At 49.7% G+C, this 282,829-nt stretch overlaps 10 protein-coding genes across 16 annotated transcripts in view; 5 read left to right on the top strand and 5 right to left on the bottom strand.

Annotated features, from left to right (window-relative positions):
* Positions 1-42,243: 42,243 nt before the first annotated feature.
* LOC114686687 (manganese-transporting ATPase 13A1-like) lies at positions 42,244-57,635 on the top strand. The gene is given in 28 exon segments (XM_028861340.2): positions 42,244-42,283; positions 42,286-42,444; positions 42,447-42,631; positions 44,850-44,939; positions 45,026-45,216; positions 46,342-46,414; positions 46,591-46,746; positions 46,843-46,912; positions 46,990-47,096; positions 47,459-47,588; positions 47,681-47,736; positions 48,105-48,231; positions 48,302-48,439; positions 48,528-48,648; positions 48,959-49,116; positions 49,388-49,563; positions 49,637-49,747; positions 50,587-50,712; positions 51,673-51,781; positions 53,178-53,377; positions 53,458-53,554; positions 55,024-55,184; positions 55,255-55,369; positions 55,454-55,650; positions 56,602-56,744; positions 56,878-56,989; positions 57,073-57,216; positions 57,300-57,635. Coding segments are annotated over 28 exon segments (3,600 nt in total). The 5' UTR covers positions 42,244-42,246; the 3' UTR covers positions 57,411-57,635.
* A 734-nt stretch (positions 57,636-58,369) lies between these two features.
* Positions 58,370-70,621, top strand: LOC114686693 (GEM-interacting protein-like). The gene is given in 22 exon segments (XM_028861345.2): positions 58,370-58,521; positions 59,384-59,468; positions 60,249-60,336; positions 60,420-60,477; positions 60,776-60,901; positions 60,990-61,054; positions 61,146-61,253; positions 62,807-62,887; positions 62,966-63,136; positions 63,228-63,365; positions 63,630-63,826; positions 64,641-64,741; positions 64,813-64,902; positions 65,201-65,278; positions 65,359-65,513; positions 65,946-66,134; positions 66,225-66,362; positions 66,456-66,652; positions 66,932-67,316; positions 69,343-69,412; positions 69,524-69,565; positions 69,568-70,621. Coding segments are annotated over 22 exon segments (2,916 nt in total). The 5' UTR covers positions 58,370-58,502; the 3' UTR covers positions 69,903-70,621.
* Positions 70,622-72,713: 2,092 nt separating this feature from the next.
* On the top strand, positions 72,714-75,667 carry LOC114686692 (lysophosphatidic acid receptor 2-like). The gene is given in 4 exon segments (XM_028861344.2): positions 72,714-72,816; positions 72,819-73,253; positions 73,256-73,447; positions 75,081-75,667. Coding segments are annotated over 4 exon segments (1,041 nt in total). The 5' UTR covers positions 72,714-72,716; the 3' UTR covers positions 75,395-75,667.
* Positions 75,668-80,406: 4,739 nt separating this feature from the next.
* On the top strand, positions 80,407-126,390 carry Pbx4 (PBX homeobox 4). 3 transcript variants are annotated; one of them, XM_037211881.1, is made up of 8 exons: positions 80,407-80,626; positions 108,651-108,721; positions 117,735-117,973; positions 118,246-118,436; positions 119,972-120,107; positions 124,085-124,238; positions 124,512-124,618; positions 126,088-126,390. In XM_037211881.1, exons 1-8 carry the CDS (start codon positions 80,478-80,480, stop codon positions 126,178-126,180), a joined length of 1,140 nt encoding a protein of 379 aa, XP_037067776.1. In that variant the 5' UTR covers positions 80,407-80,477; the 3' UTR covers positions 126,181-126,390. The 3 variants fall into 3 exon arrangements, with proteins under 3 accessions (XP_037067776.1, XP_037067777.1, XP_028717179.1); XM_037211882.1 differs by having other exon boundaries at positions 124,085-124,240; positions 124,529-124,618; XM_028861346.2 differs by lacking the exons at positions 80,407-80,626; positions 108,651-108,721 and having other exon boundaries at positions 117,790-117,872.
* Positions 126,391-134,532: 8,142 nt separating this feature from the next.
* Positions 134,533-141,500, bottom strand: Cilp2 (cartilage intermediate layer protein 2). The gene is given in 24 exon segments (XM_037211880.1): positions 134,533-136,012; positions 136,014-136,164; positions 136,167-136,265; positions 136,268-136,437; positions 136,439-136,559; positions 136,562-136,697; positions 136,699-136,739; positions 136,742-136,810; positions 136,813-136,983; positions 136,986-137,066; positions 137,069-137,095; positions 137,098-137,229; positions 137,232-137,258; positions 137,261-137,383; positions 137,473-137,630; positions 138,079-138,187; positions 138,380-138,511; positions 138,514-138,579; positions 138,582-138,617; positions 138,620-138,655; positions 139,574-139,729; positions 140,173-140,445; positions 140,625-140,723; positions 141,394-141,500. Coding segments are annotated over 24 exon segments (3,456 nt in total). The 5' UTR covers positions 141,458-141,500; the 3' UTR covers positions 134,533-135,033.
* A 389-nt stretch (positions 141,501-141,889) lies between these two features.
* Positions 141,890-148,290, bottom strand: Yjefn3 (YjeF N-terminal domain containing 3). Its single transcript, XM_028861338.2, is given in 8 exon segments — positions 141,890-142,149; positions 143,168-143,310; positions 143,386-143,499; positions 143,590-143,630; positions 143,633-143,721; positions 144,825-144,856; positions 144,858-144,936; positions 148,130-148,290. Coding segments are annotated over 8 exon segments (780 nt in total). The 5' UTR covers positions 148,198-148,290; the 3' UTR covers positions 141,890-141,935.
* Positions 148,291-148,390: 100 nt separating this feature from the next.
* Ndufa13 (NADH:ubiquinone oxidoreductase subunit A13) lies at positions 148,391-156,954 on the bottom strand. The gene is made up of 5 exons (XM_028861334.2): positions 156,771-156,954; positions 149,687-149,765; positions 148,782-148,853; positions 148,625-148,694; positions 148,391-148,555 (listed from the first exon to the last, which is right to left on the bottom strand). The coding sequence occupies exons 1-5, from the start codon at positions 156,862-156,864 to the stop codon at positions 148,436-148,438; spliced, it is 435 nt and encodes a 144-aa protein (XP_028717167.1). The 5' UTR covers positions 156,865-156,954; the 3' UTR covers positions 148,391-148,435.
* Positions 156,955-157,047: 93 nt separating this feature from the next.
* Tssk6 (testis specific serine kinase 6) lies at positions 157,048-159,354 on the top strand. The gene is made up of 2 exons (XM_028861333.2): positions 157,048-158,729; positions 159,250-159,354. The coding sequence occupies exon 1, from the start codon at positions 157,551-157,553 to the stop codon at positions 158,370-158,372; it is 822 nt and encodes a 273-aa protein (XP_028717166.1). The 5' UTR covers positions 157,048-157,550; the 3' UTR covers positions 158,373-158,729; positions 159,250-159,354.
* A 5,190-nt stretch (positions 159,355-164,544) lies between these two features.
* On the bottom strand, positions 164,545-228,894 carry Gatad2a (GATA zinc finger domain containing 2A). 2 transcript variants are annotated; one of them, XM_028861335.2, is made up of 13 exons: positions 228,845-228,894; positions 208,623-208,724; positions 192,958-193,215; positions 174,118-174,250; positions 173,879-174,010; positions 173,596-173,685; positions 172,840-172,971; positions 172,575-172,742; positions 170,797-171,080; positions 168,914-169,214; positions 168,173-168,247; positions 167,740-167,932; positions 164,545-164,694 (listed from the first exon to the last, which is right to left on the bottom strand). In XM_028861335.2, exons 1-13 carry the CDS (start codon positions 228,877-228,879, stop codon positions 164,564-164,566), a joined length of 2,034 nt encoding a protein of 677 aa, XP_028717168.2. In that variant the 5' UTR covers positions 228,880-228,894; the 3' UTR covers positions 164,545-164,563. The 2 variants fall into 2 exon arrangements, with proteins under 2 accessions (XP_028717168.2, XP_028717169.2); XM_028861336.2 differs by having other exon boundaries at positions 172,575-172,739.
* Positions 228,895-279,229: 50,335 nt separating this feature from the next.
* Positions 279,230-282,829, bottom strand: part of LOC114686690 (MAU2 chromatid cohesion factor homolog) — a 16,043-nt gene continuing 12,443 nt past the window's right edge. For all 4 annotated transcript variants that reach the window (XM_028861342.2, XM_037211879.1, XM_037211877.1 and 1 more), the window contains 3 exons: positions 282,385-282,475; positions 281,866-281,993; positions 279,230-281,743 (listed from right to left, as the gene is read on the bottom strand). In XM_028861342.2, coding sequence (XP_028717175.2) covers positions 281,669-281,743; positions 281,866-281,993; positions 282,385-282,475 — 294 coding nt within the window. In that variant the 3' untranslated portion in view covers positions 279,230-281,668. The remainder of the gene's footprint in view (positions 281,744-281,865; positions 281,994-282,384; positions 282,476-282,829) is intronic.

The following is a 282,829-nucleotide window of genomic DNA, read 5'->3' as shown; positions in this document are numbered from 1 at the left end:
ACCCAGACTATTATACCCAACAAAACTTTCAATCACCATAGGCGGGGTAAACAAAATATTCCAGGATAAAACCAGATTTAATCAATACCTGTCCACAAACCCAGCCCTATAGAAAGCACTAGAAGGGAAAATCCAACCCAAGCTAAACACATCCATGAAAACTCAGGCAATAGATAATCCCACACCAACATACACCAAAGAAAAACAACACAACACAACCACAAAAAGTAACAGGAATTAACAATCACTAGTCATTAATATCCATCAATATCAATGGTCTCAACTCACCTATAAAAAGACACAGACGGGAGGTGGTGGCACACGCCTTTAATCCCAGCACTCGGGAGGCAGAGGCAGGAGGATCTCTGTGAGTTCAAGGCCAGCCTGGGCTACCAAGTGAGTTTCAGGAAAAAGCCCAAAGCTACACAGAGAAACCCTGTCTCAAAAAACCAAAAAAAAAAAAAAAAAAAAAAAAAAGACACAGACTAACAGAACGGATAAGAAAACAGGAGCCATCCATCTGCTACATACAAGAAACACACCTTAACTTCAAAGACAGACACTACCTCCGAGTAAAGGGCTGGGAAAAGGCTTTCCAACCAAATGGACCTAAGAAACAAGCTGGTGTATCTCTCCTAATATCTAATAAAAATAGACTTTGAACTAAAATCAATCAAAAGAGATCAGGATGGACATTACATATTTATCACCAAGGTGAAGTCTCGATTTTAAACATTTATGCCACAAATACAAAAGCACCCACATTCATAAAAGAAACACTACTAAAGCTCAAAACGCACATCAAACCTCACACATTAGTAGTGGGAGATTTTAACACACCACTCTCACCAAAAGACAGATCGACCAGACTGAAACTTAACAAAGAAATAAAGGACCTAGCAGATGGTATGACACAAATGGACTTAATAGATATCTACAGAACATTCCATCCTAACACAAAAGAATATACCTTCTTCTCAGCACCCCATGGAACCTTCTCAAAAATTGACCACATGCGTGGCCACAAAACAAATCTCAACAGATACAAAAAAATGGAATAACCTCCTGTATCTTATCAGACCACCGTGCCTTAAAGTTAGACCTAAACAACAACAAAAATTATAGAAAACCTACAAACTCATGGAAACTGAATAATGCCCACCTGAAACATCAATGGGTCAAGGAAGAAATAAAGAAAGAAATCAAAGACTTCCTAGAATTCAATGAAAATGAAAGTACAACATACCCAAACTTATGGGACACTATGAAAGCAGTGCTAAGAGGAAAATTCATAGCTCTAAATGCACACATAAAGAAGATGGAGCAATCCCATACCAATGAATTAACAGCACAACTGAAAGCTCTAGAACAAAAAGAAACAAACTCACCCAGGAGAAATAGACGCCAGGAAATAATCAAATTGAGGGCTGAAAACAATGAAATAGAAAACAAGAGAACAATACAAAAAATTTATGAAACAAAGAGTTGGTTCTTTGAAAAAATCAACAAGATAGACAAACCCCTAGACAAATTAACCAAAAGGCAAAGAGAGAGCACCCAAATTAACAAAATCAGAAATGAAAAGGGAGACATAACAACAGACAACGAGGAAATCCAGAGAATCATCAGATCATACTTCAAAAACATGTACTCCACAAAAATGGAAAACCTGGAAGAAATGGACAATTTTCTGGACAAATACTACAAACCAAAATTAAACCAAGACCAGATAAACTATTTAAATAGACCAATAACCCCTAAAGAAATAGAAACAGTCATCAAAAGTCTCCCAACCACAAAAAGCCCAGGACCAGACGGTTTCAGTGCAGAATTCTACCAGATTTTCAAAGAAGAACTAATACCAATACTCTTCAAATTGTTCCACACAATACAAACAGAAGGAACACTACCAAACTCTTTTTATGAGGCTACAATTACACTGATACCCAAACCACACAAAGATGCAACAAAGAAAGAGAACTACAGACCAATCTCCCTCATGAACATTGATGCAAAAATACTCAACAAAATATTGGCAAACCGAATCCAAGAATACATCAAAACAATTATCCACCACGACCAAGTAGGATTCATCCCAGATATGCAAGGATGATTCAACATACGAAAATCTGTCAATGTAATACACCATATAAACAAACTGAAAGAAAAAAACCATATGATCATCTCATTAGATGCTGAAAAAGCCTTTGACAAAATCCAACACCCCTTCATGATAAAGGTCTTAGAAAGATCAGGAATACAAGGAACATTCCTAAACATAATAAAGGCAATTTATAGCAAGCCAACAGCAAACATCAAATTAAACAGAGAGAAACTCAAAGCAATACCACTAATTCAGGAACAAGACAAGGCTGTCCACTCTCTCCATGTTTATTCAATATAGTACTAGAAGTTCTAGCTAGAGCAATAAGACAACAAAAGGAGATCAAGGGGATACAAATTGGAAAGGAAGAAGTCAAACTTTCACTATTTGCAGATGATATGATAATATATATAAGTGACCCCAAAAACTCCACCAGGGAACTCCTACAGCTGATAAACTCCTTCAGTAAAGTGGCAGGATACAAGATCAACTCAAAAAAAATCAGTAGCCCTCCTATACACAAATGATAAAAGGGCTGAGAAAGAAGTCAGAGAAACATCACCCTTTACAATAGCCACAAATAATATAAAATACCTTGGGGTAACTCTAACTAAGCAAGTGAAGGACTTGTGTGATAAAAACTTTAAATCTCTGAAGAAAGAAATTGAAGAAGATATCAGAAAATGAAAAGATCTCCCATGCTCATAGATAGGTAGGATTAACATAGTAAAAAATGGCAATCTTACCAAAAGCAATCTACAGATTCAATGCAATCCCCATTAAAATCCGAACACAATTCTTCACAGACCTGGAAAGAACAATACTCAACTTCATATGGAAAAACAAAAAAAAACCCAGGATAGCTAAAAGAATCCTGTACAATAAAGCAACCTCTGGAGGCATCACAATCCCTGACCTCAAGCTCTACCATAGAGCTATAGTAATAAAAACAGCTTGGTACTGGTATAAAAACCGACATGTGGACCAATGGAATCGAATTGAAGACCCTGACATTAATCCATGCACATATGAACACCTGGTTTTTGACAAAGGAGCCAAAACTATACAATGGAACAAAGAAAGTATCTTCAACAAATGGTGCTGGCATAACTGGATGTCAATATGTAAAAGATTACAAATAGATCCATTTCTGTCACCATGCACAAAACTCAAGTCCAAGTGGATCAAAGACCTGAACATAAATCCAGTTACACTAAACTTAATAGAAAAGAAAGTAGGAAGTACTCTTGAATGCATTGACACCAGAGACCATTTCCTAAATATAACACCAACAGCACAGACCCTGAGCACAACAATTAATAAATGGGACCTCTCGAAATTGAGAAGCTTTTGCAGGGCGAAGGGCACGGTCAATTAGACAAAAAGACAGCCAACAGAATGGGAAAAGATCTTCACCAACCCCACATCTGACAAAGGGTTGATCTCTAAAATATATAAAGAACTCAAGAAACTAGACATCAAAATACTAAACGGTCCAATTAAAAAATGGGCTAAAGAGCTAAACAGATTATTCACAAAACAAGAATCACAAATGTCTGAAAGACATTTAAAGAAATGCTCAACATCCTTAATCATCAGAGAAATGAAAATCAAAACGACTCTGAGATATCACCTTACACCTGTCAGAATGGCTACGATCAAAAACACCAATGACAGTCAATGTTGGAGAGGATGTGGAGCAAAGGGAACACTCTTCTACTGTTGGTGGGAATGCAAACTTGTACAACCACTGTGGAAATCAGTATGGCAGTTTCTCAGAAAATTAGGAATCAAACTACCTCAAGACCCAGCCATACTACTCTTGGGCATATACCCAAGGAATGCTCAATCATACCACAAAGACACATGTTCATCTATGTTCATAGCAGCATTATTTATAATAGCCAGAACCTGGAAACAACCTAGATGCCCATCAACTGAAGAATGGATGAAGAAAATGTGGTACATATACACAATGGAGTACTACTCAGCAGTGAAAAACAATGAAAGCATGAAATTTGCAGGCAAATGGATGGAACTAGAAAAAAATCATCCTGAGTGAGGTAACCCAAACTCAGAAAGATAGTCATGGTATGTACTCACTCATAAGTGGATTCTAGATATAAAATAAAGAACAATCAGACTACAACCCACAAAGCCATGGAGGCTATATATATAGCATGGAGCTCCCTAGGACGACTGTGCCTTATAATAAATTTCGGTTTTACTCAATTACTGAGCAAGCTTCAATGAAATATCTCACTATTGAGATAAGAATACATACTCTAACAAGCTGATAATAGAAAGATAAATAAATTTTAAACAATAAAAAAAATTTAAAAAAAGGAAAAAGGATTTTCCCAGTAAAAGGGGGAAAATTTTTGAAACTAGGCCTAAAGATTTTTAGGGCCCTGTAGAGGAAGGATGAAGGAAAGAGAAGGGCTCTTTCCGATATAGAGTTTTCAGGATAGCTGAAACTCTGAGCTCTTTCTGCCTGCCAGCACAGGCAGAATCTGAATTACAAAGAGTCGTAGAAGTTTCGTTGTCTGTTTGCGTAATTTCAGTTTAAATGTTCATTTTCCCTTCAGAGTGGGAATAATTCCATATTTAGGATCCCTTCGTGGGAAATGTTTTTCTGTTTTTCCCTTAATGGTGGGAATAACTCATTATTAGGTAGTCCCTTCATGGGAGTAAGAGAAAGTTTAAACATTGAGTGCATGTGTGGGGGCTACTCAGGCGTGTGCAAGATAGCCCGGAGCAGCAGGCGGGCAGCGGTGAGGCGGGCAGAAGTGAGGGTAACAGACAGGCGGGCAAGCAAGCAGAGGCCAGGTGAGGGACAGGCACTAAAAGTTTAAACGGACCCAACTTCTGGTGAAAAAATGGTTTAGGTCAGGACATGAAATGCTAAGTCAATACTGTTTGAATTTCCAGGGATATTAATCATTCATTGTATAAAGGATGTTCTGTTCTTTTGATGTCTTAATAAATGTTTAGATGAATGTTTGCTTCTCATGGTAAATAAACTAAGGAACATAATTCATAACTTTGAACTATACATTAGGTATGCTCTTGTCTGTTGATCATTGCTGAAAATTTGGCTCTGCTTTTTAAGTTGCTTTCTAGAAATTCTTGGTTTAATTCTATAGAAATATAACACCTGAAATGGATTGGGTTGTTAGCTTATTAAATAATGTTGTCGATAAGATAAACCCATAAAAAATAATCTCTTATTGATAAAGAGGTTACAAAATTATTTTTCCAGTAAATAAAATACAGGTAAATTGTTTGGTCCACATTGTTAATAATTGGCTATTTACATTAATGTGTTGTTTGAAATCTATAAAAAAGGATCCTCTTTTTAAGATTTTATAAAAATACTCCAGAGTATTATGTAAAGTTACCTCTTTAAATCCTATAGAGATTGTATTTAATGATTTTATAATTGGTATATGTAAAAAAGACCATGGAAACAGAAGCTGGTGATAGAATTGCTCAATTATTATTGCTTTCATATTTTAAATGCAAAATGGTGCCTATATGTAGAATTGGAGGCTTTGGAAGCACAGGAAAAAAGGTGTTTTGACAAAGTTATCAATGATAAACAGCCTAAATTAAAAATAAAATTATATGGGATTGAGATTGAAAGATTACTGGATTCTGGTGCTGGATATATCTATAATTTCATAAGAATCCTGAGATCCCAACTGGCCTCTACAAGAAGTCAGGAAAATGGAGGCTATTACAAAATCTTAGAGCTGTAAATAAAACCATGATTCTCATGGGAGTAACACAGCCTGGTTTGCCTGCCCCTGTGGCAATTCCTAAACATTAGCATTTAATTGTGATTGACTTATGGATGATATTTTATTGGCTGCTAAAGATAAAATACTTGTTTTTGATGCCTTTTCTAAATTACAAGAGGTTCTTAGCCTGGCTAATCTACATATAGCCCCAGAAAAGGTACAGGTACCCTTTCCTTATCATTATTTAGGTCATGAATATTTTGTTTTTTTCATTCACCTACTGGAGTGTTTTGGTAAACAGGTCCTATTCTATGGGTACATTCCCCAGCTTCTCCAGCAAAAACCATTACTCCTTATCCTCAGGCTGTTGCTCAGATTATATTTAAGGGAATCAAGATCAGTCTTCAAACTTTTGGTAAGGAGCCAGATATTGTGGTGACCCCATACACCCAGTCTTAAATAGCATGGTTGCAAGCTAATGATAATGATTGGACCATATTGACATGTTCCATGCAGGGTCAGTTTGATACTCACTACCCCTCCAATGATGTGTGTAAATTTTTTAAATTACATCCTGTTATATTTCCCAAAATAGTACAGATGACTCATATTCCTCAGGCCCATGTGGTATTTACTGATGGCACTTCACGTGGTTTTGCTGTGGTAGTTTCTGGTAACATAGTGAAGAGAATGAAAGTCCAGGGCACTTCTGCCCAGAAGGCGGAAGTACAGGCACTGTTGCTTGCTTTACAGATGTTTTCTGATGAGCTTCTAAACATTTATATTGATAGCCAATATGTGGCACATGCAGTTGTGCCTTTGGAGACAGCAGCCTACATACCATCCATTTCTCCCATTCATGAATATTTATTGTAAGTGCAAGAACTCATATGGTCCCACTCACATAACCTTTATGTGGGCCATATTAGAGCTCATACTCAATTGCCTGGTCCTCTAAGCGAAGCTAATGCCATTACTGGTATGGCTGTCACATTAGTTTGTTCTGCCTTTGAAAAGGCTACTCAGTTGTATCAACGTTATCATCTTAATGCTTGATCTCTTCGTCATCATACGGGCTTAACCTGGGAACAAGCCATCCAGATAGTTAAATCATGTACTATTTGTGCTGAATTTTTACCTGTTCCTCATTTGGGAGTTAATCCCTGAGGACTTTTACCTAATCATATGTGGCAAATGGATGTCATACACGTGCCTTCATTTGGAAAATTACAATATGTCCATGTGTCTATTGATACATATTCCTCTCTAATTTTTGCTTCTGCCCATTCAGGGGAAAAGGTTAAAGATGTAAAGAATCATTGTCTTCATGCTTTTGCTTACATGGGAGTGCCAAAATGCATAAAAACTGATAATGGTCCCGCCTTCAGCAGTACGGGATTTTCAAAATTCTGCCAATATTTTTCTATCATTAATAAGACAGTTATTCCTTATAGTTCTCAAGGACAGGCTATAGTAGAACTTTACCATTGTACCTTAAAAACCATGTATTGCTAAAGTAAAAAGGGGGAGCTAGGGGCTCATCTCTCCTCTCCACATTCTATTCTTTCCCTTGTTTTATATATTTTAATTTTTTTATCAGTGGATTCTGCTGGAGTATCTGCTGCAGATAAGCACTGGAAGGCTCCTGTTGCAAATCATCCTCTGGTGTGGTGGAAGGATCTTTCTACTGGCACTTGAGGGGACCAGATTTGGTGTTGGTGTGGGCCCTGGGGGTCTGTTTGTGTCTTTCCTCAGGACAATGAGGTTCCTCTTTGGATTCCTGAGCGCTGTGTGTGCCCTGTGGCTGCTGCTGAATCCCAACATGGCAGAGACCTATTGGGCCTTCGTGAAGAACTCTCCTCTTCTGATGTCAATGGGGCTTGAGAGCTCAATACAGCTAGACTTGACAAACATTAATGTAAGCCTAGAACTGTAGCCATGTGGTTGGATTCTACAGAAGGTAATGTATGGTAACTGCTCTTTCAAGCATGTTTGAGAACGTGTCACCCAGACACCTTGGAGATTAAGCATAACCCTGAAGGTCACTGACCTCCATTTGTTAACAGTAGCATGCCAGCTAAGCCTTTTCACATTTTGCAACCCTCTTCAAGCTGGTGTAGTACCTACTTTTCAGGAGTGGCTCTGTGCAACATTTATTGGCCTCCTGAAATTCATCTAGCCTCCTTTGAAGATAACTTTAAAATTTGTGAGCCTTAATGTAGCCATTATTGAGACCATTAGTTCTGCTCCTTGTGTGCTGTCTGTTTTTTCTTTATGGTTCTTAGTTGTTCTTTTGCAGAGCTGCCAGCTTAAGTCGTGCTGGGACCAAGAAATATGGGCCTTGGTGGTTCGTGTTCCTGGAGTTGTGTCCATGCCAGTGGATGCTCACACTCTCCAGAAGAGAACTTGACATCATTGCTGCCTTGTTGCTGTTATAGCGGTGGTGGCCACTGCTGCTAATGTTTCTGGGATTGCCATTTCATAATTGGTTACTACAGCTAGCACAGTGGATACCCTGGCAGCAAAAGTAGCTACCACAGTTAATTACTCTTTCATTCTATCGGGCATGACAAATTTAATTCAGTAGTTATATACATTTTGATTGGCTTTGAAATTTTTAAAACTCAAGTTCCATTTGCTTTTGGGATACCATCTTATGAGGACTCCAATTTGCATAAGGCTCGAAGGAAGGGAATGGCTCAGTTGCCTTTAGCCTCCTGTCTGTGGGTGGGTTAGGACTTCTGTTGGTCTTTTCTGTGTTGCACAGATTGCAAGCCCGGCACCACTTTGAGATCTTTGACAGCAGTTAATTCTACAGCTCACGAGGTTGAGCCTGTATGATAATGAGTATTCAGAGACGGGTAATACTTGGGGGGCGCTCACCAACCTTAGACAGAGCACTTGTGTGGCCTGGGCAGGCATCTCCATGACGGGTAAGGTGACCTGCTGATGTCCCACACAACCTAAATCAGAAGCTCATTTTTTAGTAAGAAGGGGGACCTGTAGGGCCCTGGCCTCCTCCCATATTGAGTAAGCTGTTGCCTGCTTGCTGACCTTGACCAGATGTCCTCCTTATGCTAATTCCTTGCCAGTATCCATCCTCTTGAATGCTTAAGGGAAGTTCCTTGTTTGTGTATCCTGCATATTGGGCGTTAGCAGCTTAGATGCAAGATTGTAAACATCAGTAGCGAACTTCTGCCCTCTGGGGTTCTCCCATTTGGGTTGTAAGCCTGTATTTAAGGTTTCCTCCCTCTTTCAATAAATAGCATTTAGCATTCTGTTGAGACGAATGACCCGCTGTCTTTTGTCTCTGTTTTTCGATCCACAGCCCCTCACTCAGACATGGTGAAGGGGTGGTGGTAGCACAGGTGTTATCACTACACATTACCTGGGCCAGAATCGCCCACTGTAAGAGGTTGGGTGAACTGAAGAGATAGTACTTCCTGCTCCTCTAGAGGACTTGAGTTTAGTTCACCTCTACTGTCTCACAACTTCCTCTAAATCCAGCCCAGGTGGATACAACTCCCTCTTCTGAACTCCTCTCTCACCATACATACTAATACACTCATCCATGTAAAATGAAAACAAACATTTTAAAATTATCAATATAGAATATCTTTTCTCCTCTCATGACAGTTACAACTCTCCCTCTTTAAGATCACAAATATTTCTGAAATATATATATATTTTTGTTGTTGTTGTTGTTGTTTTCAAGACAGGGTTTCTCTGTGTAGCTTTGTGCCTTTCCTGAAACTCACTCTGTAGCCCAGGCTGGCCTCGAGCTCACAGAGATCTGCCTGGTTCTGCCTCCCAAGTGCTGGGATTAAAGACATGCTCCACCACCGCCCTGAAATATTTTTTAAACGTATTTGTTTTTATTATAAGTGCATTGGTGTTTTGTCTGCCTGTATGTCTGTGTGAAGGTGTCGGATCCCCCAGAACTGGAGTTATAGACAGTTGTGAGCTGCCCTGTGGGTGCTGGGAATCAAACCTGGGTCCTCTGGAAGATCAACCACTGCTCTTAACCACTGAGCCATATCTCCAGCCCTTCTGAAATATTAAATAAGGTTTAATATAATAAACAGAATAAAACTGAAAGGCAACAGTATTGCCTTAGGACTCCAAAGGCCACATTCTCAGCACAAAGGAGATTCATTTGCCCCAGAGAGACAAAGGGCAGAGAACAAGAGACAAAGACAGGAGACAGAGGACAAGGGAGAAGGGGAAAGAAAAAGGGAGAGGGCTGTTAGGATCAATCCACGTGAGTCTATTTAATGGGTAATATGGATTTATTAAGGTGTAAATTGAGGAAATACACTCACAAATACAGAACGGAGTAAACAGCTGAAGTCATCTTCTCTTCTGTCTGGGAGTGATTGCACCTGGCCGTCCAATCACTTCAAGAAGAAGAGCTCTTTCCTTTTAAGAGGTCACATATGAAGGAAAGAAGCACTGCTTCTTTCAGGCTGCATAGCCCAAGGTCATGGGTGGAGCAAATACCACTATGCTTCCCCTTTTTGTCTAAATAAGAAGGTTCTAAACCTAACACAAACTATATACAATAAGAACAATTATCAAGTATTGTTCAGGAGAAATAAAGGGTGATAACATAAACAAAAATGGAAATACAACCAACAAGAACAACATCAAACAAGAAACATGCTAAATGTCCATAAATGTCCAGACCATAGGTAGATGGCAAATTACAGAGATTACCCCAATAGCTGTCCTATCCTGAAGAATCTAGCTCTAGTACCCAATACGTTCTTAGCTAAGATACAGGAAAGATTGTAACTATAACTATCTAGTCTTCAACACCATAAAAGACTTGAGAAGGAAAACAATGTTGCCGGAGCAAACAGGAAGTGCAAGTAAGCAACTTCTAAAAAATTGCAAGATTGACAGAGACAGCAGGCAGCCTGGAGTGGCACCTAATGTTTCTCAGCACTGTTGGGGGATCAATTTTTGGCAACAGGCCTAGATTATCTGACAGACCATTTTCAGAAGCAGGAATTTTGAACGACCATCTTTCCCTGTCTTGGCAGGGTTCAGCAGTCACTTTTCCTTATGTCCTGCTCATCCGGAAAGGACAGTGAGCATATTGCCAGCAGCCAAGGCAAGGGCAGTTCTTTGCCCAGCAGGCCATTTTTTGCCAAGAAGAATACAAACTTCCAAATGGAGTGTCTTCAAAGCCCAACATTCTCTCAGGAGTAGATCAGTGTTGCCAGGAGCAATTGTGTCTTTTGTCAACAGAGTTCTAAGTTATCAAAACATTTAAATGCCATAATCTCTAGGTCTATGAAGTGTTTGAAGATTACCTATCCATCTGACACACATTTCCATCTGACACACATTTCTATATATCCAGAAAACCTGACTACATGACTATGATTATTATAAGCATGAGTGACTATAAACCTGTAGTTCTTAACAACCTAAATAACTTAAGGACTAAGGCTTCACATTATAAAAGTAAATAATCTGTAAACAGATGTACAGTATAAGAATAATGACCTCAAAATTTTGATTATATACAAAATATCTTAATCAGAGGTAGAAATATATAGTACACTATGACAACAATATCCTCAGTATACAAAATATCCTAAACAGACGTAGAATATACATACAGTGTGACAAATATAATTTTACATTTGTATCAATATACAAAACATTTCAAACAGGAACATATGTACAATATGACAAATATAGTTTTGTATTTGTATCAATATACAAATTATCTTAAACAGAAATAGAAAAATAATTTTATATTTATATCAATATACAAGAATCCATACCAATGCAAATTATCTAAAGCTGATAGTTACTGATTTAGTTTACAAGTAGATGCAATAATCTACCTTATTATCCTATCCTATCCCCCTTTTTCTTTTCCAAAGGGGAATCCTGAGTCTAAACTTTACTGTTCCACCCACAACCTGCTGCAAGCTGTAGGAAAATGTAATGGAATTCAGCTACTATCACAAAAGCTACTACTTGGAAAAGTCAAGGACTCCTCCAAAGGTCAAGCCATGGCTTAAGAAGTCTTGGTGATTTTAGCATATATATTAGCTGGTTCCTAAAATGATTTTCTTATGTGCTTCCAAGAACTCCTAACAGTGTATTTATCTAAAATGCCTATCAAGCATCCAAGGCCAAACGAAACAACACCTGTCTCCTAGGTCAGGTGCTTTATTTCTTGAGTAATTTAGGGTGAGACCCTCCTTTCTTATACAACCTTACCTACAGACCCCTAACTTCCTACCTAACCACTTCTAGGAATGCAGACTGAGCATATAGATCCCCTTTTTGATATACTAACCGGTCATTAGCACTCAGTTGACCTCCTCTTTTACCACTCCCATTTTGGGTTGTAAAAGAAAGTCTGGTGGTCACTGCCTGAGGAAAATTCTTACCTGCCTTTGTGACCCCTAAGAATTCAAGCCTAGTGACCTTGCTCGGCCAGAGGATCGCTATTGCTTGGGTTTATAATTGGATTCCTGAGAGACTTGGGGAGAACAGAGAGAATAAAGAGGCAGAGAGGAGGAGAGAGGGAAAAAGAGAACAGAAGAACTAGATGAGTAAGAACTAGAGAGGAACAGACTAGATGGGGAAGAACTAGATTGAAGGGCTAAAACAGAGTACTAGAGGAACAAGATGGAAGATGAGGAAGAGCCAGATGGGGAAGAACAAGATGAGAAAAAAGGAGATGGGAGAGGAGCTAAGATGGGAAGGAAATAGATGGATGAGAACCTAGACGGGGCAGAACTAAGATGAGAGAATTAAGATAGAACAGAGGGGACAACAGATAAAGGTAGAGAGAAATCAGCCAAGAAAGGAGTTAGGCATGAGAGCAGAATAGAAGCTGTGTAGAGAGAGAACTGACACAGAATAATAAAGTGTGTGGACTAAGGAGATTCGTGTACATAGATTCATTTCTTTTCATCAAAGATTAAATTATCAGCTGGTTGTAGATTCTTCCTGGACCCTGGGAGGGAACTATCAAGTGGCTATACCCCCCAAGTCCCTGATACCAACCTTATTACAACTTATAACCAACCCCTAACAGATGACAATTGTCTATAACTCTGAGAAAACAAAACCTTTGGGTTTGGGGATTTAGTTCAGTGGTAGAGCACTTGTCTAGCAAGCGAAAGGCCCTGGGTTCAGTCCTCAGCCCCAGAAAGAAAAGGAAAAAGAAAACAAAACCTTTTGGGAGATAGGACATCATTTTCTTAAAATTGCTTCATGCTGTCTAGGGAGCAACAGTATCTCTGTGGGATCCTGTAAGAAAGCTAAACAATGGTTAAGTCTCAAAAGGACTAGCTGTAACATTTGTAGCCAGTCTCAGAGTAATAGGTAAGGTTTATCTGAAGTTCTCGCTAGAAGTGTAGTATGATGGACTATCTCATCTTGGAACTGTCTTGAAGAGTTTGCAGTCCACAGCCAACCATTGAGTGGTGTTTATCAGCTCAATGATATCATTATGGACCAGGTAGAGAAGTTGTTGAGTGTTGTAGAATATTATTTTAAGGTGTGTTACTTTTGTTTATGTTGCATTTGTTTAACACTGTGAAGCTATGTTACTGTGCCTGTGTAAAACACCTGATGGTCTAATAAAGAACTGGCTAATAGCAAGGCAGGAGAAAGAATAGGCAGGGCTGGCAGACAGAGAGTATATATAGAAGGAGAAAACTAGGAGGAGAAAAAAAAAGAACTAGGATCCAGAGAAGGAGGTGGACTCCAGGGGCCAGCCACTCAGCTACACAGCAAGCCACAGAGTAGGGTGAGATTTACAAAAGTAAGAGAATGGGAAAAGCCCAGAGGCAAAAGGTAGACTGGATAATTTAAAGTTAAGGAAAGCTGGCTAGAAACTAAGCCAAGCTAAGGCCGGGCATTGATAATTAAGAATAAACCTACGCCGGGCAGTGGTGGCGCACGCCTTTAATCCCAGCACTTGGGAGGCAGAGGCAGGTGGATCTCTGTGAGTTCGAGGCCAACCTGGGCTACCAAGTGAGTTCCAGGAAAAGGCGCAAAGCTACACAGAGAAACCCTGTCTCGAAAAACCAAAAAAAAAAAAAAAAAGAATAAGCCTCTGTGTGTGATTTATTTGGGAGCTGGGTGGTGGGCCCCCAAAAAAAGAGCCAAAAATCCCAACACCAGTTGAGGGGCCCCATCTTCCTTCTGGAGACTTCAGAGATTGCTATTAGAAAGATTTATTTTTTCACTGTGGAAAGTTTAAATTTTAAGATGACATGATATGTAAAGAAAGGTTCTTAAGGAATCAAGAATAATCATGGAGAGAAATAGAATCTTGACAACAATAGTTCCCTAGATTATTGGCTTTCTTCTGTCCCAAACCAGTTGGCTCTTCTGCTATGAGACAGAATCTCTTATTTTTTCTTTTAGCAACATGCTTGGAGAAGGAGAGAGCCACATTCCAACTCTGAAGCCAGTTTCATTTATAATTGAGTTGAGACTATAACTTTTCTGGAGGTAAAGAGATTTTGATGTTAGGCAGTGAGATATTACCCTGTTGAGTATATTGTTACCAATAGGTCCAATTTTCTTTGCTTATAAACTTTTTCTATATAGCCTTCCCTTCTGCTGTAGACATCTAGATGTCCAAAGTCTTCTGACTTCTTGAAGATGGGTATTCCTACTATCCTGTAAAGACAAAATCAGAGCCCTGCCCCAACCCTGTTTGGTGAGTTTTCCTTACAACTTATAGAATTGTCACATTGGTTGTGGGAGGCCAGCTCCCACCTTTTAAAGGGTTTCTATTAGGAGGATAGAGGGATAAGGAAATATAGATAGAAAGATAGCAAAGAAGAGAAAGACAGAAACACAGGATAGCTTCAGGAGGGCCTGGGTCAGTACCCACCAACCTCGAGGTTTTATTCAAAAGGGCTTTTTATAATAATGCCAAGGAGCAGGGCAAACATTAAACAGTGCTACATTAAAGCACACTGTACAGCCAAGTGTAGATACTTCCAAACACTGGTAAACATGCCCATGAACAAATCATCTCCTTATGCAGCCCTACTGGGTAAAGCAAGCTCAGGTTCTCTGATCCTGAGTAATTTCTCATTAGGAAACCTCTATGAGTCTCTACAGCTCCCCCTTCTTAATACATTAAAGGGCCCCTCAGACCCCTCAGATAGACCATGACTTCCTTACTTAGATCGTCCTTCTTCACTAATCAGCCTTACCTGTCATGGAGATACACTTTCAAGTCTTAGGTTGGCAGCTAGCAAGGACTTACCCATCTCTGACTACCAGTGTCTGGCAGGGGAAAGTACAGAGCTTAACTCTATACAGCTCTAAATCAGGTCCCTACCAAAAGCTTGTAAGTAGCTGGAACAACCACAGCAATACTTCTGCTCCCTAGGGCTGCCACATCTTCCAGTAAAGGAGTAGAGAATGACCAAGATGGAATGTTCTTTTGGATGGATCTAAAATATCTCTAGCAGCCTCAGCTGCACCAAGCCCTTTTTTTAAATCAATAAACTCTTGATACAACAGCATCAAGAAATCAGTAAACTTTTGATGCAACCACATCAAACCTAAAGACTCCCTTAGCTTCACCAAACCATGGTTCAATATCAACAAGTTAACATAATTCTAGCATGAATATTACAATACACAATTACAATTCTTACAAACTTACATCCAAAATCAAACTCTCAATTGAACTATTTACACTTTTTAAACTTTAGCAAACTTACAAAAGCAATCTTTTAATAGAACTGTTTGCATTTCTTGCTAACAAAACATAAAGTACATTAAGACAAGTTAACATTAATCCACTTAAGGGACAAAAAATATTTTTTTAATTAAAGAGACTGAGGAATATTAACTCCCCATTTTCTTTATAATTTTTTAAGCTGCATCTTGAGCCTGAGTAGAAAAAAAAAAACCTAAATGTCTCCATTTCTACACAAAACCAGTTCCACCCATACCTATATAACAGTTCCATAAACAGTTCCATTTCAACACAAAGTTTGTGAGTCACCACAGTTAATAAAACATATATGCATACACAAAGCAATTCATAAGTCATCACAGTTGATAGAGTATATAGGTGAAATCAAAATTGTCCCATTGCAATTGATTCACTCCTGTACATCCCATTTCTTTCTTTTTTTTTTATTTTGGTTTTTCAAGACAGGGTTTCTCTGTGTAGTTTTGTGCCTGCCTTGGATCTTGCTCTGTAGACCAGGCTGGCCTTGAACTCACAAAGATCCATCTGGCTCTACCTCTTGTGTGCTGGGATTAAAGGCATGCACCACCGCAGCCTGGCCCATCCCATTTCTTAAGTCTGAAAAGTTCAAAAAGTCCTGATACCAGTCTTAATGTTCCACTGAAAGCTTTCTGATATTAGTCTTACAGTTCCACTGAAAGCTTTCTGATACCAATCTTAAAGTTACCAATATGAAGAAACCCACAACCAAAAACTTTTTGCAGTTCTCTTGAATGTAGCAGTTCAGCTCAGTTCAAACAAGTGTCTGAAACTTTCACTCTCAGCTATGAGGCACTTTATGACAGTCTTCCCCTAGGAACTCTGCCTCAGAGCGAGCTGGGGCAGAGTCTTTTCAAAAGAGACCTGCTTACAGCCAGCAAACAGAAAGTGCACAGCTTTTGGCTCCTGTCTCCTCCCATTGCTTTTACAATCCCACTCTGTCTGAGCCTCTGGTAACTGGCCTGCCTGGACCTAGGTTCTCAATCACCTCATGCCACTGGAGCTCGAAGTGCCTCCCAGCCACTACAAGCTACAGCTTCTCATTCAGTAACCCTAGCTCCAGGAGGAAACCCATCCACAGCTGCTCCCCTGGCTCCATTACCTGCTCTTCTGGTGGTCTTCGCATGCAGCAGCCAGAGTCTGGGAAGCCTCTGTGGGCTGCCCTGCTTACAGAGCCAATTGCCATCCTCAGGGCAACTCCACCTTACTCTGCTGCTGGGAGCTCAGGCTGGCCTGAGTTCCAGCATATCTTACCCTAGCTTTCTGTCACCCAGAAGTTTCCCCTGAGTCTGCAGCACTACTGCCACTGTTGAGCCTGGAACATGGCTCTGCATCACCTCAGCATTTCCCTTGCTGCCATTGCAGCTGCTGCTAGGGACTTAGACTCTGCTCTTTTCATTGCAGGGAGGATTTCAAAACCTCCACTGCTCTCTCCATGCCAGGGCTTAACCCACCTGGGTGTCCCATCAGCCAGCAGCTTCCCTCGGGTCCTGCACCACCTCTGCCATGGTTCCACCCTTGGGGATGCTGCCTGACCTCCGGAGGGACTCCGGTGTCCCTGGAATGTACTCCAGGGTGCCTGCTCCCTGGCCCTCTGGATGTGCACTCTGCAGGCATCTTTCTCTGGAGGCTTTGTCTCACCCATCAGCCAAGGCTTCCTGTGCTCCCTCTCCAGCTGCCTGCTGACAGACCTGCTCTGGTCGCTGGGATCCAAACTCTCTCCTGTACTGCTGCTCCTTACCTCTACTTTTTTCACCGCAGAAAGTATGCAGAAACCTGCTGCTCTGGATGCTTTCTCAGCATCTGCCAGTTCTGTGATGATACCCTGTTGGTCTCAGCCACTGATACCTGGCTGGGGCAGTTGCTCTGACCACCAAGACTGCAGTAGCTGGGCAGCCCCAGATATTGCTTTTTGCATTCCAGATCACACCTGTGCTGGGGGAGGGGGAGCTACTCTAATCCTAAGTGACTTTCTTATTATACTTTCACCATATCCCTAGACCTAAATCCCATATTTTTACCTAATTTAGTAGATAGAAATTGAGAGAGAGAAAAAAGAGAAACCTAGATAGAGAGAGAAAAATTTGCTGCAACCTAACTTTTCCTACTTGCTTTGGCTTAACTTTTAGCCTCTCTGCTTATCTACATACAGTTTTACTCCAGAGGAATAGAATACCACCGCCTAATCTTTAATTAATAACTGAACATGTCCAGCTGCTTCCACAGTACCCCCTACTCTCTCTTACTTATTTCCTCTGTACTCAAGTCCCAAGTTCTGGTACCATTTGTGGGGGTCCCACAGTCAGAGCACCATCTCTGGGAGGCCAGCTCCCACCTTTTCAAGGGTTCCTATGAGTAAGAGAGAGGAATAAGAAAGTATTAGATAGAAAGATAGCAAAGAGGAGAAAGATATAAATACAGGATAGCTTCAGGAGGACCTGGGTCAATACACAGTGGCTTTTTCCATTTTTTCAAAAGGGCTTTTTATAGCATGCCAAGGGGCAGGGGGAAATACCTCCCCCTTGCTAAATCAAAGCACACATACAGCCAAGTGTAGACCCTTCCAAACATGTAGTAAACACATCCGTGACCAAATAATCTCCTTATACAGCCCTGATGGGTAAAGCAAGGTCCGATTCTCTGATCCTGAGTAATTACTCACAGTAGTGAGTAATTTCTCACTACTGTGGGTCTCTACAATCAGTGGATGAGCTATAACTTCTCCTCATCCAGGGGTTTCTCCTGTTCAAATTTTTATTAGTTTTGTTGGTATCCATAGCTTTTCTTCTCCTGAGGAAACAAAAACAAAACCCTTTCCTCAATGTAGCACATGTCCTGGTTTCCATTTAGACAGGTTGATTTAACTCAGGAGGTTTTTTTCTATTATCAAATGTCTCTTTGCAGCTGTTGTTCCTTTCTCATCAGCATTAAGAAAATTCAAGATCAATAAAGCATCATGTAATCTATTTCTAGGGGTCATTATTACCCCTTTCTGTTTATTTAGCATATCTTATGGAATTCATTTAGATCTTTCTATAACCGCCTACCCTGCAGGATTATGTGGTATACCTGTAATGTGCTTTATATTGTAATAAGCAAAAAACTATTTCATTTTACTAGAGACATATGCTGAAGCATTGTCAGTCTTAATTTGCACAGGTATTCCCATGATGGCAATAACTTCTAATAGGTGTGTAATTGCAGAATCAGCCTTTCAGAACTCAAAGTAGTTGCCCATTGAAATCCTGTGTAGATATTAATGGTGTACATATTTTAATTTTCCAAATTCAGCAAAATGAAACACATCCATCTCTCAAATTTCATTTTTTTATATCTTTAGAATTACTTCTTGCAGGTAATGGAGTTTGGTTATAGAAGGAACAAGTAGAACATAGTTTTATGATTTCCTTGGCTTGTTGCCAAGTGATGAAAAAGTCCGTTTTCAAACTTTTGCTATTTACATGGTGTTTTTCATGAAATTCTGAGGCCTGTAGCACATTTTCTACTAATAACTGATCAATCTCACCATTACCTTGTGCTAGAGGATCTGGCAGACCCATATGGAATCTGATATGTGTTATATATATATATATATATATATATATATATATATATATATATGATGTTCTTACATATATATATATATATGATGTTCTCTATTTCTGATGATTTCCTGTAATTGTATAAATATTGAAGTTAATTTTGTTTTGTCAGGAATAAATTGAGCAGTTTCAATATGTAAAACAAGTCTCTCTCAATATAGTCAGTAACTATATTGAGAGGTTCTGTGAAGTTCATTAGTACCATAAGAATGACATACAATTCTGACTTTTGTACACAATTGTAAGGGCTTTGAACCACTTTACTTAAATCTCCTGATTTATATCCTACCTTTCCTAATTTATTTGCATCAGTATAGAATGTGGGGACTCACAGAGATTGGTTTTTGCCGTACAATGTGAGGAAGGATCCAATCGGTTCTTTTTATATATTCTATCCTCTCTCTCTCTCTCTCTCTCTCTCTCTGGTTTTTCAAGACAGGGTGTAGATGTAACTAATCGTCTTATTAAAATAAGAAACACAGAGCCAATGTAAAAGAGAAAGCCGAGAGGTCAGAGCTCAGAGATAAAATCTTACCTCCTGCAGTGCTCCTAACTTCCCCGCGAGAGAGCTACTTCCTGTTTGTCTGTGTTTAAATAGTCTTTCTGTTCTGCCTTCTCATTGGTTCTAAACCCAACCACATGACTGCCTCATCACTGCCTGTAAGTACCGCCCTCCAGGTCTTAAAGGCATATGTCTCCAATACTGGCTGTATCCCTGAACACACAGAAATCTACCTAGCTCTTCTAACCATCACGCTCTTGCTATGGCTCTAATAGCTCTGACCCCAGGGCAACTTTATTTATTAACATAAAATTAAAATTACATTTCAGTACAAATAAAATATCACCATAACAGGGTTTCTCTGTGTAGCTTTGCACCTTTCCTGGAACTTTCTCTGTAGCCCAGGCTGGCCTCGAACTCACAGAGACCCGCCTGCCTCTGCCTCCCAAGTGCTGGGATTAAAGGCGTGTGCCACCACCTATTCTCTTGCTTTTTGGGTATCAGTTGTTAATCTCTCCCAAAAAATTTACTGCAGGCTCTTTGCCAATATTCACTATCATTCCATAAAGAGGAAATTTCCTCATTAGTTAAAGGTACTACAGTTTCTGCTGGATCCACACCTGTCGATGAATGAAGTCTTCATTTTCCTTTTTAAGCAAATCAGAGATCTTTTCCACATATGTATTTAATTTCTTACTCAGTTTATGTGGTAGAAATATCCATTCCAGGGGCTAGAGAGATGGCTCCGAGGTTTAGAGTACTTGCTGCTCTTCCAGAGGCCCTAAGTTTAATTCCCAGCCACCACATGGTGGCTTACAACCATCTGTAATGAGATCTGGTGCCCTCTTCTGACATGCAGGCATATATGCAGGCAGAACACTATATACATAATAAATAAGTAAATCTTTTTTAAAAAAGAAATACCTATTCCAATATAATATCTTCCCTCTGTATCAAAATCTCTATAGGGGAATGTCTGGAGGGTAATATAACCAGAATGCAGTTAAGTCCTGGATTCACAGGATCCACATGTGCCTCTTGTATTTTCTTTTCTGCTAGAGCCAATTCCTTCTCAACTTCAGCTGATAATTCTCTTGGACTATTTAAGTCCTTGTGTAGCTAGAGTTTTTTTGCCTTGTCCACAGTCAGGACAAATCTTTGTCACCCACCAGTCCCACAGCTGCTCAGACCCAACCGAGTAAACATAGAGACTTACATTGTATACAAACTGTATGGCTGTGGCAGGCTTCTTGCTAACTGTTCTTATATCTTAAATTAACCCATTTCTATAAATCTATACCTTGTCACGTGGCTGGTGGCTTACTGGCATCTTTAAATGCTGCTTCTCCTGGCCGTGGCTGCAGTGTCTCTCCCCCTTCTTCCTGTTTCCCCAATTCTCCTCTCTCCTTGTCCCACCTATACTTCCTGTCTGGTCACTGGCCATCAGTGTTTTATTTATATAGAATGATATCCACAGCACTTTTTCTTTTCTTCTTTTTTTTAAAAAGAAAGGTTTTAACTTTAACATGGTAAAATTACATATAACAAAACAATTATCGAGCAAGAATTACAGTTACAATATTAAAGAAGATGTCCTATCTATCTTATATTTGTGAGTTTAAGGTTTTATATCTAACTTATCTTTTACCATAACTGAGGAAATTACAACTATCTAGTTTTTAACCGCATCAAAGACCTGAGAAGGAACATAATGGTAGCTGAGAAATGGTAGATGGATGTAAGCAACTTTCGGGAATCTTGTAAAAGTAGACCAAGACAGCTGGCAGCCTGGACAGTCACCTAATGTTTTCAGTATTGTTGATGCATTTAAATTGGCTACAGGCCTAGAGTATCTGACAGACCATTTTCAGAAGCCCTGTCTTGGCAGAGTACAGTGGTCGCTTTCCTTGTGTCCCGCTTGTCCAGAAAGGACAGCATTGTATTTGTACTGTCAGCCATCAAGGCAAGGGCAGTTCTTTGCCCAGTAGGCCATTTTGTGACAAAAAGACAAACTTCCAAATGGAAATGTCTTAGAAGCCCAACATTCTCTCGGGAACAAATTGGTGCAGCCAGGAGCAATTGTGTCTCACGTCAACAGAATTCTAAGTTATTTAAATGCCATATTCTCTAGGTCTATGAAGTGTTTGAAGATTACCTATCTATCTGAAATATATCTATGTATACCTAGAAGACTTAACTAACATGGCTACAGATATGATTATCATAGATGACTAATTATTAATCTATTTTTAATTATCCATTACAATTTTAAATGAGTTACATAAACATAATACCTCAAACAAGAATATAAATATATATATATATATATATATATACAGTATAACAAAATTAACTTTAAGTTTGTATCAATAAACTAAAATTTATACCAATGTAAAACATTTTAAACATAAACTAAAATCTATACCAATGTAAAACATTTTAAACAAGTTGTTCTTTAAAAGTAGGTTCATTAATCTATCCTTTTATCTTATCATCTCCATATCCTCCTATATATCTATATCATATCTCTTTTTCTTTTTTAGAAAGAAATCACATTTATAATCAACCTGTTTTAAATAAAAATACTGGTTTTTCTCTGTCCCACACCAGAGGGCTCTTCTGATTTGGGACACAAGAATCTCTTAACTGTTTTTTTTTTTAAAGCAATATGTCTGGGTTTAGAGGGGGAGTGAGCCAATTCCACCTCTAAAGCCAGCTTGGTATATTTGGGAATTTGGGCGTAGCATCTCTTACTACTTCCTGCTGGAGGGGGGCGCTGTATCTTATGGGGATGCAAAGAAAATTTTAGGCCTATGGGGTAGTCCGTGAGGCTGTATTGTGTGAACCAGTTGCCTTGAAACCGCTCTGGATGTTGGATCATCTGGGCCATGGTATCATCGGAGACCTTTCAGGGGGTCTTGGCTGGTGAAACCTGATGTATCTTAATCTGGAACAAATCCACAGCCTCTGGCTTTCTGTGGAAACAAAAGCAGAACCTCTTTTCCAAAGTAACATATCTTATATCTGGCCATCATGCCAAGAAGAAGAACATGACCCCTCTCTCTTTCCGTTGAAGAGGTCACATATGAAGGCAAGAAGCACCGCCCCTTTCAGGCATGTATAGCCCAAGCTCATGTGCTGTGGATATTGTTCTGTATAAATAAAACACTGATTGGCCAGTGGCCAGGCAGGAAGTAGGCAGGACAAAGAGAGGAGAATTCTGGGAAGTGGAAGGCTGAGTGAAGGAGTCACTGCCAGCTGCTGCCATGACAAGCAGCATGTAAAGATGCCAGTAAGCCACGAACCACGTGGCAAGGTATAGATTTATAGAAATGGGTTAATTTAAGATATAAGAACAGTTAGCAAGAAGCTTGCCACAGCCATACAGTCTTTAAATAATATAAGCATCTATGTGTTTATTTTATAAGTGGGCTGTCGGACTGCCAGGGCTTGGTGGGACCCAGAGAAAAAACTCCAGCTAAACTCATGGATGGAGCAAATACCACTACAAAGGGTATTTGTCCCATAGGGAGAAAGGACTGACTCTGGTTAGAAAGGAGACAGACTTGGCACATAGGAAGATGGCCGTTTATAAAGGGAAAAGGGAAAACCCTGTTTTAGGATGAGGTATTTAATTTTAATTGGATGGGTTAATTTGGGCAGCCAAAGGGGGCTTTTGGTTGCTGGATTTCAATACTTTTTTTTTTAAAGATTTATTTATTTATTATGTATACAGAAGAGGGTTCCAGATCCCATTACAGATGGTTGTGAGCCACCATGTGGTTGCTGGGAATGGAACTCAGGACCTCTGGAAGAGCAGTAGGTGCTCTTAACCTCTGAGCCATCTCTCCAGCCCCGGATTTCAATACTTTGATTAGCTGGACCTTGGTAGTGAGCCTCAGGAGGAAGAAGCTAAATAAGGGAATGGACCTTGGTGGCTAGCATTAGGAATGTAATCTAACTGTTTTTAGAAAGGCAGAGGGAATGAGGAGAAAGGCAAGTCTTGCCAGAGCCATGTTTGCCATGTTCATCATGCTTGGGCTAGCCAAAGTACCTTCAACAACTAGGAGCCAAAGTTAGAGTCCATTGTTAATGCCAGCTAACCATTCGTGAGAACCATCTCTTCATAACCTCTTCATGTTGTATTTTTCAGACAAGTTTCTCACTCTGTACCCATGGCTGGCCTCAAATTTACAGAGAACCACTGGTCTCTGCCTCTTGTGTCTCCATAACCTCTTGGCTTTAGTTAGTTTTGGAATTTTTGAATTAATTTGGGCTGAAAAAAGTGACTCCATGCCAAGTGGTGGTGGTGCATGCCTTTAATCCCAGCACTTGAGGGGCAGAGGCAGGCAGATCTCTATGAGTTCAAGGCCAGTCTGGCCTACAGAGCAAGTTCCAGGCTCCAAAGCAACACAGTGAAACTCTGCCTTGAAAAGAAACAAAAAAGAAAGAAAGAAAAGAAAAGAAAAAATTACTCCATTCTCTTTGTTGTCTTCGAAGCCAGGTTGGCCTCTAATTTATGATCATTCTGCTTCAGTCAATGAGTGTTGGGATTACAGGTGTACACTACCATACCCTGAGTGATTTCTCTTTGTTTGGTTGGATGGTTTCTTGTTTGTTGTAATGAGTCTTCCTGTCCCACAAGCCAGCTCCCAAATCACAACACAGAGACATTTTTTTTTCTTAAAATTCTTTTCTTTTTTTCCTTTTTCTTTTTCTTTTTTTTCTTTCTTTCGAGACAGGGTTTCTCTGTGTAGCTTTGCGCCTTTCCTGGAACTCGCTTGGTAGCCCAGGCTGGCCTCGAACTCACAGAGATCTGCCTGGCTCTGCCTCCCGAGTGCTGGGATTAAAGGCGTGCGCCACCACCGCCCGGCTCATTATTTTTTTATTTATCTTTTTTTTTAAGATTTATTTATTTATTATGTATACAGTGTTCTGCTTGCATGTGTCCCTTCAGGCCAGAAGAGGGCACCAGATCACATTACAGATGGTTGTGAGCCACCATGTGGTTGCTGGGAATTGAACTCAGGACCTCTGGAAGAACAGCCAGTGCTCTTAACCGCTGAGCCATCTCTCCAGCCCCACAACACAGAGACATTATTAAATATGAAAGCTTGGCTGGTAGCTTAGGATTGTTTCTAACTAGCTCCTATAATTTAAATTAACCCATTTTTGTTCATTTACATGCTGCCATGTGGCTCATGATTTGTTACCTCATCACCTACATGACCTGCTTCCTCCATTCTGGCTGGTAACTCCACCCTTCTTCCCAGCATTCTCTGTGCCTGGAAACACTGCCTAGCTATTGACCATTAGGCTCTTTACTAAGCCAACTTCAGTGATACATCTTCACAATATACATAAAGATTATTCTACAACATTTTCCCCTTTTTGTCTAAATAAAAAGGAAAGGTTTTAACTCTAACACAGTAAAGTTGTATACAATAATAATTATCAGGTAAGAATTACATTCACAATGTCCAGTCCATTTGTATTTGGCAAAATTGGAGAAAGTACTGTATTATCTATGCTATCTTAGTCCAAAGTTTTATACCTAAAACATTTTTGGTCATAACTTGTATTACCAATCCAAAAATATCTTTTTAGTCCTTAAAATATCTTTTTAGATAAACAACTTAAGCTTTTATGTTTCTCAATATTATAAACTTTACATCTCTTATGTAAGTTTTTTTTTAATTTTGTAACAAGACAAACTATAAAACTATAACTCTCTAATATTCAATCTCCATCAAAGACCCCAGAAGGACATCATACTACTTGAGTAAACAGTAAGTGCAGAGCAAACAACTTCCAAAACTATAGAAATGACAGAAATAGCTGGCTGCCTGAACAGTCACCCAAGGTTCCTCTGCAATGTTGGGGCAAACATCTTTGGCCTACAAACCTAGAATAGCTGTCAGACTTTTCTGTGAAGCAGGAATTTTGAAGGAGTGTCATACCTTTTCTTGGCAAAGTTTGGTAGATGCTTTCTTTTGTGTCCTGCATGTCCAGTTTGGACAGCATACTATCAGCAGTCGAGGCAAGGACAGTTTCTTGCCCAGATATCTAGCTTTTCCCACAAAGAAAGCAAACTCTGGCTGGGTAGTAGTGGTGCATGCTTTTAATCCCAGTACTCAGGAGGCAGAGGCAGGCAGTTCTTTGCGAGTTCACGGCCAGCCTGGTCTACAAAGTGAGGTTTAAGGCAGCCAGTGCTACACAGAAAAACTCTGTCTCAAAAAAAAGAAAAAAAAAGAAAAGAAAACTATATGGAGGTTCTTTGATGCCCATCATCCTTTTATAAAGTAGACTGGTGCTGTCAGGAACACTCTTGTGAAAAGCCCTATGTTATAGAAACATTAAAATGCCATATTCTGTAGGACTCTGAAATGTTTAAAGACTATCTATTTAAAATATGTCTCTGACTGACCTTGAAAATATACCTACCATGCCTGTAAGTTTAATAGTTACAGATGACTAACTATTAACCTGTATTTCTTTATTATCCTAAATAGCTTTAAAAGACTAGAACTTCATTACATTTATAAATGAGCTGCATAGGAACAATATCTTAAACAAGAAAGAGAAACATATAATACAGTATAACAAAAATAACCTTAAATTTGTATCAATATAAAAAATCCATACCAATATAAAATATTTAAGACTAGTAGTTGCTTTTTTAGTTTAAAAGTAGATTCAATAATCTACCCTTTTATCCTATCATTTCTATAGCCCCCCATTTTTCTTTTCAGAATGAGATCCATGAATATAATCTCCTTTGTTTAGGATTTTTTGTTTGTTTGTTTTTTGAGACAGGGTTTCTCTGTGTAGCTTTGCGCCTTTCCTGGAACTTGCTCTGTAGACCAGGCTAGCCTCGAACTCACAGAGATTCACCTGCCTCTGCCTCCCAAGTGCTGGGATTAAAGGTGTTTGCCACCACCGCCCGGCTAGGATTTTTTTTAACCATGACCAATATTAATTTATAACTAATCTCCTAAACAATGACAAACATCTATAACCTACCAAATGACCAAACAACCACCCACCCCATTACTTAGGAATGTGGATGTTGTATTCCCTAGACTGCTTCCTGTTGTCTGGGAGCAATAGCATATTTTAGGGGACACTGAGAAAATTAGGAATGGTCAAGTCCTGACTAGAATAGTCTGTAAGGCTGGACCATCTCAGCCAGCAGCCTTGAAGCTGTTCTGCAGGCAGAACTCTGAGGAAACTGCAACAGAGACACTCTGGGAGGCTGGGTCACCTGGACCACCCATTTGCATTGGTGACTGATCTTGCGCTGAAAACACACAAACTTTCAAAAGTAAGATACATATCTGCATTAACACAAGTATGGAATATGCAGTGTGTACAAGTCAGTTAAAGATGATTTTTTGTTTTATGTTTGAGCAGGTAAAATATATGTCACCTATCTTGTAGGGGTTTTTGTTTGTTTGTTTGTTTTATTTTGAGGTTTATTTCTTTATGTCTGTAACCAGGATTTTCAGGGGGTCTCCCCCAATCAAATCTGATCTCTATCAACCTTGAATGAATTCACAGCCTTTCATTTTCTATAGAAACAAAAGCATAACCTCGCCGGGCGGTAGTGGCACACACCTTTAATCCCAGCACTCGGGAGGCAGAGCCAGGCGGATCTCTGTGAGTTCGAGGCCAGCCTGGGCTACCAAGTGAGTCCCAGGAAAGGCACAAAACTACACAGAGAAACCCTGTCTCAAAAAATTTAAAAAAAAAGCATAACCTCTTCCCTAATGTAACATATTTTTCACTTCAATTTTGAAGTTAAGACATTTTTTAAATATATAGGTTTGTTTGATTTAGTAGTTTTTACAATCCAATGTCTCTCAGCAACTATTCTTTGTCCATCAGCAATCAAAAAATTTGAAGTCAATACAATGCCATACAGGATCCAGACTTCCTATGTATTCCCATCACTGTGTGGCTTATTCTTTTTTATTATTTATAAATGATTTACTTTTTTATGACTCTCTATGCCCATTTTCTTCTCTTTCTTAAGCCTACACATATTTCTTAAACACATTGTAGCCTGTTTAGAGGTTTGTTTTCTGTCTGACCCTGCTTTACTGTGTATCTGTAACCTTTTCTGTCTACATGAGCGAAATCTTAAACTGCTGTGCAGCTTAGCTCATGGTGTGCTGGCAGCTCAAGCCCACAGGCAGCAGCTAGGAGAGGAGACTGTACCTCAGCCTGCACGAGAGCCTGCGGGCCTAGGAAGCCATGGCTCGGCTTTGTGTGTTTGGAACCTTTTTTTTTTTTTTTTTTTTAAAGATTTATTTATTTATTATGTACACAGTGCTCTGCATGTGTGTATACCTGCAGGCCAGAAGAGGGCACCAGATCTCATTGTAGATGGTTGTGAGCCACCATGTGATGGCTGGGAATTGAACTCAGGACCTCTGGAAGAGCAGCCAGTGCTCTTAACCTCTGAGCCGTCTCTCCAGCCCCCTGGAACCTTTTTTTAAGGTTTCTCAGGTCTTACGTAGAAATATGCGCCCCTGTAGTGGACGCCATTTATATGTGGATTTTTCTGTCAGGATTGTCAGCCCCTCAATATTTACGTGGAGATTTATTATTAATTATGAAAACTCAGTTGATAGCTTAGGCTTGTTTCTAACTAGCTCTTACAACTTAAATTAACCCATTTCTATTCATTTACATGATGACACATGACTCCTGCCTTATTATCTTATCTTCTACATGACCTGCTTCCTCTGCTCTGGCTGGAGACCCCACCTTTCTTCTTCACAGCATATCTGTGCCTGGAAATCCTGCCTAACTATATGCTGTTCAGCTCTTTATTAAACCAACCAGAGTGACACATCTTCAGAATGTATAAAAATACAAGTTATGACCAAAAAATGGTTTAGGTATAAAATTTTGGACTAAGATAGCATAGTTAATACAGTATTTTCTCCAAATTTGCCAAATACAAATAGACTGGACATTGTGAATGTAATTCTTACCTGATAATTGTGCTTATTGTATACAACTTTACTGAGTTAAAACCTTTCCTTTTTATTTAGACAAAAAGGGGGAAATGTTGTGGAATATTCCTCTACACTGTGTAAAGATATGTCACTGTGATTGGTGTAATAAAAAGCTAAATGGTCGATAAGTAGGCAGGATTTTTGGGGCAGAGAGAATGCTGGAAGGAAGAAGGTGGAATCATTAGGAGATGCAGAGGAAGCAGGTCATGTAGGAGATGAGGTAATAAGCTATGAGCCATGTGACAGCACATGGATGAATAAAAATGGGTTAATTTAAGTTATAAGAGCTAGTTAGAAACAAGCCTAAGCTATCAGCTGAGCTTTCATGATTAATAATAAGCCTCTGTGTGGTTATTTGGGAGCTGGCAGGCTGGACAGAAAAAAAACCTCGATACAGTTTGTTTGATTTGTTTGGTTTGTTTGCTTTGTTTTTGAGGCAGGGTTTTATCATGTAACTCTGGCTGCCCTAGAACTTACTGTATAGAACATGCTAGCCTTGAACTCAGGGATCTGTCTGCCTCTGTCTCCTGAGTGTTGAGATTAAAGCTGGGCACTACCACACCAGGCCATCCCTGTGTGATTTTAATTCAGGATACATTCTCTGTCATCTCTGGACAGTTTTCTCTGAAGATCTTGTTAATTAGTCACCTGTTGATTTGGTTGGTCTCCAGTGTCCTTAATTACCAGAATGTGATGTATCCCAACTGCTCTGATCTGATCCCGCAGTGTTTGGAAGGGACAAATGTTAAGGAGTCAGTGCTAATGAAGTCCTTTAATGTCAAATTTACGGAACAGAAGGAATGGCTCCTAGGCCAACCCAACCTGCAGTCCATAATCAACTTTAATTCTATTTGTCCTATGGGTGATGTCCTATAGTCAAGTAGATATGAACAGTGGAGGAACAGGGATGGGGGTATATTCTTTCTTTTCTGTCGCAGTGATAGACTATCCTAACAAAAAAGCAAATTAAGGAAGGAATTATTTATTTTTGTATGTGGTTCCAGAGGGGCTACAGTCCATTGTGATACAGAAGACATGGCAGCAGGACTGTGAGACCAATTTGCCTTGTTTAGGGTTTCTATTACTGTGATTAAAATATTGAAGCCTTTGAAAGCAGCTTCTGGGAGGAAAGGGTTCATTTGGCTTACATATCCCAGCTCACAGTACTGAGGGAAGCAAAGCAGGAATCAGGAGGAAGGAACCATGCCACTCACTCACTAGCTTGCTCTCCCTGGCTTGCTCATTTCTGCTTTGTTATACACCCAAGGACAACCTTCCCAGGGGTGGCACTGCCCACAGTGGCCTGGAAACTCTCACTTCTACCATTAATCAAGAAAATGCCCCCAAAGGCTTGCCAACAGGCCAGGTATATAGAGTCATTTTCACAATGACATTTTCCTCTTCCTGTGCCAGGTGTACACAATGCCTTTAACTCCAGCAGAGACAGATAGGCAGATCTGTAAGTTAGAGGCCAGCCTGTCCTACAGGCAAGCTCCAGGGCAGTCCAGGATACAGGAGAAACCCTGTCTGAAAGGAGAAAAATAAAGAGGAGGAGGAGGAAGAGGAGGAGGAGGAGGAGGAGGAGGAGATTTCCCTCTTTCCCAGGTATGTCTAGATTTCTGTCAAGTTGACAAAAACAATGAGCAAAACTGACTCTTGTCTACTGGACACACCAAGGCAACACTATTAAACAATACCTTTCCATGCTTGCTAATCCCCAAGATCCCACATTAATATCAATTTCACAATATAAAACATCCCTTTTTTGTTGTTTTGTTTTGTTTTTCAAGACAGGACTTCTTTATGTAGCCCTGGATGTCCTGGAACTCACTCTGTAGACCAGGCTAGCCTCAAACTCAGATGTTGTAGAATATTATTTTAGGATGTATACATTTGTTCATACTGTGGAACATTTGTTTAATGATGTAAAGATGTATTGCATTCTTTTATGTTGCATTTGTTTAACTCTGTGAAGCTGTGTGACTGTGCCTGTCTAAAACAACTGATGGTCTAATTAAGAACTGAATGTCCAATAGCGAGGCAGGAGAAAGGATAGGCAGGGCTGGCAGGCAGAGAGAATAAATAGAAGGGGAAATCTGGGAAGAAGAAGAAAGAGGAGGAGAGGAAGATTTCAGGGGCCAGTCACTCAACCAGCCACAGAGTAAGTGAAAGTAAGATATACAGAAATAGAAAAAGGTAAAAACCCAGAGGCAAAAGGTAGATGGGATAATTTAAAGTTAAGAAAAGCTGGCAAGCAACAAGCCAAGCTTTTATAATATAAAGGCCAGGCATTTATAATTAAGAATAAGCCTCCCTGTGTGATTTATTTGGGAGCTGCATGGTGCCCCTTCAAAATAGCCAAGAGAGCCAAAAGAGTAAAAACAAACAACACTCGGGGATCTGCTCACCTCTGCCTCCTGAGTTCTGGGATTAAAGGCATGTGCCACCATCAACCAAGCATTCCAATTTTTAAAGTCCCATGGTCTTTAAAAATTCAAACAAGTTAAAAACCAAGACTCTTGGGACTAGAGAGATAGCCCAGTGCTTAAGAGCAATAACTGTTAGACACAGGTTAGAGTCTCTGAATCCTCAGGGCAGCTCACAATCATCTGTCACTACAGTTCCAAGAGCTCCAATAACCTCTTCTAGCTTTGCAGACACAGGGCACATACATGATGTATAAGACATACATGATGTATAAGACATGCATGATGTATAAGACATGCATGATGTATAAGACATGCATGATGTATAAGACATGCATGCAGGCAAAACCATAATGAACATAAAATAAAATAAAATTTAAATTTAAAAATTCAGTTGTGGGGGTTAGTGAGATGGCTCAGCAGTTGGGAGCACTGGCTGCTCTTCCAGAGAACCCGGGTTCAATTCCCAGCACCCACACGGCAGCTCACAACTGTCCATAACTCCTGTTCCAGAAGATCTGACACCCTCACACCAAAGTACATAAAATTAAAAGAAAACTTTAAAAATATTCAATTTTTAAAATTCAGTCTCTTTAAAATATAATGTCTCTTTAAAAGATAGTCTCTCTAAAATATCCGAAGCCTCATAACTGTAGATTTCTGTAAAATAAAATGTTAAATACTTTCTTACTCCAAGAGGCACAGTCACAATCTGAATAAAGTCAAACCAAAATTTAACAGTGCAAAGAGTTCCAGTGCTTACTGTCTGGGACTCAGTGTCCGGGCTCCGAGGGCCTCAGCCAGCAGCCTCGCTTCTCTAGTTTTGTCACCCAGCACATGCTGTTTGCCTCCTAGACTCATGCCAGCTCCACTCTACACCTGACGCTGTCATTGGTGGGCGTCCGGTGGTAACTCCAACATGCTGGGATTGTTACTAAGGTTGCATCCAGTCTCTGCCGAGGGGCTCTATCCCCGACACAGAGTGTGAAGCCTCAGTGCTCTTCATGACCTGCTCATACCTCTGACACCAGTACCACTTACACATGACTGAGTTCCGCTGCTAGCCTGAGTCTTTGTCCCTCCAGACCACAGCTTCTGTGGGCTGACCTTCAAGAATACTCCCAGAGTGTTTCCTATTAATAAGATGGGTTTTTCAGCCCGGTGGTAATACCTTTAATCCCAGCAGTCAGGAGGCAGAGGCAGGTGGATCTCTGAGTTCAAGGCCAACCTGGTCTACAAAGTGAGTTCCAGGACAGTCAGGACTAAACAGAGAAACCTTGTCTTGAAAGACCAAAAATAAATAAATAAGGGTTTTGTTTTTTTTTTTCAGAGTTGAAGACTAAACCCCTGTTCTCTTCTTTATCACCACTAATTTCTCAGCTCCATCTAACTAGCATTAATTATCTCAGTAAAGCACAAGTTTCACTTTAGTAGTTCTGGTCTCTTGATAACGACAGCTGATTCTTCAGCCTCAACTGACCAGAAGTACAGATTGTTACTTCAAAACATCACATGAACAGACCTGATCGAGTTTTATGTCCCTCCGAAACTTCACAGGCTAGACCCCCACTATCTGCATTACTCTCAGCTTTATCTCCCAAGTTGCCAGAATAGTTCATTGAGCTCTGAGCACTCACTGGCTTTCAAACTCAAAGTCCCGAACTCCTTCCATAATCCTCCCCCAAACAACATGGTCAAGTCTGTCATAGCAATACCCATTTTTTGGTACCAATCTCTACTGTGTCTCTATAGCTATGATAATGCACCATGACCAAAAACAACTTGGGAGGAAAGGATTCATTTGCCTTACATATCCGAGGTCACAGTCCATTGAGGGAAGTCAGGGCAAGAAACTACAGCCAGGCCCAGAATATAATGTTTTATAACTCACAGACTCATGAGATCAAGAAAAATGTATAAAAGAGTCTTTTAAAACTGAGTGCTGGGGGGTTGGGGATTTAGCTCAGTGGTAGAGTGCTTTCCTAGCAAGCGCAAAGCCCTGGGTTTGGTCCTCAGCTCTGGGAAAAATAAAAAACTGAGTGCTGGATAGATGGCTCAGTGGTTAAGAGCACTTTCCACTCTTGCAGAAGAACCTGAGTTCAGTTCCCAGTACCCACATCAGGCTGCTCACACACCCATAACTACACTCCCTCTTATGGCCTTTTCAGGCCCCTGCATACATGTGGGATATACTCACACGGAAATGCACACGTACACATAAATAAAAATAAAAACTCTACAAAATCTAAACAGAAGCCAAGTACACTGGCACACACCTGTAATCTCAGCACTCAGGAGGCAAATGCAAGTGGATCTGTGAGTTCAAGGCCAGCATGGTCTACAGAGCAAGTTGCAGTCTATCCAGAGTTATTAATGTGACCCTGTCTCAAAATAAATAAACAAAATTTAAAAATAGGGCAGACGGTTCAGTGGATTAAGTGGTTGCCATACAAGCACAAGAACCTGGGTTTAGCCCCCGAGCATTCATGTTTTTAAGAAGTGAGGATTTGGCATATTGGAATCCTATTGCGGAGGAGATGGAATTGGGAGGATCCCCTAGGCTCACTGACTAGGCAGTCTAACCAAATCAGTGTGTCCTGTATTCAGTGAGAGACCCTGTCTCAACAACAACAAAGGTGTAAGCAATTAAGGAAGAATCAAAGTATGCCCAGGGCCTGCAACAGACAACGTTATAATTAACAGCATATTGACAGGTAAACTTAGAATGTTATATTATGATACAGTATAATTTAAACTTACCCCTCCTTTAACAGCATAATAACTTTGTTATGTTGCTCTATCACATAGAAAGGAAAGAAATTTGTATGGTAGAATAAAATTTGCCCCAAGGCAAAATGAATTTATAGAATTCATTTATTTTTGTTTTTTGTATATGAATGTGTTGACTTCATGTATGTATGGGCACCATGTGCATGCCCAGTGCCTAAGGAGGATAGAAGAGGGTGTCATAGTCCCTGCAACTGGAGTTACACATATTCAAAAGCCACCACATGGGTGCTGGGGATACACCTGGGTTCTCTGCGTGAGCAACAAATGCTCTAAAGCCACCATTCCAGCCCCCACCTATATTATTCTAAAATGGAAATTCTAAAATATAACAGGAAAGGTGAAGCCAGAAGTGGAGGCACACCCGTTTAATCCCAGCACTGAGGAAACAGAGCCAGGAGGATCTCTGTGAGTTCAAGGTCAGCCTGGTCTACATAGTGAGTTCTAACCCTGTTAGAGCTACATAGTGAGAACCTGTCTTGGTGGTGGTGGGGATCGCCGGGTATGGTGGTGCAGGCCTTTAATCCCAGCATTCAGTAGACAGAGGCAGGCAGAGCACTATAAATTTAAGGTTAGCTGGGTTTACACAGTGAGCTCTAGTTTTGGAGACATGATTCAGTGGTTAAGAGCACTGCTTGCTCTTCCAGAGGATCACTAAGCATCTGTAATTCCAGCTCCAGGTGTCTTGATAACCTCTTCTGTTGTGGAATATTATTTTAGCTGGGCAAAGGTGTTACATTTGTTATGTTGTAGAATATTACTTTAACTGTGTAAAGGTGAGTTACATTAAGCAAATGTAAGCAACATCATTTGTTTAATGATGTAAGAATGCATTACATTTATTTGTGCTGCATTTGTTTAATTATGAAAGGATGCCTTGCATTTGTTTCACCTTACCTGCCTAAGACAATTGGTCTAATAAAGAGCTGAACGGCCAATAGCTAGGCAGAACGAGGGATAGGCAGGGCTGGCAGGCAGAGAGAATAAGTAGGAGGAGAAATCTAGAGAAAGAGAAGAGAAATGAAGAGAACAAGGGAGAAAGAGAGGGAAACACCTGGGGTCAGCCAGCCAGGCAGACTCAGAAATGTAGGACATACAGAAAGAAAAGATAAAAAAACGATCCTAATTAGTCTTATCAATAAAAACCCTGGGTCACATATTAGGGTGAAAGCTGAGAAATCAGAGAAGCAGAGCAGGAGTTACTTCTTACCTCTAGGAATCCTCTGGCCAAATGAGTAGGGTCTTGTCTCTACCGGCCTTATAATCCTGTCTCCACCTCCCTGGTGCTGGGATTAGAGGCGTGTGCTACCACCACCTGGCTCTGTTTCTCTTTTAGACTGGTTCAATCTCATGTAGCCCAGGGTGGCCTTGAACTCCTGATTTTACTGCTTCCTCCTCCCAAGTGCTGGGATTAAGACTGTGTGCCACCACTGCCTGGCCTCTAAAGTTAACTAGTGGCTAGCTCTGCCCTCTGATCTCCAGACAAGCTTTATTTATCAGAACACAAACAAAATATCATACAACACCCCAAGGCAAAAGGTAGATAAAGAGAAACAGATATAATTTAAGTTAAAAGAGCTAGTCAGAAATGAGCCTAAGCAAGACCAAGCGTTCATAACTAATAATAAGTCTCCATGTCATAATTTGGGAGCTGGTTGGTGGCCAAAAAGAAAAAGCCTGGTGCACTCTTCTGACCTCCATGGGCAACAGGTATGCACATGGTGGTAAAACATAAAAGGAAAAAAAGGGAATGGAAAAATAAGGAGAAAGTCTAAACGGTTTGGCCAGAGAGATAACTCAAGATATAAGGGCTTGGTGCACTCAGACGACAGCTTGAATTTGATCCCTGAAAACTAAATCTGATCCCTGTGACTCACATCTGTAATCCCAGCATCCACACAGAGTGAAGGGAGACAGCAATAGGAGAATCACCTGGAAGCTCCTGGACCAGTTAGCCTGGAATGAATAGAGTAGCAAAAATAAGGGAGGTCCTGCCTCAACAAGGTAGGAGGAGAAAACTAGTTCTCTAAGATTGGCTCAACAGCCTCCACTGCCCTCTGAGGGCAGCCATGTGCACATGGCACACCACACACACACACGCGCACACACACACACACACAAGATTTATTTGTTGTATTTAATGTTTATGAGTGCTTTGCTCTCAAGTCTGTCTGTGCATCACACGCGTCCCTGGTACCTGTGGAAAGCATTGGATCCCCTGGAAGTGGAGTTACAGATGGTTGTGAGCTACTGTGTGGGTCGTGGGACAAGAACCCAGGTCCTTTATAACAGTAGCAAGTGCTCTTAACTGCTAAGCCATCTCTCCAGCTCATAAAACAAAATTTTAGGTTAAAAAAAGAGAAAGGTCCGCTACTTCTGGGACCTGCTCCTGCTATACAAGAGCTGTCTTCTTTGTTTCTCTTAAGCTTCCCACCCATTAATCTTATAATAAATTCCCTTTCTAAACTCAAAAAAGGGGAAAACCTTGCTGCAGAGTGACAAGAGAAATAATTAAAACCCTGCATTTAAGGGGTGAATACATTAATAACGTATGCACCATTCCACCTCATTCCTCTGAGGCTGGGTCTCTCACTGAATCTGGAGCCAGGCTGCCGTCCACAAACATCTGTGATTCCGCCATCTCTGCCTCTCAGCACTGGGGTCACAGGTGTTTTTCAGCTGCACCTGACTTTTCATTTTTATATGTTTATTCCATTCAAATTTGTTTTGTGGGGGAAGGGATAACATGCATATGCGGCAGTGAGAGGACAGTTTGTAGAAATCAGTTCCTTCATCATGTGGGTCCCAAGGATCTAACTCCGGCCTGTAGGCTCTGCAGCAAACACCTGCTCTGCCGAGCCCTCTCTCTGGACCACGCTAGTTTTTATTTGTGCACTGGAATCTAAACTCGGGTTTTCATGCAGGTGAAGCAGGTGTCACTGTGCTTCCACCCTAGATTCTTGTTCCACCTCCTCAAGGAAAAAGCAGTTGCTTGGTAGCTCCACCTGTTCTTCGGGAGAACAGATACCTTCTGTGTCCAGAACTGCAATTACAGAGTTCATGTGTAAATGTGTTTGGTTCTTTGTGCATTTCCTCTCCTGTCTTTTTTGAGTAAGTTCATTTTTCATGGTCATTCGTTATCTTGGCCAGTTACGCAGAAATGGAAACTATGTACCTCTCAGAGGCTTCTGAAACTATGGAGTCAAAGTGTGTAAAAGAGCCTCTTTAGGCTGGAGAGATGACTCAGCCTTTAAGAGCCTGTTCAGCTCTTGCAGAGGACCTGAGCTAGGTTCCCAGCATGAATGGTGGCCAGCTCACAACTGCCTGTAACTTCAGCTCCAGGGGATCTGAACCCCTCTTCTGTACCTCCACAGGTACCTGCACTCTTGTGCAAATATCCACACACAGATGCACATGCAACACATTTTAAAATGGACCTTAATAAAATCTTAAGTAGTACCCAGGTGTGGTGATGCACACCTTTAATCTCAGCATTGGGAAGCAGAAGCAGGCGAATCTCTTCTCAGTTCAAAACCAGCCTGGTCTGCATACTGAGTTCTAGGCCAACTGTGACTACATAGTAAAAAAAAAAAAAAGAAAGAAAGAAAATCCAAGAAGCAAAAAAGTTGGCTTAGAACTTCCAAGAGACAAGCACTTTAAAATTCATCAAGATGTGGATAGGTCACCTTAAGCTGTTCCATCATGTTTTCAATGTATGGGTTATTGATGTGGATTCAACTTTTTATTTTTATTTTATTTATTTATTGGGTGTTTTTTGTTTTTGTTTTTGTTTTGTTTTGTTTTTGAGACAAGGTTTCTCTGTGTAGCCCTGGCTGTCCTGGAACTCACAGAGACCCACCTGCCTCTGCCTCTTGAAGGCTGGGATTAAAGGCATGTACCACCACCACCCAGCTTCAGTGCTTTATTTTTAATTTTCAAAATACTTATTCACTTTTATGTTAAGTGCACAACATCCTTGCAGGTGCTCATGTAAGTCTGAAAGGTTGTCAGATTTAATTGAGTTATAATGAATACAGGAGGCTGTGAGCTGCCCACCCCATCCTAGAAACTGAACCCAGGTCATCAGTTTATGCTCTTAACCACTGAGACATCTCTCTAGCCTCTATTTGGCTGTTTGAATGAGAATGCCCCCACAGGCTCAAATGTTTGAATATTTAATCCTCAGTTGGTGGAACTGTTTAGAATGGATTAGGAGAGGTGACCTTGTTCGAAGATGTGTGTTACTAGTGGGTCATGCTTTGAGGTTTCAAAAGACTTATCTCTCTGCCTCCTACTTGTGGATCAAGATATGAGCTCTGCTGCTCCTGACGCCATGCCTCTACTCCATCACCATGGACCCTCACTCTCTAAAACCATAGACTCAATTAAGTTATGTTGTAAGTTGCCTCTGTCAGCAAGACAAAAGTAACTAATACAGCCTATTTTAATATTTTATTTTTCTATGTATATGTGTTTGTGTGTATGCATGTTCCTGTATATGTTCAAAACATGCGTTCACAAATGCATGTGTCCACATGTGTATGGAGATCATAGGACAACCTCAGCTTTCAGAGTTGTAATACATTGTTTTGGAGGCATCCCCATACTCATGAAATAGATTTTGTTCATCAATGAGACAGGACACTCATGCCAAGTAAAGGAATATGGTCACCCTGGGATTCCCCAACAGATAGTTCATTCTCAGGTAGCTCAGACATGATTGCTTGTCCTATCATATCCTGCAGGGAGCATGTAACTACCACTCCAGCAGTGAGACATATGATTCTCCACCGTAAGGGAAAGGTAGACATACTGGGATTCCCCCTGCAGGTGTCCCCTCACACAGTTCAGCCTCATGTTCATGTCTCAGCACCCATTGCAATGACAATGCACATATTCCTCCCCATCTTCGGTTCTGTCAGCCCCTGTTTGCAGTGTGACACTATTCCTACAGAGAAGGGAAGAATGACAGATGAATGTAAACACTAGAGTTCAACTTGGTGAATCAATGACTTTACTGGAGTTGCTCACAGGAGTACAGCTTAGTGGTTGCTTAAAGGGGCCAGAATGACTCAAAGGTCGGTGCATCATTGAAAGCCCACCCCAGAATGGGTGAGGACTCCACGCTGCAAACCTGGAGTTTTCTGAATGACTTCCAAGCAACTTGTCTGCTTATACAGCCTTGGGGAGGAATGATCCTTGTACACTTGCTAAGTTTCAGGGACTTCCTCAGACTTTAAGTCGTTATTTCCTGACTCACAACGGGCCTCTCTTTAGAGTCAGGCAGTAAGAGGGCTCAGCAGACAAGGGCATTTGCTGCCAAGCCCCAGCACTGGGGGTGGGGTGGGGGGGGTCGATCCCCTGGAGCAGGGCAGAGGAAAGAGGAGAGAAGAGAAGGGTAGCATTTATTTTTTTATTTTTTATTTTTTATTTATTTATTTTTTTTTTTATTTTGGTTTTTCGAGACAGGGTTTCTCTGTGTAGCTTTGCGCCTTTCCTGGAACTCACTTGGTAGCCCAGGCTGGCCTCGAACTCACAGAGATCCTCCTGGCTCTGCCTCCCGAGTGCTGGGATTAAAGGCGTGCGCCACCACCGCCCGTCGAGAAGGGTAGCATTTAGAACTTCCTTAGTCTAGCTGATTCAATTGTGTTGTTTCAACTAAGGGAAAATTGCTATGCAACATCAGGCGACACAGCCAGGGTTTTCCATTTTGTTTGCGTGTTTTACTTCACTGGGGATCAAACCCAGGGTTTCAAGGATGCTAGGCAACCACTCTAGCACTTAGATAGCCAGGATTTTATTACTCTTTTTTTTGTTGTTGTTGTTTGTTTTTTCGAGACAGGGTTTCTCTGTGTAGCTTTGCGCCTTTCCTGGAACTCTCTCTGTATACCAGGCTGGCCTTGAACTCACAGAGATCCGCCTGCCTCTGCCTCCGAGTGCTGGGATTAAAGGTGTGCACCACCACTGCCCAGCCTTTATTACTCTTTTAAGTTTAGAGAAAGTCTCATTAAGTTCCCAAGATGACTTTGAGTCTGTCATCTTTCCACTTCAGCTTCAATTGTACATGGGATGACAGACCTGGCACACAAAGCAAAGTAACCCTGGAAAAGAATAAGGATAATCCGTGTTGTAAAGCGGGCAGAAACAAACATGTCTTTTTTTAATTTTAAGACAGGGTCTCACAATGTAATCCTGGCTGGTTTGAACCGGCTATACAGACCAAGATGTTTTCTGACTAACAGATATCCTACTTCTGACTCCTGAATGATGGAACTAAAGGCCTGTGCCACCATGGTCTGCTCAAATATTTTAATTTTAATAGTTTATTAAATATTGTGATCTGATTACAAAGTCTTATGGTGTTTATTTCTCATTTTTGGAGGGGATTATTTGTTTAGCTGATTGGTTGTTTTGTTGTTGTTGTTGTTGTTGTTGTTGTTTTGTTTTGTTTTGAGACAAGGTTTCTCTGTGTAGCTCTGGCTGTCCTAGAATTTTGCTCTGTAGACTAGTCTGGATTTGAACTCATAGAGATCCGCCTCTTTGCCTCCCAGGGGCTGGGATTAAGTTCGTGTGCCATCCAACCCCAGTTATCTCTCCTTTTATAAAGTTTCATATTTGTATTCCATAAGAATACCCTACAAGGGACTAGAGCAATGGTCTAGTGGTTAAGAGCACTTTGCAGATGACCCAGGTTTGGCTCCTATAGTGCACATATCGTGACTAACACCTTTATGTAGTTTCAATTCCAAAAACTCTGACTCCCCCTTCTGGCCTCTGTAGGCACTGCACGATCTGATGGACAGATACACATAAAAAGAATATGCAAATATATAATCTACAAAATTTAATTATGCAATAAAGAACTGAAAAAAGCTCATAGGACTCTCTATGTAGTGGCCCACACCTGTAATAGGGAAGTCGAGGCAAGAGGACCAGGATTTCAAGGCCAGTTTCTACTACATAGAGACTTTGAGGCAAGCTTGGGCTCCATGAGACCTTGTCTCAAAAACAAAACACAAACCCTGACTGGAAGTGTTCAAATAAAATGTTGTAGCACAGTGACATGGCTCAGGGTTTACAAGGTACTTGCCACCAATCCTGATGACCCATCTAGTGGAAGGAGAGAGCCAATTCCAGTGAGCTATTCTTTGATGTTCACATGTGTGACACACACATAAATAGAATGAAATATATTTTTAAAGATATTTCCTCACACATACTAATTATTACACAATTAGCAATATTCGAAAATCCTATTATGGGTGCTAGAGAAAAGGCTCAGTGATTAAGAATGCTTATTGCTCTTTCAGAAGACCAGAGTTGGATTCCAAACACCCAAGTGGGGCAACTCACAACTAACTCTAATGCCAACTCCAGGTTTCAGATGCCCTCTGAGGGCCCCTGTGGAAGCTGTACACAGGTCACACACACAAACACACACACACACACACACACACACACACACACACACACACACACGCGCGCGCACACATACACAAATACATAATTATAATTTTTTCTAAATCTTCAAAAATCCTATTATGGTTGTGTTCAAGTAATAGCATTTGTACAGAATAGTTGAGGAACAGTAAAATACATTTCATACAAATAACAAATTTTCCATTTCTTTTTTGTTTGTTTGTTTTTGTTTTTTGAGACAGGGTTTCTCTATATAGCTTTGGAGCCTGTCCTGGAGCTCACTTGGTAGCCCAGGCTGGCCTCGAACTCACAGAGATCCGCCTGGCTCTGCCTCCCGAGTGCTGGGATTAAAGGCGTGCGCCACCACCGCCCAGCCCTTGTCTTATGTTAACGTGGCTATTTTGTGTAATTATTACAGTGTGGCCTGCATGGAGAAGCCGCTCTAACCGCTACCTTTTGAAAGCCCCGCCCTTCCGCCAGGCCCCGCCCCAAAGGGCGGCACCTCCCAAAGCCCTTGTGTTTGGATTGGCTTTTCTCCTTCTAGTGCAGAGGCTCCGCCCACGTGACTGACAGGTGCCCGAGCAGACGTGTCCGGCTCTTCCGGTCCAGGAGTCTTGGTGGTCGAGCCCGCCCCGCCTGTCTTTTCCGGTCTTAGTCCGGCGTGGCACCCCTTAGCAAGCTGGTTTGGACCTTGGATTCCTTCTTTGTTATGGCAACGCCCTTACTCTCCTTCCAGCCAGTCTGTCATGGCAGCGCCCTTCCTGACCCTTGTAGCTCTTTCCGTAGGCGCCTCCTAGTCCTAAAGCCATTCATGGTGGCTCACAGGCCTCACCGGAAGTAACTTACAGGAAGTGAGGCGGTGCTTCTGCCGGAAGCTATCGCAGCGCTGGGAAAGATGGCGGCGGTGGGCAACGCGGTTCCTTGCGAGGCCCGGCCTGCGGGCCCCGGGGCAACGGGCCTGCTCAACCTGGGCCGCGACCGCGGCCGGCGCTGGCCGCTGGACCAGCGCTCATAGCGAATGGCGACGAACTGGTGGCCGCCGTGTGGCCATACCGGCGGCTGGCCCTTCTGCGGCGCCTTACCGTGCTGCCGTTCGCGGGCTGCTCTACCCAGCTTGGCTGGGCGCCGCCGCCAGCGGTTGCTGGGGCTGGGGCAGCAGCTGGACCCAAATCCCCGAGGCCGCTCTGCTAGCGCTCGCCACCATCTGCCTCGCGCACGCACTCACTGTCCTGTCTGGGCATTGGTCTGTGCACGCGCACTGCGCGCTCACCTGCACCCCGGTAAGTGCGCGCGCACGATCCCAACCCAGACCCAGGCACGATGTGGCCTAGCAGGGGTCCCCAGTCCGGTCTGCAGCCTTTCAATTGCGAGGCCCGAGTCTCCAGAGGCGCCTTCTCCCCTCTGCTTAGGCCTGATTCTGACCCCCATACGACTGTGCTGTGGTCATTTTGATTCGCGAGAAACACGTAACAGACTTAGCGCGGAACCCATATGTTACTGTTTGTGTGAATTGTTATCTTAGCTCCCATATGACGTGCTGTTCTTGGAACGGTCCTACCTTCCTTCTCCATCGTCTCCTACCTTGGTTTTTTCTGTTTTTTTATAAGACAGGGTTTCATTATGAAGCCCTGGCTCGTCTGGTACTCATAGATATCTGCCTACCTCTGTCTCTAGCGTGCTGGGATTAATTTTTTTTTTAATTTTTTTTTTCCTCCCCGAAGTGTGAGGCTAGACCGGTGGGATGATTCCCCTAATCTATGTTCAGCCTCTGTCCCTTGCTAGACCCAAAGGAGCATGTAGTTCATCCTGGTGCTTAAGATGAGCAGGAGCTAGTTGTAAGTGAAGTAACTAACAGCTTAGAGTCTCATGGTGTCTGTCTATAAAATAAGGGTGGTTAATAAGAAGAGGGTTTGTCAGGGTATGCAGCAAGACTGCAGGGGTCCAAGTTCAGAATTTTAAATATAGTGCCACTACAGGAAGCAGAGACCCCAAGGTGCTCTAGGTTGGCAGGTAGCACCCAGTGACCTCACTACAGATCACACTAAATTTGAAGCCTGTGGCACTGATAACAGCTCAAGCCAGCATCCTTTCTAATCCCAGTGCTGGCTTGGTCCGCAGGAAAGGGAGGAAGTGTCAAGGACTGCAGGAAAAACCAGAATACCCTTACTTACCTTCTCTGGCTCTGTGTGCATTGACTCCTCAGTCCCAAGAGAGTGCACCCTGTTGCCTCCTTCATTAATATGTGTCCTGCAGAGGGGCCTGAATTTCTGAGCTTGGCACCAAGGGTTGGGGGTGAGTTGTAGGGGGTGAGTGTGGGATACTCAATCCTAGCAGTCTAGCTGCCTTTTGGACTGTGGCTAAACCATTGTAGCTGACAACTTCCTCTCCCAGGATGGAGAAGTGAGTGGGAGGAGCTAAGCAGCCTTGGGGTGAGGAGAGAGATCAGGGTTTGCTTCTCTCTGGGTTTCAGTTTCAGCCTGCTGTAAAGTGAAAGCTGAAGCGCCTCCCTCAAGGATCACTGAGGGAGGCTAAGACAAACACCCTACATAGTACTGTGTGCTTGCCTTCTGTGTTATTTAAGCTCATCATTGTGTGTTTGTTCCTGTTTTCTCTATGGTTCCAGGGCCATGCAGTCCCTTGGGAGTGGCATTCCTTCAGGGTTACCACTGTGTGTCCCTCCTCCACCTCTAGTCATTGCAAGGTGTAGCAAAACAGCTCATGGGGGAGTGTTTCTTGTGTCAGGAAAGTAGCATGGAGAGAACTCGCTGGAAGAAGGTGGACTCATTCGTTATTTCAGAAGACATAACACTAAGAGAGTCCCAGGGAACTTTACATGGAGCCACCTGAGGAGGACTCCACAGTAGGTGACAAAGGCCTGGACAATCAGGAGAGCTGGCGTCTCCTTGTGTGTGCTTCCTGCAAAGACAATGGTGTAGAGGAAGGAGGCAGGACCAGTCTCTTGACATCACCATGCAGTGTAGTCATCCACATAATTGAGTTTCCTCTAGGGAACCTCACAGTTAAGTTACCAAGAAAAAAATCCCATAGTGTTATAAGTAGGCTTATGGTTTGTGTCCCATTCATAGCTGTCTTTGGTTGCATGTGCCCACAGGCTGTAGGTAGGACATGATTGGATATCAAGACTCTTAGCTCAGACACAGGCAAGCCTGAGTGTCCAGTGTACTAGGGAGCAGTTAGCAAGCCAGAGAGAGCCAGTGTGGCAGCAAGTGGGCTGTGGCAAGACTTGAGTCATATGAATGGAGAGCAAATTAAATGTTCTATATGGATTTGAGTTCGTGTTCAGAATCCTGGATGACGAGTAAGCTTGTGACCTCAGCTTTCTACTACAGGACCAGTGATCAAGTAGAGTATGATCAAGCCAGCACTAGAGCCTAAGGACATATTCATAACGTTATGTGGCACCCACACTCATCTGTCCATGTGAGGGCATCACTTTGGGTTGAGAAGGGGTCAATGACAATCTTTGGCTTTTGACAGGAGTATGACCCAAGCAGAGCGACCTTTGTGAAGGTGGTGCCAACCCCCAACAATGGCTCCACTGAGCTGGTAGCCCTGCACCGTGACAAGGTGGGTAGGGATGTCCTGCAGGGTGACTGGAATAGGCATTTGTGAAGTATTCCTGAGCACTGATGTCCTCCCCACGCCCAACCCAGGGTGAAGATGGGCTGGAAGTGCTATCATTTGAATTCCAGAAGATCAAATATTCCTATGATGCCCTGGAGAAAAAGCAGTTCCTCCCGGTGGCCTTCCCAGTGGGGAATGCCTTCTCCTATTATCAGAACAACAGAGGCTTCCAGGAAGACTCGGAGATCCGAGCTGCGGAGAAGAAGTTTGGGAGCAACAAGTGAGTCCTTGTCTTCCCCAGGGGCCCCTGTGCACCGCTGCCCTGCTCTGCTCCTGGTCAGGGAACCCTGGCAATAGGGCAGAGGCTCTGCTTTTAAGCCAAAAATGCTAGGTAACAGTGGCCTGGTTTGAGAAAGCTGATCTGCTCTAGTTTCCTCTGAACTTGTCCGCCAACAGCGCCCTTAGAGGGCCAGGAGCCTCTGCTTTGTGGTGTAAGACCTTGGTTGGGAGGGTTGCCCTGTCCTGAGGGACCATTCTCCATTTGTTTTGTGACTCTTGTATTTCTTCTCTTGATTTGTGTGGTAGTGGGTGGGTATGCATGCGCGTGCAAATATATGTGGAGGGTAGAGGTCAGCTTCAGGTGCCATCCCAGCAACCATCCACCTTTTTTTTTTTTAAAGACAGAGTCTCTCTGAATTGGAGCTCACTAAATAGGCTTACTAAGTAGCAACACCAGCAATCCTCCTGTCTCTACCCTCCCAGTGTTCCCAAGTTCATGCCACTACACTTGGTTTTTTCACGTGGAGTCTGGGACTTGAACTTAGGTCCTTGTGCTTATAAGGCAAGCACTTTATCAAATGAGCCATCTCCTTGGTCTGCCCTCCCTAACAAACATGGAATTAGATTTTTTTTTCTTGACAGGATTTCTCTGTATAGCTCCTGGCTGTCCTGAAACTCACTCTGTAGGGATTAAAGTGGTATGCACCACTGCACAGCATGAAATTAGATTCCATCTTGAAATTTCTGTTCAGCTATTTGTGTTCGTATGCATCTCCACATACTGGAAATGGTGATGACGCACCCTCAGTGGGGTTGGAGTACGACTCAGTGGTACTGCTGCCTGTGTCACTAATTTGATATTCTTATCTTGCCCTGGGGTGGATGGCATTGGGAAGAGCCTGTCACAGGGTTCAGCAGAGCAAGGGGCTCAGTGGGTGAGGACAGCACATTGCCAGCCAACCTGCGCTGGACTGCCGAGCAAGCCAGGAGGAGCATGAGTGCAGCCTCCCATCTTGGGTAGCCTGTGTCTTTGGAAACCCACAGAGGTTCCAAGTTGGAGGTGGCAGGGCCAGGGTCTCCTCTTCTTCAGCCTCATCCAGGAATTTGACGGTATGATCTCTTACAGGGCCGAGATGGTGGTGCCTGACTTCTCCGAACTTTTCAAGGAGAGAGCCACAGCCCCTTTCTTCGTGTTTCAGGTAACAACAACTCTGGCCCTTGCACCAGCTTCTTCTTTGGGGCTGTTGCAGCCGGAGTAAGCCTAGCTGCCATTGCAAACCCCAGAGCCTCTCCCTGCCCTCAAGGATCATTGGTGTTTGCTGGGGTTTCTGGGTACAGGCGGGTGGGCAAGGCCTGACAGACTGCTGACTCACAGGTGTTCTGCGTCGGGCTCTGGTGCCTGGATGAGTATTGGTACTACAGTGTCTTCACTCTGTCCATGCTGGTGGCTTTCGAGGCTTCCCTAGTGCAGCAGCAGATGAGGAACATGTCAGAGATCCGCAAGATGGGCAACAAGCCCCACATGATACAGGTGTGGCTGATGGGACAGGTGGATGGTAACCCTGCCCAGCCCCGGGTGAGCACCATGCATATTCTGTGTGACATACTTCCCTACTCATACTTCCAGGTCTACCGCAACCGAAAATGGAGGCCCGTCGCCAGTGATGAGATTGTTCCTGGGGACATCGTGTCCATCGGTGAGGCAGGATTTCTCTCCCCCAGACAGAAACCCTTACCTTAGTCTGTGGCTGATCCTCCTGCCTGCGTGTTGCAGGCCGATCCCCCCAGGAGAACCTGGTGCCATGCGATGTGCTTCTGCTTCGGGGCCGCTGCATCGTGGACGAGGCGATGCTCACAGGGGAATCGGTGCCACAGATGAAGGTGATGGGTGGAATCCACAGTGCGCTAGCCAGTTCATGAAGACAGACATAGAGCAGGCGAGGCCAGTGGGCTGGAGTCATCTCCATAGGTGTGAGTGGGCCAGCACATCCAGTCAGGATGGGAGTCTCTGTACCATTGAGGAGGTCTAATGCAGATCACCGGGCATTAGCTCCACAAGTCCTGTGGTGAGAACGCAACAGCCAAGGAGCCCAGGTGGATAGGATTTGCTGATCTAGGCAGGGCACTCACGGGAGTCAGATAACTCCCTGGGGGCCAGCCCTCCAGAGATGCAGCCTACTAATGCCTCAGCCCTGGAAAGCTGAAGCGAGGCAATCATCCAGTTCTGACGTTTTCTTTCTCAGGAGCCCATTGAAGACCTGAACCCAGACCATGTCCTAGACCTGCAAGCCGATGCCCGGCTACATGTCATCTTTGGGGGCACCAAAGTGGTACAGCACATCCCCCCACAGAAGGCGACCTCTGGCCTGAAGTGTAGGTGCCTTGAGGGTGTCCTGGGTGCTCTGCATCTGTACCATGTACATGAGACAGGTGTTAATGACACACGCCTCTACTTGTCTCCTCAGCGGTTGACAATGGATGTGTGGCCTACGTCCTGAGGACTGGATTCAACACTTCCCAGGTATGGGAGGGCCCAAAGTGTGTGATGGATCCTTCTAGAACATTCACCCTAAGGCTAGTGCAGGCCTTACCATCATAGTGCTGCCTGCTTTCCCTGGCCTGAGATAACTGGGTGTGCCCACGGCAGTCTGGTGTACCATCCTAGGAAGGGGGTGTTAAGTGAGGTGCTCTGGGAAATGCTTCAGGGTTCTGCCTGGAGGGTGATGAAAGCCTGGCTTCTCCTTTGCACTTGCTGCCCCTCCCGTGGCCCTGTGGTGGGTGTTGCTGTTTCCTAGAAAGAGAAGCCAGCCTCAGTGCTCTCGGGGACGGGAGGCTACTGTCCCCCATAAACCTCCTAGGAAAGACTGTTCCCCCACCCCATCCCTGCAGGGCAAGCTGCTGCGTACAATTCTCTTTGGGGTGAAGCGGGTGACTGCGAACAACCTGGAGACCTTCATCTTCATCCTCTTCCTCCTGGTGTTTGCCGTTGCTGCTGCTGCGTATGTGTGGATTGAAGGTAAGCACCCTGACAGCTCCTGCTCCACAGCCCCGCCCCTGCCCCAGGCTTCCAGGCCCTGTTTCCACAGGGACCAAGGACCCCAGCCGGAACCGCTACAAGCTCTTCCTCGAGTGTACCCTCATCCTCACCTCGGTTGTACCCCCTGAACTGCCCATTGAGCTGTCCCTGGCTGTCAACACCTCCCTCATAGCCCTGGCCAAGCTCTGTGAGTACCGAGTGATTGGTGGGGCAGGGCACAGCAAGCGGGAGTCTGGAGGGATCCCCTGACTCCAGTCCCCATACCCCACCCCCAGACATGTACTGCACAGAGCCTTTCCGGATCCCCTTTGCTGGCAAGGTCGAAGTATGCTGCTTTGACAAGACGGGTACCTTGACCAGTGACAGCCTGGTGGTGCGTGGTGTGGCAGGGCTGAGGTGAGCATAAAGGACTCCCCACCACCACCATCCTTCCCACCCCCAGCAAACAGAACAAAGCTTGACCTGAGCCCCTACACTGAAGCCCTGCTTATGAGGTTCCATTATGAGGGTCTTAGGTGGATATCAGGATGAGTGGTATCGGGTAGGGAGATAGATTCTGAGCAGCTGGCACAGATCTGGGGCCTCGTCTGTTGTGATCTCAGGAGTCATCCTTGAGGCCAGTAGTCTCAGAAGGTGGTCCCTGGTAGAGGTGCAGCTCACCCGCCCTCCTCTATCCATCTTGTACTAACTGTACCCTTCTTTGCAGAGATGGGAAGGAGGTGACCCCAGTGTCCAGCATTCCCATAGAGACACACCGCGCCCTGGCTTCCTGCCACTCACTCATGCAGCTGGAGGACGGCACCCTAGTGGGTGACCCCCTAGAGAAGGCCATGCTGACAGCTGTGGACTGGACACTGACCAAAGGTGAGGGACTGGAATTCAAGGCCTGGCATGGGTGGCCTCTCTGTCCTGGGCGGGCTCGCCCATGATGGCGACATTCTTCCAGCCTAGTGCCAGGCTGGCCTCACATCGGTATCTTTTTGGGTCTGTCTAGTCTTCCATGACTGATCCACTTGCCTGCTGTGACCAGCAGGATTCTGGGGATGCTGGGGTGGGAAAACTGGGGCAGAGTGTGGGGGGCTTGGCTACCTCTCCGGAGCGAAGCCCCTCAGGACTCGTACTTATTTGTTTCCAGATGAGAAAGTATTCCCCCGAAGTATTAAAACTCAGGGGCTGAAAATTCACCAGCGCTTTCATTTTGCCAGTGCCCTAAAGCGAATGTCCGTGCTCGCCTCCTACGAGAAGCTCGGCTCCACTGACCTCTGCTACATCGCGGCTGTGAAGGGGGCCCCTGAAACCCTGCACTCCATGGTGAGCCAGCCCCAACCCTGGGTTAAGGGGCAGTCAGGGATCAGGCAGTGACGTCCCCCTGTGTTCCATGCAGTTTTCCCAGTGCCCAGCTGACTACCACCACATCCACACTGAGATCTCTCGGGAAGGAGCCCGAGTCCTGGCTCTGGGGTACAAGGAGCTAGGGCATCTCACGCATCAGCAGGTGAGGGTCTGCCATGCTCGTCAACCCTTCTACCCTGCCACATGAGTGGGAATGAGCACAGTTTCATGTTACCTTCTCTGCTCTGGGATGTCCTGGGCACTTCCTCAGGGAAGGCCAGAAGGCGTTTCAGATTCCACCATTCTTGTCCCTGTCAGCTGGTGATCAGAAGGCCATAGTGGATCCGTGCCCCTCCGTCTGCTTCCCTTCCTCTGTCCCTGCCCTTCTTCGCAGCCTCTGACAGTGCAGCTGCCCTTGGACCTACTTCTTGGTCCCGGTCCAGTCTGCTTACCTGTGACAGCCAAACATCCCTCTAGACCTTACTGTCAGCCGACAGCCCTGAGATGGAGACCCACTCCAGCCAGGACGCAAAGCCTCTGCCCTCCTGCATTGTGCCTGTCCCCTGGTCCTGTCCACCCTGACCCCCACCTTCACTCTTATTCTACCGTGTCTTCTGTGATCTTCATCACCTGCCTTCCCTGGTACTTTGTGGGTACCCTGAGGGTGGTGGCCCTGTGCAGTCCCACTTTTGAATTGAGCCACAGAGGGCTCTGTGATGTGTCCATGTCTACAGTCACAAGGTATAGGCACAGCTGGGTCTAGACCTCCCCACATCATTAGCTGGACCCCACTTGGCACCTGCCCTTCCTCTCCCCTCTTAACGCTGACATTTCTCTTCTTAGGGGACTGGGCCTCTTCTGCCAGCACCATCACACACATGCACAGTGGCTCTACCTCCTGAGGCACTTGTAACCTGCTTTCCTGACTGGGTTCCTCTCAGGGAGGTTTGAAGAGGCTGGTGGGGAGGACAGACGGTGAAGGTATCCTGCATCTGTCCACAGGCCCGGGAGGTCAAGCGGGAGGCACTGGAGTGCAGCCTCAAGTTCGTGGGCTTCATTGTGGTCTCCTGTCCACTCAAGGCGGACTCAAAGGCTGTGATCCGAGAGATCCAGAACGCATCCCACAGGGTAGGAGCAAAGTGCGAAGTGGGAGCAGAGAGCCGTGACAGCTCCAGTTCTCAGTAGTGATGGGTTTTAAGCTGGGTGTAGATATGGCTGGCACTTCAGGACTGGGTAGAGGATCCTCTGTTACACGGTCCCTCTTAGAACATACATCACCTCCTCAGACTTTCTGTGACTATGAGAAGGAAGCAGAAGTTGGAGGTAAGGGATCTGGAGACCATGTCTGTCCTGGTGAACAGTCTCAGAGAGGCACATAAGACAACTGGTCCCCATTGAGCCCGTAGATCATAGCCTACTTATCTGCCTTTCCCATCACTAAAATGTTCTCAGTACAAGCAGGTACCAGGCCCTGAACACTTGATAGCCAAGAGCTAATTCTTAATTGGTGTTTTTAAGTAAAATCAATAAGCTGAATGTAGTGACATGCCCATTACCCTAGAGAGGCAGAAGTCAGCGTGTCAATTTGAGTTTAGGGTCAGTATGGTCTACATAGTGAGTCCAAGGCCAGCCAGGCCTTCATGGTGAGACCTTGGCCCAAAAAGCAAGAAGTAGGATCCCAAGAGTTGGCTCAGCAGTTAAGAGAACTTGGTACTTAGTCATGAGGACCAAAGTTTGGATCCTGACACCCACAAAATACCTATAACTCCAGCTGTGAGAAATCAGACATCTCTTTTGGCCTTCATATCCAAAGGCACATGCACCCATTCCTAAAAACACATAATAAAAAGTGAATTGCTTTAAGAAGCAATGCGTTGAGGCTGAAGTGTGCACAGTGTGTGAGCAGCCCCGGTGCCAGCCTCGCTGATGAGCCTTGCTGTTTGGACAGCACAGCCTGGGGTAGTACCTGTGCTGTCCCATAGAGGTTGTGGCCTTTTCCCTCATACTTTCTTAGGAGGAGCTGTGAGGCCAAGGTAAGAATTCTGCCCAACAAATCTTCCCTGCTAAGCCTTGTCCCCTGTCCCATAGGTGGTCATGATCACAGGGGACAACCCACTCACTGCCTGCCATGTGGCTCAGGAGCTACACTTCATTGAAAAGGCTCACACGCTCATCTTGCATCCTCCCTCTGAGAAAGGTGAGACTGGGTAGCTGGGGCCCTAGTCCAGGACCAGTGCCTTACCACTATTTACTGCTGATCACAATTGATGCCAGCCCCACTATGAGGAGGCCCTGGAACATAGGCAGTGTGGGTGTGTGGTGTAGAGCACCAATGGACTCCTGAGTCTGCCTTGCGTGTTTACAACAGGCCTCATGCACACTGCCAGACAGGTACTCATTCATCATCCTTGCCCACCTTGGGCTGGGCAGGTCACTCCTGTGCCACTGCCTATGGGTTGCTAGGTGCCCAACACTGAGGATGGTAGATCCTGGGTAAAAGGCACAGCATGTTCTTAGCACATCTGTCTGCCCTGCACTGTGGGCAGCTCTGTGCACAATGTAAGGAGGAGATAAACTGCTAAGCTGACTATTGGCATCTTACGTGAAAGCAAGGAGGCTGGGACTCAAAAGTCTACTTAGCTAAGTGTGAGGGTGCACTCCTGTCAGCCCAGCTCTTGAGGCAGGAAGATTGCTGTTAGTTCCAGGCCAGCCTGGCTACACAGTGGCTTTCAGGCCAGTTTTTGCATACATATCTTCTGAGACCAGGCTTCAGAATCTTTCCTACGTAAGCAAGTAAACCCACTCTTTTATTTTTTTGTTTTTCGAGACAGGGTTTCTCTGTGTAGCTTTGGTGCCTTTCCTGGAACTCACTTTGTAGCCCAGGCTGGCTTCAGACTCACAGAGATCCGCCTGCCTCTGCCTCCCGAGTGCTGGGACTAAAGGCGTGCGCCGCCGCCGCCGCCGCCGCCGCCGCCACCGCCGCCGCCACCACCACCACCACCCTGCTGTGAACCCCCTTATTGCTCGGGTCACTTACTGTCACTTACTGCAGGACCCATATGAGGAGCAGTGGGTGCCCAAAGCCGGATGGCAGAATGGGAGGTGGGAAGTGTACCCAGGGAGGAAGCCTTCCAGAAATTCCCACTTCTCTGCTTCTCAGAGAACTCAGTCATCACTCTTAACTGTTGGCCCCACGTCTCCCTCCATTCCAGCCCTGTGTGCTATGTTCTTCTTGGACCTGAGGGTTGTGGACAGGTGACCCTAAAAAGTGGGTCCCATGGGGCTTAGCATGGGCGGGATCCCGGCTCCGAGAGGGCTGGAGTTGAGGCTGGCGATAGAGAGATCTGTTAGATGAGGGTCCGTGTTGTGTAACTTCTGGAGGGAGATGGTGGCTTGACTGCCGAGACCAGCTGCCTGGGTTTGCATCCAGCCCTCCTGCAGCTGCTGGAACAGGACTCAGTTCCCGAGTCCTCGGTTTTCTTGCCTGTACCTGTGTGTGTTCCCTGTGAGATGCCCAGGGCAGGGTCAGGTTCTGGGGGAAGCTGTGCTCTTGGCCCTGGAGTCCCAACCCTGACGGTAGATGTGACCCACAGGCCAGCCGTGTGAGTGGCGCTCCATCGATAGCAGCATCGTGCTGCCTCTGACCCTGGGCTCCCCCAAGGCCCTGGCCCTGGAGCACGCACTGTGCCTCACGGGTGATGGCTTGGCTCACCTGCAGGCTGTGGACCCCCAGCAGCTGCTACGCCTCATCCCACATGTGCAAGTGTTTGCCCGTGTGGCCCCCAAGCAGAAGGTATGTGCAGGACCCTAGGGTTGGGCACTGGGGGCTTTGGGAGTGGCTACAGCCCTATTTATCTCATGTCTACCGTGCAGGAATTTGTCATCACTAGCCTGAAAGAGCTGGGCTATGTGACCCTCATGTGTGGAGATGGCACCAATGACGTGGGCGCACTGAAGCATGCTGATGTGGGTGAGCTCCAGTAGCTGGGGCTGGGTCTCCATCACTAGTGTAGGGACAGCTCACCCAGCCCTGCTGCTCATAGTCAGGGGTGTTTGAGTCTTAGGAGAGGAGCTGGGAGTATGGCTCTGTGGACAGTGCCTGCCTAGAATCCTCCAATGAGAGGCCGGGGGTGTGGCGCAGTGTAGAGGTCTTCCTTATATGTACACAGCCCTGGATTTCATCCCAAACACTGAAAAAAGAAGTAATTTTAACTAATAACCTCCCTGGGCAGTGGTGCTCATCCAGGCAGAGCTCAAGAGAATCAGGGGTCCAAGTTCATTCTTGCCCATACCTAGCAAGGCTACATGGAACCTTGTCTTTTAAAAAGAAATCTTGAGGGGGGCTACAAGGCCAGGGAAGGGTACAGGCATGAGGAACCGAGGACAGGAGGAAAGAGGAAGTTGGGGGCATTGTATGAATCCCACAACCAGGTATGGTTACCACAGGTCACTGTCCAGGCAGTGTTGACAACCCTGGACTGCAAAGGCTGAGCTTTGGTCTTCGTTCTTTTCCATTTGACCTGCATTGTCTGCAGTTCTTACCCTCACAGACTTTTCTCTCGAGTCATTAGTTTTAGAGGCCAGCAGTTTTCAGTTGCTCACTTTAGGTTCTGATGGGATTTTGTGCTCATTTGAGCCTGATCTTGCTGTGTTGCCTGGCCTGGAACTCAGGCCCCTGCTGCTGCCTCCTGAGGGCAGGATCACAGCTGTGCCTGTGTCAGCACGGTTCTGACACCGGGAGTCGGGTGCTCTCCATTCGACGTCTTGGGACTTCTACTTCCTATTTCAAATAGCAACTGTTCACATTCCCTCTTTACAAAATGAAAGTGATGCTTTTTAAAAAAAAAGTTGGTTCTGGCTGGGCAGTGGTGGCGCACGCCTTTAATCCCAGCTCCCAGGAGGCAGAGGCAGGTGGATCTCTGAGTTCAAGGACAGCCTGGTCTACAAATAGAGTCCCCGGACAGCCAGGACTACACAGAGAAACCCTGTCAGGAAAAAAAAGAAAACTGGTTCTGGGATTGCCCTTGGGGACTTGAGCGTGGGTAGGCAGGTATTCTACCCCTGCGCTACGTCCCCAGTCTTGCTTCATTTTTCATCCAGTGTTTTAAATACAGTTATTAGTATGTGTGATGTGTGTTCATGCTGGTGGAGGTGCATGCCTGCTACCACATAGCTGTAAAAGTCAGAGGACAGCTTTGTGGAATTGGTTCTCTTCACATTCACACGAATGCCAGGAATGTGTGGGAAGTGCTTTTATCTGCCAAGCCATTCTCCAGCGAAACAAGGTGGCCAGTCTCTGAGGGCCCCATAGGCAGTCAGGTGAAATGGGGATCTTGGAATTGGTGGGTGGTGAGCTCAGCCTGACGTCTAGCTCTGCAGCTGGACACTGGTACCTGCCTCTGGGCCGCTTTCCATCAGTCCTCCCCAATACTTTCTCAGGTGTAGCACTCCTGGCCAATGCCCCTGAGAGGGTTGTAGAACGGCGGCGGCGGCCAAGGGACAGCCCGGTCCTGAGCAACAGTGGCCCCAGAGTCTCCTCCAGGTCAACCAAACAGAGGTCGGCACTCCTGTCCTCTGAGGAGCCGCTAGCCTCCCACAGGGTGAGTGTTCAGATTGGAAATGCCCATAACCCTTGCTATCCAGGGCTGACCCCTGCTGCCCACCCCACAGGACCGCCTGAGCCAGGTGCTTCGAGACCTGGAGGACGAGAGCACCCCCATTGTGAAGCTGGGGGATGCCAGCATTGCAGCACCCTTCACCTCCAAGCTGTCCTCCATCCAATGCAGTGAGTCCCAAGCACCCAGCCCTGCCCCTTCCTGGAGCCCTGCCCACCCAGCACCATGCCCACTCACGCCCTGCTTTCCCACAGTCTGCCACGTGATCAAGCAGGGCCGTTGCACGTTGGTGACGACACTACAGATGTTCAAGATCCTGGCCCTCAATGCCCTCATCCTGGCATATAGCCAAAGTGTCCTCTACCTGGAGGGTGTCAAGTTCAGTGACTTCCAGGCCACCCTGCAGGGGCTGCTGCTGGCCGGCTGCTTCCTCTTCATCTCACGCTCCAAGGTGGGCCCTGCACCGCCTAGGGCTGGCCATAGGACATTTCAAGAGCTCTTGTGGATTGGAATTCTCATCCTCAAGTTACAGACAGAGACCTAGAGCCCCGAGGCAGGAGTGTCCCCGAGACGGCACAGGGCATGCAGACAGGGTCAAGCCTGGATAGCTGCCAGTGATATTGCTTAGGGTATACCCCTGTCTGTGAGCTTGGGGTTCAGGCAGGTCACAGTCCCCAGGGCAAAGGAAATGATGAATAAGAGCAAGCAGAGGACATAGTGCTGTGAGGGGAAAGTGTGTCACAGACTTCAGGGCCTGGCCTAAGGGATAGCCAGGGAGGCCTCCTGAGGAAAAAGGGTGCTGCCACAACCAGGAGTCTGTACTGATCACTGGTGTGGCGAAATAGAGGTCCCCGTAGTCATGGGATGTGTGCCAACTTCCCATCAGGGTGAGGAAAGGCTGCACAGGACACCTTGAAACAAAAGATCTGTCTTGGCTTAGGCTTCCAGAAGTTTCAGGCCATACATATTTAGAGCTCTGCACCTCACAGCAGCTAAAAGAGGAAGGCCTGGGATTGTCCCCAAGGCTGTACTCCCTTCATGCTGGCCCCACCATTTCAGCTTCCCCCAGTCCAGGCATAGGTCAGAGCCCTAGGGATTAGTCACTTTCCAAATCCCCTACTGTAACTGTTCCCTGGGTCTTCTGAGCACATTTCAGATCCCACCTTAATAGGATGGGAAGCTAGCAGTCTGGACCAGGCCCTAGGCTCTGACTGTCATCTTGGGAGTAGGGAGAGGAAATCTGGTTCCTGATGGAGACCTCCATTGCTACCATGGAGTATAGACTTTTGGGCATAGGCAGTCCCAAGATCAGGATGAAACAAGATGCCTGCGGAGACAGGAGTATCATCTCTCTACCTGTTGAGTGAGTAAGCTGGCTCTGACGGTCGGTCCTGCCCCACAGCCTCTCAAGACTCTCTCCCGAGAGCGGCCCCTGCCCAACATCTTCAACCTGTACACCATCCTCACGGTGATGCTGCAGTTCTCTGTCCACTTTCTGAGCCTCGTCTACCTGTACCGTGAGGCCCAGGCACGCAGCCCTGAGAAGTAAGTGGGGTTGGTTCCAGGAGGAGAGGAGGGAGGAACAGCCAGGCAGGCCCTGGCTCTCTGTCCGGGCAGTGGGAAGCCACAGAGGGTGCCTGAGCAGGAGAGGGGTACTGACACCCACATATCCCTGTAGGCAGGAACAATTTGTAGACCTATACAAGGAGTTTGAGCCGACCCTGGTCAACAGCACTGTGTACATCATGGCCATGGCCATGCAGATGGCTACCTTCGCCATCAACTACAAGGTGAGGCCCCACATACCTACCCATTCCCACCTGGCCTAACCCCTGCTCAGCCCTCCCCAGGCAGCTGTCTCTTTTCACAACAGGGCCCACCCTTCATGGAGAGTCTGCCTGAGAACAAGCCCCTGGTGTGGAGTCTGGTAGTGTCACTGCTGGCCATCATTGGCTTGCTCCTTGGTTCCTCACCGGACTTCAACAGCCAGTTTGGCCTCGTGGACATCCCTGTGGAGGTGAGTGGCCCTGAGCAATGGCCCCTGGCTCAGCCCAGTCTGGCCCAGCCACTGGCCCAGCTCACCTGCCTCCTCCTTGACAGTTCAAGCTGGTCATTGGCCAGGTCCTGGCCCTGGACTTCTGCCTGGCACTCCTGGCTGACCGTGTCCTACAGTTCTTTTTGGGGACTCCGAAGCTGAAAGTGCCTTCCTGAGATGATGGTGCTGGTATCCACCACCTACCCTGGCTGCTGCTGGGCAGGAGCACTGCCCCCCCATGGCTTCAGGAGGGAACACTGCTCCCATCTCCACAGTGAGGCAGCCCCGCCTTGCCCTGGGAAGACTGAGCTCGGACCCTTGTGGGCAACCACTGGCCAGGCTATGAAAGCAGTCCTGGCTAGCGCCTTTGGTAAATAAATTGGCGTCTGCAATTTTATGAAGCCTGCCTCCGCTTGTCTGTGCCACACAGGGCCCCTGGGAATTGGAGGGGCCAGGTGGTCACCAAAGGCCTGGCATCACCACAAGCCCAGGGAGGAGAGTGAGAATGACACCCTCTGGGCATTCAGCCTGGAGCTGGAGGCCTCGGTTTTCCAGTGTCGTGCCCATCGCCCGCTGTGCGGCTGTCCCCGCAGGCAGCCACCACTGGGTAGTCCCCTTACTTTGAAAGTGGGGGACTCCTGAGCCTGGGACAGTTCTTGGAGGTCCCAGTGCAAGGTGTTTGTGTTCCTGCCTGCCCCTGAGAACATTGACTGCGCTGGAAGGAACCGCCTCAAGAGCCTGGACCAACCAAATCTTTAATCCCAGCTCTCAGCTGGCAGAGGCAGGGGGATCTCCTGAGTTTGAGGCTAACCTGGTTTACACATGGAATTCAGGCCAGCCAGGCCAAATAGTGAGACACATCTTTCCGCCCCCTCGAAAAAAGGGAACCTGACCCATGAAAGCCACAGGGTGCTTGGGAGTTCGGTCTAGTCACTGGGCGGGGCAGGGTTCTGGGGCGGGAAACCCAGGCTTGCTGGAAGGGAATACTGCCAGGCTTTGGGGTGATGCACAAATCTACCTAAGGGACTCCTGGTCCGCTGAGGCTCAGCCGTATACGGGGAGCCTGGGATGAGCACTGGAAGCTGGTCAGAAGTCCGGCGGCGGCTTCCGGGAGGGGCGTGTCATCTTGGGGCGTGGCAGAGGTGGGGCGGGGCGATAGCACTGGGCCAGCGGAGGCAGGAAATCGGGGCTGGTCCCGGGCGGCGCGCAGCCCCGTCCCTATCGGCTCTGCTGCGCGTTCACCACCCCACCCCCTGCCCCGGGCCGCCATGGACGCTACGGAGACAGGTAGGGGGGTGGGGACCGGGGGCCTCCCTCCACCGCTCCTCAGCTCCTAACCCAGGGAGCCCCACTTACCCATGAGCTACCTGACAGCCGGGAAAGAAGTACTGGAACGGGAAGGGCGTGGGGAGGTCTGCGCACCTTGGGGACCCCCACCCCCCGAAACACACAGGAGACTCCAGCCCCCAGCCCTCCGATTGCCCTGCAGATCCGGCACCCCGGATGCCTGGGGGAAGGGGCCCAGGAAGGGGAAGTGGCCGCTTCTGCTTCTGATTACACGGTGGATGGGGGCAGGGTGTCGCGGCCAGGATCCTTGCAGGGCGCCCCAGGGGCATCAGGCTAGGGGGGCGGCGGCAGAATTGTGACTAGGTCTGGGTTATGTTTTCAGCTGTCTTTGTGTGTGTCGAGTGTCATTCAGTCCTGTCCCTCGTGGTTTCAGCCATACTCCAGTGTGTTTATGCCGCAGGCTAAGTGTCTGTGCGTCCCACGTGCGTTTCCATCTGTCTACCCTGGGGTCCATGTGGCTCCATTGTCAAGCCAGTCCTCTATTTCGGCATTCGTGTGTCAGCTGCATATGTCTTCTTGTTTTGCTTATGTGTCCGTGCCTGTGTGGGTGTCTCTGTGACTGTAAGCAGCCGCTGCTCTGATTTTACCTGGGTCCATTTGTCTGGTCCAAAGTGACCCCACCAAAGCTCACTTGTCTCATCCCACACGAGTCTTAGGCTAAGACTCACTCAAGTCTCTTTTTCTCTCTCTCTCTTCCACCTCTGCTTGAGAGTGGTTGAGGTGCATGCAGATTGCTTTGCCACCACTGTGGATGGAGGGAGACAGTGGTTGGCTCATGTTTTCTTACACTTCCCTCCCCCAGAGCTAACCCCAGCTCCCGAGGGCAGAAAGAGGTACAGTGACATCTTCCAGAGCCTGGACAATCTCGAGATATCACTGGGGAACGTGTGAGTCTGAGCCTGTCACCAAATCTAGCTAAGCTCCCTATCTGCTGCCCCACATCTGGACAACTGACTTCCACCTTCTGAGCCTAAGATAGGACCCTTCCAAACACCTGTGCCTTCTGGCATTCTAGATACACAGGTGTTTGGGTATATCTCAAAAGTGGTCCGGAGACACACACACACACACACACACACACACACACACAAAACCTCGTGATCCCTTAAAATGGTTGAAATAGCTATAATCCCACTCTGTGAACCCCTAAATTACCTAAGGCCCTTCAAGCCCTTTCTCGTCCTGTTTTTAGGAAAAGACCTCACCTGGGGATGTGGCTAAGTGGTAGGTCAAGTGCATAACATCCTGCCTGTATCACAAAAGGGAAAAGGAGAGTTAGGAGTTCAATTGATAAAATGCTTGTCTGGCATACACAAAGCCTGGTTTCCATCGATAGTACTGCACAACTGCACAAACCAACCAGGGTGGTGGTGCATCCATGTAATTCCCACACTTTCGAAGTGGAGGTAGAAAATCGGCCGACACAGTGATTTGAAGGCCTGCCTGGATACGTGAGCTTCTGTCTCAGAACAAACAAGCCACAGCCTCACCTGCCTCCCTTAAATCCTCAGATCACACCTTCTAAATCACAGATCATATCAAAGACTGTATCTCCCTTTCTCCTTCAACTGTCCTAGCATCCCCAGAACTCTTCCCCAACAAAGGACAGTCTGGGCAGAAATGGCTTCCTCATATCCTCATACTCCTACTCCCCACCCCACCCCCAGGGCTTTCGACCCCCTGGCTGGAGACCTTGTACTCAGAGAAGACCTGGAGCCTGAGAAGACTGCCACAGTCACAGTGGTGAATGAGGAGGTAGGGACATGATCAGGGTCCTCAAAGAGGCCAGCCCCTGGGTTGCTTGCTCCTGAATGCTGTCTCTAATCCTCTTACCCCAGAGCAGTGAAGCCAGCTGTTGGAGTGATCCCTCCCCAGAGGGTCCTGGACCCCTCACAGGTAGGGGAGGATTTCAGACAAGGATGGGGGTGGGTAGAGGAGGTCATTCCTTCACCAAGGCATCACAACCCTGTTCTGTGCCAAGTTCAGGGGACAGGGCAGAGCCCACAGTGCCCCTGTCCTAAAGTATTCCCCAGTTTTGAGTAGAGAACCTGTAAATTATGGTACTGACTGATCCCAAAAGGGATTTAGGGACCCATGAACGTGTGGAACATAGACCATGGGTCTGGTCTCGGAGTGCAGGGAAGGCTTCCTTCCACGGGAGGCCTGGGCTCAGGGGGTTCCCTGTGTGTCCCAGAGGAAGAACTAGATTTGCGACTCGTTCGGACCAAGGGTGGTGTGGATGCTGCCCTGGAGTATGCCAAGACATGGAGCCGATATGCCAAGGAGCTACTGGCCTGGACAGACAAGAGAGCCAGCTATGGTGAGGCTTCCTTCTGCTCAGCCCCCGATGGCAGGCAGGACCCAAACCTCAGCTGCCTCAGGACTCAAGCCCCACCGTCTCCCCTTAGAGCTCGAGTTTGCTAAGAGTGTCATGAAGATCGCTGAGGCCGGCAAGGTGGCCATTCTCCAGCAGGTACCAGCCCTACCCAGAGCCCAGCCCCCACCCCTCAGGTCCTCCATCCCTCTCTGTTCAGTTCCTGAGCCAGCCCTGCACTCCACCCCAGAGTCAAATGCCACTCCAGTACATCTACACCTTGTTTCTGGAGCATGACCTCAGCCTGGGATCCCTGGCCGTGGAAACGCTGGCCCAGCAGAAGAGAGATTACCACCAGGTAAGCATATCCTCACCACCACCACCCCTGCAAGTGCCACTCAGGAGGAAGCTGGAGCCCAGAGATGCTCAGGATCTTGTCAAAGTTCCTACACTGAGATTCAAACCCAGATTCCTGTGAGACTGCAACACACACACACACACACACACACACACACACACACACACACACACACACAATGGTACTTTCATTTGAGAGAAGGGATGATGTGAGGATACTAGGGAAATCTCTACCAGCAGAACTATATCTCCAGCCCCAATTTTTAAAAATTTTCAACTTAGAAATGCCAGTTTCATAGGGCATAGTGGTGCACACCTTTAATCCTAGTACTTGAGAGGCAAAGGTAGGTAGATCTCTGAGTTCCAGACCAGCCTGATCTACATAGTGAGTTCTAGGACAGCCTGAGCTACATGTGAGACTGTTTTGAACAAACAAAACAAAAAAGAAATACTGATTTCAAGCTTGGCACAGTGGTGCACACCTTTAATTTCAACAGTGGGAAAACTGAAGCAGGCAAGAATCGCTGAGATGGTGGCCAGCCAAGGCCTCATAGTAAGACCCATCTTTAAAAAAAAAAAAATGGTTTCAGGGCCAGTGAGGGCCAGTGTGATGTCTGAGAAGGTAAAGGTGCTTGCTGCTGAGGACTGAGTTCCATCTCTGAAACCCACATAGAGGTAGAAAGAGAGCTCCAACTTCATGATGCTATCCTCTACCCTCCACACACATACCATGGCCTGTGTGCCCATGTACACACATCAGACACACATAATAACAATAAATAAATAAATAGGTTTTTTAAAAAGAAGGGCTGGAGATATAGCACAATGATAGAATTAGTTAACACATGCAAGGCCATGGTTCAAATCCCCAGTAGCAAACAAAAACAAAAACAAAACAAAGAGGGAACCCGTGGAGGTGGTGCAGCAGGTGAGGATGCTTGCCACCAAGCCTGGCAATGTAAGTCGGTCCCTGGAGCCCATTTGGAGGAAGGAGAAACACCAACTCCCACAAACTGCCTTCTGACCTCACACATGCTGGCATGAATGTCACCCCACACATATGTAAACACAAAATAAATAAGTAAAAATTTCAAAGGGCACTGGAGAGATGCCTCAAAGGTTAAGAGCACATACTGCTCTTGAAGAGGTACTGAGTTCCTAGCAGCCATGAGTCCACAACCACCTGTAACTGCAACTCCCTGGGGATCTGATGCCTCTAGCCTCCATAAGCACCCACAGTCATGTGCACAAGCCTGCATGCATTCACACATTTTAAAATAATAAAAATAAAATTTAAAATTTTAATTGAAAAGAACACACCAGTAGGGGTGTCAGGATGTCTGTGTCCCTGAAGAGGGGATGATCACACAACTTTCTGCTCATGTACATGGGTAGAGCAGGCCTGGTTGAAACAGCAGATTCAAGAACGGTTCGAGTCTGAGGTGTGGGTGGTGGTGTCTAAGGTAGAGCCCATGCCGGGGGTGGGGCGTGGGGCAGGAAACAACGAATGGGGAGTACTGAAGCTGCTTCTCCACCCCATCCTCCACCCTGCAGCCTCTAGCAGCCAAAAGGATGGAAATTGAAAAGTGGAGGAAGGAATTCAAGGAGCAGTGGCTGAAGGAGCAGAAACGCATGGTAAGGCCCTGCACCCGAGACTGGAGGCTCTGCAGACGCAGGCCGAGGCCTCATTAAGGTCCTCTTATTGCCTCCAAGAATGAGGCAGTGCAGGCTCTGCGGCGCGCCCAGCTCCAGTACACTCAACGCAGAGAAGACCTGTGGGCACGTTCCCAGGGGTCCCCTGAGGACCCCGCTCCCCAGGCGTCTCCCGGATCCAGCAAGCAGCAGGAGCGCAGACGGCGTTCCCGAGAGGAGGCACAGGCCAAGGTGGAGGCCCTTACCCAGAGCCCCTAACATTGCTAACTTTCCTCTCCCCAACTCCAGTCCTCTTAAGCCGTCTCTGCCTTGGTTTCCCCAGGCACAAGAGGCGGAGGCTCTATACCAGGCCTGTGTTCGGGAGGCCAATGCGCGCCAGCAGGATCTGGAGACCACCAAGCAGCGGATAGTGTCACATGTACGCAAGCTGGTGTTGCAAGGAGACGAAGTGCTTAGGCGGGTAAGGTCCTCCCCCACGGCCACCCTTGGTTCATTGCACTTGAGTAAATAAATACTCGTTCCTCTGTCCCTGATCCATCTCTGAGGCCCCAGGACACCCATCATTAGTGCAGGCCCCACACCCTGATGGCACCCCCTTACAGCCTACCAGTGACAGACCCTGTTCTCGAACACTGGCCTTGCTTATTGCCAAGTGTTAGGCCCCACCATGCCCCAGCAATCCAGGTCCAGTCTTCTTTGATTGTGCATATCTCCATCCTTGCAGGTGACGATGGGCCTGTTTGAGCTGCGAGGGGCACAGGCAGAGCGAGGACCTCGCGCCTTCTCTGCTCTGGCTGAGTGCTGTGCGCCCTTTGAGCCCGGCCAGCGCTACCAGGAGTTTGTGCGGGCACTGCAGCCTGGGGCCCCGCCACCGCCATCTCCTGCCTTCTGCTTCCAGGAGTTCACGCCTGTGGTGCACAGGTGGGCCAAGGGCTGGGCCTGGAGTGAGCCCAGAAGCCCAAAGCCGGGTTTAACATATGTATATAAAATACTTTATGTTCACCTCTGATGCCTTCTCTTGCTCCCTTCCACCCCGGCTGAATCCCTTACTCTCCCAACTAGTCCCCAGTTCTTTAATGTCTTCAGGATTTTTGTTTTGTTTTGTTTGAGACAGGGTTTGTCCGCATAGCCCCGGCTGCCCTGGAACTCCCTCTGTAGACCAGGCTGGCCTCCAACTCACAGAGATCCACCTGCCTCTGCCTCCCGAGTGCCGGGATTAAAGGCATGCGCCACTATTGGCAGGCCCTGGGATATTTTGGAAACAGGGTCTCTCTATGTAGCTCTTGCTGTCCTGGAACTCACTTAGTGTCTTTTTATTTATAGAATTATTTCTATTTAGATGTATGTGTACATGCCACCTGTGTGCAGGTACCCTTAGAGACCAGAAGAGGGCATCAGAGCCTGTGGAGCTGGACTTAGGGGCAGTTGTGAGCCACATATGTGGTGCTGGGAACTGAGCTTGGGCTCTGGAACAGCAGCCGAACACTCACTGGGCCACCTCTCCAGCCCCCTCCTGTGCTGTTTGCTCTGAAATGGGTCCCTGGTTTTCTTTAGGGTACTTACAGGATCGTGGGGCACTTTGGATAAATTATCCCAGTCTTCGGGTGGTGGGGCTAAGATGGCCCTGGACACCAGAGCTTGCAAACCTTTGGAGTTGGGACCCAGATGATATGCCCACTTGCTGTCACCCAGGCCATCTTCCTGGGGACCAAGCCCTCAAATCTCTCTCTCCCAGTTCCCCTCAGGACACAAAAAAGAAGCTTTCAGGGCCCCCACATGCAAGGCTGGAGGAGGGTTCCTCTGAGCCTGGCCCTTGGGACGATAACAGCAGCCAGGGTAAGTTCATGGGGGCCTGGTGGGTATAAGGCCTGAACTTGGGCCAGCCTGACTGACCTATTCTCACCCAGGGATGCCAGGCCCCACTCCAGGCAGTGATGTGGACAGTGTAGGTGGTGGTCATGAATCCCAGTCTCTGGATTCCCCTACTTCCAGCCCAGGTGAATGTTCCAGCTCCTAGCTAAGAACTAACCTTTCATCTCCACTCTACCTTTTGGCCTCTGATCTGCCCCATACTCCTGGTCCTCGAGTGCTGGCCCACTGTCTTGGTGGAAGTTTCCTCTTAGCCACCAGACAAGGGCCTGACCCATTCCTGGACTTAGCCTCTTGTCTCTGACCCTTTCTCTCAAGGATATCTCTGGGTGTTTTTGGAAGCCCTAAAAACCAAACCTGCCTCCTTAGACCTAGCCTGCCCCATGACCACCATAATGATCCTACCTCTGTGCCCCCTGACCCCAGGTGCTGGCGCTCGGAGGCTTGTGAAGGCGTCATCTATAGGCACTGAGTCCTCCGATGACTTTGAGGAGCGAGACCCTGGTAAGGCTCAACATATGTGGGCAGGTGGATTCACAGGGACAAGTGGGTGCCTCTGACAGCCCTGACCTCCCTCCTTGCAGATCTGGGGGATGGGATGGAGAACGGACTAGGCAGCCCCTTCAGGAAGTGGACACTGTCCACAGCCGCTCAGACCCACCGGCTACGGCGGCTGCGTGGCCCAGCCAAGTGCAGAGAATGTGAAGCCTTCATGGTCAGCGGGACAGAGTGTGAAGAGGTGTGGCCTGCACTGGAGACCTGATGACCTCTGCTGACTTTCACCAAACTGACCCAGATCCCTGCAGCCCTTTTGCTCTAGGGCCTACCTTTGTCTGATGACCTCTCCCAATCTTGATGTTTGTTTATTTATCGTGTGTGTGTGTGTGTGTGTGTGTGTGTGTGTGTGTGTGTGTGTGTGTGTGTGTGTAGGGCCACGGTCTGTGTGTGAGTGTTAGAGGATAATAAAGAAGTCTCCTCCTGCATGTGAGTCCTGGGGATCGTCGTCAGGCTTGGCTGCAAGTACCTTTAACTGCTGAACCATCTCACTGGTCAGGTCTAACATCTCTTAGCACGCTCCGCTCCCTGGCTTTCTTGATGATCTTCTCATCCCTGCTGACCTGATGACCTTCTTGACCCCAGCTTACTCCTAACCCTGTGACCTTGCCCCCAGTGCCTTTTGACCTGTCACAAGCGCTGCCTGGAGACCCTCCTCATCCTCTGTGGACATCGGCGGCTTCCAGCCCGGATGCCTCTCTTTGGGGTTGACTTCCTACAACTCCCCAGAGATTTCCCTGAGGAGGTGCCCTTTGTGATTACCCGATGCATAGCTGAGATAGAGCACCGTGCCCTGGGCCTACAGGTAGGCGCCATCTTCATTCTGGATTGTCACCATGAGTGATCTGTGCCCACTGATGGCCAGATCACAAACGAGGTGTCCCTTACTCCACAGGGTATCTATCGGGTCAGCGGGTCCCGAGTGCGTGTGGAACGGCTCTGCCAGGCCTTCGAGAACGGCCGAGCACTGGTTGAACTGTCCGGAAACTCTCCTCACGATATCACCAGTGTCCTCAAGCGATTTCTTCAGGAGGTAGGTGGCTCCAGGCCTGAGGTGGTGGGCAGGAGCCATGCAGCCTCTGGCTCAGGACCCTCATCAGCCCACCCACACTCCTGTCCCCACCAGCTCACTGACCCCGTGGTCCCCTTCCACTTCTACGACGCCTTCATCTCTCTGGCAAAGACCCTGCATGCAGACCCTGGGGACAGCCCTGGGACCCCCAGCCCCAGCCCTGAGGTTATCCGCTCGCTGAAGACCCTCCTGGGGCGGCTGCCCGACTCTAACTACAACACCCTGCGGCACCTGGTGGCCCATCTGTTCAGGTGTGCATGGGTCCCTAAGCTTTGAATCATGGCCCTTTCCCTAGACACATAACTGCTTACCTGTGTGGCTCATATTAACCTCTAACCTTTAATATTTCTTCTGAGCTCAGAACCCTGTATACCCACACCTAACCCTGATACTATCCATGTGAACTAACTAGTCTCAAACAGTGACCAAAGACTACTTCCTGTGGCCTGGCCAAGTCACCAGGCTAGCCCACAGGTCCTACCCTTCTCCTCCAACTCCCTGCTTGACCCTTCTCCCCACACCATCCTCAGGGTGGCAGCTCGGTTTGAAGAAAACAAGATGTCTGCCAACAACTTGGGGATTGTGTTTGGGCCTACGCTGCTGCGGCCACCAGATGGACCCAGGGCCCCCAGTGCCAGTCCCATGGCCTGTCTGCTGGACTCCAGTCACCAGGCTCAGCTTGTTGAGTTCCTCGTTGTGCACTATGAGCAGATCTTTGGAATGGATGAGCTCCCTCTGGCCTCTGAGCCCCTGACCCAAGACCCTGGCCTGGCTCTTGCGCCCCTCGAACCCAGTCCCCAGCACCCAGCCCCACTTGCCCAAGACCCACAGCCCCTGACCATAGCCTCAGACTCCAGCCCAGACCCCAAACACCACAGTGCCCTGGAGCAGTGTCCCGAGGTCACACCTCCTGAGGTAGGATGTGGGAAGGGCCTTGTCTATGTTTAACTCCTTTTCCTTTGCACAACTGGATACTGAATCCAGGCCTGGTGTGTGTTAGGTGTGTGCTTACCACTGAGTCACACGCCCAGCTCTCTTTACTTTTATTTCTTTTGCATTTTTAAAAGCATCTATTTGGAGAGGGGGGGGGGAGAGAGGGAGAATGTAGGCACACACAAGTCGTGGCATGAGCATGAAGGCCAGAGGACAACCTGTCCTCTTCTACCACGTGGGTCCTGGGGATGGAACTTAGGTTCTTAAACTGATAGCAAGTACCTTTAACCATTGAAACACCTCCCTAGCCCAAATTTCTTTTATTACATTTTATTTATTTATTGTGGAGGTGGGGGTCTCATGGAAGTCAGAGAAAACTTAGAAGAGTCAGTTCTCTTCTAGCATGTAGGTCCTGGAAGAAATCGGAATTGCCAAGCTTGGTGGCAGATGCCTTTACCTACTCAACCTCCTTTAGTTTGCCAGATTGGCCTTGAACTCATGCTGCAAGCCAAGGTGACCTTGAGTTTAATTACACACTTGCCTTTTTTTTTTTTTTTTTTTTTTTTAATGTGCATTGGTGTTTTTGCCTGCATGTATGTCTGTGAGGGTGTCAGATCCCCTGGAACTGGAGTTATAGACAGTTGTGAGCTGCCATGTGGTTGCTGGGAATTGAACTCGGGTCCTCTGGAAATGCTCTTAACTACTGAGCCATCTCTCCAGCCCTAACACACTTGCCTTTTTATTTATATTGTTTTATTTGATTTTGAGGTAGGGTCTTATTAGGCTGGGTCATGGTGGCACGCACCTTTAACCCCAGCATTTGGCGGACAATCTCTGAGTTCAAGGCCAGCCTGGTCTACAGAGTGAGTTTCCAGGACAGTCAGGAAAGAGAGAGAAGTGGAAGGAAGGAAGGAAGGAAGGAAGGAAGGGAGGGAGGGAGGGAGGGAGGGAGGGAGGGAGGGAGGGAGGGAGGGAGGGAGGGAGGGAGGAAGGAAGGGAGGAAGGAAGGAAACTACTTATTGACTTAGTGTGTAGAGGTCAGAGGACCAGTTTCAGAGCCAGCCTCTTTCCCGCCTCGTTTCTGCAGTGCTTTATACTTCAGGCTGACCAGCGGGTGCCTCCCATCTCACCAGAGAGGAACTGGGGTTATGGGTGTTCACCCCAATCCAGCTTTTTTAAAAGACGGATTTTTGTGTTTAGTGGGAGGGGCTGTAGGTCAGAAGAAGACTTGCAGGAACCAGTTCTTCCCTTCTACCAAGCAGGGTCTGGAGATCGAACTCACCATCAGGTCTGGTGGCGGTTACCTTCACCCAGAGCCTCCCCGCCAGTCATGTGTCGGTGTTTGGCTTTGTGGTTGTTGACCAGGAGGGCTCAGTTAGTGCTTTTGCCCACTGACCCATTTCACCTCCCCTTTTAGAATCTCTTCCTCTCACTCCAGTCTGACTCGTACCAGCCGCAGAGGTAAACGCGGGTAGTAGACCAAATGGCTGGGCCAGCTCTGCTGTCCAGCTCACTCAGCACCCGCCATTTCAGATGTGTCAGTGAAATAGATAGGTATTCAAAGACCTCCTCTTGGTGTCTGATCCAAGAGGAAAAAGACCAAAAATAAATATGCAACGTTACATGGTCCTGTGCAGAAAAGAGGATGGAATGAGGGATGCCCCAAGGTGAGGTCTAGAGGACTTTGTAGCAGGGAATATACTATGGGCAAGTCTTATGGAAAGGTGCATTTGAGCAAAGACTAGCGTGGCATGGGGGTGAAAAGAGGCATGGGAAAATCTGGGGAAGGGTGTACCCGGCAGTGGGAACAGCGGGTGCAAAGGCCTTGAGCTCCCAGGACCCCTGCCTCCACCCATACAATAGTAGTTACAAGCACTCCCAGCCATGCTTGACCTTTTACAAGGACTGATTCAAACTTGCACAGCAAACCCTCCAATCCGCTGAGCCACCCCCACAGACCCCGAAACGGGGTTACTGTGGGGGTCACATTCTGGGTTTCTTCCTTCAGACTGCAACTCTGCAGAGGGAGCAGAAGGAGGAGAAGGAGGTGGAAAGCACCAGAGATGGAGCAGGGGAAGGTGAGTGTCCGGGGGGGGCTCTCTCTTTGCCCCAGGGTTGCTTGGCTGACAGGTCACTCCTGGGGGTACCTTGTGAGAACTTGGGGATGCTTAGCATTCATCACTCCACAGGGTCCACCCACAACCCTGAGGACTTGCTCCTGGGAACACAATCGCGGGCCACTTCAGCCGCCAGCCAGTGAAGTATTCCCGGGGAGGTGTACGACCAGTCACTCATCAACTGTCCAGCTTGGCTCTGGTGGCTTCCAAGCTGTGTGAGGAGACTCCCGTCACTGTCTCAACAGTGCACAGAGGTAGTTTGAGGGGACGAAGCCTGGGCCCTGCTGCTGCCTCCCCTGAAGGCAGCCCCCTGCGCCGGAACCCTCTGCCTAAGCACTTTGAGATCACCCAGGAGACGGCCCGGCTGCTCTCCAAGCTGGACAGTGAGTCTGTGTCCAGGACCTCTTGTTGTGCTGATGCTGAGCCTGAGGAATCTGAGGAGCATCTCTGATCACCCACCATCCTGTGGGACCCAGGACTGAGTTGATGGCACTATCTATCTACCTACCTGCCCCACCTGGTGACCAAACCAAGTCAGTGGGGTGTGGGGAGAGACGAGGTTACCAGAGTTGAGTAAGGAAGACCACCCATCTTGGGGAAATCCTAAAACACGTGGTTGCTGTCTCAACATCGCCCTGCCAGAAGAGGTTAAAACAGCAAGGCAACACAGGTGCACAGGTGATTCCGGATCAATACTCAATGGTCAATGCAGGTCCAAAGGTCCTTGGGGTCTACTCCAGTCCCTGACCTCTGAGACAGATGTCTGACTGCTTTGATCATCATGGCTCCTGGCCCTGCTGCCTCCTTGACAGATTCCAAGTGAGTGGGTGGGTGTGGTTCAGCCCTGTCACCTTCTGTTAGGTCTGTCTTTCAGTGTTTTGTTTTTTGTGTTGAGACACTGTCTCATGTAGCTCTGGCTGGTCTGGAACTCCCTATGTTAACCAGATTGTTATAGAACTCACAGAAATACTCTGCCTCCCAAGTGCTGGCCAAGTCAGGATTCCTACAACAAACTATATCCTGCCGCGGTGAGACAGCTGAGCAAATGGTGCTTGCTGCAAAACCTCACCCATCTCAGCTGCATCTTCCAGTCCCACGTGGTGGAAGGAGGGAGCCAATTACTGCAAAATGTCTGACCTCTACACATAAACAGGCACATGCACAAATAAAATTAAATTTTAATTTAAAAAAAGTCCACTGTTCAGTAGTGGCACACGCCTTTAATCCCAGCACTCAGGAGGCAGAGGCAGGTGGATCTCTGAGTTCAAGGCCAGCCTGGTCTGTAGAGTTAGTCCCAGGACAGCCAGAACCACAGAGAAACTCTGTCTCGAAAAATAAAAAATAAAAAAAATCCTGTTATGTTCTTGCACATCTGTCTTTGCCGGGAAGGCTGACAAAGATGAGGTGACCAGTAGGAGCAGTGTCTTTTACCCTTTATTACTGACCTGATGAGCCAAGGATTCTGAAAACCACCCTCTGAAACCCACAGGCTCAGGGCCTGGAGCCCCAGATGAGTCACTCAGGCCCTGCCAGAGAGCTCTGTGTCCCTGATCCGGTTCTACATAATCAAATACAACCCGGTGCAGATAATCGGGACAATGGGGCTGTGTGCTACGGACGGGGGAGGCCAGGGGAGGAGGCTGCAGGCCAGAGCCAGTGGCAGGCTGAGGGGAGACCACGGGGAGCCAGGGTGGCCCACAGGGTCTGGGTCGCTTGCTGGTGTCACGGCAGTAGTAGGGCGGGGGTCCAGCGGCCAGCTTGACCACGGCAGGGCGGGGCTTGCAGCTCGGTAGAGGATTGGACAGGAACAGGGGGGCGCCCCAGAGGCCACCGCTGCGGATCTTTCCAGCTGCCAGGTGACTCAGCCCCAAAGGCGCGAAAGGGCAAGCACGTGAGGTGCGCGGGAGACGGAGTGGAAGGGTGTCCCACGTGGGAAAACGGGGCTGTAGGGAGGAGGTGGGACTGGCGCCGTTTCAGAAGACCGTACTTCCGACGTGGGGGTGGTACGCTCTAGGGGGCGGGACACCCCCCAGGGGCCAAGAGCTGGGGCAGGTAGGGGCGTGGCCTTAGGGCCCGCCTCTCCCGCCTCCTCGGCCTGGGGCTCCAAGCACACCGGACGCAGCTGCGCAACCGCCCCACAGCAGGGCCATGGGTCTTAGTCCTGTCTCGACCCCCGCGAGCCCGCCCCATCTGCCGCTTGACTAGAGGCCCAGGTAAGATGAGCACCAACCGGACCAGGGTGGGTGCAGGCTTCCAGAGAGAGCGAGGCGCGCCTTCTCCACAGCTCTTCTCTAGCCTAGAGTTGTCTGCAACACCCTCTTTTGTCCCGGAGGCCTCTTGGTCCTCCGTCCCACCGCGAAATGGCCAGCTTCCAGAGCTCTTGAACGGAATCCTGCCTGTAACTCAACTTCTGGGGCGGTTTGTCTACTCTGCTCACGCTAAGTCACCTCTGTGCCTTGGCACTGCCCTCCGGGTGCTGACTAGGAACCTGGCTCTGGTGTGCACACGCCCCCTGGCCTCTGCACTGTGCAAGGACCCTGGCCCCAGTGTGATCTTCAAGCTGCCCCTGCGGCTCACACCGCCTTTGTGCTGCCCCGGCCAACCCTCCCACACCCCTCGGAAACCACAGGTGTCCAATCTGGTCTCAGACCGCTGGCGCGAGGCCCTGAATTGCATTGTAGATACATTGGCTGTGGGTTCTTCCGATTTTAAGAAAGAAAGAAAGAAAAAAAAAAAAAAAAACCAAAAACAAACAGAAAATCCGCTGATGATGAGAGATCTTTTTAAAAATGTCATGGCAGCATTCAGCAGAGGCAAGCAGATCTCTGTGGTTTTGAGGCTAGCCTGGTCTCACAGGGAGTTCTAGGCCAGATGGGATACATAGTGAGACCCTGCTTTATGAGCAGATAAACAGAGCTTGTGAATTTTAGGTCACTCTGGCTCTCACCACAGACACCTTGCTCAGAGGGCCTCTGAGTCTGTGGGTTGCACTCACCCAATCTTGATTTTTTTTTTTTTTTTTTTTTTTTTTTTTTTTTTGGTTTTTCGAGACAGGGTTTCTCTGTGTAGCTTTGCGCCTTTCCTGGAACTCATTTGGTAGCCCAGGCTGGCCTCGAACTCACAGAGATCCGCCTGGCTCTGCCTCCTGAGTGCTGGGATTAAAGGTGTGCGCCACCACCGCCCGGCCAATCTTGATTCTTGTCTCTGACCACTGCCTGTTCATGCCTCCCTTGACTTCTCTCTTTCCATACCCACAGGGGTCATCATGGGTCAGTGCTACTACAACGAGACCATCGGCTTTTTCTATAATAACAGTGGCAAGGAGCTCAGCCTTCATTGGCGCCCCAAGGATGTGGTGGTGGTGGCTCTGGGCTGGCGGTCAGTGTACTGGTGCTGCTCACCAATCTGCTGGTTATCGCAGCCATCGCCTCCAATCGACGCTTCCACCAGCCCATATACTACCTGCTCGGCAACTTGGCCGCCGCTGACCTCTTCGCTGGCATGGCCTACCTCTTCCTCATGTTCCATACTGGCCCACGAACCGCCAGGCTCTCCATCAAAGGCTGGTTCCTGCGACAGGGCCTGCTGGACACCAGCCTGACGGCATCGGTGGCCACACTGCTGGCCATCGCTGTGGAGCGGCACCGTAGCGTGATGGCTGTACAGCTCCACAGCCGCCTGCCCCGCGGACGTGTGGTCACACTCATTGTGGGCGTGTGGGTGGCTGCTCTGGGCCTGGGGTTGCTGCCTGCACACTTCTGGCACTGCCTCTGTGACTTGGACAGTTGCTCACGAATGGTGCCCTGTTCAGCCGCTCCTACCTGGCTGCGTGGGCCCTGTCCAGCCTGCTTGTCTTCCTGCTCATGGTAGCCGTCTACACACGCATTTTCTTCTACGTGCGTAGACGGGTGGAACGCATGGCGGAGCATGTCAGCTGCCATCCCCGCTACCGAGAGACGACACTCAGCCTAGTCAAGACTGTTGTCATCATCCTGGGTGAGTGGGTGCTCTGAAGCACCTCCAGGGACCCTACCTCCATAGGACCCTGGAAGCTGGGGTTTGAGACTGCAGGAAGGGAGGGGATGTTCTCCAGGGAGATGGCCTTCAATGTAGGGGAAAGGAAAAGAGGACAAAAGATGAACAGCCAGTGGCAGGACCAGGCAAAGCCTCCAAAGAGGAATAGATGCCCCTTCAGCCAGCCTACACAGAGGTGTTTGGTTTTGTTCTTTGAGACAGGGTCTTTCTACATAGCCCTGGCTATCCTAGAACTCACGCTGTAGACCAGGCTGGCCTCAAACTCACACAGATCTGCCTGTCTCTGCCTCCCGAGTGCTAACATTAAAAATGTGCACCACCACACCAGACTTTTTTTTTTTTTTTTTTTTTTTTTTCTGGTTTTTTGAGACAGGGTTTCTCTGTGTAGCTTTGGTACCTGTCCTGGATCTCACTCTGTAGACCAGGCTGGCCTCGAACTCCCAGAGATCCACCTGCCTCTCTGCCTCCTGAGTGCTGGGATTGAAGGTGTGCACCACCACCCCTGCCTGGTTATTTTTTTAGTGCAGGGTTTCATGGAGTCCAGGCTGACTTTAACTCTGTATGTAGCTAAGGCAGGCCCTGAAGCCCTCCTGGACCCTCCTGTCTCTATTTCCCTGGGTTGATGGGTTTGTGCCACCACACCTGGCTCCCCTTTGGAGTTTAATTATTCTTTTTGGAGGTTAGAAAATGGCTCCGTGATTATAAGCACTTTCTGTTCTTCCAGAGGGCCCAAGTTCAATTCCCAATACCCACATTAGACAGCTCATAACCACCTGCAACTCTAGCTCCAGGAGATCTGATGCCCTTTTCTAGCCTTCAGGACAGTACCCACATGCATCTGGCTTACACTCATACACACGTACACACACGTACATAAAATAAATTTTGAGGTTTTTTGTTTTTGTTTTTGTTTTTTTTTTTTGAGACAGGGTTTCTCTGTGTAGCTTTGGAGCCTGTCCTGGAACTCACTCTGTAGCCCAGGCTGGCCTCAAACTCACAGAGATCCACCTGCTTCTGCCTCCCGAGTGCTGGGATTAAAGGTGTGTGCCACCACCACCCGACAATAAAATAAATTTTTTTGATGTTTATTTTGTGTATGTGTGCACAGATGTGTGTACACATGCACTTCAGTGTGGAGGTCTGAGGACAACGTCTGGGAATGAGTTTTCTTCTTCCTCCACGTGGGTCCTGGGAATTGAATTTGAGTCCTCAGTCTTAGCAATAAGTCCCTCTTTGAGGCTGTTAGCATAGGAGGAAATCTATTCCTGGTCCAGGACTGATTCTCCCCAGTGATTCCTGGCCCTCTACTCTGTAACCAGCCTGTCCCATGATGAACTCCTGTCCCATCCTTTAGTGAACAAATCTCTTGTAGAAGGTTCCGGGGCCCTGGGCTACTTTACCCCAGTTAGGAAAGGAATCCCTCTGGCAGGTAAACTAGAGAAAAGTGTCTCTCCCCTCCTAGCAGTTCTGCCCCTACAGGGAGCTTGTGTGGTATATGCCTGAGCACAGGGCGGTTCAGACAAGTCTCCTGGTTGCTCACCATTGTCAACCCCACCCCCACCCCACCCCCCAACTCCCCGCTTCTGTCCTGCAGGGGCATTCGTGGTGTGCTGGACACCAGGCCAGGTGGTGCTGCTCCTAGATGGTCTGGACTGTAAATCCTGCAATGTCCTGGCTGTGGAGAAGTACTTCCTGCTCCTGGCTGAGGCCAACTCACTGGTCAACGCAGTGGTGTACTCCTGCCGAGATGCCGAGATGCGCCGCACCTTCCGCCGCCTCCTCTGCTGCATGTGCTTCCGCTGGTCCAACCACAAATCTGCCCGCTACTCGTCTTCTGCCCAGACGGGTGCCAGTACCCGAATCATGCTTCCTGAGAATGGCCACCCACTGATGGACTCCACCCTTTAGCTTCCTTGGACTGAGGCGGGAGACGGGCAGCCAGAGCGTCGCCTGTCTGCACCCCATGGCCACTTGCAGTTCTCCTGACTCCGTCCAGCCCAGCAGATGCATGGCCCTCCATACTCCCCAAGCCCACAGATCTGCCTGCCTCTGGGCACAGGGATTTGGGGACATCTCCATGCACATGGGAGAGCATCCAAAGGGGCTTGGCAATCTGACTCTCAGTCATCTCAGGTTTTAGTTGTTTGGTTTTTTTAACAGACATTTCATAGTTTTACTGAATATCTCTGGCATGTCCTGTGGACCTGGTTCTTCCTACGCGGTGCTGTAGGTGTTGGGGGGGGGGGAAGGTGAGAGATGTCCCAGGCTACACCACCCACTGTTAGAGGCTATAGGTGTGATGTATTCCTGAGGCTAGTTTGTGTTTGTTTTTTTGAGACAGGATCTCATGTAGCCTCGGCTGACCTTGAACTCACTGTATAGTTGAGGATGGCCTTGAACTCCACCTCCCAAGTGCTGGTACTGAAGCTGACTCCTTGGGAGTGTTGAGCAGCCTCTGAAGGCTCACCTGCCTCTATTAGTATGGAGGGACCACATTGTACAGGGCAAGCCTTTCCACTCTGAGGCTGCCAGGGTTGTTTGGTTGGCTGGTTTTTTTGCCATTAATTCAGACAATCTGCCCCTGTGTCCTGGAATTATCTATCATGTCTCAGAGCTGTTGAGAATCCTTCAACATGGAATCCCCTGGCCCTGATCTCATTCCTATTCTGCACCCACCCCCCCCCCCCGCCCCCTTTTTTTTTTTTTTTTTTTTTTTTCAAGACAGGGTTTCTCTGTGTAGCTTTGCACCTTTCCTGGATCTCGCTCTGTAGACCAGGCTGGCCTCGAACTCACAGAGATCCGGCTGCCTCTGCCTCCCAAGTGCTCAAGTGCTGGGATTAAAGGCGTGCGCCGCCACCGCCCAGCTTTTTTTTTTTTTAGGCCTAGCCTTGAACTTGCATCCGTCCTGCCTGCAAATCCTGTGTGCTGGGGTTAGAACTGTGCACTGCCATCCGGGCTGCTGTCTCTTCCTGGAGTCTTGTGTCATTTTTTTCTGTCGGCTGTCCTTCTACCTGTCTCCCTCCTCAAGAACCCAGGGTGAGTTCTGGTTTTTGTAAGCCTATTCTTTCAACCTGCCATCCCCAGTATTGTTATTGTTTTATTATTATTATTATTAATATTATTATTATTATTATTATTTTGAGACACAAGATCTCACAACATAGCTCAGGCCATTCTTTAACTCACTGTGTAGCTCAGCTGTCTTCCTGCCTCTGCTTCCTGATGCTGGGATGACAAGCCTGAGGCAGCATGTGCAGATGGAGATGGTGTCTGACTACACAGCTTGGAAATGACACAGACATGCCAAGAGGGACAGAAAACTCCCCGAGGAAGGGGCTTCCGTGTCCCATGGGGCCTGGAATTAAGTCACGAACTTACCTGGACTTTACCCCTTAGTCCCCCAAGGCCTCAGATATGCCAGGCCTAAGATGAGCCCTATCTCTGCCCAGAGGAGCCCCTGGCAGTCAGTGTGGACCATGAGCGTGGTTCCCTGCTCCACCTCCCCAGAGCAGCCAGAGTTATAGTCTCACTTTGCATCCACATGCCGAGCAACAGCAGGAATTTGAACCTCTGTCTTATCTTAAGCCAAATTCTTCAGGCATTAAAGCATCCATTTCCAAAGAACTGAAAACATCTCTGTCTCTACAGTAAATGTTCTCTGCTTTCCCCATCCTGGGACTTTGCACACACTGGGCAGTTCCCCACCACAGAGCTCTGTCACAGGAACCATTTCCAAAGGGAAAATGCCCATCCCTGCCTCTGTGAGGACACAGACTGAGCTGAGGGCCTGGGTAGTTCTTGACCCAATGTGAGTCTCTCAAGGGGACAACCCAGGAACTGCCAGGTGTCCGTGAAGGACCCTGTCCCCATGTCCATGGAGTTCCAGGCCTCCTGGACCTGTGTCACTTTGGGTATTGAGGCAGCCAGTCCAGTCCTCTGGGACCCCCGCTGGTCAGCTCTCCCCTGTACTTAGGTCTGTCCTCCATCGTCGTTGTCCAGCTTGTGTTGAGGGACTTGTCAGCTTTTTTTTTCTTTCCTTCTTCCACTTTATAAGTGTTATGTTTTTTTTTTTCTGTTTGTTTGAGACAGGGTTTCTCTGTGTAGCCCTGGCTGTCCTGGAACTCGCTCTGTAGACCAGGCTGGCTTCGAACTTAGAGATCCACCTGCCTCTGCCTCCCGAGAGCTGGGATTAGAGAGTGCCTAGCCGTGCGCATGTGTTTGCACGAATGTGGGTGTTCTTGTACCTTTGTGTGCATGTGGAGGTTTGTGTCAGGAATCATCGCTGGGGGCTCGATGAAGCAGGGCCTTTCAGTCAGACCTGACCGTCTCACCGGGCAGCTGTCCTGGGGAGGGGGTCCTTTGTCACTGCCCTTCGAGGCTGGAGTTATAGTGGGTCACTCCACACCTGCATTTATGTGGATTTTTGCGGTCTTCACACACTAACTGCTTATCCTTCCCCTCCCTCAGCCCAGCTTGATCTCTCCTCTGCTGGGTGACATCAAGTTTTTGTCTTTTTAGACCACTGGAATTCACAGTCCTCTCCCTTCCACCAAACCAGGCCTGCATAGTGCTGCACCATTGGCTGACATTTTGTGCAGGGCTCCACCCTCGCCCCCTTCAAGGTTCTGTTACTTCCTGTTGCTGGGGCCAAGCCTATGGTTTCCTTCACCAGACGGTTTCCCTCATCCTCTGCATTCTTGCCGGGCGCCCCTCAGGTCTCACCATCCCCCACCAGCTGCTTGACAGAACCAAGATGATGGGATTTCCAGCCATGGTAACCCTCACTGAGCCTTCCTCTGAATTCTGTCGCAGATCAAACAGATTCTGGGAGGTTCTGTGACTTTGCAGAGAGATTTGTGTCCCTTCTACTTTCTCTTGAGCCTGTTGTCATGTCATGAATGCCAAACAAAAGGCCCGTGAGGGTTCTGTCTTAGTTTTGGTATGCCCAAGAGTAGGCATTCATTTTTTTAGACACATGCTAGCATTTGCTAGACCTGGAATGCTGGGGTTGGAAGGAATGAACAGGCCTAAGACAAGCAGGTAAAGGTGCTTTCTGCCAAGCCTGCAACATGAGTTCAATCCCTGGGCCCATATGGAAGGAGAGCACCAAGTCCTGAGAGTTGTTTTCTGCCTCCCGAGTGCTGGGATTAAAGGCGTGCCGAGACACACACACACACACACACACACACACACACACACACACACTCTCTCTCTCTCTCTCTCTCTCTCACACACCACACCAACACACCACATGCGCACACAACAGAATATTTAAAAGAACAGACAGGTTGAGGTCATTCCTAAACTGGATTTTGCTAAAACAATTTACAGAGCTGACTTTAGTGGAGAGAAGTGCTCGGTCCTAGCTTCCTTCCGGTCGTCTGCACATTTCATCTGGCCTCTCAGCCAGGTATAAGGGGCATAGAGGGAACAGTTCTGGGGACCCGCCAGAAGGGACCCCCACAGGGGCCCAGGATTGTGGGAAACAGTTGTATAGCTATCCCTCCAGGTTGGATATGGCCACTGCCATGTTGACTCAGCAGCTGTGTTCATTCCCACAGGACCTCACAAGACTGGACCACTAATGTGCTCTTGTAGAAAGAGGAGACATGGGGCCCCTCTCCTCATAAGAGTGTGAGTGACACACTTCAGTGCTGTAGCTGCCCCTGCTCCTGTAACCTCAATAAAGTCCCTGGTTCACAAAACTGGACGTGAGGGAAACTGTCTCTTTGGTCAGGCTATCCTCTTATCAGGGATGGCTCCCCCCAGAAAAAGTCACATGACAGGGACATTGGTGCTCTGAGGTCTGCAGAGTTCTGAGAAGGGTGTGGAGGGCCCTTAGGACTGGTGGGAAGGACTGTGAAACGGAGCCAGATTTTGAGGAGCCTGGGACTCAGGTATGGGAGGCCCTGAGGAAGAGGCAGGACTGGGGAGTGGGAATTCTGAGGAGCTCCAGGGCATTTTCTGCTACTGGTAAATTTGATGTCAGCTTGGGCTATACAACACCCTGTCTCCACAAGGTGAAAAACTAGGAAACAGGTGTAGTTGAGTTGGTACAGTGGTTGTCTGGTATGCACGAAGCCCTGGATTCCATTCCTAACACCACACAAATAGGACTCTGCAGCACACATCAGGCATCCCAGCACTTAGGAGATAGAAGCAGAAAACCAGAAGCTTGAATCATGCTCCACTAGCAAATTCAGTCAATTTTCATTACATAACAAATTTGAGGCCAGGCTGGGTTACATGAGACTCTGTCTCAAGTTATTTATTTTTGAGACAAGGTCTCTGTACTTAGCCCAGACTGTACTGAAACTCACTTGTAGACCAGGCTGGCCTCGAAATCACGGAGATCTGCTTCTTCTATAAGTGCTGGGATTAAAGGCATGTGCCACCATGTCCACCCACAAATTTTTGAAAAGTTCTGAAGAAGTGGAGGCGGTGAGGATGCAGGCCTCCGAGGAATGAAACTCAGAGATTGGAGGGGGCGGGTTCTGGGGGCTGCGAAGAACCTGGGTCCTGCGAAGAAGTGGGAACCTGAGCCGACCCGGGGACCAGAGAGAAGGAGTGTGGGCCTCTGATGGGGACTGGAGCCATAAAGTGGTGGTCATCGTTACCATGGCAACTCTCGACTAGGGCTCGGTGGCCGTTGAGAAGGCTAGTTTCTAGCCAGTCTCTGGGAAGGGGGACAGGGCGTGGGGCTGGGGCGCGGGTCCTGGGGAGGATGCCGAAGAGAATCGCAGTTTCCTAGACAACCCTCAACCGGTTCCTCAGCATCCGTTGAAAAGACTGTTTAGGGCGCGTCGGGCGGGAGAGAGCGGTGCACCGCGCCGATTGGTGAACGGCGCCTGCGGGGGCGTGTCCGTGGACGGTACGCGGCGGCGATTGGCTAGTGAGCGTGAGGGGGCGTGGCGCCTGGGTCTGCGGCGGTTGGCTGCTGCGCACGCGCGAGAACTCTGGGCAGGACCTGTCCCTCCGCGCTGCCCGGCCCATGCCCATGGCCGCCCCGCCGCGTCCCGTGCCGCCGCAGCCCGCCCCGCGCCGCCGGGCGCCCGCAGCTCCACTGGGCCGCGACACGAGCGACGTCCTGCAGCAGATCATGGCCATCACCGACCAGAGCCTGGACGAGGCTCAGGCCAGGTGCGGCGCCCAGGCAGGGAGGTAACAGGCGGAGGCGGGATGAGGATGGGGACAGGTGCGGCAGAGCTTGGAGTGATGGACAGGCGGGGCGGGCCCTGGCCAGAGGGCGTGGAGGATGGCTTCGTGAGGAAAGGGGGTGAGGGCCGAGCCCGGGGAACACGGGACGTTGGAAGGGTAAGTGATCTAGTTATCTGTTACTGGCCGGGGCGAGGACCGCAAGTTTGCGAGGCACACAGTTGAAGAGAAGACTCAAGAGCTGAACTAGGGTGATTTGATGAAGGATCCGTTGAGAACTTTCAGAAACGGATACGGGGAGCTGTGTGTACCTAAGAGGGTACCCTGCCCCTACCCCTCCTCCTCCTCCTCCTCCTCCTCCTCCTCCCCCTTCCCCTCCTCCCCCTCTCCCTCCTCTCCCTCCTCCCCCTCCTCCTCCTCTCCCCCTCCTCCCCCTCCTCTCCTCTCCTCCTCCCCCTCCTCCTCCTCTCCCCCCTCCTCCCCCTCCTCCCCTCTCCCTCCTCCCCCTCCTCCTCCTCTCCCCCCTCCTCCCCCTCCTCTTCGCCTTCCTCCTCCTTTTTTTCGAGACAGGATTTCTCTGTGTAGCCCAGGCTGTCCTGGAACTCAGAGATTCTCCTTCCTCTGCCTCCGGAGTACGGATTTAAAGGCGGCCCGTGGTGGCGCCACGCCTTTAGTCCCAGCACTCAGGAGGCAGAGCCTGGCGGATCTCTGGGAGTTCGAGGCCAGCCTGGTGGTCTACAGAGTGAGATCCAGGACAGGCTCCAAAGCTACACAGAGAAACCATGTCTCAAAAAACAAAAACAAATTAAAAAACAACAACAAGCCGGGCGTTGGTGGCGCACGCCTTTAATCCCAGCACTCGGGAGGCAGAGCCAGGTGGATCTCTGTGAGTTCGAGGCCCAGCCTGGACTACCAAGTGAGTCCCAGGAAAGGCGCAAAGCTACACAGAGAAACCCTGTCTCGAAAAAAACAAAAAAACAAAAAACAACAAATAAAGGCATGTGCCACCATGCCTGGCTGGCACCCTTCTTTTTAACGTTTTTGTTGTTTTGTTTTTGTTTTTTTAATATGTGTATATGTGTGTGCCCCCAAAATGTGTGTAGGAGACTCAAGTTCTCCGAAAGAGTAACGAGTGCACATAACCCCCATGTGGTATCGCCAACATGAGTTAAGGCTGGCCTCAAACTCTCTATGGAATAAAAGAAAGCCTTGAACTCCTGATCATCCTGCTTACCTCCAGAGTGCTGGGATGAGAGGCATGTGCCACCCATTGACCACACCCCAAGGATTCTTTTTCTTTTTGTTGTTTGCTTGCTTGCTTGCTTGCTTGTTTGGGATAGGATCTCATGTTTCCCAGGTTAGCCTGAAAATCACCATATAGCTCTGTATATAGCCAGGATAATTGTGAACTTCTGACCCTCCTACCTCAGCCTCCCTGAATGCTAGGATAACAAGCATGCACCACCACAAACAGCCTATGTGATGCTTGGGATTGAACACAGGGTTTTATGCATGCTAGGCAAAGCATTCTACGAACTGAGCCCCAGCCCAGCCATCAATAACCCATTTAAAAGTTTTTCTTTCATGTGTGTGTGTCTAGGTGTATGTTTGGATGTGGTTTTGTGTGTATGTGCACAAATGAATAATCGCACAGTGCATGTATGGTTTGAGGTGAGTATCAGCTGGCTTCCTTTGGCATGCTCTTTTTTTTTTTTTTTTCATTTTGTTTGTGGAATGGAGGCATTTGCATGGAAGACGTGGAAAAGTCAGGTCTTTCCTTCCACTATGTGGTTCATGAGATCAAATTTGTGTTAAGGATCTTGACAACAACTACTTCTACCCATGGAGCCATCTTCCAGGCTTAGGTTTCTGTAGACGTGGAGTGACAGCAGGCAGAACTGCTGCTCCAGAAGGACAGAAGGAGTTTTGGCAGAAGCCCAAAATGGATTCAGTTCTTGGATAGGTCCCCAAAGGATACCTCAGGACTAATTATTTGATTACCGTTTTGTAGCTAGCGTTTTCCTGCCTTGCCCACAGTCAGGACAAATCTTTGTCACCCGCCAGTCCCACAGCTGCTCAGACCCAACCAAATAAACACAGAGACTTATATTGCTTACAAACTCTATGGCCGTGGCAGGCTTCTTGCTAACTGTTCTTATAGCTTAAATTAATCCATTTCCATAAATCTATACCTTGCCACGTGCTGGTGGCTTACCGGCATCTTCACATGCTGCTGGTCATGGCCGTGGCTGGCATTGTCTCTCTGCCTCAGCCTTCCACTTCTCAGAATTCTCCTCTCTCCTTGTCCCACCTACTTCCTGCCTGGCCACTGGCCAATCAGTGTTTTATTTATTGACCAATCAGAGCAATTTGACATACAGACCATCCCACAGCACTTCCCCTTTCTTTTTTTAAAAATGAAGGTTTTAACTTTTACACATCTCCAAAGCCAGCTTGGTATATTTGGGAATTTGGGCGTAGCTTCTCTTACTACTTCCTGCTGGAGGGGGGGCCGCTGTATCTTATGGGGACGCAAAGAAAATTTTAGGATCATGGAGTAGTCCGTGAGACTGTATTGTCTAAGCCAGCTGCCTTGAAATGATTCTGGATGTTGGATCATCTGGGCCATGGTGTCATCGGAGATCTTTCAGGGGGTCTTGGCTGGTCAAACCTGATGTATCTTAATCTGGAACAAATCCATAGCCTCTGGCCTTCTGTGGAAACAAAAGCAGAGCCTCCTTCCAAAGCAACATATCCTTACATCCAAATTTTGAAGTCAAGGTACCTTTAAAATATACATTTTGGCATAACTCAACAGCTTTTGCAATCAAATGTTTTTCTTCAGTTACGAATATCAAAGAGAAACATAATCCAGATTCTCTGTGTGGTAGCCATCTTTACATGGCTTATTTTTTATATTACCTTGAGCCTATTGCTTTAAACTGCAGCCTTTTAAGCCTGAAATGGCGCTGTGGCTGCTGGCTCCGCCCACTTCAGCTTCCCAACATGGCGGTGGTACATTTTCCGCCAGCTCTGGGAGCCATTAATTCTCAGAAATAGTGGGTCTATGCTTCTATCAAAGCAGCGTGTAGCCCAGAAACTACTTTTTTTGTTTTGTACTAGCAAAGGCTAAATCTATGACGCAGCTTAATGTGCCACTTGTAGAGGCCTCATTCCCGCCATACTGCAGGTCAAGCGCACACGCCAGAAACCCACAAGTAACTCAAACCGGCAGCTGCTGCTCATTTGAGAGAGACAATTAGGAAGCTGTTTTTAGTTCCGTTTTAGAATCTTTTCTCAGGTTTTAGGTGGAAACTCTTGCCAACTCGTTGGGCACCACCTTTTTTGTTTGTTTTTTGTTTTCTGAGACAAAGTTTCTCTGTGTAGCCCTGCCTGTCCTGGAACTCACTCTGTAGACCAGGCTGTCCTTGAACTCAGAGATCCTCCTGCCTCTGCCTCCTGAGTGCTGGGATTAAAGGCGTGCGCCACCACCGCCCAGCCCGATTGCTGTATTTTTAAGGGAGTGCTTCACTGAACCCAGAAGTGATCGGTGAGCTCAGTTCCTGGCATCCTTCTGTTTCTGTCTGACGTCCCCTACACCCACAGCACTGGCGCTGCAGACACCATCATGCCAAGCTTTATCATATGGGTCCCGGGGAATCGGAACTCAGGTCTAATGTTTTTGCAAGGCAGGCACCTTCCTGACTGAGCCATCCCTCCAGTCTCTGAAGAAGCCCCTCCTTTTTGGGGGAGGAGGGCACAGGGTCTCACTGTGTAAACAAGGCTGCCCTCAAACTCAGAGAGCCACCGGGCTCTGCCTTCTGAGTGCTGGCATTAAAGGCATGCATCTGACTTCAGAACCCATTTTTATTATAATTTAAAAATTTAAAGATTGTTTTATTTTAAGTGTGTGAGTATCTTGCCTACATGTCTTTATGTGTACCATGTATGTGCCTGGTGCCTGAGGAGGTCAGATTCCTTGGAATTGGAGTTACAGGTGGTTATGAGTCACCATGTGGGTGCTAGAACCCAAGCCCAGAGTTTACAAATGCTTCTTAACCACTGACCATCTTGCCATCCCTAGGACCCATTTTTAAAATGAGCTTGAAAAATACTGGACACTTACTAAGTGAGGGCACTGTTCCGGGTGCTGAAGTAGTCCTTGCTTCATGAGTTTGGGGGTTTGGGATAGAGAAAGGAAATGGAAAAAATATACACATATATAAATTGTGGCTAAACTGTAAGGAAAAGACTGGCATGCTGTAGGAAGCTAGATGGAAAAGGGACAGTACTTCCAGAGACTGCAAGGAGCCAGGGAAAGATGTTCCCAGCCAAATCGGCAGACGCCTTGGAGAGTCAAACTTGGAGAAAACCCGAAGCCTGCTTGCACAGTTCCACAGAGTTTGCAACTCTCAGTTTCTTTTTCCTTTTTCTCTTTTATAAAGTTTTTGTTTGTTTTTCGAGACAGGGTTTCTCTGTGTAGCCCTGGCTGACCTGGAACTCGCTGTATAGACCAGGACTCACAGAGATACTAAAGATTTATTTTTTAATTCGTGTGTAGTATTTTGCCTGCATGAATGTATGTGTACCAAATACATGCCTGGCGCCCACAGAAGTCAGAAGAGGGCATTGGGTCCCCTGGAACTACAGTTACAGACAGTTGTGAGGTGCCATGTGGGTGCTGGGAATGGAACCCAGGTTCTCTGCAAGAGCAGCCAGTGCCCTTCACCCCAGAGTCTAGCCACCATTCCACTTTCCACTCTGTAGACCAGGCTGGCCTCCAACTCACGGAGATTTGCCTGCCTCTGCCTCTGCCTCCCAAGTGCTGGCATTAAAGGTGTGCACCACCATACCTGGCAGTCAAAGCAGTTTTTAAGAACACCTGTTCCTTGTCCCCACACCAGTGCCAGCAGCCAGCACCGCGGAAGTCTGCTTTACAAGGCAGTTTACTGCATTAACACCTGCTGGGATGATTCGAAAACAGGAAAGCGCTGGATGTCTTTTGGAGCATGAATGTTTATTAAAACCGTCTGTTTTGAGGTGAGGGTAGTTCCCTAGGGTCTGACAGTATGTACTCTAGCCCTGCAGTGAGATCAGTTTACTAAGAAGAACAAAAACTACCTTAAGGCTGGGAGTGCAGCTCAGGTGATAGAGCACTTAGCTCCAATACACATGCAAGGATCTCTGGGTGTGCGCTTCAGAAGCGCATGAAGCTCGTGTGGCGATGCTCACCTTGGTTATATATTGAGGCCAGTCTGAAATACCTGAGACCCTGCCTGCAAACTAACCAACCAACCAACCAACCAACCTCAATTTTACTGAGCTCAGGGCTTTGTGCTCCTGCAAGGCAAATACAGACATTTCCCTAGCTCTGTGTGGAATGCTGACTCTTGGGTTTTATAGCCTCTCTCTGGAAGTCAGGAATGCTGCCCTGCCTCCAGCGCTTTGCATTCCACTTTTCAAATGTATCCCCCTCCCCCACCCTGGAGCTGAGGACCGAACCCAGGGCCTTGCGCTTGCTAGGCAAGTGCTCTACCACTGAGCTAAATCCCCAGCCCTCAAATGTATCTTTTATTAGGGTATGTGGGGGTGTACACACGGTGTGGTGTGAGTGATGATCAGAGGACAGCACTGTAGGCCTTCTGTCATAGGTTCTGAGCAGTGAACTCGGCTCATCAGGCTTCCGGGAAACAAGCGCGTTACCCCACCCCCAGCCATCTCACCAGCTCTAAATTCCACTCTCCTGACCCAGATTTTCCTGCACGTCCATCAGGCCAACATCTCTCCCCTCACAGCACCTGCCCTTCCTTGGTCCTGCGCTCGGAGCGACTCAGGTGCTGGGGAGTCCGAGGCAGCCCCAGTGCTCTCCTGAGTTTTGAGGATGTCTAGTGGAACAGAAGCTGCTCCATAGAGGAACTTGGAGCCAGGCGGGATCAGCTTTCCTGTGAGTCCCTGTGGTTAGTCTCCAAGAGAGGGCTTTGTTGTACTTTGAATTCTCATAGTGCCTGGTACCTGGCACTCAGTAAAATGTCATGGTATCTAATTACCATTAGAGAGTCTAGACCCCTTTTACAAGGGTCAGATATCAGATATCCTACATATCAGATATTTCAGTATCAGAATTATAGTTATGAAGTAGCAATAAAAGTAATTTTATGGTTGGGGGTCACCACAACGAGAGGAACTGTATTAAAGGGTCGCAGCATCAGGAAGGTTGAGAACCACTGGTCTAGAAGGATTAGGCTTCGGGAAAAGAAGAGATGAGACCCAAGAACTGTCACCACTAAAGGAACATTTTGATGTGTCTGGGGGAACTGCCTGTGTCCTGTTCTGGAAAGGGAGCTACTCAAGAGCTGAGCTCTGCTCAGGTGTGGCCTCCAGGCATCTAGGGCCCAGGATAGCCCCAAGGCTGAAATCTTGAAGATTCCAGTCTGCCCAGGTGGCCAGTGCTCGTGAAGGAATAAAAGCCCTTGTCTGTTTGAAGGCTAAGAAGTTAATTTCTATTACATTTTTATTTTGTGTATGCATGCATGCATGCCCATGGCGCATGCACAGGACACTTACGGAGGTCAGAGTATAATTTACAGAAGTCAGCTCTTTCCTTCTATCTTGTGGCTTCTAGGGATCAAACTCAGGTAGGTCACCAGGCTTGGTGGTAAGGGCCTTTACCCACTCAGCCACCTCACCACCACCTCCTGATTCTTTTGTACTGTTGTTGGTGGTTTGTTTGTTTGGTTTTGGTTTTTTGAGACAGGGTTTCTCTGTGTAGTTTTGGAGCCTGTCCTAGATCTCGTTCTGTAGCCCAGGCTGGCCTTGAACTCACAGAGATCCGCCTTGACTCTGCCTCCTGAGTGCTGGGATTAAAGGCATGTGCCACAGCGCCTGGCTGGTTTTTTTCTTTTAGAACTGAGGATCGAACCCAGGGCCTTGGGCAAGTGCTCTGCCACTGAGCTAAATCTCCAACCCTGGCTGTTGTTTTTTGAAGAATTTTTATTCTTTGTGTATGTGTTTTGTCTGCATGTATGTGTGTGTACCACATACATGTCTAATGCCTGCAGAACCAGAGTTACACATGATTGTGAGCTACTATGTGAGTGCTAGGAACTGAATCTGGATCCTCTGTAAGAGCAGCAAGTGTTCTTAATGTTGTTTTTTTTTTTTTTTTTTTTAAATGAGACAGGATCCACTATATGACACTGATCTAGAATTGCCTATGTAAATCAGGCTAGACTTGAACTCACAGAGATTGTCCTGCCTCTGCCTGTTAGTGCTGGGATTAAAGGTGTGCGCCACTACATTTGGTCTCCCACCTCTTCATATAAAATCTTAAAATGCGTTAGTCCTTTGTTCATAGCATATTGTCAATTTTTTTTGTTTGTTTGTTTGATTGATTAGCTTTCCAGACAGGCTTTCTCTGTGTAGCCCTAGCTGTCCTGGAACTCACTCTATAGCCCAGGCTGACCTTGAACTCACAGAGATCTGCTGCCTCTGCCTACTGAGTGCTAAGATGAAAGGTATGTGCCACCACCTCCCCAGGTTCATGTTTCCAGTTTTTAAAAAATTAGTGACCTGGGCATGAAGACTGGAACAGGAAAAAGTAGTTCAAGGCCAGGCTGTGTCAAAATAATAATAATAATATTGGGGAAGGGAGTATTACTCTTTACCTGTTAAAATAGTTGTGAAAAACTTGCCTCTTACACTTTTGTCTGGAGCTTTTGAGACTTTGGAAGATTCTGGTTTTCCCTTCCTTCTTTGGGCTTCAGGGTTCTGAAGATCACCTAAGTCCTGAGAAGGCTGCGGTCCTTAAGTATTTCCGCTCCAGAGGAAACACAGCATGGCTGGGTCTTTCCCTCACAGTAGAGCCGGCACTCCTGTTGTGGGTTCTACATCGACAGTCAACCCACCTTAGCCTGAAAATTTATCGAGGGCTGACAAAATAGCACAGTAGGTCAGGCTGCCTGCTGCCAAGCCCGATGACCTGAGGTCAATCCTTGACCAACACAGTGGAGAAGAGAACTAAACGTTGTCCTCTGACCTCCACACATGTGCCTTTGCACACTTGCACTCTAGTGCACACACATACACAACAAATGTAGTAGAAGGGAAATGTATTGAAGGGGATCGCTGTATGAGGTCAGCCTGGAATGCAGAGGGAGTTCCAGGATTCCAGGCCTCCTGGACTACTACCTGGGGAATTCCAGGAAAAACCTGTCACATAATCTTAATCCCTTTACACAAAAGAGAAAGAGTGTGTACCTCTTTCCTAACAATTCTCTAAGCAGCACTGGATAACAACTGTGAAAATATCGTTTGCATACTGAATACTGTAAATAATCAAGATATGTTTTAAAGTACATGGAATGAGGCTGGATGGTTGGCTCAGTGCTTAAGAACTGTTGCTGCTCTTGCAGAGGACCAAGGTTTGATTCCCAGCACCCACATGGTGGCTCACAACCATCTGTACATCAGTCTCAGGGAACTCAATATCCTCTTCTGACCTCACAAGGCATCGGACTTGCACATGGTACACATACTATATCTTTAAAGTATATAGGAGAGGCTGGAGAGATGGCTCAGCTGTTAAGAGCTCTTGCTGCCGTTGGAGAGGACACCAGTTCGGTTCCCAGCATCCACGCTGGGCCGTTCTGAAAGCACCTCCATCTTCAAAGGATCCTGTGCTCTCTTCTGGCCTCTGTGTGCACCTGCACACAGGAGCACCTACCCCCCCACAAATAAAGACAGATCTAGAGCACATGGGAAGAAGTGTGAAGTCATTGAGCGTCTGCCCCTTGGATGCCAGTGGACACAGACTGCAGCCTGACAGCTTGTCAGCCCAGAAGGTGGAGTCAACCCCTCTCTCCTCATCAGCTGGCTGGACCAGGCCTTTGCAAGTCTTTGTGACCCAGCTAGTCTCTCAGTGTTCCTCTGTCTCTCCATAGCTCCAAGGTCAGTTTTGCTCAATTGTCCATCAAGAACTTTTCATGCCCCACGTGAAGCCTCTCATCTTTCTCATACTATCAAGTGTGTTTAAAGAAAGGAAGGGGATTGGTGAGGGGCTCAGCAGGTAAGGCACTTGCTTCCAAGCCTGATGACCTGAGCTGAATCCCGGAGCCCATTTGGCTGAAGGAAAGAACCCACTCCCCCAGGTGAACTTCCAACTTCCACACGAGTACACACACACAGTGCACTAAATAAAAATTGTTTAAAATGGGGGGAGGGGGGAGGGAGGAGAGGGGATCTGTGGTTGGTATGTAAAATGAATAGAAAATTTCTTAGTAATAAAAATTTAAGAAAATGGAAAAAAAAAGATGTCTGCATCACTCCTGTAACATTCTTGTACAGCAGAAAACTAAGGTATGTGGAATCCAGATGACATGCCTGGGTTTGTAAAGAAAGTGACTATCACTCAGTACCCACGCCCAGGTCATTAGGATCACACCTAGTAAAATTTCTACTCTGTTACATCTATATCCAAATCTCTTTGTGTATTTATTCCTGACCTGTGTGCTTGTAAAAAGAAAATAATTGTATTATAAATTAGAAAGTTGATATTAATGTCCTCCTTTGACATTGGAAACCTGCTTGACCTGTTACAGTGGTATCAAGAGTATAATACAGGCCATCTGCATTTCAGCTGAAATGTTATTGCAGTGAATAACACCTGTTCCTTGGAACCCTGTGGGTGCTGGGAATTGAACTCAGGTATCTCTGGAAGAGCAGTCAGTGCTCTTAACCTTTGAGCCATCTCTCCAACCCCCTAAAAACATTTTTAATGAAGTAAATGTGTAATGAATTTTAAGTTCCCACTGGTTTTTATGTGTGAGTACAATTTGTACAACAAAATACTTTAAAGCTACACTTGATGAAAGAACAGAAGGACGGAGGGAGGGTGTGAGTGTTCGCTGACTGTGTGTGACCTACTCATAACCCGGGCTGAATGGGCTCAAACTGGCTGCCTCTGCTGGTGTCCCCTCCCAACGTGTGTGCCAATGGAAGAGGAGGACTGTCCTGTCACCAGCGTGCAAGTAGCCTGCATCCAAGCTAGACCCTCCAGACAAGCTCCAAGGACATTCATAGAACACAGGACAGACAGGCTCTCACACCCAGATACCCCAGAATGAGGCACTGCCCGTGACAGACATTCATTCATCTAGTTGTGTGTGTGTGTGGTGTGTGTGTGTGTGTGTGGTGTGTGTGTGTTGTGTGTGCAGACTTGCTGACGGAGGTAAAAGATACCTTGGATGAGTCAGTTCTTTCTTCCATGTAAATACTAGGAATCAACTCAGGCTTTATTACAGGCACCGTTACCGAAGAGGCCATCTCACCAGCCCAGGGTTAGTTTTTGAGATGGGGTCTCCTGTAGCCCAGTCTGGCCTCCAATTCACTATGTAGTCAAGGATGACCTTGAACTCCCGATCTTCCTGCTCCCACCTCCCAAGCGCTGGGAAGACAGGCTTACACAGTTCAGGATTGCTTTTTCTATTTTTGCTAAAGACTGATGCTGGAATTTTGATGGGGACGGCACTGAGTCTGCAGATTGCTTCTAGTAATATAGCTGTTTTCACAACGCTGCAGCAATCCAAGCACATGGAAGGCTTTTCTATCTTCTAGTTTCCTCAGTGGCCCTCTGTGTGCCATAGGTTAGTGTACTGACTGCACCCCACACGTTCATGAGCGTTTCTAAAGGGTATCAGTTTAGGACTGAGGATCTGGAATCTCTTCTCCAGGTCCTTGGTCGGTGTTGAGTCATAGTTCCTTTGGACTTCTGTCAAAAGTCCTGAGCCCTTCTCATGGACAGTGTGTGCTGGCTGCATTTTCTTGGGACTCCTCAGGCAACAGAAGCCTTAAAATTTTAAGGTAATCTCGGTTGCCAGGAGCCAGGGGGCTTCCACTCGGCAAAAGCTGACAGACTCATCGTGATGAGACGCCTAAGAAGTCAGAGTCAGACTCAGTCTGGGAACTGCTTCCAGGTGACTGGAGGTGACCTAGGGGCGGTTGGAAACAGAATGGTTGATGGTTGTCTGGAGACACAGGCATCTGTGCCTCACACTGTGGCAAAGGCAACTTTTGTCCGTCTGAGCTGTTTGAGAGCTCCCTGGGTCACGTGGGCTGACAACACTGAAGGCAGCTGCAAACTCCAGGCCGGTGAGGGCCGCTTCCTGTCAGCACTGAGGCACAGGGCTCCCTGGTGCCCTGCGTGCCACACCCCCTTCTCATGGGCCCCTTTTACATTTTTGTTGTATATAAACGTGTTAGACATTACTGACATTCTTGAACAAAGTGTGTCTTTGTGGTTGCTTTCCCTCTGGCAGCTTCCTTTCCCTGACTCTTGGCTCTCCCAGAGGTCCCTGTACCGTCCCCCCTCACCCTAGCAGGCTCCTCTCTGCTCCCCTATTTTCATGTAGGCATGTATATATTACAGGCTGGGTCCCTATGTGAAGAAGAGCCCACTATTTTTGCCCTTCTCTTTTAAACTAACATTTATTTTGAGGGGAGTGGGCGTGCATGTGGAGGTCAGAAGCTACTTTGCTTCTGGAGTCTGTTCCCTCCTCCCACTGTGGATTCTGGTCTTGAACTCGGGTCATCAGGCTTGGCAACATGTCCTTTTACCACTGAGCTATCTGACAGTGCAGTTTTTATTTCTGAATTTTTGTTACCCAACTTAATATTATCCTTTCCAGAGCTGTCCATCTTTCTGCAAAATTCACAATTTCATTTCTCTATACAGCTGAATAATATTTCCATTGTGTATATGTACCAACTTTGTTTGTTGTTGTTTGGTTTTTTTGAGACAGGGTTTCTCTGGGTAGTTTTGGTGCCTGTCCTGGATCTCGCTCTGTAGATCAGGCTGGCCTCGAACTCACAGAGATCCTCCTGGCTCTGCCTCCGAGTGCTGGGATTAAAGGCGTGCACACCACCACCTGGCTCCCTGTTTTTAGTTTTTGAGGCAGGTGTTACTATGTGGCTCAGGTTAACTTCATACTTGAGCTGCCTCGGCCTCCCCAGTGCAAGGACCGTGTGTCTGGGCTGCTGTGTCTAGCACCATGAATCCTCAAGGCACTCCTTCCACCTCTGCCTTCTGAATTTGGGATTACAGCATGCACCACCATTCCTGACGAGGTTCCTGGTGTGCTTTGTCAACTTAAGGATGCTTTCTGGTCCTCTGTCTGAGACTTTTGTCCATTGTTTCATGAAAAGACGAGTCCAAATCTGCTAATGCAACCCTGTGATGTTAATGGACTACATTAATGATTTTTAAAGAAATTATTTGTTTTCATTTTTTACTTTTGTGTCTGTCTGTGTCTATGTGCATCTGCCACATGTGTATTGTGGGGGGAGTAGGAGGAGCAGGAGTTGCCCTCCAAAGCCCGCAGAAGGTGTTGGATCCTCTGGAGCTGGAATTACAGGTGTTTGTGAACCGCAAGAGCAGCCAGTGTTCTTAAAGCCCTGAGTCATCTTTCTAGACCTGACGTAGATTTTTTTTTTTTAAATGTAGATCCTAGGATACCTCACTCTTCGTGCATTGGTGAGACAGATCAGTTTTGTAAACTTTTTGTTACTTGTTTACTGTCTGTGTGTGAGTGGGTGGAGGTCAGAAGGCAGCTTGCAGTGGCTCTCTCCTTCCGCCATGAGGGAGTCAGGCTTGGCAGCAAGCTCCTGCCAGAGTTGTCTTGTAATTACTAAAGGGAGATGTGTAGAGTGTCCTTCAAGACCCCTGTTGTCACTGTCACGGTGCAGCTTTGGCTTTGGGGCTCTTGGAACGGTGTGGTGTGTATGGGGATAATGTGTGCAGGTGTATGTGTGCACAGATGCATGCCTGTGAGGCTCAGGGTGCCATCTGGAATTTTCTAGAGTCAGATAACTTTAGTATGAGAGGATCTTATTAATCCAAACCTGAGGAGCAGAATTTTGGATTTGAAGTTCCCTTTATCCCTACTTTTCTTTCTAGTGTGTTCTGGATTGAACTCGTGTCTTTATGTTGCAAGGCAAGTGCTGTGTCAACTGAGCTCCCTCTCCTCCGACTCCTTACCGGCGGTTTTCACTGAAGCCTTGCCTCACTTCTTTTAGAGGTACTTAGACCTGATCAAGTGCCAGGACATCAGACCGTCCCACAGGCTTCAAAGCACATCTCCATTTTCCCATGTTCCTTCTCATGCTGCCTTGGTCCCCAAAGCCATTTGTTCTCAGAGAGGAGTATGCTGTGGGACATCGGAGGGGCTGGAGTCAGCTGTTCCCCGAGAGGAAACTTTGTGGTGTGTGCAAAGGGAGCCTGACTCTAAAGGCAATTAGAAATGGGGTGGGGCCAGGTGATCCCAGCACTCGGGAGGCAGAGACAGGCGGATCTCAGAGTTCAAGGCCAGCCTGGGCTACCAAGTGAGTTCCAGGACAGCAGGGACTAAACAGAGAAACCCTGTCTTGAAAAACCAAAAAAAAAGAAAAGAAAAGAAATGGGGTGGGAAAGGGATGTGGCCTGAAAATGGTCAGTCAAGGGAAGTCAGCACCAGGCTGCAGGCTGCAGGCTGCAGGCAGAGCACAAATGGTTGGTTTTATGAAGTGGTTCCATAGAGCATTAACGTCCTTCAGAGGGAACAATTGGGGAAGACCACCTGCCTCAGCTGCTGTCCAACTGAAGTTGCTAAGTGAGGACAGAAGACATGTTTTAGTGTGTGTGTGTGTGTGTGTGTGTGTGTGTGTGTGTGTGTAGGAAGGACAGCCATCTTGCATTATCACTCTTTACCTTATTCCTTGTAGACAGGGTCTCTCACGGAACCTGAAGTTGTCCTTTTTGGTTGACTGGATGGCCACTGAGCTCCCAGTCTGCCCACATCTGACCTTCAGCAATGGGCTGTGTAGCCATGCCTGGGGTTTTTGTTTTTTTTTTTAATGTATTTTCATTTATGGTATGTATGTCTGTTTGTGTGAACGTATGCCATGTGTGTGTCCCCCTGGATGCTAGAACAGTAATTGGATTCCCTGACCTGGAGTTTCGACAGTTGTGAGCTATCTGGTGGGGGTGCTGAGCCAAGCTGAGGCCTTGGAAGAGCAGCAACATTCTTAACCACCAAGCCCTCTATCTCTCCAGCCCCCATGCTGGGTTTTAAGTGCGTGCTGGGAATTCAAACTCGGGTCTTCAGATTTGCACAGTAAATACTCCCATCCATTGAACCATCTCCCCAGCTTCTATTGTTGCTTTGTTGAGGCAGAGCTCACATAGCCTGGGCCAACCTGGATGGTAGCTGAGGTTGTCCTTGAATTCCTGATCCTCTGCCACAGCCATCCCAAGTGCCAGGATGAAAGGCTTTTTCCACCCAACCTGACTCAAGTTCTTCCAAAAATACCCTGACCTTCCTTAGGGGTCTTCACTGGATCAGAAGAAAGGTCATCCATCCTCCACACCATCCAGTCTCCAGAATGCCTTTGTTTGTTTGTATGTGATGCTATGGGCAGAGCTCAGGGCATTGTACATGGACATACCATGCATGTAAGCTGTCATTATTACATCCCAGGACTACAAAAAGATGATAATAAGTTAATAGCCAGGTGTGGTGACATACATCTGGTACTCCAGCACTTTGGAGGCAGGAGGATTGCTGTGAGCTCCAGGAAGACCTGAAGATAAAGAAAAGATACCCTATTTCAAAAGATACAATAATGAAATCTCTTTAAATTTTTGTTTTTGTTTTTCAAGGCAGGATTTCTCTGTGTAGCCCTGGCTGTCCCGGAACTCACTCTGTAGACCAGGTTGGCCTCGAAATCACAAAGATCCACCTGCCTCTGCTTCCTAAGTGCTGAGATTAAAGGCGTGTGCTATCCGTAGCTGGCTTTAAATTTTTATTATTTGTTTTAATGTGTATAGGTGTTTTGCCTGTATACAGGTCTGTTTACCAAATGTGTGCCTGGGCTAGAGAGATAGGTCAGTGGTTGAGTACTGGCTGCTCTTCCAGAGGACGTGGGTTCAATTCCCAGCACCCACATGACAGATCACAGCTATCTGTAACTCCAGTTCTAGGGATCTGACTTTCTCATACAGATAGATATACATGCAGGCAAGAACACCAGTGTGTGCTTGAACATGGTGGGAAGGCACACACACACACACACACACACACACAAGACTCATCTTGCCAGTGGTACATAACTTTAATCCAGCAGCCAAGAGGCAGAGGCCAAGTGGATCTCTGATTTCAAGGCCAGCCTGGTCTACAAAAGTGAGTTCCAGGACAGCCAGGGCTACACACAAAGAAACCCTGCCTCAAAGTACCAAAAAAAAAAAAAAAAAAGACCCATCTTAAGAAATTTAACATGCTAACACACAACACACACACACCACCCAGCAAGCAAGCAGCAGCACACACCATTTATGACTATCCTTTGCTGGATTGGTTTTGGTTTTTGAGACTGTCTTTGTATGAAGTCCTGGCTGTCCCGGAACTGTTTGTAGACCAGGCTGGCCATAAACTCACAGAGATCCACCTGCCTCTCCCTTCTGAGTGCTGGGATTAAAGGTGTGCACCCGACTGAATATTCTTTATAAAGATTTATTTTAAGCCTGGCAGTAGTATCGAATGCCTTTAACCCCAACACTCAGGAGGCAGCCTGGTTTACAGAGGGAGTTCTGGGACAGCTAGAGCAGATACACAGAGAAACCCTGTCTCGGGGAGGGAAAAGTTTTATTTTATTACTCGATGTTGCTGGACCTTTAATCCCAGCACTCGGAAGCAGAGGCAGGTGGATCTTTGAGTTTGAGGCCAGCCTGGTCTACAGAGTGAGTTCCAAGACAGCCAGGGCTACACAGAGAAACCTTGTCTTCAAAAACACTAAGAGAGAGAGAGAGAGAGAGAGAGAGAGAGAGAGAGAGAGAGAGAGAGAGAGAGTTATTTTATTGTGTATTTATGTGCATATGTGTGTCCTGTCTCTGTGGGGTATATACAGGTGTGAGTCTTTGCTCCCAGAGGTCAGACGAGGGCGTCGAATCCCCTGGAGCTTGAGTTACAAGCCGTGGTGAGTCGCCCAACATGTGTGCTGGCAACCAAACATCTGTTGTCCTCTAGAGGAGTAGTCCAGGCTCTTAGCTGCTGAGCCGTCTCTTCAGCTCCATCCCGACTGGATATGAAACAGATTTGTTTGAATTAAGTGTGGCAGGGTGACACACATGGAGATACTCGCTTTTGAAAGAAAAATTTGCTCACTGCTCCCAAGGGGAGGGCACACCATATCATACATGGCCATGGCCATAGGTACGTGGTGGTGGTGGTGGTGGTGTGTGTGTGTGTGTGTCTGTCTGTCTGTCTGTCTGTCTGTCTGTCTAGGCAGTGGCCCAGGCCTTTGGTAGGATTTCTCCAGAATGAACTGGATGGGCTGGGCAGGCCAGTTTGAGCCAGCCTGGAGCTGGATGGGTTGATACCTGCTCTACTCTGGGTCATAAGGCATGTCTCTATTTGTCTAGGACCTGGAACATGGTGACTGAGGACAGGGAAGCCTTGGTGGTGTGCGAGATGAGAGAGTTGGGGGACGGTTTTGGAGCAGCTGATGAGCTTGTGGAAGGCGGTTTTGTTTTGGCCTCACGTAACGTCGACACCCGCTGGTTTCTTTGCTTTCCTTCAGGAAAGCCAGGACGTCTGGCTGAGTGTAGACCTGCTGTCGCTGCCTCCTCACACCTCCACCCTCCCCACGCCCTGTGCTTCACCCTCGCTGAGTCACCCTGGAACTCCAGGAAGTCCCCTGCTCCGGGCATGCTTTTCCTTGGTTCCTCCTCACTGCCTTCCACGTGACTCTTGAAAGTCTCCGCGCTTCAGTCTGGGTCCCCCATCTGCTATGGAAATTTCCTCAGATCTCCAAGCCCGTGGTTACCCAGCCCTAAGCTAGTGCTCCCAGCCTCCATTGCTCCATGCCTGCCTGCATGCCAGGGCTCACCTGTTAGCTGATGAAGCCTGCATCTGTGCCTGCGCAACCTCTGATCCAGGTCCCGCATCCATGCAGAGCCCAGAGAAGAAATGCTGGTTGCCTTGGCGTTTTCTGTTCCCCAAAAATCTTTCACCACTTTACATGAAGGTCCTTCAGATCTACTCCCCAAATTAAAGGTCTGCTATTATGTCTATGCTGAGACCCCAGGCTAGCTGCAGCTTGGTCCTGACCAGGCTTGGTGGCCTCCATGGTGGGTCCCCTGGCTCTTCCTTTCTGAAGTCTAGCCTCCAAAGCACAATCACTGCTTTTTTTCAATTTCTTTCTTTAGAGATTTAAAGTTCTTATCAAAAAGGTCCTTCACTTGTTTAGTTAGTGTTATCCCAAGTATTTTATATTATTTGTGGCTATTGTAAAGGGTGATGTTTTTATGACTTCTTTCTCAGCCCTTTTATCATTTGTGTATAGGAGGGCTACTGATTTTTTTGAGTTGATCTTGTATCCTGCCACTTTACTGAAGGAGTTTATCAGCTGTAGGAGTTCCCTGGTAGAGTTTTTGGGGTCACTTATGTATACTATCATATCATCTGCAAATAGTGAAAGTTTGACTTCTTCCTTGCCAATTTGTATCCCTTTGATCTCCTTTTGTTGTCTTATTGCTCTAGCTAGAACTTCTAGTACTATATTGAATAAATATGGGGAGAGTGGACAGCCTTGTCTTGTTCCTGAATTTAGTGGTATCGCTTTGAGTTTCTCTCCATTTAATTTGATGTTTGCTGTTGGCTTGCTATAAATTGCTTTTATTATGTTTAGAAATGTTCCTTGTATTCCTGATCTTTCTAAGACCTTTATCATGAAGGGGTGTTGGATTTTGTCAAAGGCTTTTTCAGCATCTAAGATGATCATGTGGGTTTTTTCTTTCAGTTTGTTTATATGGTGTATTACATTGACTGATTTTCATATGTTGAACCATCCTTGCATCCCTGGGATGAATCCTACTTGGTCGTGGATGATTTTTTGATGTATTCTTGGATTCGGTTTGCCAATATTTTGTTGAGTATTTTTGCATCAATGTTCATGAGGGAGATTGGTCTGTAGTTCTCTTTCTTTGTTGCATCTTTGTGTGGTTTGGGTATCAGGGTAATTGTAGCCTCATAAAAAGAGTTTGGTAGTGTTCCTTCTGTTTCTATTGTGTGGAACACTTTGAAGAGGATTGGTATTAGTTCTTCTTTGAAAGTCTGGTAGAATTCTGCACTGAAACCATCTGGTCCTGGGCTTTTTTTGGTTGGGAGACTTTTGATGACTGTTTCTATTTCTTTAGGGGTTATTGGTCTATTTAAATGGTTTATCTGGTCTTGATTTAATTTTGGTATGTGGTATTTATCCAGAAAATTGTCCATTTCTTCCTGGTTTTCCATTTTTGTGGAGTACAGGTTTTTGAAGTATGATCTGATGATTCTCTGGATTTCCTCATTGTCTGTTGTTATGTCTCCCTTTTCATTTCTGATTTTGTGAATTTGGGTGCTCTCTCTTTGCCTTTTGGTTAATTTGGCTAGGGTTTGTCTATCTTGTTGATTTTTTCAAAGAACCAACTCTTTGTTTCATTGATTTTTTTTGTATTCTCTTGTTTTCTATTTCGTTGATTTCAGCCCTCAATTTGATTATTTCCTGGCGTCTATTTCTCCTGGGTGAGTTTGTTTCTTTTTGTTCTAGAGCTTTCAGTTGTGCTGTTAATTCATTGGTATGGATTGCTCCATCTTCTTTATGTGTGCATTTAGAGCTATGTTCCTCTTAGCACTGCTTTCATAGTGTCCCATAAGTTTGGGTATGTTGTACTTTCATTTTCATTGAATTCTAGGAAATCTTTAATTTCTTTATTTCTTCCTTGACCCATTGATGTTTCAGGTGGGCATTATTCAGTTTCCATGATTTCTATAATTTTTGTTGTTGTTGAGTTCTAACTTTAAGGCATGGTGGTCTGATAAGATACAGGAGGTTATTCCAATTTTTTTGTATCTGTTGAGATTTGTTTTGTGTCCAAGCATGTGGTCAATTTTTGAGAAGGTTCCATGGGGTGCTGAGAAGAAGGTATATTCTTTTGTGTTAGGATGGAATTTCTGTAGATATCTATTAGGTCCATTTGAGTCATAACATCTGTTAGGTCCTTTATTTCTTTGTTAAGTTTCAGTCTGGTAGATCTTTTGGTGAGAGTGGTGTGTTAAAATCTCCCACTACTAATGTGTGGGGTTTGATGTGCGTTTTAAACTTTAGTAGTGTTTCTTTTATGAATGTGGGTGCTTTTGTATTGGAGCATAAATGTTTAGAATCGAGACTTCATCTTGGTGGATTTTTCCCGTGATAAATATGTAATGTCCATCCTGGTCTCTTTTGATTGATTTTAGTTTGAAGTCTATTTTATTAGATATTAGGATAGCTACACCAGCTTGTTTCTTAGGTCCATTTGCTTGGAAAGCCTTTTCCCAGCCCTTTACTCGGAGGTAGTGTCTGTCTTTGAAGTTAAGGTGTGTTTCTTGTATGCAGCAGGATGGGTCCTGTTTTCTTATCCATTCTGTTAGCCTGTGTCTTTTTATAAGTGAGTTGAGACCATTGATATTGATGGATATTAATGACCAGTGATTGTTAATTCCTGTTATTTTTTTTGGTGTTGTGTTGTCCTTCTTGGTGTATGTTGGTGTGGGATTATCTATTGCTTGATTTTTCATGGATGTGTTTAGCTTCTTTGGGTTGGATTTTCCCTTCTAGTGCTTTCTGTAGGGCTGGGTTTGTGGACAGGTATTGATTAAATCTGGTTTTATCCTGGAATATTTTTTTTTACTCCGCCTATGGTGATTGAGAGTTTTGCTGGGTATAATAGTCTGGGTTGGCATCCGTGGTCTCTTAGTGTCTGCATGATTTGTCCATGATCTTCTAGCTTTCATAGTCTCTATTGAGTAGTCTGGTGTTATTCTGATGGGTTTGCCTTTATATGTTACTTGGTTTTTCCTTTGGCTCTTAATATTTTTTCTTTGTTCTGTGTGTTTAGTGTTTTGATTATTATGTGGCGAGGGGACTTTTTTTTTTTTTGGATCCAGCCTATTCGGTGTTCTGTAAGCTTCTTGTATCTTCATAGGTATTTCTTTCTTTAGGTTAGGAAAGTTTTCTTCTATGATTTTGTTGAATATATTTTCTGTGCCTTTGAGTTGGTATTCTTCTCCTTCTTCTATCCCTATTATTCTTAGGTTTGGTCTTTTCATGGTGTCCCAAATTTCCTGGACGTTTTGTGTTACGTCTTTAGTGTTTTCTTTGACTGACGAATCTATTTTCTCTATCTGTGTCTTCAGTGTCAGAGATTCTCTGTTCCATCTCTTGCAATCGGTTGGTTATGCTTGTTTCTGTAGTTCCTGTTTTTAGTCAGGATTTTCTATTTCCAGCATTCCCTCAGTGTGTTTTCTTTATTTCTCAAATTCATTTTTCAAGATCTTGAATGTTTCTTTCATCTGTTTAATTGCTTTTTCTTGGCTTTCTTTGATTTCTTCCAAATTTTTTTTTTCCATTTCTTTAAGGGAATTTTTTATTTCTTCTTTAAGGGGTTTTTTCATTTCTCTTTAAGGGCCTCTATCATCTTCTAAAATCATTTTTGTGATTGACTTCTGCTTCTTCTGCATTGTATGTTCAGGTCTTGCAGGTGTAGAATCGCTAGGTTCTGATGTTGTCATATGGATGTTGTCATATAGGTCTTTATGTTGTTGCCTGTATATTTGCACTGGCATCTACTCATCTCTTCCTCTGCTCGGTGTAGGCGGTGTCTGTGTCTAAAGGTGCCTCTCTTGTTCTAATTGTTTAGTCTTGATCCACTAGGAGTTCTTGGTTAAATCGTGCTGTTGGGTTCTGTTTCTTCAGGAGCAGCTTAGTCCAATCAGTGTTAGTGGGTTCTGTCTCACGGAGCAGTTGTTCCCAGTTGGTGCAGGGTGTGCTTATGGTTTCAGTGGTTGTTAGGTTCAGAGGGGTTGGGTTTTTTGGTTTTTTTGTTTTGTTTGTTTTGTGGGGAGCAGGGAAAGGTAGCTGTCTGGCCCCTGAGACTCCGATGGTAGGGCCTAGGGGCTATAGACCTGATCTGCCGGTCTGGAGATGGGGGCTTACCTTTCCAGTCGGTGTAGTGTAGGCTTATGATTCTGGTGATCTGGTTCGGTGGCTGGGCAGCGCCTTCTTTTGTGTTCTCAGGTCACATTTTGCTCATTCGTCAACTCCTCAGCTGATCTTGTTTCCTCAGACTGCAGACTGTAGGATTCTGAATCCTCTCCCGAATGGATCTCAGATGAGCAGGTTGTTTAGTAGGGCAATCTCACCAACACCTCCAAGTTGTTGGGTTTCACAGGATGGGCAGCTGCGGCCCTGGGTTGGCCTCAGAGTGTTCAGATCCTTCTGGTCACGTCCCACTGAGATAGCTCCTTCCCAGGTGCTGGGATTAAAGGCGTCCCCTTCCAAACTCTTAATCTCCTTGTTTTCACTAACACCTCAGTGGTAATGGCTCAGTTTCTGGTCTTTATTACAACCGCGTCCCTGCCACCGCTCTGCCTGCCTCTGCCTGCTGTCTTTTTTTGTTTGATTTTTTCTGAGACAGGGTCTCTTTGTAAACCTGATTGTCCTGGGACTCACTATGTAGACCAGGTTGGCCTGGAACTCACAGAGATCCACCTGCCTCTGCCTGAGTCCTGAGTTTATAGGTGTGTACTACCACATCCAACCACAAATTACATTTTTAAAATGTATTTCAGACTGGCTGTGATGGTGCATGCCACTAACTCCAGGCAGGTAGGGGACTGAGAGAAATAAACAGGAGTTCAAGGCCAGCCTGGGCAATTTAGCAAGATGCTGTCTCAAATGAAAATAAGAAGTTAAAAAGACTCCCGTGAAGCTCAGTGTAGAGGTTTGCCTAGTGCTGAAGGGTCTGGGTTACATTCCAGCACGCCGCGCCGCGCACACACACACACACCACACATCACCACACACACACACACAATTAAAATATAAATATTTCACATAGCCTGATGTGGTTCGTGCTTATAATGCTAGCTTTCAGGAATAGGAGGCGGAAGAATGGGAGGTTCAAGCCTAGCCTGACCTACATGTCTCAAAAAAACCAAAAGTTTGGAAAAGAAATTACGTTTCAGTCCAGCTTTATGGCACATAACCTGCAGCTCCAACTCCTCAGGGAACTGAGGCCAGGAAAATCCCTTAAGCTCAGGAGTTAGAGGCCAGCTCAGGCTACATATCAAGACCTCATCTGAAAACAATAATTCATAAAATAATACAAATAAATAAATTAATAAATAAATGCATTTCACTTGAGGCCAGGCAAACAGGCCAAAGGAGTAGAATTGAGACAGGGTCTCATGTCACCACGTATCCCAGGATGACCTTGAACTTCTGATCCTCTTTTTTTACTCTCTAATTCTGGATTACAGTTGTGCACCACCACATCTGGCTGGTGTGGTGCTGGGAATCAAACCTAGGGCTTCAATGCACAGAAGTAAACTACTGGTTGAGCTGTGTTCCCAGCAAGCGAGTGGTGTTTGACAGGTGTGCCAACGCTTTTTGGTGGGGAAAAGATGGACTCTTGAGCAGTTGGTCAGCCCCATGGCAGAAGAGTGGAACTGGAGTCTGTCCCTGCTGGTGTCTGTTGCTGTGACAGACGCCATGTCAAAAATCAGCTTCGGGAGAGAGGGTTTATGTCAGCTCACAGCTCAGTCAGTCATGGAAGGAAGTCATGGCAGGAGCTGAAGCAGAGGCCATGGAGGACTGCTGCTTCCTGCCCTGCTGCCCCAGGGCTTGCTCAGCCTGCTTGTTCAGGCAACCCCACAGCACCTGGCTAGGGGTGACACTGCCCAGAGTGGGCTGGGCCAAATCAGTGTTAATCACACACTGCCCTTCAGGCTTGACTACAGATCAGTCTGATAGAGGCGTCTTCTCAGCTGAGAATCCTCCCCAGAGGATGCTAACCTGACCAAGACAGAAGACTGCCTGGAACAGCTCCCCATCTCATCTCATACCTCGTGTTCACGTGGACACCAGGCTGGGGATGAGGCTCCAGGGCACAGCACTGGCACAAGCATGCTGGAGAGTCGGCCTCAGTTGCCAGCAACACAGGCACTCAGGTCAGGCGTCTAAACTGAGGGCTAACCTGTAGAACTTAGCTGTGCTGCTGGGGTTTGAGACATCTTAGCTCAGGCTCTCCTGACCCTGACAGTGACCTGTTTGTCACCTGAGTGCCAGAATTACAGGAGTGAGCCACCACACCTAGCTAACTTATAAAACACTTTGAAGAAAATGTTAACCTGGAATTAAGCAATGATTTATTAGAAATGAAACTTAGCTGGGCCAGGTGGCAACATCTTTAATCGTAGCACACGGGAGGCAGAGGCAGGAAGATCTCTGAGTTTCAAAGCCAGCCTGGTCTATACAGTGAATTCCAGGACATCAGAAAAAACAAACAAACAAACAAGAATAGTACTTAAACCCCAATCAAAAAACCAAAATAGGTCAGTTAGATTCATCTAAATGGAAAACTCTGGATCATTTAGTATGTATGTATGTCCTGTGATCCTAGCACCAGAAGGCTTAGTTGCAGATTGGGTTAGAGCAGCCAAATGATATCTAAAAATAGTTAAAATAGACTCCCTAAAACTGTCCTCTGACCTCCACACATGTAACTGCACTTTCTCATACACAAACACATAAAATCATGATAAAATAAGTAGGGCCTGAAGAGATGGCTCAGTGTTAAGACCGTTGGCTCCTCTTCCGAGGACCCAGGTTCAGTTCCTAGCACCCACTTGACAACTTACAACTATCTAATTCTAGTCCTAGGACATCCAACAAACACCTCCCACAGGTACCAGACACATGCGTGATGTATAGATATACATGCAGGCCAAACACCCATACACATAAAATAATAAAATTTAAATAAATAAACAAACAATACCCTGTCCAGAAAGTAAAAAACCACATAACTGACAAGCTGAAGCCAATAGACAGTCCTGCCCATTTTTCTTACAACTCAACAGGGAGATATCACCCTGTTAGTGTCCTGGAGAAGTCTCATAAAAGACCATCATCCACATATGCAATCAACAAGAGCGTTTATTGTCTTGAGAAAGATTCCAGCATGCTAGGGCCGTCCATCCCACACAAAGGCTTGCAGGCTCATGGCTAAGGGGAGTTAGGTCATCTCAGATATGATTGGCTTTAGCAAGTGACAATCATATTAGTACCTTCTAATTGGCTAAGGCTAGTCAGGGGCTGGTTAAGGCTACAGCTTTTCCATTTAGGGGCAGGCCTAGACAAGTCCCAGGCTTTGTCCTTGAGCTGCTGTGGAGGATGGCTCAGGCCTGGTATAGGCCTCCTTGTCCTTGCTAGCAGGGGTGTTGGACATTAATTGTCCTTTGTTCATGGCTCTTCCACAGAAACTGCCTGTTTGGTTCCAAGAAGCAGTGACTGAGGCCTAGTTCTTAACTGAGTTATTAGGGCAGGCTGTCATGATATTTGCCTGGCCCTCTCAACCCCAACTGAAAAATGAACAAGACTGGGACAAGGGCTTTAAGCCCTCTTTTGGCCTCCATGGGCTCTGCACAGATATGATGCACAGGCATACATACAGACAAAACGCTCACACACATTTAAAAAAAACACAATTTAAAAAGTGAAGTTAAAGCCAGGCGGTGGTGGCGCTCACCTTTAATCTCAGCACTTGGGAGGCAGAGCCAGGTGGATCTCTGAGTTCGAGGCCAGCCTGGTCTATAGAGTGAGATCCAAGACAGGCACCAAAACTACACAGAGAAACCGTCTCAAAAAACAAAACAAAACAACAACAACAACAAAAAAGAATGAAGTTAAGCCAGACTTGGTGACACACACCTTTAATCTTAGCATTTGAGAGGTAGAAGCAGTTGGGACTTGTGAGTTCAAAGCCAGCCTGGTCTACAAAGTGAATTCCAGAACAGCCAGGGATATGCAAAGAAACGCTGTCTCAAAAATACCAAGAAAAAGAAAGAAAAAAGAAAAACCAAAAAAGATGATGAAGTTAGCATGGAGTCACTGTGTGACCTGCAGCTGTACTGCAGTGTATGGTCACAGCCTCGTTGCTCCTCGTTGAAAACAAACCATTCTATCAAGATGAGTGACGGCTGGGCAGTTCACGTGGTAGACCACTTAACGAGCACCTCGTAAACTAGTGCGCCCCTGTCACTCAGAACCCAAGTTAGGGAGAAGGATTGGGAATACAAGGTTATCTTGGCTGCACAGGGAGTTGAAAGCCAGCCTGCACTTGAGACTGTGCCTGGGGAAAGGCTAAAAGGGCTGTAAAAGCGACTCCGTCATTAAGAGTGCTGAGCAGGTGTGGCCGCACAGACCTGGAACTCCAGATCCAGGAGGTAGAGGAGCTATCGGAATTCTCAACTACGTAAAGAGTTTGGAGCCAGCCTGGACTACATGAGAGTCTCAAAAAGGTGGGTGAGGCTAGAGAGATGGCTCAGTGGTTGGGAGCACTCAGTGAGCAACCATGAGAAAGGTCCTGAGTTCAGATCTCAGCACCATTGTAACAAGCCAAGTGTGGTCTCAAATTATTAGTGATTCTAACTCTGGGGGCTGAAAATAATAGACGGGTGTGAGCTGCCATGTCCATGCTGGGAACTGAACCCGGGTCCTCTGGAAGAGCCAGTGCTTTTAATTACTGAACCAACTCTCCAGCTCTGAAGTTAGTCTTCTTAATGAGCTGTTGGCAGTATGCAAGTTTCCATGTATAAAGGAAAATGTTTTGAATATTTGTAAAGCGTCCCTCAGTATCCAACAGAACAGGTTCCAGGACGGGTTCCAGGACTGACTGCCCAATGTAGCAGAGGAAAAAGCCACAAGTACTAGGTTCCTTATGAGCTCTGGAACATTGTGGACCTGCATGTCCTGGAGGGTGCTGTATGAGTCACAACACCTGAAGCTGGGCAGGTGTTTTTGTAAGCAGTTTTGTTCATTTTAAAATTCCCTCTACTTATTTATTTGTGTGTAGAGGTCAGAGAAGAGCTTCCAGGAGTCAGCTCTCTCCTTCCACTTGTGGTCCTGGGGATGGAACTCAGGTCATTAAGCTTGATGGCAAGTGCCTTTACCCACTGCCCATGTCCCCTGCTCTGTGAATAGTTATTATCCCATTTACTATTTATGTTATATACTAGTTATTTATACTATATGTTATTTAAGAATGCTGATGCAGGGCTGGAAAGATGGTTCAGTGAGTAAGAACGGTGGCCACTCTTCCGAGGACTCAGATTCGATTCCCAGCACCCACATGGTATCTCACAACCATCTCTAATCCAGTTTCAGGGGATCCAACACCCTCTGGTCTCCATAGGCACTAGGCATACAAATAGTAGACAGGCATACATGCAGGCAAAACACCACACACATAAATTAAAAAGAAAAAAAAATAATGATGAGAAGTGAAAAGCCTGTGTAGCCTTTTAGAAAACCAAATTACGGGCTGGAGAGATGGCTCAGTGGTTAAGAGCACCAACTGCTCTCCCAGAGGTCCTGAGTTCAATTCCCAGCAACCACATGGTGGCTCACAACCACCTGTAATGAGATCTGGTGCCTCTTCTGGCCTGCAGGGACATATGCAGACAGAACACTGTATACATGATAAATAAATACATCTAAAAAAAAAAAAGAAAAGAAAACCAAATTACATTTTTATTGTTTTCCATCCAAGATTGAAATTGGTTTGGTTAATCTGTTAGTTTGTTTGCTGGGAATAGGACCCAAGGCCTGGAGTGTGCTGGACGGACACTCCACTGAGGCCACACCTCTGCCTCCTTGGTTGGTCCCAGGACTTCCTCCCTCCAACAGTTCACACCTCCGAGCACCGCCGTCGATGTTCTGTGTGGTCCCACCAGAGGCTGTGTGATCATGTCACCTCTGGAAATGCCATCACGGGCACACCTAGCCTGCTTCTCTAATCCCCTGGGTATTTTCCTTTTTTCTCTTGTTTTGGTTTTTGTTTCCTTCTGTGGTCTTTAAGATGCACTTTTAAAGGACATTTTACTTTGTGTAGATGGGTGGGTGCTCCTGTGGAGGCGAACTTAGGATAGCTACTTGTGCCGTCATGTGGGCACTCTTACCCAGTGAGCCTTCTCAGCATCCCCTTGTGTGTGTGTGTGTAAGCACAAGAGTGGATATGCCAGTGCACAGTGTAGATGACAGAGGACACTTGCAGGAATCAGTTCTCTCCTTTCAGCATGGTTTCTAGGGGTTGCCCTGAGGTTGTCAGTTTGTACACAATGGCCTTTACCTGCCACGACATGGCTGCTGTCCTGTTTTTCTGTGGAGTTCTTTACTTTGGGCAGGATCTATGGATCCCAGGCTAGCTCAAACTCAAACCTCACTATATATATAGTTGAGACTGGCTTTGAACTCTTTGGTCCTGGATGACAGGTGTGCATGCATCCCAGTTTTGTCGGAACAAAGTCTTACTGTGCAGCCCTGGCTCGATTGAACTCTTCTGTCAACTGTGCTGGCTCCATTCACAGAAAACCACTCCCTAACATTTCTGTTGTTGTTTGCAGACCTGGCTAGCTTGGAAACTCTCTATGTAGGCTAGGCAGGCTGTTGAACTAGGGAGATCCACCAGCTTTGCTCCAGAATGCTGGGATTGCCGTGGTGGCGCACCCCTTTAATCTCAGCACTCAGGAGGCAGAGGAAGGCGGATCTCTGAGTTTGAGGCCAGCCTCCAGGAAAGGCATAAAAGTATACAGAGAAACCCTGTCTCAAAAAACAAACAACAAACAAACCAAAAAAACCAGAATGCTGGGATTAAAGCTCATACAATCATGCCCAGCTCTTGAACATTTTTTGATCTAGTCAAATTGATAGTCAAAGTTCACCATCACAGATTGCACACTCCTGTTTCGATCACGAATCAAAGTGATGTGGCCTACTTTGCTCTGCCGTTCCAGGGTGTGACCAATGTCATCACACTGGCTGGCTGGGCCTGGTTTCTTGGGAAGGAGGCCCCTGTTCCCATGAGCTAACTTTCTCACCACGCCTCTGCTGCCTCTTTCAGAAAGCATGCCCTGAACTGCATCGATGAAGTCTGCTCTCTTCAGGTGCTCTGTGAGATCAAGGGAAACACAGGTAGGCAATTCTAAGACTGCCCAGCTCCCACCTCATGCTCTGCACCTGTCGGCCCCTCACAGCACACTGTTCTGCCATCGTTGAAAATTCAAACAGCAGAATGTTATTCTAATCCAAGTGTCCAAGGTTATCCCGTGGAGTCTTCTGCCTCTGCAAATACTTGTGTTTAAGAAGGGGGTGGGGGCCTGGAGAGATGGCTCAATGGTTAAGAGCACTGACTGCTTTCCCAGAGGACCATGGGTTCAATTCCAGCACCCACATGACAGCTCACAACTGTCTGTAACTCTAATTCCAGGGGATCTGACACCCTCACATAGAATACATTCAGACAAAAACACTAACACCATAAAAATAGAAACTTAAAAAAAAAAACATGAAAAAAGAAGGGGATGGTACATGGGGCCATGGTATCGTCCAGGTCCAGGCTGCTGCATAGGTCCATGTCTGGGTCTGTGGCCAGCAGCGCCAGGACTGAGTTGATGTCTGTTTCTCCTGTTGCCACAAAGGCTGTGCAGATGCCAGGATCTAGACAGCCACCCAAGGCCATGTTGGTGTCTAAGACCTTGCTGCCACTGGCCATCCTGATCTGAATGGCCTTTGCTGCCACGAAGGTCCTGTCTGGGTCCGTGGTCCTGCTGTTGAGGGTCTATGATGATGTCCATAGCCCGGTTGCCACAGGGGGCCTTAGGTACCATGCATGTTGAAATCCAAGGCCATGCTGAGACAGCCCCACCCTTTATTAGCCTTGGAAGAGCTAGTCCTGCCCCTCACTGGTCACTGCAGAGGAGAACTGCCCTCCACCCCGAACTCTGGAGAGATGGCCCCACCCTCACCATGGACGTGGGAGAGCTGGCCATGATGGCATGGGCCGAGGAGAGCTGGCTGTGCCTCTCAACCTGAGAGGGGCAGTCCCAATGGCCCAGACGGACCAGTTCAGCTACCACCTAGACCTATATCCTAGGCCTTGGGTTGGGCCACTCTATCATCTATGACCTACTGGAGTTCGTGAAGGAACTGGTCCCTCGGAACCATAACTACAGGATATCCGAGAGGAGTTTCGGTGAGGGTCCAGTGATGATGGTGTGCCAGAGGCCTTGAACCAGATGAATGCCTCATGCAGTGAACATTTTGTGGGTGGGGCTGATTGGACAAAAAGGTAAACTGCGTGACACACTGCAGCTCCCAATGCCACTAGGATGAATGAAGAGGTGTTGGAAAGACGGAGAATCAGGGTGGTTTTTTGTTTTTGTTTTGTGGATAGTTTGATTTGGTGGGAGCTTCTTTAGGGGAGGATGCTGCAGGGAGAGGGGAGGATGGAGGGACTGGAATGTGAGTGGGATTGGGGTGCATGATGTGAAATTCCCAAAGAATCAATAAGAGTATGTTATTAAAAGAAGGGATGGCAAAGGCTAGCTCAAAAGCTCAGTAGATAAGGCACTTGCCACTCCTGGACTGACCTGAGTTCTGTCCCCAGGACCCACATGGAATTGACTCTGGTCTCCATATATGTGTTGTGGCACATGCCCCCATCTTACAATAAAGGAGTATAGTTAAAAAATTAAATTTGAAAATTAACAATAATAAGAAGGGAGGAATCTCAGCACCTGAGAGAGAGAGGGAGAGCAGAAGTTACAGCTCAAGGTCTAGGCCAGTCTGGAAAACATGAGATCCTGTCTCAAAAGAGAACCGAGCAAAGGAAGAGAGGTGTGGTGAGGACATAGCTTAGTGGTTACGTCACTCGCCTGCGAGCATGAGGGCTGCAGTGGGGATTCCGGTAAATGGAGCTGGGCCTGGTCGCTGCCTGTAATCCCAGTAAGGTGGGGTCAGGGTCAAGCTGCCTGTCCAGACTAGTCAGATCAGTGAGTTCTGGGTTCAAGTGAGAGGCCTTAACCCTGTGTAAGGAAGAGGGGCTGGAGAGATGGCCCAGTGTGTAAGGGGATGGTCTGCAGAGATGGCCCAGTGGCTACAGAGGACCTGGGTTCAATTCCCAGCCCCCATGTGGTGGTTCACAGGCATCTGTGACTCCAGTTCCAGGGACATGAAGCTGCCGCCTTCTCACCTTCAAGCAGGCAGACGCGTGTGCACAGACACACATGCAGGTAAAACACCAGTACACATGTAAATCAAGGACAGCTTTGATGCCATCCGTGGACCTATACACACGAAGGTGTGTCTACACACATTGTACACTCACAGCCACTACACACAGTCACACACACACACACACACACACACACACACACACACACACATACCACGAAGGTGTGTCTACACACATTGTACACTCACAGCCACTACACACAGTCACACACACACACACACACATACCACGAAGGTGTGTCTACACACATTGTACTCCCACATCTACTGCACATACACACACACACACATGCACGCACGCACGCACGCACGCACACACAAAGAAAAAGCCAAGTTTGGCAGCACAGTCGTATCTTCAATTCAGGAAGCTGAGCAGGAAATTTCAAACTCAAGGTGAACCTGGCCTTCCTTACAAGACCTTGTAAGGAAAGACCTTGTAAAGCTAGGCATGGTGACTCACACCTTTAATCCCAGCACTCAGGAGAGGCAGGCATAGCTCTTGAGTTCAAGGCCAGCCTGGTCTACATAGTGAGTTTCTGGACTTCCAAAGCTACAAAGTGAGACCCTGTCTCAAAAACCATAACCTCAAACTTTTTAAAAATAATTGAACCAGGATTCTCTGGAAAAGAAGTCAGTGCTCTTAACCACTGGGCGATCTCTCCAGCACACCTCAAATCTTGATCCTCCTGCCTCCCTCCACCTTGTGAGTGCTGAGACATCTGCTTCCGTCAGTCCGATGGCTCCAGGCACTTCCTGCCAGGGCTGTGCACTGCCCGGGACGTTGGCTTCTCTCTCATGGAGGGAGGCGGCTTCACGTGTGTCTATTGTAGCTTATGCCCTAATTTCATACTTACTGAGGGAGAGGCTGAATGGTGTTCTGCTGTGTGCTTTTTCTTTCTTGTTTTATTTGAGACAGAGTCTCTTATCCCAGACTAGTCTCCAACTATGTAGGCGAGGCTGGCCTTGAACTTCTGATCTTCCTGCCTTTACATCCCCCGAGCTCAGGTGCCAGGTGTGCTCCACTGACTGAGATACAGCTCCATGCTCCATTGTGTGTGTGGAGCACATTCTGTGTATCTGTTCCTCTGACAGATGCGTGTGTGTGTCCTTCTTAGCCTTTGGGGACAGTGCCGTGATCCAGGGGTGCACAGAATCTGTCCGGAGTCCTGCTCTTGTTGGTTTTGTCTCGTTTTCAGCAGTGCCAGCCGGGACCCAGGCCCTCACACGTGCTGTGCTGGTTTAGTTCATTCTCTTGCTGCTGCGACAGGAACACCTGCTAAACGCCTGTGGAGAGGAAGGCTTGCTGTGGCCCTGGGCGAAGGGACGCCGTCTGTCATGGCAGGAAAGCTTGGTGGCGGCAGCAGCAACTCTGGGCTGTAGAGAGGAAACGTGAAGCAGCTGGTTATACTTCCTCATGTCTCCACCTCCCAAATCAGCACTAACAGCTGGGAATTTTTGTGCTCAGACACAACAGACTGGACCAAGTCAAGCAGTGGCGGTGCACGCCTTTAATCCCAGCACTTGGGAGGGAGAGGCAGGTGGGTCTCTGTGAGTCCAAGGCCAGCTCTGTCTATAGTGTGAGTCTAGATCAGCTAAGGCTACATACTGAGACCCTCTCCCATAAAATAAAAAGAAGAAAAGAGGAGAAGAGAAGAGGGAGACAGGACTGGAGCTGGCCAGCTGCTCAGCTCTTCCAGAGTCCTGAGTTCAATTCCAGCAGCCACATGGTGGCTCACAATCATCTGTAGTGAGATCTGGTGCCCTCTTCCGGCCTGCAGGGATACGTGCAGATAGAACACTGTATACATAATTAATAAATAAATAAATAAATAAATAAATAAATAAATAAATAAATAAGTATTTTTTTAAAGAGAGAAAAGGGGAGACAATTCTGTCTTTTCGAGACAGGGTTTCTCTGTGTTGTTTTAGTGCCTGTCCTGGATCTCACTCTGTAGACCAGGCTGGCCTTGAACTCACAGAGATCACCTGGCTCTGCCTCCCAAGTGCTGGGATTAAAGGCGAGCGCTGCCTCCGCCGCCGCCGCCGCCGCCACCACCACCACCACCACCACCTAGTGACAATTCTGTCTTAGTGGCTATTGATTTGCGGTACCATATTAACTCGTGGATTGAGTCTCTCTGGTGCTTCCGGGCTGTGCCTTAGCTGCAGTAGGCACCAGCTGGCATCCCTTTCTCTCAGCACGCCCACCAGCCGGTGCCCCATGTCTTCTCACCAGCCTCTAACCCAGAAGGCCATTTCCTCTGCTTTCCAGAGCCAATGTAGCTTCTTTGGTTTGCATTTATTTTCTCAGTTTCTTTTAATTTCTTCTTATAAGCTTGTAAATTAAAATTTTTAATTTTTTTGATTTTTTTGTTTTGTTCTGTTTTGTTTTTTGTTGTTGTTTTTCAAGACAGGGTTTCTCTGTGTAGCCCTGGCTGTCCTGGAACTTTCTCTGTAGACCAGGCTGGCCTCAAACTCGTAGATATTCTCCTGCCTCTGCCTCCTGAGTGTTGGGATTGAAGGTGTGCACCACCACAGCCCAGCAAATTTTTAATTTTTTAAATTAAATATAATTACACCATTTTCCCCTCACTCTCCTCCAACTCTTCCTGTGTGCTCCCTCCCTCACCCCTCTCAACTTCATGACCTTTTTTTAATTATTGTCTCTCTCTCTCTCTCTCTCTCTCTCTCTCTCTCTCTCTCACACACACACACACACACACACACACACACAGTGAGGGAGAGAGAAACACAACCTGCTGCTGAGGTCATTTGGCTTTCTCTGTATGTCTATGTTTGCAAGGCTGACCCCTTGCCGATGGATAACAATCAGGGAGCTCATCCCTGGGAGAGACTGATTGTCTGTCTGTCTGTCTATCTACCTATCTTCCTCGCTCTCTCTCAACAGTCAACTGTGTGTAGTTCTTCATCGGGGTTGGGACCTGTGAGGTCTCTGCTCGTGTTAGCACATCTACGGGTGCAGTCCTTACTCAGGTCCTGTTTAAGCAGCCAATTGTCAAGGTTCCCTGGGTATGGCTTCCCTGCCATTTGTGGGAGACACATTCCACAGGAGACGTCCTGGTCTCCTGGCTCTTACGCTCTGCCCCTTGTTCTTCAGTGTGGGGTTGTGCGTCCACTGGAGCTGGGTACCCCTCAATTGGTGTTCTCTGCATTTGACCAGCTTTTTGTAGTGTTCTCTCTTCCTTGAGGGTTAGAGCTGTACTTAACAGGCTGGGTGCTGGCACAACCCCACCTGAAAGAGCTGTCCTCGAAGCAAGGCTAGGACATTTGCTCCAGAGCCATTTGAGAGTAGATTTCTGACTCATTGCTCTGTGACCTCCAGACAGCTCAGTGTCTCAGTCCTGCTGTGTCAGGGTGAGCCAAGGATGTCACTCATGTTGATGTGGGTAGTGGGAGCCCTTAGAGCTGGCCATGACCTGCTGAAGGTTCTCACCTCACATTCTCCCCCTGTGTCCAGAGAACCCCTGGAGATAGTTAAGGGCCCTGGACACACCATTGCTGTTGGGCGACTCTCAGAACATAGATCTCAGGAGTATTTGTGGGCGCCCCATGTCCCTGCTCAGCCTCCACTCTCAGTGCAGATGTTACATAAGCTTTCCTTCCTGTCTGCTGTATGCATGCGCACACGTGTACTTACATGTGGAAGCCAAAGGTTGGTGTCACATGATTCTTCTGTACTCTGTTTTATAGTTTGAGGCAGTCTCTCACTGACTGAGCAAGACTGGCTGGCCAGCAGGCCCTTTCTGTCTGTCTCTCCAGTGTGGGGATTGCGGGGACGGTACCTGGCTTTTTGACATGGTTGTTGGGAATCAAACTCATGTCCTCATTGTTTTCAAGGCATGCCATCTCCTCAGCCCTACCCGTCTGTTTCTTATTTAAATTCTGAGGAGCAGATACTTTGAGTTCCAGAAAATGAGAGCATGGAAGGTGGACTTTCTTAGGGACCCCGACACCCAAGCTCTTATCTCCCTGCACTGCTGGTGCTGCTGCGTGGAGGCCCAACATGCAAATGAGCCGAGAGGACTCCTCTCCCCACCCCATCATGGCCACGTGGCTGTCCTCCGGTACAGTTGACGGCCACATGCTCTTTAGAGTTCTCACAATGTGTCCTGTTGGTCCATTTCACCTTGTGCCTAATAACCAGCCCGTCAGCACTGCCTTCTGAGGCCTGCCGCCCCCACCCATGCCCTCTGCTCCCTTTGTGAGCTGCCCACTGCCCACAACTTCTTCCTGTCACCACAGGTCCTCGGATATGTAGCCTCTGGGGCTTGCTGCTTATTTGTGTGGTTGATTGACAGGGTTTCTCTGAGTAGCCCTGACTGTCCTGAAACTCCATCTGTAGACCAGGATGGCCTCAAACTCAGAGATCCATTAGCCTCTCCCTTCCGGGTGCTGAGATTAGAGATATGCATCATGCCGGGCAGTGGTGGTGCACACCTTTAATCCCAGCACTCGGGAGGCAGAGGCAGGTGGGTCTCTGTGAGTTCAAGGCTAGCCTGATCTACAGAGTGAGTTCCAGGACAGCCAGGGCTACATAATAGAAAGACCCTGTCTCAAAGAAAGAGAGAGAGTTAGTTCTCTAGGTTACAAACCAAGGCCCTATCTCAAAAAGCCAGAAATAGCTAAGTGTGAAAGCGTATGATTAATCTCAAAACAGAAGAGGCAGGCAGATTGGGAGTTCAAGGTCAACCTAGTCTACATAGTGAGCTTGAGCTAAATGAGACCCTATCTCTCAACTGCCTGCATGCATCCCTAAGGCCAGAAACAAGAAGTTGTTTTCCTGACTGCAGTCTCAGCAAGCTGTCATTTCTGAAGCTCCTTTTGCTCAGTGAGCTGAAGGAGAAACCAGCTGGTGCAGGCTTGGGCTTGTCGGCAGGGCAATCCTGTGCTTCAGGTGTCTCAGTCTGAGCCGTTCAGAAAGGTTGATCCCTGTTTCCATGGGGACAGATCAGAGTGTCCGAACACTGTGGCCCTTGTCTTCACCTTGCCCTCTATCCTGGACTTCTGGCTCCCGTGGAGGGAGCCCTGGGGGTGGCAGGCTTGAAGGCAGGGCCACACATTCTAGCTGGGCATGCCTTCCACCCACAGGCTCAGACAGCTGAACTGGGGCACAGTTTTGGTTATGATGGGATAGGGTGGAGTGACAGGTTCTTACTCAAGCAAAGCACGTTGTTGAAGCCTCCTGTGAGCTGATGACCCCAGAGTAGCCATGATGCCACAGCAAGAGAAAGAGCAAGCTGAGGCACCATGGGCCCCACCTTCAGGATGTGAGGGTGAGGACAGCCGTAGAGCAAGGGAGACCCTACTCCACCAGAAAAGGCCAAGGCTCAACTCAGAGAATCTTCTCCATAATCCTGGCCTACTGGCCAGGAGCTGTCCTTGAGGCCAGGAGAAGGACACAGGTCTCTAAGCTGAAAAACAGGCATTTGCCTACTGTATGTCTGTATACCCCCAGAGGGACCAGAAGAGGGCATTGGACCCCCTGGAACGAGTTACAGATGGTTGTGAGCTGTAGTGTGGATGCTGGGAACTGAAGCCAGGTCCTCTGCAAGAGCTGAGCTGTCTCTCCAGCCCTATTTACATTTGTTTGTTTGTTTGTTTGTTTGTTTGTTTTTTGAGACAGGGTAGACTTGACTGTCCTGGACCTCACTCTGTAGCCCAGGCTGTCCTCAAACTCACAGAGACCCACCTGCCTCTGCCTCCCGAGTGCTGGGATTAAAGATGTGTGCCAGTACCGCCCGGCTTATTTTTTATTTTATGTGTATTAGTATTTGCCTAGATGTATGTCTGCACCATGTGTGTGCAGTGTAGGAATTACAGGCATGAGCCAGCTCACTAGCACCTGGATCAAGCATTTCCTTTTCTGCTTTGAAGGAGTGCTACCCTCCATACACACACACACACACACACACACACACACACACACACACACACGGACACACACACGGACACACACACGGACACACACAGACACACACGGACACATGGGCACATGGATATATGCATGGATACAAAGACACAGATGCATGCATGTACACACACATACAGGGACATATGCATGCATAGACACATGCGTGTGCACACACACAGGAACGTGGACATGTGGGCACATTAGAGAACCCATCAGTGCAGTACTATGCCTGATCCCAGGCTTGAAGGCAGGGCCACACATTCTAGCTGGGCATGCCTTCCACCCACAGGCTATTTAATACTTTTTTCACGTTTATTTACTTTGGAGGAGGACAGGGAGAGCTACCATGTAGATCAGAGGTCAAGTTGCAGGATTTGATTTTCCTTCTACCGTGTGGGTCCTGGGATTGATTTCAGGCTTGCAGCAAGCTCCTCTACCCACTGAGCCATTTCGCCAGCCCTGCATCTGCCTTTATATCCACACCAGCACCAGCATGACCCCCCTCCCCAGCACTCAGGACACCCACCCAGTCCTGGCTGTGCTCTCATGTGGCTGTCAGGTCTGTCCACATGTGCTGTACTGTCCTGGCATCCTCTCCACAGCCAAGACGGTGCTCCTGAATGGCATGTGTCTGGGTGGATTCCTAGGTGTCTCTGATCCAATGTGGTAATAAAGGAGCTGCAGAGATGGTTTGGAGGTTCAGAGTGTTTCCTGCTCTTGCAGAGGACTGAATTTTGTTCCCAGCACCTACAGTGGACAGCTTACAGCTGCCTGTATGACGCCAGCTCTAGGGGTCTGACACCCTCAGCCTGGGCCCTTAGGACATCTGTGCTCACACATGCACATACCCACACACAGACACACATGTAGACATAACGTAAACATTTAAAAATGATGCCCAGCCATGGTGCCAGTGCACTTGGCCCTGGCTATTGTTCTCTGCAGAGAACACATCCCAGTCTGCCTGTCTCTTTCATGTAGCTGTGAGCATCCGGCATCAGGAAGAGGATCCTCCCGACGCTCAGCTCCTGAGGCTGGATAACATGCTGCTGGCTGAGGGTGTGTCCAGGCCAGAGAAGAGAGGACGAGGAGCAGCGGCAGGCGCCACAGCAACACCAGGTGGCTGTCCAAATGACAATAGCATTGAGCACTCAGACTACAGGGCCAAGCTGTCCCAGATCCGACAGATTTACCACTCTGAGCTAGAGAAGTATGAACAGGTGATCTTTCTGCACGCCAGAGTTTCTCATGTGAATGCACATTGGCCACAGTCAGATGTGGACGCTAGCCCCTCCTCTGTGGCAGGCAGAGCAGGGACGCTCTGCAGTCCATCGCTGCAGAGGTGGCTGGTGTCACTGAAAGCCCTTCCCTCACTCCTCAGACGCTGACCTGTGGGTGAGCTGTGGGGGTGGCAGATGTGGTCAGGTGTGGAGCCCACTGCCTTGCACCCGGCTGCTTAGTCACAGGCTGGCCCATCTTTTTCTCACCCCAGGCCTGTCGTGAGTTCACCACCCATGTCACCAACCTTCTCCGGGAACAGAGTAGGGTGAGGCCTGTGTCCTCCAAGGAGATGGAGCACATGGTGGGCATCATCCACAGCAAGTTCAGTGCCATCCAGAGGCAGCTGAAGCAGAGCACCTGTGAGGCTGTCATGACCCTGCGCTCACGGCTCCTGGATGCCAGGTCAGGGCTGCATGCCACCGGGTTCCCCAAGGGTTTACTCTTAGGAACAGAAGCCGAGTTAGTGCTACCTCTGGTGTCTGTCCTGTGCTGTGTGCTGAAGACTGAACTGGGAACTTTGCACTAAGCACATAGTCTCCCTACCACTGAGCCCCACCCCAGCCCTGTCTTGGATTTAAGTCCATACAAAGGTCCTGGCTCGGCCTCACACAGCCTCTCCAGGAGAGGACCCAAAGTGCTGACTGCGGGTTTGTTTTAACTGTGTGTGAGTGGCAGGCCTGTGTGTGCCATGACACACTGTGCCTGTCAGAGGACAGCCTCGGATGTTGGTCTCCATCTCCCACCTTGCTTGGGGCAGGGTCTCTGTTGTTTTCACTGTGTATGCCAGGCTGGATGCCCGCCAGCTGCGGAGAGCTCTCCTGTGCACTGCCCATCTTGCCACAGACATGCACTGACATACGTGCCTTTTACACGGGTTCAGAGAGCTCAGACTTGGGTCCCCATACTTGTTCATTACCCACTGGGGTGCAGAAGATCAGGAATGGAGACAGCTCAGTCAGCCAAGTGCTTGCCATGCGAGCAGAAGAACCTGGTTTTGTATACCCAGCACCCACATAAAAAGCCAGACATGGGCCAGCAAGATGGCTCAGTGGGTAAAATAACTTGGTGCAAAAGTCTTTCAGGACCTGAATTTGATACCCAGAGTGGCCCGAACCTGCAGGAGGAGAACTAAGCAATAGCTGGGACCAGGAGGCCTTGCATAAGTGACGACTTATGCCAAGCTGGTTCATTAAGAAGTAGAGCATCCTGTATACTGTTGCAGGGGGAAGCGGCCAGGGTTAGCAGAGATCTCAATCAGACAGTGTTGGCAAAGAGAACGTGAAACACCTCAGACATAGCAGCTTAAGGACTGATAACCACAGCCCAGGGGAAAGGGCTGGGTCCCCAAAAGCTACAGCCGTGACTCCTCTGAGGCACTGACTCCAGCATCAGACTGGCCTTGCCAAGTCCACTCCTGGATGAGGACACGGAACTGGTGTTCCCTTTGTCCTTCCACCAGGGCCTCTGAGAAAGCCTTGGGTTGGTCTGGCTGTCCATACCAGAACCCATGATGGACGGAGAGAACCAACTGCCAGGAAGTTGTCCCCTGACCTCTACCTACACGCATAACATGCGTGCAGCTGTGTGTGTGCATGCACGCACACAGACACAGACAGACAGACAGACAGACACACACTAATAATGTTTTTTTAAAAAGCCAGAAGCTGCTGCAACCCAGGTACTAGAAATGTGGAGACAGGCAGATGCCCGGAGTCTGCTGACCAGCCAGTCTGGCCAGGTCAGTGAGCTCCAGGTTCAGCCAGAGACCTTGCCTCAAAGAATGAGAGTGATCGAGGACACGGGACATGAGCCTCCAGTCTTCCCACGCATACACACGTGCGCATGTGCACTCACATAGACTGCCAGGGGCCTATGGGGTGAGCTGTGACTAGAGTGCCTTTCCTGAGAACATCGCAGACTGGGGTCTCTGTCTGCAGGCGGAAGCGGCGGAACTTCAGCAAGCAGGCCACTGAAGTGCTGAACGAGTATTTCTATTCCCATCTGAGCAACCCTTACCCCAGTGAAGAGACCAAAGAAGAACTGGCCAGGAAGGGTGGCATCACGGTGTCCCAGGTGAGCCGTCCTGCCCTGGAAGAAGTTGAGTCGGAGGAGGAAGACTGCTGCTGCAGCTACTTAACGTGTGGGAGGACTCCTGGGGAAGGCATTAATGTGTGGGAGGACTCCTGGGGAAGACATTAATGTGTGGGGAGGACTCCTGGGAAGGCATTAATGTGTGGGAGGACTCCTGGGAAGGCATTAATGTGTGGGGAGGACTCCTGGGAAGGCATTAATGTGTGGGGAGGACTCCTGGGGAAGGCATTAATGTGTGGGAGGACTCCTGGGGAAGACATTAATGTGTGGGGAGGACTCCTGGGAAGGCATTAATGTGTGGGAGGACTCCTGGGAAGGCATTAATGTGTGGGGAGGACTCCTGGGGAAGGCATTAATGTGTGGGGAGGACTCCTGGGGAAGACATTAATGTGTGGGGAGGACTCCTGGGAAGGCATTAATGTGTGGGAGGACTCCTGGGAAGGCATTAATGTGTGGGGAGGACTCCTGGGGAAGACATTAATGTGTGGGGAGGACTCCTGGGGAAGGTATTAATGTGACTTACTATGTGGCACTGTCCGTGTGTGTCAGCCGGGCATGGTTCAGATGCCAGCGTGCACTGTGAATTAGAAGGTTGGAGGGACTCGGCTCCCTCTCCTGGAAGAAGGATTGAGAGCACTAGGGCAGGGCTGTGGAGTCTGCGGTGCTGGTGTGAGCTCTGGAAGGCTGTGACAGCGGGGCTCTGTGAGGTCGTGCGGCTGCTGCAGGGGCAATATGTGGCGTGAGTTCCCTTGGGTTGTGTGCTGGAATGACCCCTGACCCTGTGACTTGACAGTTGGTCACCTTTGTCTTGGGACTGGAGGCAAAGGAGAGAGCGAGCAAAGGCCAGAGTGCCAAGATCACATTCCTGAAGGCTGGAGGGCGAGCTGAGTGGAGGCAGCAGGCAGGCCAGACCACTCCGCCAGGCAGTGCGGACAGTGTGTCTGCAGAGCGGGGTCCGGCAGGGTCTCGGGTCACACGGCTCCTCTGCCTCTGTCACACAGGACGGGTGGACACTGGCACCCGAGCAGTGGTCATGAGAGCCTCCGGGATGCCCTTTCCTCCTGCCTCGCCATCGGAAAGGCTGAGTAACCCCTTAGGTATCATCATCGTCAGCCCCTAGCCCAGGCTGCTCAAGATGTTTCTGTGACAGAGCCCAGAGTCATGCAGGGGGCCCAGGCACAGCTGCCTGTTCTTCAGGGAGCTGCTTTGTGTCCTCAGAACAAGGCCAGAGCTAAGGGAAGGACCTGCACCTCTGGATGAAGTGTAAGCCTGGCTGCTGCTTGGAAACCAGGGACAGTGTCAGTTAGGATTTTTATTGCTATGAAGAGACACCATGACTGCAGCAACTCTTCTAAGGGAAAATATTTTATTGGGACTGACTTAGTTTCAGAGAGTTAGTCCATTTCATTCATCATGGCAAGAAGCATGGCGGCATGCAGGCAGACATGGTGCTGGAGAAGGAGCTGAGAGTTCTACATCTTGATCCACAGCAGCAGAAGTGAATGCCACACTAGGCCTAGCTTGATCATGTGAGACCTCAAAGCCACCCACAATGACACACTTCCTCCAAGGCCACACCTCCTAATAATGTCGCTCCCTGTGGGTCAAGCATTCAAACACGTGAGTGTATGTGGACCATTGGTATTCAGATCCCACAGTGAGGAACAGGTAGATTCACTCCACCCTACTCCCCTATACCCTACCCCTGGCCCCCTCTTGCTGGTGCCAGGTCCTCCAGAGAGCAGGGTCAACAAGTTTTAAAGGCCTTGCCACATTCCAGGGGCTGCCCGGGCCCTGAGGCCATCCCCAACAACAGAGTTCTATGCTAGAAGGCTCCACTCCACCTTGTCACATCCATGAGGGTCAGGACCCACTCAAGTGGCCTGCCATTAGTTGAAGTGAGGTTCTGAATTTAGGGTGCAGGTGAGTAGGCCATGAGGTACAACTCAGGGGAAATCAAGAGGAAGGAGACACTGTCAGGGCGGGAGGTACTTCTGCTGATGCCAGGGATGTCTTCAAGACAGGATCACCTCAGGCTGAGGGAGCCCCAAGGGGAGAGGGACAAGGGAGACGAGCTAATGTGGGGGTGGGGCTCCAAATGGGACCCAGTGAGCCAGGCCTCTAGGCTGGGATCCCTAAAACTGATGCCACAGCCCCACCTGCAGTGAGGTGAGGTCTCCCTGGGGAAAGTTGCTTCCTGCCAGTTACCAGGTCCTCGGTTCCCGCTCAGCATGTCCGAACTCCCTGGCTCATCCACACTGAAACTGCTCTTGTCTGGAGCTACGACAGTGGGTAGACTGTGTCCCAGTTATGCGGAAGGTCACCAGAACCAGGAGTCCTGGGCAACACAGCTAGATCCTTACCTCAAAAAGGAAATTCGGGGCCGGGCCTGGTGGCGCATCCCTTTAGTCCCAGCACTCGGGAGGCAGAGGCAGGCAGACCACTGTGAGTTCAAGGCCAGCCTGGGCTACACAGAGAGTTCTGGAACAGCCAGAGCTACACCAAGAGCCCCTATCTGGAAAAGAAGAGGAGGAGGAATGAAGGAAAGGAGGAAGGGGAGGAGGAGGAGAGAAGGAGGAGAGAAGGAGGAGGAAGGGGAGGAGGAGAGAGAAGAAGAAGAAGAAGAAGAAGAAGAAGAAGAAGAAGAAGAAGAAGAAGAAGAAGAAGAAGAAGAAGAAGAAGAAGAAGAAGAAAGTGTAGTAGTTCTGAAGTGGGGCTGGAGAGATGGCTCAGTCTCAAGAGCACTGGCTGCTCTTCTAGACCTGGGTAAGATTTCAGCACCAATGTGGCAGTGGACAGCCATCTTTAACTCTAGTGTCAAGATATCCAATACCTTCTTCCCACATCTAGGGGCACCAGACATGCACATGGTGTATATACACACATACACACAGGCAAAGCACCCATGCACAAAATAAAATGAAATAATCTTAGAGAGAGTAGTGCCCGGTGGAAGTGTGGCCTCAGCACCATCCAGCCTGTGAGGAAGACGGCTGTTCCGGAAACTGCAGTTATTTGGGTCCTTTTTCCTGTTTTGTTGAGTTAGGTTAGGTTTTGGTTTTGAGCCAGATCTCACTCTAGCTCAGCCTGACCTGGAACTCACTATGTTGCCCAAGATGGCTTTGAATTCACAGTAATCCTCCTGCTTCAGCCTCCCCACTCTAGGATACCAAGCGTGAACCATCAAGCTAAGTGTCTTTCATTGTAGTGGGGGTGGTTATTTTTTTATAATTACGTATTATTTATTTGTGTGTGTGTACACACCATGCATTAATCCATGTGCCTGTCACTGTGTGTATGTGTGTGTGTGTGTGTGTGTGTGGTGCCTGTCACTGTGTGTGTGTTGGTGCCTGTCACTGTGTGTGTGGTGTCTGTCACTGTGTGTGTGTGTGGTGCCTGTCACTGTGTGTGTGTGTGTGTGGTGCCTGTCACTGTGTGTGTGGTGCCTGTCACTGTGTGTGTGTGGTGCCTGTCACTGTGTGTGTGTGTGTGTGGTGCCTGTCACTGTGTGTGTGTGTGTGTGGTGCCTGTCACTGTGTGTGTGTGGTGCCTGTCACTGCAGGAGTGTGGAAATCAGGACAGCTTTAGCACTTGTGTCTTTCCTCCCACCGTGTGGTTCCTAGGACGTAAACTCAGTTCCTAGACTTGGTGGCAAGCACCTTTACCTCGTGAGCCTTCTTGCCAGCCCTCAACCTCTTTTTGTTTGTTTGTTGTTTTGCTTTGCTTTGCTTTGGTTTTTCAAGACAGGGTTTCTCTGTGTGGCTCTGGCTGTTCTGGATCTCGCTCTGTAGACCAGGCAGGCCTTGAACTCACAGAGATCCTCCTGTCTCTGCCTCCTGAGTGCTGGGATTAAAGGTGTGCGCCACCACCACCGCCACCACCACCACCACCACCACCACCACCACCACCCAGCAAGCCCACACCAATACAGCATCCGTTGTCTGTGCATCTATCCACAGGTCTCTAACTGGTTTGGCAACAAAAGAATCCGGTACAAGAAGAACACAGGGAAGTTTCAAGAAGAGGCCACCATGTACACTGGAAAAACATCCACGGCCAGCATGGCCCGGGGCCCAGGGGGTCAGCCCAGCTGCCAGTCCACAGCCAGCCCAGGTGACAAGGCCATAACCCTCCTTAACTGTAAGCTTTCTGGAGGTTTAGGTGTGACCCAAACAACCTGATCCCTGTAGACAATCCAGCCTCACCCATACAGGGCTTGGGGAAGAGCAGGGGGCTAGATGATTTAGGGAGTCACATCTAGGGTCTTTTTTGATGAGGGATTGGACAACTGCTACCCAGACATCCCTGTGACTTTTGGCCCAGCTTCTACTGTAATTCCTGCCCCCCACCCCACCATGCCAGCCTGACTCGACCTGCTTTTCTCAGGTTCCTGTGGCCCCTTCCCCCTGGCGAGTGGAGGTGACATGGTTCTCACCCTGCGGACCCTGGCCTTCCTCCAGCCCCCACCTGGGGGAGCGTGCCTCCAGACCCCGGTGAGTTTGGGGGAAGTAGAGGAACCCTGATGCTGGGTCTCTCAGGAAGGAGACCCTGAGGAAAAGTGGGAGCATTTAACTCTGGATTCAGACCCATCTATCATTGGGGGCTGGAGACATGGGAGGGCGGGCCTCACCCTGGAAGGGCAGCAATGCCAGGCTGGGGTGTGGTAACTGGGATCTAGACAGCCAAGCTGCCTCCTGAGCTCTCTCAGTGTCACCTGAAGGCTTTGGAGGCCCTGTGACCTCCCGTCTGTCCTGAGGGTCTGGCTGAAGCCTCCTCTCAAGGACCTGTGAGGGCACGGCATAAATACTGGAGCCTGGCATGGTGGCACTGGCCATGGCCCCATGAGCCCCATGGGCTTCCCGGAAGCTCCCTTAGAACCGGCCCTGGGGCTCAGGACAGCAGTGGCCTGACTCCCTCTGGCCTGCCTGCCAGCCCCGGGAGCCCCGGCCTAGCACACGCTGTGGGCTGCAAGCAGTCGGGGCCTGCTTCTCGCACACCCGGTGCTCCAGGACGGAACCGCAGGGGTGAGGGGGGAACTGGGGCAAGACAGTAGCCTGCCCTGCCCTGCCCTGGCCCAGCACACCTGTCAGACCTGGGCAATGCCCTGCCCTGCAGACACCCCACCTGGTCCTCCTTAGTTTTCAGCTAAACTGTGATCCAAACAGACCCTTTGTTTGTTTGTTTGTTTGTTTGTTTGTTTGAGATAGGGTCTCCACATAGCCCTGGCTGTCCTAGAACTCACTATATAGACCAGGCTGACCTCGAATTCACAAAGGTCCCCCTCCCTCTTCCTCCTGAGGCCTGAGATTAAACAAATGCACCATCATGCCAGGCCCAAGCCAGCACTTCCATTTTTTCGAGACAGGGTTTCTCTGTGTAGTTTTGGTGCCTGTTCTGGATCTCTGTCTATAGCCCAGGCTGATCTCGAACTCACAGAGATCCTCCTGCCTCTGCTTCCCGAGTGCTGGGATTAAAGGCGTGCACCATGACCGCCCAGCCTCCTGGCTCTTCTTAAAGGTCACTCTGCCAGAATGGTCACTGTCCAGGTGCTGGGCACACACCTGCCATGGCCTCACTCACACAGCCTCTGCCAAACCTGCTATGCCTGGCACAGTGTGTGAGGACCGTGTCCCCTGAGCTTGGCACACCTGTCCAGCTGTGCTCAGACGATGGACAGAAAAGCTCCACGGTGGGCCGTGCCCATGCACGCTGCAGAGGGGAGGCTGCCCCTGTGAGGAAAAGCTCTTGTTACCTGTGAGCCATGGCTATGCCATAGGCCACTGTGGCTAGACCCTTGGTTCTGACATCTCCAGAGGCATTTCATGGAAGGGTAGGGACTCAGTGCCCACCCCTTCACCCCACTGCTCAGCTAGCTCTTTCTGGAACTAATCTGCTAGAAAGTTCTGAGAACCCCTGGGGACACAGGGACTGGGTGGCCGCTACTCTCACACTGTCTTTCCAGGCTCACAGCAGCTGGCAGAGGGCCACCACCCCACAGCCAACCTCGTCACCTGCCGGGGACTCTGGCAGCTTCAACTCGGATGTGTCTAATTAAGTTTTGGGAACCTGGTTGAGTGCCATGGGTGAATGGACCTCTGTCCTGCCAGTTACCTCAGAAGCCCTGGCTGTGGCGATGGCCGTTTCCTGGCTGCTCACCTACCTGCCTTGCCGTGATTTTTTTAAACAACAATTTGTTGGTTGACTGTGGATTGTTCATCTAGGGCTTTGTTCTGAGCACCCCATTAAAGTTTTTGACTTGTCTGCATCCCAGTGGTTTCAATCCGGGCTTGTCGAGGTGACAGGTGACAGCCTGGATACCATCACCAGCCCTAACAGCTTGTGGCTGCTGCGGCATGGCCCCCCCCCTGCCCTGATTGGGAACTGGTTCAGTGCTTGCTTTAGCTAAAAGGTGCTGAGCTTCCCATCATGCCCTCTGCCACCTGAAGCCTTGTCCCCTCTTGCCCCTCAGTGGCAGCTAAGGGACCCTGCTCCCACAGTCTTCATCTGGCCTGTCCCCCTGGAGCCACCCTGGAGCCACCTACCAACCAGTGTCCCTGTGTCCTGACTCCACTGTCAGCCACCATCACCGCAGTGGCCAAGTGCCCTTTCATCTGCGGCCTGAGAGGCCCCTGTGCAGATGCTGCCTGCTGCCACTGCCTGCCCACGAGTATGTCCGCACACTGCAGATCCTGAGGACAGAGGAGTGGCTTTGGGCTGTCACCGTAGTAACAGGGCACTGGCATCCACCCCAGCAGCTGTCTCCACTGTCAGCCTCTCCCCACCCCCTTCCTCAACCCCTGGCAGCCAGCCACTCATCTGGAGTCACCTGCTGCAGAGTGCCACTGAGGGCCACACATTCCACGTGGCCTTCTGTATCCAGCTCCTGACACTGGTATTTTTTTAGGTTTTGCTGCATTATAGAATGGATCACAGCCTCTTTTTAGTTGCCAAACAGGGTTTCTCTGTGTAGCCCTGGCTGTCCTGGAACTTGCTTTGTAGACCAGGTTGGCCTCAAACTCAGAGATCCACTGACCTCTGCCTCCCCAAGTGCTGGGATTAAAAGCGTGTGCACCACTGCCCCGCCTGACAGCAGCCAGTGTTCTTAACCACTGAGCCATCCTTCTGTTTCCCAGAGCCTCTCTCTTTTTCACAGCTGAGTAATATGCCGTTCTAGACAACCCCCCAGCTGAGGTGCAAGGAAACTAAAGGCAGGGGTCACCCCCGGCTTTCCCACCCTTTGGCTGCACAGCCTTGAATTGAGCACCTTCTCAGCCAACGCTTCAGATTCTGGAAGCTTCTCTGTGTGAGGTGAGGCACACGAATAGGTGGAGAATGGTGCTGCCCCAGGAAGCTGGCAAGAGCCAGCTTCATCCTAGAGCTGTTGACAGGCCCCACGTCCCTGTGAACCCTGCTGGGGTCGCAAGTTTTCTTGGCCTCTAAGTGGAGAACTGAGTGAGATAGAATTCCTCAGGAAAACTGGCTGGAGGAAGGGGGCGGAGAAGAGCCATGCAAATTAGATGCAAATGTGACACAAATAAGGGGATCATGCAAATTAGATGCAGACAGTATGGAAATGCCTCAGAAGAGGGCCTGGGGAGAAGCAAGCTGCAGGACAAAATACTAACTAAGTGCGTTCCTTCTGAGGACCAGCGCAGGGACCTCCAGCCACACGGGCCTCTAGCCTAGACAAGGGCGCCCTCTGGTGGATGGAGTCAGGACAGCAGCTGACCTGTCACCCTGCTCCCAGCCTCAGGTCGTGGTGGGGGTAATAAATAAGCAGGACTGGCTGAGGGGAGGGTCAAAAGTTCAGGGGTTCCCACTTCTCTTCCTCCACCAAAATTTTTGGCCTATTTGGCAAATTTTTACTAAGGACTTCTGCCTCCAGCCCCTCACTGGGGGATTCTAGACAGAGGCCTGAAGAGGCCAGGGCTTCTAGCAATGGTTAGTCCTGCTGGGGAATCGGAGACAGCAGGGACGAGTAGGAGAGAGCCTGCGTCTAACTGGAGAAGGCAGGTTTGACCTTCAAGAACTTCATGGCCCTGGGCCGGCTTTTGGAGCCCGGTGCCTATGGTGGGCACCTTACAGTCTTGGTGCAGGGGGAGGGGCCTGGACCTGACTCAACTGAGTGTACCAGGCTCTGCTGACTCCCCAGGGGAGATGGACTGGGGGGGAGGCTGGGGGGGAGGAGGGAGGAGAGGGGGATGTTTGTTTGATCTGTAAAATGAATAGAAATTTTTTTCTTTTTTTTTACGTTTTATAAAACCTTTATTGACAGATAATTCACATAGTATGCAATTTGCCTGTTTACACAATTTGATGGCCCAGCATCCTCACAGGCCCAGGACACCATCTCCACTTTCTATTTTAGATCATCGCTGTCTTCAGTTTCATACACACATATAATGTATGGTGATTACATTCCACCTTATTTTTTAATGAACATAATATTTGCAATTGTAATCATTTTAAGTTCACAATTCAGTGGCATGAATTACATTCAAGATATTAATTACACTCATGATATTAATTAAATTTGTGGTATTCTTTGATTACATTTGCAGTATTCACTCATTAAAATTTCTTAATGATAAAAAAAAAAAAAGAATTTCATGACCCATCGTGGATGCACTCAAGCCCCACGCTGCCAGAAGAAACCCGAGTCACCCAAAAGCAGGGCCCAGACTGCAGTTATGTCTTTAGTCACCAGGGGGAGCCATCAACCTAAAAAAACCCCAAAAAACTAAATCCTGTCTCCAACCAACAATCTAAAGACTGGAAGGAAACCCTCTGAGCCTCAGTTTCCCTGTATGTAGTGTGGGGAGGTCACAGGAACAGCCTTCTGGGAGAGGTCAGTGAGCGGAAGCCAGGAAAATGCTTTAGCATCCAACACACAGTTGGATAACTAAAGCGTGACTGTTAGCCTGGGTCCAAAGGGGCTGAACACTAGCAGAGCCCAGGTGTCGGGGGAGGGCAGCGTGGAGGTGGAACTGCCCTTCCTGACCCAAGGGCAGCATGCCAGCGCTTCCTGTGGGAAGAGCACTTGGGCTGCAAGGGTGTGAGTTCCGCGGTAGAGGGCGCCGCAGGCAGGTGGGGCGGGGGTGGGCATCGGGGCTCGGCCTGTTATCCCAGGACACCCAGGTCGCCAGTATCAGGCGGGCGGCGACCGCCCCGCCCAGCAGCAGGTGGCCTGCCAGCGACATTCCTCAGTGCCCAGCCAGGCAGCCGCTCCTGCCGGATGAAACGAAGTTGGGCCTGGCCGCGTGGGCCTCGTGTTTTTCCAACAGCCTCTTCAGCCACAGCCTGACCACAACCTAGATTCCGTAGGGCTAGCCACTTCGTGTTTGTGTTCTGCCTGGCCAGACAGTAGCGGGGCCAGGCCGGGGCCGGGGCCTCCCAGAAGGTCTGGCTGCCCAGCCTGAGGCAGGCTCTCCTCCTACAAGAAGCCCTGGTTAAAGCTACTTAGCTGTTATTTCCTTTTCTAATAGTTTCTGTTTTGAGACAGGGTCTCTCTATGTAGTTCTGCCTGGCCTCGAACTCACTACAATAGCTGTGGATGACAGAATTCCTGATCCTTCTGCCTCCACCTCTCAAGTGCTGGAAGGACAGGCATGTGCCACTGTGCTGGGCTGGGCTTCTAAACCTTAGAGTCAGTTTGGGTTGGGGTGGGAGCCGGCTGAGCGTGCACTCCAGGGTTGTGTGCGATGGGCCCACTTGTCTGTGTGACCCGTTTCTGTGTCCCAGCTGTCCCCGCCTCGGTCTCCCCAGCTGGGAATAGGAATCCATTAGGACATAGGCACACACCTTTACTCCCACACTGGTGATGTTAAAGCAGAAGGCTCTCCAGTCCCAGGACAGCCTGAGCCACATGAAAGCCCCTGTCCCAGCTGGCATCAAGCAGGCAGTGACCAGCTTCTGTTCAAGTGTTGGCAAGGTCTAACGCAGCTGAGGGCCGGCTTGAGCGCTAAGGTCACGTCCACGTACCCGGGCAGTTCCTGCTGAGCATGGCTTTGCCTCAAGCTCCAGACTTGAAGCTCCTAGGGGCAGCGGCTGGTCCTTGGACAAAGTCATGGATCAAAGTTCACCTACACCCCTACTCAGGTGCCTGGAACCCTCACAAACTCCAGACTTGAGTCTCTGAGTCTGGTCTGGGAAACCCCTTTCCCCCTTGAAAGCCACATTGAAAACACTTTGTCCTCCAGACCCTGGCCCCTCGAGAAGGAGTTTTTGTTTTGCCTTGACTTTCTGACTGGGGTTCCTAGGGGTCATTATCTAAGCACAGCTCTACATGTAGCCATCTTGGGAGTAGGGTGTGCCCTGTGTGCATGCCTATGTATATCTGTGTTCCACACAGGCTCTCACACTATAGCGTGAATGTATAGTGTATAGTGGGCTAACCTATGCACTTCATGAAACAGACTGGGATAGCCTGGCCCTCTGGGGGTTCATGTCTCCAGAAACCCTCAGGCAGGAAGAGGGAGTGGAATCTGTGGCCTCACCTCTGCCTGGCTGGTCCTCAGCCTGGCTCAGCGTGCTCCAGCACCGTCTGGGGCCAGGCAGCCTTTGAGGACATAGCTGAGGTTTGGCGCCGCTGCCTGGTCCAGGGCTGAGTCAGCACAGGGAGGGAGTCTGGTCTCTACTGCAAAAGCAGCTGGGATCTTGGAGGCCTGGGCTTCCCCTAGCCCACTCCATCCTTGGGCTTCAGAGGATGGGATGTGCCCAGTGCACCCAGCTGTGGGCAGCTGGACTCTGTAGGACATAATAGGAGAGACGCTGAGGTCACTGGTCCCAGCATCCTAGGCTGAGGTGACGCCCCCCCCCCCACAGGTGGGTGTGGTGTGACCTGAGGCATGGGGCTCCTTGGAGGTGACAGTGTCCTGCCTGGTGCACCTGCAGGTGCCCTAGGATGATAGACACTAGTTAGGGGTCCAGAGGTGCTGGGGGGTAAGGGAGGGAATATCTGACTGTAAGGGACAGAGATAGGGCGTGGCCAGGAAAGCCTGACCTCGGGCCTGATGACAGACAGAGGCATGTTGGCTCTGACGGACACACTGGCTCTATGGCCTGGACAGCGGCCCTGGGTGAGGCCGTGTCTGTCTCCCCATGTCTATGTCCAACAGCTCGGAGTCCTCTCTCCCCAGGCTGATCTCCTGATCACCTGCTAACGCCCCCACCTGGGGCCTGGGCGTGATCTCTGTTCCCACCCCAAGGCATCATCCCCCAGTGGTGTCCCTGCATCTCCCACTAACTGGAGCCAGTGCCTGCCAGGCCAGCTTCAGCCCTCGGGGTCTGAGACCAGGACAGACCCATCCCTGCGGCTAATGAGAGAGACAGAGGGTGGGGAGTGGTGGGGCCGCGCCAGGCCCACAAGGTCCCTACAGAAGAGGCAGAGATGTTCTGCCAGGACTGAGCTGTGGAGAGGGGGTGCTGGGCCATGTGGGAAGAACAGACCCCCATGCCACCAGAGAAGCATATACTAACAGTGAAGTAGAGCTCATGGGGAAATGGGGGGTCCTGATAAATTGTGCAGCTTAGACTGGGCCAGCAAGACGGCTCAGCAGGTAAAGGTGCCTGACGCACAAGCCTGGAACCCACGTGAAGGAGGAGAGAGAAAATCAACCCCACAAAGCTGTCCTCTGACCTCCATCCTCTTGTGACATAAGCATGCCTGCCCACACATGTACAAAATGCACAGAGAGAAAGAAAGAATAAATTCCCCTCTGGAGCTCTCTTGTTCTGGAAACTGCTCCCTACCTCCAGACTGCAGGCTGTGCCAGCCACCGCCATGCCCTTCTACCTCACCTCCCTGCCAAACCCTTACGCATCCTTCAAGACCCAGTTCCTAGCTGGGCATGGTAGCTCACACCTGTTCTGCAGTGCTCCTGTAGAAGCAGAAAGATCAGAAGTTCAAGGCTATCTTTGGCTGCATAGTGAATTTGAGGCCAGCCTGAGCTACATGAGGCCCTGTCTCCAAAACCAAACAGAAATGGTCAGTTGCTGTGGCCTCCAGGTTAGAGTGTCCACACTGGCTGAGGCTTTCTGCTATGAAAGAGGACCCAGCCCTTCTCCCGAAAAGCTAGTCCTGGGCCCCCAATACACTCCCTCAAAGCAAGTCCAGTCTCCAGGGCCACATCGGCCGCCTTCGGTGCTCGTCTCTCTTGCCGTCCTTCCTCCTGGAGTCTGCTGTTTTCAGACTTGTTTTAAGTATTTTACTGGTCCAAGATTTTTCTCTACACCACAGTGTGAGGAATTTTAAGAACCCCTGGTTCTAAAATTATAAAATCTAAAATGTCGGGGGCGGGACGTTGGGCCTCCTGTGCCCTGAGCTGACCTCAGGGTGGCAGGACCCGGGTCTCTGAAGGGTCTTGGCCCTGATCTCTACCCCCCCACCCCACCCCCCGCTAAGGGGCGCGTCCTGGCAGCCTTGCTGGGGGTGGAGGGGGTGATGGATTTTCCAGAAGCTGTGGCTGAGGTTCCAAGAGGGAGGCTGGGTCTGAGCACCACGGTAGATGGAAGCCAGAGCAGCTGGCAGCACAGGCCGGCACCCCTTCTCTTGGAGTCTCAACCTCCTCGTGTGGAAACGGGGGGGATGCTGTCCTGTCAGTGAACAGGCAGAGAGGGGAAGAGGTCCACAACCCTCTTGGCCCAGCTAGAGAGAGGCTTCCACTGACCCCACCCCACACTAACAAAGAGACCAGGGCCAGGCCAGTCACCCCCTAAAACCCAGCTGGCAACTAAAGAAGCCCCAACACTTTCTCAACGAAAGGTATTTGGCAAGAGGGCCGGACACCTCATTAGGGGCCTGGACTGCAGCAGGCTCCCCTTCCTGCTGCTGGGGAGCCGCAGTGGTGGGGGTTACCCTTGGGCTCCCCCAGGCCGCTCTGACCACAGCTCTGGGTTTTAGAGACGGCTCTAAGCTGCCTGTCTAGTTCCAGCGGAGCCCTGGGCCACCTCAGAGGCCAGGGTCTGGATTTGCCAGCTTTTTTCTGGCCCTCTGGAACCCACATCCCTCGGGGTACGGGAAGGTGTTCCTGCCATGGGTGAAAATGACCCCTGCCAGGGGGCGCTTGCCACACAGGGGAGCACGTGAGTGGCCAGGCCTAAGCAGAGTCTGAAGTGGAAACATCTGTGGCCACATGGGGAGGAACCGGGGTCCACAGGAGTTGACCCTAAAGGGGATCCTGTGTGCTTGGCTGCTGCCCAGACTTGCACGGTGGGTAATAAAGAGGGGTATGGAGCCCTGGGTGAGGAGGAGCCCCTGCTCCACTCCCTGACAGGACCCTGCCTCCAGGAAGTTAGGCCGTTAGAGTTCTATAACTATTTCTTGGGGCTGGGGGTAGGGCTCAGTTGGTAGAGCGCTCGCCTAGTGTACACCAAGCCCTGGGTTCCATCCCTGCTGCTACAGAAACCGGGCACACACACCTGTCATCCCAGCACTGGGAAATGGAGGATCAGGTCATCTTGACGACATAGTTTTGAGATCTCAAACCAAAATGATCCTTCTCCCAGGGACCCCACTCTCTCCAGGTCGAGTTGCAGGGATCACAAAGGGTCTCTGGGAAGCCACACTCCTGTTGGGACTCACAACCCAGACATCAGTTTCTCTGGAAAATGGGGGCATGACCAGCACACCTGTGCTGTGGAGTCAGCCTGCTTGCCCACTGGAGTTCTTTTTGAATATTTATTTCATGTCTGAGTACTCTATCTGCATGTATGCCTTTATGCCAAAAGAGGGCATCAGACCCCTCTGAGATGGCTGTGAGCCACCATGTGGTTGCTGGGAATTGAACTCAGGATTTCTGGAAGATCGGCCGCGACTCTTAACCGCTGAGTCACCTCTCTAGTCCCCACTGGAGTTTTGAGCAGATTCTGCCGTGCCCTGACTGCCCATCACCCTGGGGCTAGGAGGGCACCAATGGTGCCTTTAGCTGGCATAGTTGGCCAAAGTATGGCTGGTTCTCAGCATGAAGGTACCCAGGCCAGCACAGTGGACTCTGTTGAGGAGGTCCAAGGCAGTAATGGTGGTATGGCTATTACCTGTGTGTGGGGGTCCCCAACAGGGCCCTTCCTTGTCCTATAGCTCTTGGCCCCTAGCCAGGCCCAGCCAGCAGCTGTTAATTAGCTATTGTTTTTGCTCAGGGCCTTGGCTCATAGCCAGGTGCCTGGCACAGGTGTAGCATGCCACTTGGGGGTCCCTGAGCTGCGAAACCCAGGATTCTGTGTGCCCCCAAGCCTTGTTTGGGGGGTTTTGGTTTTCTGAGACGAGTTGGGTCTGTAGCCCAGGCTGGATATCAGAATCCCACTGCCTCAGCGGCTCAGTGCTGGGATGACAGCCCGCTCAGGTTGTCTTGTGTGTAGCATTCAGCCCCACTCAGCCTCGTCCTTTTCAAAAGACACAACAGGTTGGGAATACAGCATTTTTAATTGAGCCCCACAGCACCTTGTCCCCAAGCCGAGGGCATTCCCAAGCACCATGGCATCATCCCCCTGCAGCCCTAGTTTCCACTGCATGGGGACCCCAAAGCACCCTCCCCCACACTCCATGGGGCCAACCTGGACCCCCACTCACACCCACCCACTGGAACTTTATTTCAATAAATATGACCTCAGAACCAAAGCTGGGGCAGGGAGTCCCACAAAGCTCACAAACAGCTGCGACCCAGGGCATCCGAAATCAAGGACAGGGCCTGGGAGGGAGCCAGAACCTGCCTCTCAGCAGGAGTGAGGCCGGGCCTCAGGTAACAACCACAGAGCCACGGCTGCCTGCCCAAAACATCACCATCCCGGAGTTTTTGTCTTGACCAAATTCTGGGCAGGAGAGGGGACCCGGAAGCCTGGGAACAAATGGGGCAAGGCTTTCTGAAGACACCGGAGTCTAAAGCGAGGCGGAGGAGTGAGGTCGTGGACCAGGTCACTGTCCCGGGCGCACGCCCAAGGGGTCGGTATCTCCGGCTTGGGCCTGGGCACCCCGGGTGGCCTGACCCATCTCCCTACGGATGTCACCCAGTGCCGATGCTGGGTTCTCCAGCAGCCGCTGGAAGAGACTGGGCCTGGCGGGGGGCTCACGGCACTGGAAGGTGACAGCCGTGCCCGCGTCCGCCTTCATCTCCCGGGAGAACCCGTCGGAGGAGCCGTCGAAGCAGCGGCCGATGGCTATCTCCTTGGCCAGCCGTGGGCTCTGGTCAGTGACCGTATAGACGCCATAGTTGTGGCCGAGCGCGTCGAGCGGGGCGAGCATAGCGAAGGCGCTTAGGTCGTCGTCGTCGGGAGCGAGCGGCGGGTGCCGGGCGAGGTAGTCCTGCAGGAGCGTGTTGACGGCCACGCGGCGGCAGCTGCCCTGCGGGGTCACGGTCACCAGCGTCCTGTCCACCTGGCGCTGATCGAACAGCATGCCGCCGCACTTGAACTCCACGCAGGCGGCCGAGGCGCCGGGGCGCTCGGGGTGGCGCACGCTGCGCGTGTCCCGAAGGCCGTAGAGGCGGCCGCGCGTGGCCGCGTGGGTGCCGCCCGCGTTGTGCGAGCGCACCATGTACTCCTGCGGGCCCTGCAGTCGCACCTTCAGGAAGCACGCGCGGAACTCCTGCGGGTTGGGCCACCAGGCCAGCAGGTCTCCGGTCCACGAGGCGGGCGCGCCCTCACGGAACGGCACCACGTCGTACTCGTACTTGTCTGCCTCGACGCGCGAGAATCGGAAGTGGCTGTCGGTGACCGGCGCGTCCTCACAGTCGCGCAGGCGGCGCCACGGATACACGGGCCCGCGCGCCTCGGACTCGCGGCCCGCGCGTGGGCGCGCAAGGTTCACGCGGAAGCCGGTGCGCTTGAGCGCTGGGTCGTCGTGGTCTGTGCGCTGGTAGCCGAGGCGCTCCAAGTAGGGCTGTGCTACGCCCACGCGCTGCGGTCGCGCGTGGCCGCGACGGCGCGGCCTCCAGCTCCTCGCCGCCCAGGGTCGCGGTCACCAAAGCCGTGTAGGCGTCGGGCCGCTCGGCGTCGCAGAAGGCGGGCACGCACGCGCCGTTGGGCCCGGTGACTGCGCTGTCGAAGCGCCCCACGCGCGAGGGTTGCCCGTGAAGCCCGGCGCGGGCTCCAGGTTGAGCAGCGTCACCACCACGCCCTGCACCTGCTCGGCGGGCGCGAAGCGGTCGTGCCGTAGGCGCGGACCTTCACGAAGCAGCGGCGCCGCTCGGGCACGTCCAGGTTGAAGAGGCGGCGCTCGCCGCACGGTGAGCGCGCCCACGAGGAACGCGCGCGCTCCTCCCTGCGCACGCGCGCCGCCACCTCCTCGCGCCGGAAGCCGCCTCCCCCCTGCTCGTCCCCCCCACCTCCCACAGGCCGCTCTCGGCTCCAGCGACCAGAGCGCCAGAGCCTCGGCGTGGCCGGGCATGCGCACGTGCTCGGCGTCCACGCGCACGGCCGCGCGCGCCGCGTGCAGCTGCTCGCGGAGCCAGGCGCGCGCAGGTCCACCGCGAACATGCCGTAGGTGCGCAGTGGCGCCAGCTCGCCGGAGCTGTCCAGGAAGCGCAGGTCGCTGGACGCCGCGGACGCCGACGCCAGGTCACGAGGGTCCACGAAGGTGACAACGCGCCTCTACTGGTCCGGCGTAGGGACGGCCGTCGGGTAGCGGAAGGTCCCGGGCGGCAAGACCAGCTCGCCTAGAGCCGGTGCCGCCGCCGCCTCCTCCGCGCCGCCAGAGGGATTGCACCGCCGCGCTCCGCGTCCAGCAGCACTGCGGCCGCCTTGCGCAGCGCACGGACCTCGTGGTACACGCCGGCGCCGCGGGGGTCGAAGGGCAGCACGCGGACGCTGTCCACGAACTCGCCACTCGGGTCCACGAAGGTCACCACGAGGCGCTCGGTGGCCGGCGCACCTCGATGGTGAAGTCGCCCTGGTAGGAGGTGAAGCCGATGGGAGCGCGGCCCAGCAGGATGTTGGCGAAGCGCAGGGGCTCCCAGAGTCCGCAGCCACCACGCGCCCCTCACCAGCCCCCGACGGGGCAGGCACTTGCGACAGCCACACTCGGCCACCACCTTCACCGGGAGCACGTAGCCGGAGCAGCGGATTTCCCTGCTCTCCAGGCGCAGCGCTGAACAGCAGCGAGAGCCCGCGTCCCACAGCGAGGGCTGGAGCCCACGGGGCCCGGCAGCGCGTGTCCGCGCACAGGCCCACGTCTAGGTAGGCGGGGCTGTCGCTGGACTGGCCACAGTCGTCCGGAAGCTTGATCAAGTGTTCCTGAGGTCGGGGGTCGCAGGCCGGCTGGCCGGGAGCTGGGAATTCCACACAACCAGGTCAAGGGAGGGGGACTGAGGTTGGGGGCGTGGGCTGGGCTCAGGTGGGGCGAGGCCGGGCGGCTCACCGAGCACGGTGAGCTGGGCGGCGCGGGAGCGCGCGGCGCCAGCCTCGTTCCAGGCCTTGCAGTGGTACTCCCCCGCCTGGGCCTCGCGAAGCCCCCGGAGCTCCAGATGCGGCCCGGACCCGTGCTGGCGCCGGTCCAGCAGCGTCCCGTTGTGGAACCTGAAGAAGGCGGATGACATTGCAGGGATCTTAGGGATGGTGGCCCGACTGCTCTGTTACTAGGGCTAGGGAGGTGCTTCCTGAAGCTCTGCCTTCTTCCTGGGCCTCTCTGCACTCTGAACAAAGGAGAAACTGAGGCGGGCATTCATTCCCTCCTGGGGGGTTTTTGTTTTGTTGAGACACCGCTGTGTACCCCAGGCTGACTTTGAACTCTTGATCCTCCAGCCTCTACAGGCTGGCCCATCAGGCCTGCTCTGTTTTTCTTCTTCGGAGACATGGTCCCACCACCATGTAGCCCACACTACTTCAAGCTCACCACAATCCTCCTGCCTCAGCGCTGGGATCCTGTGTTCATCACCGCGCCTTAGGCTTTATAAGTACCACAGGGTTACAGAACTCCTGCCAACCCAGCGCCGGCCCAGTTCCCTGAGTTGGTGAAGACACTCACCAGGAGTATTTCTTAGGCATGGGGGTCCCCGAAGCCTTGCAGCAGAAGGTCACCTTCTGACCTGCCTCTCGCACTCGGGACTCAGGGTGCTTTAACAGGTATGGCTTCCCTGAGGGGATAGGAGATGGCCAAGTTCCGACCCTGCTGTAGCCCAGAGACCCCTTTTTCCTCCCATTCTCTCAGGGACAGCCCGCCTCACCCTGGACTGTCAACAAGTGAGTCACGTCTTGTTTTTTTCCCCTTGGCCTGGAACGTCCTCCTCTGTCCCTCACTCCCATGTTCTGGCTGCAAGGACACTCACCTAACTCTTTAAGGACGATGGTGACCGTGGCTGAGTTGGAGCTGTTGGCGTGGGCCTGGGCTGTCCCCGCAGAGAAGCCGTTCATCTGGGCACTGACGTTGGCCTGGCTGCCAGCGCAGACTCCAGGCACCGGAAGGTTCCATGGGTGTCACTGATGGCTACTGTGCCAGGTCGGGCTCTAAGGAAGACCCTGGCCCCGCCAGCTGTTGCCCAGACGGGGTGACCACTGAGCCAAGAGGATGTGGTCAGGGCACCCGCAGGTGTCAGAGCTACACCCTAGGGGACATGGGGTGTCGAGGGCAAGAGAACTCAGTCATTCAACAAACATGTAAACCCCGCCCCCATCGATTCCCCTGGGGCTTTGGTGTGGCTGGAGTGAGCCTGGAGACAGGGATGAGTGCGCACAGCTGGACCAGGGGGAGGAAGCTGGGCCCAGAGACGCAGGGAGGAAACTCCAAGGAAGGGACCCCAAGAGGCGACTCATAAAAGATGGCGAGGACATCCCCGGGAGCACCTAGGCAGGAGCTGGGAGCGAGGGGCTGCCTTGGACAGCATCTGTCTCACTTCCAATGCTGCTGCTTCTCCGCGAGATGGAAAATTACAGCGGAAACGAGAGCAGAGGCGCCAGGTGGGGTGGGGTCCCCACCATTGGCCACCTCGTGCCCCCACCCTATGAGGGCCTGGCTGCAGCTGTCCGCAGACCATGTTTGTGGAGCCCAGGCCCGAGTGGAATTTCCAGTCCCTCCTGGCTGGCCTCCTGGCTGGCCCTGGGAGGGCCTGGGCATCGAGTCTGCCAAGGTGTGAGCGCGTGTCTGCGTGGGCGAGCAGGACAGGCGGAGGCTGAATGGCGCACTCAGAGTGTGCCGCTGGCTTCAGTCTGCACACAGGGCTATCTGTGTGTACACCGGGGGAAATGACCCTCAAGTCTGCCCAGACCTGCCCGGCATCCACCTACCCCTTTGCATGGTCTCTTTGCAGCGAGTTCAGGGCCTAGGATTCTACACCCAGTGAAACCGCGTTCGGTTGTGCGCAGTCACGGCCCAATCCGGCAAAGGAGGAAAGCGGTTGCCAATATTGGACCCTTCTAGGCCGGCCTGTGTCCCCAGCTTCTCCACTGACTAGCCTGCCCTTCAGGGCCCCCACTTCAACTAGCCCAGCCCTCGGGGCTCCTTATGTAGGCCCTGTCCCTCCTACCTGGGCACCGGGACCTCACGCACTTCTGCGCCTCCTGGGGGCTCCCAGGACACGTATCCCCAGACGAGCTTTGACAGCTGCGGCGGCGCAGGCGACGGCCTGGACCGCAGCTCTTGGAGCAGAGACCCCACGCGCCCCATGCGCCCCACGCGGCCTCTGCGGAGCAAGGGGGAAGATGAGGTGGAGCTGCTCACCCCCGCAGTGAGTGAGGCTCACCCCCGCAGTGGGCTCTCTGGACTATGTGAGTCCGGTTCCCCCGGCAGATGGTACTGCAGAGCCCACCCCGGCGTCCCGCCAGGTGCGTTCCTGGTTAGCCCTGCTGTTTCCCATCGGTCTTGAACACGATGGCGCTCAAGCCATCCCCCAGCACTGAGCTGTTCAGGATGGGCCTATGGGGTCCCGGCATGCACCACGTACCACCTGGGCCCAGCTCCTCCCCTCAAACCAATGCCCACAGGGTGATAGGTATGTCTCATCGAAGCCATGCCCACACGGCCCCAGCTGGGTGGACATCCAGGCCCTGCTCTCACTGGGCCTTACTCCTCAGGGTCATACTTTCTATGTTCCCGCCCGCCCCGGACCACCGGCCGCGCCCTTACCCAGTGGGCAGCGGAAGCGCACATGGTAGTTGGAGCAGCGGCGGCCTCGCGGCTGCTCCCGATTGAGACACCAGAAACCGCGTGCTGGGTTGGCATGTACCCGCTCGCCCACGGAGGCCGGTAGCGCCCAGTCTGTGGTGCGCGCCTCCAGCGCCAGCGGCCGCGGGCACACGCGCGCGGGACCGTAGTAGAAGCGGATGGCGGCCAAGCTCTCGAAGTCGCCATCTCCTCCCGGGTGGTCCACGTTGAACCACGACGTCCACTCGCTGGCCTCTGCGGGCACCGCGCGCGGGCTGAGCCTGGGCTCCCACCTCCCTCCAGCCCCTGCAGCTTGGGGCCCTTGGGTCAGGGCTTCCAGGAGCTGCGATGTCCAAGGACTCCTCACTCTCCCCACCCTCCCCCATAACCCCACCAGGCCCAGGTCACACAGGCCGGTTGCAGAGGCGACTCACCCTCCCAGTCCTCCAGGGCTGGCGAGGGCTGGCTGGGGTCTGGCGGCCGTCCTAGAAGACCCCGGGCGGCTGCAGTGCGCTCCTCGGTAGAGGTGGCGTCTGTGGGAGTGCAAGGAGGTGCAAGATGGGCACTGCTGAGACCCCTTTCTGGTGCGACAAGGGAGTCGTGACCACTGCGTTTCATGGGGCAGGAAACTGAACTCTAGCCCTGGGGACTGCAGCGCCACCCCCTCGGCTGCTAGTCCCATCACTAGCAGCGGACCCTGAAGCCCTATCCCTCTGCAGCGGTTGGGTGACTATGTCCCACTCTGCCCCTCCAGGCCCAAATGTTCATCAAACACAAGTTTAGTCGCATGCATTCGGCAGTGAGTCTGCACGCAGACCGCTGCGTTCTCTTCCTGAAGTTCCTCCTGTTCTACTCTTCCCGGGCTCTCTAGGTGGGACTCAAGGTCCCAACAGAGAAGTACTTGGCTTCTCTGGCCTCCAACTTTCCAAGATGGACTAGGAGGAGTGACGGGTTCAGGCGAACCCCTTCTTCCTGGAGCCCCAGTCTTCTGAGAAGTGGGCCTGTCACCAGCCCGCGGGGGGACGGCTCCGACCACTTCGCACAGGTTTCGAAACCTGGCGATTTAGGGTTCAAAGCCTTGGCCTGGTGCTCTATCCCGGGAGAGGATGGAAGAGGTCTCTTTCCGCCGCTTTCTGCGAAGCTCGTGAGATGCCTCCCACCCCGTTTTCTGCGCGCAGGGCGGGAGGTCCCGGGGCATCTCACCTCGCGCTCCCGCTAGGTGCGCGACTGCGATGCAGAGACAGAGCGAGGGCAGCGGTGACGCCATCGCCAGGTCGCAGCGGCTCGGCGAAGCGCTCGGATCCGACTGGGGCGGGTCCGGCGGCTACTAGGGACTGATGGGGGCGGGACGTGAACGAAAGCCACGCCCCGTAAACCGTAGGAGGTTGCTCCTCTTCGATGCCTCCGCCCTCAGACTGCGGTGTGTCCCGCCTTCCCCCTCCGCCTTCTCCAACCCGGTCCTGCGCCGCGTGGGAGGCGCCATTTGGTCTTAAACTTGAAGTTGCTTCGGCGGCTGGAAGTTCTCTATCGCGTTTAACTTCGGTCTTAAGTACTCTAGGCCACTCCCGACAGCCTGGAAGTCCCACCCAGGTCTACCCTCTATTCTAGGAAGCTCTACCGCGCAGCTCCTCTCCTCTCCGAAGGAAGTTCCTTCTCCACCCGCCCACCCCCTGGTCTGGCGCACAAAGGAGGCAGAGGAGAAGGTGGTGGTGATGTTTATTGGTGCGGGTCCCAGCGCGCGCCAGTTAGAGCGCGGCCACGCAGTCGGTGCCGGTATATTTTGGCAGGCGCAGGCCAAACTTGCGGCGCACGTCCTCAGGCACGAACCTGCCGGCCACAAAGTGGTGGCGCCCGGAGAAGCGGCCGGCGCAGCTCTTGGGCGCAGCGAAGGACACTAGCACGTCGGGCTGCACCGCGTCCTTCGCGTCGCCGCCAGCCTCGGCGTCCCAGCCTGAGGGCGGAAGAGGGGGAGCTGGGAGGACCGCGGCTCCCGGGCCGGGTCTGCCCTGTCTCCCTCCAGGTCCGGTGCCTCAACCTCCGACACGTGGGGAGCGGTCAGACCTGCTGACCGCAGAACCGCCTCCGCCCTCGGATCACACCGTTTCCTCCGCCTGTCTGGCAAGACCCAGCCTCTGCCTTCGGATCCGTACCTCCCGCCCCACCGGACAGAAGCCGCTTTGCTCAGACCAGACCTTCCTCACTCCCTGTCCCTTCGTCTGACTTCAGCCTCCCTTCTCGGATCAGGTCCCCACCCTGTACTGTGACCTGAGACCTCCTCCCTCAGAACTGTGCCCCTACCTCCCCACCGGATTTATGTCTTTCTCCAGCCTGGGACGTCCCCAACCCACAGGAGTCTGTCACCTCTGTCAGGGGACAAGCACGCCTCTCCTTGCCTCAGACACTAACCGGAAGCTGCCTGCTCCTCTCTCTGACAAGAGGCTTCCAACGGCAGGGTCCCTCTCCCCCAACCCCACCCCCGTCCACCTGCAGCCTACCCCCCCCCCAGACTACATATGTCTCTAGATATGATCTAGGATGACTCCGGGGCCCTCCAGCGGGGGACATTTACACGCCGCCTCCTAAGAGAGCTGGGAGCTGTCTGTCCCTGGCAGGCGTGGTCTCTTGAGGAGTGAGCTCACGTCTGCCCTGTAGCAGGGCCAGCGGTGGGTGGTGCCGGTTTAACTGGGCACTCGGACCGAGAGGACACCGGGTCACTTGGGGCAGCCACTTGTAACTTCCCCATCCTTAGGGTGGGCGTGAAACAGGATGAGGGCAGACACGGAAATTAAGGTTGAAAGAGCTGGATGGGGAAAACCTAGGCTAGGGTCGTGTGTGTGTGTGTGTGTGTGTGTGTGTGTGTGTGTGTGTGTGTGTGTGTGCGCGCGCGCAAGCAAACGAGGGACCCTGAGGCTGGAAGAGGTGGGTAGGGAAAACAGGCCAGGGTGACCAGGCTGCCCCCGGGTGGCATGCTGAGGGGACGTCCAGGCTCACGAGCGGGATGGAAAGCCGCTTCAGCGTGGCCAGCGCGCGCGCGCAGGGCCCACCCGCCTCCGCCGGCCGCACTCCGGGGCCTAGCACCGCGTCCACCACCAGCCCGTATGCGTCATCGATGAGCCGCACCTGTGGGGAGTGGGGAGGTGTCAGGGGCCTGGATGGCAGACGGGCCATGGCGGGGTCAGAGTGGGTGCAGCTGACCTCGGCGGGCAGGAAAGACAGGAAGGGGATGTCCATCTTCTCGCACTGCGTGGTCAGGTCGCGGTGCAGCGCGTCGGCTGAACGCACCGGGCAGAAGATGCTGGGCTGGTACTCCTGGGGGAACCCGGGTCCGGTGATGGCTGCAGCGGGACCCCAGCCCCAACTCTGCCCCCCCCCCCCCCTCCATAGGACCCTGCTACTCACGAACACCCGAAGGTGCCGGGCGCATGCCAGCCCTACAGCGCGTTCTGTTCCGGACCGCAGACCACCAGCACCGTCCTCTGCTTGCGCGACAGCGAGGGCAAGGGGAACGCCTGCGACAGCACAACAGGGTGGCTCGATGGTGGGGAGGGGACTGAGGCGGAGGGACGGAGCCGTGGTCAAGAGGTGGTCTGCGTGCAGGGCAGATTGACTCCGGCCGCCAGACTGGGGACCCAGCCTCTGAACCCAGGTCCAGTGTGGTTTGTTTACTCCACACACACTTTGGACACATCCCCACTCTCCTTGCTTAGCTACCCCCAAGTTACAGTGAAAAGTGGGGTGATCCTGGAGTGAGGTCTGCAACTGGGCAAGCATGGCGCCTAGACCATCTGTATTTCCTGTTTGCCTTCTATTTCAGAAGCTCGGTCTGCACGGTTTGTTGTGTTACTGTGTGAGAGGTTCTCGCTCAGGGTGGTCTTGAACTTACACCAATCCTGCTGCCTCAGGTCTCCAACTGTCAAGTTGGCAGTTGTGAGCCTCCACCAGGGCAGCCTGGACTACCAAAGAGGGCCAGTGAAGGTGGCTCAGCAGGTAAAGGAGCTTGCCACCAAGCCTAGGGAGGGGCCCGGGTTTCTTTCCTGAGACCCACATGGTGGAAGAACATTGGCTCCCCACAAACGCCCTCCGAGCTCCACATGCACACGCTCACATGGGGGCAGGGCAATAAATGTAATTTAAAAAAAATGTAAAGGAAGGAGAGGCGGGACACACAGCAGAGAGGGGGCATACTCTTCTTGGTGTCTGCATTTATAACCGAATTGCCCCTGTTCATGGAGGACCCCAAGGCCAGGCTCAGTGGCCTCACAGCCAGCACCTCTGGCATCAGTACTCTCCCGTCATATTGGGGGCACCTCTGGGGTGAAGGTTTAGCTGAGCAGGATACACCTAGTTTGAATCCTGCTTCAGACCTCATTTGACCATGCTGCTCATCTCTGGACCTGCTTCCTCGTGGAGCATTTAGGGGTATTCAGATGGCTGTCAGGTAGGTCATACTTCCAGGGGACCCAGGCCTGCGCTTTGAGGGCCCAAGCCCCACCCTGTGGGTGTTCCCCCATCTGAGTCTCTGGGGACCCCACTTCTGCCTTCTCTGGCAGCGAGCCTGAAAATGAAGCCTTGTACTTCAGTTTCCCCACCCCAGCGATGAGTTGAAGTAGCCCCCAAGCCAAGGGAGCCGGTACCCCTTCGTCACAGCCACGGCACTGGCATGCCCCGCATAGTTCCACCAGCTGCAGCCGCCCAAAGCGGTACTCGTCCAGCAGCTCGCGCTCCAGGGCGGCCGCCTCCGAGGTGCTGCGGGCAGAGTCGGGCAACAGGCTCAGGGGCTGCCCAGACCTGGCTGAAGGCTCTGGCCCGTCCTGGCCCACGAGGAGCCTCAGTGGCAGGTCCATCATCTCTTGCCCACTTTCCCATCCCACAAGCATGGTTTGAAATGGCAGCCTCAGCCAGAGGCGCGCACTCTAGTGGTGAAAGACACACGTCACTCAGCGGTGGTGTCGTGTCCACCCGTCCCCCCTAACCCCAAAGCTGAGCGACCCAGAATCAGAAGGAAAGATTCTGAATGCAGACTGATCCCCTACACTGCATATCCCAGGGCTCATTGAACCAATTCTCCTCCCTCAGATTTATAACTGGAGTGCCCACACACTCCCAAACAACCTTAGAAGATTTTGATGGGGAGGTGAGTTGATTTTTGACACAGGAATCCATGAATGAGGAAGGTCTAAAACACTGGAGGGGCAGTGAGTGAGGCTCGTGACCGTGGGTTTTGAAGACTGCACTTTAGCAGCTCATTCAGGAAAGCGGAAGTGGGACCTTCACCTTGACGGCCCATCGTCAGGGACAATGAAATTAAGATATCTGAACCTGGCTTTGTAGCCCATGTCTTTAATCCCAGTACCTAGAACGCAGAGGCTGGCAGATCTGTGTGAGTTTAAGGACATACATAACATGTTCCAGGCCAGCCAGGGCTACATAGTAAGACCCTATCTTTGTTTGTTTGTGTTTTTGAGACAGGGTTTCTCTGTGTAGCCCTGGCTGTCCTGGATCTCGCTCTATAGACCAGGCTGGCCTCGAACTCACAGAGATCCACCTGCCTCTGCCTCCCGAGTGCTGGGAGTGTGCCACTACTGATGGACATGAGACCATATCTTAAAAAAACAAAATTAGGGGTTGGGGATTTAGCTCAGTGGTAGAGCACTTGCCTAGCAAGCGCAAGGCCCTGGGTTCGGTCCTCAGCTCCGGAAAAAAAAAGAAAAGAAAAGAAAGGAAAGATTACCTGGCCAGAGATGGGCTGCTGGGCCAAATGGCTTTACCACCACTTGGCTGAGGGCTGTCTCCAGTTACCTCTAACAGAACTAACTGAAGGCAAGAATAGATCACATAATCCCTAAGTCTGTTCAAAAGTCATTAGCAATTGAATGTTGCACATGTGGACACCTGCCAAGCATGTGTGAGGTCTGGGTTCCACACCTAGCACTAGGGAAGACCTTTTAGAAAGCAATGTCAATCGAGCACAGGAGCCAGGGCAGCGTCGGGGGCCTCCGCGTGCTGCAGGGCAGGTACTCAGCACCACAGCGCAGGGCTGGGGTAGGCAGAGTCGGCTTGGTGCCAACGGCTCTCTCCTGACATTCCAGCTGTGCACTGGGGGGGGGGAGGGTGCCTACTGGCCAGCAGTCACTGCCAAGAGATGCCAGTCAGGGCATCCTGGAAGAAGGCAAAAGCAAGAAGTGAGAGCGCTGGAACAAGTCAGGATGTGTGAGGGGCAGGACAGGCAGGGCTCGGTGCGCACGCCTTTAATCCAGCACTCAGAGGCAGAGGCAGGTGGATGTCTGCGTTACAGAGACAGGCAGAAGATTCAAGGTGGAGGGTGGGTTTGAGAGGCACCCAAGAAGCTACACTTGCCCTCAGACCAGGAGCACAGTGCAGGACACAGGCTTCCTGACAGGGGCTACAAGAGATGGTGGGGGGTGGCGCACGCCTTTAATCCCAGCACTCGGGAGGCAGAGGCAGGTGGATCTCCGAGCTGGAGGCCAGCCTGGGCTACAGAGTTCCAGGCCAGCCTGGGCTAGACAGAGAGAACCCCCCCACACACACACACACAAAGAAAGCAGGGCACAGAGGAGGACAGTTTAGTTAGGAGGGCGGGACCACAGGGGCAGAGCAGAAACCCGGAAGGAGGGTGTGGCACTGCACTGCACCTAGACGAAGGGCCTGGACCACCCGCCCAGCTTCTGGGACGACACATCCAGTGTGGGTCAGGCTCGGACACGGTGGCACGTACTCGAATCCCAGCACTTAGCGGGTGAGGCAGGACCATCGCAAGTCCGTAGCCAACTGCTGCTTAGTGAATTTCTATCTCAAAAACAAATCTGCAGGGCTGAGAGATGGCACAGTGGTTAAAAGCCAGGGGTGCTCTTGCAGGGGACTAAGTCCAGCACCCACACTAGGCACTTCACAACCACCTGTCACTCCAGCTCCAGGGAACCCAGTGCCTCTCACCTGCACAGCCACCGTGCAACACACACACAAAAGGAGGAGATGCCTTACATTCATAAACGGCTCGCCTTGCAAGCAGGAATTAAACTAAATTCCCAAACCCACAGAAAAAAAAAACAAGAAGCAGCTGTGCAGGAGCTGTGCCTGTAACACACTGGCCAGGTACAACCGGGAGTGTGGAGCTCACTGGCCAGCCAATCTAGAAACCAGTCAACTTCAGGTTCAGTGAGAGACTGTCTCCAAAACCTGAGGTAGAGAAACAGCGGCAGACATCCGATGTGGACCTCTGGCCCCCCGGCAAGCACACCCGTCACCCTGGAAAGGCTCGGACCCCACCTCTGCCCGGCAGTCATCTCTTTGGGGGTGGGGGGTGTCTCCTCCTGAAAGTAGGCAGTCCAGGGGAAAACCCAACCAGGGGCAGTGGTTAATCCTGGTGGACAGAGTGGACGAGAGCTCATGGGACCAGCAGGGAAGCCCATCTGCTATTTGGAGGCTGTTATGGGGGAACACCCCCCCGAAATTCCCTAGGACAGGGACAGCAAGGCTAGGGTCTCTTTTCAGGCCAAGTGTTGAGGTCTGAAAAGGGAACTGGGCCGGACAACCCCAAATCATCTCTAGAAGGGCAAGGGAGCCTTCAGCCAAGGCGCCCCGTGCTCTCCCCAACACGTCTACCCATCACTATTGCTCACCTGGTGACCTGCACACATGGTCTCTGGGCCCTGAAATGGAGCCAGGGTCACAGCCCCCACCCTGAACCTTCTTGGCTTCCAGTGGCAGTTGATATTCAAAGCCTCTGTGTGACTCCAAGGCTCTCAGGTTCTCTCTCAAACAGTGAGGGTAACGATGAGGGCCGGCTTGCCTGGAATGCGGTTTCCCTGGTAACTCGACTTCTGCACCTGCAAGCTCCCAGCAAACCCTAGGGCCCACCCCAGTCATTCCCCTGCCTCCAGCCTGCCACCCTGGCCTCAGCCCCCTGTCACCTGCTGACCTGAGAAAGCGCCTCTCCTCTGGCGCCTCTCCCGGGCCCTTGTCGCCGCCGCATGCACTGCTGCTCATGGCCGCAAAGGCAAGCAAAGGCAGGCTGGCTCCACGCTGCCTTTTAAGCAAGTCCGGTGGGCGGAGCCCTGTGACTGAGCGCCTGATTAGCAGGCCCTGGGAGGCGCTGCGTGCAGCTATTGGCCAAAGCACAGGGTGACTTAACCCTGAGGTGTCCGGGCAGCAGACAGGTGTAGAGGGATCAGAGACATGCTGGCGCTTATTTGATGATTCTTTATTGTGGGCGTGGGCTCGGGCCCTACATGTACCAGGAGAAGCCGAACCTGGCGTTGTCCAACTCCTCCTTGGTGCGCAGCCCGTACAACTCTTCGAGGAGGGGCGGCACCCAGCGCGTGGTGTGGAACACAGACTCGCCCACCTGCGGGCAGGGCGGGGTCAGTCCATCAGTCCCGGCGGACCACCCCACCCCACCCCACCCCGGACTCACCTTCCAGTCAGGCACGTCTTTCATGATGACGGCCTCCTCCTCCAGGTTCTCCCGAAGAATCTGCAGGGTCCTGTGGCCACAGGGCGGGGTGAGATCAGACCCACCCAGGGTGACCACTGTCCCTCCTTGACCGTGAGGCCCTCCCACCCTGGCCTACCTCCTGTCCATCTCTGCCTGGAAGAGCGGCATGAGGGCGATCCGGGCCTCCAAATCTTCGATCTGCAGGCGCCTGTGAAACCGTGACACCCACTCGGGGTCAAATGGGGCCACTGAGGGAGTGTGGAAGAGATATGACAGGACCACAGGACGCTGGTGGGGAGGGACAGGGGAGGGCAAGGCTGGCCACCTGAGTTGGGACAGGAAGGCAAGTCTGCAGCTGGCACAGACTGACTACAGCAGCCACAAAAGTGTTGGCTTCACATTTTCCTTTCAAGTAAACTTTTTTTTTTTTTAATCCTAAAAATAGCCCTGTCTGATGATCTGGGTGGAGAGGGGGGCACACTCATCACCACCAGGCTCTGGGCCTTACAAAATCAGTTTCCCTTTGTTCTCAAAATAGCAGGGCATTGGGCATGCAGGTCTTCCCGCAGCTATTACCCCCACAGGGAGTCGGGAACTTCTCAACTTCAGGGGCCAGGGAAACAACCCAGTGATGTGGTCTAGAAGAGCCTCTGGTGGGGCTCTCTTTCCAGAGACACCCTCATCTATGACACTCATGGTCCTCGTCTTTCTGGCTTTCAGGGGACATACCTCCCATGGTCTGGGTCCTTTCTGTTGAGGTCTCACTGTGTGGCCCTGGCTCGTCTGCAGCTCCTAGAGATCCACCTGCCTCTATGCCCCAGTGACCTCTATGACCACACACAGTGCCAGCAAGGAGACCCCAAGTTCCAGGTGTCCTACTGTTTATGCTATCCTGGACCAGGAACAACTCAAGGCCGATCTCCAGCTCTTCCCTTTAGGACAGCAAGTGAGAGGTAGGATCCATACTTCCTGGCCCCCAACAACTAGCCAATCAAGAACACCGTCACCCTCACAGAAGCCCTGGGAGTGAGCAGGGCCTACCTGCGCTCCCGGTTCCACCTCATTATTCTCCAGTAGCCAAAGAGCAGGGTCCCGATGCCCACCGCGAACATGCTGTAGCCTGCAAGAGAAGTGAGGCCGCCTTCTCAGCAACACTGGGTCTCTGGGAAGTGGTGTCTGTCTGCTGACTCTCTCCTCCACACCCCACAAGGGGCCTGTCCTCCCTCAGCCACTTCCCCGGGACAGCCTCCAACTCTCCTGCTCTGTGTCAGGCAGTCTGGACTGGCACACTTTCTGGGAGGTACAGGCCAGCAGGGACACAGGAGAGCCCCAGGGTCTAGAACAGTGCTTCTCAACATGTGGGCCGTGACCCCTTTGGGGTTCAAACAACCTTTCACAGGCGTCACACATCAGATGTCCTGCAATCAGATATTTACATTATATTTTACAACAGTGGCAAAATTAGTTATGAAGTAGCAATAAAAATAATTTTATAGGTTGGGATCACCACAACAAGAGGAACCATTTTTTGTTATTGTTGTTTTTTGAGACAGGGTTTCTCTGTATAGCCATGGCTGTCCTGGAACTCACCCTGCACATCAGGCTGGCCTTGAACTCACAGAGACCTGCCAGTCTCTGCCTCCCAAGTGCTGGGATTAAAGGCTGGTGCCACCACTGCCCGGTGAAGAACTGTATTAAAGGGTCATAGCATTAGGAAGGCTGAGAACCACGTCCAGGACAAAGGTGCCAGGTATGGTGGTACACGCCTTTAATCTCAGCACTCAGGCAGAGGCACCTGTGAGGTGGGGGGGCAGCCAGGCTGACACACAGACCTTGTCTTGCAGGACGGGGTGGCACACAAACCAAACCAACCAACCAAAGGTCAAAGGCCTGGTCTCCACCAGAGAGGGCTCTGACTGCACCACCAGAGGCTGGAAGCGCCCCGGGGTGCCGCACGGCCTCCTCCTGACTCCAGGGGTGGCGTAGGCACCATGGGCTCATCAGGGTACGCCACCTGCCCTGCACCCAGGGGAGACAGGGGCCACCATAAATAATTACTTAAGGCCAGCGGGGGAGTTCCAATCCTGAGCGGCAGGACACGCTCCAGGGGTCACCCACCGATGACTACAGAATGTGTGGAGAGGGCTGGGCCACAGGGGATAGAACAGGTTCTGGGGGCGAGGCCCGACTAGACCTTCCGCTGGGTCAGGAGCTAAATATTTCCCACCCGCTTAGTTCAGACTTTAAAGCTCATGTTCAGAGGCCAGGCCCTCCAGCCAGGGACAACCAGGGTGGCTGGGTCCCAAGTCCAGCGGTACAAGTTCTCTGGGGATGCCCTACGCTTTCAGGACCATCTCTGACCAGTTGACTGTGGGTATACTCGGCCTCCACCCGACTGGGGAGGTGTCTGCACCCTCATTTCCAACAGCTAAGAGAACCCTAGTGGCCCCGGAATCTGACCTGAGTCATTCCCCCCCCAAATTCTCAGAAGAACAAACAGGCTCTTGTGGGAAGTTCTGGTCCTTAAGTGTGGGCATCCAAGTGTGGCCCCACTTCCTCTAGAGTGAGAGGCCAGGGATGAGGGAGCCACATGCTGACTTGACTCCCAGCCTTCACCTGCCCCTGGCTGGCTACAGTAATCACTGGGGTAGACTCCATTTCAGGAGGTACCATGGGGGAGAGAGGGTGCAGAACCCACATCCTCCACCTCAGTCCCCCAAGTAGCTGAAGGTGTGGGAGGCACTGCCACCCTGTGTCGTGTCCCCGAATCAATGAACCTGTGAGCAGGTGGCAGTGTGAGATCCAGAACCGTCACCACCAGAACCTCGACCCTTCCCCTTCAGAGAAACCTACAGGCAGGTCAGGAAATTCATGTGGAAGTACCCAGGGCAGTAACGGCTGCTTCCAAGAGCAACGTTGCAGGATTCAAACGTGACAGCTCCAGACTCACCAGGCAGCTGTGTGTGCACAAAGACATGCTGGCATGAGGGCAGTCACGTTTGCCAGCAGGACAGAACCAGACGTCCAAATCCGCAAATAAACCCTCACATTTTACAGTCAATTGGCTTTGGACAAAGATGCCACAATAATTTAATGGGGGAGGAGCCTCCTCAGCACAGGACCACTGGCCACACAGATGCACAGTGCCCCTGCTCACCTAGAACAACTCCCAGTGGATGGAGGCCTGGAGGTAAGAGCTGAAGGTGTCCCATGGCTGAGGTCAGTTGGCACTGAGTGCCAGCCTGCCTAACAGGCTGGATTCCTGGGTTCCACCCCTAACAGCATAAACCAGGAGTCGTGGCACATGCCTGTGATCCCACCACTTGGGAAGCAGAGGCAGGAAAATCAAGAGTTCAAAATCATCCTTGGCTACATGAGGAGTTTGGGGACAGCTGAAGCTACATGAGAACCCCCCCCCCAAAAAAAGAGGCTAGGTGTGATATCAAAAGCCTTGAGGCCGGTGTACCTCTGTGAGTTACAGGCCAACCTTGTCTACATAGAGTTCTAGGCCAGGCAGGGTAAATAGTGAGACCCTGTATTTAAAAGAAGAAGAAAGAGAAAGAAAGAAGGAAAGAAAGAAAGAAAGAAAGAAAGAAGGAAGGAAGGAAGGAAGGAAGGAAGCAAGGAAGGAAGGAAGGAAGGAAAGAAAGAAAGAAAGAAAGAAAGAAAGAAAGAAAGAAAGAAAGAAAGAAAGAAAGAAAGAAAGAAAGAAAGAAAGAAAGAAAGAAAATTAATTTAAAAAAAAAAGAAGAGCCTGTGGTGGTGTCACACGCCTTTAATCCCAGCACTCAGGAAGCAGAGACAGGTGGATCTCTGTGAGTTTGAGGCCAGCCTGGTCTACAGAGTAAGTTCCAGGATAGCCAGGGCTACACAGAGGAACCCTGTCTGAAAAAAGAGCCCAAGTGCCCTGGTGCATTTCCATAATGCCAGCACTCATGAGGTGGGGCGAGAGGACCACTGTTTGCAGCTTCCCTGATTTACAGCAAGTTCCAGACCAGCCAGGGCTACTAGTGAGACCCTGGTTCAAACAAAGACATTCACAGCATGGTGCCCCCGCCTCCCCCAAAACAGTAAGTACAGAAATGTACTCCAGAACAAAAACAGGGCTTCCTTCAGTAACAGACACCATCATGCTGTAAACGGCACTATTAGCTGAATAGGCCCCTGGGAATGAAAACATATGCAGACAACCCCTCACGGTGGAGGGGGGCTGTGTGCCTTTAATCCCAGCACTTGGAAGGCCAAGGCAGGCAGAGCTCTGTGAGTTCAAGACCAGCCTGGTCTACACAGTGAGACTGTTTCAAAAACCAAAAATAACAACAACAACAATTATTACAGGGCTGAGCATGGTGTGAAAGTGTGCTGGTGATGCCATGAATGGGAAGGAAGCCATGTCAGCTGCAGAGGAAGGAGGGTGCAGAAAATAACCACCCTGAAACCAGTCTGGGGTCTGGAGACAGAGAGGCTCCTCCGGGCTTCCCCAGGCTACCACAGGCCTCAGTGACCAGGAGCAGTGCAAGGCAGGAATGCTGACATATGTGTCCCACCAGCTCGGAGCAACTTGAGACAGGACTGGCCATGTGCACTCACTGGCCAGCCAGACACCAAGTGCGGATATGAACAGAGCCTGACCTGTCACTGCAGTGTGTTCACCCTCTGCATCTGGTGAGGTGGGGTGGGGTGGGCCTGCACAGAGCTGGATCGGTGGTGCCGCTGTGTCATCCCAGTACTTGGGAGGATGAGACTGAGGCAGGAAGGCCAGCCTGGGCTACACACCCACACCCATACCCCAAAAACAAAAACAAACTGTCAGGGCTGGACCCATGGCTAAGGTTAACAGTGCTTGCTGCTCTTAAGAGAACCAAACCTTTGTTCCCAAATCCCATGCTGGGTGCCTATAACTCCAGCTCAGGGGATCTGACGCCATCTTCTGGCCTCCATGAGAACCTGCACTCACATGCAGACATGCACACACACATAGTTATATCGTAGCCAGGCATGGTGGTGCACTCCTTCAATCCCAGCACTTGGGAAACAGAGGCAGGTGGATCTCTCTGAGTTTGAAGCCAGCCTGGTCTACATAGAGAGCTTCAGGCCAGCCAGGGCTACATAGTGAGACCCTGTCTCTAAATAAATAAATCTTAAAAATAAAACAAGCAAACAAAAAAAGGTTCAGGGCAGTAAGCACGGCTGTGTCAGGATCTGAAGAGGAGGGAAAGCACATTGTAACTTCTAAACAAAAGGAAGGCTGGGCAGAGGGCTCACCTGGCAGAGTGCTTGCCTAACAGGCACGAGCCCTGGGTTCCGTAGCCAGCACCACAGAAGCCAGGCTTAGTGCCAGACTCCTGTCATCCCAGCACTCAGGAGGTGGGAGCAGGCTCAATCCAGGGTCATCCTAAGCTTCAGAGAGAATTCAAGGACTTGAATGAAACCTTGCCTCCAAATAAACAAATGCAGGAATACATAAAGATTAAAAATAAATAAACAAGCTATGCCGACTGAGGAGCCCACCAGCTCAATCTAGGAGCCCTATGGGCACATGCTATGTAGAAAACATGTGCAGGCCTGAGCAGGGCACGGGCGTGGGTGTGTTATACTTCAGAAAGAGATGGGAAAAGAGGAGCTGCCAAGTGGCTCTGTTGGTAAACATGCTTGCTATAGAAACCTGATGATCTGAGTTCAATTCCTGGAACCCACATAAAGATAGAAGAAAACTGACTTAACACAGTCGTCTCTGACCGCCACATCCCCAAACTCCCCACACACATGCATGCACAATGATAAATATTAAAAAATAGGCCGGGCGGTGGTGGCGCATGCCTGTAATCCCAGCACTTGGGAGGCAGAGGCAGGTGGATCTCTGTGAGCTCTAGGCCAGCCTGGTCTACAGAGCTAGTCCAGGACAGGCTCCAAAGCTACAGAGAGACCCTGTCTCAACCCCCAGCCCAAAAAAAAAATAGAGCTGGACAGTGGTGCACACTCCTTTAATCCCAACAATGGAGAGGCAGAGGCAGGCCGACCAGAGTTGGAGGCCAGCCTGGTCTACAGAGGGAGTTCTAGGACAGCCAGGGATATACAGAGAAAATAAAAAAATAATAAAAAAAAAAAAAAAGAAAGGAAGGAAGGAATGGAGGAAGGGAGGGAGGGAGGAAGGAAGGAAGGTGACAGATTTGGCGCACACATCTATTATTCCAACACTCCTGAAACTTGCCTGAAACAGGAAGAGCAAGAGAAAGGGAGTTCAAAGCTAGCCTGGGAAAGAGTGTGAGTCTTAAGAAAAAGACAGAGGTGCAGGGGAGACGGCCCAGGGGTCAAGAACACTGGCTGTTCTTGCAGAGGTTTGGTTCCCAGCACCCATGAGGCAGTCCACAATTGCCCCTTATCTCCAGTTCCCAGGTTTCTGGTGCCTTCACCTGGCCTATGCACAAACAAGGTGCATAGATAAATGCAACAAAACACTCACATAAAATAAATAAAAACCTTTAAAGAGCACTTGCTGGCCCTGTGGTGGTGGACCACACCTTTAATCCCGGCGCTCTGGGGAGACAGGAGCCAGCATATCTGTGAGTTCCAAGCCAGCCTGGTCTACAGAGTGAGTTCTAGACAGCCAGGGCTACACAGAGAAACACTTTCTGGAAAAAACAAAAACAAAGTACTTGCTGCTCATTCAGTTTGTAGCACTCACATGGCAGCTCACAACTGCCTGTCACTTCAGTTCCAGGGGATCAAATACCCTTTTCTGGCTTGCATAGGCACCGGATATGCATGCAGTCCTAGAACTAACTTTATAACCCAGGCTGGCCTTGAACTAAGAGACCTGCCTGCCTCTGCCTCCCGAGTGCGGGAATTAAGAGTGTACGTACCACCACCACCCAGCTGGTTTTTGAAACAGGGTCTCACGATATAGTCCTGGCTGGCCTGAACTCTACATAGCCTAAGCTAGCCTTGAACTTGCAGTGATCCCACCTTTGCTTCTCTTGTGCTGGGGTCACAGGTGAGCCAACACATAGGTTTTGCTTTTTAATTGAAGCATAGTTTGCATAATATGCACAGTTAAGTCTGATGAATTAAAATCTAAATTCGTAGAGTGGAGTTACCAAACTCAGGTCCTCTGGAAAAGCATCAAGTGATCCTAACCACTGAGCCATCTCTCCAAGTCCCTGAGTTATTTATTTATTTATTTATTTATTTATTTATTTATTTTAGGGGGAGACGGCATCATGTAATGTAGCCTAGTTGATCTATGTAGCCCAGGATGACCCTAAACTCCCAATCCTCCAACTCAGCCTCCTAAGTGCTGGGATGACGGGTGTCCACCACTCAGTACTATTTATGCCGTACTAAGGGTGGGACCAGGGCTCTGAAATGCTAGGCAGGCACTATACCCCTAGCTATTGTATTTTTATAACTTTGAGCACTGAGGGTAGAGACCTTAATGTTCTCCATTCTTTCCCTGTTGAAATCAATAATAAATGTTACTTAAAACACTTTAAACTTTTAAAGACACAGCCCAGCATGGTGGGCACATGCCTGTCATCCTGGCACTATGGAGGCAGAGGTAGGGGGGTAAGGAGTTCCAGATTGGCCTGGGCTCCATGAAAGCCTGTCTTGGAGGAGGGAAAAGCAGAAAATGCCAGTGAGGGATGTGCACTAGGGAGGCTGGAGTTTGCGACTAGCCTAGGTTCTATGCTAGGTTATAATCAACACACATAGAACCTTGGGTGGACCTGTCTGTCTGTCATCCCAGAACTCGGTTGGCAGAGGCGGGGTTGCCATGATTTTGAGGCCAGCCCGGGCTATATAGTAAGCCCCTAATTGCAAAACCAATTTAAAAATTAAAAAAAAAAAAAGGGCTGAGCATAACGGTGCAGCCTCGGGAAACGGAGGCAGAGACCAGAAGTCAGGTCATCCTCGGGTACAGAGTGTGAGACCAGCCGAAACAGCCTCCAAATTCCGGGCTTGCTTCTCGCAGGTTTGATTTCCCAAACTGTGGAAGTCAACTGGAAACTGGGGAGATGAGGAGTCTGGCCCCACAGAAACCCAAGACTCGAACCCTGAGCCTCTCACGGTGTAAACGGCAGCCCGCGGGCTCCCCGCTCCCGACCTCCAACAGGACGACACTGACCCGACAGTCCCCGGCGAGGCAGGTTCCGCTTGTAGTCGATGGGGCCGTAGCCCCCTGGCGGGGGCATGTCCTGCTTCACCTTCGATGCCGCCATACTTGCAAGACCCCCAACTTCCGGTCACCGACGGAAGTGAGGTGACGTGCGATCGCCATTTTGAGTGTGGCGGAAGTTTGGTCGCCCGGGTGGTTCTCCGACAATTCTGGAGCTTCCGCCAGCCCCGCTTGCTCTGGCCCCAGGACGCGGCATGCTCAATGGTTAGCACCTGAGCCCTCCTGGGCACCCTGTACCTTGCAATAAAAGCCTTGGCGTTCACCTAACTTTCCTTCCGATGGTGGCCAGCCTCGAGGTTTGCACAGGTTGCCCCTTTCCACCCGCCACCTCCAGGGGCCAAGGCAGAGACGGGGTACCACCCAGCTAAGCACCACCACCTCAGGGACCCATCCTGTCACACACTAGTGATCTGTCCCCTCGCCAGTGCCCTCTCATGAGGAACTGGCCATTCAGAGCGATTGAGTCACAAAGCCTGAGGAGGGTTTGGGGAGCCCGCGGGGCGGGGCGGGGGGTCCCCACCCCAAGGCTGAGTGACGCCCGCAGTCACTTCACAAGGCAGAAATTGTTACCCGGGCAATAAAAGTCATCGCGGCTCTAGGACCTTGGGAGTGGGCACATGGGGGCACGGGGGTGCAGGTGCCGAGCACCATGGGTTAGGCCCGAGATCGGAGTCCGGCCGCCCCCCGACAGCAGCCGCCTCCTGCTCCCCGCGCGCCCCGGGCGCCACCATGTCGGGCGACAAGCTCCTGAGTGAACTTGGCTATAAGCTGGGCCGCACGATAGGTGAGGGCAGCTACTCCAAGGTGAAGGTGGCCACCTCCAAGAAGTATAAAGGGACGGTGGCCATCAAGGTGGTGGACCGTCGGCGAGCGCCTCCGGACTTCGTCAACAAGTTTCTGCCCCGAGAGCTGTCCATCCTGCGGGGAGTACGGCACCCGCACATCGTGCACGTCTTCGAGTTCATCGAGGTGTGCAACGGGAAGCTGTACATCGTCATGGAGGCAGCAGCCACCGACCTGCTGCAGGCAGTGCAGCGCAACGGGCGCATCCCGGGGTCACAGGCGCGCGAACTCTTCTCGCAGATCGCGGGTGCCGTGCGCTACCTGCACGACCACCACCTGGTGCACCGCGACCTCAAGTGCGAAAACGTGCTGCTGAGCCCTGACGAGCGCCGCGTCAAGCTCACGGATTTCGGTTTTGGCCGTCAGGCGCACGGCTACCCAGACCTGAGCACCACCTACTGCGGCTCGGCCGCCTATGCGTCACCTGAGGTGCTCCTGGGCATCCCCTACGACCCCAAGAAATACGACGTATGGAGCCTGGGCGTTGTGCTCTACGTCATGGTCACCGGGTGCATGCCCTTCGATGACTCGGACATTGCTGGCCTGCCCCGGCGCCAGAAGCGCGGTGTGCTCTACCCCGACGGCCTCGAACTGTCGGAACGATGCAAGTCCTTGATCGCCGAGCTGCTACAGTTCAGCCCATCCGCCCGGCCCTCGGCGGGCCAGGTGGCGCGCAATGGCTGGCTGCGGGCCGGGGGCTCCGGCTAGGAGCCGGGGGTCTCGCTGTTCCCGCCGCACCAGGCCCTGAGCCAGGGCGGCGCACGCGCGACAGGCGAGCTTCGGGAAACCCGCGAAGTCGCCGCGCGCCACTGCGCACGAGCCCTGTCCCTTCCCCTGCCCCCACGGCGGCGGCCCACAGAGGTCGGCTGTTGGATTCTGGTTCCTCCTGCACAACCCGATTGCTGGAGGGCGCATGCGCATCCTCGATTTCTGGCGAGAAGGCCCCGGGAGGGGCGCGAAGAAAAGAGAGAGAAGCATTGCGCCTGCGCGGAATGAGCTCCTGCTGCGCGATGAGTGGCCCCGGCGCGGAGAAGCTGCGGGCCGGCGGTGCACTCCAAGTTCCAGGTTGGAACCTGCAATAAATTCGCTCTTCCTCGCAAGTGGCTTTAGCGGTGGACCCTTGTTACGGAGCAGAGAGGCGGGGATTTAGAGAAAGCCACGTATGTGGAGATTCTAGCTTCAGACCTCAGAAGGGAGTTGTGGGATTCAAACCTGGAACTTTTGAGTTTCCCAAACTGGACAAACTTCTAGAGGTTCTGTAGTCGTCCCCCGGGATGTGATGATGCTTGAATTGGAATCGGCGTGGGTGGAGGGGACTGCCTGTCAGCAGAAACTGAGCATTTGCAGATGGGGAAACTGAGGCCCACACAGGTGTCAGCTGTGCAGAGATAGCTATGGTTTGTACTCAGGTCTCTTGAAGCTGAGAGTCCTGGGTGGTGGTACTTTCCCTATGTTTACAGGTAGTTTCCAGGGAGAGAACAGACCCAGCTACTGGTTCTGTTTTCTTTGTTGTTGCTGTTGCTGGTGATGGTTTGTGTGTCATGCTAGACCACGGCTTGCTTACTCCAGACATCTCACTATGCAGCTTAGGCTGGCCTGGAACTTGGACTCTCCTGCCTACGCTTCCTAAGTTCGGGGTGACAGGTGTGCAGCCCAGTTCGGCATGTCTTGAACCAGGACCTGGGCTCCAAGAGGCTTGAACCATCCTTGCCTTCACCAAAGTGCAATGTCAAGTAAAATGAGACGAGATGTGGAAATAGTTGTGAGTCGTGCAGAATGCCGAGGGGGGGCAGATAGCGAGGGGGAGACCGTGAAGCTGTTTGGGGCCTGTGCCCAAACCGTTAAAAAAATGGCTCAGGAGGCAGAGGCAGGTGGATTTCTGTGAGTTCCAGGACAGCCAAGACTACACAGAGAACACTGTCTCAAAAAAACCACACACACACACACACACCACACACACCACAGCCCGGACAGGGTGATGCTGGGGAAGGGAATGAGAACATGAGGGGAGCTGATGCAGTACTTCAAAGGGGAACTGAAGAGGGAGGAGGCAGCTGGGAGTCTTGCCTGACTTTACAGGGGTTTGGTGACAGTGACTGTCTGGAAACATTTTCAACCCTCTCCTGTCCCTGTATGAGGCCCAGGCAGTCTGAGGGGCCGCGTGCCGTAGGTCTTGCCGTGCTCAGCCCCTGCTCTCCCTCACAGGTGCTCTGGAGGTCCCGTGTGAGCTCTATCCTCATGCGGGGCCCCAACTGCCTCATTGGTAGATGGGGAAACTGAGGCTACAAGAGGGGAGGGGCCTAAACTCTAGTGCTGTCTGGAATATGCCAAAGCCTAGGCAGAAACAACCCACCCTCTGGTGAACAGGGAGGCTCTGAGGTTACGGTTTTGTCCTCAGCACCTGAAACACTGGGCAGGACACCATCCCTGAGACTTGGGGAGGGTGTAGCTCAGCAGATTCCGCAGACGGAGTCTATAGCATCTTCCAGATTCCAGCACCTTCAGAACCGATCCTTACCTTCACACAAGCTGAGCTACACGATCCGCTTCCCATTGCTCCTCGGGTGCTGGGGTTGGAACCCAGAACCTACTGAGATTAAGCAGGTGATCGCCTTCAGAGCAAGCCCCAGCCCCACTCTGGGGGACTCCAGGCATGGGTTTTCTGTCCGCCCAGTCCCGCAGTCGCTTTTAAAATAATTACTCAGAGGCTCAATATTAATTACAAACCATTTGGTCTATTGCTCAGGCTTATTACTAACTCTTACAACTTAAATTAATCCTTTCTATTCATCTATATTTTGCCACATGGCTTCATGGCATTACCCATTCTCTAGTACATCTTGTTGCTCCAGGGGCTGCTGGTGTCTCTCTGCTTGGATTTTCCACCTGGCTCTGTCCTGCCTTGCTATAGGCCAAAGCAGCTTCTTTGTTAACCAATGGTAATGAACACATTCACAGCATACATAGGGTTATCCCAGTTTTCCCGAGCCATACCCTCAGATTTGTTTTTGTTTTTTGAGGCATGGCCAACCTGGGCTACTATGTAACCCAAATAGAACTTGGAGCAATCCTCCTGCCTCCACCTCTTGGGCAGTGTGATTACAGGTATGCACCCAAAAGCCCAGCTTCCCTTTTTACTTCTCTTCCCACAAGGTGGTCTATGTAAACCAGGCTGGCCTCAAACTCAGAGATCTGCCTGCCTCTACCTCCCAAGTACTGAGATTAAAGGTGTGTGCCACTAAGCCTGCCCCCCCCCTTTTTTTGGCATATGTCTGTAAACATGTGTGTTCAGAGCCTGTGGAGGCCAGAAGGCATCAGATCCCTGAGACTGGAGTTGAAGATGCTTGTGAGCTGCTGTGTAGGCGCTAGGGACAAAAATGGGGTTGTCTGCAAGAGGAGCCAGTGCTCTTAACCTCTGAGCCACCTCTCTAGCCTGTTGTTTTTTTTTTTTTTTTTTTTTTTTTTTTTTTTTTTTTTGTTTTTTTTTTTTTTTTTTTTTTTTCGAGACAGGGTTTCTCTGTGTAGCTTTGCGCCTTTCCTGGGACTCACTTGGTAGCCCAGGCTGGCCTTGAACTCACAAAGATCCGCCTGCCTCTGCCTCCCGAGTGCTGGGATTAAAGGTGTGCGCCACCACGGCCCAGCCTTAGCCCGATGTCTTAAGTAAAGTGTTTCCAATGGTGCTAGATGCCTGTCCTCCCTGCCCTTAGGAGGTGGAAGGAGGAGGGTCAGTTCACAGGCAGCCTGGGCTTAAAGCAGATCCTGCCTCAAAACAGAATCACAATGTGACACTGAGCATCTCAAGCTGATGCAGACACCGACGGAGGACAAGTCCACAGCTCTGTCCATGCGGGGAGCGTTCCAACAGTGAAGCCCAAGACAATGGGAAAAGCAGTCACTCCAGCAGTGTGGCCTGGGCTTGCAGAACTCAGTTGGGATTCTCACTGAAAGCCCTGCCTGTTGAGGTCAAACAGGATCTGACACACATCACAGTAGAGGGATGCCTTGTTCAAAAGGCATATGCACCCCACCTTTCACACACACACCCCACTTTTAGAAAGGCCACCGGAAGTTGGGACAAAATAGTGGGGTCTCAGGAAATTAAAGAACAATACAGTGACATTTGGTCCGTTTCTTTATTGTTCTTCAGGGTCTCAGAATTCCCCAACATAAGGAGGCTACCAATTCCAGCTCATTTATTGGAACATCTATTCCAGTTTGGTGGCAAACTTCAAAAACAAGAATTATCAAAGATTTAGTCACAATAAATACAAGTGCAGCCGCCCCAGCCCCCACACCCTGCACTACTGTAACTGTTGTACACGAGGATTTAGAAAGCACGTTTGGCAACAGTCCAAGGTCTTCAGGCTGACATGATTGGGAACGGTGAGGTCCACCTTTCCCCAAATGCCATTCATTCTGATACTCACCCTGGTTCTCTGCTTCCAGTCAAATGTGGCATGGGGGTATTGCAGCCAGCACTGCCCTCACTCCTCCTGCCTGGGACAAGCTTGGGCTTCCCTGAGGGGGGGGTAGGGGTCCCAGGATGCTCAGGGCCACTGTTCCCCTGACCCAGGTGACACTTGGGAGTCTGGCAGAGGTCTGGTTCCTGATGTTCCCACAAACTGGGCACCAAGCTGGGGGGTTGTTCAATAGGCATGTGTCTTGCACTTGGTCCCTTCAAACCTGTACATGTGCCCCCACTGACCAGAGCCATTGATAAGTTTGTGATTGCCTCTGGGCAATCAATGAAGTAGGGACCACCACCTCACCTTCAACTCCCAAGTATAGGCATGAAAGTACCATGCCTATAACTTTTAACCACATTTAACTTTTTTTTTAAGTTCTTTAAAAGTCAGGTGTGGAGGTGCAGGCCATTAATCCCAACACTCAGGAGGCAGAGGATGGCAGATCTCTAGGAGCTGCAAGGAACCCAGGACCCAGGTCATCAGAATAGGGATGCGAGCCAGCTTTGTACAGCACCCTAAACACCCAGTCCTCCCGGCCAAGTCCTCAGCTCGAATGTCGCTATCAGGGCTTGCTGCCCAGGCCAGTGCAGTGCAAAGGAACAGGCAGCACTTTCCAGTTAACTAAGGCACCTCACACTCGCAGCCTCCTTACACAGAGCATTCATCACCAGTGTCATCCCTGGACAAGGATGCACCAGCAACCCTGGGCCCTGCTGTAGCCTGCCCCGGGAGGTGCACAAGCTACTGGGCTTACAAGCTTAGGTGACAGGTGAATGTCAGGATGGGGAGCAAACAGCAGACTTGGAAGGCTGGAAGGGTAGAGGTCACAAGTGTGCCAACAGAGCCCCCGAGTCAGTTCAAGTGGAGGTCTTCGTCCAGCGCCAGGTAATAACTGATCGATGACTTCTTGGAACTGAGGACTCAAGGCTTCTAGCAGAGAGGCCACCTAGTGCTGTTGCTCCAAGGAGCCAGGAGATGTTGGCCCATGTCACTGAGCAGAGGCCAGCCATTCAGGAAGGGTAGAAAATAGGAACTGACTTGCCAGGCACACAAATACTCAAGTAAGAAATGCTTGCATATATTTTTGTATTTTTTTGGTTTAAAAACGCCCCCTCCCCCCAAAAAGGGTCAATTTCTGTTCATTCCCCCAAATCCACCCTGGGAAGTGACTCAAACCTAAAAGCACTGAGCAACTTGGGTTTCACACAAAAAGATTTTCCAAAACTCGGAACTCCCGTATGTCTAAACAATTCCTAGAGACGGAGGATTTGCACACGAGTGAGCACGGGGTTAAATGAGCCTTTATTAGGAGGAGGTGGGGTTCGTATCTGCAGAGGGCGGTGGTCTGCAGAACAAGGGTTTAAATTAAAGTCCCTAACTGTATTGTGTCAAGGGAAGCCAGGGCTGGTGGGGATCTGACAGCAGCCAATCACTGCAGACATGCAGCAGGCCACCCTGGGCGAGCTGGACGCATAGCGCTGCTGCTTCTGCCTTTCACCATGGAACCAATTTTTAAAGAGTGACGACGGGAGAAGGAAACAAAACTAAAGTAGACCTGGCCCTTGCAAAGACATTCCTGTGGCCTGAGGAGGAGTTGGAAGTAAACCCTGCCAACCCCAGGCACAGGGGTTCTATCTGGGCCTACCTGGGTGCCTCTTGCGCACCTTGAGATTGTGTCCATCAAAATGAAGAGGAAAAGGAAAGAAATTTTAATAAAATAAACGACAAAAAATAACCCAGCAGCCTCCCTGCCAGCAGCCAGCTCTGGTTCCAGCACAGTGGGCCCAGCATCCCTCTGGAACCCCCGAGACTCACTCTGCTCAGTGTGGAAGCCAGGGGCTGCAGCAAGCAGCGAAGACACACCTGGACCCATGGTGGCACCTGTCATCCCTGGGGCTGCCACTCAGAGTGTCCTCTGGGGCTAGGGACTACACTGTGCACAACAGAGACCCTGGGTCTACACAGTTCACTTTTAATTCCATCATCATCATGAGGTGATTAAAAAAGAAAAAACAAAAACCCAAACTCCAACCTATAGATGGCCATGAGGAGGCAGAGACTGAGGAGCTAAGATGGGAAAAGCCGAAAGAGAACAAAACCCCGGCTCAACTTCGGGAGCCCCGGTGCCAGCTGGCCCGGGCATGTCACAGTGTCCAGGGTGAGCTCCCACCCATGCTGGCAGGCAGAGCTGGCCCCTAGGTCCGAGTTTCTGCTGGTGTCGGGCAAACTAAAGGCAAAAAGGAAGAAGGCCCACGGGGGAGGTCCCTGGTTCTGATCCTGGGCACCAAGGTGGCACCCTCTTCCGGCCACTGCAAGGCTAAATAGCCAAGGCCTGAGCTGTCTCAGGCAACTTGTTAGGAGGGTAGTCTGTGCGTCCTGGACCAGGGGGCCGCAGGAGAGCGGAGAGCCTGTCCTCAGCTGGGCCGGGCTCCACTATTTCCATGTGGCTGATTGGGGGATGGAGCGTGGAGGGATCATGTCCAGGAGGTATTCCCGCTGACGGTCCACAGCCGAGGTGGTCTTGTGCACTGCCAAGCTTGGGCTGACGAAGGCAAGGGTTCCACCTGCAATAGAGCACAGTGATGGGCAGTAGCGATCCAGTTAGGTTAGGCTGACCAGGCCTGGATGCAATCTAGACTCCCACCTCAGCACATACCCAAGACTCCTCATGAGTAGGACCATGACCCACACAGCCTACATCCTGTCATCAGTCATCTCAATCCCAGACCTCACTGAGGTGCTCTAAGTATGGAACAGTGGTCAGGGTTCGGTGCTAAGAGATCAGTCAACTTCCAACAAGGGTTTCTGCATCATGCAATGAACCTCATTAACAGTGCCACTGAAAAGCAATTCTCCCAACGTATGACAGTACACATAAGTGAGATTAAGGTTCTCTGTGCTGGCCAGGCTGGCCTCAAGCTACAAGCCTTAAGTGATCCTCCTGCCTCAGTCTTCCTAAGTACTTGGGGCCATGGGATGACAACTTGCTCTGCTTGGATTTTTTTTTTTAAAGATTTATTATTTATTATATATACAGTGTTCTGTCTGCGCATGTATCCCTGCAGGCCAGAAGAGGGCAACCAGATTTTATTACAGATGGTTGTAAGCCACCATGTGGTTGCTGGAAATTGAACTCAGGACCTTTGGAAGGGCAAGCAGTGCTCTTAACCTCTGAGCCATCTCTCCAACCCCTGGATTATTATTATTATTATTATTTTTTTTTAATGATTTATTTTTAGGCTGGGTGGTAGCACACACCTTTAATCCCAGTACTCAGGAGGCAGAGGTAGGTGGATCTCTGAGTTCTAGGACAGCCAAGGCTACACAGAGAAACCCTGTCTTGAAAAACAAAAAGATTACTTTTAATCGTGAGTGAGTGTGTGTGTGTGTTGAGAGCACACGAGAGCCAGAATTGGAGGTCTGATCCCCTTAAACTGTAGTCACAGGCAGTTAGGTGCTCTAGAAGAATACCCCATGCTCTTAACTGCTACGCCTTCTTTCCAGCCCATTGCTTGGATTCTGAGAGCCACTACCTAGGCCAGGCTGGCTTCCTAGTAGAGTCTCCTGCCTCTCCCTCCAGTGCTGAGATGACAGCCGTGTGCCCGGGGAAGGAACTCAGGGCCTCACGGCCCCCAAGGAAGTGCTTGACCACTCAGCTCCATCCTCAACTCTCCTCTTCTTAGTTAGACGGCAATCCCTGCATTGCCCAGGCTTGTCTCAAACTCTTGGGCTAAAGCCAAGGAGCAGGGGCAGTAGATGAGTGTCACTGCGTCTACTCTCATACTTACGCACCACGGGTGTGTGCTATCAAGCCCAGCTCACAAGAGGTCATTTCAGACGAGCCCACAGCTCTTGGCTCTGTGCCCGACCGCTGTGCACCACCCCCTCCACACTGCTTGTTGCAGAGTGTGTTTAACTGTGTAAAGGAGGTGTTGCATCTGCTTAATGATGTAAAGATGCATTGCTGTTTTACCTGCCTGCCTAAGACACCCGACTGGGCTAATAATAAGAGCTGAACGGCCAATAATGAGGAAGGAGGTATAGGTAGAACTTCTAGGCAGGGAGAATAAGTAGAGGAGGATTTAGGCTCGAAGGAGAAAGAAAAGGAGACAATAGGGAGACACCAAGGGTCAGCCAGCTGGACATGGAGGAAGCATGAAAGCACAGTGCGAAAGAAAGGTACAAAGTCCCAAGGTAAAAAATAGAGACCAGAGCCAGGTTAAATGAAGTTAAAACAGCTGGTGGTACAAGCATTCATAAAAAATAACAGTCTCCGTATCTTTATTTGGGAGCTGGATAGTGGCCCAAAGAAAAGTCCAACTACACTGCCTGCCAAGGCTCCCTGGCTCTTGACCGTCACTGGCACACACCCTGTTCCTCCAGCTGTTTCTCCAGCAGAGTGGGCTACCGGACAGCAGGGCCGGGGGCTGAGAGCCCCTGCAGGGGTCTCCACTTAGCTGTGCTTTGAGGGTGGCACGGTGCACCCCATCACTGGCTTCACGGTTCTGCTCTGGTCCACTGGCAGAGGGCAGTGGAAGAGCGAAGGGGCAAACTCTGGGAGCTGGCACCATTAACCTCTGGAGCAGGGCAGCCACGCGCCACTAAACTCAGGAAAGGGCTGAGGGGGGACGAGGGGTTTGTTGCTAGGACTGGGGTAGTGGGTGAGCAGTAAGCACCCATCAGCTAGGTGCTTACATTCTGAGACAGGCTAAAAGCGAGGAGCATAAGAAGCTCTCCTTCTGGAGGCAAGGTGTCATTTGTCCCGGGAGGGATGGGAGTGTTGAAGAACATAACTTTAACCATGTAAATGTGTGTTACATTTGTTTATGTTGCATTTGTTTACATCATTAGGTGTAAAGATGCTGTCCTTTTACCTGGCCTGCCTAAGGCACCTGATTGGTCTAATAAAAAGCTGAATGGCCAATAGATAGGCAGACAAGCATAAGCTAGGTCAGGCATTTATAACTAATAAAAAAATCTCCATGTCAATTCTGGGAAGAAGAAGGCTGAGTCAGGAGATGCCAGCCCGCCGTCCAGGGAGCAGCATGTTTTGGCACACAGGTAAAGCCCCAGAACATGTGGCAACATATAGATTAACAGAAATGGGCTGAGTTTAAGTGTAAGAGCTAGTCAGTAGGAAGCCTGAGCTAATGGCCAAGCAGTTTTATATATATATAGAGGGGGGGGGGGGGGCTGGAGATTGCTCAGCGGTTTGGAGCACTGGCTGCTCTTCCAGAGGACCCAGGTTCTATTCCCAGCACCCACATGGCAGTTCATTCACAAATGTCTATAACTCCTGTTCCAGGGTATTCAACACCCTCACACAGACATACATGCACGCAAAACACATAAAATACAAATAAATAAATTAAAAAAAAAATCTCCATGTCATGATTTGGGAGCTGGTTGGTAGCCCCAAAGAAAGCCTGCTGCATGGGAGCAAGAGGCTGTGCTCTCAGAAGGGTGTGGGATACAGGCCTTCTGTACTACTTTTGATAATGCTGTTGGGGAACTAGGTGAGTTTTGAGTGTTCCAGACCAGCTTGTACCAGACTACACCCCACTAACAAGAAGGGGTAGCCTAGTGGCAGAAGGTCCCCAGAGGCATACCTGCACTCAGGGGCGTCTTCTTCCAGTTGGAGGTGGTGCCCTTGCTGGTGCCCACGGCTCTCTCGGAATGTCTGCCAGTCCTGCTTACCAGGGCCGTAGCTGAGGCTGCATTCTGCAGTTTGGGTGACTGGCTGAATGTGTGCAGAACGCCACGAGGGGCTGTGGCTGAGCCCCGGGAGAGCTGGCTGGAAGCCTACGGGACACAAAGGGGGCCAGGCTCACCACGGGCAGGGTGGCCAGGCTGCTTGGAGTAGCCTCTCCTTGTCTGGCTGACCTCTTCCCACCCACTTGGGTCCCTAGAGTCCAAAGTGAAAACAGCCGTGTGAGTTACACTAGGGAAGAGGGGAGGAGACGGGGCGGGGAGCACGAGCACAGCGAGAGCTGGTGACTGCGGTCGTGTCTGCGGCCGGGCGAGGCCCTGCCGGGTTCTGACCTGTAGCACAGCCCCGTTACTCCAGTCACGGGCCTCTCCTGAGCGGAACGCCAACTTACGTCGGGGCTTTATGACCTACACAAATGGGATTGAAAGGTATGTCAGCAAGGTCTGTGGCACTAACCCAAACCGGCTGGGGGTGCCCTACCAGACAGGCCCGGCCATGATGGTGAGTGCCAACACCTGCCGGCTCCAGATACTGCAGGAGATGGTAGAAAAATGTTTCTGGTGAGGTGCAATGTGTGATCAGACAGAAACCACAAAAAGGAGCAGCACACTGTGGGGTGGGGGTGGGGGTGGGGATGGGGGTGGCATACACCTTAGTCCCACCACTCAGGAGACAGCTAGGTCTCTTGTGAGTTCAAGGCCAGCCTGGTCTACATAATGAGTTCCAGGGCAGCTGGAACTACGTGGGGAGACCCTGTCTCAAAAAAAGAAAGGATGAAAAACAGGATGGATGGGTGCAGGTCCAGGTCCACACTCCACTCCTCTCCTTCAGCTGGCCAGGGGGCTCCCACTAACGGCCAGCAAGGCTCTCGGCGGTCATCTTAGACAGAAGGACTTGCCCGTGCACTGGAGTGAAAGCTACAAAATCTAAAGAAACTGCAAATTAGTGTTTTCACTGCCAAATGCCACCATTAAGTGCAATTTAGCCTGGAGTTAACCGCCAGGCGGGTGGGCAGAAGGGGACGCCTCCAGAACATCCTGCAGTCTAAGAATGGTGAAGGCTTCTGCTCTCACCTGCTTCAGCGTGGGATGTGGGGCTGTGGGCTCAGCCTTGGTGCTGGCAGTACCCAGGCCCTGCTGCAGCAGCCGCTGCTCCATCTCCTGTTCTTGCTGCAGAGCCTTCACAAAGGCGGCCTTCAGCCGACTGGTGTGCTCCACCTTGAGCGCCTTCTTCTGGTTGGACGTCATGCAGTTCTCACACATGACAGTTCCACCCTTCTCCCGCCAGCGGCATGTGAAGTCCGTCTTGCACTGAACACACATGTAGGGCTCCCGGGATAGCACGGCAGCAGCTGTGCTGGCAGAGATCCTGCCGCTGAAATAGATGGGCAACTTTGTCAAAGGGCACTGGCCTGGCCAGGAACCTCCTGTGGGTACACGGAGGCCACAGTGGATGAATTTCAAAAAGGCTGTGGCTGAGCATCCCTGGTACCGACTCAGAGAGGCCTGTGATACTGGCCTGGCCTGGCCTGGCCACAGCAGGTGTCCTAACTAACAGATGTGTCAAAAGTTACCCTGCCTTGTCAGTTACTTGCCTTGCAGGCAAGTGGGTATTCACTCTCTCTTCTTGGGGACATGCTACCAAACATAGAGGGTGGCTGAGGCCAGGAGACAAGCAACTTCCTCTTCGTGTGGCTGGCAGTAGAACCAGGCCTGGGTCCCAGGAGAAGCCCGGTTGAACTGCGGATCAGCTGTCTTACTGAGTTGGGGACATGCACTCTGGGCCTCCCTGCAGGCCACAGCATGGAGGAGGCAAAGGAACAAATGCACACTGAGAGACTCTGTAGCCAGGACTCTGGGGAGGCCCCAGAGCTAAGAGATGGTCCCTGCACTAGCTGTCCACAGCTCTGGCCCCACCTCCCCTGTACACTGAAGGAGGGAGGGTAAGGGCCTGACAGGATGAGGATGGGGAGTGCTCTGGTTCTGAGCAACAGCGGAGTTAGTCTAACGACTGCTGCCACTATTACCACCGGCAGATTCCAGGCAGCCCTGCCTGCTAGGGATGGAACCCAGCACTTGCGTGCACTCAGTGCCCTGCATGCATGAGTACCTCTCCCTACAGTTCTTCCATCAATGTCACCTCACTACAACAGAGTGCCAGCACCCAGGCTTCCCAGCAATGCACACTTGGTCTCTTCTGAAAGCTCAAGAGGTGTACGTTACTAACCTCAGGCCAAAGAGGGTGTTGTTTAGCCACATGGGCCTGGTGGTTATCTTCAGGACAACTCTGTGCTCAAGGGATGCTACAAAAGTTACAGAGGAGTATGCACTGGGTAAACCTCTGAGTCTGTTGGCCAACAGTGCTCTGGGCTGCTGGTACATGTGACCCAACTCAAGTGTATGGGGCTGAGGGTCCCAGAAGCCTGGAACACACACTCAACAACCCACCTCCAGGAAGGCAATGGGCCCAGCTCTGCACGCTCCCACCACCTTCCTCCTTGCACAGTAGAGCAGATGAGAGCGAGCACTGATGACCACAGTCAAGGTGCCGGAAGAGAGGTGGCCACCACTGAACCTGCCTAACAGCTCAACCACCAGATGCATAGGTCCTTGGCCTACGTCTGGGTGCCAAGTGGGCCGTCCACCCACTCCTTCCCTGTCTAATGCTGTCTCAATGGGGTCCTGTAGGTATCCTATCTGCACTGTCCCCAAAGACAGGAAAGAAATAAGCCTGGTCTAGGCAAAGGTGTCCCTGTCTGTCCTTCTGGCCAAGAAGAGTAGAGGCTTTGAAAAATTCTGCCTCACCCAAGGGTCAGCCTCCTGCAGATGCTCAACCTCGCCCCTCACCACACCAGGAACTGACTTCACATTAGAACTGCAACACAGTAGAACTCAGGCAACATGGCTGCCTGAGATGCCTTTTGCCAGAGGCTACAGCAGGAGGTAAAGCCACCCACTCACCCTGTGTCTCCAGCAGGTTCTGCACCACCTCCTCCAGGCCCACCAGGTAAATGAACTCATTGTTGGCAGCACTGGGCAGGAAGTTCATCTCTGGAGCAGGGGGCTTGGGAGGCGGGATCTCGAGCAGTGTCTTCTCCAGCTGCTTTCGCAGTGCTAGCTTGGCAGCAGCCTGTCGGCTGGCTGGAGACTCAACAGATGCAACCACAGAGGCCACACTGGTGGGGGTGGAACTGGCCTGAGCAGAGGCAACCGTTGTCCCCTTCAGTGAGGCTGCGCTGGGCTGTGGAAAACAACTAGGTGAGGCTCAGGCTACCTAAAGCAGGCTCCATGTCAGATGCACACTGCAGTCCTTACAAGAGCAAATCTGAGCCGGGTATGGTGGCCCACTCCTTTAATCCCAGCTCTTGGGAGGCAATCGGAGGTACATCTCTGGGAGTTTGAGACCAGCCTGGGCTACATAGTGAGGCCCTGTCTCAAAACCAAACCAAACCAAACCAACAAAAGTAAATCTGACTGGCCTGCCACTACCTAAGTCCATGGCTGCAGGGTTCTATACACCCAGCGCCCTGCATGCCTAGGAGAGCAGCAAGACCAAGCTGGGAAGCTGCAGTGGAGTCTACACCCAGAGTGCTACTTCTCGACTGGTTCTGAGTCTGCACGGGGCCATGAGGAGATGGAGCTCCTGCCTGGCCCCGTCACAGCCAACTCCGTGTCCTCCTCAGGGTGCTCTCCAACCACCCCAAGGCTGCACTCCCCAAGCCCAGGCTAACCATGCCAGGGCCAAGTTCCTAGGCTGTTGTAGGGATCGTCAACATCTCCACAAGATACAAAGAGCACCGAGCACTCCTTCCCCAGGTGAACAGACAACCAAGGCCCACACACACTACTCTGTGAGGGCTCCAGATGCAGGTGCCTCCCTCACAAAGCGAGGGGACCCAGCTCTGGCTTCCAGCCTCTGACTGGTAGGGGCCCTGGCTTCACCACTACCAGCCCACCCTGGTGACACACTGCACATGGCAGAGGTAGGACATGGCGACTGTGCAGAGCTGTCCACCCCAGTCTTTTGTTTTAGCTGGGACACACACTCTTCCAAGTAGGAGGCAGAGACAGTCATTGTCTGCACTGGAACTGGACTTTACCACAGGCAAGGCCCCTTTGTCAGAGCTGTCCAGAGTCCAGCCCTGTCTTGTCGGAGGAGGGCCGAGGAGGGCGGGCAGCGACAAGGAAGAAAGAACTCTCTGTCAGCAAAAGGCCTGCAGACTGGGTCATTTCATCTGTCAGACAAAACCCTTACGCTAGCCCTTTTCTTTCTATCCTACTGCCCAGGGGTGGGGACAGACCCTCCCCACCTCAGAGACTCTGTCCAGAGGTGGAGGAACACACAGCTAAGAATAGCCCACTGGGCTATGGGAGGATCTGTACCATGCTGTCCTCCCAGCCTGAGGACACAGACAGCAGGAGGGGGAGGGGACTGCGGCATGGCTCTGGGAGGACGGCAGGCTCCAGAGGGCTCTGGTGTCCTCTAGTGGTCTCTCCATTCTTTCCTCAAAGCCTGCTGTCTCTCACATCCTGAATCCCCAAGCAGTTCCCACACTTTCTCAAAAGCTTCCTAACTTTACTAAAGGTCAATCTGTGCGTGATCTTCACACCTAGAAGAACCCCACCAGACTCAGGAGTCAAGTGTGTGACACCAGCCCACTCCCAGAAGACACAGCGACACCTTGAGATCTATCAGCACCCCTACCCTGACCTGGCACCTAGGGTCCAGCCTCACCTGAGGGATGTTGACAAGTAGACTGGTATTGGGGACATTGGCGACACGGATGAGTCCCTGCTGGATGATCCTCTGTCCCTGAATCTGCATGCTGGGCACTGAGGCACGGGGGGCTAGGAGGAGGGGTGGTGGCCCCGTGGAGGAATGCTGTCTGATGTTGTGAATCTGCTGGGAGACAGGGGACAAGAAATGCCACTGAGACCAACCAAGCCTGGCAGGCCATGGGTGAACGCCGGACCCCACCCAGCACACACGTCTGACTCACCTGGGCCCCCCTGACAAGCGGCGGCATGACTACTTGGGAACTGGCCTGTGGTCCCAGCTTGGCAGACACCTGCTGCCCACCTCGGACCAGTGGTGGTGGGATAATGCTGCCAGGCATTCGAGCAGAGGAGGTCTGTCGGTGACAGTGAGGCCAGAATCACATCTATTTTCTTTATTTTAGAATTCCTTCTGCCTTTTCTTCCCCAGTGTTGGGATGACAAGTTTGAGGCACCAGCCTAATTTATGTGGTAGGGCTTTGTAACACGAGGCAGGCACTCTACATACCCATGAAGCCACAGCTCTAGGTTGGTTTCTGTTTTAAGGTAACAAATTAAAAACCAACACACAAAAACTCAAGATCAGCTAAAACACCCATTTGTTGTACACTTGACTCTACTGGGAACCCAGCGGAAGGAACTATGAGGGTGACAGAGCCACCAAAGCCTGTGGGCAGAAGCCTGAGCTGAGAGGCCTCAGTGAAGTCCACCTGAAGAGTGCCCTGCTCAGCCACTTTTCAATCTCACTGGTTGGTCACCACTGACCACTCTGTGACAATGACAGTAGCCTGGCCTGGTTAGTAGGGTAGTTTGGGGTACACATGACACTTTGGTCCTTGCCTGCTTACTCAGAAGGAGGCTCCATGTTACCTTACTCAGAAGGAATAGGCAGCCCTTGCTTACACAGGACCAAGGCTGCTCAGGAGCCTGGTTATAAGTAGTGGTAGTCCTGGGCAACAGGCAGAAGGTTACACACTAACCTGAAGTGATGTCTTGCCAACAGGAATGTTCTGGGTACCCCGCACGAGTGGGGGAGGGGTGGTCACGGCACTCCCTGAGGAAGCTGCAGGCTGTAAGACAGCAGGGCGCATCAGCAGGAGGTGGTGGGTGGACGGTCTTGCACACACCATCACCCTACAATCACCTCCTGCTTGCTCCCTGATGCCCAGGCACCCTGTGGGTTGGGCCTCTGCCCTGGGCCAACCCCTCTAATCCTGGGATGCCCCGATTCTGACAAGGCTCTGAGGTGGGCAGCACACGTACCTTCTGCACCGTGGCTTCCTTTTGTATTTGACTCTGTCGTAGTTTCTTCAACAGGACCAGCTTCGCTTCCTCTAGCCTCAACTCCTCCTTCAGCTGCTTGATCATCCGCTCTCGCTCTTCCGGGCTGCTTTTCTATGGAAGCAAGAGCACAAAATTGGGGAAAGCCTCAGTAGAGGCCACTCTGCAAAGCTGGGCTGGCCAGGCTCCCAGGCATGGGCACAGGCCCTGCAAAGGCTCACCAGGAGCGCCTCGGTGCTGGTGTCCTTCAAGGCTGCTGTGGTCAGTCCATTCACCCTTGGGCTGGATGGCTGCTCGCTGTCAGAGAGCACGATCACATCAGGTGAGGGGGGCCTCTTCTCGGACTTAATGTCACTGTCAGACGAGGAGGTGACAGGGATTAACAGAGCAGAGCACTCGACCCCTGCCAGCCTCCTCCAGATGCCCTATTGCTCCCAAGTGTCTCCTCTTGTTACCTGCATCATGGATGTTCTCACTGTGGCCGTCCACTCCAGATCATGTGCCTTGCCTGTGAGTACTTAGTGTATACTGTGGAAAGTGCTACTCTACTGTGGAGCTAGATTGTGGGTAAACACACTGAGCTGCAGATCTCAGCTTCTGAGTGCTGGGCAGGATAGGACGTGAGCACTCAGAAGCCAAGGGTTCCCACATGCTCACACTGGGAACCACCCAATGGGAAGCCCACCCCTTCCTTTACCCAGTCCCACACAGCCCCCAGAAAACCACAACAGCTCAATGGCATGCTGTTGGCCTTTGCTTTTCACAAGGGAACCTGGGGCCATCTGTGGGACCGCCTACCTAGGACACACATGGCAAGTGACCACAGGTTTTGAAACTCAAAAGAACCACTGTCTCAAGCCTCAGGTCTGCAGAGTATGACTGTTCGGGCTGAGGATACCAACGCTGTCCTACTCACTACACTTTGCCTTCTGCCCCCAACCCCACACACTCCTCCAAGTTTAGAGAAAGCCGTACCATGCGACACTGACCACTGTCACCCAGCCTTCTAATACACATGCCACAGTGGGCAGGAAGCTCCCTTTCCTGTGAATGAGCAGCCAAACACAGCTTCCTACGAGCTGGCTGTGGCAGGAGTGGCACAGGGGGCTGCCGGCCTCTGAGCTGCTGGCCCAGCAAGCCTATATCAGTTTACCTGCACAGGAGCACTCGACACCCGACTGCCTTCTTTGTGAAGGGTGTCAGAGGGCATACACATGGGTTACTTCTAAAGCCTCAGGGCCAAATGTGCTCTGTTGCTGTACCATATGGTTAGGGGCAGCAAATTCTAAAGAAGGTACTGTGAATAGAGGGCGCGCTACAAACTGCCCTGGGTGTGTACCACAACACCCTTTGAGACCCATTTCCCATCTCACTTGTGGAAAAGCAGCTCAGAACACGTCCACTAGGTGGCACTGTGACACAGGAGACAAGCATGGATAAAGTTAACAGTCCACACAGTGGCTTGTGCTAGAGCAGAGTGAGATGAGTCACTGAGTGAAGAGCCTCTGGACCTCACAGTCCTCAGGAAGGAGGACAGAGGCTGACCAGCCAGATGTGGCTCTGGCTTCCTGGTTCCACTCAGAGGCACATGGCAGCTACACACCAACAATGGCAGTGGCTTCCAGATTGTCAGGCCAGGGGCAAGGACAAAGTCTGAAGGCCCAAGCCTGGGGTCCACAGTGTCTGCGGACTGTTGAATATCAGGCTTTGGCCTAGTCATTTAAAAGAGACCCTGGAGGGGCTGGAGAAATTAGGGGCACTGGCTGTTCTTCCAGGACCCAGGTTCAATTCCCAGCACCCATACGACAGCTCGTAACTGTAACTGGAGTTCCAGGGGATCTAAAACCCTCACACAGACACATGCAGGCAAAACACCAATGCACATAAAATAAATAAATCATTAAAAAAATTTGAGACGCTAGGCAGCTCCTCAGGTCTCAAATACTCCAGGTCTGACTCTCCTGGATGATGGTCCCATAGGTCCTATACTGCCAAAGATCAGCTTTCAAGGTGACTTGGTAGCTCCGATTCCAGGCCCACAGGCTGTGCACACCATCAACTGTGCAGCAGCAGAGGCCCAGCCTGGCGCTGTGTATGTGGTACTGGACAGAGCAGCCGGGCCTGAGAGGCACCCAGGACAGAGTTATAGTCCAGGACTGCACTTCCTGGGCATGCACAGAACTGAAGGACAGCCAACTGCAGGGTCTATCTCTTTTCTATCTTCCTGAGGTGGACCGCTTAATAAAACTTGAAATTTGCCCGAGGAATGAGGGGTAGGGCTGGGACAAAGACCATTCTGGACTGAGGCCTACTTTCGGAAGACAGCCAGCCCTGACCACTGTGCTCTCTGAACCAATCTTGGGCCCAAACTCATCAATAACACACCTCAGAGGTGATGTCACTACCAGTAATCACTCAGCATCCCAGCCGCAACAAGCCGGGAGTGAACTTCCTCTATGCTAATCAGGCCACCAAAAAGTCATGTGACAAAGGCATTTCCCTCCTTGGTCATGTGACCCTTTAACTGTGCCTTCCAATGTGAAAACCATGGCAACGGGCAGTTCTAACCAGTTTGTGACACACAGCCTTCATTTTGAGAAGAGAGGTAAAGGTTCAGGTGCTATCAGAAAATGGAGGCTCCACTCACCCCAGGGCCCCTCCTGTGCAGCCTCCAGGGGACTGTGCATGTGTTTTAGCACCCAGTCACCTGTGGTCATCTCTCACATACAGAGAAGCCACAAGCCATCTCGTTTCCAAACTAAAAAACTTTTCAAAGCTCAGCTTTTAACAAAAGTCCTTCAAGATTCTCTGTACTTTTCTACAAAGCTTTTAATTTAGGAACAGGCACATGTGGGATCAAACTAACAGGCACTGGAGGGAGACTTTTAACTTATAAAACCCATGGCAGGAGAATAAAATGTAGCAAGAGGAAGCATGGAGAGTGGCATGCAGATGGCTCTGCCGCATGGCCAGGCTGCCTAGGACAACTGCATTTATCTGGAAGCTGTATGAACTTGTCCTGCTGCCTGTGATGAGAACACAGCGAAACACGATGATAAAGTGGCTTCATGTCACCAGCACAGACCCCTGGAGACAGGCTGGCCTGGTCACCAGCACCTGTACAGGGTAGACCTTGCCAGGGGAGGCGCTCAGTTCCTATCCATGTTCCCTCAGCCTGATGTGAGGAAGGAGCTTCACAGAGGAGACACAGAGTTGGCCTCAGGGACTGGACCTCTGTGGTTCTCAAATGGAGCTTCCTGGGGCCCAGGGAAAACCCTGTCCTCCCAAACCTGTATCATCTTGGCACCCACTGAGTAGTGGGAGAGATTCTGACTATGACAAACAGTGGCTCTGTCCTTAGGATCATGGCCCACTGGAACCCACAGGACACAGGAGAGAAGACAAGTTCACCGGTGGGAACAGAACAGAAGCACTAAAGAAATAACAGCCCGAAACTTATTTAAGGGGAAGCTTACCAAGAAGACCCACAGACCCAAACATAGAGCATCCTACACATCTCAAACTACAGAAAGTCAAAGAAAAGGTTCCAAGTAATGGTTGTACAGACTCACACTGGGCATGAACAACACAGCACCTAAGGTCAGAAACTGTGCAATGGGGTCTTTGAAACATGGGGCCTCTGAGCTAACCATGGCCTACAGCCCAAAGACACGTCCACCTCAGGGCCAACACTCGAGCCCAGCGTGACTAAACTATGACTCACCCAACTACCCTTCTGCACCTAAACCTTGGACCACAACACACTGGCTTTAGCTTGACTTCCACACCAAACCCAGTCCCCCAAACCCTGTCCAGCCTGGTCTCCATCGCCCTTCAATGGCCCTCTGCCTTCAGAATGGCTCATGTACATTCACTGGCCCCATGGCACATAACCTGAGGGAGGTCCCCAGACCTGCAGGGGCCCCAAGGTGTTGCTTGGCAAATGTGGCCTTAGTCACCTAGAATATGTCTGTGGTGAGAAGAACACAGATGGAACAGGATGGACAGATGCCCCCTGAACAGGCCTGCCTGCCTTCCTCTTTAGGTGGGACATCTTCTCTGGCTCACAGGAGGGATTCCCCACCCTGAGTATATCCCTCTCGCATAGGTGACACAGTCTCAGCTCCCAATAAGGGCACAGGAGGACTGGGACACCTTGCTTGGCAGATCCTGAACAAGTGCTCCCACCACCGGAGTGGGAGAGCTGGACTCACCAAGACTGAGAGATCATGTGGCTGCTTCTACTCAGAGCCAGGGACTGCCCCCCTGCCCAGTGCTGCCTCCTATAGGTATCAGCACTCTCAGTGGAGAGGAGAGACACCCACAAAGCTGTGCACTGGAGACTGATGGGACTCAGGCTGCTGAGAGTGCCCCACACGTGAGAGACAGCAGGTTGTCCTGACTCTACTTCTCTCAGGGTCTTGAAGGCTCAGATGTCTCAGCACAACAAAGAGAGGGAGTCCTACTGCCCCAAGGCCATGTGACAGCAAGAGGGGCTGCCCTGGCGCCCAATGCTCACCTGGCAGTGGCTTTTGCTGGCCCTAAAGGACCTGCTTCCACCTTGACAAGATGGGGCTGTCTGGCCAGGCACACACCTTTAATCCCAGCACTTAAGAAGCAGAGGCAGGTGGATCTGAGTTCGAGGCCAGCCTGATCTACACAGTGAGTTTCCAGGACAGCCAGGGCTACACAGAGCCCTGTCTCAAAAAACCAAAGAAAGACAAACAAACAAAAAACAACACAAAACAGAAAAGGTGGGGCTGTCTGCCTAAGGCCAACTCTGAGGTTGGTGTGTCCTGTTATACCAGGCCACGGGGACTGCCTCTCCAAAACTGGCAGGCCAAGGTCCTGGCGGGCCACAGATGCAAGTGTTCAGCAACACCAAACTCCCGGACAGACATTCTGACAAGTCATAGCCCGGTGAGCTATAAGGTATGGGGCGGGGCTAGTTACTCCAAGAGGGTCTCTAGCCACAAAGATCTGGATTAGAGGGGGGCCCTCCTGAGACCCCAAACACAGCGAAGGGGGACACCTGTTCAGGCTTACAGGCTGGCAAAGTGTGTGAATGATGGGGTCACTCGAGATCCACTGGCATCTAGGGTCTAAGTGAAAAACCTTGCATGTTGAAACACCTTTGCTGCTGAACAGCAAACCACCTGACAGGGTTTCACACTGCTGAATCCCTGAGCCAGGAGGTCACAGCAGCCTGGCAGCTTCCTAACCGGCCTTCAGAACACTGGCTCTGGGAGACGTGAACTGCCCCAAACCACATGGTGTAGGACAAGCCCTCTGTCTGAGGGGACAGAAATGGGTTTGGCCAGTGTCAACCATTATATGTGACTAATGGACACTGAGGACAGCTGACATAAGACCAGCTAGCCTGCAGCCAAGCAGTACAGCATCAACACAGCACTGCTTTAAACTACTACACTGAGGGGTCTATGCCTCTTTTCTTAGACTGTCCCCAACAGAGAACACTCACGGAACAAAGCAGGGAGCGAGAAGGAACGCAGGAGAGGAACGTATTAGTGACGGCCTGCCACACTCGGCAGCTCCCCACACAGGGCAGAGGCAGCCTTGACTATAGGTAGGACAGGCTGAGCCAAGCACACAGCAGACAGAGCTACAGGATCAAGGGTGAGGAGTCACCCTGGAGGGTCATGGGAGGTCTGGGGGGCACTTCTGCTTCAGACGACACCTGCAATGCATCTGACTAAAAGCTAAGAGCACTTACATGTGTTCCACTCACCGTACTGTTGGCCACCCAAATACAAACCCACTTCTAGAAGTTCTACTAGAGAGCCCCCACCCCAAAATGGTTTCTGTGTAGCTCTGGTTGTCCTGGCTGTAGACCAGGCTGGCCTTGAATTCAAGAGATCTGCCTGCCTCTCCCTCTGAGTGCTGGATTAAAGGCGTGTACCACCATGCCTGGTACCTATTAGAGAGCTTTTAACAGCGGGCACCATTCCCTACCAGACAACAACTGACCTGGCAGCCCCAGGGCTGAATATGGAGACACTTTCCAATGACCTTTCTTACATCTGGGCACAGGAGCAACTTACATGGACACCCTCCCCTCTCCTGCCCTCTGGTGCTTTCTCCTTCAGGGACCCTTGTAACAAGAACAAAAGCCCTGGCTAGCCTGTCTTGGGGTGAGCAGTGGACACAAATAGGTGCTCTAAAGCCACCTGCTCCTTGTCATCCAGCTTGATCAGCATTCCATCATCACACCTCCAAGCTATAACCAAAGGCTCTGGCTGGGATGCTGGGATGCAGAACATGCTCCACCTTTTCAGCACAGAAGTAAGCAGATGGGGTGGGATTTTTGAAAGCCAGCCATCACTGTTCCTGGAGACTTCATCTCCAACTGCTGCTCTGGAGCTCCAACATAGACACAGGAAGAGACAGCACATGGCTTGTAGGGCTGCACTACAGAGAAGCAAGGCTAGCTGGTACCAGCTTGAACTGCAACCTCCTTCCAGGTAAGGGCAGTACAGAGCAGCTGAAGGCTGTGGAAGCAGCTGGGGGACCACAGTGGCATGTTCATAGGCTCAGAGGCCTGTCATCCACCCAAGGAGGCCAGAAACAGCTGGGGCCTTGGGAAAACGCTAAGTCCTATGTGCTTGGCTCAGAAACAGCAAAAGTGATCAGTAGGAAGCCCAGAACCACAGAACTGCTGACCATTTACAGTGGCCATCCATGTCAACCACAGCGTGACACTCCTTATTAACAGTACTGCAGTGTGCAAGGGGAGACACAATCATGGCAGGACTAGGTCTGAGACTGCCCAGGGTCACTCAGCCAAGCCCTGCAGACAACTTGGACCCTCCAGGGATGAAGAACGCCACTGTGGGGGGTGAGGTGGCCATGAGGGTTGCTCAGGAAAAGAACACGTGCACAGGGAGAAGCTGGTCCATGCACTGTCAGCTCTGACTGTCATTCAGGTAATCATGTCCATTTGTGGAGTTAAAAGCTCATCTTTATAGCTAAAGTCCTGGGTCACTGGCAGCATCCACAGCAGCACCTTCAAGTAGGTAAGAAAGAGATAGTGTAAGTAAGGACAAGGATGCAGCCTCACACTTCATCAGTAAACAGGAACCTTCCTACATCAGGTCACCAATTGACTGTCAAAATACTGGGGTGACATTTGGTTAGGGGAGGTGCCCAGTACCAGAGGGTGAGATCCAGGCCCAAGTCCCCCAAAAGGAACATCATACAATGCCCTAGCAAAGTAGAAGCTGGATCTATAGCAAATATATGTAATCACACCTCCAGAGAAGAGGCAGCTTGCTCACCAGCAGAGCAAAACTGGCCTGTATGCTGGAAAAACCACAAGGAGCCAGAGTAGGCACCAGCACAGCTGCCTGGTTTGCCCCTTTAGACATCTGAGCTTTAAGAGTGTGTACTCAGCCCAAGTTAGGCAGTGCACGTCAGTGTGTAGACAGAAGGGCACTCAAGTCATGATGCTTGGCTGGCTCTACCTGTGGATCAGAACACCACTGTTCATCACAGGAGTCCTGAAATGTGTGTTTTTTTTTACTATACTCTGTGACAAAGGAGACAGGTGAAGCAGTCCTGTAGTGTGACATAGGACCTTTCCTGGATGAAAAAGGGGGAAGTAAAGACTTGTGTACTTTAGGAACTTCTCCAAAATGGTCAACACAAAAAACGATAACTTCATAAAAAAAAGATTCCTGGTGCTGATTGAGACCAGCAATTAAAATCAAGTAGGATATTCTGATGAGCAAAGTTTAGAAATGTGGGTTGTGTGAAGCTGGACATTTGGAGTCCCTCTGTGCCTACAGAAAGGAGTGTTCAATCATTCCAATGACAGGTTCAACTCCAGGAGAATCCTAAGAAATCAGAGTGAACAGTCCCACCTTGAGGAAGCAGCCAGAGCCCACGCTTTATAGCACAGGCGGTACAAGAGCTTCTTTCCAAAGGGTGTGAGGAATAAACCACCATGCCAACTGGACTAGAGGCTCACGGACAGTGCCAGCTGCACTAAGTCTGACAGCACAGGTTCCCCAACCCGCTGCCACCACAGAATATCCAACCCGATGGAGGGACAGCAACAGAACACCTGGTCAGCATACCTCAAAACTATCCCAAGGCTGAGGATGTGGTGAAGACCAACACACACGGGGCTGGGACACTAAGGGACATTTGAGGGTAACTAAAGCAATGAGAACAGAGTTCAGGATGGTAATACTTGGGAAGCTTGGCTGGCTCTCTGTGCCAAGGTCCACAGTGATCTGTTCATGTTGGGATATACAAGAGGGCTTTATAAATACTCAAAAAGTTTAAACTATGGGGCTGAAGACACAGATCAACAAGGTTAAGAGTGCTTACTGCTTTTGCAGAGCACCAGGGTTCAGCTCCAGCATGGATATGGCAGCTCAAGAACAGTTAACTCTGTTCTAGGGATCTGATGTCGTCTTCTGACCTTCAGCACCAGGCACACACACAGGGCATGCCAGTAAAACACTCTTACACATAAATAAAAATAAATAAGTATTTTAAAAAACTAACTTACATTAAGAATATATTTCTTTGGGGTCAGGTGTAGTGACTCACACCCATAATCCAAGCACTGGAGAGAAGCTGGGGCAGGAGGATTCCAGTGAGTCTGAGAATAGCCTGGACACAGAAAGCCCGTCTCAAGAACAAACAAAAAACGTTTCTTTTGCTCAGTGTGCAGGAAACAGTGGTTTCCACACATCCATGGGGCAGGCTCATTTGGAGGTGCAGCTGCAGCAGAGGACCTGTGAAGCACACACAGTCACCCACAGCACTACCATCCTCCTTGTACTGCAAACGATGGTCTCTTGTACACGATCCATCCTAACAGCACCACCAAGCACAAAAACAAAGGGCCCAGCAGCCAAGTATTCCAAGAGATTTACTGAACAGAGATGGTCACTGACTTAAGATAACATCATGTATGCTGCTACTTCAGAGCTTATTTACCCATCTTTAATTCAATTAATAACTATTTTTAAATTTCCTGCTACATTAGATGTCCACAGTCATATTCCACAAATCCAAGTTGCCTGGAGCCATCAGATCCCCGAGCCATAGACATGGGTCTCTGGAAGAGCAGCTACAGCTCTCAACTGTCGGGCTATCTTCCAGTTCCAGAAAAGAGGCTGGTCACTGGGTGGATTCCCCTATCTTGTCATCCCAACATGTCATGACCTGTGGTGACTTTTTCCCTGGCTGCAAAAGCTGTGTTTTTAAATGCCGAGGCAAAGGGCGCACACCCTTTATCCCAGTACTCAGGAGGCAGGATTAGGCAGATTTCCATGAGTTCAAAGCCAGCCTGGCTACAAAGTGAGACTGTTTTAAAAGAAAAGGTTTAAGCTTATGCTGGTGTAGTGACACAGGCTGCCTCCCATTGCTTTGTGGGTAGAAGCAGATCAGAAGTTCAAAGCTCTCCTCAGCTACACAGTAAGGACAACCTGGGCTACATGAACCTCGGCTCAAGTACTTGCTTTGGTAGCACTTATACTAAACTGGAACAGTACAGAAACTAATTATGCAGCCTCTCCGTGCAAACCTACTAAGTGTTCCAAACAGAACACACACACACACAGAGAGAGAGAGAGAGAGAGAGAGAGAGAGAGAGAGAGAGAGAGAGAGAGAGAGAGCGAGGCCATCCTATGGCTTGGGATAGAAGAATAGGAACATACAGCAATTACTGGCATGTCTCCCATCTCTCTGGACACCAGACACCACCTCTCCGTCTCCCGCTCCTGAGGGAGTAAGGGCCTTCCATGTTGCCATGGCACTTGCCTGAACCTCAGCGTCAGGGAACTTAGCTTTGCATGTCCTTCCTCCTCAGGTGTCTGGGGCACATCCCTCTCCAGTCTCTTATTTTCAGAAACTCAAACACTTGTTCCTTGAGCACTATAAAAAGTCTTACATTGCGGATCAGAGACAACAGGGCTCTGAGGGGGGAATGAAGTATCCAAGGCCATGAGGAACCAAGACACATCACACCAGGGCTCCCGGCTCTTCCTCTCTACAGACTCACTACCACGCTGGGTTAATCTTCTTGACAGTATCAAAATACACCCAGAACCCTTCTCAGAAAGCCACTGTGTGTGGTGACCCCAAATGCAGCTTATGATGGACAGTCAGTCACCTTTCTCTTATAGACCTGGCCTTGTGCTTCCGTTAGAGGGGGAAGGTGACAGAGGAGGACTGGCACAGATGTAGGTCAGGGACCTCGTGGCAGAGTCCTAAGGAATAAGCTGCACATATACTAAAAAACCTGGACGTTTTGAGGGGAGCCTTCAGCTTCCTGAGCATTGCTGACCACACAGACCTCAGGCGCCTGCTGTCAACTGCTGGGCATGGAGTAAAGGCAAGGATGGTCACTGTCCATATGAGAGGACCACATGGCATGCAAAGCAGTGTTCAGCCCAATCAGAGCCATGTAAGGAAGAGTGGGGCGCAGAACTCAGAACTCAGCAACACCACATACCAACGTTGAGCCAAGGAAGCCAGACAACAGGGAGGGTAGGGAGGGTGTGACACTGGAAGGCTCTTCAGGAGGCTCTGGGTGACTTGTTCTTTACCCTGCTGATTCAAATGTGTGTGTGCCTGTCAGAACTCACAACAGAGCGCATTAGGAGAGGCTCTGTTCAGATAGCATGCATCAACAGAAGCCATGTGTTGTGTCCACAAAGACGAATTATGGGACTCTCGTTTCTGCTCCCCCAGCCACCAGGAGCTGGACAGTTTCCTCTACCTACACTCTCACCATTTGTGGCTTCACCACAGGCCCAAACGCATTGGGCTCAGAACACAACCACTCCTAGAGCATAAGTAATAAGCCTTTTCTCTGTGTATTTCGCCTGTGTGTGCACGCCATGTATGTGAAGTCCTGGAGTTTACTTGAAAGTGTCTTCCTTGATGACTCTCCACTTGCTGCGTTGAGGCAGGATGTTTTGCTGAACCGATTATCTGCCAACTCAGACTACTCTGGTCTAGACAGCCAGCTTGCCCCTGGAGATCCCATTTCCGCTTCCTGAGTGCTGGAGTTACAAGCAGCCATATGTCCTGCTCAGCTTTCACATGGGTTCTAGGGAATCCAAACTCCGGTCTCAAGCTTATAGAGCAAGCAATTTATCCACACCAACCATCTCTCTAGCCTTAAACCTTCCCTTTTTTCTCTTTTCTTATTTTAAGATAGGGTCTGCTGTGTAGCCCTGGTTGGCCTGTAACTCTCTATGTAGACTAGGCTGGTCTCTAACTCACAGAAATCCACCTCTCTTACCTAGAGTGCTGGGATTAAAAGCATGCAGCAATGCAGGCCCTTTCTTCATTGTGACTTGAAGACTCTTTATGGGGTGGCCATTCCAGTGTTACCTTTTACCCTCTGTCCGAGTAGCTCAGTAAAAGCTGCAGCAGGAACCTGGGCTGCTGACCTTGGCACTGTGCATGTGTTTTGAGGCCTGCCCTATCTCTGCACAAGGAGGCAAGGCCACCCACCCACCCTCCCCTCAGCACTCTCAGAGCTACCTGGCTTTTGTGGGGACACGGAACATAGTGGGTGTGCTACCCTCAGTGCCACAGTTTCTACAGATGTGCCACTGCCCTTCAGTGCTCTCTCAGTGATTCTGTCTGAAGGACATGGCATCAGCCCGGCACCGGTGCCTTTCTGGTGTCCTGGCTTATCAGAGGCTACAGTGCCACACCAGGGATCTAGACTCACATCCAAAGACTGAACTTCAAGTTCCAAAGATCGAGGGCCCTCAAGCTTGCTGAAAGGCAAGTATGCCACGCCTGTGCTCACTCTATCCTTTAGTCAACAAGCCACCAACAAGGAAGAGGAGGAGGGAGGAGACATAAGTTACTTGAAGGGCAGGTGCCAGCATCAACTACAACGGGTTGGAAGTCGACACTGGACTCCAAGACCAACTTGACCAAACACAGACCTTGCAGCCTCTCTCTCAGGGTAAATGAGGGCATGGAAGACAGCCTTGCTAGGGAGCACGCTCACTCCTTCAAGGAAGCCATACTGCCAACATTGCCTTCTTCTCGAACAGTGCACAGGACTCACCTGCAGCAGCCAAGGAGATGATGCCACAGAAAGGTTCATTCAAGTCCCACATGGTAGCCCACCTATCATCCATTCATGGGGAAGGAGGGGAGGAAGGGTGGAGGGAGTGGATGGAGGGCAGCAAGCAACTCCCTCTGCACCAGCTCAGCCTTGACCAGAGGTCCAGGCCAGAGAGGGCAGTCCACGCCACAACCTCACAGCTGACAGACTTGCAGAACAAGACACAAACCTGGGGTAACCTCTGTGGATTTTGTTTCTATGAACTAGAATTTTAACTTCCACTTTTTTTCAGTTTTAGAAGTGAACATGTGGCCTCATACACAAAAAGGGAGCGCTTCACACTGAGCCAGACTGCTGACCCTGTTTGCTTCTAAAACACCTCCACAGAGGGTAACACAAGACAGGACTCAGTGTCGTGAACAAGCACTATTTAGCGTGAAGGCGCTCGCACTCAGGAGATGCAATCAGGAAGATAATGAGTTTAGAAGCAGCCTAAATGACATGAGACTACAATAAAATAAGTACAATTCAGTGGCTTTTAGCATCAGAGCTATGAGACATCACCAAGATGTCCCTTGTACTGATCTCCCACTGCCTGGCCCCACACAGCTTCCTTTCCAGATCGTAGTCTAAATTTTTAAATGACACTGTTTTGCATGTCTGGGGCACACATGTGACACAGCCTGCACATGGAGGTGAGGGACTCGACTTAAGTTTTCTACTGCCATGTGGATCCTGGGGCTCAGATGTAGTTATCAGACTAGGTGGGTGGCAAGCCCCTTTCTTTTATCCACTGGGCACTTTGTGGGCTTATCTCTAATCCTGCCCCTCCTTTTGTTCTCAGTGCTGGAGACGGAACTCAAGGCCTCATGCATACCTTTTTCTTGGCCATGTCCTCTAAATTAATTTGATGTGGCCAGTCACTGGGTCTGCTATGGCCCCTTCAGCATGGCCAGCTGTGTTCATCTGTCTTAAAAACGTTCTCTACTTCCTTCCTCTGAATGCAATATTAACTTGCTTTACAGACACTTGGGTATCTCCTATGTCCCTGGGGCTGGTATACACCATGCTGCTAGGACTACGGACACATGAGTTCCCCTGTGTGAACAAAGTGATTCCATTTTTTCCTCAGTCATGTCTTCATGTCTAAATGTGAAGAGAAAAAATGTCTGCTTGTGCTATTTACAGTCTGACAAGGGCATACGAGCTTTGGCTTCCATAATCATTTCAAATGCTTGCTATTGTCTGTCATCTTTTTTTTTCTTTTTGGTTTTTCGAGACAGGGTTTCTCTGTGTAGCTTTGCGCCTTTCCTGGGACTCACTTGGTATCCCAGGCTGGCCTGGAACTCACAGAGATCCGCCTGGCTCTGCCTCCCGAGTGCTGGGATTAAAGGCGTGCGCCACCACCACCCGGCTGTCATCTTTAGTGTTCAATGTACTTCGGCTGTACTGTGCTGTGCAGATGGCAGCCAGGCTGAATGGGTCTACAGTGTTATGTCCTCTGTAACCTTACTGACTGTGTCTAGTTGCCTTACTATGTGCCAAGAGTAAATCGTGACACCAGTAACCTCTGTCCTTTAAAAATTATTACCATTGTGTTTGTGCATGATGGGAGAGAAGCACACACCAGTGTGCATGTGGAAGACAGAGGACAGCTTGGTGGAGCTGGGTCTCTCCTCCCACCTTTATATGGGTTCTGTGGATTTAAGCTCAATTGCCAGACTTGAGTGGCAAGTGCTTTTATCCACTGAACCATCGCACCAGCCTAAGAATCATCTATTTCTAACATGAATCTTAATGGTCTTGACCTCGGGCATTCAGAGCTATGTGGTTAGGTGCACATATGCTCGTGACTGATTTCTTCCTTATTTTATAAAACATCCCTCTTTGGGCTGCACACATCATTTAATCCTAGCATTCAGAAGACAGACAGGAAAGAATCTCTATGTGCTGCACTCCAGCCTCAACTACATAGTGAGAGTCCGACCCCAAAGCCCCTCTCTTGCTTGGCAATCCTATAAGATAACAGTTTCTGTCTTCAAATCACTTTATTGTTCATGAACTCACCCAGGGCTCTGGTGTTTGCTTTGTTCTCTCTCTCCTCAAACCTAGAGGGTGTCACTTAAAGAGAGACACTGTGTGACTGAGCTGGCCTTCATTATCCAGCCTGATGCCCCTGCCCACTGGTGTGGCTGCTCTGCACTTCTCTGCCTTCTTTCCTGTTTCTCTTTTCCTCAGCAACTTTGTCTTCGTTTATGTTAAACACTGCTCTCTTCTTTGTATTTTAAAGTTATTTCCTTGTTTGAGACTAGCCCAGACCATGCTTTAACTCTTGGTCCTCACAGCACTGGGTCATTATCTTTTCACGATTCAATGACCAAAATCCACGATGGGCAAAGTGCTGCCCTAGGCCCCATACCCCAAACAAGCTGCTGGTCCTCAGCCTACACTCACCAAGGAGTGGGAGAATGTGTAGTAGTCCCAGGTCACATACTCCCAAGGCCAGTAAGTTCCTGAGAAAGTGCTTCCAGGAAGATGCTGTGAGCCCTGGCAGGCTCCCAGGTGCCGAGGAGCAGTTTCTGTCTCACTGTGCCACCCACTGCCTTTTGGGAAGGAGATCTGATGCTTTCTTCAGTCATAATCCCAAACTGCCCCCTAATCTCAATTTATTCCAAATATAAAACACACACTACGAGACAGCCAGAAAAACTTTAGAGTGGAAGACAGGGATATAGAGTGCTGACCCCACTACTACATCTGCCACCCATGTTCTAAGTCATCTGGCTGCAATGATACAGATATTCACAGAGCCATTACTTAAGTGATTTGAATCCAGCCTCCACCTCAAAGAAAACAGAAATTCCATGTCTCTGCTACCACCAGAGCCTATCCTAGCCTTCAAAATGTCCATGATGGAAGCATGACACAAAGAGAAGTTTTGAAAAAGAGCCAATTAGAATTCTAGAAGCAGGCTGCAGAAATGGCTCAGTGGTTAAGAGCACATACTGCTCTTGCAGAGGACTGGAATTCAATTCCCAGCACCCACGTCAGTCAGGTCGTTCACAAATGCCTGAACTCCAGCGTCAGTGAGCTGACATGCCGTCTTGGACACATAAACCGACCCACATACATAAACAAAGAAAAAAAGAATTTCCAGAAGCATATAGTCAAAACCCTTGGTACCAGTGGCCGGTGACCCAGCCTTCTCCATCCCCCAGTTCTGAGATGCTCCAGCCTCTGGTATAACACGGGATGACTGTACATGTTGTGTTGTACATCATTTAAAACAGCTGACACTCTGCTTACGGACTAGCAACCAGAAAGTCCTTACACGTTTAGCATAAGCACAAATCCTACACACTTTTCTTTTGGGTGCTGGGCACTGAACTCTGGGTCCTGTGCTCTACTGCAATGGTTAATCTTGATTGTTAGCCTGATGGAATTTAGAATCACCTAAAAGACACACCTCTAGACCACTGTGAATGAAGGCAGCACCACACCATGGCCTGGGGTTCAATTCTGCATGAAAAGGAAGAAACAATTTGCATACGGGTATCATTCCTCATTCTCTCCTTTTGATCACAGAGACACTGCTGCTGACCAGTTGCTGGCCTCATGCTCCTGCCTCCACCCTCCCTGCCACAACGGGTTATGTCCTCAAACCACTCCCACTCCACGTCTCTGTCAAGCAGCTTTTGTCAGGCAATCTGTCGTAGCAGTGAAAACGTATGACTACTAGGTACACCCTCCCCAGCCTGCTCCTTAGTTCTGGCTGTGACTGGTTGAAACTGTTAGTGTGGAACCCATGGGGACAGACGGCCTTGTCTGGGCTATGAAGCAGTGCGTACAAATCTCACACACACAGTGTGGAATGAAAGCCAGGTGACAAAGAGGACACACATAAGTCTACAAATACAAACCAAGCTAACCTGATGGAAACTAAGCTGTCCAAAGTCAGGAAACCACATACCCTTGGAGGGCAGTGGCTGCAACCCAGAGGACCATCCATGTTCACCTCTTGGTCTGGACCAAGAGGTAGCACACACTTTTCAAATCTACAGAGCAAGTGCTGGGGAGACAGCTCCACCCCAAGCACCCACATAAACAGCACGGCTTGGTGGTGCCTATAATCTCAGGATTGGGGACATGGAGACAGGTGGGTTTCTGGGGCTCAATTTCTGAACAGGTTCTGAGCTGATTTCTGGGCTCCATGAGCACAGATTCCCACGTTACCCCCCCCCAAGTTAACAAACAAACAAACAAAAAAAAACTTAAAGAAGCCAGGCATGTTGGCACACATCTTTAACCAGTAATGGGAAGCAAAGGCAGGAAGATGGATCTCTTTGAGTTCAAGGCTAGTCTAGTCTACATCCATAGTTCCAGGCCAGCCAGGGCTACCAGCAAGACCTTGCCTCAAAAGAAAAAGAAAAAAAAAAAAAAGTTAAAAAAATAAAAACACATCTTTGGGCACAATTTATAGCTAACATACTACCTGGACGCCTCTAGTTTGGCTCATCTGACTGAAGAACTTGGAAAGCTGTGGCCACTGATGTTGCACACATTGCTCCTTATATATGTATCCTTATTTGTATGATTTGAATTTTGGAAACTAGCTTTGTCTTATCGGCCTTGGAAAAGTGTGCTAGTTTACCAGGTCGAGCTGGCACTGTATGGAAATTAACAGCCATATTGGTCTAGAAATGTTCATCTTAAAATATTTTTCCAGTTGAATAGGGTAATGCATAGCATTAAGCCTGAAAGGCTTTGTCTATATGCATCTGATAAGATATTCTATTCTATTCTATTCTATTCTATTCTATTCTATTCTATTCTATTCTATTCTATTCATTCATTCAAGACAGGGTTTCTCTGTGTAGATTGCACCTTTCCTGGATCTCGCTCTGTAGACCAGGCTGGCCTCAAACTCAGAGATCCTCCTGCCTCTGCCTCCCAGTGCTGGGATTAAAGGCGTGCGCCACCACCGCCTGGCAAAATATTCTCTAAATACAAGTGTGGTGAGCCCAAAGCAAGAGTACCTCACCAAGCTGGGTGGTGGTGGCACACGCCTTTAATCCCAGCACTCAAGAGGCAGAGCCAGGCAGATCTCTGAGTTCAAGGCCAGCCTGGTCTACAGAGCAAGATCCAGGACAGGTACCAAAGCTACAGAGAGAAACCCTGTCTCAAAAAACCAAAAAAAAAAAAAAAAAAAGGGGGGGGGGGAGAGTGTAACCTCAACCTCACTACTCTAGGTGGACACACTCATTACATGAGTACCCACAGAACCCAACTCCTGCCTGACACCAACAGAACACACACAGTGCTGGAGGAAAGTCCCTAAAGGTGACCCTGGCCAGATACTCCAGGGAAGACCAAACACAGAAACTAGGGCTGTTCCCTCAGACTGTCCCCACACTGCAGAGGTTGCCACTGAGAGCACATTTCCTGTCACTTCATCAACCTGCGAAACAGGGTGACTACTACACCAGGAAGGAATGTGGCTGGGATGTTCCGCCCAGGGAGAGCTGGAGCATGTGACCTGGCCCCCAACTCTGCCCACTGACCTGCAGGATTAAGTTTCTTCTCCATTCTTACACTTGTATCAGCCAGGTCCCTGGGGTCTCTAGTCTGTAGGCAACCCTCACTCCAGAGTCTCTGGGTGAGCTGTTTCCCATATCCTTAAGTATCATAAGAAATCATCCTAAGCAGCTTCAGTGAATGCCACATCCAAGAGACAGTTTAGAAACCAACAGCCCAGGGAGGGCAAGAGGATCGGAGGCCTGGTGCAGTCCTGGGCTTCGGCAACAGAAGAGGGGCTCTTTCACCCCTGAACACTCAACTTTGGATTTCACCAGCCCACCCACAAAGGAGCAGGCCCCAGCGGACAAAACATGGAACAGATCTGGCATCTCCCTCTCCCTTGGCTTTGGGAGCTCATCCATCAAAGATCTCACTAGAGGACTAAGGACCCAGAAGGTCCCAGGGAGGAAAAGGAGCCCAAGCCTGTCACTTTTGACTTGTTTGTAAATAAATCCCTAGGTTTAGAACAGGGCAGCAGAAAGCAGTCAGAGGAAGAGAAGTTTTTGAGGGAGTAGAGGATTGTTAGCGAGACAGGGTCCTGTGTATCCCAGGCTGACCTCCAACTCCTTATACATCTGAAAATGACCTTGAACTACTGAACTTCCTGTCTGTACCTCCTGGAACGATGGGCATATCCTGCCATGTTTGCCCAGATGAGAAAAGCCTTCCTAACGGCCAATTCATGAAGTATAGAAGGGGGTTGGACTTTCCCACTGACCTCCAGGCCGTCAGGATTCTAAGGTACACCAGCCAGTGTGGAAGCCCTCAGGGTCCCAACACTCTGGATTTGCACAAAGCCGACAGACTGAAATCCCTGTGCACTACAGGGAATGTGTGGAGAACTAGCTTTCCGCACCCCACCGTTCTGGCCCTCACTGGGTAAACATGAGGCAAGCTGGGCGGGGATCCTCAAGGTAAAGGATCCTGGTGGGCAGAAGAGGGGTCAGAGGAAGTTGCATCACAGGATGGAAGGCTGTGCGCTCAGTGGAGTCTGGGGTAAACGCTCCATTCTAGAGTGTTCTGAAGAAAGGGTAATGCAGGTACTGGGGAGCAAAGGTTTCTGAGTGAAGACCTGGTGGGAGGTTAGTCTGACTTCCCTCAGGCTTTCACCTTTGAGAGTCATAAAGCCTGAGTACCAGCAAAGTCCTCTTGAAGTAATTATCGAGGACCAGGAGAAACCCAGAGCAGATGGCAGAAGTCCGTCAGAGCAGAGCAGTGACACAGGTGGGGCACGCAGGCTGGCCTCCCTGGGGCACTCACACCAAAAGTGGCAGACCCAGACAGCAAGGGACTTCCTCCTCTGAGACCCACGGACCTGGCACTGACAGTGCCCCAGCCCAGGACTCAGGGACACCCTGACCCTGCACCTAGCCTCTGTTGGCTCCAGCCCAACCCACCGACTCTTCTCACTCACCTGTGTGAGGTACGCATGTCCACAGGCCCGTCTCCTACCATTCCTTCGCCTGATACCGTGGCCATGGCCTCTGTTGTCCTCAGCAACCCCTGGGCTGGGCCTGCACCCAGCTCAGGCATCACCCTGGTGTCTCCGTCCATGGTTAGCTCTGATGGTCCTCTCTCCATTTTCATTTTCTTGCTCTCCACATCATCCTCCGTTAGGTCGGGTTCAAGGGCTCGCTTCTGACTGCGGGTTCGACATGCTTCTTCACTCATTCTGTATGTGAAAGGGAGGACACAGCATTTGAACCAGGCACAGAGGAGCAGACCCTTCTTAAAGTCTGGAGGGTGACTGTTTTCCTCATGGAGGAGGCTAGCTGAAGAAGGGGCGAGGACAGGACCATAAAAGTCCCTCCAAGACTTTCTTCACACCTTCAGGATGACTAGGCAGGAAAGGGGTCCACAGGCCTCTGGGGTGTGGCCCTCTCTGAGAAGCCATGGAATCCAAGTGGGAGGAAAGCAGTAGCAGCTGTTACTGGACAGGGTCCTTCTATGGAGGAACGGTGCTGACTGTGAGCTTGAAAACCAGCCCAGGGGCCGGCCCGGCACCTGCACTGCGATGGTGCGTGGGGGACTTGGACAGAGGTGACCCCAGGTGCTGTGTGCCTGAGCTACCTTCTGCTGCTCCCCTCCAGGGAGCCCGAAGTGTGGGTCACATTAAGCTCTTTGTTTGGCAGAGATACACTCTTAGCAGAGTACAGACTGGTCCATCCCAACATGCCACCACATGGCCCTGTACCTGTGGCACACACATACCTTGATTTAAAGAAAAAGGAGGAAAAACAAAAAACAAACAAACAAACAAAAAAAACCCACCAAAACCCACAAACCGCTGAGTCAGTTTTTGATCCATGACATCACTGGGCTCCACATGACCCTTCCCAGGATTCAGTCAGAGAGACAAAGCACTTTCCAGAAAACCAGTCTGAACCGGTTCCAGACAACACAGCTGAAGTGAAGTGTTGTTAACCCTAGCAGAGACAGGAGGACAGCTTGCTGGCATTCCACAGCAGGGTCTGGGACAAGGCGCTCTTAAAGGGGCCGCTCAAACCCCAGGTCTTAACACTACAAAACACCAGACTAGAGAAAGTCAGAGAGACCCAGAGTTTACTATGGACAGGCAGGAAAAAATCTGGCTGAGTTCTGGCAAGATCCAGGGATAGTTTTTCATGGGACATTTGTGTCCCATGAAAATACATTCATCTCTCGCCCTGCAGAGAATCTCAGCTCACAATGGGAAAGTTTTCTGATTCTGCAACCTAGATGGCAGGGTATAGGGCCTGTCCTGGACAATGCCAGTTCTGGAACCCTTCCAGGTTCTGGGAGATTAGGGGCATCCTATCAAGGATGTGTTCCCATGTGTCATACCCCCTCCCCCGGCCCCCATCCAGTCACTCTCTTCACAGACTCAGAAGGCTCCCTGCCCCATCTCAGAAGACTGAGGACCCAGAGCTTGGCTGATGCTTTCACCCTAGTATGACTCGGTACAGAGTGGATCGGGATAGGGTCCCAAACCCGATCATCTGCCCCAACTCTGCCACTCTACACTAGACCATGACAACCTCCCCAGATTCCAGAGCATCCATCCCAACCCTCCACTCCACCAGCAACTCTCAGCTCTGGAATTCTACAGCTGTGCTCTTCCTCCAAAACAACTGACCAGAAACCCCATCAGACCTGCTGACAATCTGTCTGTCTTGTCTCCCTGCGAAAGCCAACAAGTCACTGCCCTGGGTGTCAAGGCTGCCTGAAGCAGAGCTGCTCTGAGTTCTAGGACAAGTGAGGAGGCAGCCTGGTAGTACCCTCACACAGGATACAAGCACACCCAGGCCTGGAGGACAGGGAAAGATGGGAGCCCAGAACCTCTGACAAGAAGGGCATGTGGGAACTGGGGGTCATTATGACTCTCAAGAGTGAAGCTTGACAGGCAGTGGTGGCACACTTTTAATCCCAACAATCGGGAGGCAGAGCCAGGTGGATCTCTCAGTTCAAGGCCAGCCTGCGCTACAGAGCAAGATCCAGGACACCCAGGGCTACACAGAGAAACCTGTCTCGAAAACCAGAGAGAGTGAAGCTCTGGGTCTGGCCCTGCCCTCAACGCCCCACCACTACAACTGTTGCTGCCAGGAAGGGCTTTCCTAGGGCAGCCTCAGGCCTTGGCCTCAGACTCTTAGTTCTTCTGAATCCACAGAGACCCTGCCTGAAGTCCACCTTCTCCACCCCGCTGCCTCACTCCCTTGTTGATATGAAAGGGCTAAGGGGCCGGGCGGTGGTGGCGCACACCTTTAATCCCAGCAGCACTCAGGAGGCAGAGGCAGGAGGATCTCTGTGAGTTTGAGGTCAGCCTGGTCTGCAGAGTGAGGTCCAGGACAAAAGGGCTAAAGGAAAGCAAGAGTCTAACAGGGTTAGGGGAACCGTTCCCTGTGTCTCTAGGACAACTCCCCTTCCACAGTCACATGGAGACAGTTACCTGCTCAGAACTCAAACTGGGTCCATGTGTTAGAAGCTATCAGAGAAGCCTGGCGCTTGGCCTACCTCGGCCCAAAACCTTGAGCCGACCTCAGGGTGAGCTAAGTGAAGGCAGGAGGAAGGATGCCTAGGATTTGCCTTCCACCTCCAGAAAGACAAGGTGGACTGGTAAGCACCAAAGAGGTCCCAAGCAGGCTGTGCCCTCTCCACTAGTGCCTCAGCCTCCACAGCTGTGCCCTTGAGGAGTGACCAACCCAGCCCACCAGAGTATTCTGTGCTAAGAGCCCCAACCTCCTCAAGGTCAGCAGGACCAAGGTCTCCCTGGGACTAGTGCTGACAGCCACTGTACCGCAGGCACAAAGTGGGCAAGAAGAAGCCAGCCTCCCTTAGGGAGCATCCTAAGAGGCAGAGTAAGGGGCTCAATCACTCACTTGCAAATGAGGGTAGGTTTCAAAGTTCCCAGAGGGAAAAAAAAAAAAAAAGCTGCCCCACCAGAGTCATTACCACAGGCCTGTTCAGGAGGATGAGTCTCACCAGCCACTGCCTGCAGAGCAGCAGCACAGGAAGAGGAGAGATATGAAGGTCAAAAGGGCCATCGAGCTACTAAGGAGGTGGGCTAGAACACCGAGAGCAAGAATCTCCCTGCTCTCTCCCAACACTCAGGGCTGAGCCCCATGCCTGCACAGTGCAGCAACCCTCACAACCATCAGTGGGGCCTGAAGGCTGGTGGGTAGGTGGGGTACAGCAAAGAGCTCCCTCAGCAAGAGTCCTACACAGCGCCTCTGCCAGCCCTGGGGTCAAGGGGACCGAGTCCTTGTGGTGTACCAAAGGTGGGCCTCTGAGGCAGCACAGACACCATTAACTGCTATCTGGAGGCTGCAGAACCTTGGTCAGGAAGCTAGCTCTAAGTCAAATGCCACAGACCAAATGCTGCAGCAGAGACCAGAACCTCTAAGAAGTCCTCTAGAGCCAAGGTACCCAGCACAGGCTAAGTACGGCAGGCCAGTGACCATCCCCTGCTAACACACAGACACAAGTCACACAGTCCAACTGCCACACTAACACACTATGCTAAGTCTCCCTCAAGAAGGGCTTGGGGCCAGCAGCTGCACACTCTGAAAGAATGAAAAGCTTCTCCAAGCTGAAACTGAGCATCATGCCAACACTCAAGAGGTTAGACTCTATTGTCCTGACCGTTAGTAATACTCCAAAATGTGTGCCCCAGACATGAGCAGAGGAGGGCAGTAAGTGGGTAAAGCATGGACCAAGCTGACAGCTGATGTTTGTAACCTGGGGAACCTTAGCCCCGAGGGGAAGTGGGGGGGAGGGAGAAACAAACACTTCCCACTCCTTCCCTCGATGGCAGCCCTGGGCCTCTACCAGGGGAGCTGCTGTCCTAGGGGCTGAGGATTACTCCACCCAGGAATGCGCAGCTGGGCAAAGACTGAAATGGCCAAGGGTGTCAGGTGACCGGTCTGAGTGGTTAGGGGAGCAGAGAGGCAGAGGCCAGGTGGGAAAGAGTGCATCAGAACTCAGTCTTGATGGAGATGGTCCAGATGGACTGTGGGGGAGGTGACAGGACTCCAGCATGATGACAGGGAGCACAGAGGTCCACCTTGCTCTAAAGAACTAAGGGCTGGTGGGTGGTCTACAGTTTGATGCAGTGGCACTCTCCTTTAGGGCAGTTTCTATCCTGGGGCTTTGAGGAACATCACTCCTATCTGGAAGAAGGCAGGTCTCAGGAAGCAGCTGCGCTCGTCTGACAAAGGCAAGGACACATGCAGCCCAATCATAAGGCACAGAGGTCCTGCTGCCCAGCTCCTCGTGGCCTGCAGCTGGCACTCTCCAGAGAGTTGTGACCCAAGCTGGAGGCCAGGTCACCCCTATCAGCAACTGGGGCTTGGGAGCCTTGCTCAATCTGACCACATGGCACAGCCACTCCCCTGAACATTTGGAGGGGGCCGGAAGAAGGGAGAAGACAGCTAAGGTGTGACAGGCAGCTCTCCTCAAAAGCAGAACAGACCCAGGTGGGCCCAGGTCACTTCTTGCCACACATCCGAATGACCAAGTAGCTGAGACTCTTCTGGAAGGCATTCAGAAAAAGCCCCAAGTCTCAATCTTTAAATATTGTCAGGCCTATGTAAGGACAAGTAAAAAGGATCCAGGGCCGAGAACAAAGTTGGGGCTCAGTTTCCCCACCCTACCTCACCAGCATATCAAAAACACACAGGAATGGATACTAAAAACAGACTGAAGGAGAAAAATTCAAGTTGTTGAGTAATAAATATACAGAGCTTTAAAATGCTTACCAGTAGCCTCTTATCTCAACCCCAAAAGAACTGAGGCAGGAGGATTATTTCGAGTGTGAGACCAGCCTGAACTACAGGGTGAGTTCCATGGCTACCAGGGCTATAGTGAGATCCTATCTCAAAAAACAAACAGCTTTATCTACACAGGGTAAAAAAAGAACTGAAAGAAACTCCTCAGATGAAAACTACAGCTGCCCCTGGACAACGGGAAGCTCTGAACAGCAGCTCAGGAGAACGTCCCTGCCCTGAGAGGAGCTCCTGTGACACCAGAGTGCCAACAGCAGCCAGACATGTTTGAGTTTGGGGTTTTTGTTTGGTTATTTTTAATGTTTTAAGATTTATTATAGCTGGGCAGTGATGGCACACACCTTTAATCTCTGCAGTTGCGAGGCAGAGGGAAGTAGATCCCTGAGTTTGAGCCAGCCTGGTCTACAAAGCAAGTTCTAGGACAGCCAGGACTACACAGAGAAACCCTGTCACAGGGAGGGAGAGGGTGGGGATTGATTTATTACTTGTATTAACTACACACAGAGGCCAGAAGAGGGCGTCTGACCCTCTTAAGGACAGGACTGACTGAGCAACCACGTGGGTGCTGGGCACTGACATGATCTTCTGCAGTGCTCTTAGCAACTGAGCCACCTCTCCAGCCCAGGTCTCTAAATATGGAGCCGAGGTTGGCCTTGAACTGAGAAATAAATCTGCCTATGCTCAGAGTCACAACACCTGGCACTTTAAAGAAAAAAAAAGTATTTTATCTATATGAGTAAACACTGTATGTTTGTATGTTTGACTGTATGTTTGTATGTGTACTGTGTCAGCCTGAGGAAATCAGATGAAGGGGCCAGAAATCTTGGAACTTGGGATCTAGAGCTATGGATAGTTGTGAGCTACCACATGGGTGTGGTGTGGGGAACAGAATTCAGATCTTCTGGCAAAGCAATGAATGCTCTTAACCTCTGAGCCCCCAGTCATCACCCCTCCCAACCTAACATACATGAAACCAGGGAAGCCCCAGGAGGAGATGCTGAGACCAGAAGCCCTCCTGCAGGGTCCCTGGTGACCTGCAGTGAGAGGGCCACACTGGCCCTTCCAAATGGCCTTTCCCAAATACCTCACTTAAGCCAGGGCTCATCAGATGTCAAACAGCCCAGAGCCTCACAAGCTAAGGACAGTGTGTCCCCTCAATAAGATGACAGGAACCAAACTCTAGGTAAGCCTAGTAGTCAAGCTCCCACCTTCTCCTTCCAATACTGACTTGCAGCAGCATCCTCCACTACATGGTACAAAAATGCCACACATTAATCCCGGGTGCCATGCATGTCTTCACCTTCAGGCACGCTGTGGACCCTACTGTACACATCTGAGGCCAGGAAGGTGGAGCAGCCGCCATGGACAAAACAAAGACTCCCTGTACAGTGATCAGGGAATAGGCCACTGACAACAGGCCATGGGGTGGTCAGGCCAGGGGAGGCTCCAGCACCAAAGGGTGACTGAAGGGTTGGTTTCACATAGAGATGGTTTATAAGGTAGGCAGCAGCAGCTCAGAATGTACTTTAAGAGACAATGTCCTTGGTGTGTCCCTAGCTTGGCAAAGGAAACTCTCCTCTCCTTCCCTCTCTGCCCCTCTCTCTCTTTCTCTCCCTCTCCTCCCCCCCCCCCCCCCCCCCCCCCCCCCCCCCCGCCTAGCAGGCACTAACTAAATGAATGAGAAGATGTGGAGATGTGGACTTCTCTCTGGGTTTGGGGCTGGTAAGACCCTTGGGCCCCACACAAACACTCTGTGTCTCCTTTTGTGTTAACATGACGGCAGGGTCTTTAACACCAGTGAGCCTTTACCCAGGAGCATCCCCAAGGTCATCCCCACCAACCACCTGTAAGATTGAATGTGATCACCAGCCCCAGTTTAAAAGGGCAAAAACTGAGGCTCAAGCCAAGTGAGGTAGGAGTTACCTAGAGAGTGGGAGGATGCCAGGACTGCAGTCTGCATTGCTCTAGGCAGAGCCCTGTAGAAAGCATTCATTCCCCTAACCATCCCTGCAGGTTCTAGGGACCAAGAACACCTTAGGAGTGAGTGTACCTCAAGCTGGATATGTTCTACTGAGACACACACTGCACAAACGCATTTCAACTCCACCGAGGGCCATGAGAACACCTACAGCTGGAGAGTTGTTCTAAGCCACTTAGGATGTGAAATCAGGCAGGAAACACGTAGGCCTATGGGCAAAAGGAGCCAAAGACACCACCTTTCAGAACTCCACTCAAAGGACAGAAAATACGGGGACCCAATCAATAGGACAAATGGGCTACAACAGCTAAATCCCACGCCCATGTCACAGAGACTCTAACTCTTGCCTTGGGTAGACCTGAGCTTGCTGTGTCATGGTGGGCCGTGGGACCCAAGGAGGGGATGATGGGCATGAGCAGAGGTGGCATTTTGCAGTGCACTTGTAGGTGAGTTTCACTGAGAGCTTTTCTGGACTTCAGGGGAAGCAGTCCAGGACCTCTGGTGTCTGGGGTCATGTCCTCTCTGTGGTAGGACTGTCTTGAGGTCCTGACAGCACATACTCCGGTGGGCACGGCTGTGTCCAAATAAAACTATGTGCCGTGATGGGCCACAGCCTTCAGGCCACCTAAGCTAGTGTTTCTCCAGACGAAACCACACAGGGAAAAGCAGCAGCAGCGCAGCTCCGGTGTCCTCTAACACAGTGGTCAACAGCCCACTGCCCCAAACACAGCCCAGAGCAGATCATGCAGAGGCAGAGCATTCAGAAAGCCGTGCAACCAGCAAATTCAACCCACACCCAGGACCAAGGCTTAACTAAGTCTCTGAGAAGAGCAGACAAGCAGCTAGCTCCAGGATTGGCCCCAGCCTGTCCTAAAAAGCTCACACATGTAGAACTCTAAGGCAGAAGGCCCTCAGACAAGGAAGTAACATGCTACACATACAACTGCTGCAGAGAATGAAACTTTAACCCAGTCCCAGTGCAGAGCTCAGCCAAGGGCTCCAGGGATGACTCTGTGAGGGTATGGGGAGACAGCAAAACCCAAATGTACTACAGCCAAGTGTCTGGAGGCCTATGGCCCATGGAGGCCCTGTGGTAATATGGAGCTACAGGATCAGGACAGGTCTCCAGGGCATCTAAAGCTCAGGGAGGGACCACATGCACCAGTGAAACCCTAAGATTATTAATCAGGTATTGGGGGCGGGGGATGGAGAGATCCAGGAGGATGAGGAATCATACTGGCTTCCACTCCCAGGAAGGTCCTGAGGACAGATGCTGTGGGATGTCTTTCTGTGTGCTGTGAATATGTGTTGCTCCCACTGGCTAATAAATAAAGCTGTTTTGGCCTATGGCAAGTCAGCTTAGAGGCAGGTGGGAAATCCAAGGAGATACGGAAAAAAAGAAGGGCAGAGTGGGGGGAGGCACCAGCCACTGCCCAAGGAACAGCAAAATGCCAGCAGACCGGTAATGCCACAGCCATGTTGCAATTTATAGATAAATAGAAATGGGTTAAGTTATAATAGCTAGCTAGCAAGAAGCTTGAGCCATAGGCCATCCAGTTCATAATTAATATAAGCCTCTGCGTGTTTACTTGTGTCTGAGTGGCTGTGGGACCAGTCGGGACACAGGAAAACTTACAACTATAGACAGGTCCCAGAAGGAAGTCATTGGGCACTGAAAGTCTACACTAGGTACAGTCAGTTCTGCTCCTCTCCTCAAAACTCTTAGACCTACCTAGCTGAGTAACAGCACTCCACTCCAAACCTAGTGAGGCACCTAGTCCAGTGATGGGGGCAATATAGGTACTAGGGGATAGGGGATAGACTCTTAAAAAAACAAGACATGTGACCCACAGGTGCTTCTGTCCAACGACTACTTGAAGGCTCCTGAAACCTGACCAGCGCTCGGCTGCATCTAGACACCAAAAAGTGACAAGGAGAGGGAGAGAGTCCCAGACAAGATGCCTAACGAAAGACCATCAGATCTCATAGGACAGACAGCAGACAATAAACAGAGGACAGAAAGGAGTATCAGACACTTATACATCCTCAGCTCCTGAATGCCCAGTCAGTGGCACACAGCGGCCTTGCTCAACATGTACAAACATGCATGTAAACACTCCCAATATTCACTAGTATGTACATAAACACATGTGGGATCTCAAGAGTCCTTACTGTCCCCAGTATGTCTGCTGTGGCCAGGATAGGAGTGGCCCCACATGGGCACCCAACCTCAAGCTGTGTCCTCTGCTGGCCTGCAGCCCAGGGAGAGGAATGTGCTGCCCCAGCACAGCCATGTGAGGGAAAACTGAGAGCTATGCAGTAACCCAAGGCCTGGATTTGAGGTATCAAGAGCAGGCCACAGCCATCACTTCAGCCTGAGACTGCTAACACCATGAAATGGAGCCCATAACCCTTACAGGCAGGCCAACCCTCCTGTAGGACCTAGCCTGACCCTTCATCCATGCTGTTGCCTAGGAAGGAGAGATGGTTTTGCACAGGAAGTCCCCAAAGGTTCAGAAGAAACATTCCCTAGAGGACCAAGATGTGTCCCATGTCCCTTTCACAGAGGTACCTTCTGCCATGGTGCTTCTGGCTGCAGCTCTTCCCTGCAGGAGGCCTGAGGTGGCTCCACAGTCCATGACCAGGAGTCAGGTCAGAACCTTACTACTTTCCTGTCTGTGCACAGCCAACCCCACACACACCTCCAGCCCACAGAGCTGAGCTGCAACATGAGTATCACACAGAAGGTAATCACAGAATTCTAGGACAGCTGGGGCTACACAGAGAAACCCTGTACTGGAAAAAACAAAACAAAACAAACAAAAACCCCAACAAAATCAAAGTCTATCTTTAGTCAGATCATGCTGAAGAAAAAAAAGCAGCAGCCCTGGCCTTGACCAAAAAGCTTGCAGTCTCTGTGGCCTCCACCACTCCACCATGCCCCACACCCTAGCATCCCAATGGAAAGGCTAGCTCTGTACCCCTGCTCCCTGCCCACAGGGCTCTTCCACCAGGTCTCAACTGATACTTTCAGCTTCTATCTATATGTTCACCTGTTTACATATTCCCACCCTCTCCCAGGACAGGAGACACCTCTGTGCCACCTGGGCTCAGTGCAGGCACAATGCTCAGCACAAAAGAGGCACTAGATGGACACACTCACTAAACAAACTGAAAACAAAGCAGAGGCAAGCTTGCTTTCCCTCGGTCCCCTCCTGTAAACTGAGCCAGTGTCTTCATGACAAGAAGGAAGGTAACGACTGAAGGCCCACAGAAGCCATGTGACACTCTGCAGCCCAGTACTCCACAAGGAGCCCGGACAGCAAAAAAGGAGGACTGCTGCGAGTCCAAATACAGAGTGAGACACTGTCACCACACACACAACAAAACAAACAAACAAACAAAAACAAAACAAAACACCAAACAAACAACTGGGCATGGTGGTGCACACCTTTAATCCCAGCACTTGGGAGGCAGAGGCAGGCGGATCTCTATGAGTTCAAGACCAGACTGGTCTACAGATCTAGTTCCAGGACAGTCAGGGCTACACAGAAAAACTCTGAAAAAAACAAACAAAATACCAATACGGTGAAACAGACAAAATCTCCTCATGAAGGACTGATATCCAAAACATCTTCAGACAGAGGACAATTTCTTATGGCTGTGACAGTCAAGGGAGCTTGCTTAGAATGTCTGAGTTCACAGCAGCCCCCCCATATCAAAGAAGAACAAAATGACATATCAATTCAGAAATTAGAACACTTGACTAGACATTTCTTGCAGCCATGCAAATGACTAACAGACAGCTCACAATGCCTGCCAACTCCAGCTCCAAGGAGTTGCCCTCTTCTGACCTTGAGCACCCACTCACAGAGCACATGGGGGGGGCGCGCGCGCACGCACGCACACACACACACACACATATAAAAATAAAATTTTTAAATGTTCTGGAATTACAGAGAATTACACAATGCTGTGACTATTTTAATGCTACCAGATACCACACTTTGAAATGGTGAGAATGTCAGTTTTACCTGGGTGATTTTTGTTTTTTGTTTTTAGAGGGTCTCAACCCCAGGGGCTGCAGCTGTCTGGGCCTGGTGATCAGTAACACAAGCCAGTTCTTAAGGAAAGATGCTTGATCAAGTATACCTCCAGAGTCTAAAACCACCAAACCAGTCATGGCACCTCTCAGGGGGACCCAGAGGGCCACAGCAATTTACCACACACACAGGATTGATTGAGCCTGTCCCAGTAAATGTGCCAGTATCTGAGAGTGCAGGCTGTAGAACATGCATGGGACAATACACTCTTGAGCATCCATGCTGGAGGAAGCTGTGGTCCTCTTCAGTCCATAGGTCAACATTTAAGATCCTGTCTCAAAAGCTAAAGAATGAGTCAGGCAGTGGTGGCACACACCTTTAATCCCAGCACTCAGGAGGCAGAGGCAGACCTGGTCTCAAAGTGAGTTCCAGGACAGCCAGAGCTATACAGAGAAAGAGAATGCCTCTACCAGATTGGCCTATAAATAAGTCTGTGAGGGCATTTTCTTGAGAGAGAGGGAGAGGGGAGAGGGGGGAGGGGAGAGAGGGGAGAGGAGAGGGGAGAGGGAGGAGAGGGGGGAGAGGGGAGAGGAGAAGAATAAAGAAGAAAGAAGAAAGAAGAAAAAGAAGAAAGAAGAAAGAAGAAAGAAAGAAGGAGAAGGAAGAAGAAGGAGGAGGAGGAGGAGGAGGAAGAAGAAGGAGGAAGAAGAAGGAGAAGAAGAAGAGAGGAAGGAGGAAGGAGGAAGGAGGAAGGAGGAAGGAGGAAGGAGGAAGGAGGAAGGAAGAAGAAGAAGAAGAAGAAGAAGAAGAAGAAGAAGAAGAAGAAGAAGAAGAAGAAGAAGAAGAAGAAGAAGAAGAAGAAGAAGAAGAAGAAGAAGAAGAAGAAGAACTGGACATGGTGGTACATGCCCTTTAATCCTACACTGTAGAGAAGACAGGTGGACCTACAATTTGAGGCCAGCCTGAACTACACAGTGAGTTCTAGTTACTTAATGGGACCCTGGCTTAAAAGAAAACAAGAACAAGAACAAAACTGGTATTTGAGCTGCTGGCTTGAATTTTACAAAAATCATTAAATGAATTTTTGGCTTAGGATTAGAACTGAATTCCAACAATGTCTGAAATAGCCCTAAACATACTCCTACTATTTTATACTACGTATTTATGAGAAGTGGCCTTCTCACCACTAACAATTTTAAAATCGAAGAGTTAATTCTAAAAGACACTGAAGATACTCTCATAATATACTCAGCCAAAGTCCAGCTTGAAGTTGAGGCATAAGATTCAAGAGTTCACAGCCCACAGATGGACCACTGTGAGATTCCGGGGGAGACAGACCCCAGGCTTATGGTGAAGTGCTTTTACCTACTGAGCCATCTTGCTGGCCCTAAACTTTCTGTTATGGAAAATTTCCAGCATACCCACCAAGTAGTAGTGATGCTATGACACATGTCCACAGCAAGAGAATCATGAGTTTGAGACTAGTCTGGTCTATACAGAAAAACTCTGTAAAAACAAGAACCAAGCCACAGGGGACACAGGTTCTGTAGTCCATGCTAATGGGCCTCGCCCTTGCATCCTGGTGCGAGCAAGTTCAGCCTAGAGAAGCAGCAGATATGCCTTCATCTCCTCCACATATAAAACCCACTGGCTCCCCAACATCCTCTAAAGGAACTGGGGACTGACTGATCAGCTTCTTTTTCTTTGAGCACTGATATGAGTTGGAGACTTTTTATGTTTTTAATTACTTAGAGAGAGGAGGGTCTTACTTTGCTCCTAGACTCCTGAACCCAAATGGCCCTCCTGCTTCAGCCTTCCAAGGAGCTGAGATCTGGCACCTGGCTCACCATGAACTGTGTTGTGTTTCTTGGGATGAAGCCAGGGTCTCACTAGCCAGTACTCTACCACCACATCTAACTCACTGGCAACCACCCACCCCACCTGATCTGTGATGCTGGTGTGGGCCCTTTTGACACAACTGCCATGGTCCCAATGCAGATTCAGAAGTCAGTGATCTGAAGTTTGACTCAAGTTCTATGCTTCTCTTTTGGTACTTAGAGACATTTGTTTCCTCTACAGTATCTGACAGGAAAAAAATATGCACATTTTTACCCTAAAACCAAAAATTTGACTCCAAAAAACCAGCTTTACAAAACTGTCATCTGATGTAAAAATGCAGAAGGAAAACAACACCTGATGGCCACCCTACTAAGGTATGCATATGCCCTGCAACAGCACACATGTCATACACATGCAAGAGTGAAATTTTTAAGAGCAAATGCACACACACCTTTCCTTAGGAAATGGACTCATGCTGTTTTGTGTAGGACTAAGAACAAACGACAGAACCCAGGAGCTGGCACAAGGGACACTCCAGTCAGGACTGTCTCTGCTTCTTTCACCTCCTTTTGTCTCTACCTAGAAACTGTCACACAGAACACAGGGCCATGCCCCTCCTTCCCCCCAGTGCTGGCACAGTAACAAGCTCCTGCCACAGTCTTTCCCCACAGCCCACAGGAGAGTTTTGGGAATGGGTCTAGGGTAAACACTATGATACAGGTAGGACCTTGTGCCCTCCACAGGAGCAGCCAGAACCGACAGGTGGGTGTTTTCCAGCAAAGACATCTCAGGAACTCTGCAACACGCACAATTCTCCTTAACAGAAAGACAATGCTGATCACGCTGTGGCCAAGGGCCACATCTGCACTACTTTCTCTGGGAAGCGTATGCTTTTCTTTCTTTTTTTTGGGGGGGTGAGGTGGGTGAGGCAGGGTTTTCTTTGTGTAGCCCTGACTCTCCTGGAACTCACTCTGCAGACCAGGCTGGCCTCAAACTCACAGAGATCCGCCTGCCTCTGCCTCCTGAGTGCTGGGATTAAAGGCATGAGCCACCACTGAAGGGCTAGCAAATGCTTTTCTAAAGCCACTCCTTAAGATCTGTAACACCCTGTACATGAACGAGCATCATCCCTACCAAACAAGACCCCTTAGCAAGAGAAATTCAAGGACAAACACCTTGTCCATGAATCTGAGCAGGCAGAAGGACCTGCTGGGGTGCACATGTAGTCTGTGTACACCTCAGTAATGGGCAGGAGTTGCCTAGTGCACTGACAACCAGGAACCAAGAGACCCCAGCTGCAATAAAAGGTGAGTGTGACCTACTATTTAAACCAAGACACACCCCAGAAAATATAAACTAAAACCTGAGCAGAGGCAGAAGGATTACCTGGAATTCATCTGGGGCTGCATAATAAAACACTCTCTCAAGAAACAAGCCAGAGCTGGTGGTATATACTTGTAATTTGAACACTTGGTAGTCTAAGGCAAAAGATCAAGTTGAGTTTAAGGCTAGCCTTGACTACATGGTGACACCCTGTCTAAAAACACAAAATGAAGTTAGAGAGACGGCTCATAGGTTAAGAGCACTTTCTGCTTTTGCAGAGGGCCCAGGTTCAAAACTCTCTCTCTCTCTCTTTTCTTTCTTTCTTTCTTTCTTTTTTGTTTTTTTGGTTTTTTTGTTTGTTTTTTTTTCAAGACAGGGTTTTTCTGCGTTGTTTTGGTGGGCCTGTCCTGGATCTTGATCTGTAAACCAGTCTGGCCTCGAATTCACAGAGATCCGCCTGGCTCTGACTCCCGAGTGCTGGGATTAAAGGCGTGCGCCACCACTGTCCTTCGGAGGTTCAAATCTCAACACACACATGGTGATTGACAGCCATCCTTAACTCTAGTTCCAGGGAACACGATGACACTTGTGACCTCCTCAGGTACCAGGCATGCCAGTGTTACACAACAATGCAAGCATAACACTCACACATATAAATTAAAATGAGAAAATATTAAATATTAAAAATAGAACAAGCCCCTAACCTGTACAGGCCCAAATTACTCAGGGTCAGAGAATCTGAGCTTGCTTTACCCAGCAGGGCTGCAAAATGGGATGATTTGACCACAGGCGTGGTTACCAGGTGTTTGGAAAGGTCTACACTTGGCTAAACGGTATGCTTTGATCTTGCAAGGGGGATGTCTTTTGCCTTTCCCCTTGGCATGTTATAAAAAGCCCTTTTGGATAAAACCTCGAGGTTGGTGGGTACTGACCCAGGCCCTCCTGAAGCTATCCTGTGTTTCTGTCTTTCTCCTCTTTGCTATCTTTCCATCTTATCCCTCTCCTCCTCCTCACAGGAGCCCTGGAAAAGGTGGGAGCTGGCCTCCCACACTAATGCTAACACTGTCACAGCCTGCCTGTGTCCAGCATAGCAGGAATGTCAGAGCAGCCGAGTCTCACACAGTAGCCAACCAGATGCCATTGGGTGGAGATGAGCCGTTGACAAGACACCTGCCTATTTTGAGCTGCATGCTACAGTCTGAAAAAGGAGGGAGCTGTCCTAGGAGGTTTTGAGGCTTGTCCTACTTCTAGGATACCATTCAATTCCTCCTCCTTTTACAGGTACATGGCCCTGAGCCAAAGTGTTACTTCCAGGTCCTGATGGGAACAGAAATGTCCTGCTCCCATGTGGAGCTCTGGCCCTTTTGTGTTCTGCAGAGCTGAAGTTTCCACATAAGTGCTGGGCGGTGACTAAAGAACAATTCTAGCCATTTAGAAGGAGACACAGCTGGAGGTCAAGGGTCCCCCTTCTTTAGGCCTTTGAGCAATGAACATGGTGTCTTTACCCCAGGCTCAAGTGTCATACCTGATCTCACAGGTATGACTTGCCTTCTCTTCCCAAGCAGGACTCCATTATGTGTATGGCGGTTACCTGAGCCAGCTTTCCATTTCATAGATGCAAGTCCCCAGCACTCACCTGGTCTCAGGGTCTGGGACGGTGGTCCTACTATGCGGCCATGGCCACAGCTCTGTCAAAAGGCAACTTATGTGGACGTGCTGGCTCAATGTGCAGGCCAACCTAAACCAAAAGACAGAAAAACACTGAGTTCTAAAGAAGGGTTGGGAACCTGGGCAATGGCAAATGTTTCCAGTGGAAGGGTGTGGCTCAGTGGGAGAGTCTGCCAAATGGGAGGAAGGTCCTGGGTTCTGGTTCTATCTCAAGCCCACGATACAAGAAAATGCCTTCAGTCATAGGAACAGGAATAGTGAAATATGCCAGTGCTGCCTTCCACAACAGAGGCCAGACAAGGAAATCAATTGCTAAGGCCTAGTGGACATGAGGGGAGGAATAACCTGTGAACAACATCCCAGACCTGTCTTTGAAGCACAAAAAAAGCCTGGTGGTGATGGTGGTGGTGGTGGTGGTGGTGGTGGTGGTGGTGGTGGTGGTGGTGGTGGTGGTGGTGCACGCCTTTAATCCCAGCACGCAGGAGGCAGAGGCAGGCGGATCTCTGTGAGTTCGAGGCCAGCCTGGTCTACAGAGGGAGGAGATCCAGGACAGGCACCAAAAGTACACAGAGAAACCCTGTCTTGAAAACACAAAAAACAAAAACAAGCATGACAACAGATTGTTTCCACCAACACCCAGAACACAAAAGTTAAGTGATTCGAGGGCTATTCTCACAACAAGCCAGGAGTCACAGAACAGTAAGAATGGGTTGGCACAGGTGCTGACCAGTGGGGACGGCCTTAGGGCAGACCCCACTTTACAAAACAGGGACCTGATGTGTCTAATACTCAGGAAACCAGGTCCAGTTCCCAGATCAGCCAGGTTCCCTCCCTAAACCACCACCACTGCACAAGTCCAGGCTGGTCCCTGAGGAAGAGGAAGACACAGTGGCCGGGACAGCCATGCTCACCCTTGAACTGAAGCAGCTTACCTTCAACCCCAGGGGTCAACAAGTGCACAGGAAAGAAGAGACTGCCTGCCATGCAGATGAGACATGTCAAGTCCAAGGTCACAGAAGAGTGGCTCATCACAGCCCCGGAGGCTGTGTTACCATCCTGGGTCCCACTCTCACAACTTTATGCACGTGGCTTGCCCAGCGTCCATACCACCTCTGGTGTGTGTGTGTGTGTGTGTGTGTGTGTGTGTGTGTGTGTGTGTGTGTGTGTGTGTGTGTGTGCGCGCGCGCGCACGCACGCTCGCGTGCGCGCCCACATGACTGTCAGGAGAACATTCTAATAAGAAGCTAGTGGGGTTTTTTTTGTTTTTGTTTTTTAAATTTAAGAAATGGCTCAGCAGTTAAGAGCCCTGGCTACTCTTGTAGAGGTCCAGGGTTACGTTCCTAGTACCCACATGGCAGCTCACAACCTTCTGTAACTCCAGTTCCAGGGGATCCAACACCTTCTTCTGGCCTCCTTGGGCACCAGGCACATACATACAGGTAAAACACCCAGACACCTTTTTTTTTTGGGGGGGGGGATTGTGTCCCCCCCCCCAGATAGGGTTTCTCTGTGTAGCTTTGGTACCTGTCCTGGATCTCACTCTGTAGCCCAGGCTGGCCTCAAACTCAGAGATCCACCTGGCTCTGCCTCCCAAAGTGCTGGGATTAAAGGGGTGTGCCAAAGCCACCGGCTACCCCAGAGACAATTTTTAAAAAGAAATCTTTTCTATTTAGTTAGTTTTGGATTTGTAAGACATGGTTACTATGTAACTCTGGCTGAGTAAAACTCAGAGATCTGCCTGACTCTACTTAAGCACTGAGGTTAAAAGCTTGCCCCATCACACCCAGCAAGAAAACTTTACCACAACCCTTTTTATTGTTTGTTTTCAAGACAGGGTGTTGTGTGATATTTTGATCGCATTCTGACACTCCCAAGACTGCCAATAAAATTTGCTTTGAATCAGATGGTGGAGCTAAGCTACTAGCTGACCAAAATTAACCTCAGAGGTTTTGGAGGACTGAAGACAGGCAGACACATAAAGTAGTAGGGCAGGGCTGAGAAAGGGTCTCAGCTCCTTTTGGATGGAGGAAGGGGGTAGGCGGGGTGGTACACAACACGACCGTCACAGGTCGCTTCTTTGCCACTTCTATGATCATTCAGGTTCTTACCCAATTTCTGACCCCCGAGTTTCTATCTAGATATTTATTTTTTATCTAGATATTTATTTATTTAGTTAGTTTTTTTGAGACAGGGTTTCTCTGTGTAGCTTTGGTGCCTGTCCTGGATCTCACTCTGCAGACCAGGCTGGCCTTGAACTCCCAGAGATCCACCTGGCTCTGCCTCCCAAGAGTGCTGGGATTAAAGGCGTGTGCCACCACCGCCTGGCCAAGTTTCTATTGTTAAAGAATAATTAGATAAACACATCAACAGGGTTTCTCTGTGTAGCCCTGGCTGTCCTGGAACTCACATAGATCTGCCTGCCCCTGCTTCTCAAGTGCTGGGATTAAAGGCGTGGGCCACCACCGCCCAATGAAATCTTTATTGCTAAACTAGGTCCAGTAATTTGTGGCTCATGGGTGTAAGAAATATTCTCTTAGGAAAACTTGCCTAGAAAAGCCAGGAGTGAATGTAGAGAGAACTTTGCATATCGAGGAGCACAAGGCCCCTCCCATGTAAGGCCCTTACCACAGACACTACCAGGGCCTGACTTTTTGGCTCAGCTCAGGCTGGGAAATCCAATAAATGCTATTAACCCTCACTTGCCTGTCTGCAAGGGGCAGGAAGCCCTATTGTAGCCCAAGCACCTGTCTCTGCAGGATCAAGGCCAGTACAGACAGACCCCACCCTGTGAGGATTTCAACTTTACCATGGAACAAAAGCAACAAGATTCTGCAGAAGCCACCTTTCAGTAAGGAGTCTCAACTCGTTCCCAGGCTAGCAGTATATGGCCTGGTCCTGTCTCCCTGATCAGTGGCCCTGTCCACACCTCCAACTTCCAGTTCCACCCCCAGGAGAGGAAGCAGTGAAACTGCTTAGAGGTCAGAGGAAAACTTGCAAGAGCCAGCTCTTTCCTTCCACCATGTAGGTTCTAGGGATAAAATTTAGGTAAAGTAGTCGGGTGGTGGCTGAGCTACCTTGCCAACCCCTGCTTGGATGCTCTTAATTTGTGACTGTCCGATTTAGTAGGACCCTTACCACAGTGAGTCATGGGGCCATCAGTATACAAAGTCACATCTATCGGTCAGAAGTTAAAGCCACAACAGAACCTGTTTAAAGAGGATGAGAAACATGATAAACAAGGAAAGAAAAAAACAACAACTGCAGTCACCCGAGACTGAGGCAAGATGGCTTGACTCTATCTAGGACAGAGTGGAGGTGTAGCTCTGGCAGAGAGCTTGTGCACTAGGCCTGCCTGGGCTCCATTACAAAAGTAAATAAAACAAACGGAAAGGGATCCCTTATTTACGGCAAGAAGGCACAAATTCTCTTCCCAATTGACCTACGAATATGATGCATTTGCCATCAGAAAGCTCCATGGGCACATGGCTGTGGCATAAGCGCTCATCACACAAGCGTGAGGGCTTGCACCCTATAAAGCAGCTGGGCATAGTGGCATTCTCTTACAATCTCAAAAAACGGGAACAGAGACAGGAAGATCACTGTACTTCAGGAGTTAACCTAAAATATCTCTCTGTATAACCCCCAGCTAGCATTAAATTTACTGCTATCATCCCACCTCTGCCTGTTGTTATCAGAGGTATACACTACCCTCCCTAGCTCAATCCTGCTAGTTCTGACATTAAATATGTCTGGAATTTCAGCCACTCTGTCTCTCTCTGCTAAGGTGAGGCATGTTTCTGAACATCTGGACAGCAGGTAAGGCACTCACCACTAAGCCTGACAACCTGGGTTCAATCCCTGAGAGCCACATGGTAGAAGGAAAGGTGATTCTCAGAAGTTGACCCACACGAGTGTACATGCCTGCATGTACACAAGCACACACCCTTTAATCCATCAATCAATGTATAACAGTGAACTAGACAGGAAGCACCATCATCTCCATAATCCAGAGGCCAGCCCAGTGAGCCACCCAAATGAATCTCATTTTTAGCCTTTGTCCCAGCCTTATACACCAAGCACCCTCCCACTGTGGACATTTCACATATGAAACAAACCTACGAAAATGGAATCTCAAATCCAGGTCATCAAGAGATAGGTACATCTGCACCTGCAGTCACATGTATACAGGAGGCTGAGGCAAGATTGTTTGAGCCAACAACCTGGGCAACCAAACAATATACTAGCTCCAAAATAATAAAAATAAACACCAATTCCTAATCTCCACTCTAAACTGAAAAAGACCTTAAGCATAACTACCAGGCCACTGTGACACTTAAAACTCTAATAAATGCTTACCGCAAACAACCTCACCACATTCCAGGAGTCCCTGTTCTGGAGGTGTTTGGAATCATCAGCTACCTGCTGCTTCTACTGCTGTATCCACCAGCAGTCCCCAGTCCAGTCTGCTCAAGAGTTTTCCAGGAAGGCATCCTTGCTCCACCTCCACCAGCAGTGAGGCACACAGTCTTTGCAGTCATACTTTGCCTGGCTTCAGATCAGGAACCTAGAACATCTGGCTGGGATGGAGATGGAGCCAGTCTGGGGAGCCCAGGACACAGCCCTCCATCAATCAATGTGAATCTCACAGGAGTGAGTGCAGACCCAGCAGAGCCCAATTAGTACTCCTACAAAAAGGAGCACTTCTTGAAACTAAAGGGAATCATGTGATCACAACTGCACCTCACTAGCTAGGTTCAGAAAACTTTGCTATTTTTATGTCAAATCCATACATGTAAAACAATATTAAGTAATCCTTAAGTGCACAATTACCAGCTCATGGGAGACTCTTCACCTCCCCTGATAAATCATTATGGTTTGGCTTTAACCCTGCACCTGGGTCCTCCACTCTCACACACACTACCTCTCCTATAACCCACCCTGATCTCGTGTCCTAATTGGAGAAAACCCACACTTGACAGGAAGACAGCCATGGGAGTCATGGTCATGCACATGAAATCAAGCCTTGGCACTGTGGCTGCCAATCTTTTGTTGTCGTTTGGTCCTTTGGGGCAAGGCCTGGAGGATGCTCCCTTTCAAGTCCAGGATGAAGGCAGAAGCAAGAGCCCCCTAGGTTTGTCTGGAGACCATTCATGGCCTGCTGTGGGATGTCTTTCTGTGTGCTGTGAATATGTGTTGCTCTGATTGGTTGATAAATAAAGCTGCATTGGCCTATGGCAAGGCAGCTTAGAGGCAGGTGGGAAATCCAAGCAGAGATAAGGAGAGAAGAAAGGAGGAGAGACGCCAGCCGCTTCTGAAGATGCCAGCAGACTGGTAATGCCACAGCCATATGGCAAAACATAGACTAATAGAAATGGGCTAATTTAAGATGAAAGACCTAGAAAGAAAGCTGCCATAGGCCATATAGTTTGTAAGTAATATTAAGCCTCTGAATGATTATTTTATAAGTGGCTGTGGGACCACAGGGCCAGGTGGGACCAGAGAGAAACCTTCCGGCTACAATGGCCAACATAGGAGGTGTCTCTGGAGACACTGGCACTTGACAAGGACGGGCTGACTGCACTACATTCTTGGGTCTGGCCCTGCATGAGTGTACCCCTCTACTCTCAGCCTACCACATGACCTCACTGACACCTCAGCAGTCTGCACCCAAACATCTGCCACCTTGTGTCATCATGACATACCCAAAAACCAAGCAATTCTCATTGCTCCTGTCTCTGCCCTTCCAGACCAAGTCCACCTGCCCTGCATAAACCAAGCATCTTCACAAAGCTCACCAGGACCCTGTGGTTCCTAGCAACCACACCACCAAATCATCAAGAAGTGGAACTCATAACATCAAAAAGGGAGAAATCAAGGCAGGCACTAGTGGAGCTTCAAAGGAAGCACCATGGTGCTGGCAGATGGAGAAGGATTTTCAAGCCAAAGATTGTCTTTTTTTTTTTTTTTTTGGAGACAAGACAGATACCTCACCTCCACCCCAAGACAAGGTCTCACTGTGTATGTCCTCACTACATAGATGAGGCTCTCCTGGAACTCAGATCAGCCTGCCATGGTCTCTCAAGTGATAGAATTAAATGCATGCCACCACACCCAGCTAGACAAAAATCATAATTTCTTTTTTGTTTTGTTTTGTTTTTTTTGAGACAGGGTTTCTCTGTGTAGTATTTGCTGTAAAGACCAGGCTGGCCTTCCCTGAACTCGAGATCCACCTGCCTCTGCCTCCCAAGTGCTGAGATTAAAGAAAGGCACTGTACCACCAGGCCTGGCTTCCTTTTTTTTTTTTTTTTTCTTCTTCTTCTTCTTCGAGACAGGGTTTCTCTGTGTAGTTTTGGTGCCTGTCCTGGATCTCACTCTGTAGACCAGGCTGGCCTTGAACTCACAGAGATCCGCCTGGCTCTGCCTCCCGAGTGCTGGGATTAAAGGCGTGCGCCACCACCGCTGCGCCACCACCGCCTGCTTCCTAATTCTTAATATAGCCCCACCCCCCACCCCGTGGCCCTGAACTCAAAAAGAGTTCCAACTGGCCCCGCCTCCAGAGTACTAGCAATATACATACACACTTAGGCATGTACTCCATCACTTGAGTTCTGCTCCAGTCCACATTCAGTTTACAAATTGGGGGTCAGCACCCTATTTGCCTGCTACCCACATTCAAGCAAATAGTTTTCCTGGGATACAGCCACAACCAATGCTTCCTCGGGCTATGTCTGCCTACAACGACAGAGCTGAGTAGTCTGCCTAATAACATGACAAAGTAAAGCCAAAAATACTGTCTCAAATAGTAATAAGGAAACTTTACCTCTACAATCACTGAGCATTGTGGAGCTGCTCAAGAAAGGGGCAGAGCGACCCCAGTCACAACAGCAAAGAGCACCCCCAGGGAACCTGAGCAATACCTGCTCTCCCCAGGGTATAAAACCTCATTACCCATGTCCCCAGGAAGCAGGGGCAGGTTGGACTAGGCAGACTAGAGACTTAGAGAAACAGTCCCAGGAGAGCAAAGGAGCCAGTGGGGAAACTGGCCGTAGAGCCCGTCCCCTGGCAACCCAAGCTGGCACTAGGGATGAGAATGGTGGTAGAGTCCTGCCCACCATCTCACGTCTTGACACCCACTGGGTTGCCAGACCATTGGTGCCTTGAGGCTGGCTCACCCTGTCCTCCCCTTGCCCATGGTAACAAAGGCTCTGATAGAGGATGGATCATCTCTCCTAATAGAGCCAACTCAGCCTCCCTAACGTCCCCTGAAGACAGACACACATACACCTCACAGTACCTTATGGTGGTTCCCATATGTTCATGCACAAACTCGCACACACCTTATCACAGCTCCAGTAAGCCTGCCTCTCCCCACTCCTCAGACCTGCCACCTGTCTGCACTGCCAGCCTTTGCCCATGCCACTGCCATGCAAAGAAGCCCACTCATTACCTCTTGTCTTTTCTGATGCCAAGTTCCTGTCATTAAAGCAAGCACTCACTCCCCAGCCAGGTTAGGTAGATCAGAATGTGGCAACACAGTTGAGACCATGTCCTGGTCCCCTTACAATGTTGTCAGCACCCACAAACAATGTTTCCATCACACATTTGAGGCAAAAGCAGTCATAAATACTAACTCTGTCCTTCCTTAGAATCCAAAACTAGGAGGCAGCCATGTGGGCCCCAACCCCCAGCATGAGCCTGGCCTCCAGAGAGCAGCTGTTGCTTCAGCCTCTCTCACAGCTGAAGGTCCAGAGGCCCAGCCTTGAGTCTAGAAAAGCCTCCTCCCTGTGACTGCTGGAACTCATTGCTGTCTCAGTACTGGTGGCTGGCATACTATACACACTCCCTTTTTTTCTTTTCTTTCTCCCCTCCCCCACAATGCTAGATATGGACCCAGAGCCTCTGCTTTGCATAGTAGGCAAGTGGTTCCTACTGAGACCCTAGCCAGCACCCATCCCTTCTTACTGCAAAGGTACAGTACCCCACCCTGAACCCCAACTGTCATCTCTTGATCGGGGAAGCAGGAACCTTCATCATACCCTCCTTCCCTACTGGCCATCCTAAAGGTTCAAAAGCAATTCTGGCCAGCTGTGGCTTGACGACCCACAGCCCTCTGAGCCCACCTCCCTCCTGGAGCCCCTCAGAACTGTGCTGCAGACCAAGTGGCAGCCCCAGCTCCAGGCAAGACCTCCACAGGAAACCACTACTTCTTACTTTGGCAACTGTGATTAATGGCATTCCTCAAAACGTCTCAGCTCCTATCTGGACGTGGATGCTCCTCCAACGTCCCAGCAGCAGGTGGGAAGTGCAAAGACCTGCATGCTGAATATGCAGAGCCCAGGGTCTCTGGGCCTCAGAAAGGTCTGAAGTGCTCAGCACTGAGATGCTCCGTATGTGAAAAGCTTGTCAAAGACACCTAAAGGAAGTGTGACAAGAAAAAGAGGAAATGGCTTCTCTGCCAGGAATCTGGAACTGCCCCCACTCCCTAACTCCTTTTTTCCCACCCCTTTCCTGGCACACAGCTCTCAAAGTCCTTACTTAGGATCTCCAAAGTGCCCATGTCATGTAGCTGGCTCACATGCTGGCTAGTGAATGATAAGTCAGCTGCCCACTCAGTCCCTGGGCAAGAAGGGAAAGAGAGGGGCTGGAGGCTAGTGGGTCTCCAGTACCAATAGTGTCAACAATTGCACCTCTGTTATGAGGCTCCAGAGCACCCACAGGGCTCTGGAAGCTTCCAGACAACAGGACACAGGAAGTTCCTGGAGAGCGGCTGCCTGGTGAGTCCTTCCCAACACTCCAACACCCTTAATGGCGAGGAATGTTTCCCAGGGTTCTACAAGCTGCTGGAACCTAGACTTACAGTCAGTCGTCAGAAGCCCAGGAGAGCCCACTGGGCAGTGGAAGAGGGTAGCAACCTTGAGAATGAGCTTTGGCCCTGCAGGAGCTGAAACTACCTCCAGGGAGCTGCTGTTGGCAGAAAGCTGAATTACAGATGTCCTGCTGGTGTGTGCTGCTCAAGGGCCACTTGTTGAGGCCACTGAGACTCAGCCTGAAATGTAGGGACAGTTTTCCACCTAGCCGCCCTCGGCAAAAATCACACCAGTATGTGTCATACTTCCAACTACCAGATGCACTGACAAACAGCTACAGGAAAAAGGATGAATACCTGAGACCCCCCTCCCAAAGCACGGCAGCTGAGAGACCTCAGACACTCCCCAATATCCCCTGGTGGTTTCAGGAGCTCTAGGGTCACCCACCAAGCTGGAGAAGCGTATCCAGGTCCTGCCCTCCAGGAGCTAAAGAGACTCCAAGGAATTTCTGTGCTCCAACACTCTACACCTGAGATGATGTCACAATGAACCTTCTAGACCCATATGCACTTTGTAAATACCGCAGCAGCTGACACAAGCCAGGCCTCCAATGTGTATGCTGTAGTCTCTTCCTAAACACTGAAGGACAGATCCATGTTATCATAGTTACAGGTTATTTCTGAGGTCAAATTTTTTCGGACAGCAAATGCACACAAGGTAAAATTCTTATCTAACTTTCCTTGCTTTGGAGGCATACCATAGCTCAGATTGGCCTCAAACCAACAGTATGGATGTTGCCCTGTTTTACCTCTAACCAAGTCAGTCTTATTTGACCTTTTTAAGTGCACAGCAGCATTAAAAATGTTTACATGGCCAGTGAGAAGGCTCAGCAGACTGCCAAGCTTTGACGAACTGAGGTCCTGAAAGATGACCTCTGAACTTCTCCCATGCCCACACATGTAATGAAGTGTAAAAAAAATAATAATAGTAAAACACCAACACTACCATAGTTTACAGAACTTGTAAAGGTGAAACCACACCTACTACTTGTCCCTGCCCCAGGCTCTGGTACCCATCACCGCCCTTCTATCTGCAAGACTTTATTCCAGGAGCTCCTGGGTGGGAATCAGCACATGCCGTTGGCTGAGCCATCACATAATTTCAAAGCTGAGCTACTTGTATCACTTACTACTCCAGGACCATACATGCACAGGGATGTATGTTACAGTGCAAAGGGGACCTAGGACCTGCTTCCTATCAGATCACACCCCAGACAAGCTCCAGCATCAACTAGTCCCTGCCATTTACAGAATGCATGGCAGAAAAAGGCCCAGGAAAGCCTGTGGCTGGTGACCTAAGAGTAGCACTCGAGCACCTTGGACCTTGTCTGCCTGGTCAGCCCTGGCTCCACAGCATCCAATTCCCTAGGGAGACACCTGTCCCAGCATCACTTTACAGCAGAAGCAAGAGAAGCCCAGATACCAGCCAGGAGGATGGAGAAACCACTTTATCTTGGCTACATTCTTCCCTTAAATGGAAATCTGAGCACTCCAAATCTCCTGGGAGCCTGTGTGCAAAATGCTGCACTAGACCAGAGGGCCAACACATCTAACTCCATGTAACGGGACAAGACAAACCTATCCCCCATGAAGTAATGCATGGAGAGGGAAAACAAGAGCATCAACAAGCCCATCCTCAGCCTGGAATCCCGAGCACCAAGGCAGCCTATCCCATAGGCAGAGTCCAGCATGGAGACTGTATGGAAACACAGTGATTAGTGACTGTTGGAGAGGCCCCAGCCTACACTGTGTTCTGGCACTGGTTTTGCCTGTCCTTTCAAGAAAGAGAGGTTCAGAGCAAAAGCCAGGCATGGTGATGCTACCTACAACTGCAGCATTCATCAGGACCTCCACCAGTTCAGAGGCACAGCCTGAACTGGAGTGAAACCTTGTCTTAAAGCGATGGATGTTTTTTCTGCCTGTATGTCATCTGTGTGACTGAGGTCAAAAGAGGGCATCAATCAGACCATCTAGGACTTTGGTTGTGAGCCACCATGTGGATGCTAGAATCAAACCCAGGTCTTCTGCCAAGAGCAGCCATGCTCTTAGATGCTAAGCCATTTCTCCAGGCCCTATCTCAAAAATGAATAAATAAAAGCCAAGTCCAGTGGTCCATACCGGGGAGGCTAAGACAGGATGACGAGAGTTCAAGGTCAGTCAGAGCTACATAAGCCTCTGCCGAGAGAGAGAGAGAGAGAGAGAGAGAGAGAGAGAGGGAGGGAGGGAGGGAGGGAGGGAGGAGGGAGGGAGGGAGGGAGGAGGGAGGAGGGAGGGAGGGAGGGAGAAGGAAGAAGCTGGGTGTGGCACAGAGCACAGGTCTTTAATCATAGCACTCACAGTTCAAGCCAGATGCACAGTGAGAACCTGAAGAAAGACAGAGACAGACAGACAGACAGAAGACAGACAGACAGACAGACAGAGAAGGAGGCGAGCCTGAGATGAATGGCTTAGTCGGTGTACAGTCAGTCAACCATTCAATCCCAGCAACCACACAGAACCAGGTGAGGTGCTAGTTAGCCCAGCAATGGGGAGGTGGAGACCTGCGGCTCCTTGAGGCTCACTAGCCAGCAGTCAGCCAAGTCAGTGGAGCTACAGGCCCAGCAAGCAAACCGTCTCAAACAAAAGGTGAGACCCACAAGTCGACTCCAAAGCAAAGGCACTAGCCAAAGTCTGTCACCCTGAATTTAAGCCCTGTACCTGCATGGCTGAAGAACCAATTTTTGCAAGTTGACCTCTGACCTTTTCTTGTGTGCAAATGTGGCAGCATGCACATGCGCAAAAATATAATTCAAAGATTTTGTTTAAGACAGGGTCTCACAATGTAGCCCTGGATGTCCTAGAACTCACTGAGATCTGCCTGTCTCTGCCTTATGAGTGCTGGATCAAAGCATGTGCCTCCACACCCAGACAGAATATTTTAAGATGAGGCAGAATTTAAAAAGACAATCATAGCTGGCCTATATGTGCATGCACAAACTGCCCCACACACAACCTTTACTTTTATTTATTCATTTATTTTCAAGACAGGGTGTCACTGTATAGCCACAGCTGGCCGGAAACTCACTATTAATAGATCAGGCTGGCTTCAAACCCACAAAGATCTGTCTCTGCCTCCCAATGCATGTTTTTTTGTTTTGTTTTTATTTTATTTTATGGTATGGGTGTTTTCCCTGTACATCAGTGTGCCACGTGTGTGTTTGGTGCCCACATGTGCCGAGAGGGCATCAGATCCCTAGAAGTAGAGGTACAGAAGGTTGTGAGCCACCCACCATGCATGTGGTGAGATCCAAACCCAGGTGCTCTGTAAGAGTAGCCAGTGCCCTAACCACTGAGCCACTCCTCCCGCTGCCTGGGACTCCAGTCATTTTATTTCAGTGTGGGGGCATACACGGAAGTCACAGAACAACTTTGTAGAGCTGGTTCTCTCCTTTCACCACGGTGGGACCAGGGATCAAACTCAAGTCATCAAGCCTGGCAGCAAGCGCCTGTACCTACTGAGCCAACTCACTGTCCCACAAAAGATTAAAAAAAAAAAGTCTAAGAAACGGCCACAGGCAGATCTGAAGTCTAGAGTAAGATTGTTCCCCTTTAACCACCACCTCTGGATGAATGAAGGACCTTAGCAACTCCACATTCCAGGACTTGGTGCCTGTAAGCAGCTGGACAGACCTGTACCCTCAGGAACCTCAAGGATCTACCAGGCTAGCAACCCAAAACAGTGAACAAGTGACTAAGGTCTACATGCTGGTAGCTTTTGAAACACTCAAGAGTTGGTCTTTGGCGGGTGGCGGCGCAGCAGCAGGCGCAGCAGCAGCAGCAGCAACAACAGCAGCACCTTTAATCCCAGCTCTCAGGAAGCAGAGGCAGGCCAGCAACTGCCAGCATTACTCCCACCAACACCCACCCACCATTAGGAAGCCATCATGACCCTCAAGGTCCTATATACTGTTACCCTTTCCCATGAGGTACTTCCCTTGACACCCCACTTGACAGGTGAGAAATCTGAAGCTAAGAAGTCAAAGTCACTGCCCAGGTCTCTCAGGCGTAGACAGTGGTAGAGAGAGTGCTCTGCACCTGAGGCCCTGGGTTCTATTCCTGACTCTGATGGGATCCTAGCCCCAGGCTCTCCATAGCCCAGGACAAGTCACAGATCTGAACCACTGTAGCACCGGGGTCAATCAGACTTGTAGACTGACTCACAGCTGGGAAAACATTCTCATACTAAGACATGTATATCAGACCTAAGAGTTCCCTCCTAAACATACACATTGACTTAACCCTTTCCCAACCTTCCAGAGATTCCCTGTGCACACCTACACGATTTGGGGGCCTCCAGGCAAACACAGGGACTGCTGCAGATCAAGCCTCAACTTTTCTTTTAAAACTTTGGTGAGTCCCAGGAGCACAGCCAACCACAACCACCAGCCTAACAAAACACAATCTTTGGAGTACCTGCCTGCCTGCCTACAAACAGAGGGTAGGGGTTTAAAGACTGCACAGACAAATCCCAGGCTGGTTCATAAGCCAACAGTCACCTTTACCTTCATCTCCAATGTACACATACACCGAACTCAATACACCACAGGAGCCAATTAGGGTCACACAAAGTATGTTATGCAGCCAGAGTGGTAAGAAACTGAGGCACGAGAATCCAAAGTTTAAGACAGACCTGAACTATGTAAGGAGACCCTGCCTCAAGAAAATAGATAGAGGTGGGCGGTGGTGGCACACGCCTTTAATCCCAGCACTCAGGAGGGAGAGGCAGACAGATCTCTTGTGAGTTCGAGGCCAGCCTGGTCTACACAGAGTAAGTTCCAGGACAGGCTCCAAAGCTACACATAGAGACTCTGTCTCAAAAAAAAAAAAAAAAAAAAAAAAAAAGAAAAAAGAAAAAGGAAAAAAGGAAGGAAGGAAGGAAGGAAGGAAATAGATAAGTGAATGAATGCATAAATAAAAGGAGAAAAAAGTTCTTTGCTATGTACAAAGAACTTCTCAGGATAAGTGGTTACCAGAGCACAGCACAGCCTCACTCCCACCCCAGCCTCCAGCAGGACCCTGAGAGGGACTTGGTGATCATTTACACGCTAAGTCATTTTGACCTAAGTCTGCTTGCTACCTACAACCACATCCCCTCCCCATCTGCAAGCCAGTGTCCTGGGAAGAACACCCATCTTACCTCTCAAGCCTTCCAGAAGAGCCAAAACTCAAAACCATCGGAGCAGTTCACAAAAAACATTACAACAGCTGTTAGAATAACATGTTTCAGAGGAATTGTATGTGTGCACATATGCGCACAAATAGTGCCTAAGTATGTGTAAATGCAGGCATCAGTCTCATCTTCCACCTCAAAGCTTATGGCAGGCTAGCTGGCTGTGTGCACTAGGAGTCCTTCCAGTCTCCATCTCATCACCCCACAGTGAATGCTAGGATTAGACATTGCTCCTGCTGAGGGTTCAAACTCAGGCCCTCAGGCTTGCTTAGCAAGTGCTTCCCCCACTGAATCATCTCTCCAGTTCCCAGAGTATCTTAAGCCCTGGGTCTTATGTGTGTGCACTAGAAGAAAAGCAAGTGCTCTTAACTGCAGAGCCATCTGTCTAGCCCCACTTCCTCCTTTTTTTCAGCAGAGAGGTGTACATGTGCATGTCACAGCTCACATGTGCAGGTCAGTTCTCTCCTTCCACCATGGAGGTCCCAGGTATGGAATTCAGGCTGCCAGATTTGGCAACAAGCATCTTTATCTGGCAAGTCACCATATTAGCCCCTTCCCTGGGTCTTTCTGGAAAAAGCTCCAACTCAAATCAGACACCAAGTATAATGGCTCACACATGGAGGACTAAAGCAGGATGACCCTGAGTTTGAGACCAGTCTGGGCTCTTATGAGACTGTCACTCCTGTCATCCCAATACCTGAGATACGGAAGCAGGAGATCTGGAGTTCAAGGCTAGCCTTGAATAGATAGCAAGTCCCAAGTTGGTCTAGGCTACATAAGACCTGTCTCAAAAAAGAAATTACATAAATAAAAAATTAAAATCCTCCAAGCTTGAATAGCCTCAGAATCTACAACACATGAGCTCCTAACCAGCTCTCAGAGCTCTAGTATCATACCCAAGCCTCTTCCTAGACCCAAAAATTGCTTGAAAGTTCTTTTCCCAGCTAAGGTAAGGTCTGAGTTCTTCTGATTTGTATTTACCTGTCCCTCCTACTATTTCTTAGTCAGAAAAACAGAGCAGGTTGTTCCTGCATATCCAAGTGGCCTGACATTATTTTATCTTAACTGTCCCTACACTCTCACCTTGCCCAAAGCACTGCTGTCTGGGGAGGGTGCAGAATACAGACTAGACTCCAAACACACCTTCTCCAGGGTCAAACTTACTCCCTGAGCTCTCAAGGGTGCATGCAGATGGTCACATGGGCTCACCAATGTCCACTCAGGGCAACAAAGCAGAAAAAGGCCACCCAGAGCTATGGGCTATCTCACTCACATCTAGCCTCTCTAGGACCCAGGTTCCTCCATCCCTGCCTAACCACCGGTTCTGTACACCTAAAACTCAGGAGCCAATCTTGGAATCTGTATTACACTCCAGTCACCACTCAACTGCCATTCTAAACAGGCTCCCACTGTCCTTCCTATCTTAGGGTACTCGAGGGCCACCTTACCTATCACAGGATCCCAGGGCTCAGCAGGGCAGAACCTGGAAGAGACTCCTAACAGTTGTTAAGCAAACAAAGTGCCCTAGTCTCTGGCTCCAGTTAACCACCACCAATCTGCCCACTGTGTCTCGGACACCTGCCCCCACTTTTTATTCAGGCAGGCAAACCCAAGGCCACGGGAGCACCAATCTGCCTTTGCCAACCTGGGCTTCCCTCACAGAAGCACAAAGCACACACAGTCCTGTGCAGGTACACCTTCAGGTCCTCCTGTATAAGTGCTCAACAGTGACCCAACAACCCCAAAAGGCAGCTGGGCAGGAACTGGGGCCACTTGGTCACATCTGTGTTCCCATCATCCCAACCTGCCAGCTAAGCAGCTCTGTTCAGAGAATCCCATTTTGTTCCATCCAGTCACTTCCTAGTGCGGGGATGAAAAGCCTGAGCTGTACTGTACTCCAGGACCATAACCGTAGCTTAGGCTATTCTTTGTCCATGGATTTTGTTTGTTTGCTTGCTTTGGCCATGCTGAACCTCAGGGCTCGTGTGCTATGTAAGGGCTCCATCCCCAGCCTCTGAATAAACTTAAAACAGCTCAGAAGCAGTGGCAGCCCATTCAGGGGTAGTACTCTTGCCTAACATGCACAAGGCCTTGGGTTCCACACCCCCCAGTAAAAAATGACTTTTAAAACAGCCAACTGGTGCCCACGAGCAGTCCCATCTCCTTCCTGCTTCTGCAGGAAGTCCTGACAACAAACAGGGAGCTCCCATCACTGCCAACAAGAAGCAGCCTCTAAGCCACTCATTGCACAAGTTCCTTCTCTGGGAGCACCTGTCCTTGTTGCTGTCTGTATCTCTGGAGAGAGAACCCACACCTCATACTCCCCAAACACTCTGCCATCAGAAAAGTTCCTTAGGACTCCTGGAGCCTCTTCGGCTCCATCTCTCCTGTGATGTTGTGAGAAGCACCCTAGTAACTGAACATAAAGGCCACACAAGGGGGCAGCCTGACGTGACTGGGGTTCTAACTCCAGCATGGATCAGGAGATTATGCAAGACACTGAGTCCTCTACCAACATCATCCTTAGCAGGATGTGTCAATCTTACCTCTCCCTGGACTGACTCAGGCATTGTCAGAGCTGCTGAGTGGCTGACAGGTGCTCTGCTTACTGCTCCCCATTGCCAGGGCCAATTCTGGACCTCAACTATGCCTGCAGTTAGGTACAGTTACTTTCTTAATGAGACAAGGAAGCGCTGCTTAAGCTTTAAACCATTACCCACTGGACTTCTGGGACAGGAAGTCCTGAGATTCCTGCAGCAGCCCTGCATCACTTCCTCCCCACGTCCTGTCCTCTAAGCAGACACCCACAATGACCTCAGGCTCAAAAGCAGACAAGGCCAAGAGGGAGGAAACTAGCCAGTGGACCTACAAAAACAAACCTAACCCTAAGCAAACCTAAAGTAAAGGACAAGCCAGACAGACTAACCAGGGTACCCTAGGAGTGCACAGCTGCCAGGCTCTCTTTGCTACTGCAAGTCAGTAGTGGGAAGTCTACCCCCTTTGGGGTGTGTCTTAATTTCCAGTCTGTACCATGAAGAGTTTCCTGGCTCACACTGAAGTGTGGGGTTTAGCAGAGCAGAGCACAGAGGAAAGCCCACAAAGGATGCTGCTACAACTGTCTGCTGCCCCAAAAAATTACAAATTACTTTTTTTTTTTTTTTTTGAGACAAGGTTTTTCTGTGTAATTTTGGTGCCTGTCCTGGATCTCACTCTGTAGACCAGGCTGGCCTTGAACTCACAGAGATCCATCTGGCTCTGCCTCCCAAGAGTGCTGGGATTAAAGGCGTATGCCACCATCGCCTGACACAAAAATCTCTCCCCCCCACCCCACCCCCGTGTGTGTGTGTGTGTGTGTGTGTGTGTGTGTGTGTGTGTGTGTGTGTGAGAGAGAGAGAGAGAGAGAGAGAGAGAGAGAGAGAGAGAAAGAGAGAAAGAGAGAGGTACATGTTCATGAGAGAGAGAGAGAGAGAGAGAGAGAGAGAGAGAGAGAGAGAGAAAGAGAGATACATGTTCATGAGAGAGAGAGAGGGGTACATGTTCATGTGTGCCAATACAGGTGCATGCACAACAAAGTGTATGTGTGGTGGTAAGGGACAAGCGTAGGTTTCAGGCCTCACCATCAACCTGGAGACCAAGTGCCCTGTCCAAGAGTCCACTGCTGTGTACACTAGGCTAGCTCACCCTTGAGATTCCCAGAATTCTCCTGTACCCACTCCCACCTTTGTAGGAACAATAGGATTCCAGATGCGTGCTCTGTGTCCAGCTTTACTGTGTCCAGCTTTCCTTAGGGGCTCTAGGTATCCAAATTCAGGTCCTCACACCTGCTTCACCCACTGAGCTACCTTCTGGATCCCCAAAAGGTACTCTTTATTTTATTATGGCTAGGCCCAGGGCCTCAAGCTTGCTAATGCCATTAAGCAGCACCCTCAGCCTATCTGCTACTAATGCGACAGCCTGATAAACATGATCACACTGCCATCCACACTCAGGACTTAATACCAAAAAAATTTCAAAACGGCCAGCAAGATGGCTAAGCACAGTAAAAGCATTTACATGCTACAGACCTGGCAACTGGAGTCCACTCTCTGGAACCCAGTTAAAGGTGGAAAGAGACACATGCCCACAATTACAAATCATGCATACCCAATAATAAACAGCTGGGTGCAGTGATGCACACCTTTAACCCCATCACTCAGGATAAAGACAGGTGAATCTCTGTGAATTAAGGGCCCGCCTGCTCTACAGAGTGAGTTCCAAGGACAGTGCAATGAAGTGTCCATAGAAAGACCCGCAGGGCTGTGGTGGCGCGTGCACCTTTAATCCCAGCCAGGCGGATCTCTGTGAGTTCAAGGCCAGCCTGGTCTATAGCACAAGATCCAGGACAGGTACCAAAACTACACGGAGAAACCCTGTCTCAAAAAACTAAAAAGAAAGACCCTATCTCAAAATGGAAAATGAGTCAAGTAGGCCAGGCTCCTGCGGTCAAGCTCCCACCCTCTTCTGAGGGTTCAGCACCAGGAGCTACTCCTACAGGTGGAGAGGAGAAAAGACTGCACGAAATTTTACTGCAAAAGCAAACAGGCTGAAGATGCTCAGTGGTTAAAAGAACTGGCTGCTCTTGTACAAAACTCTGCTTCAATTCCTAGCACCCATATGATGGTTCACAGCCATCCATCCAGGGGTCCCACAGTCCACAGACATCATGCAAACAAACATAAAAATATAAGTCTTTGAAAAATAATCTCCTCTGGGCACGATGACACTCCTTTAATTCCAGCACTCAGGAAGGAGACAGAGTGGATCAGGTGGCTCTCTTTGAGTATGAGACCAGCCTGGTCAATAAATCAAGTTCTAGGCAGCCAGAGCTACACAGTGAGACTCTGACTCAAACAAACATGCAAACTTTCCTGGAGGGAAGCAGGAGCCTTCAGTCCATCTACCAAGCAAGTTAAGGAAAAGGCAACCCTACCAAGAACTGTGCTCCAATCAATGGACATAAGAGAACCCCAGGACCGAGCTGGCTCGAGAATCCTCTGAGGAAACCCCACCACTTACAGGATTTGACCTACCACAAGCTGGAGTACCAAATGAGACATTGCAGAAAAACCTCAGGCGTCCAGTGAACGACACCCAAGCCAAGTATGCCACAGGCCAAAGTGACTCAACCCATTCAATCCAGTTCTTAGACAATTTGGTTTGGCTAAGCACTCCTCAAACACACCTGTGATCTCAACCTTTAGGAAGCAGAGGCAGGAGGACCACCACAAGTTCAAGTCCAACCTGGGCTACAGTCAAAAAAACAGAAAACAGGAGGCTAAATAAATGGCTTCAACGGTAAAAGGACCTGCTGCTTAGACATGAGAACCTGAGCTCAGTTCCCAGCACCATATAGTAAGTACGTCACAACTACTTGCCTACCCTAGTGCTGTGCCTCACTGGGTGCCAGCCAAGCTGAAAATAAGCAAGTTCCAGGCTCAGGGAGACTCTCTCAAAGGAACAAGGTGGAGGGTGTGCACACAGAACAGCTGTGCACATACACACATTTTTTTGACATTCTGTTTTTCTAGTCAAACCTTCAAAAGCGGCTAGGAAAAAAAGTTCCGTCTATGGACACAAATGAGGATAAGCACACAAGAAACTATTGCTCTGCATCTCTATCACAAAACCTACACCTAGAAATTCAAAGGACAGAAATTGTAGACCTGCGCCCAGCTCACCAGCTGAAGTGAACAGTCAGCTAAGGTAAGGATGTGTCCCACAGTGCCAAATCAAAGGCCATGTGCTGCTGAAGCTGTGTCTGGGGCAGTGCTGGGGTTTAGCACACAGGTGTGCCTCTTTCTTTCAGGATGGCCCAACCGACATGCAGATGAGAATCCTACTCCCCAAACCCTCCACACTCAGGGCTGGAGAGATGGCTCAGAAATTAGAGCATCGGCTGCTTTTGCAGAAGACTCAGGTTCTGTTCCTAGCATCCACATGGTGGCTCACCTGCAACTCCGGTTCCCTGATGCCCTCTTTTGACCTCCACAGGCACCAGGCATGCACATGGTGCAAACATACATGCAGGCAGAACACTAATGCACAAAATTAAATAAATAAATCCAAACAAACAAACCTCCACACCCTTGGCTTTTGGTAGGATTCCACCATAAAGAAAACCCAGCCACATGGTAGTGTACTCCTTGAGAGGCAGATTCAGGCAGGTCTCTGTAAATTAAGAGGCAAGTCTGAGTGGGGCAGTGGTGGTACATGCCTTTAAGCTACCTTGGGAGGCAGCAGATCTCTGTGAGTTCAAGTCCAGCCTGATCTACAGAGTGAGTTCCAGGACAGCTAAGGCTACACAGAGAAACTTGGTCTCAGAAAAAAAAAATTAAAATTAAAAAAAGGAGGCCAGCCTGGTCTATATGCCAAGTTCCAGGCCAGCCGGGGCTACCGAGAAACCCTGTCCTCCTCTACCCTTCCTCCAAGAGAAAGAGAAAAAGACCCAGCTGCTGAATCTGGGTGATTCACTAGATTTTGGCCCCAAGGTAAGGAGAAGATGGGAGACCCCAACTGTTGACACTTCCCACTTTCCTCACAGCTATCCTAGAAAGTCAAAATCCCTTGCCCACAGATGAGTAAGTTGAGGATATATGGCCAGGTGGCCCACCCAGGACGAAAAACGGTTAAACTAAGCAGTGACAGACAGCTCTGCCTACTCAGGCTGGCTGAAGAGCTACCTGGAGAGCTGTTCTCTAGAAGGGACTCTAGAAAAATGAAGGCCCTAATGCTCCCAGAGGTCACTGTGTACACACCCTACAACCCACCAGCAGCTACACCATGACAAGACAGCTGAGTAGGACCCACAGCTCCCAAAGGACCCATGACAGATCTGCCCTGAAAGGGGGGGGGGGGGGGGGGGGGGGGGGGGGGGGGGGGGGGGGGGGGGCGGCGCGGCGCCGGGCCGGGTGCGCTGGGCTCTATAAGAAAGCTGCTTCCTTTCCTGAGGGCATTTGGTGTTACCAGAGAGGCCTGGGACTAGCAGAGAAAACAAAGTGAGAAAGATGGGGGATGAGTTCTTCAGAGAACAGCCCAGAAGGTGACACTCCCAAGCACCTCCTCATAATATTGGACTTTGCCTCCTTCATCTGGATGGAACATGAGGCCAGGCTGTCACACAAAGCTGAGGCGAGACTCCACAAGGCACACAGACATTGATGATCTGTTGCAGGGTGAAGGTGCTCCATACAGGAATACACAATGGCCTGGCATACCTAACTGCACTCCACTGTGCTGAAGCCCAGGTCCACACCCCAGGCATGAAGAGATTGTGAGCATTCCTTATCTCACTAACTCCCAACACAACCTCCCCAAGCAGATAGAAAGCACCACCCCTTTTCCAGAAAAGGAGACCAAAGGGCGGTTCAGTAGCAGCCAGTCACTAGCAAGTGGCAGGCGGGGCTCACACCCAGGCAGAACAGGCTAAGTCGGACCAGTCTAAAGCACTTAAAAGCACCATCTCAGGTAGGCTACAGGAACAGAAAGATCAAACTAGCCAGATGGGGGTCTAGAAGAGTTGCCAACAAATCCTTCAAACAAGCGGCCTTTACCCTCTCCCCCAGCCACAGCTCTCCACCTGGCACTTTGCTAGCCTTGAGGACAAGTAGCTCCAGAGTTCTACAACCCCAAACCTCCACAACTCCCACCTCAACCTGCTAGGAGCTCTTCTCCATTCCCCATCCCCGAGCCCAGATGGGTGCTCTGGCTCTGAAAGAGGCGTCACCAGACCTTTCCTATGAGGAACCCCAGAACTGAAAACTAGAACAGAATATGGAATCTAAGTCCCTAAGGAGGACACCTGGAAAACAGCAAGTGCTTCTCTGAAGATGAGGAGAAGGCTAGTGCAGCCCACAGAAGTGGCAAGAGGCCCTGGCTGGGCAACCTGAAGGCTCCCAGCCCCATCCTGAGGCTACCTATGAGTATTCTATTAAAATAAATTCCTTTGTCTTCTGAAAGACTAACCTACATTTTCATCAGACAAAAAGAGGTCACAAATACAGCCTGGAAAGCTCTGGGAAGAGGAGGGACAGGAGACTGAGCCCAACATTCTTCTGGATCATACTGGCAAGAGTCTTCTGATGCCTAGAAGAACGGACACTCTTTTTTCCTTAAGATACCAGTATGGGGTGGGGGACTTCTACTTTGCTGTGTGATCAGCTCAACCATCACTGCCTTCCTAGTTCAATCCAAAGAGGCCACTTTGTACAGGTGGAGCAGGAAGTTAGTCCTGCTACCTGACAGTCTGTCACCTCCTGAAGCAGCATCCATGCTTAACCAATAACCACACTCAGCCTCAAACTGTGGCACTGACAACTTGTTCTTCTGGTTCTTAGGAGGAAGCCCTAGCCATGCTCCTCTAAGACTGCACCTATAGCCTGTTTCATAATCTTCCCAGCTCTCCACACTGAGCATAAATTACCTCACTTAGGAGGGCAAAGAAAACAGCCCTGCTGCTCCTGTGAGGGACAGAAAACTGGAGTCCATAGCCAGGCGGCGGTGGCGCACGCCTTTAATCCCAGCACTTGGGAGGCAGAGCCAGGCGGATCTCTGTGAGTTCAAGGCCAGCCTGGTCTACAGAGCAAGATCCAGGACAGGCACCAAAACTACATCGGAAAAAAAAAAGAAAAAAGAAAGAACAGAAAAGAAAACTGGAGTCCAAGCAGGGGCTTTCTCAACACCCAGGCACTCAGTGGCTGATCTGGTCTTAAGCCCAACTCTCTAGAAGGGCTGAAAACCAAGACTTCTGAAGTCAAGATCTTAGCTTTCTCCAGAAGAACAGACACCAACATTGCTGAGTGGCACTGCTGCTTTCCCACCCACATCCTTTCAGTTATCTGTTCAGACCCAGAGAGGTCTTGGCCCGGGCTCTGTCTGGCCCCCTTTGAGGAGTGCCACTGCTCTCAGGGGAAATCCCAGCTGCCAGCCTGCCAAGCCCGTCCACAAGATGGGGGGGGGGGGGTGTCACACAACAGAGGGCCCACACACACATGATCAACAGACACTGAACAATTCCAGTCTGCCTTCAGCTTAAGCACTCTCCATCCAGAAACTCTCCATTTTTCTCTTGATGTACTCAACCCTACTTATCTGTGACCCCAAAAGGGAAAAGCCCCAGCCCACAAGGTCACACAGCCCTTCTCCCTCTGTCCCCTCTAAGTTTTCTTAGCCCACTACCCTCACTGTACCTCTCCTGACAAGTGACTCCTAGTACAGAGCCAGAGGCACAGTATGCACACCGATACACACTGAATAAATCAATCTGCAAATCACTATTTACAATGCCAGAAATTCACAGAATAAATGATGCAGAACAAGTCAGGCAGCTACTGAAGAACTGAGCATCTAAGTCTTAACAATGTGCTTTATTACTCAAATAAGGGCTGAGGATTATACAAAGTTTGAGGCCAGCCTGGGCTATATGGTGATTCTAAGCCAGCCTTGGCTAGAGTGAGACCCTGTCTCAAAAAGAAACAAAACCAAACCAACATAAAATAGATCCTTTCTGGGGGTGGGTGGGGCAGCACACAGACACAACAGCTTCCAGAAAGCTTCCTGAGGAGGCTCAGACCCAAACAGTGCACAGACCCGTCACCATCATAATATGCTTCATCACAGGACCTGCCAAATGACACATTAAGAGAGATGACATGACACTAAAGAAATGTCATCAGAGTGGAACTAACAAGGCATGGTGATCAATCAGTAATGCACAAATGCTCCCATTTCCTGCACTGCACTGCTCCCAAGGCTAAAGGCAACCCTTGAATTAAAGAGAAGGTAGTGGCAGGGTTCTCAGCTGGGAAAGGTACTTGCCCCCAAGCCTGATCATCTAAGCCTTTTCTCTGGAACCCACAAGGTGGAGGGAGAAGCAACTCCAGAAAGTTGTTCCTGACTCCACACATTCATGAGCGCAAACACCAAAAAAATAACATTTTTAAAAATGCTTCAGAATTTTAGGGAGCAGATGAAGAATGAGAGGTGGGTAGTGAGTGAAGAAAGCCTAGGGACCTGCTCTCAAAATTCCCACACTTAACTGTTTCCTCTAGAGAACTCTGAGTCCGCAGCAGCCTAGTGGCTGTGCCCCTCAAAGGCCAGCTGGATTCCGTTCTCCGGGGACACAGCAAGGCTGGCATGGTGTTCTTGTCACCAGATTACGCCGCCTCCATGTAGAGGTACAAGGAGCTTGGCTCATGTTCTGGAGCTGGGGGAATTCTCACAGGCAGGCTGAAAACAGCAGCATTCCCCGACTCTAACGCTGAGAGGAACCACAAGCACATCTTTGCCCCTCCACTAAGAGGTGGAAACGGAGAGGGGGACAGGGGACGTGGGGAGGGGACACACAGCAGGGCCTTCAGAAGCGTTAACTCCTCAACTGAAAAGTAGATGGGTATTTCGAACCCTACATCCCAGGAATCATTTCTGCTCCTTGCGAAGGACACTTGGCACTCGCACACAGCAGGCTGTCCTATCTGAGGCCTACGCTATGGGCGGTAGGGTACTCACACAGTGTTGTGGTATGATGTTACTTTTAAAAGTTGTGCTCTCTGAAGGGCAGGGTGAGATCAGAACAAGACTGAGGCTCAGCATACAGGGTTCTGTCCACAACCAGGTGTCACTTTGTGAATGGACACACACACACACACACATCAACAGGGATGTGGGGAGCGCTGTGTACTCCAAGAAGGCAAAAAGAAGTAAACGCTGTGAAGAAAAATTCAAAGCTCTGGAGACTCACCCGGACTTTGTCCTAAAGAATCCAAATCCTCAAGATAAGGGTGAACTACCTGCAGTGAGTCAGGTACGTGGAACTTGCAGCCTCTGCTAAACTGCAGGGGCAGAGAGGAAACAGACTGCCATACAGGTCCTAATAAGGGATCCCCATTCATTTCTGGGTCTCAGTGAGCACAGACCCATATCGGTGTCCGGCTGCGGCTGAGGCCTGCCCAGAAGCCTTTCCTTGTTGAAGTGATCAATTCCGATTCTTGGCATTAATCCCTTTAAAGGCCAGCTGCTGCTGTCTAGTCACTGATGCCAACCCGTTCCAGGTGGAAGAAAAAAAGAAATTAATAGAGCCACCTCATAGACCCGGAGGCAAATTTAAAGTGGAGGGCCATGAGGAAGCCAGGAACCAGGAGAGGGGGAAGGGTCCCCTGGCTCCCCGGGGTCAAGCAGGAAGGGCGCGAGCCCAAGCAGGACGAGGGGGGGTGCGGAGGGGAGGGCCAGCCCTGCAGGCGTGGGCGCGCGGGGACTCTTATTCTGACACGGGATCCTCCGCCGCCGCCGCCGCCGCCGCCGCCGCCGGATTCAACGCCGCCGCGGGGCCGGGACCCCCGACCCCCGCGTGGACCCTCGCCCCACACCACTGGCCCACGTGCTGAGCTCCCGCCGCTCCCGCCACCCCGGCCGGTACGGCCTCCCAGCCCGAAAAGCTCAAGAGGCAGCAAGATTGCTTGGCCACTTCCCGGGACCCCGGCCCCCAGACCCACGTGCGCGGGCGGCGGGGAACTTTCCCGCGGCGCGAGCGAAGCGAACCGCAGCGCAGCTCGCCGTATGCGACCGAGCTCCCACTTTCCCGCGCCCCCGCCCCAACTGGCCAAGTTTGCTGGGAACTTACCGGGCCGCGCACCGACCGGGCCCGGGGGCAGCGCGCGTGTCCACAGAACGGGGGGCGGGGGGCGCCGGCCGCGCGTGCTCGCTGCGCCTGAGGGGCCGCCCGGGCCCGCGGCGCTCGCTCCGCCGCTCCGCCCGCCCGCGCCGCCGGCCAGATAATGCGCCCCTCGGCCGCACACATGGAGCCCGGCGCCGGCGTCACCGCCCGGGACATGCGCACCAGGTCAGCGCGCCCGGCCCGCGGCCCCCAAAACACCGGGGAGCTCTTAAAGGCGACGCCGCCCGCCCGCGCCCGGATGGGCGGGGCCCTGGGAGGGGAGGGGCCCTTTGGGGCGTGGTCTGTTGTGGGCGTGGTTCGGGAGGCGGGGTCGGGCGGGCCTCCCCGGAAGCGCCGCCCTCCCTGCCCGGCAGATCCGCGACTTAGCGCTGGGCTGCCGGGTTTTCCACAGGAGCTACTGAGCGCCCCCTCGGGCCGTGGCCAGCTTGGCGCGAACAGCCCGGCCGCGCCCAGGGCTGACTCACGCTGACCTCGCCCGGGCCCTGCGCGGCAACTCTGAAACACGCGCCCAAGGCCTCCCGAGGCTCCCTCTCAGGAACTTCGGTGTTGACCTCCTAGGAGAGGGTGCGATCGGCTGAGAGGTTCCCTCCCCCCCACCCCCGACCGCCGAGGCGCGGACAATTCTTAGAAGAAACAACGTACCCACGGAGCCTACCCACCTCCAGACACGGTGATGGACCGCTGTCCCCCTCCAGTCAGCCACACCTGGCCTATGCTTCTGGAGAAAACGAAATCCCCAAGAAAACAAACCAGCACCCAAACCTCTCCAGTTAGCACCGAGAAGACAATATAACCAGAAAGGAAGCGAGTTTGGGGAGGTCATGAAGCACCTAAAACCAATTTACAATTTCACGGGGAAAAGTACAAAGTTCATAGAAACTCTATTGTCAGAGCAGCGAGATGGCAAGAGAATGGCTCTGAGTACCATTCTCACAAGTTGTCCTCTGGCACAAACATGCACTCATAAATAAATGTTAATCTAAAAAAACGAACGCACATCTGCAGCTATGGCTCCGCAGTTACGGGTACCAGCACCCTATGGTGGCTCACAACCGTCCACACCTACAGTGCCAGGGGATCTATGCCTTCTTCTGACCTCAAGCACATACCTAGTGCACAGACATACATGCAGACAAAACACTCATACAAATCATAAAGAAACCTTAAGAAAAGAAAGCTAAGGGCTGGAAAGTTGGCTCGATGGTTAAGGGGACTTCTTGTTTGTTATGAAAGACCTGGGTTCTGTTCTCAGCACCCACAAGGAGGCTCCCCATCTCCTCAGTCACCAAGTGCTCATGTGGTGCACAAGGACACACGTGCAGGCTAAACACTCGTACACATCAAATAAACATTTCTTAATCTAAAAATTAAAAAATAGAATAGAAAGCCCTGAGGCAGGTGGATCTGAATCAAGGCCAGCCTGGTCTACAGATGGAGTCCCAGGACAGCTAAGGCTAGGCTACACAGAGAAATCCTGTCTTGAGATGGGGGGTGGGGGGAAGAGAGCCTAGTGTCACAAAGCAGTTGACAATATTAAAATCACCAAAATAGGCTCCTGCCATGTTCCTATTCCAGCCTTAAAACAGTTTGTGATGTGACAGACACCTGGACTCGTGAAAACTGTTGAAGTGGCTTTTTTATAACATACATAACTGAAACGTGTCACCACACAACTGTAACATAATCTGATGGCTTCCGTTGTGTTTAGTTGAGAAAACCATCAACATACTCCCACCCACAAGCGGATCTCACCCCAAATTTGAAAAATATTTCCTATGGAACAAGCTTTACAGAAATGCCCGTGCTCAACACTGCCTTCCTGAAGCCCTTCTGAATTATCTGGAGTTCCACATACACTGCCTTCCTGAAGCCCTTCTGAATTATCTGGAGTTCCACATACACTGCCTTCCTGAAGCCCTTCTGAAATATCTGGAGTTCCACATACACTGCCTTCCTGAAGCCCTTCTGAATTATCTGGAGTTCCACACACACTGGCAACTTTGTCACTGGTCCCACCTTACACCTAAACTTCCAAGTTTAATGCAACATCTTGCAGGACCTCAGAAGAGCAGTCTTCAACTTCAAAAAGATACAAAATACCAAAGGGGGAACGTGAGAAAGAAAGGTGAATGTTTCAACTCAAACAAAGCTCTCGAACTTGACCAGCTGTATGTAGTTCAGGAGCCTGCCGGGCCATGCCAGGGCAAAACTGGGTAGACAGTCTCCAGGGCTTCCACTATACACAGCACTGTTGCTCTACGTAATCCACAGGAATTAATCAGATGGTGTACATTACAGCAAAACAAGCAAAATGCTGCCTCACATACTGAGATCCTATCAATGCCAACCATGAGAAGAACCAAGTCTGGTCAAGTGGGAGACCTGAAACTCCAGGCCAAGGTAAGAATTCCAGAGTCTGAGCTGTTGAGCCCTTTATAAGTCACTAAGGTGACAAACTGTCCTGTTTAAAGAAGGAGGCCTCAGCTGTGACATACTGATACTGCCTTATAGACTGGTGACAGGTAGGCTGCTTCAGCTGAGAAAGGGTTGAGTGGGAAGCAAAGGTAAACCACCACAAGGTTTCCTTCTGTGACAGCAGCAGAGCCAGGGGAACAAATGATGAAGTGATGATAGATGCAAGCCCTTTGGGGGTCCCTTTTTTTTTAATCACAAATAAGACTTTTATTTGTCACTACTAAAAATCTGGATTTCAAACAGATTCTTGGACTGGTGGTTCATATCCATCAGCTCATTCAACTTTAGCACCTGTCTCATCACCAGTAGCTTTTCCAGAACTACCACCTTCACCATGGAGCTCCATGAGTTTTCCCAATTCAAACTTGGGTTTCTTTTTTACTTAGCTGCTTGAATGGAAATCTCTCTGCCCTAGTGCTTTGGGCAGGCTCTTAAGAAACGTGAGGCGGGCTGGAGAGAGAGGCGGGCTGGAGAGATGGCTCAGAGGTTAAGAACACTGACTGCTCTTCCAGAGGTCCTGAGTTCAATTCCCAGCAACCACATGGTGGCTCACAACCATCTGTAATGAGATCTGGTGCCCTCTTCTGGCCTGCAGACATACATGCAGACAGAACATTGTATGCATAATAAATAAATAAATAAATCTTTAAAGAAAAAGAAAAGAAACATGAGGCAATCACCTACTCCACTGTCCATCTGCAGACACCTAATTAACAGCCACGTTTTCCTCTGCTCTCTCTGCTCTACGAACAAACTGTTAGTGAAACACTTTCAAAAACACTTCTCTAACAGGAGTTGTAGCTCAACAGTGCAACCCTTGCCCAGCATGCCAGAACCCCAGGGAAGAGCAGAGAGAAAGAAAAGTAAAAAGAAAAAAAAAAACTTTGCTAATAATAGCCAGGCCTCCTTATATCCCAACCACTGTAAAAATAGTCTAATTATCTTTTAAATACACTATTAAATAAACTAACATCTGAGCCTGTTCCTACACAATGAAGGTACTGAAGGGGAGAAGAAGAAAAAAACCTTGGGGGCTAAACTCTATGTTCATGTCTCCTTTTATAGCAAAAGCTGGGCTGGCCCAAGGACCACAGCAAGCACAGCAGCACAGGAGCAGGGCAGTGTGCCCTGCTGCTGAAGGATGGTCTCACTGCACTTTTCTTTTTTCCTTTTTCCTTTTTTTTTCTTTTGTTTGGTTTTTTGTTTTGTTTTGTTTGTTTTTGTTTTGATTTGGCTTGGTTTTTGGTTTTTTTCAAGACAGGGTCTCTTCATGTAGCCCTAGCTGGCCTCAAACTCATCCACCTGCCTCTGCCTCCCAAGTGCTGGGACTAAAAGTGTGCACCACCATGCCCGGCAACACTACACTTTTCAATTCAAAAGTTCCTTTCAAGTTTCTGGTGAACAAAACTTAAAATGCATTCCTACCAAGAACTAGGAGAACACGGGTCCCAAGAGCTTCACAGGTGAGAGGCCAGCAGAAACATACTCTACAAGCTGACAGAAAGACAGAACGACCCCAGTTTACAGAATGCATTCCTAAGAATCAGGTGCACATCTATCATCCAGCACTCAGGAAGCAGAGCAGAAGGATCAGGAGCTCATGGCTAATTTGAGTCACAGGAGATCCAGTCTCAAAAAACTAAAATGAGGAAGAGAGAAGGAGGAGACTCAGCTGGACTCAGCTGCAGCTCAAAAAATAAGCCAGTGACTAGCAAGCTAGAGGCCCTAGATTATGTTCCCAGCAGTATTATTAAAAAAAAAAAAAAAAAAAAAAAAAGACAAAGAGCCATCTGGCCTAGGGACACAGGCCCATCATCCTGCTACCAGAGAGGCTTGAGGCACCCTGAGCTACAAAGTGAGTTCAAGGCCAACTTGGGTAACTTAAACAGTGTCAGGTCCCCCAAGAAATTCCTTTTCACAAAGTCTGGCATTTAGACAGACCCTGTTTCAAAGTAAAGGAGAAAGCTAAAGCTAGGTTAGTTCTAGAGGGCTTTCTTATCATGTGGATGAAGTCCTGGGTTCTATCCCCAGTGCAGGAAGTCCTGAGTGAAAGTGTAAAGAGTGGATGAAGTCCTGAGTGACTGTGTAGAGTGGATGAAGTCCTGGGTGACTGTGTAGAGTGGATGAAGTCCTGGGTGACTGTTAGAGTGGATGAAGTCCTGAGTGACTGTGTAGAGTGGATGAAGTCCTGAGTGACTGTGTAGAGTGGATGAAGTCCTGAGTGACTGTGTAGAGTGGATGAAGTCCTGGGTGACTGTGTAGAGAGTGGATGAAGTCCTGAGTGACTGTGTAGAGAGTGGATGAAGTCCTGGGTGACTGTGTAGAGAGTGGATGAAGTCCTGAGTGACTGTGTAGAGAGTGGATGAAGTCCTGGGTGACTGTGTAGAGTGGATGAAGTCCTGAGTGACTGTGTAGAGAGTGGATGAAGTCCTGGGTGACTGTTAGAGTGGATGAAGTCCTGAGTGACTGTGTAGAGTGGATGAAGTCCTGGGTGACTGTGTAGAGAGTGGATGAAGTCCTGAGTGACTGTTAGAGTGGATGAAGTCCTGAGTGACTGTGTAGAGAGTGGATGAAGTCCTGAGTGACTGTTAGAGTGGATGAAGTCCTGGGTGACTGTTAGAGTGGATGAAGTCCTGGGTGACTGTTAGAGTGGATGAAGTCCTGGGTGACTGTGTAGAGAGTGGATGAAGTCCTGGGTGACTGTGTAGAGAGTGGATGAAGTCCTGGGTGACTGTGTAGAGAGTGGATGAAGTCCTGAGTGACTGTGTAGAGTGGATGAAGTCCTGGGTGACTGTTAGAGTGGATGAAGTCCTGAGTGACTGTGTAGAGTGGATGAAGTCCTGGGTGACTGTTAGAGTGGATGAAGTCCTGAGTGACTGTGTAGAGTGGATGAAGTCCTGAGTGACTGTGTAGAGTGGATGAAGTCCTGGGTGACTGTTAGAGTGGATGAAGTCCTGAGTGACTGTGTAGAGTGGATGAAGTCCTGGGTGACTGTGTAGAGAGTGGATGAAGTCCTGAGTGACTGTGTATTGTTTGCATGGGCCCAGCCAAGTCAAGGACCCAATGTGTGGACACATGGGAATTGGCAAAGCTTTTTCCTGGGGTGAGGTTCAGAGGCATTGCAAATCCTTCCTCTGACCCCAGTTCAAATGTTGGCAGTTGTACAAAAACTAGTAAGCACAGCTTCCTCCTCCAGGACACTACAGGAGACTGCTCCCCTATAGAACCTCCGACCCAGGCTAGCTCACTCCTCCTCCTGTGCTACACATAATAATAAACACCCTCAGGTGCGAGGTTGTAGTATAGTAGTTGCCATAGACCAGAGCAAGCACAGCCCACCTGATCCCAGCTTCTCTGTATATGTGTCTGTTCTTTCCTCATTGTCTCACCACGCCAGTCTGATTTCCAGGACCAAGGCATGCAGTATGATGCACCCCAGTATGAAGGAAAGAGAGGGGAAAGGAAGAGAAGGCAGAAAGAGGAAAGGCCAGCGGTTGAGGAGTCACAGGAAGAACCAAGCCTCTCTCTGACGATGAGATATTTGAGGAAGCTCCTAACAGAGAATTACAGAAAGCACTCCAGGCATCCAGAACGGCAGAGCAGCAGGCTGGATTGAACTATAACAAAATACTTGGAAAGGGGATGAAAAGGCCAGCTTCAAGCTGGCAAGAGGGCTCATTAGGTAAAGATGCTTACTGCCAAGCCTGACAATTTGAGTTCAATCCCTGGGACCCCACATGGTAGAAGGAGAAAACTGACTCCTGTAATTGTGTGTGTGTGTGTGTGTGTGTATATATATACAAAATAAATAAATGTTTAAAGAAAATGCTAGTGGTGGGGCCAGGCTGGTGGTGTTGCTCATTAATAGAGTAGAACTCATGCTTGGCATAGATGAAGAATTGGGTTCTATTCCCAGAACCAAGACAATAAAAGTAGGGCTGGTATCTGGACATGACAGCACATGGCTGCAGAACCAGCTGTTCAAGAAGCGGGAAGATCATTTAAACTCAGGAGTCTGAGAGTAGCATATGAAACTCAGTGAGTCCAAATCCAGCACCACAGATAAATAAACTCAAGAGTGTGAGACCAACTGGATATAGTAACTCATAGATATAACCTTGGAACTTCTCATGTATTTTTATTTATCATGTATGAGCATTTGTGGGCATGTACAGAAGAAGTACATCACATGTGCAGAAGTCAAAAGACGGTGTATGTGCTGGCTAGTTTTAGGTCAACTCAACACAAGCTAGGTTCATCTGAATGGAGGGAAACTCAAATTGAGAAAAAGCCTCCATAAGATTGGGTTTAGACAAGTTTCCAGTGCATTTTCTTAATTACTGACTAATAGGGAGGGCTCAGCCCATTGCAGGTGGGTCCTCCCCTGGGCTGGTGGTCCTGGGTTCTATTTTTTTAAAACAGTAGGCTGAGCAAGCTGTGGGGAGCAAGCCAATAAGCAGCACCCCTCCATGGCCTCTGCGTTAGCTCTTGCCCCAGGTTCCTTCGCTATCTGAGTTCCTGTCCTGATTTCCTTAGATGATGGACAGTGATGTGGAAGTGTAAGCCAAATAAACCCTTTCCTCCCCCGCTTGCTTTGGTCATGGTGTTTCATAATAGCAACAGAAACCCTGACTAAGACAGTATGGGATCCCCTGAACTGCAGTTACAGATGGTTGTAAGCCACCATGTGGATACTAGAAAAGAAGTTTTGTTGGTTTTTTTTTTTTTTATGTTCCTTTTTTTTTTCCTGCATGTATATGTCTGTATGATGGTGTCACATCCCCTGGAACTGCAGTTACAGAAACTGCCATGTGGGTACTGGGAACTGAACCCAGGTCCTCTGGAAGAACAGTCAGTGTTCTTAACTACTGAGCCACCTCTCCAACCCCACCAGTAAGTAAGTATCCTTAAATGCTGAACCATCTCTTCAGACCTAACTCTAGAACCTGGGAAGCTGAGGCAGGGGGATCACTGTAAGTTCAAGGACAGCTTAAGTTACAGTAAGACCCTATCCCAAAAACAAAAACAAAAATCTGCATATAATGAAGTGTCCGTGTAGGTTCACAAGCAAAGCAGAAATGACTGTAGGCCTTGACCAATTTGAGATTACTATTATCAAACAGTGGTGCATGGCCCCTATTTGTTTCAGAAAATCTTTACAGGAATAAACAAGGCAAGTGTGGTGGTGCAGGCATGATTCCCTAGCACTCAGGAGGCAGAGGAAGGAGGACTGCTTAAAACTGAAGCCAGCAGGCTGAGTGGCGGTGGCGCACGCCTTTAATCCCAGCACTCAGGAGGCAGATCCAGGTGGATCTCTGTGAGTTCAAGACCAGCCTGATCTACAGAGTTCCAGGACAGGCTCAAAAAGAAAAAGAAAGAAAAAGAAAACCTGAAGCCAGCTTGGGATACAGAAAGACCCTTTTTCTCACAAAATGAAAATGAAAGTACATGGAGATGAGGATGAAGCCTCTATGGTAGAACACTGGCCTAGAATGCACAAAACCTGGCTTTGATTCTGGACAACACAGAAGAAAATAATAAATTGTACTAAGCTTTCTTTCTTCCTTTTTTTTTTTTTTTTTTTTTGTTTGTTTGTTTTGTTGTTCTGTTTTCAAGACAGAGTTTCTCTGTGTTAACAGTCCTGGCTGTCCTGGAACTTGCTTTGTAGACCAGGCTGGCCTCGAATTCCTAAAGATCCACCTGCCTCTGCCTCCCAAGTAAGTGCTGGGATTAAAGGCATGTGCCACCAACACCCAGCTCTAACTTATTCTTAAAAAAAGAAAAACAAACAAACAAAAAACAGTAGAGGCTGGGCATGGTAGTACACTTTTTAATCCCAGTACTAAGCAGAAGCAGACAGATCTATCTCTGAGAATTCAAGTTGGTCTACAGAGTTCCAGGACAGCCAGGGCTGTTACACAGAGAAACCCATCTTGAAAAACAAAAACAAAACAAAACAAAAGCACTAGAACTGCCCAGATGGCTCAGTGGGTACCGATGCTTGCCACACAAGCCTGGTGACCTGAGTTCAATCCCCAGAAGCCATGTAAAGATGAAAAGGAGAGAATCCACTGCATGAAGTTGTCCTCTGACCGCCACATGAAAGTCATGGCACAGGCGCACACAACATATACATACACATACACAATAATAAGTTGTTTTTTAATTAAAAGGGGGGGGGGGAAACCCACTCATCAATACCCAATACTAGTCTGTTGCTCTACATGTTGCCAACCACCATGTCCCACTCCTGAAAGTATGGAATTCCAAGTCCACCTAACCTCATCCTGTGCCTCCAGAACATGCTTTTAAGTCTCCAGGTGACTCTGATGCTGTCCTTGCTCCTACAGGATTCCCAGCAACCTCAGTGCCCTAAAGGGTTAAGCAGTAATTGCTCTGAAGTCTTGCTGCAAGGAGGAAGCACATCTCCTGCTGCCCTTGGCTGCCTGTGTCACTATTAGGCAAGCAATATTCCTTTTGCGTCTACGTGTGATTTACAAAATGCCACCAACTTTTAACATTAAGTCTCTCAAAAGTTTATAAAACAAATGTTTTATATAAATTAAAGGAGAACAGCAAAACAGACAGGAGAGAAAGAAAAAGGGAGGAAGAAGGAAGGTCAAAGAGGACGAGAGGTCCAGCCTCGCTACCAGAGGCTCAGGGCACCTGCTCAGAGAACACTTAGTCTTCGAATGGACCTGACTAGCCAATAAATACCCCTGGCTCATATATTAAGAAAAACAAGTTTCCAAACTTTCCCATAGTTCACATCCCACTCCTTACCCAGAAGAGAGAAGATGCACCCTCCCCAAGTGCTTCCCTTCTAGGATGAGAAGCCCTGCCCTACACAGAGACAGGGGCTTTATTTTCTCCTTCATAGCACACAGCCATGCCTCCTTACATGCAAAGCAGCCCCACACTGTAGCATGAGAACAGGAAGACTTCACTTAAGCCAGGCCCGCTGGCAGAGGCTGGGAATCCCAGCTACTTCTGTGGCTGAGGCAGAAGCACTCCAAGTTCAAGACCTGCCTAAGCTAAAGAGGGGAGTTCAAGGCCAGTCTTGAACTTGGTGATTCCAACAAGTAAAATGAGCACTGGGTTCCAGCTCAGAGGTAGAGTGCTTGCTAAATATGTGCTAGACCCCAGATTCCATTCCCAGCACTTTGAGGGGAGGGGAGACAATCTCATGTTATGTCAAAAGTCAACCCTCACTGGGTATGGTGGCACACGTGTACAATCTAAGAACTCAGAAGGCTGAAGTAGAAGCAGGAGAGGTACACGTCTGAGGCAAACTCTGGCTCCATAGTCTGACCTTATGTCAAAGGAAAAAAGGAAAGAAAGAAAGATAACCACCCAAGAGAGGCATTTAAAGGGTTAAATATGAAGCCTAACTCTCTGGGTGTTCGTAGCATGAATTCCGGGCTAGCTTAGGATACTGAATAAGACCCTGCCTGCCTCAACTCCCACCCCCAAGAAAGTCTAGAAGCATGCCAGGATAAATCTTAACAGATTTCAGATCCTTACAAAGAGTCTAGATGACAGGACTAAATTTAATCTATATAATTTGACTCCGTGTTTATTTATTTGTTTTAGGGACAGGGTCCCACTCTGGTGCCCAGGTAAGGTGGTCATGGAACTGACACTGATCTCTAGCTTCAGCCCTAGTGGATGGCTTGCAGGCACAGGCCACCACATCTGGTTCCCCTTGTACTCAATCTTGGATCACACTTGGGCACATTTCAGACTCTCTGTGTTTGAAACCAACTTTGGGCTTTGCTTTTCTATGCTAGAATGTTGAGTTCAAAGGAACAGGTCAAGGGACAACATAGGGTCTCTGCTGCACCCACACTCTCTCCCTTAGAACACCCAAACTCTAGCTGGGCGTGGTGGTGAACATCTTTAATCCCAGCCCTTGGGAGACAGAGGCAGGGGATCACTGTGAGTTCGAGGCCAGCCTGGTCTACAAAGTGAGTTCTAGGACAGCCAGGGTTATTACACAAACAGAGAAATCCTGTCTCAAAAAAAAGGAATTCCCAACCTCTTTACTATACAGCCACCCCTCACTACAGCGCTCTCTGCTCCTCTTCACCCAGCCCTATCCCTGACCCTCAGCAAGTAAGATCAGTGGCACCCACACTCTTGAAGTCAGGTCTTTGCAAGGGCACATACCGCCACATGCAACAAGGTATGAGCTTCTTCCCATCCACCCTGTTATACTTCAGGAGACTTCGCACGTCCATATACCAAGTGCGGGGCCTAGGGCCCAGCACAGACATTGTGTAAGTTCCCCTCTGTTCCCGTTCAGTTCCCCTCCCCTCCCCTGCTGTCCACTCCTCTTCCCTCCCTTCTCCTCTGAGATTTAAACATTCCATCCCAAAAGGAAGCTTCTTAAGCAGGAAGGTAAACAACTCCAAACAGCCTCAGGAAGTCCCTGAAACTGACCAGATTCACTAGGTCCCTCCCTGCCAGAGTAAGCAGAACTAAGCTGCTGCAAAGACTAGAGACCAGACCTGCTTGCCTGGCAGAAGCAGAAACTATCCAAGCTGCCTGGGGAAGGTTTAGACCAACTAAGACACCTGGAAAGGTCACTGGTCAACCTGTTCGGCTGCCTGAAAACTGTGCAGTATGTTCCAGGCTCCCAGCTTTGTGAGCTGTCCCCCCTGCTGGGCTGGACTTTGGTGATGCAGCTGTCTTTGGTTCACCAAGTTGAACTTTGGTGGTGTTCATACTCTGGTGTGCCGTGTGCTCTCTGTCTGGGGTGAGTGGACATGTGTGTTGCACCCCCAGGAAAAGTCTTGTCACACAGCAATGGACTAGCTTGTTCCTGGGAAGCTTTAACCTGTCCAACCTTAAGTAGACAGTTGTGCCATAGCTCTGTAACAGCTGCCTTCATGGAGTGCCTCACCACAGGTGAGGACACAGTATCAAAGACTAGGCCACTTTTTTGTTGCTGTTTTTTTGAGACAGGGTTTCTCTGTGTAGCTTTGCGCCTTTCCTGGATCTCGCTCTGTAGACCAGGCTGGCCTCGAACTCACAGAGATCTGCCTGCCTCTGCCTCCCGAGTGCTGGGATTAAAGGCGTGCGCCACCACCGCCTGGCCAACTAGGCCACTTATAATTAGGTACCTATCCTGAGGTGCCAGGGTAGCAGATGGCACTACCCACACTCAAGTTCAAGTCTGCAAGGGAGGAGTGCTACAAGATCTGTACGGCAAGCATAGCCTCCAACAGTCCATTCATACAGCAACAAGACAGGACAGCCTCCACAGGTAAAGTGATGACCTGAGTTCCATCCCAGAAGGAACCAACTCCACAACTGTAAACTAAAAGCGGCGCTGCCTATGTCTGCTTCCTGATTCTCCCCACACCTCCCTGGCAGTCCCTCCAAAACATATCCCTGAAGGTCACCTGGTGACAGCACAACCGGATACCAATGGCCACCCTCCCCATGAGTTTGTAGGTACAGCAGCCAGACCCTTTCACAAAGACCTTTATGATTTAAAAAAAAAAAAAAAAAAAAAAAAGCATGAACTGGTTTCCTGTGCTCAAATTGGGGCACAGAACTAAGTGTGAACAGAGTTCTCAGGCAGAGAGGGAATAAGAAAGAAGCAAGTTAGTTTCCACTTCTCAAGGGCAGCAGAAGCCCAGAGGTGGAAGCCAATCACTAGCACAGTGGCATTACTTGTCCACAGCTACTTCCAATCTGGGTCTGCCTCTCCATCTCCCATGTCAGTGTTTGGGTGCAAAGAAAAAACAGACTAGCCAGGCGGTGGTGGCGCACGCCTTTAATCCCAGCACTCGGGAGGCAGAGCCAGGTGGATCTCTGTGAGTTCGTGGCCAGCCTGGACTACCATGTGAGTCCCAGGAAAGGTGCAAAGCTACACAGAGAAACCCTGTCTCGAAAAACCAAAAAGAAAAAAGAAAAAACAGACTGCCGGGAACTCTCCTTTAGAGCCCTCTTCCTACTCCCCTCACACCCTACTTCTGTTCCCTAAACGAGAACTCACCCTCTCTCTGCCTGCAGCCCTGACACACAACCCATAGTTAAGGAAAACACCTGTTCAATCACTGACCTGAGTGGATTAACATCAAACCTGAGACTTCACTCCCGTACAGTAATGTCCACTCTAAGAGGAAGACACAAGGGCAAAGGGAACCCATGCACTCCTAACAAGACATGACAGCAGTCAGCCAGCTGCTGGAACTCTCACTTTCCCGTGCAATCAGCAACGAGCACGCACAAAGCCTTGGGTTCTGTAAGACCACATAAACTGGCTGAGGAATGCATGCCTATCATCCCAGCACTAAGAAGGTGCAGACCGGAGGATTGGAAGTTCAAGGTCACCCAGGACTCCATAGTGAGTTTGTGGTCAGTCTGTGATATCAGAGATCCTGTGCAAAAAAAAAAGTGGCCTATCTTCCTTGTCTGAATTTTTTTTAATAATTTATTTATTTTTATTTTATGTGCATTGGTGTTTTGCCTGCATGTATGTCAGTGTGAGGGTGTCAGATCTTATGAGCTGCCATATGGTTACTGGGAATTGAACCCAGGTCCTCCGTAAGAGCAGTTAGTGCTTTTAATTGTTAAGCCATCTCTCCAGTCCTTGTTAGAATTCAATTGTGTTTTCTTTTTCTTTTTCTTTTTCTTTTCTTTTTTTTTTTTTTTTTTTTTTTTTTTTGGTTTTTCAAGACAGGGTTTATCTGTGTAGCCCTGGCTGTCCTGGAACTCACTCTGTAGACCAGGCTGGCCCAGAACTCACAGAGATCCGCCTGCCTCTGTTTCCCAAGAGGCATGCACCGCCACCACCCAGCTCAGAATTTCTTTTTTTTTTTCCCTCGAGACAAGGTTTCTCTGTGTAGCTTTGCACCTTTCCTGGAACTCACAGAGATCCACCTGGCTCTGCCTCCCAAGTGCTGGGATTAAAGGCGAGCGCCACCACCGCCTGGCTCAGAATTTCTTAATAATTTTTTTTAAAATACTTATGGGGTTTACTCTGTAGAACAGACTTGCCTCAAGCTCACAGAGATCAACCTGCCTCTGCTTCTCAAGTACCAGGAATAAAGGTGTACAATACCAAACCCAGCTTAATTTTTTTTAAAGATTTATTTCTATTTATACATCTGTCTGTCCCATGTATGCAGATACCCAAGGAGGCCAGAAGAGGGCGTTGGATCCCCTGAAGCTGTAGTTAACAGGTGGTTGCTTAAATCCTCTGGAAGAGCAACAAGCAGTCTTAAGCACTAGGCCATATCTCCAGCCCTAAATTTTTTATTTAAATCCAGTAGGGTGGTGCCTACTATAATCCCAGAACTGTATGAGTGAGAGAGGAGGATTGTGGTAATTTAAGGCCAGCCAGGAATGTTGGTACACACCTGGCATTCCAGCAGTGCTCAAGGATCCCTGAATTCCAAGCTGGCCTAGGCTACACAGCAAGACCCTCAGGAGGGAAAAAAAGAAAAAAAAAACACTACTAAAACAAAAACAAAACCCAGGTAGTCCTGCAGTCATGGCTACTTGAGAACACACAGTGGGGAGATTCTTTGAGCACAGAGTTTGAAGACCAATCTGGGCTACAAAGGAAGATCTTCTAACCCCATAGCCAACACAGGGAGACAGAAAGATGGCGCCCCAGGCAGCCTGGGTAACATAGCAAGACCCTGTCTCAAAAAATTAATTACAGCAGGTGGGGAGGTACAGGTAAGAAAGTAGCTGTGTATCGCAGGGCTTGCCAGACATGAGCAGGCCTCTTGTTTCCATACTCAGCACCACACCAAACACAGAAAAGAAAGAAAAGCTTCACGTTGGGAAGGGTTTGCTAGCTATTAACTTCTGTATCACACCTCTGCCATGAGGCAATGCCACAGGACTCCAGAGACACATGGTGTATTTCCAGAGACTAAAAGCTGGGCACCCTGCTCTCGGTTGCCATGGATCAGCTACTGCCAACAGCCATCATAAACCTAACAAATGCCACAGAGCCTCCTGGTCTCTGTCTCCAGGAAGGAAACAGAAGCTAGGTGAGGAAGTTAGATGGGCAGTAAAGTTTCACTTCGAAACCTCCCAGAAATAGACACTCAGGCTCCCAATGAGGCTGGCTACAGCACCAAGGGGTGTCCTCCAGGAAAGCCCACGGTGTTCTGGTCTCCTTGTCTGCAGCTGGGCTGGCAGCTCAGTGAGAGCCACCATATTCTGCTCACTTCCAGACCAGTGACACCCAGCACTCACTTCAGGCAGGCAAACACTGCATTTTGCTGGCTTGGGCAATTACATCAACCAGTTAACTTCACACTTCAAATGTTTAAATTTAAACTAAGTTATGTATTTGCTTGTGTATCTCACGTATCAAACTTCCTATGTAGCCAACAACCCCTGATCTTCCTGCATCCATCACACTGAGCTTATCCTGGGCTGAGTACTGAATCTTTGTGCATGCTCTGTAGTACTCTACCAACTGAGTTACATCTTTAGCCCTAATTTCTTTCTTTTTCTTTTCTTTTTTTTTTTTTTTTTTTTTTTTGTTGTTGTTGTTGTTGTTGTTTTCTGAGACAGAGTTTCTATGTGTAGCTCTGGCTGTCCTGGAACTTGCTTGGTAGACCAAGCTGGCCTCATAGATCCGCCTGCCCCTGCCTCCTGAGTGCTGGGATTAAAGGCTTGTACCGCCGCCGCCGCCGCCGCCGCCGCCGCCGCCGCCCAGCACTAAATTGTTTTTTAAAAACAGGAAGGGATGGCAAGATGGCTCAATGGGTAAAGGTACTTGCTGCCCAGGCCTAATGATCTGAGCTCAATCCCCTGGGCCCATGAGGCAGAAAAGGACTGACTCCTTAAAGTCATCTTCTGACCTCCACACATGTGCCATGGCATGTACTAAACACCCATACACATATACAAACAAGTAAATAAATAAATAAATGTAAAAAAGTTTCAGGCATTTATGGAACTGGGATTGATGGCTCAATGGTTAAAGAGCATTGGCTATTTATCCAGTAACTGATGAAAACAGAAGCAGAGAACCACGGTTAAGCACCAGGCCCAGCTCCAAAAGTCCAGTCAAAGAGAGGGAAGAGGAATTCTATGAACAAGGACATCAAGAACATGATGGGGAAACTTACAGAGACAATCAAACCAAGCCAGTGGGAACTCATGAACTATGTACCGACAGCTGTGGAGCCTGCATGGGACTGGACTAAGCCCTCTCCATGGGCAAGACAGTTGTGTAGTTTGGTCTGTTTGAGGGGCCCCTGACAGTGGGAATAGGATCTATCCCTGGTGCATGAACTGGCTTTCTGGAGCCCATTGCCTATGATGGGACACCTTGCACAGCCTTGATTGCAAGGGGAAGGGCTTGGAACTACTTCAGGTGAATGTGCCAGGCTTTGCTGACTCCCTATGGGAGGCCGTATCTTTTCAGAGGAGGGGAGGGGGGGATGAACTGGGGAAAGGGGGTTTGGGGGGCAGAGGGAGGGATGAGGGGGCATCTGTGGTTGTTATGTCAAATGAGTAAAAAAATTCATTGGCTACTCTTACAGGAGCCTGGATTCAGTTCCTAGCACCCACACTGCAGCTCACAACCATCTGTAACTCCAGTAGGGGATCCTAAGCCCCCTTCTGACTTTCTTGGGCACTAGGACACATGCGATACACTGACGTGCATATAAGCCAAACACCCAATATAATGTTTTGGTTGTCAAATTGACTACATCTGGAATGAACTACAATCCAGAAATGAAGGGCACACTTGTGAGAAATTTTTTTGCTTAGTTTGAAGTGGTTGAACCCACTTCTAGTCCAGACCTTTGAGACGTCAGACACATGCTTTGATCTGGATCTTGAGGTGGGAAGACACACCTTTAATCTGGGCTACACCTTCTGCTGGAAGTCTAATAGGACATAGAAGAAGGAAACTTTGGCTGTTTGTCTGCTTGCCCTCGACTTACTGACACATCCATTCCTTCACTGGCATTGGAACGTACTTCTTCAAGGCTCCAGCATATACTGAAAAGCAGCTGAGACAGCCAGGCTTGGAGACTGAACAACTACTGGATTCTTTCTGTTCACAGCCAGCCATTGTTGGATTACCTGGACTGCAGCGTATATTGAGAGAGATTCATTCTATAAATTCTGTTACTCTAGAGAACCCTAATTAATACAACCCATACACATAAAACTTATTTTAAATAATTAATAAATATTCACAAAGCAAAGATTTGATCCCCAGCACCAAAATACCACTATTACTACTACTAATAATAACAGCAGCAGCCAGGCCAGGTGTGGTGGCATACATCTTTTTCTTTTCTTGAAGACAGGGTCTCTTTCTTCAGCCATGGCTATCCTGGAACTCACTCCATAGATCAGGCAGGCCTCTAACTCAGAGATCTGCCTGCCTTTATCTCCTGAGTGCTGTGATTAAAGACGTGTGTGGTACCACATCCAGCAGCATATCTCACTCCAGAAGTAGAGGCCAGCTAAAGCTATACAGTGAGACCCTGTATCAACCAATCAAGCAATATAATAATAGTATTTTAAAAGGTGCTGGAGATGTAGTTCAAGAGTACTTGCCTAGTGAGACTGAGAGCCTAGGTTCTCAACCTCAGAACCGCAATAATAAATAAAAACACTTTATTCACTTGACAACATGAAGTTACTCCCTGGAACTCACATGGTAGAAAGGGAGAAGCCACTGGAAAAGTTGTCCTCTGACATATGCCTTCTCACAATAAATAAATGGATGTAACTTAAATAAATAAGTAGACCACCTTACTGATGGCAACACAAGATAACCTGCCATAAGCAGAGCTCTTTTTTGTGAGGGAGCAGGGGGTGAGAAGTCTCACTATGTTGCCTAGGCTGGACTGAAAACTTACAACCCACCCCCACCCTCGAATCAGCCTCCCAAATGTTAGAATTATTGGTATTTACCACGTGCCTGGCTAGAACTCTTCCTTAAGTACTCGAGTACCCTTTACAGGCCAGTTTATGGGAATTTATCCACTCAGTGGTACATACTACACACAAAGGGTGGTGTTGCAAACAGAAGCAAGGCAGAGCACTGGGCATTACAAATAACACTTCCAGTCGTTTAGATGGAACCACCCTATACAGTAGTTATTTCCCAGTTCCCAAAGAGACTGCTTATTTCTTATCCTCCACATCCCACAGGGACCAAATGCCCCCAGTGCTGTCTCCAGCAGGAAGGAAACCCTGACTTCCCTGGCTATTTCAGTTACATAAATCAACACTTCCTCAGCCAGGCAGTGTTTAGACCCACATGCGTTTCAGCGATACCCACCGACTGATAACCACATTACATTATGCTGGATTAATGTACTTAGATCAATACATTTCTAACTACAAAAGGCTTTTTATTGCTGTAAAGATCCTTTAAAAAAAGTTCAAAGATTTTCCTGTTAGAAAAACAGACATAATAGAGGCGCCACCATCCACAAGCAACATCTGTGGCTCAAGAGACAGTGGAATTTCAGAGGTGAGTAAATCCCTTAAATTGCTTATTTTGCATATGCATATACATATATACATACATACATACAAATAAGTAAAAAATGTAAATTTTTAATTAAATAAATAAAAACAGCCAGGTGGTGGTGGGACCCTTTAGAGGGACGTAGATCTCTGAGTTCGAGGCCAGCCTGGTCTACAGAACTAGTACCAGGATTGCCAGGCTATACAGAGAAACTTTGTCTCAAAAAAACCAAATAAATAAATAAATACTAGCTTGCACAGTGGCTCATGCCTGTAATTCCAGCACTAGGAGGCTAAAGCAACCTGGGTGACACAGTAAGTCCCTGTCTCAAAAACGAAACATGCATGCCTGGCAAACATAAGAACCTGACTTCTAGCCCCAGAACCCAGGTAAAAATACCCCATAATCCCAACACTCGGTGGAGCTTCCTGGCCAACCAAGCCTGCCCTACTGTGACCAGTGAGGAATCCTGTCTCAAACAAACAAACTAATTAATTTAATGTATATACACACATACAAACCAAAAACTATTTCAGAGTCTAAGATTGGTGGGCATGGTAACGTAACCTTTAATCCCTGCATTATTATAGATTCGAGGCTGGCCAGGTCTACAGACTACCACTTGTTTACACAGATAGTCGACAGACAGACAGACAGACAGACAATCCTAACTGTATGTGAGACACTGCCTCCAAACAAAAAAGGCCAAAGTCACTAAGCACACTGGACATGTCTATAATCCTAGCACTAAGGAAGCAGAGGCAGGAGGATCAGTAATGAAGGCCATTCTGGGCTAAGTATACAGTTTAAAGCCAGCCCAGGCTATAAAAGACTCTGACTTTTTTCCAACATGGGAGGGCCTGGCTCAGATTTTCACCCATTATTTTCCCCCTGGGTTTTATCCATCTGTTGCCACACTATTCACCCAGTGATTATAGGGCTTTCACTAATTACTAAGAAAAAAAATCCACTAAAAAAATAGAATATCCTATGTGGGCATGGAGGCACATGCCTGTACTAGCAGCCCTTAGGAGGCAGGAGGTTCCTAAGTTAGAGGATCATGAGGCTGAGGCCAGTCTGGGCTACACAGTCAGTACAGCCACAGCTACATAGAAAAACCTATCCCAAAGAGTGGGAGTGGGTGTGGGGATGCAAGTGTCCTGCCCCCCATTCCCAATCTACCTTGCCCCAGACTCCTCTCAGACCCAGAAACTGAGTTAGCACCTCCACAACTCTCTAAACCTGGGTCCCGGAGATCAGGTGAATTCTGATCTCCATGTGGGCACTAAGCCACACACTGGTCTTCTCAAAGTACCATTATTATGTGTAGTCAAATGCCTTTGTGTGTCACTTTCCCATTCTTTTGTTTCCAAATCTGATCCATTACCATGAAAAAGGTTCATTTTTCAAAGTTCTGAAGCTCACCATGTAACTGCTTCACATCCTATACTGTTTCAAAATGTGGACAGGATCCTTTAAGATTGCAGCTCGCCTACTTTTTGGCTTCCCACAATTCTTCAAGTTCATTATCATCTTCTATTTTGCCTCCAGTCTAATTAGTTACCCATCTCTGTACTTGCCCTTCACTCACAAATTACCCCATTTAACAGAGGGAGATGCCAAGGCCAAAGCAAATACAAGTGCCTGCCACATAGCAAATCTTTCTCAGATCTGGTAAGAGAACACAGAAAAAGTGAAAAACTTCCAACATTTGTTTCTCTCTGAGGATATTTAGCCTTGGCAGAGTACCAAGCCCCTTCTGGTCTGAGAGTCCAGGCTAGGGCCCTAACACCATGAGCATCATAACCAACCTGTGCTAACCAGCTAGTCCATTACCTCTGATTCACTCATTCCCTCAAGTTTACTGAGCACCTCTGGCAGGAGTTATCACCTTCACAGCAGTGTGTTCCAATATTTATAATAATGCTGGTTTTGTGATATAACTTGGTAAGCCACACAACTAAGGGGGAAAAAAATCTCTTTTAAGAATGAAAAAGGGGAGCCGGGCAGTGGTGGCGCACGCCTTTAATCCCAGCACTCGGGAGGCAGAGGCAGGAGGATCTCTGTGAGTTCAATGCCAGCCTGGGCTACCAAGTGAGTTCCAGGAAAGGCGCAAAGCTACACAGAGAAACCTTGTCTCGAAAAACCAAAAAAAAAAGAATGAAAAAGGGGGGTTGGGATTTAGCTCAGTGGTAGCAAGCAGAAGGCCCTGGGTTTGGTCCTCAGCGCTGGGGGAAAAAAAAAAAAGAATGAGAAAGGGAAAAGGCCAGGTAGTGGTGGCACACACCTTTAACCCTAGCACTGGGGAGGCAGAAGCTAGCAGATCTCTGTGAATTTGAGGCCAGCCTGGTCTACAAGGACAGCTAGGGCTGTTACACAGAGAAACCTTGTCTCACAGAGAAACCTTGTCTTAAAGGAAAAAAAAGGAATGGAAAAAGGGAGCCAGGTGGTAGTGGTGGTGAAAATTAATCCCAGCACTCAGGAGGCAGAGGCAAGTGGATCGCTGGTGCAAGGCCAGCCTGGGCTACAGAGTGAGTTCCAGGACAGTCAGAGCTACACACAGAAACCCTGTCTCAAAAAAGCCAAACAAGGCCGGGCAGCAGTGGCACACTTAGCCCCAGCACTTGGGAGGGCAGAGCCAGGCGATCTCTGTGAGTTCAAGGCCAGCTTGGGCTACAGAGCGAGATCCAGGACAGGCACCAAAACTACACAGAGAAACCCTGTCTCAGAAAACCAAAAAGAATGAATGAAAAAGGGAAGCCTCCTAAAAAGAGGTGTCATCTCTGCTATGGTGCGGGTGTGGTTAAGTGTCCTCCACACAGAAACCACGACTGTGCTGTCCTTAGGTTTAGAGCCAAGTGTGGTGGCATTACTCTGTCGTCTCAGCACTGGGGAGATGGGAGGCAAGAGGAGCAGCAGTTTGAGGCCAGTCTTCGTCACAAAGCAAGCATACCCGAGAAGCTCCAGAAGACCTTTTCTAAACCATGTCCCTCTGCCAAACAGAGGGTGGAAATTTAACCAGGCTATACGCTACTTAGACACAAGTCCTTTGGTGTGGGGTTAAGTGGTACAAACCTGTAATAGTAGTTACTGAAGAGGCTGAGACAAAAGGATTCTAAGATCAAGGCCTTCCTGAACAACAAAGTGAGTTCAAGGCCAGACTAGGCAACTTATCAAGAGACTGTCTCACAATTAAAACAAAAAAATTTGGGGGATAGGGGCTGGAGAGATGGCTCAGTAGTTAAGAACACTAACTGCTCTTCCAGAGGATCCAAGTTCAATTCCCAGCCCTACAAAGTAACTCACAACCACCAGTAAGTCCAGTTCCAGGAATTCAACACCCTCTTTTGACACTGTATGGATGAGGTATACAGACTTACATGCAGGCAAAACACCCATACACATAAAATTAAAAATTTTTAATGTTTAAAAAATATTTGAGGACTGGAGATACAGCTCAGTACAGTTCAACAGCAAAAGCACTTGCTTAGTATTCATGAAAGCCTGGGTCCAATCAACAACGTGGAGGGTGGCTTTGGGATTAAAGAGAATTAATCCTTAGGGTGAAGCCCCCTTGGTTAAATCTGGTGACCTTTTAAGAGAAAAGCTGGGGAGACGGCTCAGCAGTTGGGAGCACTTACTGCTCTTGCATAGAACCCAGGTTCATTTCCCAGTGCCCACAATTCCAGAGAATTCAATTCCCTTTTCTGATATCCTCCAGCTCTCATGCACATATGTGGTACACATACATACACTGAGGTACATATACATAAACATAAAATATTTTTTAAAAAAAGCTGAGTGTGGCACATGGGTTTAATCCCAGCACTCAGGAAGCAGAAACAAGAGGATGTCTGAGTTTGAGGCCAGCCTCTTCTTCAGAGCAAGTTCTAGGACAGCAAGGGCTACACAGAGAAACCTTGTCTTGAAAAATTAATAATAATAATAACAATAACAATAATAAAGTACATGTGTGCATATGTACAGTTACATACACATACACACAATAACAGCCTGCTCCTGTCTCTTGCCATGTAACACCCTGTGCTAGCTCAAGACTCAATAAACTTCTTCATAAAGTAGCCTGACTCAGCCATTTTGTTACAGTAACAAACGATACAAGAAACACCAGTTACCTCTTTTTTAACACTATCTGAGCTGGAGTTCCTTTCAAGTGATAAATATATGCAGGTCCATCTCGTCCCAGGACACCCTAAGCCCCAAGCTCCTCACCATCTCTCTTCTTCACTGAGGGCAGTGCCTACAAATGACCAGCAAGAAGCAGTCGAAAGAAAACAGGTCTGCAGTAGCCTCCTGCCTGGACTTCACTGTCCCAGGAGCTGAGTACCCAGGAAACTCTCCAAGTGCTTCTCCACAGAAGAAAATAGCTCGAGTTGAAACTTGCGTCCACATGGTCCACCGACAGATTTAGAACTCAAATTATAGCCTCGGCAAGGAGTCTTCACAAAGGACTCAAATTAAGCAAGACCCGAAGGGATATGAACAGGGAGAGACTGCATTAAGTCAAACTAGAAAGAGAAGTACAGGTTGAGCTGAGCTAGTGGTATATAACTTGTTGAAATGCTAAGCCAAGGGGCTCACCCCCTTCAGTGCTCTGCTCAGGCCAGCTCTCTGGGTTCCCAGCCTGAAAGCAGCCTGTGGCCTCAAAGCAGAACTTACTCAGATTTCAAGCTGAGTTCATTTCTGTCCTGTGGACCATCTCTCAATGCCAGCATTCATCTCCTTAGGCTCCTAAGAGCTCTACCTTTAGCAAAGCAGATAAAATTAGCTACTGCAGTAAACTTGGAATCCAGGGTGGGCCACTAAAAAAGTACACAGGAGATTTGTAAACACCATGGAAAACCTTCCTTTGAGCCAGGCCAAAGTCACCTAAAACTTACAGAAATGTAGTGAAGTCCTCTGTCCCTTGCCCCCTTTGCACCTTCTCCAGATCTAGGGTGACCCATTTCCTGCTTTTGTCCTTTCATACCAAGGCCACAACCTGGGTCTCCTCTTTTGATCAAGGGGTGAATCAGAAGGCTCAAGGCAGCAGGAAGCCCTGAGAGAGCAAAGGAGCCCTTTCTTCTCTTCTCAGGAAGGGAAGGTCCTCTCTGCAGAAAGGACTGAGGGTCACGGCAGGAAGTGGGTTCCTTCCATAGGCTTGACCTTGTGATAATAGGGAGACATTGTTTCTGTCTTGTCTCTCAGTGCCCACAGTCTTCTGACACTGGCCTAGGGGGTCAGGAAAATTAATAACCAGAGCAGCATGTGGTGCTGCACACCTGTGATCCCAGCATCCAAGAGGCTGAGGCAGGAGGACTGGCAAAAGTTTGAGGTCAGAAAAAACCCTGTCTCAAGACAAAGAAAGTTGGGCACGGCAGCCCTGACTTTAATCTCAGTGTTTGAAAGTCAGAGGCAGGCAGATCTCTGAGTTCCAGGCCAGCCAAAAAGACATAATAGAGACCTTGTCTCAAAAAAAAAAAAAAAAAAAAAAAAAAAAAAAAAAAAAAAAACACCCTCAAGTTGCAGGACTTAGGAAACCATGGGGGGATTGTTTATTCGTGTTTTTATATTTCTTTGCATATAGGTCCCCTAACTTTCCCTCTAGTCACAAAAGTCTCAGTCCTCTGAAAACTGAGATAAAAGTCAAGAAAAAGTCCAACACTCTGGAAAGCCTAAGCAAGATGATTCAAGGACAGCATAGGCTACATAAATAGGGAGTCAAGGGGCAGCCTGGGCTACACTTTTTAGACTCTATCTAAAAAGTAAAGCACAATGATGACTGAGAAACCCAAGGACTGGCAATAAAGAAAACTAATTGTTTCGTTTTCTAAGTCTTTCTTAGTCATTTCTAAGTCTTTCCCTTCACAATAGAGACTTGGGTAGCTCCACGGTTAAACGATAAGTCTCTCTCACAGAGGTTAAGGAAGGAAATCTCAAGAAGGGAAAAAATCTCAAGCAAGCAGGTAGGGAACTGCTATGCGCAGGACCCCTCAGGAAAATGAGAAATCCACTGTGTCTCTTATAAGGAAAAGAGATCACAGCCAAGGTGGAACAAAGGCCAGGCACAGTGGCTCATACCTATAATGCCATCATTCATGAGGCTGAGGCAGGAAGATGACCATGAATTTGTGATTACCATGGGTGCAGAGGTGCAGAGTGAGTTCCAGACCAGCCTGTGTAAAGAAACAAGGGCCAAGTGGTGGTGGTCCACGCCTTTAATCTTAATCCTCCAGAGGCAGAGGCAGGCAATCTCTGAGTTTGAGGCCAGCCTGGTCAGAGCCAGGGCTACACAGAGAAACCTTGTCCCAACCCCCCCCCCCCCCCGCAAAAAAAAGCAAAGAGGGGGAGGGCGGGGGACACAGAGATCACCCAGAAAAATGAGAAAAAGAGTATGCCTGAATGGTGGCATATAGCATGTAATCCCAGGACTTGCTTAATAGGCTGAGACTGGAAAAATCTTCTATTTATTGATTTATTTTTTAGGTTTGTTTTTTTTTTGTTTTTTTTTTTTTTTTTTTTTTTTTGAGTCAGGGTTTCTTTGTGTAGCCCTAGCTGTCCCAGAACTAGCTCTATAGACCAGCCTGGTCTCAAACTCAGAGAACTGCCTGCTTCTGCATTCTGAGTGCTGGGATTAAAGGCATGTGCCACCATGCATGGCTGCAAAATCTTAATTCAATGACAACCTAAGCTATAATGCAACAAGACTGAGTCTCAAAAAAAAAAAAAAAACAAACTTAAAAATGTGGAGAGGCCAGGCATGATGACACCAGCCTTTAATTCTAGCTCACAAGGGTCTCTGCAGGCAAATCTCTATAGGTTCAAGGCTACCAATGAGAGCTACATGGTGAGACCACCCCATCCCCCCAAAAAAAGAGGGTATCCCAAAAAAAGAGGGCTTGCAAAACAATTAGGGACAGTTCAGACAGTGGGGAAAACCTCCAAGGAGCACTTCAGATCATTTGGTGAAACTTGGAAAAAGAAAGAAGTCGCTCAAAGTAGGGATGGAAAAGCAGGGAGGAAATTTCAGAGAGGGGATCTGTCAAAAAATGGGACACAGGCCCGGCGTGGTGGCGCATGACTTTAATCCCAGCACTCCGGAGGCAGAGGCAGGTGGATCTTTGTTCCAGGCCAGCCTGGGCTACACAGCGAGTTCCAGGACGGCCAGGGCTATCATATAGAGAAACAAACAAACAAACAAAACAGGACAACAGCTCAGAGAAACAACGACCTCCCCAGAAAATTGTGGGAGGGGTTCGCCGCGAGGCAGAGTGATCTCAGAAACATCCTCCACAGACGAAAGGTCCTCAGAAAGAACGTGTGAGTGTCTCCCAAGGGAAGTGGAACCTTCCTGAGGGAGGCAAGGAATCCCAGAAAGGAAGGGAGGGGGCGCTCATCAGACAAAAAGCCACTTTTTACAGAAGCTGGGGACTGAGGCCAGAGACTCTGAAAAAGAAGGGAGTTCCTCAGAGAATGACTGCACACCCTCAAAGAGGCAGGGTGTCGCAGAGATCAGGACTCAGAGATGGGGGCTCCCCTCGGGAACCCAAAGGTCTCAGAGAGACTCCCTGAGAAACCCGAGTTCACGGAAACAGGGCTCTCCCTCACAGGCGGGGTTCACGGGGGGAGGGGACGACCAGGGTCCCTCCCGTTAGAGCCTCAGAAAAGTTGAGTTTACAAAGGCGGTGCTCTCCTCGGAGGCGCACAGGACTCCCCTTTCTGGGGTGCCCTCGGGAAAGCTCGGGCTCTCCAGAGAGGGCCCCTCGGTAGGCGAGGTCCCAGGGAGAAAGGGCACCTTCAGACACTAAGTTCCCTAAAAGCAGGGTGTCCCCAAACGGGGACCCCGAAAAGGGCCCTGAGACACGCGGGGTCCCTACCGAGGAGGAGTCCTCAGCGACAGGGGGCCTTCGGATGCAGTCCCCTAAGGAGTCCGGTAAGGAAACGCACCAGCCCGGCCAAGCGGAAGCCAGGGGAGCCCGGGGCACCGGAAGCCGGGGACCCCGGCAGCGGCGCCGGCCCCGCACTCACCGAAGTTGCTGGGCTCCGCCGGATCGGCAGCTGGGCCCGGCCGGCCTCGGGCAGAACGCTCAGGTCCGGTCCGGTCGCGTCCCCCGGCGACGGCTCCCTCGGGTGGCGCCTGAGGCGGCTGCGGAGACAGGACGACGGACGACCGACCGACCGACTGCGCGGGCGGCGCGGGGCGCGCTCAGGCAGCCAGGGTGCGCGTGCGCGAGCCGGGGCGCTGACCCCGGGCGGAAGGAGCTGCTTCGGCGCGCTCGGAGCCGCGACTCGGTCTCGCCGCTCCTTCTCACACTGAAATTGCCCGCTTCACAGCCCGGCTTCCCCGGTTGCTAGGCAGATTTCGCCTCTCACACTTCCGGGTTGAAGCACGTCTCTCCGAGTGGCGGCGCCGCAGGCCAATGAAGTCTGGCCGGGGCGCTCTGGATCCGCACCCCACAGAGGGTGTGGCCAGCCTCAGGACAGACAGTTCCCAGCAGCCAATGAGCGCGTTGGCCGGCTGGCCCGCAGGATTGCGCCGGTGGCTGGGGCGGGCCCGAGGGGGCGGGGCAGAGTGACTGACAAACCACCATCCAATGGGAGAATGGAGCGGGGAGCGGGGCCAGTCAAGTCGCCATGAGGGTGGGATTTAGGTCTGGGGCGGGAATGCCGTGAGGGGTGCGGCCGTGGAGGACACGTCAATTCGTGGCCGGCTTGCTCGGACTCCGGAGGGCGGTTCGACCGGACCGCCCGGCGGCCGGCAACTGACTGAGCGGAGGGTTCCCCCCGCAGTGCGCAGCAGGGGCGCCCCACCCACAATGCACTGGAGGCTGCCGGGCCTGGACTGGCGCCTCTGAGCAGACCTCGGGCGGCTGGTTGCTTGGCTTGGTTCCTGTGGCGTCGGGGACGCCGCCACCTTTGAGGAGTCTCTGGACGACCCCACCCCCATCCCCGCCGCCCATTCGGAGAGAATCTTGAGGTTCGCGTCGCTGGTCCCGTTCTGAGGATGCTGTCGGCGAGCTCGGCCTTCTCACCTGCTTTCCTGAGAATGCCTGAATGAGGATACTCCGGGAGATTCAACATCACTGAATCTCCTGAACGCTGCTGGATGTGTGCATTATCTGAATGGAAGCCCACCCAATCCCTGTAGATCACATGCTGCCATCGCAAGGGGAGAGATGTGGGACTGGAGCAGCCCTGCATCCCCCTCACCCCTACTCAAGCTGTGGTCTTTTAACTCATTTTCCCCCTTTGAGACGGGGCCTCAGTATGTAGCCCAGCTGGCCTGGAACTCACCTGCCTTTCTCTGCCTTCTTGAATTATTTCGGTTTTATTTTGTTGGGGAGGGGGCTTTTTAAGCATTTATTCTATTTATTGTAGATAAATTATTGTCAGTGTGTATGCCATGACAGGCATGTTAAAGTCAGAGAACAAGTTGAAGGAGCTGGGCCTCTCTTTCCTCTTATGTGGGTCCCAGAGATCGAACTCAGGGCCTCAGGCTTGGTGGCAAGAACCTTGACACTTTGAACCATCTAGTCCACCCTGTTTGTTTTTGAGACAGGATCTTACTGTGTACCCCTAGCTGCCTGGAAATCTATGTAGAGCAGGCTGTCCTCTGCCTCACAAGTGCTCTGAGTCAAGGCATGTGCCACCAAGCCCGCAGGATGTGTTTTGATACGGTCTCCTGTATCCGAGGCTAGCCACAAATTTGTTCCTGTGTAGTTTAGAATGATCTTGAATTCTACTACCCCTGCTTAACTCTTCTGGTCTCCTGCATCTCCACAATTTCTCTCTAGATAGCAACATTCCAAGAACCTTTCTGTTTCCCAACCACTTCCAGATAAAACTAACATGTCACCCAAAATTTCAGCATGTCATCAGGCTGACAGTAGCAAAAAGGCTTCAACTGTCTTCCACCATTTTTTTAAAGTATTTATTTTATGTGAATGGATGCTTTGTCTGCTTATCTGCATCAAGTACAGTGCCCCCCAGGAGCCAGAAGAGGGCATCAGATCCCCTGGGACTTGAGTCAGACAATTATGAGCTGCCATGTGGGTTCTAGGAATCGAACCTGGGCTGGAAGAGCAGACAAGTGCTCTTTACATCTGAGCCATTATCCCAGTCCTCCCATCTCCTTTTTAGACAGGATCTCATGTAGCCCAGATTGGCCTTAACTGTGAATTGTAACCAAGAAAAACCTTGAACTCCTGATCCTCGGCTTCCACCTCCTAAATATGTCAAGCATGTGCCACCACACCCAGTTTATGCAATGGTATGCTAATCAAGTCCTTACTAATGGAGTTTCAACCCCAGCCCCTTCTATTCTTTTCTTTGGCAGGGTCTCTTGTTGCCCAGGCTGGCATTAAACTCCTAATCTTTCTACCCCTATCTCTCCTGTGCCAAAATGACAGGAATGAACTACTATGCCTGACCCTCAGTTCATTCCAAAGTTCTTACCTTATTTACAACTGTTCCCCAACGGACCCAACTTTGCCTAAACAGGTAACCAAATAGTCTATTGAGTCAAATAATGAAGAAGGGTAGTGATGAGAAAGACCCCCAACTCGGAAGATGCAAATGGTGAGCTGTGATTGCCACTGCTCAGTACACAGTCACATCCAGGTACACAGATTACCAAAGGGAACTTGTTGCTGGAGGGACTTTAAGAGCCAGGAAGAATGCAGTAAAGGGAAACAGGCCTGTTACACCAGACAGAATGTTACACTGAAGAGACACAAAGAAATTGCCGTACTAATGTAAAGGAGGAAGCCATCAAATAAGATAATGGATGAGAACTAGAATGAACTCAAGAACTCTGAGTTTGTAAACCTGGAAGGCCTGTGCTTACAAGTAAGTTAAAATTTTGGAAGGAAAGTTCAGAGAGTAACAGGGACGGGGGAACCATGACTCCTTGAGTAAGCTCACCCTCAACCTGGCCCCAAGTGAAAGGTTGACACACAGTCACCAGCTAAGGAAGGAAGCCATGATCAACATGAAGACCTGTTCCCTGCACCTTGTTGGCACTCTGCTTCAGAACTACCACATTCTGCAAATGTTTGAGGCAATCAGAGTAAACAATAAATGCTTGGACCTGGTGGCTCCAGACCTGGGACAAACCCATGTGTGCCACTTCCTAAAAAGGCCAGTTATTGCCCTCACTATGTAAGAAGTCAGAACCCGGAACCAGGCCTAGCAGTGCACATCCTAGCACTGGGGAGGCTGAGGCAGTAGCATCTCAAGTTCTAGGCCATCCTGGGTTACAGAGCAAGACCCTGCTTCAAACAAACAAAACCAGAAACCTTCTCAAAGGCTTGCGTTGAGGATGTGAGTCAAAGCGCCTTGTACTGTGCCTGGTGCTCAGTAGGACACAAAAGCTACTTTAATACCTGTCACTAATTGGGAAGCTTTGCAAGGACAAGAATCGGCCTATTTAAGTGATCCCTTGGTACTTTTGCACATAACTCTTCTTGTCTTTCTGAGGCAGGGTCTTACTGTGTAGCCTAGGCTAGCTTAGAACTTATTATGTAGCCCACGATGACCTAAGAATAGCCTCTTGCCTCAGTTTCACAAGTGCTGAGTGTGCTGGGTGTGCAGGCAGAGCATTCACACACAATAAATTTTAGATCTCAAATTCAGCACATACTCAAAGGTGAGAAAACACTGAGGTCTCACAGAAAGCAAGCTCTATTAAGAATCAAAAATTGGTGCTGGAGCCGGACAGTGGTGGCTCACGCCTTTAATCCCAGCACTCGGGAGGCAGAGGCAGGCGGATCTCTGAGTTCAAGGCCAGACTGGGCTACAGAGTGAGTTCCAGAACAGCCAAGGCCCTGTTTTGAATAACAAAACAAAAATATTGGTGCAGGAGAGATCCCTCCGTGGTTTAGATCAGTTGTTATTCTTGCAGAAGACCCAGGTTTGGTTACCAGCATCCACCAGGCAACAAATGTGGTACACATAAAAACATGCAGGCAAAACACGTGAAATAAAAACAAGTGTTAAAAATTGATAAGCAGTGCTCTAGTTACTGTCCAGCCAGCTCACCCTCTTACAGTGTTCTCAGTAAACCACTCCTGAGACCAGCCAGATGACTCAGGACATGCAGGCGCTTGCTCCCAAGCTTGACAACCTCATTTGGTCCCCTGCCCTGAGACCCATGTAGTGGAAGGACAGAAACAACTTCCACAAGTTGTTCCCTAACCTCCACATGTGCTCTGTGACACACATGTGCCTACACACAAAATAAACTACGCCTTTACTGGTAAAATAAATAACCCAAAATGTCCTGAGCCCTAGACTGGAAACAGCTCCGTTGGTAGAGGGCTTGCCTAGCATGTGCAGTGTCCTGGGTTCCATTCCCAACACCACATAAACTAGGCATGGTGGTGCACAGCTGTCATCCCAGAATTTAGGAAGTAGACAGGAGAATCAGATGTCTAAAGTCATCCTCATCTTCAAGGACAGCCTGGACTAAGGAAAAAAAAATTCCCAAAACTTTTTCTTTCTCTGGAGTGAACTCTCTTTGAAGAGAGACTCTGGGTAGATGTCCTAATGAAATTCCTGAACTTCAGAGCCAAGGGCAGGTGGCAGCTTGCCCAGGACCCAAACCACCCAAAATTCCTCTGTCAAAATGAGCTGGCAAGACTGGCATGGTGGTACACAACTGTCATTCCCCAACACTAGGGAGGCTGAGATAGGATCTCGGTGAGTTCAAAACCACCCTGGGCTACATAGATAGACCTGGTGTGTTTGTCTTAAATAAAAACTAAAGCACGAGCCACTTGACGGTTGGTTACTGAAGTTCGATTTCCCTTTCCCTGGTGGCAGCTGCGATTGCATCTCCTCATCAAGGCGTGGCCCTTCCTGGGTCTGGGAAACCAAGTTGACGAACAGGCTGAGTGACATTCACACCCATATAGGGAAGTGGGAGCTGGCCCAGGCGGCCCCACAGGCGTCGGGAAGGCGGGGCCTCTGGCAACCGAAGACCTGCTGCTGGTCTCCTAGGAAGTCGCGCACAGAGGAAGCGGCCACCAGCACTGAAGAACGACGATGAGTAGTAACGCTGCTGATGACAGACATCGAGAAGGTTACAGGCGCCAGGCGCCAGGGCACAGGCCTGTGTCAGCACGCAGGAGGCTGAGGCAGGAAGGACCCTGACCCTCTTTTGAGAAACGGCACAAAAGTTGGGTGTGGTGTCTCAAGCCTGTCATCCCAGCACTTCAGATACTAAAACGAGAGGTTCGCTGTGAGTTTGAGGATAGGTGGCTGGCAAAGGAAGAGGAGAAGAAGGAGGAAAGGGAGGTGGGCTCTGGAGGGATGGCTTGGAGACTCTAGAGCTCTTGCTGCCCTCGAAGAGACAACCAACCATGTGGGGCAGCTCACTCCGCGGGATCCAACGCCCTCTTCTGGCCTCCAAGGACACCCGCAAGACACACGTGCACAGATGGACACAGACACACATGTACATTAATAAAAATTATATCTGAGTATACACACACACACACACACACACACACACACACAAACACACACGGTTTTTTGAGACAGGGTCTCTGTGTACCTCTGGCTGTCCTGGAACTAGTTCTGTAGATCAGGCTGGCCTCAAATTCAGAGATTCTTCTGCCACTGCCTCCCAAATGCTGGGATTAAAGGTGTGAGCCACCATTGCCACCCCCACCCACATTTTTAAAATAAAAAACAAGGAAGAAAGGAAGGAAAACTGGGTGACAGCTCCCCAGCTGTCACTCCAGCACTTAGAGGGCGGGGACAGGGTCAGGAAGTTAAGGGTTAGGGAAGAGAACAGAGAGACGAGGAGGGAAGGGGAAGAGAAAAGACGGGAACTGGGATAAAGCTCTACAGTGACAGCACTAAGTGACAGCACTGCCCTGTGCAGAGCGACCATCCTGCACAGCCCTCTAACCTCCAACCAGGCCTCCATCATCATTCATTTGTGTTTGCCAAGCTTGAGTGAGCATGTGTGAGCCTGTGTGAGCGTGTGTGAGCCTGTGTGAGTGTGTGTGAGCCTGTGTGAGTGTGTGTGAGCCTGTGTGAGTGTGTGTGAGCCTGTGTGAGTGTGTGTGAGCCTGTGTGAGTGTGTGTGAGCCTGTGTGAGTGTGTGTGAGTCTGTGTGAGTCTGTGTTAGTGTGTGTGAGCCTGTGTGAGCGTGTGTGAGCCTGTGTGAGTGTGTGTGAGCCTGTGTGAGTGTGTGTGAGCCTGTGTGAGTGTGTGTGAGCCTGTGTGAGTGTGTGTGAGCCTGTGTGAGTGTGTGTGAGCCTGTGTGAGCGTATGTGAGCGTGTGTGAGCCTGTATGAGTGTGTGTGAGCCTGTGTGAGTGTGTGTGAGCCTGTGTGAGTGTGTGTGAGTGTGTGTGAGCCTGTGTGAGTGTGTGTGAGCCTGTGTGAGTGTGTGTGAGCCTGTGTGAGTGTGTGTGAGTGTGTGTGAGCCTGTGTGAGTGTGTGTGAGCCTGTGTGAGTGTGTGTGAGCCTGTGTGAGTGTGTGTGAGCCTGTGTGAGTGTGTGTGAGCCTGTGTGAGTGTGTGTGAGCCTGTGTGAGTGTGTGTGAGTCTGTGTGAGTCTGTGTTAGTGTGTGTGAGCCTGTGTGAGTGTGTGTGAGCCTGTGTGAGTGTGTGTGAGTGTGTGTGAGCCTGTGTGACCATGTGTGTGTGAATTGCTGACCTACAGAAAGCAGCATCCTTTCAAGGGGCTGTGGGCTTGGTAATGATTCTCCTTGGGAATGGCCTCACTATTATGAGGGAAAGAGATCAGGTACAACTGCCCCGCGCACTAGAGTGCCTAGAGAAAGTCAAGTAGGCACCTACTAAGCCGGAGTGGAGCAGACTGTGACTTTATTTGCATTCCTTGGCTAGAATATACAGAACCAAGGCCAGACAGGCTCAGGAGTCCTTTCAGCCAAGCATATTGTAGATAGGGTCTTAGTACGCAGGCCAGGCTGTCCAGACCCTCCTGCCTTAGAATCTTAAGGTATGTGCTACCACACTCAACTGCTGCCTGAAATATTTTGTTTGTTTGTTTGAGAGAGTGTTCCTCTACGTGGTACTGGCTATTCTGGAACTCACTCTGTAGACCAAGCTGGCCTCAAATTCAGAGAGCTGCCTGCCTCTGCCTCCTAAGTGCTGGATTTAAAGGTGTGTCCCACCATGCCTGGTTTATTTTATTTTTATTTATTTATTTTGTTTTTTAAAGATTTATTTTTATTGTTTACCAGGCATGGTGATCCCAGCATATGGGAGGCAGAGATGGATTTCTGTCTCAAATATATATGTGTATGTATGCATACCTATATATATATATTTGTAATATATATTTGTTTATTTATTTTACATCCTGACCGAAGTTTCCCCTCCCTCCTCTCCTCTTAGTCCCCCCTCCCATCCCCCCTCTGTTCCCACCCACGAATGCACTCCTCCTCCATTTCTGTTTAGGAAAAGGCAGGTCTCCCCGAGAGTATCAACAAAACATGGCATATCAAGTTGCAGTAAGACTAAGCACCTCCCCATGTATTAAGACTGGGCAAGGTGACCCAGTATGAGGAGTAGGGTCCCAAAAGCTAGTAAACGAGTTGGAAACAGCCCGTGTTCCCACTGTTATAATTCCCACAAAAGGACCAAGCTACATATTTATTTTATTTTTAATGATGCATATGGGGCTGAGCATGTGCATGCAGGCAGTGTATGAAGGAGTTACAGGTAGTTATTAGCCATTCAATATGGTGCTGAGTCTGAACTCAGTTCCCTCTCCAGCACCAAGATTTTTTTATTTGTTGAGACAGGGTTTCATGTAACCTAGGCTGGACTAAACTCTATGTAGCCAAGGATGACCATGAACTTCTGACCTTCCTGCCTCCACCTCCCAACTGCTGGGATGATAGGCGTGTGCCACCACGTGTGGAACCCAGGGGCTTTGTGTGTCAGCTGATCTACAAGTGCTTTAACCAATGAGCTCCAGTGACTTCCCCACCACCGGGAAGAGCGTTTCCAGTTTCTGAAAGAGAAAGCATTCTTCGTAGACCAGAGCTGCGTGGAAAGGAGGGGAAGTGAGCTCACCCGTGGCCACGGGAGCTTCTGTGGGTCTGCAGACAGCACCCACACCTGTTCAACAGAGCTGAAGCACAAGGCAGAAGTCCCCGTCTCAGACACCTCTTAGCCTGTGTCCTGGACTGGACGTGGCAGTCTCTCCGCCTCTCTGTCTCTCACACCTCTGGGGCGTGAGTGTGTGCACCCCACCTGTGTCTGTGGTGTCATGGCCTCTTCATCCCCCCTTCCTCTGACTCTCACAGCTAACCCAGCCCAGAGGGTGACCGCTCAGGGGGCTTCTCAGGTTTCTAGTTTCTGGGGGACACTGCTCCCTGCTGGAACATCTTGTTCCATGCATCTGCTCTGTGTCTGAATGGTCACCTGAATGAATCCTGCATGCATGGCTGCTGGGAGCCACCATGTGGGTGCTGGGAATCAAACCCCAGTCCTCTGGAGGAGCAGCCACTGCTCTTAACTGCTGAGCCATCTCTCCAGCCCCCAGAAACAAGTTGAGAGAGAGAGAGTGTGTGTGAAAGAAAGAAAGCATGAGCAATAAAAGCCTCGGTCAGCAAAGGGTGTGTCCAGGCTACAAGGCTGGAAGCCAGGCCTGGCTCTGGCTGAAACTAAGGGCTGCTCCCAGCAGATGCCTGGCCTGGAAACAGAGGCGAGAGCAGCAGGTCTTGTATTTAGAAATGTCCCTCACTAAAGGGACATGTGTGACCCACTGAACAAGACCTGAGAGCACTCAGTCCTGAGGACTTCCACATATTGTCCAAGACACTGTAGGAGACCCGAAGCGTCTCCCAGGGAAGTTTCTTGTGGATGATTGCCAAAGGACAGACTCAGTTTGTAGCTGAGGATGATGACCTTGAACTCTCCTGCTCTTCATAGGTGCAGCAGGTTCAGGCTCTCCTCCAGTCCAGGCCTTACTTACTACGAAGCTCAGGATGACTTTATTTTTCGAGACAGGGTTTCTCTGTGTAGCCCTGACCATCCTGGAACTCACTTTGTAGACCATGCTGAGTTTGAACTCGAAGATCCACCTGCCTCTGCTCCCAAATAAAGGCATGCACAACCACTTACCTTGAACTCTTGATTCTCCTGCCTCCACTTCCCAAATGCTGAGCCTATATCCAGTTTCCAGTTTACATGGTGCAAGGCTTTGTGGATGCTAAGTAAGCACCCCACCAACAGAGCTAAAAATACTCAAACATCTTCGTCACATCCTTCTTTGTTTGTTTGTTTGTTTGTTTGTTTGTTTGAAACAAGGCCTTGCTTTGTATCCAGGGCAGCCTCTATTTACGGCTATCTTCCTGCCAGCCTCTGCCTCCCAAATGTTAGGATACCCCTACCTCCTTAAACAAGGTCTTCCTACGTAACCCAGGATGGCCTGGAGCTTGAGCTCCTCCTGCCTCAGTGTTCTGAGTGCTGGTGTACGTGGATCAAAGACGTCACTGACGAAAACAAAACAGCCAGGAGTGGCGACAGGCCTTTGACCCCACCCGTCTCAAGCAACAAACAAACCCACAGCCATCATTTCCCCAGCTTCTTCTTCTTCTTCTTTTTTTTTTTTTTTTTTTTTTTTTTTTTTTTTTTTTTGAGACAGGGTTTCTCTGTGTAGCTTTGTGCCTTTCCTGGAACTCGCTTTGGAGACCAGGCTGGCCTCAAACTCACAGAGATCCACCTGCCTCTGCCTCCCAAGTGCTGGGATTAAAGGCCTGCGCCACCACCACCCAGCTCATTTCCCCAGCTTCTTAGGGCGCTGGCACAGTAAGGCTTGTGCTCAGGAGTTTGGGGATGGAGGTATACCCAGCACTTGAGATCCCTATTATCTGTATTAAGGCAAGACCTTGGGATTGGTGATTTGGCTCAGTGGTAGAGCACTTGCCTAGCAAGCGCAAGGCCCTGGGTTCAGTCCTCAGCTCTGGGGGGAAAAAAAAAGACCTTGAAGGACTCAATGAAGATGAAATGGGTGGGTCATAAACCACCTCAAAGGATCGATCATATTGGTGCTGTCTCTGGGTCAGTCTGTATGCAAAAGCCTCTCAGCCTCCTTACCTGGCCAATCCCATTCTGAGATATGACCTGGGTTGGGCTCTGGGAAAGTATACTTTGTCGTCTGGGTTTGGAGTCTAAGAAGGGTTCCTTGGTGAGAGATTCCTTGGTCCTGTGAACCAGTGGCCCGGATGTGGCCCAATAGGGACTTCCTTCTGTCTGTGCCAGAGAATGTTCTGGAGAGGAAGGTTCTGGAGGCAGGCGGAGCTTCCTGGAGAGATGAAGTCTGTTTTCCTGGGGAAGGCTAGGGAAACAGTGAACAGGGTGCCTGGGGTACTTGGGTTGGGGCCCAACACTGAGGCAGCATTTGCATTTGCTCCTGGTGGAAATTGGCTCAAGCCACATCCCTGTGGGTGTTTGGATCCATGCTGGGGTATTACACATTGTCCCAGGAGTTGGGACTCACTCAGCCCTGTCCCCTTCAGATCCACCTACGCGTCACACGTGTGGTCTGGATGTCACCACCACTCCCAAGGTACGGTTCCAGAACTGAGAGCAGAGCACAGAGAGGCTTCTGGATAGAGGGTGCAGACATTCCTTCATTTCCCTTCAGCCCTCTGTCCTCTAAGGATGTTCCTCTAGATGTCAATAACATATGCCGTGACAGAGGAGCCTTCACCTCCACAAACACCAGCACAGGGCTGGCAGCCTAGCCACTTGGTGTCCTTTCTGAGCAGACAGACAGGAGAGTGTCAGCCAGGCAGTCTGGAGACCTGAGGCCTAGTTTCTTTCTTTTTTTTTTTTTTTTTTGGTTTTTCGAGACAGGGTTTCTCTGTGTAGCTTTGCGCCTTTCCTGGAGCTCACTTGGTAGCCCAGGCTGGCCTCGAACTCACAGAGATCCACCTGGCTCTGCCTCCCGAGTGCTGGGATTAAAGGCGTGCGCCACCAACGCCCGGCTTCTTTCTTTCTTTCTTTCTTTCCTTCTTTCTTTCTTTCTTTCTTTCTTTCTTTCTTTCTTTCTTTCTTTCTTTCTTTCTTTACTTATTTTATTTTATTTTTTTGTTTTGTTTTGTTTTTCAAGACAGGGTTTCTCTGTGTAGTTTTGGAGCCTGTCCTGGAACTCACTCTGTAGCCCAGGCTGGCCTTGAACTCACAGAGATCTGCCTGCCTCTGCCTCACGAGTGCTGGGATTAAAGGCGTGTGCCATCACCGCTCGGCTTGTTTTATTTTTTTAAAATAATTTATTGAATTTTATTTTATGTACATTGATGTGAGGGTGTCAGATCTCCTGGGACTGTAGTTACAGACAGTTGTGAGCTGCCATGTGGTTGCTGGGCATAGAACCCAGGGCCTCTGGAAGAGCAGCCAGTGCTCTTAACTGCTAAGCCATCTCTCCAGCCCCGTTTATTTATTTTTTAAAGTACACTTGCTGTCTTTTATTTTCTTTCTTTCTTTCTTTCTCTTTCTTTCTTTCTTTCTTTCTTTCTTTCTTTCTTTCTTTCTTTCTTTTCTTTTTTTTTTTTTTTTTTTGAAACAAGGTTTCTCTGTGTAGTTTTGGTGCCTGTCCTGGATTTCGAACTGTAGACCAGGCTGGCCTCGAACTCACAGAGATCCTCCTGGCTCTGTCTCCTGAGTGCTGGGATTAAAGGCATGTACTACCATCACCCGGCTCTTGCTGTCTTCTTGTTCTTTTATTTTTATTACTTTATTCCTTTTTAAAAAGAAAAACAGTCTTACTGAGCTGGGCAGTGGTGGTGCACGCCTTTAATCCCAGCACTCGGGAGGCAGAGGCAGGCAGATCTTTGTGAGTTAGAGGCCAGCCTGGTCTACAGAGTGAGTTCCAGGAAAGGCACAAAGCTACACAGAGAAACCCTATCTCAACCCTCCCCCCCAAAAAACAAAACAAAACAAAAAACAGTCTTACTATGCAGCCTTGGCTGTCCTGAGCCCAATATGTAGACCAGGCTGACCTGGAACTAGTTGTAAGCTCCAGGACAGCAAATTCTGTATAGAAAGACCTACACCTAACTTATTATTACATTTTGTTTTTTGTGTACATGTATTTGTTTGCCATGGTACAGGTACACATGTGGAGGCCAGAGGACAATTTGCAAGCATCTGTTCTCTCCTTCCACATTGATCCTGGGGATCAAACTCAGGTCATCAGGCTTGGTGTCAAATACCTTCACCCTCTGAGCCATCTCTATCACACACACACACACATACACACACACACACACACACACTGGTAAGTGTTCCTGTGTGTGTGTATACAAGTATGCATCCATGTGTGGAGGCCAGAGGTTGATGTCATGTGTCTCCCTCAATCAATCTGTCTACCCTATAAATCTAGGCAGGGTATCTTGCTGAACAGGAAACTCATTGATTTTGCCAGCCTAGCTGGCCCACTTGCTTCAGGGGATCTCCTGGCTTTACCTCCTGAATGCTGGGATTATAGGTGGCCACCATGACCACCTGGATCTACCTCCTGAATGCTGGGATTATAGGTGGCCGCCATGACCACCTGGATCTACCTCCTGAATGCTGGGATTGAAGCAGGCCACTACACCCACCTGACTTCTACTATTCTGGGAATTAGAACTCCAGGACCTTTGATCTCCCCAGCCCAAATGGACTTTGTTTTTGTTTTGTTTTATTAACATTCAAAACAAATTTTTAAGGGGATGGTGTAGGTAGAGTTTTCCTGTCCCAACCGCCTGCTCCGAAATACCTGGCAAGTGCTTCCCAAACAACTGACTTGGAGACAGTGTAAATTATAAATGATCAGCTAATAGCTCAGGCTTGTTACTAGCTAACTCTTATATTTAAATTAACCCATATGTCTTTTTCCCCCCCAAGACAGAGTTTCTCTGTGTAGCCTTAGCTGTGCTAGAACTCACTCTGTAGACCAGGCTGGCCTTTAACTCACAGAGGTCTGCCTGCCTCTGCCTCCTGAATGCTGGGATTAAAGTGCTGGGATATGCACTACCACCACTCATCTCATATTTCATTTTTTTTTAAATTTCAACTCCCCCCACCCAGGCAGGGTTTCTCTGTGTAGCTTTGGAGCCTGTCCTGGAACTCTCTCTGTAGACCAGGCTGGCCTCGAACTCATAGCGATCCCTGGCTCCTATTTCTTATCTATGCTTTGCCACATGGCTCATGGCTTGATATTTCATCTTCTACACATCCTGCTTTCTCCACAGCTCACTGGAATCTCCCCTGACTCTGCCCTTTTTCTTCCCATCATTTTCCTGGTTTGGTTGTCCCACCTATACTTCCTATCTGGCTACCAGCCAATCAGCATTTTAGTAAACCAATTTGAGTGACAAACCTTTACAGTGTACAAGAGGATTATTCCACAGCAGGATGGAGAGATGGGTCAGCAGCTAAGAGTAACTGCTGCTTTTCCAGAGGACCCACACGGCAGCTCACCACTGTCTCATGCTCTCTTCTGGCCTCTGTGGGTATCTGGCAAACACACATGGTGCACATGCATACATACAGACATACACCTATACACATAAAATAAAGCAAAAGCAAATGTTAAAAAAGATTTAATTTTTATTTATGTATACATGTATGTTTGTGCACATGTCTGAGGGTGGCCAAGAAGGCCAGAAAAAGATATCTTAGCTAGAGTTACAGGTGGTTGTGATCACCCATGTGGGTGCTAGAAACCAAATTCCAGTCCTCTGCAAGAGCAGTAAATGTTCTTAACAATGGAGCCATCTCTGTGGCTTCTTCCAGTCCCCAAAATGTGAGGCAGGGTCTCATGGAGCCAGGCTGACCTAAATTGTCTGTGTAACTGGGGACCCCAAGAACTCCTGATCCTCCTGCCTCCACTTCTGCATTGCCAGGATAACTGGCTTGGCCAAGAGATGTCTCCTCTTCGACCTGCTATCTGTCCCCAGTGGTGTTGGGCCCTTCTTACAGACAGGCCCCACTGCTGGAAGTCCCATGTCCCCTCTGGGGCTGGGGGAAGGCTCAGAGAATAGAGCATCTGCAAACAAGGCTGATGATCTGAGTTTGATCCCTGAAGTCCCCCTAATAAAGGTGGGAGGAGAGGGAACTACACGAGTTGTCCTCTGACGACCGCCACATGTACTTCCTCAATAACAACATATAGATTTCAAAGTTCCCTATCTGAGGAAGGTGGCCTGGTGTGTCTATAGAGTCCCCAGTCATTTTGCCCATGCCTTGGCACAGAGCTGTTCTGCAAATGTCTGTCCAGTCACTGAAGTGGTGTCATGATGCCTGGGAAGACCTGAGCCTTTTCTTAGCTGACTGGAGAGTCACAGGGAACTGAGAGGCTGGGAGGGAACAGTCACCCCAAAGCCCTGTGGATGAGGTGAGAGCCTGGACATGTCTGTAGTAGGGTGACAGAGACAGCCCCACACTGCCACCCTCATCAGCTTGAGCTGAGTCCTCCTGGACTTTCAGGGATCTTGACTCAGGCTGGGGTTTGTGGCTTCGACAATGAAAAGAATTCCATGACTGGCCAGTTTATGAATCAGAGCTGGAAATTTTATTAAAGATATGTATTTATAAAGATATGTATTTTTTAAGCTGGGCACCATGGCATACATCATTAATCCCAGGACTCAAGAGGCAAGAGGCAGGTGACCGTTATGAATTTAAGGTTAATCTGGTCTACAGAGCAAGTTTCAGGCTAGCTAGGGCTACAAAGTCCATGTGACGACAAATAAATAAAAGATACGGCTTTGAAAATATTATTATTATAATCATGTCTGTGTGCACATCTGTGTGGGTATATGCCTGTGCATAACCTCTTAGGCCAGAGAGGGCAGAGGGTCACATGGAGCATTAAATATCTGTATCATTTTAGCATGTTGCCAAGAAACTGTTTTCTCCCTTTTCTCTTTTTTATAAAATGACGTGCGCTGGGCTGAAGAGATTGCTCCACAGTTAGCGCACAGTGCTTTCCCAGAGCACTGGATTTTGGTTTATGACCGCCGACAACTCCAGTTCCAAAGGAATTTGATGCCCTCACACGTGACAGACACAAATATCCACATGAATAAGAATAAAAATAAATCTTTTTTTTTGTTTTTGTTTTTGTTTTTGTTTTTCAAGACAGGGTTTCTCTGTGTAGCTTTGCGCCTTTCCTGGAACTCACTCTGTAGACCAGGCTGGCCTCGAACTCACAGAGATCCGCCTGGCTCTGCCTCCCGAGTGCTGGGATTAAAGGCGTGCGCTACCACCGCCCGGCAAGAATAAAAATAAATCTTAATGCTGGGTGTGATGGCACACATCTTTAACCCCACTACTCAGGAAGCAGAGGCAGGGGGATGCTGTGAGAGGCAGGCCAGTCAGGACTACATGGCAAGATTTTGTTTAAACAACAAAAGCCCTGTACATGTCATTATTAATTTGTGTGTGTATGTGTGTGTCTGCTACAGTGTGAACGGAGGTCAGGTGATAAGTTGCAGGGGCCAGTTCCCTCCTCCACCATGGAGGTCCTGGAGGTTGAACTTAGGTGAGTTCTAAGCTCTTTAACCCACTGAACCTTCTTGCAGGCTCCTTGCTCATCTGAAAGGAGACGTGAGGTGGCTCTGCAGAAACCTTGGGTGAGGTTATAATCTGATGAAGTGAAACCAGGGCCATCAGAGCTGCACTGGGGTCAGTACATCTACAAGTCCTGTCCCTGCATATGTGACAATGAGATGTATAATGAGATCCTGAGGAAATCACAGGTTATACCTGGGAAGAGAGAATGTAGTTGGGCTGGAATTCTTGCTTTCCTCTGGCAAGAGGCTTCACTCACATTCCAGAGTGACAAGTTTCTTTCCCTTCCCATGTCCCAAGATTTCCCCTTCCTTTATTTAAAAAATAAATTGTTGCCGGGTGGTGGTGCACGCCTTTAATACCAGCACTTGGGAGGCAGAAGCAGGCAGATCTCAGTGAATTTGAGGCCAGCCTGGTCTACAGAGCAAGTTCCAGGACAGCCAGGGCTGTTATACAGAGAAACCCTGTCTCAAAATGCAAAAAACAAAACAAAACCCAAAACAACAACAAAACAACCCAACAATTGTCAATTGTTATTTAGCTGTGCATGGTGAATAATGCCTTTTATCTCAGCACTTGGGAGCAGAAGCAGGTGGATCTCTGTGTTTAAAGCCAGGCCTGGTCTACAGAGCGAGATCCAGGACAGTCAAGGCTACACAGAGAAATTGTTTTGAAAAAAAATTAATTTTTATATATAATTATCTCCTGTGTTTTGTCCACATGTATGTCTGTACACCATGTGTATACCCACAGAAACTAGAATACCACATCGCTGGGGATTGGAGTCACAAATGGATCTGAGATACCACGGGGTGCTGGAAATCAAACCCAGCTCTTTGGAAGAATATCAGTGCTCTTCATCTCAGAGTCATCTCTCCATTTCTTCCCCTACTTTCCACCCTCAGCCAGCCTTCAGTCTGGCTATTTTCAATCCAGGCTGAGGCCTCCAGAGTCCCTACTTGGCAGGACATGCTGAACTGTCTTTGGCTCCTGGGCTTGTCCTGACCTCTGGTGGCCAATGTAGGAGCATGTGAGACATGCACTTCCGGGTCACAGCCACACTCTGGAGCAGTTTGTACGTAATCCTTTAGGGCAGCATGGGAAGACACCTGTCATCAGAGCTCCATGGAAACTATGAGGTGTGCCCTAGAGGTGAGTGATGCACTGAACTTCCACCAGAGTGGGGACCCAGCCTTGGGTGACATGCAGAGCAACGGATCCTTTTTTGTTTTTGAAATGGTCTCACTATATAGCTCTGGCTGTCCAGGAATTATGTAGACCAGGCTAGCCTTAAAATCAGAGGTCCACCTGCCCCTGCCTTCCAAGTGTTGGAATTAAAGGCTTGTGCCACTATGCCTGTCAGGTCCAAGGAAACAGCACAGCAAAGCACAAGCTGTCCTCCAGGCTTCCTGTTTCATAACTACCTGGAGCTCTGCCTACCCCAACCCCTTACCCTAAACTTGCCCAGCTCATGGGCTTCTCCTCTCTTTACATACCTGTCACTCTGGGTGTTCACGCTCTTGGGCCTCCTCTCAATCATCTTTCCTTGCTCTCCCCCTCTCCTCTCATGGTCCTGTTCAGTCTGCTGGCCACTTTCTACCTACCACTCTCTCCCTGCTCTGGACTCTTCCTTTGGCTGTCCTCTCCCTCATATCCACCACACCTTGGAGCAGCTATATCCTATTTATACAATGACTAGCTTCAATGAATTCTTCTTGAAGACTGCAGTCTCTAGAACCAGTAGACTTCCGAGGTTTTTGGTGCACATTGTGTGTACACAGGTGTCAGGTCTCAGCCAGGTGGCCACTGAGCTCCAGGAATCACCTGTCTCCATGTCCTCAGTGCTGGGATCACAAACTTAAGCCACCACGCCTGTTTGTTTTTTTAAAACATGTGTAATTGCGGGGTCTGCATGCTATGATGTATGTGTGGAGGTCAGAGGATAACTTCTGGGAGCTGATTTTCCCCTTCTACTATGTTCTGGGGAACAAACTCAGTTGTTGGGTTTGAGAGGAAGTGCCTTTACCCTTGAGACAGTCATCTTGCCAACTCATACTTGACTTTTTACATGGGTTCTGGGGATAGAAGAAATGACTTGACTTGGGTCTAGGAGCTTTTTTTATAGATTTACCTTTAATTATGTGTATATCCAGTAAGTGTTCGAGTAACTGTAGAGGCCAGAAGAGGGTGTCAGACCCCTGGAGCTGGAGTTACAGGTGGTTGAGAGCTGCCTGACATGCATGCTGGGAAGTAACTCAGGTCCTCTGGGAGAGCGGTAATTCCTCTTAACAGCTGGACCACTTCTCCAGCTCATTTCATTCCTTTCTTTCTTTCTTTTTTAAAGATGGTCTTGTATAGCCCAGACTGGCCCGAGGGTGACTTGAACTCCTCTTGCCTCTCTCTTAAGTGCTGGGGCCATAGCTTTATGCCACACTTTGCCCGGCTGTAAGGTTGTTGTTATTTGGGCATGGAAGGCCACCCTCATGGGCAACCCTCCCTTTAGTCACTCCCCAGCCTCTGGGGTACTGTCTCCAACAGCTCAGGACAGGCTGCTGACAGACTCAAACCTCCCAGGTGGGGACACCTGCCGTCACAGGGCAGCTCTTCCTTTGTGGAGCAACTACCGACACACATTAGTAAAGCATGAGGAGTCAACTAGCACACCCTTCTCCAGAGACTGGCTGGTGAGGAGGACCTGGGACACTGGTCTGTTCTGAGAACCTTCAAGTTGGCGAAGGATGAGCAGAATCTACCTGAAATCCAGTTTAGGCTGGATTGCAAAGGCAGATATGGACAGGTGTGGAGGATGGACACACACAGCTGGAATCCAAATCCTCTCAGGAAGGACAGAGGTGGCTCTGCCCTGGAGTCCTCTTAGCATTGAGGTCTTGAGAGATCTTGATGGTGACTTGAGAGAGCAGCTGCAGTGTACCTCAGTGAGGAAGGTGTGCCTGGCATGCACAATGCCTCAGTTCCACCCCAGCAAAGCATAAAAACCACAAAAAAAGTGGCTGGAGAGATGGCATGGTAGGGTGCCACCTATGGTCCCAGAGACATGGGGTTGAAGCATAAGAATGCTCTAGGCTTAGTGAGAGAGATCCTGAAACCAAGCCACAAAAACAACAGTCTAAACTTGTGAGTGGTGGCTCACACCTTACTCTTGGCTGAGATTCAGGGAGGAATAGCTACAAGTTCAAGGCTAGTCAGGGCTACACAATAAAATTCTATCTGTCAAATTCAGTCCACCAAAAAACAAAACAAAACAAAACAAAACAAAAAAACCCTATCAACAAAAGCTGTCTAATTTTATATGGATTTCAACTCAACAGTCAAGATTCAACTACCAAACAAAACCCACCAATCCCATGGGAAAGCAAAAAGCCTTCCCCACTCTGGGGCATAGGAGTTGACCGAGGTTTTCTTTTATGGTTTATTCATATTTCATTGCGTTGCCCTGACTGGCATGGAACTTGGAATAGTTCTCCCACCTCAGCTTCCCAAATGCTGGGATGACAGCTATGAACCACCATGTCCAATTGATCTCTTCCTTCTAAGAACTTGGGGAGTAGAAGGACACCCGTGTATAGGAGCAAGCCTGTCCAGGGGCTTGTGTGCTGGAACTGCAGGGTGGAATGCCCTTCACAGAAGGTCCAAACCCCAAATGCTGTATCAAGACAGGGGACTAAGGGATAAAGCTATGGCTCAGTTGTCAGACTGCTGGTCTACAGCACCAGATAAAGCAGATGTGGGGGCAAATGCCTAACATCCCAGGACTAGGTTAGTGGAGGCAGGAGAATCCGAGTTCAGGGTCATTCATAAAGAAGAGATTCTGTCTCAAAGAAAGAAAAAAAAAAAAAAAAAAAAAAAAGCTCTGAACACTGCCCCTTCTGATCAAAACCCCAAAGCCAAACTAAAAGAGGCAGGCACGGTGGAATCTGCCTTGAATCCCAGCACTTGGGAAGCTGATACAAGAGAACTGAGTTCTTCAGGCGGCCACTGCTCCACTGCACAGCCCTCAAAAACAAGCACGAACAATGAAACTAACCAACCAACCACCCGAGACCAAACACAAAGAGGGCTGTGGACCAGTTTTCCACTAGGCTGAGTTCAGAAAGGGGCTGCAGCCCACAGGACAGCGACTGCAGGGAGAGCTGGAGGCTGAGAAAACCCAAAGGCTTTGGGGAGTGGCGGCCCTGCAGCAAATACAGGCAGACTTCTTCTCACAGCTCCCCACCTAAAATGATCAAGTTCTTGATTAAAAGCATAGGCTGCTAAAACCAGGCAACACCATCATATAAAAAAACTTTCTCCTCACTCATGACATGCCTTCCTTCATTCGACAGTGTCACCTGTAGCTCAAGGGGTGACAGCCATATCTAGGGCTACACCCCAGCCTGGTTTCCTGGGTGGCTTGTGTCCGGCTCATGGTACTTCCTGGGACATAACAGCTGTGTGTGCTGACCCTTTTGGGCTTTTCTCTCAATCTTTAGTTACTGGACACTGAGGTGACTGCACTGGGGTTATGGAGGTTTCACTTCAGTGGAACCCTCAACATCGATCATGGAGTTTGTCATGACCCCATCCTTAGCGGTCACATGCCTGAGACATGGTCACTAAAAGCACTCTAACATCAGGACAGATGTCAAGTTGCGAGGTTCTTGTTTGAATTGCTCTATGTACAAAATGCCCTAGAAGCAAAAAAAAAAAAAAAAAGCTTAAATAAATAGGCAGGACCGTGATGAAGACACTAGACACTGAGGGGTCCCTGGGACCCAAAGGGCTGGAGGAAGACAGAAAGGTAGGGAGCACCTGGCCGTGGGCAGTGGCTGCCACATGGCTCAGTGAGGATGTACACCGAGGCCTTGGAGCCTTGTCCCTTCAGTCACGAATTCCAAAGCTCTGAGACGTGGCCTTCACGGTACCTGGGTGACAGCTCCCAGGCACCACCGTCACCACCAGAGAGAACCCCTGCCTAGGTACTGTAAGCTGGCAGGAACCATTGTCTCTTGACACCACTGTGTCACCTTGGTGCAGCCCTCAAGCTAGGAGGAGGGGCGAAGCTGGTCCCATGACTGTCCTCCATGGGAAGGCCACACAGCTGCCGGAAGGAAGCTCCTTCGTCCAGGTCCAGTGGGACTCCTGCCCAGTGGCCAGGCAGAGCCAAGAGGTGGCTCTGAATATAAGCAAGGAGCTTGCCGAGGGCATGGTGGGGACACAAGGTCTCGGTTGCATCAACTGCACACGCACACCCTGTCCCAAGCTCCTCCCCGGCACTAGAGCCACCTTCCAGGAACAGTCAGGTTGAGAGGCTGACTTCCAGGTCCTCAGAAGTCCCTGAGTGCAGGGACACTGGAAGAACAGCAGGATGAGGAAAGTGAGGGCTACTGCTCTCCCCTCAGCTCGCCCCGGGCTGCTCGGTGCAGTTGTACTTAGGTAGTCGGCACCAAGGTTTGGTGGGGCAGTCTGATGATGCCCCAGCACAGATTGTCATCCTATTCCTCACAGGTGAGACTCGGACCCAGATCAGGTCATCAGTCCTCTCCAACAGACGCACTGAGGCCTGGGACAGGCGGGACCGGCCGTCACCCTCAGCGGCAGGTGATGACTCCAGCACTACTGGGACTCAGCTCTGGACAATGGTGAGGGGTTGGTGGACACCCTGGTGGTTTTGTTCCCAGAAAGCTCCAGTGTTGGGTCCAAGTTGGGGACAAAGGCCATAGGGGCCTCACAGAAGGCTGGCCAGGCTGGTGTTGGGTCCATTCTGAGCTTGGAACTGCACAGGGGGTGGGCCATCTGTCCACTGTGGGAAGAACACACACGGGTAAGCCTGGTGACCTTCTGAGAGGGACAACTGACATAGCCCCTCCACACCTGAGGAGCCGCAGTCCCTCATCCCCGTGTCCGTTTCCCCACCCTGTATACCGTAATGAGGTTGTGCTCTGGGAGGCTGCAGGCCTCAATGTGGTCCTGCAGCAGCTGCTGTGAGAAGTTCTGGTGCATCTGTGCAGCCTCATGGGCATCCATGGCATTCCCGCATGCCTTGTTTAGATCTGAGGATGGGGCAGGTGTCATTGTCTAGTTCATTTCCTGGGTGGTCAAAACCATACCACCCAGAGCAGACAGGAATTGTCCTCAGGATCCAAACCCATCTTGAGGTCCAGGAGGATCATCCATAAAGCCCTGTAAGGAGACGCCCCAACCCCCCCGCCATAGTCCTTAAAAGTCCCCTGGAAAGCCAGGCACAGTGGCTTGGCAGACAAAGGAGTATAAATCTCTGTGAGTTCAAGGCCAGCCTTGTCTACATAGAATTCCAGGCCAGCCAGGGCTATGCATCAAGACCCTGTCTTCAATAAACAAAAACAAAAATCCTCTGAGGATGTACCCCTGCTCATATGCTATCAGGGCCCCAAAAGTATGCCTGGTAGCCTTGTTCACTCTCACCTCTCAGGAGGGCCGAGGACCACAGTTGCACAGACATGTCTGGGATCTTGCTGGCCAGCTGCATGGCAGGCACCACCATGTTGTTACTCTCCTGCCAATTAAAAGCTAAGAATGAACTGGTGGCTTTGGAAGAGTGGCTTTGACTCCACCTGCCCATTTTATGTTCTAGTGCTGCTAGACAAACTAGGAGTCCAACCTCAGAGCCTACTTAAAATGGTCCTCTGAAGGTACTCTTGTCCACCTTGAAAAAAAAACAACTGAGCATCCTTGCACACTGAGCTCTGCACATGAGGCAATAAGTGGGCCACAGTGGGCCTCTTGCTAGCTAGAGGAAAAAGACAGCTCTGGACCCACAATAAGAAATGATTAGCAGGGCGTTGGTGGCGCACGCCTTTAATCCCAGCACTCAGGAGGCAGAGGCAGGAGGATCTCTGTGAGTTCAAGG

The sequence above is a fragment of the Peromyscus leucopus genome, chromosome 17 (assembly GCF_004664715.2).
Source record: "Peromyscus leucopus breed LL Stock chromosome 17, UCI_PerLeu_2.1, whole genome shotgun sequence".
NCBI lineage: Eukaryota > Metazoa > Chordata > Mammalia > Rodentia > Cricetidae > Peromyscus > Peromyscus leucopus.
The sequence above is the reverse complement of the archived record's forward strand: the minus strand, read 5'-3'. Positions and strand labels throughout refer to the sequence as shown.

Excerpts from the sequence above, each read along its gene's own strand:
- Pbx4 (XM_037211881.1), top strand. The coding sequence starts at position 80,478 with ATGCCCATGGCCGCCCCGCCGCGTCCCGTGCCGCCGCAGCCCGCCCCG. Across the intron at positions 80,627-108,650 it reads CTGGACGAGGCTCAGGCCAG|AAAGCATGCCCTGAACTGCA; the intron begins GTGCGGCGCCCA and ends TGCCTCTTTCAG. Across the intron at positions 118,437-119,971 it reads TCACGGCTCCTGGATGCCAG|GCGGAAGCGGCGGAACTTCA; the intron begins GTCAGGGCTGCA and ends CTCTGTCTGCAG.
- Ndufa13 (XM_028861334.2), bottom strand. The coding sequence starts at position 156,864 with ATGGCGGCATCGAAGGTGAAGCAGGACATGCCCCCGCCAGGGGGCTAC. Across the intron at positions 148,695-148,781 it reads CAGGCAGAGATGGACAGGAG|GACCCTGCAGATTCTTCGGG; the intron begins GTAGGCCAGGGT and ends CTGTGGCCACAG. Across the intron at positions 148,556-148,624 it reads AAGACGTGCCTGACTGGAAG|GTGGGCGAGTCTGTGTTCCA; the intron begins GTGAGTCCGGGG and ends CCCTGCCCGCAG.
- Tssk6 (XM_028861333.2), top strand. The coding sequence starts at position 157,551 with ATGTCGGGCGACAAGCTCCTGAGTGAACTTGGCTATAAGCTGGGCCGC.
- Gatad2a (XM_028861335.2), bottom strand. The coding sequence starts at position 228,879 with ATGGTGGAATCCTACCAAAAGCCAAGGGTGTGGAG. Across the intron at positions 173,686-173,878 it reads AGGAAGCCACGGTGCAGAAG|CCTGCAGCTTCCTCAGGGAG; the intron begins GTACGTGTGCTG and ends GCTGTCTTACAG. Across the intron at positions 167,933-168,172 it reads GTAACGGGGCTGTGCTACAG|GCTTCCAGCCAGCTCTCCCG; the intron begins GTCAGAACCCGG and ends TGTGTCCCGTAG.